This window comes from Suillus fuscotomentosus, assembly GCF_016647785.1.
Source record: "Suillus fuscotomentosus strain FC203 chromosome Unknown F5891scaffold_70, whole genome shotgun sequence".
In the NCBI taxonomy this organism is placed as follows: Eukaryota; Fungi; Basidiomycota; class Agaricomycetes; order Boletales; family Suillaceae; genus Suillus; species Suillus fuscotomentosus.
This window is the reverse complement of record NW_024539582.1, coordinates 1-273568: the sequence shown is the minus strand read 5'-3', so window position 1 is coordinate 273568 and position 273568 is coordinate 1. Positions and strand designations below refer to the sequence as shown.

At 46.9% G+C, this 273568-nt stretch overlaps 72 protein-coding genes across 72 annotated transcripts; 33 read left to right on the top strand and 39 right to left on the bottom strand.

Annotated features, from left to right (window-relative positions):
• Positions 1 to 12131: 12131 nt before the first annotated feature.
• F5891DRAFT_901970 (uncharacterized protein) lies at positions 12132 to 12476 on the top strand (the record flags this gene model as incomplete). The annotated part of the gene is made up of 1 exon (XM_041373480.1): positions 12132 to 12476. A coding segment is annotated over one exon (345 nt), but the record flags the coding sequence as incomplete, so codon positions are not given.
• A 182-nt stretch (positions 12477 to 12658) lies between these two features.
• Positions 12659 to 13704, bottom strand: F5891DRAFT_1194542 (uncharacterized protein; the record flags this gene model as incomplete). Its single annotated transcript, XM_041367947.1, has 2 exons — positions 12659 to 12924; positions 13563 to 13704. 2 exons carry the CDS (start codon positions 13702 to 13704, stop codon positions 12659 to 12661), a joined length of 408 nt encoding a protein of 135 aa, XP_041220761.1.
• A 33-nt stretch (positions 13705 to 13737) lies between these two features.
• Positions 13738 to 15047, bottom strand: F5891DRAFT_1254033 (uncharacterized protein; the record flags this gene model as incomplete). Its single annotated transcript, XM_041369937.1, has 8 exons — positions 13738 to 14153; positions 14206 to 14258; positions 14310 to 14344; positions 14411 to 14493; positions 14542 to 14552; positions 14600 to 14772; positions 14823 to 14854; positions 14921 to 15047. 8 exons carry the CDS (start codon positions 15045 to 15047, stop codon positions 14020 to 14022), a joined length of 648 nt encoding a protein of 215 aa, XP_041220760.1. The 3' UTR covers positions 13738 to 14019.
• Positions 15048 to 24244: 9197 nt separating this feature from the next.
• On the bottom strand, positions 24245 to 25513 carry F5891DRAFT_984496 (uncharacterized protein; the record flags this gene model as incomplete). Its single annotated transcript, XM_041377446.1, has 6 exons — positions 24245 to 24317; positions 24390 to 24560; positions 24859 to 25052; positions 25107 to 25209; positions 25270 to 25342; positions 25474 to 25513. 6 exons carry the CDS (start codon positions 25511 to 25513, stop codon positions 24245 to 24247), a joined length of 654 nt encoding a protein of 217 aa, XP_041220759.1.
• A 1229-nt stretch (positions 25514 to 26742) lies between these two features.
• Positions 26743 to 28312, bottom strand: F5891DRAFT_1194537 (uncharacterized protein; the record flags this gene model as incomplete). Its single annotated transcript, XM_041367946.1, has 11 exons — positions 26743 to 27067; positions 27132 to 27165; positions 27230 to 27285; positions 27337 to 27434; positions 27501 to 27541; positions 27598 to 27670; positions 27726 to 27803; positions 27856 to 27884; positions 27931 to 28116; positions 28164 to 28241; positions 28297 to 28312. 11 exons carry the CDS (start codon positions 28310 to 28312, stop codon positions 26743 to 26745), a joined length of 1014 nt encoding a protein of 337 aa, XP_041220758.1.
• Positions 28313 to 28704: 392 nt separating this feature from the next.
• F5891DRAFT_1254030 (uncharacterized protein) lies at positions 28705 to 29335 on the top strand (the record flags this gene model as incomplete). The annotated part of the gene is made up of 3 exons (XM_041369936.1): positions 28705 to 28779; positions 28833 to 29039; positions 29090 to 29335. The coding sequence occupies 3 exons, from the start codon at positions 28705 to 28707 to the stop codon at positions 29333 to 29335; spliced, it is 528 nt and encodes a 175-aa protein (XP_041220757.1).
• A 344-nt stretch (positions 29336 to 29679) lies between these two features.
• F5891DRAFT_1254029 (uncharacterized protein) lies at positions 29680 to 30174 on the top strand (the record flags this gene model as incomplete). Its single annotated transcript, XM_041369935.1, has 3 exons — positions 29680 to 29713; positions 29775 to 29856; positions 29964 to 30174. 3 exons carry the CDS (start codon positions 29680 to 29682, stop codon positions 30172 to 30174), a joined length of 327 nt encoding a protein of 108 aa, XP_041220756.1.
• Positions 30175 to 33580: 3406 nt separating this feature from the next.
• Positions 33581 to 34342, bottom strand: F5891DRAFT_1194535 (uncharacterized protein; the record flags this gene model as incomplete). Its single annotated transcript, XM_041367945.1, has 2 exons — positions 33581 to 34106; positions 34182 to 34342. The coding sequence occupies 2 exons, from the start codon at positions 34340 to 34342 to the stop codon at positions 33581 to 33583; spliced, it is 687 nt and encodes a 228-aa protein (XP_041220755.1).
• Positions 34343 to 37406: 3064 nt separating this feature from the next.
• Positions 37407 to 41951, bottom strand: F5891DRAFT_1254028 (uncharacterized protein; the record flags this gene model as incomplete). The annotated part of the gene is made up of 18 exons (XM_041369934.1): positions 37407 to 37427; positions 37484 to 37843; positions 37905 to 38056; positions 38513 to 38569; positions 38631 to 39003; positions 39072 to 39113; positions 39145 to 39228; positions 39281 to 39517; positions 39576 to 39896; positions 39960 to 40172; positions 40223 to 40402; positions 40453 to 40549; positions 40599 to 40759; positions 40819 to 41076; positions 41125 to 41513; positions 41576 to 41632; positions 41695 to 41775; positions 41885 to 41951. 18 exons carry the CDS (start codon positions 41949 to 41951, stop codon positions 37407 to 37409), a joined length of 3150 nt encoding a protein of 1049 aa, XP_041220754.1.
• A 2084-nt stretch (positions 41952 to 44035) lies between these two features.
• Positions 44036 to 45092, bottom strand: F5891DRAFT_984491 (uncharacterized protein; the record flags this gene model as incomplete). The annotated part of the gene is given in 6 exon segments (XM_041377445.1): positions 44036 to 44182; positions 44247 to 44377; positions 44470 to 44557; positions 44601 to 44729; positions 44792 to 44922; positions 44942 to 45092. The coding sequence occupies 6 exon segments, from the start codon at positions 45090 to 45092 to the stop codon at positions 44036 to 44038; spliced, it is 777 nt and encodes a 258-aa protein (XP_041220753.1).
• Positions 45093 to 46505: 1413 nt separating this feature from the next.
• F5891DRAFT_1254025 (glycoside hydrolase superfamily) lies at positions 46506 to 48209 on the top strand (the record flags this gene model as incomplete). Its single annotated transcript, XM_041369933.1, has 8 exons — positions 46506 to 46668; positions 46718 to 46834; positions 46904 to 47067; positions 47113 to 47245; positions 47297 to 47607; positions 47660 to 47770; positions 47981 to 48015; positions 48071 to 48209. The coding sequence occupies 8 exons, from the start codon at positions 46506 to 46508 to the stop codon at positions 48207 to 48209; spliced, it is 1173 nt and encodes a 390-aa protein (XP_041220752.1).
• Positions 48210 to 48260: 51 nt separating this feature from the next.
• F5891DRAFT_984489 (uncharacterized protein) lies at positions 48261 to 49950 on the bottom strand (the record flags this gene model as incomplete). Its single annotated transcript, XM_041377444.1, has 7 exons — positions 48261 to 48373; positions 48440 to 48680; positions 48729 to 49101; positions 49131 to 49282; positions 49331 to 49390; positions 49620 to 49796; positions 49828 to 49950. 7 exons carry the CDS (start codon positions 49948 to 49950, stop codon positions 48261 to 48263), a joined length of 1239 nt encoding a protein of 412 aa, XP_041220751.1.
• A 1220-nt stretch (positions 49951 to 51170) lies between these two features.
• F5891DRAFT_1194529 (uncharacterized protein) lies at positions 51171 to 51680 on the top strand (the record flags this gene model as incomplete). The annotated part of the gene is made up of 1 exon (XM_041367944.1): positions 51171 to 51680. One exon carries the CDS (start codon positions 51171 to 51173, stop codon positions 51678 to 51680), a length of 510 nt encoding a protein of 169 aa, XP_041220750.1.
• Positions 51681 to 53495: 1815 nt separating this feature from the next.
• Positions 53496 to 53687, bottom strand: F5891DRAFT_960617 (uncharacterized protein; the record flags this gene model as incomplete). Its single annotated transcript, XM_041375753.1, has 1 exon — positions 53496 to 53687. A coding segment is annotated over one exon (192 nt), but the record flags the coding sequence as incomplete, so codon positions are not given.
• A 79-nt stretch (positions 53688 to 53766) lies between these two features.
• Positions 53767 to 58457, bottom strand: F5891DRAFT_984488 (uncharacterized protein; the record flags this gene model as incomplete). The annotated part of the gene is made up of 18 exons (XM_041377443.1): positions 53767 to 53883; positions 53938 to 53958; positions 54009 to 54527; positions 54576 to 54803; positions 54971 to 55671; positions 55728 to 55752; positions 55986 to 56150; positions 56270 to 56414; positions 56441 to 56657; positions 56821 to 56869; positions 56924 to 56962; positions 57072 to 57096; positions 57290 to 57360; positions 57419 to 57525; positions 57862 to 58011; positions 58072 to 58165; positions 58219 to 58237; positions 58294 to 58457. The coding sequence occupies 18 exons, from the start codon at positions 58455 to 58457 to the stop codon at positions 53767 to 53769; spliced, it is 2856 nt and encodes a 951-aa protein (XP_041220748.1).
• A 2630-nt stretch (positions 58458 to 61087) lies between these two features.
• On the top strand, positions 61088 to 62452 carry F5891DRAFT_1254021 (uncharacterized protein; the record flags this gene model as incomplete). Its single annotated transcript, XM_041369932.1, has 7 exons — positions 61088 to 61170; positions 61221 to 61454; positions 61490 to 61802; positions 61856 to 62018; positions 62050 to 62219; positions 62273 to 62351; positions 62397 to 62452. 7 exons carry the CDS (start codon positions 61088 to 61090, stop codon positions 62450 to 62452), a joined length of 1098 nt encoding a protein of 365 aa, XP_041220747.1.
• A 423-nt stretch (positions 62453 to 62875) lies between these two features.
• On the top strand, positions 62876 to 63256 carry F5891DRAFT_894159 (uncharacterized protein; the record flags this gene model as incomplete). The annotated part of the gene is made up of 1 exon (XM_041373342.1): positions 62876 to 63256. A coding segment is annotated over one exon (381 nt), but the record flags the coding sequence as incomplete, so codon positions are not given.
• Positions 63257 to 63694: 438 nt separating this feature from the next.
• On the bottom strand, positions 63695 to 64442 carry F5891DRAFT_1194526 (uncharacterized protein; the record flags this gene model as incomplete). The annotated part of the gene is made up of 3 exons (XM_041367943.1): positions 63695 to 63802; positions 63859 to 64138; positions 64195 to 64442. 3 exons carry the CDS (start codon positions 64440 to 64442, stop codon positions 63695 to 63697), a joined length of 636 nt encoding a protein of 211 aa, XP_041220745.1.
• Positions 64443 to 66389: 1947 nt separating this feature from the next.
• Positions 66390 to 67346, bottom strand: F5891DRAFT_1194525 (uncharacterized protein; the record flags this gene model as incomplete). Its single annotated transcript, XM_041367942.1, has 3 exons — positions 66390 to 66597; positions 66646 to 66776; positions 66831 to 67346. The coding sequence occupies 3 exons, from the start codon at positions 67344 to 67346 to the stop codon at positions 66390 to 66392; spliced, it is 855 nt and encodes a 284-aa protein (XP_041220744.1).
• Positions 67347 to 67903: 557 nt separating this feature from the next.
• F5891DRAFT_960604 (uncharacterized protein) lies at positions 67904 to 69360 on the bottom strand (the record flags this gene model as incomplete). Its single annotated transcript, XM_041375750.1, has 7 exons — positions 67904 to 68092; positions 68211 to 68339; positions 68386 to 68524; positions 68581 to 68777; positions 68826 to 68934; positions 68991 to 69113; positions 69179 to 69360. 7 exons carry the CDS (start codon positions 69358 to 69360, stop codon positions 67904 to 67906), a joined length of 1068 nt encoding a protein of 355 aa, XP_041220743.1.
• A 2914-nt stretch (positions 69361 to 72274) lies between these two features.
• Positions 72275 to 72629, top strand: F5891DRAFT_960597 (uncharacterized protein; the record flags this gene model as incomplete). Its single annotated transcript, XM_041375748.1, has 2 exons — positions 72275 to 72392; positions 72445 to 72629. Coding segments are annotated over 2 exons (303 nt in total), but the record flags the coding sequence as incomplete, so codon positions are not given.
• A 6756-nt stretch (positions 72630 to 79385) lies between these two features.
• Positions 79386 to 80087, top strand: F5891DRAFT_960610 (uncharacterized protein; the record flags this gene model as incomplete). Its single annotated transcript, XM_041375751.1, has 1 exon — positions 79386 to 80087. The coding sequence occupies one exon, from the start codon at positions 79386 to 79388 to the stop codon at positions 80085 to 80087; it is 702 nt and encodes a 233-aa protein (XP_041220741.1).
• Positions 80088 to 83201: 3114 nt separating this feature from the next.
• On the bottom strand, positions 83202 to 84064 carry F5891DRAFT_960585 (uncharacterized protein; the record flags this gene model as incomplete). Its single annotated transcript, XM_041375747.1, has 2 exons — positions 83202 to 83624; positions 83672 to 84064. The coding sequence occupies 2 exons, from the start codon at positions 84062 to 84064 to the stop codon at positions 83202 to 83204; spliced, it is 816 nt and encodes a 271-aa protein (XP_041220740.1).
• Positions 84065 to 86961: 2897 nt separating this feature from the next.
• Positions 86962 to 87852, top strand: F5891DRAFT_1194519 (uncharacterized protein; the record flags this gene model as incomplete). Its single annotated transcript, XM_041367941.1, has 3 exons — positions 86962 to 87432; positions 87489 to 87594; positions 87641 to 87852. 3 exons carry the CDS (start codon positions 86962 to 86964, stop codon positions 87850 to 87852), a joined length of 789 nt encoding a protein of 262 aa, XP_041220739.1.
• A 2758-nt stretch (positions 87853 to 90610) lies between these two features.
• F5891DRAFT_893471 (uncharacterized protein) lies at positions 90611 to 90922 on the top strand (the record flags this gene model as incomplete). The annotated part of the gene is made up of 2 exons (XM_041373332.1): positions 90611 to 90730; positions 90791 to 90922. Coding segments are annotated over 2 exons (252 nt in total), but the record flags the coding sequence as incomplete, so codon positions are not given.
• A 1773-nt stretch (positions 90923 to 92695) lies between these two features.
• F5891DRAFT_897741 (uncharacterized protein) lies at positions 92696 to 92959 on the top strand (the record flags this gene model as incomplete). Its single annotated transcript, XM_041373398.1, has 1 exon — positions 92696 to 92959. A coding segment is annotated over one exon (264 nt), but the record flags the coding sequence as incomplete, so codon positions are not given.
• Positions 92960 to 109323: 16364 nt separating this feature from the next.
• Positions 109324 to 110060, top strand: F5891DRAFT_984479 (uncharacterized protein; the record flags this gene model as incomplete). The annotated part of the gene is made up of 2 exons (XM_041377442.1): positions 109324 to 109732; positions 109900 to 110060. 2 exons carry the CDS (start codon positions 109324 to 109326, stop codon positions 110058 to 110060), a joined length of 570 nt encoding a protein of 189 aa, XP_041220736.1.
• Positions 110061 to 110222: 162 nt separating this feature from the next.
• On the top strand, positions 110223 to 111040 carry F5891DRAFT_1194510 (uncharacterized protein; the record flags this gene model as incomplete). The annotated part of the gene is made up of 3 exons (XM_041367940.1): positions 110223 to 110441; positions 110496 to 110792; positions 110840 to 111040. The coding sequence occupies 3 exons, from the start codon at positions 110223 to 110225 to the stop codon at positions 111038 to 111040; spliced, it is 717 nt and encodes a 238-aa protein (XP_041220735.1).
• A 5232-nt stretch (positions 111041 to 116272) lies between these two features.
• Positions 116273 to 116632, bottom strand: F5891DRAFT_891003 (uncharacterized protein; the record flags this gene model as incomplete). Its single annotated transcript, XM_041373294.1, has 3 exons — positions 116273 to 116308; positions 116365 to 116511; positions 116564 to 116632. Coding segments are annotated over 3 exons (252 nt in total), but the record flags the coding sequence as incomplete, so codon positions are not given.
• Positions 116633 to 116701: 69 nt separating this feature from the next.
• Positions 116702 to 117959, bottom strand: F5891DRAFT_1254009 (uncharacterized protein; the record flags this gene model as incomplete). The annotated part of the gene is made up of 7 exons (XM_041369931.1): positions 116702 to 117027; positions 117094 to 117271; positions 117322 to 117410; positions 117464 to 117530; positions 117580 to 117776; positions 117829 to 117853; positions 117909 to 117959. The coding sequence occupies 7 exons, from the start codon at positions 117957 to 117959 to the stop codon at positions 116702 to 116704; spliced, it is 933 nt and encodes a 310-aa protein (XP_041220733.1).
• A 4332-nt stretch (positions 117960 to 122291) lies between these two features.
• On the bottom strand, positions 122292 to 122660 carry F5891DRAFT_923799 (uncharacterized protein; the record flags this gene model as incomplete). The annotated part of the gene is made up of 1 exon (XM_041373837.1): positions 122292 to 122660. A coding segment is annotated over one exon (369 nt), but the record flags the coding sequence as incomplete, so codon positions are not given.
• An 8316-nt stretch (positions 122661 to 130976) lies between these two features.
• Positions 130977 to 131458, bottom strand: F5891DRAFT_960581 (uncharacterized protein; the record flags this gene model as incomplete). The annotated part of the gene is given in 2 exon segments (XM_041375746.1): positions 130977 to 131120; positions 131132 to 131458. Coding segments are annotated over 2 exon segments (471 nt in total), but the record flags the coding sequence as incomplete, so codon positions are not given.
• Positions 131459 to 132078: 620 nt separating this feature from the next.
• Positions 132079 to 132246, top strand: F5891DRAFT_924166 (uncharacterized protein; the record flags this gene model as incomplete). Its single annotated transcript, XM_041373842.1, has 1 exon — positions 132079 to 132246. A coding segment is annotated over one exon (168 nt), but the record flags the coding sequence as incomplete, so codon positions are not given.
• Positions 132247 to 134121: 1875 nt separating this feature from the next.
• F5891DRAFT_984474 (uncharacterized protein) lies at positions 134122 to 136115 on the bottom strand (the record flags this gene model as incomplete). Its single annotated transcript, XM_041377441.1, has 12 exons — positions 134122 to 134268; positions 134333 to 134463; positions 134556 to 134643; positions 134687 to 134815; positions 134878 to 134910; positions 134975 to 135180; positions 135259 to 135388; positions 135495 to 135590; positions 135628 to 135657; positions 135720 to 135768; positions 135871 to 136020; positions 136048 to 136115. 12 exons carry the CDS (start codon positions 136113 to 136115, stop codon positions 134122 to 134124), a joined length of 1257 nt encoding a protein of 418 aa, XP_041220729.1.
• A 973-nt stretch (positions 136116 to 137088) lies between these two features.
• On the bottom strand, positions 137089 to 138247 carry F5891DRAFT_1194502 (uncharacterized protein; the record flags this gene model as incomplete). The annotated part of the gene is made up of 3 exons (XM_041367939.1): positions 137089 to 137328; positions 137381 to 137671; positions 137720 to 138247. The coding sequence occupies 3 exons, from the start codon at positions 138245 to 138247 to the stop codon at positions 137089 to 137091; spliced, it is 1059 nt and encodes a 352-aa protein (XP_041220728.1).
• A 917-nt stretch (positions 138248 to 139164) lies between these two features.
• F5891DRAFT_1194501 (glycoside hydrolase superfamily) lies at positions 139165 to 140300 on the bottom strand (the record flags this gene model as incomplete). The annotated part of the gene is made up of 4 exons (XM_041367938.1): positions 139165 to 139332; positions 139392 to 139402; positions 139457 to 139495; positions 140138 to 140300. 4 exons carry the CDS (start codon positions 140298 to 140300, stop codon positions 139165 to 139167), a joined length of 381 nt encoding a protein of 126 aa, XP_041220727.1.
• A 1046-nt stretch (positions 140301 to 141346) lies between these two features.
• Positions 141347 to 142165, bottom strand: F5891DRAFT_1194500 (uncharacterized protein; the record flags this gene model as incomplete). The annotated part of the gene is made up of 3 exons (XM_041367937.1): positions 141347 to 141434; positions 141698 to 142011; positions 142043 to 142165. The coding sequence occupies 3 exons, from the start codon at positions 142163 to 142165 to the stop codon at positions 141347 to 141349; spliced, it is 525 nt and encodes a 174-aa protein (XP_041220726.1).
• A 709-nt stretch (positions 142166 to 142874) lies between these two features.
• On the top strand, positions 142875 to 143931 carry F5891DRAFT_1194498 (uncharacterized protein; the record flags this gene model as incomplete). The annotated part of the gene is made up of 4 exons (XM_041367936.1): positions 142875 to 143175; positions 143238 to 143520; positions 143594 to 143723; positions 143785 to 143931. The coding sequence occupies 4 exons, from the start codon at positions 142875 to 142877 to the stop codon at positions 143929 to 143931; spliced, it is 861 nt and encodes a 286-aa protein (XP_041220725.1).
• Positions 143932 to 148356: 4425 nt separating this feature from the next.
• Positions 148357 to 149193, bottom strand: F5891DRAFT_984471 (uncharacterized protein; the record flags this gene model as incomplete). The annotated part of the gene is made up of 4 exons (XM_041377440.1): positions 148357 to 148385; positions 148463 to 148627; positions 148684 to 148755; positions 148860 to 149193. 4 exons carry the CDS (start codon positions 149191 to 149193, stop codon positions 148357 to 148359), a joined length of 600 nt encoding a protein of 199 aa, XP_041220724.1.
• A 3052-nt stretch (positions 149194 to 152245) lies between these two features.
• F5891DRAFT_1254006 (uncharacterized protein) lies at positions 152246 to 154088 on the top strand (the record flags this gene model as incomplete). Its single annotated transcript, XM_041369930.1, has 9 exons — positions 152246 to 152299; positions 152494 to 152666; positions 152725 to 152805; positions 152864 to 152949; positions 153020 to 153034; positions 153085 to 153444; positions 153495 to 153720; positions 153767 to 153866; positions 154038 to 154088. The coding sequence occupies 9 exons, from the start codon at positions 152246 to 152248 to the stop codon at positions 154086 to 154088; spliced, it is 1146 nt and encodes a 381-aa protein (XP_041220723.1).
• A 3518-nt stretch (positions 154089 to 157606) lies between these two features.
• On the top strand, positions 157607 to 158038 carry F5891DRAFT_890736 (P-loop containing nucleoside triphosphate hydrolase protein; the record flags this gene model as incomplete). The annotated part of the gene is made up of 3 exons (XM_041373286.1): positions 157607 to 157768; positions 157827 to 157913; positions 157967 to 158038. Coding segments are annotated over 3 exons (321 nt in total), but the record flags the coding sequence as incomplete, so codon positions are not given.
• Positions 158039 to 171686: 13648 nt separating this feature from the next.
• Positions 171687 to 172818, top strand: F5891DRAFT_1194490 (uncharacterized protein; the record flags this gene model as incomplete). Its single annotated transcript, XM_041367935.1, has 2 exons — positions 171687 to 171787; positions 171843 to 172818. 2 exons carry the CDS (start codon positions 171687 to 171689, stop codon positions 172816 to 172818), a joined length of 1077 nt encoding a protein of 358 aa, XP_041220721.1.
• Positions 172819 to 173207: 389 nt separating this feature from the next.
• Positions 173208 to 173747, bottom strand: F5891DRAFT_916683 (uncharacterized protein; the record flags this gene model as incomplete). The annotated part of the gene is made up of 1 exon (XM_041373719.1): positions 173208 to 173747. A coding segment is annotated over one exon (540 nt), but the record flags the coding sequence as incomplete, so codon positions are not given.
• Positions 173748 to 173851: 104 nt separating this feature from the next.
• On the top strand, positions 173852 to 175503 carry F5891DRAFT_1175773 (uncharacterized protein). The gene is made up of 5 exons (XM_041365734.1): positions 173852 to 174222; positions 174282 to 174460; positions 174514 to 174698; positions 174758 to 174896; positions 174952 to 175503. Exons 1-5 carry the CDS (start codon positions 173916 to 173918, stop codon positions 175024 to 175026), a joined length of 885 nt encoding a protein of 294 aa, XP_041220719.1. The 5' UTR covers positions 173852 to 173915; the 3' UTR covers positions 175027 to 175503.
• Positions 175504 to 175702: 199 nt separating this feature from the next.
• On the bottom strand, positions 175703 to 177117 carry F5891DRAFT_984467 (uncharacterized protein; the record flags this gene model as incomplete). The annotated part of the gene is made up of 7 exons (XM_041377439.1): positions 175703 to 175765; positions 175839 to 176033; positions 176090 to 176194; positions 176402 to 176455; positions 176479 to 176607; positions 176937 to 176987; positions 177037 to 177117. The coding sequence occupies 7 exons, from the start codon at positions 177115 to 177117 to the stop codon at positions 175703 to 175705; spliced, it is 678 nt and encodes a 225-aa protein (XP_041220718.1).
• Positions 177118 to 178766: 1649 nt separating this feature from the next.
• F5891DRAFT_696520 (uncharacterized protein) lies at positions 178767 to 180294 on the bottom strand. The gene is made up of 7 exons (XM_041372840.1): positions 180216 to 180294; positions 179951 to 180093; positions 179776 to 179904; positions 179582 to 179718; positions 179448 to 179532; positions 178872 to 179396; positions 178767 to 178821 (listed from the first exon to the last, which is right to left on the bottom strand). The coding sequence occupies exons 1-6, from the start codon at positions 180242 to 180244 to the stop codon at positions 179167 to 179169; spliced, it is 753 nt and encodes a 250-aa protein (XP_041220717.1). The 5' UTR covers positions 180245 to 180294; the 3' UTR covers positions 178767 to 178821; positions 178872 to 179166.
• A 143-nt stretch (positions 180295 to 180437) lies between these two features.
• F5891DRAFT_1059997 (uncharacterized protein) lies at positions 180438 to 182306 on the top strand. The gene is made up of 6 exons (XM_041362854.1): positions 180438 to 180636; positions 180688 to 181033; positions 181090 to 181215; positions 181279 to 181415; positions 181471 to 181561; positions 181616 to 182306. Exons 2-6 carry the CDS (start codon positions 180799 to 180801, stop codon positions 181864 to 181866), a joined length of 840 nt encoding a protein of 279 aa, XP_041220716.1. The 5' UTR covers positions 180438 to 180636; positions 180688 to 180798; the 3' UTR covers positions 181867 to 182306.
• A 1982-nt stretch (positions 182307 to 184288) lies between these two features.
• On the top strand, positions 184289 to 185776 carry F5891DRAFT_696312 (uncharacterized protein). The gene is made up of 5 exons (XM_041372839.1): positions 184289 to 184626; positions 184683 to 184927; positions 184989 to 185387; positions 185540 to 185672; positions 185724 to 185776. Exons 2-4 carry the CDS (start codon positions 184744 to 184746, stop codon positions 185557 to 185559), a joined length of 603 nt encoding a protein of 200 aa, XP_041220715.1. The 5' UTR covers positions 184289 to 184626; positions 184683 to 184743; the 3' UTR covers positions 185560 to 185672; positions 185724 to 185776.
• Positions 185777 to 189258: 3482 nt separating this feature from the next.
• Positions 189259 to 189859, bottom strand: F5891DRAFT_1194484 (uncharacterized protein; the record flags this gene model as incomplete). The annotated part of the gene is made up of 3 exons (XM_041367934.1): positions 189259 to 189349; positions 189401 to 189570; positions 189629 to 189859. The coding sequence occupies 3 exons, from the start codon at positions 189857 to 189859 to the stop codon at positions 189259 to 189261; spliced, it is 492 nt and encodes a 163-aa protein (XP_041220714.1).
• A 1758-nt stretch (positions 189860 to 191617) lies between these two features.
• On the bottom strand, positions 191618 to 192515 carry F5891DRAFT_984461 (uncharacterized protein; the record flags this gene model as incomplete). Its single annotated transcript, XM_041377438.1, has 5 exons — positions 191618 to 191794; positions 191847 to 191888; positions 191953 to 192018; positions 192073 to 192103; positions 192385 to 192515. The coding sequence occupies 5 exons, from the start codon at positions 192513 to 192515 to the stop codon at positions 191618 to 191620; spliced, it is 447 nt and encodes a 148-aa protein (XP_041220713.1).
• Positions 192516 to 200024: 7509 nt separating this feature from the next.
• F5891DRAFT_984460 (uncharacterized protein) lies at positions 200025 to 201054 on the top strand (the record flags this gene model as incomplete). The annotated part of the gene is made up of 6 exons (XM_041377437.1): positions 200025 to 200109; positions 200142 to 200380; positions 200582 to 200648; positions 200859 to 200895; positions 200957 to 201000; positions 201044 to 201054. 6 exons carry the CDS (start codon positions 200025 to 200027, stop codon positions 201052 to 201054), a joined length of 483 nt encoding a protein of 160 aa, XP_041220712.1.
• A 1340-nt stretch (positions 201055 to 202394) lies between these two features.
• Positions 202395 to 202550, top strand: F5891DRAFT_960600 (uncharacterized protein; the record flags this gene model as incomplete). The annotated part of the gene is made up of 1 exon (XM_041375749.1): positions 202395 to 202550. A coding segment is annotated over one exon (156 nt), but the record flags the coding sequence as incomplete, so codon positions are not given.
• Positions 202551 to 219554: 17004 nt separating this feature from the next.
• On the bottom strand, positions 219555 to 223187 carry F5891DRAFT_1059968 (Spc98 family-domain-containing protein). The gene is made up of 11 exons (XM_041362853.1): positions 223051 to 223187; positions 222893 to 222998; positions 222666 to 222844; positions 222266 to 222362; positions 222074 to 222219; positions 221480 to 222025; positions 221195 to 221427; positions 220726 to 221141; positions 220258 to 220676; positions 220037 to 220207; positions 219555 to 219913 (listed from the first exon to the last, which is right to left on the bottom strand). Exons 1-10 carry the CDS (start codon positions 223126 to 223128, stop codon positions 220037 to 220039), a joined length of 2391 nt encoding a protein of 796 aa, XP_041220710.1. The 5' UTR covers positions 223129 to 223187; the 3' UTR covers positions 219555 to 219913.
• Positions 223188 to 223236: 49 nt separating this feature from the next.
• Positions 223237 to 224478, top strand: F5891DRAFT_696201 (uncharacterized protein). Its single transcript, XM_041372837.1, has 3 exons — positions 223237 to 223354; positions 223414 to 223866; positions 223922 to 224478. The coding sequence occupies exons 1-3, from the start codon at positions 223307 to 223309 to the stop codon at positions 224381 to 224383; spliced, it is 963 nt and encodes a 320-aa protein (XP_041220709.1). The 5' UTR covers positions 223237 to 223306; the 3' UTR covers positions 224384 to 224478.
• A 1758-nt stretch (positions 224479 to 226236) lies between these two features.
• On the bottom strand, positions 226237 to 226566 carry F5891DRAFT_960616 (uncharacterized protein; the record flags this gene model as incomplete). Its single annotated transcript, XM_041375752.1, has 3 exons — positions 226237 to 226412; positions 226461 to 226491; positions 226543 to 226566. Coding segments are annotated over 3 exons (231 nt in total), but the record flags the coding sequence as incomplete, so codon positions are not given.
• Positions 226239 to 228513, bottom strand: F5891DRAFT_1059953 (UPF0187-domain-containing protein). The gene is made up of 11 exons (XM_041362852.1): positions 228110 to 228513; positions 227918 to 228057; positions 227236 to 227870; positions 227124 to 227178; positions 226992 to 227073; positions 226890 to 226938; positions 226778 to 226834; positions 226618 to 226724; positions 226543 to 226562; positions 226461 to 226491; positions 226239 to 226412 (listed from the first exon to the last, which is right to left on the bottom strand). Exons 1-8 carry the CDS (start codon positions 228349 to 228351, stop codon positions 226662 to 226664), a joined length of 1323 nt encoding a protein of 440 aa, XP_041220707.1. The 5' UTR covers positions 228352 to 228513; the 3' UTR covers positions 226239 to 226412; positions 226461 to 226491; positions 226543 to 226562; positions 226618 to 226661.
• Positions 228514 to 231741: 3228 nt separating this feature from the next.
• On the top strand, positions 231742 to 234393 carry F5891DRAFT_1059914 (ferric reductase like transmembrane component-domain-containing protein). The gene is made up of 8 exons (XM_041362851.1): positions 231742 to 231789; positions 231842 to 232037; positions 232118 to 232801; positions 232852 to 232921; positions 232980 to 233164; positions 233210 to 233621; positions 233683 to 233838; positions 233897 to 234393. The coding sequence occupies exons 3-8, from the start codon at positions 232208 to 232210 to the stop codon at positions 234241 to 234243; spliced, it is 1764 nt and encodes a 587-aa protein (XP_041220706.1). The 5' UTR covers positions 231742 to 231789; positions 231842 to 232037; positions 232118 to 232207; the 3' UTR covers positions 234244 to 234393.
• Positions 234394 to 235121: 728 nt separating this feature from the next.
• Positions 235122 to 236610, top strand: F5891DRAFT_960556 (uncharacterized protein; the record flags this gene model as incomplete). Its single annotated transcript, XM_041375743.1, has 8 exons — positions 235122 to 235295; positions 235349 to 235419; positions 235478 to 235517; positions 235570 to 235644; positions 235700 to 235913; positions 235971 to 236078; positions 236138 to 236492; positions 236541 to 236610. The coding sequence occupies 8 exons, from the start codon at positions 235122 to 235124 to the stop codon at positions 236608 to 236610; spliced, it is 1107 nt and encodes a 368-aa protein (XP_041220705.1).
• Positions 236611 to 237579: 969 nt separating this feature from the next.
• On the bottom strand, positions 237580 to 240649 carry F5891DRAFT_695752 (NDE2, mitochondrial external NADH dehydrogenase). The gene is made up of 16 exons (XM_041372835.1): positions 240511 to 240649; positions 240325 to 240452; positions 240187 to 240268; positions 239947 to 240098; positions 239798 to 239888; positions 239673 to 239743; positions 239589 to 239616; positions 239382 to 239530; positions 239302 to 239323; positions 239186 to 239247; positions 238955 to 239017; positions 238641 to 238889; positions 238247 to 238587; positions 238144 to 238195; positions 237970 to 238091; positions 237580 to 237865 (listed from the first exon to the last, which is right to left on the bottom strand). Exons 1-16 carry the CDS (start codon positions 240527 to 240529, stop codon positions 237847 to 237849), a joined length of 1650 nt encoding a protein of 549 aa, XP_041220704.1. The 5' UTR covers positions 240530 to 240649; the 3' UTR covers positions 237580 to 237846.
• A 2507-nt stretch (positions 240650 to 243156) lies between these two features.
• On the bottom strand, positions 243157 to 244473 carry F5891DRAFT_984453 (uncharacterized protein; the record flags this gene model as incomplete). Its single annotated transcript, XM_041377436.1, has 2 exons — positions 243157 to 243322; positions 243434 to 244473. 2 exons carry the CDS (start codon positions 244471 to 244473, stop codon positions 243157 to 243159), a joined length of 1206 nt encoding a protein of 401 aa, XP_041220703.1.
• Positions 244474 to 246926: 2453 nt separating this feature from the next.
• On the top strand, positions 246927 to 248177 carry F5891DRAFT_695597 (P-loop containing nucleoside triphosphate hydrolase protein). The gene is made up of 4 exons (XM_041372834.1): positions 246927 to 247237; positions 247292 to 247414; positions 247468 to 247913; positions 247964 to 248177. The coding sequence occupies exons 1-4, from the start codon at positions 247110 to 247112 to the stop codon at positions 248008 to 248010; spliced, it is 744 nt and encodes a 247-aa protein (XP_041220702.1). The 5' UTR covers positions 246927 to 247109; the 3' UTR covers positions 248011 to 248177.
• Positions 248143 to 249273, top strand: F5891DRAFT_1059872 (uncharacterized protein; the record flags this gene model as incomplete). Its single annotated transcript, XM_041362850.1, has 5 exons — positions 248143 to 248220; positions 248282 to 248386; positions 248476 to 248655; positions 248700 to 249127; positions 249183 to 249273. Coding segments are annotated over 2 exons (255 nt in total), but the record flags the coding sequence as incomplete, so codon positions are not given.
• Positions 249274 to 249653: 380 nt separating this feature from the next.
• Positions 249654 to 249899, bottom strand: F5891DRAFT_1194467 (uncharacterized protein; the record flags this gene model as incomplete). Its single annotated transcript, XM_041367933.1, has 2 exons — positions 249654 to 249751; positions 249809 to 249899. 2 exons carry the CDS (start codon positions 249897 to 249899, stop codon positions 249654 to 249656), a joined length of 189 nt encoding a protein of 62 aa, XP_041220700.1.
• Positions 249900 to 252007: 2108 nt separating this feature from the next.
• Positions 252008 to 253018, bottom strand: F5891DRAFT_1281290 (uncharacterized protein; the record flags this gene model as incomplete). The annotated part of the gene is made up of 3 exons (XM_041370463.1): positions 252497 to 253018; positions 252317 to 252442; positions 252008 to 252264 (listed from the first exon to the last, which is right to left on the bottom strand). Exons 1-3 carry the CDS (start codon positions 252723 to 252725, stop codon positions 252008 to 252010), a joined length of 612 nt encoding a protein of 203 aa, XP_041220699.1. The 5' UTR covers positions 252726 to 253018.
• A 39-nt stretch (positions 253019 to 253057) lies between these two features.
• F5891DRAFT_1281289 (uncharacterized protein) lies at positions 253058 to 254430 on the top strand. Its single transcript, XM_041370462.1, has 6 exons — positions 253058 to 253086; positions 253115 to 253391; positions 253442 to 253571; positions 253626 to 253762; positions 253812 to 253896; positions 253948 to 254430. Exons 2-6 carry the CDS (start codon positions 253374 to 253376, stop codon positions 254250 to 254252), a joined length of 675 nt encoding a protein of 224 aa, XP_041220698.1. The 5' UTR covers positions 253058 to 253086; positions 253115 to 253373; the 3' UTR covers positions 254253 to 254430.
• A 438-nt stretch (positions 254431 to 254868) lies between these two features.
• F5891DRAFT_984448 (uncharacterized protein) lies at positions 254869 to 255752 on the bottom strand (the record flags this gene model as incomplete). Its single annotated transcript, XM_041377435.1, has 6 exons — positions 254869 to 254922; positions 254984 to 255112; positions 255152 to 255325; positions 255360 to 255370; positions 255420 to 255472; positions 255514 to 255752. 6 exons carry the CDS (start codon positions 255750 to 255752, stop codon positions 254869 to 254871), a joined length of 660 nt encoding a protein of 219 aa, XP_041220697.1.
• Positions 255753 to 259042: 3290 nt separating this feature from the next.
• On the top strand, positions 259043 to 259258 carry F5891DRAFT_960575 (uncharacterized protein; the record flags this gene model as incomplete). The annotated part of the gene is made up of 1 exon (XM_041375745.1): positions 259043 to 259258. The coding sequence occupies one exon, from the start codon at positions 259043 to 259045 to the stop codon at positions 259256 to 259258; it is 216 nt and encodes a 71-aa protein (XP_041220696.1).
• A 1064-nt stretch (positions 259259 to 260322) lies between these two features.
• Positions 260323 to 262124, top strand: F5891DRAFT_1194463 (uncharacterized protein; the record flags this gene model as incomplete). The annotated part of the gene is made up of 7 exons (XM_041367932.1): positions 260323 to 260397; positions 260485 to 260953; positions 261007 to 261342; positions 261440 to 261481; positions 261539 to 261768; positions 261823 to 262018; positions 262078 to 262124. The coding sequence occupies 7 exons, from the start codon at positions 260323 to 260325 to the stop codon at positions 262122 to 262124; spliced, it is 1395 nt and encodes a 464-aa protein (XP_041220695.1).
• Positions 262125 to 262686: 562 nt separating this feature from the next.
• Positions 262687 to 263511, bottom strand: F5891DRAFT_1130705 (uncharacterized protein; the record flags this gene model as incomplete). Its single annotated transcript, XM_041364563.1, has 5 exons — positions 262687 to 262696; positions 262745 to 262901; positions 262955 to 263102; positions 263153 to 263355; positions 263436 to 263511. The coding sequence occupies 5 exons, from the start codon at positions 263509 to 263511 to the stop codon at positions 262687 to 262689; spliced, it is 594 nt and encodes a 197-aa protein (XP_041220694.1).
• A 767-nt stretch (positions 263512 to 264278) lies between these two features.
• Positions 264279 to 264496, bottom strand: F5891DRAFT_895096 (Bromodomain-containing protein; the record flags this gene model as incomplete). Its single annotated transcript, XM_041373358.1, has 2 exons — positions 264279 to 264362; positions 264413 to 264496. Coding segments are annotated over 2 exons (168 nt in total), but the record flags the coding sequence as incomplete, so codon positions are not given.
• A 64-nt stretch (positions 264497 to 264560) lies between these two features.
• On the bottom strand, positions 264561 to 268327 carry F5891DRAFT_960558 (Bromodomain-containing protein; the record flags this gene model as incomplete). The annotated part of the gene is made up of 4 exons (XM_041375744.1): positions 264561 to 264746; positions 266711 to 266764; positions 267769 to 268003; positions 268101 to 268327. 4 exons carry the CDS (start codon positions 268325 to 268327, stop codon positions 264561 to 264563), a joined length of 702 nt encoding a protein of 233 aa, XP_041220692.1.
• Positions 268328 to 268742: 415 nt separating this feature from the next.
• F5891DRAFT_1253953 (uncharacterized protein) lies at positions 268743 to 269385 on the top strand (the record flags this gene model as incomplete). The annotated part of the gene is made up of 4 exons (XM_041369929.1): positions 268743 to 268822; positions 268869 to 269044; positions 269126 to 269144; positions 269223 to 269385. The coding sequence occupies 4 exons, from the start codon at positions 268743 to 268745 to the stop codon at positions 269383 to 269385; spliced, it is 438 nt and encodes a 145-aa protein (XP_041220691.1).
• Between the last annotated feature and the right edge of the window lie 4183 nt (positions 269386 to 273568).

Here is a 273568-nt window from a genome sequence, read left to right as displayed (position 1 = left end):
GTAATAGAGGTGGGTCTGCTTACATGACTGCTGTTGATACATCAATGTCACGTTTACTGGCATGACCTTTCCGATGGTAGGTGAACACTCCTATTGCATGTAATTAAATCATCAGTTTTGATTCTTACCGTCTCTGCAGTGTGTTCTACATTATAGCGTTCTCAAGACTCTTTCATTTCCTACCTATTGTGCGCCTGCTATGTGTTTTAATATCAAACTGATTGACCTTGTAAGTTATCACAGCGCAGCTCTGCCAACTATTATGTGTTTACTAAATGACCTTTATTAGCGCCTCACTAGTTGCTCTCGACTTTTACGTTTCAACTACAGTTCATTTTCAACATCATGGCTGTCACTCCCCCCAAGGCAAAACCACCACCGTCAACTCCTGCCAATGGCACACGTGTATCGTCAATCGATCGGACACTTGGATTAATACCAGGACCAGGACCTTCACAATGTCTAGCCTAGCTACTCTCTATCATACGTCAACATTGGCAGAGGGTTTCAGCAACAATGAGCGTCAAGCGGCTGCAAGGGCTTTGCTTAGGCACGATGCACACCTTGATGGCACCCACTATCACACTAGGAGACCTGGTGGCCTTCACCCAGCCTATGTTGCCTTCATCGGACTGATAGTACTAGTAAAGAGAGGAGTCTCACTCACACTGAACTAGTTGAGGCGGCACTCAAGAATCTTTTGATGCAGTAAGTTTAGGCTTTCGTGTTTTTGTTCTCAAATTTCATATATTGTTCAGGTAGCCATGCAAGATCGCATTGACGGCGGAATCACTCTACTCATTCGATGCCCGGGCTCTGAAGTCACTCCAACAGTCTTGCCTGATCAGCTTGCTCTTGACCTCTACATCACACCGCGCGAACTTCAAGAGACACCACAGCACATTGGCAGAGACATTGCTGCTTTAATACAGGACTTTGCTGAAGAATTCGCAATACCTCATCTCCAATGCTTTTCTAAGCGTTGCGCTATCGAAAACATAAAACCACCCAAGCACTGTAAGTCAATTAATTTGTGGACAGGATCGCTTCTTGGTCTCACGCCAGGTGGCACTCCGACTAAGACCCCGAAAAACACCAACCAACAGCACGCCCAAAGGCGACGAAGCCGCCCAACGGTGACCCCAACGTCACCACTCATCAACAACTCAATAGAATCCAGATAGATATGTCCATTCCAAAGAAAAACAACAAAAACCCAGGTATACAAACGGCAGGAGGTACATCACCGCCACCCACAGGCATCCCCACTCGACAATCCAAGAAGTCAATGCTCACGCAAGAGGATATCGAAGTGATAGCAAGCACCGTGATGAACATAGAGAACGCTGAAGACTACCTCAACAAAAACTTATTGTGCCATTCTGATCAACCTTTCTCAATAACTCACATAATTTCAGTCCTGTTCCATATCACGCAACTGAAGGCAATCCCGCTCCCAGCAATAGAAGCCATTAGAGCAGTCACATTCATATTGAAAAAACACGAAGCAAACGAAATCGCAGAACTAGTAGCCGAAAGTATTACTGACAACCTTGCCCCAAAATAGTAGACCACATCATTGCAGCAATAGCACCGCAGGTAGCAAGAATCTTCACTACATCGGAAAACCTCGACAACACCCTGAAAGAAGCAGAAAGAATCCGCCACTCGATAGAAAGAGAAAAAGAAGAGAAAGAGGGAGAAACGGAGACAGCAGCTGAGAGGATCGAAGAGGCAGCAAATACGCTCCATGAATCAATCGAAGAATGCAAAAACTCACTTAAGCTCCTCTCGCCATCTATAGATAAGACAAACGAACACCTCACTGAAATCTCCCAACAGATCGCATCTGCCCTGAAATCAACCCCCCCTGAACCACAACAACCCAGATCATACAGCACAGCAGTAGCATCAAACCTCGCCCCATCAATCGACCAAGCACTAGCAAGAGCGGCCATCAGAGCACATCAAATAATCCTAGACCCCCTTCCAGGCGGCAACATGTTTCCCCCCGATACCACCCACGAAGAAATAGTCAAGACACTCAAAGAAGCCCTCGGTAACATCAAGGATGAAACGACACCCCGGGAGACATAAAAGCAGTGACCTCCTTCCACAATGGAGGACTTCTCGTCGAACTGGAGAGCGGCTCGCTGGCTACCTGGCTAAGGAAACCATTCAACAGAACAGCACTAACAAACAAACAAACTCGGACCAACAATTTCCTTCCGCAATAGCGCTTTCCCCGCAGTCATTGAGTACTTACCAATCCACACACAGATTAACAATGAAGACTTCCTATGTGCAATAGAAACCGAGAACAGCCTGCCCGAAAACTCGCTTATCAGTATCAAATGGATCAAACCCATAACCAGACACACCCAATCCCAGCAAAAGGCCTTCGCCCTCCTTCAAGCCCTCGATGCACCCACAGCAAACCACATCATCAAAGAAGGCATATGTATCCGAAATGAGCGCTTCACCATCAAGAAAGACAAGAAGGAACCCATTAGATGCGCGAAGTGCCAATGTTATGGCCATATAGCACGAAATTGCAACACTAACAACGACACCTGCGGAACTTGCGGTGATCAACACAGGACCTCAGACTGCAACGCAAACAAGACCGAACACTGCGTTAACTGCAATAACGACCACCACACCAGTTGGAGCAGAAAGTGTCCAGAATTTAAGAGACGCCTCGAGATACTCAACGACAACTACCCAGAAAACAGGATGCCATACTACCCGACCGAAACACCTTGGACTCAAATCGCCCACCCCCCAAGAGAAAAACCACCCACCCCTCCAACCCGCACCCAACCCGCTGCCCAAACACGCAACTTCTCCCAATCCAAACTAAACTGGAACAGGAACCCTCCCAGACACCGTTCCCTCATTCCCAACTCTCAACCTCCAAACTCCACTAACCGCTTCAACCCTTTAATTATAGATGAAATAGACGAGACCAGTCAGCAAAACTCAAGTTGGTTCGATGCCTAATCAGGTGCAAAACCGACATCAAACCCCCGACCCAGCAAGACTTAGAATATGGCAACAGAATCTCAACGCCTCTATGGCTGTGCAAGAAGCCTTGCTCAACAGCCCGATAGCTAACCATTGGGACATAATAGTAATTCAAGAACCCTACCTGAACTTCCTACGCAACACTCGAGCTAACCACAAGTGGCATGTTTTATATCCGACTCAGCATTATACTCACCCCCAGAAGCGCTCCCGAGCCATCACCCTCATCAACGCTAAATTAGATACTAACTCTTGGTCCCAAATAGAATTCCCCTCATCAGATGTCGTCGCCCTACAAGTAATCAGCAACATCGGCAAATACGTGATATTCAACATCTACAATGCGTGCGAGAATCAAGACACGATAACAGCCCTCAACACCTTCCTAGAAGAAAACTCAGCAACGATAAGACCAACTGACAATGACCAGATGATTTGGATGGGAGATTTTAACCGCCACCACCCTTTATGGGAAGATATACGCAACCGCCACTTATTTAATTATAATACCTCCCAACCGCTAATAGACACAATAGCTGACTATGGAATGATACAGCTCCTCCCGCAAGGAACCCCCACCCTTCAATCCCTAAGCACAGGAAACTGGACGTGCCCAGATAATGTCTTCGGAACAGAACGAATCCTGGACACCATTATATCATGCAAAACCGCCCCAGAAGCAAGAGGACCGAAAACGGACCACATTCCAATACAACTTATCCTCGACACGAGCGTCCCAACAACCCCAGAAGAACCCAGAAGGAATTGGAAAGACATTGAATGGGACGAATTCAATAAAACGCTAAGCAATCTCCTCTCTCTGCATCCCCCGGCTCCACTTGCAACTAATGATGAGTTTCAATTCATGGCAGGATTCCTCACTCGCAGCATCACAGAAACCATAGAAAAACACGTCCCCAGATCCAAACCCTGTCCACACTCGAAGCGCTGGTGGGCCCACGAACTTTCCAAACTTCGCAAGAAAGTAATGAAAATGCACCATCAAGCCTACCAAATGAGAGGCCTCCCACAACACGAAATCCATGAAGAGCTCAAATGAACCAAGAACGAATACACCAATCTAATTCAAGAAACGAAAAAAACAACACTGGCAAGAATGGCTCGAAGACATGGAAGGAAACAACATTTGGATGGCCAACCGTTACGTAACATCAACCCCAACGGATGGGGGAAAAACAAGGATACCTACGCTAACCAAACTCAAGCCTGACAGCTCAAAAGCATCAGCAAGCACCAACGCCGAGAAGAGCCAAATGATAGCCCAAGCATTATTTCCTAACCCTCCACTAGACGATCACATCCCAACTGACTTCATTTATCCAGATCCCATCACAGCCCATATCCCCTTCAACCAAGATCAGATTCAGAAAGCCATCACAAATCTCAGCGGCTACAAAGCACCGGGACCGGACGGCATATGCAACATAGTGTTCAAGAAATGCAGCGAGCTCCTCACGCCATACTTCACCTTCCTATTCAATGGGGTATTTTCGCATCAAACCTACTACGAACCATGGAAAAGATTCATGACAGTCATATTATGAAAACCCGGAAAGCCCAATTACACCACGCCCAAAGCCTATAGGCCCATAGCCCTATTGAACACCACTTGTAAACTACTGACTGCTGTTGTAGCCGAGCAAATGACCTACCTCCTCGAACAACATCAACTACTGCCCAACACCCACTTCGGAGGAAGACCTGGACATTCGACAACCGACTCGTTACACCTACTTGAAGAAACCATCCGGAACGCATGGCGCACCAAAAAAGTAGCCTCGGCACTCTTCCTCAACATAGAAGGTGCCTTTCCAAATGCCATTACAAGCAGGCTACTACACAACATGCAGAAAAGAAAACTACCAAGGGAACTAGTAAGTTTCACGGAACGGCCACCAACAGGTAGACAAACACAACTTCGTTTCGACGGCTTCATGTCAGAATGGATCCCAATCAACAACGGTATAGGCCAAGGTGATCCGCTCTTGATGATATTATATATCATATACAACTCCAACCTCGTCGAAGTCGCGAAAACTAGGAAAGGTAGAGAATCGCTCAAAGAACTAACACTCGCATTTGTAGATGACACAGCCTTTATCGCAATAGCGAAGGACTTCAAAACCGCACATAGTATATTACAAGACATGCTAGAAAGAGCAGGAGGAGGCTTCAAATGGTCTAGAGACCACAATTCCCGTTTTGAAACAAGTAAATTCGCACTAATGGACTTTTCGCTCAACAGAAATAAGGAACGCCCAAATATGAACATTCAAGGAAACATCATACGCCCATCCCCCACCCACAAATTCCTGGGAGTTATTCTGGACCAAGAACTCCGGTGGAAAGCGCAAGTAGACTATGCAGTAGCAAAAGGAACCGCACATGTAATGCAAATCCGAAGACTCTCAACCATGACCAAAGGAATCCCAATGAGACTAATGCGCCAACTATATCAAGCGGTAGCAATCCCGAAAATGCTATATGCAGCGGATTTATGGTTCACACCCGCATTCAAGGACGGCTCAGATACACCCCAAAGAGGATCTCTAGGAACAGCAAAACACCTCAATACCGTACAATGCATAGCGCTACTGGCAATCACCGGAGCAATGAGAAGTACCGCAACTGACCTATTAGAAGTTCATGCTAACATCCTCCCAATAACCCTACTTCTACAGAATTTCTGTCACAGAGCAATAGTCCACATCTCAGCACTCCCAACATCTCATCCTCTCTATAACCCGGTCCGCCAAGCAGCCAAGCTTCAAGTATCATCCCACCGCTCCTCCTTTCATAAACTAACCAAAATGTATGCAATAACACCAGCAGATATCGAGACGCTAAACCCAGCAAGACGACCACCCACATCAAGATGTATATACAAAACACGAACGACAGACAGAGAAACCGCAATAAACGAACACAACAACCTCACGGACAACATCCAGATATATTGCGACGGATCAGGGTACAAGAACAATATAGGAGCCGCAGCGGTACTATTCAGAGCAGGAAGAAGACCGAAAACCCTGCGTTTCCACCTGGGAAAGGACAAAGAACATACGGTATTCGAAGTGGAAGAGGTAGGACTAACATTAGCGGCCCACTTGTTGAAAACGGAGGAAAACCTCACCTTCCCACTATCAATCTCGATAGACAATCAAGCAGCGCTACAAGCAGGTGAGAATACACAAGCTCGTCCAGGATCTTATATCGCAGATCACTTCAACAGAACAATGAGAAGACTAGCGAAACAACACCAAAATTTCGATGTAACTTTAAGATGGTCACCGGGACACGAAGGGATACACGGCAATGAAACAGCAGACAAAGAAGCAAAATCAGCAGCAACAAGTAGAACGAACAACAGTGCACGAGAAGACCTTCCCCAATATCTACAACACGGCACCCTCCCACTCAGTATCTCCGCGTTGAAACAAGCCCATAAACAAGAAACGCACCAAAGATGGAAGAGGCTATGGGCAAAATCCCCCAGATATAACCGTCTTCAGCGAATAGACCCTAATGCAATCAACCGCTCCTTCGTCAAACTAACCGCAGCTTTCCCAAAGAAATTAACAGGATTACTCATGAATTTCAGATCGCAACACCTACCGCTCAATCGCCACCTCCACCGCATCAACAAAACGGAACATCCCCATTGCCCTTACTGCCCAAACATTGAAGAGTTGGTCACCATTACCTGATCAAATGCCCAAGATATCAAAGAGAACGCCATCTCCTTCACACTGCCCTGGGAAGAGACGCATCATCCATCCCGTACCTCCTGACAGAACCAGAAGCAATACCGCACCTAGTCAAATTCGTAAACACCACACGCAGACTTAAAACAACATTCGGTGAGGTACCAATATCCAAAAAAACGAAAGAACTGACGTGCACGTGTAGCATCATCTCATAATTATCAATATCATTATTGCAAGACGAAACCAAAACTCCTAAACCTACGAAACAACATAATCAACCATACCCTACCACATCTAATCATCATCACCTTAACCACCACATAATCAAACACAAAAACCTCTTGACTACACGGAATCTTGCCCTCTGGAGAAAAGGATGAACAAGTCGGCCTACCGCCCATCACCAAAGACTAACCCATCCCACACCCTCTCCAATAGATACCTGTAACCCTCCGTGAAAACAGACAAGACACGAGTACCATCACCGCAAGTAGACTAAAACACCACACCAGATATATCACATCTACCAAATGAAAAGCGCGTCTAAAATGGCCGGCAGGAACGGCGGACTGGTGGGGGTATGCCTCACACCAGGGCATTCGCGTTTTCAATTAGTAAAGGACACGGGTGTCCAGTAGATTAAACAGTACTGTCCTACATAGGGTCTACCCTCAATGGACAAAAATTGGAATCAAAAAAAAAAAAATTAATTTGTGTATAAACTAATCACACTTCTAACATAGTCCTGAAGTTCCTGCAGCACACATCAATACTTGTGGTCCACAGTTCCTCCCTGTGCCCATGGTTGCCACTGGAGCCCGCATCCAGTGTTCCACGCAATTACCACAAGTGTTCGCTGATGGCTTCCAAGCTCAAGCCCAGTTGAACATTGCATTGACTGACATCCCATCCACAGCAATTCGCCAGGGAGTAGAATTGGCTACCAGTATGGCAAAGAAACCTGTAACACCGCATTCACAGCGGATCTGTCAATGCCGCCTTGCAGATGTATTTGTCCCTGGAGACAAAAATGCAGGTCCGCTTTTTCGGCTCAGGAATCCTGTCATGCGAAGTTTGGTCCAGTGCTTATTAGCATTGGAGCGAACACTGATGCTGCGCTTGATTGGTTGAGTCTTGGGGATGAATTTTTACTTAAATTACGGATCTTGATTGGAACTACCCGCAGCAGCAAATGGGAGGCGGTGTTCAGGCGCCAAAATGGAACCTTACTTATGAACAGTCTGTTATTCTGTCGAAGGCCCTGCTCGCTGACCTTCAACCAGAGGCTATCAAGGTTGGTGTGTTTTCATACTATCGTCAAATACATTCTTACTCTTTCGGTGTTAGTACAAGATATCTTCAGCTTTGCTGTCCGTCATTCTCAAGATTTTCGGAATCTTATTCTTTGCAAGTGCACTTTACTTCTTTGGGTTATTATTCATGTAGATCTTGGAATCTGTTTATGTCAGTGTAAATATATGTCTCCGTCTACCCTGAACCCACTGTCCATGGACTGGAAAATAATTCATTTATTCACAGTGTGTTAAATATCTCAACTTCAGGCATGAAAGGTTGTGCTTACCCCCTTGCAGAGAAAATGGTCTCTCAATCATTTCATACCGTCAAGAGTTCCCTACGCATCGGTGTGTTCAAGCACCTCCTTGTACTCGTCCTAAGGTTACCTTAAGCAAAGATGTGCGAGCCGCGCTCAAGCTCAGCCGACAGGAGAAATCTCGCCGCTTTAAGGATGCCCTCGATGATGCTTGGAATGAGCTTGACCAGGCTACAAAGAGTATTGCTGTGTCTCACCACAAGAGCGTTCGCCACGTGCAAAATGATTTATATATTGGTCGTGGATTGCTCCACTCGAGGCGTTCAAAGCTGAATGCATGGAGTGCGTTCTGTTGGAAGAAAAACCAAGAGACCGAGAACCATAGGTTTGTTTGCTTCGCCACTCACATTTACTAACACATTTCATGGCAGATAACCAGGGTAGAGAGGCTCTCAAATCACTCGTCCACAATCATCGGGACAAATACCTTGGACTTTTGAGGGATGATCAAGACAACATCCTCGCAGAATATGCCGAATGGAAAAAGATGAAGGTCACTGGCTTATGCGTCTCGACAAAATCAAAGATAAACAACATTACTCAAACTGTGAAGGCCGTGGAAAATGAGGTGCACCTTCCATTCATTTTGACTTACAACGCTGCTGATGCATAGTCCTTACTACTATTAGCTCAATAGCCTCAATTGTCGCATGGGCGCAGAGACTATTCTGTACACAACACGTGGTTCTATGGACCTTCCTCTGCGAGGTGTCACTTTTTCCACCCAAGGTGTCCAACATTTTATGGGTTCCGTCATGGGTATCGACAATCAGGACTTCATTAGCAAGATGGAAGGTTTCGCAGTGCAAGGAATGAAAGGTTTGATTGTTCATCATTTTTTTTGGCCTGCTCACTCATTATATTCAGGTGCTGCTATGAACCACAAACAGCAGGTCTCTGTGATCTGTTCAAAAATCCGTAACATCATCAATGCCACACTACATGAGTCTTTTAGTGTTCAAAGGCAATATATCTGACTTGTACATGTCCGCAGAACAAGCCACTGGTGATTCTGGCGCCAGAATGCAATGGAGTCATTACTTTCTTAATGTTGTTCAGCATTATCAGGTCACCATTGAGGGCTGGCCTGACAATATGCCTTTCGCTAACCTTGGCCAAGTGTTGAGTGCTCGTTCCGACCTCGAGAAGCTCTACTCAAGATGGGAATCAAAGGAGACAAAATGGAAAGTCTTGACTGACGACGAGTTCCAGGAACTCCATCAGAAACACCTGGAGCAGCTTGCCAGCAGCGAGAATATTGATCACCCACGCCGAACTCGTTCCGACAAAGAAAGAAACACAAAGCACTTGCAACAGCCACAAACACACATCGCCACAAGAAGTACAAAAGCTCTGAGACAGTTGAGGACAGTGATGAAGAGCACGAGCACGGAGACAAAGAACAGGACCAACTAAACCTTCGATCTCCTACACCAATCGCTACTCACACTCATCCGTCTCCAGCGCGCATTGACGAGCAACTGCCTGTTCACCAAACTCCTACACCAGCTGTTTCGTCTGCTCATTGTGCTTCTGATACCCTTTCCAATTCATCTGGCATGCCAAATTTCTATATTCCCAGTGACTCAGATGTGTCAGGAACATTTTTCGGCCCCCAGTTTGACTGTGGTGCTGCTTTGGATGCCTTAAGTGAGATGCTTGATTATACACAGTATACTTTACTACTGAAACTTTTTTACAAGTCAGATACTTCGTCCCGCACATTAGACTTTACTATTAGCTTTCACTTTCTTGGTTGTAGTACACATGAACATTGTCATTGTCAAGGTTCAAATAGATATATAGCGCCTATATCAGACTAATACTTGCTTTCGCGTGCAACAAAATAGAACTATGACAAGGCGACCTTTGTCTAACAGGCGCAAGAAGGAAGCTTGGTAACGAGAGACAGGTAGCACTCCCATCCCAATGACCATTCTGTAGTCGGCACAATCCAACCCTCTCAAACCGAATTCTCTGTCCCAGGCTAGATCTCCGATACTACAAGCTACAACTCTGAAGTAAGGCAGAGAAAATCAACATAGTACCACTAACCTGAGCCTGTGCAATGAGAATACGAGTTTGGCAATGGCGTCCTCTAAAATTGTGTGATATGACTGATTTTGATAGGCCTGTGAGCCTAAAAGAACCTGCGCTACGGGACATGGTGTACTGGTGCAGTTCTGACGCAGTGACTAAAGGGAGGAGAGGCCAGATACTAGGGCTAGACACAGGGAGGGCACAGATGCCAAGTTTGGCGCAGTTGAACGCAGTTGAAGGGAGCAGATTGTGCTGCGCAGTGTTGGCAGCCAGAAAGACGTCTTCCTCGTCTGAAATGAGGGCATGAGCAGCCAGTAGTAGGCCCTAATAGCTCAATGGAGGCAGCGCTGTATGATGGTGAGGAGCAAGGCACATGGGAAGCTGCCACCGCTAACACAGGTCCTAATCGGGAAGGGCCTGCAGCGGAAACTGCCGGAATGATGTTTAGGCGGGAATGGTGGGAATGGCGGGAATGGCGGGAATGGCACTATAGATGGCGCTGGCTATCCCAATTAGTAAGCCTAATTATGCCTGGTGTACACGTACCTTGCCAACTATATTTAGCTGTGGTAATACAGTAGTACTGGAGGTCACAAATGATTTAGGGCAATATTTATTGCTGGTGTTGGGATTTAACTACAAACAAGCCTAATTATAGTTGGCAAGGTACGTGTACACCAGGCATAATTAGGCTTACTAATTGGGATAGCCAGGTGCAACAGCAAGCAGCGATGTGTCACAAACTGTCACACCACGTGATTTACCTCTGCGCAAAAATGCATTTTTGAGGCCGTTTTCAGCTCGTTGGGCGGGTGTACCTTTGCAGTAGCTTCCGGGGGCCTACTGAGGTAGGTCATGATATATTCCCTAGATACGCCTGCTAATGCATGCTCCTCAGCGAGTACACAAGCAACTTGGAAATGCACAGGGGAAGCTCAAGAGGGCGCAGAGACATGCAGAGGAAAAATGACAGGCCAGTCAACAGACGGTTTAGCGACGAGAGAACGACAAGCAGGTGGAGGAACTCCAGATGGAAGCGGGCGATATAGAAATAAAGGTAGGTCTTGAGTCCTGGTCTCCTCACTCTTGCATCCTAATGGTCTTTCGCAGATGGCAGAGCATCTTAAGAAGAATGAAGCAGAGCTCAACGAGCTACTCACGGAATATTGGAAGCTCCGTCACGAGATGGGTAAATTTTTCACTCTGTCTTTGTATTCATCACTCAATGATATCCAGAGGTATACATGGAAACACTTGCAAACAAATTAAACATGAATGTATCTTCGGACTGAGTGTGCCTACCGGGCCCTCGCGATGCGTAGGTCAACTTGAATTTGTGGTACCTTATTAATTACGTGGTCAGTGGCAGAGGGGCACGACAAAATCATCGTTTTTTTCCCCTTTCTGTGTCATCTTTGGTGAGCAATTCTGGCATTACCATTTCTTCATTGGACTGGGGACCGCGCTAAGGCCAGTACACGGCAAGTGGAACTGAGAATGAGTTTTAGTTTACCGTCAGGGGAACACCTGGTCCGCTCACAGTCCACAAGCGATCATCCGGGATACAAGCCATGTGAACACCAATCAAGTGAAATGTGTAAGTCATTATGATTTGCAAGCAGATTTGTTTGTTCACAGTTTCGAACCAGAATAATATGCTGGTCTCCTCTGAATGCATGACCCTTTCCGCTTCAGATGGTCTGACACAGTTTTCGATGCAGGGTGTAGTATGCATTGGCGACTTTGGGCATACGCAGGTCCTAGACGAAGTGCTCGGGAGGGAAGGATTCACTGCTTATACTGGGTCCTCTAACATGCGTTGGAATGCCCCGGAACTCCTAGGTAGCGACGACATAAAGCCCACCAAAGCCAGCGACGTCTTTGCATTCGTAATGTCTATCCTGGAGCTTGTAACCAAGCAGGCACCACCCTATTCACACAGAAAACGTGATCTCACTGTCATTATGGACATCAGTGACGGTCGTTTACCCCTTCGCCCAACCGAGCCGGAAGATGTCTCGTGGTGGATGCATGATGAACCATGGGAAGTTTTAAACAAGCGTTGGGTATGTCATGGCTCAGGAGCGAATGAATATTGGAGAAATCAAAATCTTTCTTGAAAGATTCGCCAGTTACCTTGTGTATCATCCAAATTGGCAGACGGAAGAGGTTGATGTTGAGATTGTTCAGTAAGATGTCCTCCTTGCATATGTCATAAGCTACAGATGTACCTATGGTAAATACTTTATCAAAATAATCTCAGAGAGATCTGCGGCTTCATACTCTGCTGTACTGAGCCTGCCGCGCCTTTGACAACATTCCGAATCGACATCTTGAGCACTTCCCGCGCAGAGGGATCCAGCTGAGTAGTGGCCTCCTTGAAGGACGCAGGTGAGCTAGCTGCTAGGGAAAGCAAGTGTGCTATGTCACTAGAGTGTATCGTCGATGGAGGCATCTGAGATGGGCGTAGAAGTAACGTGATTGTTGGCAGCAGGACACTCAAGAGACGAGAACCTGCACAATTGAAGTCAGCTATCATGTGGTATTAAACCAAATTCTATTTGTGGGTACTGATACTGACATTGTTCATCCTTAGCCAACGAGACGAGTGTCGCAAATGTTTTTCAGACCTCGTCTATTGAGATGGCCTGCTGCTCTGACACTGTTCCTTCATCCAATCGAGGTACTATTTTGGCAACATATTGTATCAGTGCTGGAAGAAGCAGCCGAATGCAGGTTCAAAGAAGTTTGCTTTTAGACGCAGCGATTGCAAGGGTTTTTGGCGCAGTGAACAGCCACAATAGCCATCTGAAACACAAAGGCACTCAGCGACATGCATGGGATGTATTGAAGTAAAAGGATACCTGGTCTGCCTTCTTCGAGCTTTTGAGATATAAGGAAGAACAGGTGCTCCACACATGGTCAAGATGAGCACCGCCGCGAGAAGGTTAGTTTTGACTATTCTTGATGAAATCAAGCCTTCGCGTCCCCTGTGTGACTTTAGTCTCCCACAAACATGTAAGTATTTGCAAACCTTATTTTATCCATGTTCAAAAGACACAAGGTAAAAATCATTTTGCAATATCAGACACATCTCCCTCTGCAAGAACATGCATCGTATTATGCAACAGCGTAAAGGTTAACAGACTTACGAATCGAGAATGCTCCTGGATTGTGACGAGAGTGCCAAAGGATGTAGGCAAAAACCTTGAGACAATGAGTGTAAACCGAGTCTGGAGGAATGGTTGCGTTGCTCTGACTCTCCTTGCTGCTGGACTGCGTGTGAGATCCCATGAAGGACAATTTCTGAAAGACTCGCCTGAGATCACATATTGGCCGAAATGTTTGGCAAAAGTGGTTAGGACAGTGATCAAGTGAATGAGCACCTCTGCAGATTCTGTCATAGCTATTCGATGATTGAGACTCATGAATTCTTGAAAGATAGTAGGATCTGAAAGGGCTTTCCCTGAGTAGCGAGGGTCGAGAAGGCGTTTCAAGTGCTCCTAGGCAGGCGATCACTGTGTTAACTCGTGAGCTGGTGTCTGGCGAGGACGTCGCGAGTGCTTCATATATAAGGCCAAAGAGGGGGAAGAAAAGGGGTGCTGACCCTTATGTTGCGGAGTCGATACCATTGACAAATGTCCCCTCCTTCCCAAGGATAGCAGCTGAAATGTTTTGATCGGAGCGGTTCACAGTGTTCGCGACAGCTTGTAGGATCTTGTTGCCCAGGACGAAGCATGATACTGAAAAAGTGATATTCATTGATAATAATTGATCGATAGGATCGAAACTTACTGGGAGCAGAACTACTTAACCAAGGCTTGCATATGACGGGTCTAAAGCCACTGCTGACGCATCATGTATGAATTCGCAATCTGCTCGGATGACAGCATAATCACGAAGGCTCGCAAACCATTGCGGTGCCAAGATCGACCTGTATGGTTTGATGACATCCAAAAGGTATGTCTGTTCAAAACTAGCAATTTCCAGACGAGCCCACACAGAGAGGATAGAAACCCTCAACATGCCTGATGGATTCGGGGCTCAAGTCCACAAAATTGCCCATAGTTAAGTTGCCAGATTCTTGGAAAGTATGAATATCGTTGTAGATGAGATATTGGATATGCTTACCGTCAACCTCTCTGAGTGCTGTTGTAAGTTGTTTGAGAATTCTCCCCATCTGATTTACATCTTTGACAATGCCACAGCCAACGAATACTGCACAGGCTCGATGGCAGAAGACAAAATTTCAGGAGTGGAATCTGGAGAGAAGGCAGGAGTTAGTGCAGCTGTGATAGGTGCTTGATGTTGCTCAAGTAGGAGAGCGTCTGGATAGTCAGGGTCTGGGGCCTGGCAAAACACCTATTGAAATACTTATGAAAGGAAAATGGCAAGAATCACAGTGCACCTACCTGAATGACATCGCGTAATACGACCAATCCTTCTAGTCATATCTCTGTGACATATGCCGCAGAAGCTGTGAAGGCCATTTTGATCAAATCTGGAACACGAGACACAAGGAGGCCGTTCACTGGAATGCCCTGGTTACGAGCGAAAGGTATGTCGATGTATTCTCTGCGTCCAAAGCGCGCAACAAGTGTACACATCGCAGTGCAAATAGTTGCGTCCTCCAGCATGACGTAGCAGCCATTGCTAGGTTGCCTTGCCGTGTGTCATCGTTTGACATGGATGCACTCAACAATTGACCTTCGTCATCCATGAGACTGTTGGCTGTATTGACCACTTTCTGGGAAGCATTGATGCGCATCATAATCCTCTAGCAAAGGTCAATCCAAGTGAATGGATTGTGAATTACTGTCTGAAGTAGCCGGCTCGAAACTACGCTTCTGACTCAATCGATCGATGGGTCACCATCTAGCATGCCAAACAAATCCTCGACAAGGCGGTCTCCACCTAACCGGGACATTGCTAAAGCGTCTTCCTGCGCCAAGTGATAAAGGGCATCAATTGCTGCAAGTTTGAGGCATCTTCTAGGTGAATCAAGATGTCTTCTGAAACGATTCACGATCTCGGGGATGTCCACATGCTCAGGAGCAAACATAAGGAGATGTTGGATGAACCCTATAGCTTCTACTAGGACTAGTCCAACACCCGTTGTGCCTTCAGCACAGGAAGCCAAAAAGAGCGCTTCGCACTCTTTGGTGGCTCCCTGGCCTCGGCTTCATCTGAATTTTGTTGACATTTACTCAATTACTTAAAATCATGTTGGAACAAAATTTCGAAATAAAAATTTACATTTTTGAGCACGTTGTTGGCAATCATAAAGTAAAAGTACAAACTACTACACTGCAATAAAAGTACACATCACATCAGTCGGTTCTCTATATAAAAGTACATGCGATTTCAATCTGTAAGTCCTCTAAGCACTTCCGTATACACTACATTTGTTGTGTTTGAGCCTTCTTCATTCTCCGGGAAGATAGCATACACTCTCTCCGGATGAGTGCAGCGAGACAATGCAACATAAAGCTGACCATGACTGAACACAGGAGTCCGCAAATTCAGCCCAACCCACTTGACACTTTGACCTTGTGCTTTGTTGATCGTCATTGCGAAAGCCAGGCGAACAGGGAATTGGCGACGCCTGAGGGGAATATGATTTTCTTCAGGACTGGCCTCCAGGCTCATGCGAGGGATCAGGACCGTGTTGCGGTCATCATGGCGAGCTTCATCAACACCGTCCCTCAGAATGCGACACCTAAGGACGCGCGGGGTCCAGGAAAGAAGGATCATGCGGGTTCCATTATAAAGCCCTTCAGAGGGATTTAAATTGCGCAAGAGCATCAGGGGAACACCTGCTTTGACCTCCAATCTGTGCAATGGGAAGCCTGATGGGATGAGTGTGTGAAGGAATTCGGTGGGAATGTAATCATATTCTGTATCGGTGACTGAGTCTGCGCTGGTAAAGACTGCTTTTTCTCCAGGGAATGAATTGAGAATAGCGGCATTGATTTCATCCACATCGGTGTTTTTTGCGGAAAGGATGGTGCGTTCAAGAAAGAAAGAATCATTCATAGGAGGATGGCCAGGGAGCAGAATTGGAGCATATAGGGCATTGATGAGGGACTGTATGTCGTTGTTGCGACAGTGCATACGAATGGGGAGGGTCACAGTTCCATCTCCATCTGTGCCCTTGCCAGCTCCAATCTCAAGGAGCCACTTTGCAAATTCGTCAGAGGCAGGGTCTTGACCAAGACGCATATTTCTTTTGAGATGGAAAATGCGAAGTTTGGGCCAGAGGCGAGATCTGCAAAATGTAGCACCCACTATTTGCTCCCTGGATCCATGGGGCACCACCGGCAGGGTTTGCCTAAAGTCTCCTCCAAAGAGCATGGTTATTCCTCCAAAATCAGCATCTACATCCAGAAGATCACGCAATGTGCGATCAAGGCATTCCAGTATATGCCGGTGCAGCATCGGAATTTCATCGCAAATGATTAGCGAAGTTGCCTTGAGAAGCTCGTGATTGACATCGTTTTTCTTGATGTTGCATGAGCTGTCTTCGTGAATGGGAATTGGTATTTTGAATCGGGAATGAGCTGTACGTCCACCTGGGAGGAGGAGAGAAGCGATTCCAGAGGAAGCCACACATAAGACTATCTTTCCTTCAGCACGGAGTTTTGACGCAATAAGCTTGCAGAGATATGTCTTGCCACATCCGCCTGCACTGTGGACGAAATACGCATGTCCGGGTCTATGCTCATCACGACTCATTGCATCATTGACTACAGCATCAAAGACCACCCTCTGCTCAGCGTTAAGCGAAGGAACTCCTTCATCCACTGTCTGCTGAAGCTCCACACGATTGTACTGGAGCTGCTCAGCAATGAGCAGGTTGCCCTCCATTTCCCCCCATCTTGCTGCCATTTGAGACACGGGCATCGGAGGAAAAGCATTCAAAGACTTTCCATTTTTGCGAAGTACGCAGTCAATGAGATAGAGACCATAGTCATGAACCTCTTCCTCTGAGGGGTTAGGAATGTTGAATGGAAGTCGAGTGAGACGGTGACGCAGATCGTCGCAGAGGTTATCTTTGAAGCGGTTCCAAAGATCATCAGGGCTTGTAGGATTGCAGTGTGTGAGGATGATGGCAAACAGATTGCGCATGCGATGTCCTGTACACATATGAGAGGCATCCTGCAAGCATTGGATCCATTCATTGTCGTCATCGAGCAGACCCCTACGCTGACATGCACTCTTGAAAGTCTCACAGACAATGTCATTGACGGTACGGAGGTTCTCATATGATGTCGCGCCTTTAAAAACATAATAAGTTAATTGATTTTATCCATCACAGACAACTCACCTTTCACTACAGTCAAAAGCAATCTGAGATAGAAGTGTTCGCCAGATCCGGGTGCAGCAGAATACATCCTTCCGATAGCCACTCCACGCTCACGAATCTTCCAGGCAGTCCTGTTCTTGACCCACACAAATTTTGAGGGGAAATTTTGATAAAGGCAGTCATGGGCTCCAGCTGCCACCAAGTCTTCATTGGCATTGGCTTTGAACCATCCAGTGAGGCAGGTGTCTCTGGCTGCTGCGCGCTCAAGAACATCCTGGGCGTTATCATCAGGGTCATAGAACACCATCTGTTCATCTGGAAGGTGGACTGGCAAGCGAATTACAGAGGGCCACTCAAGATGCATGGCAAATTCAAATATGCGCCATGCAGCCTCAGTTGAGCTGATATACCTTGAGTCAAGATATAATTTGATCTCATCCTGCCCCGACATCTCCAGAGTAGCGCGATCATTTCCTTTGTATATATACTTGTGTATATATTTGACAGATTTGATTGAAGCACAGACCTCCAGATTTATGTGGCAGTTGAATTCGACCAGCAGCTCTGGGGGATGGGGAACAACATCTTTGTTGGTGAAGATGGTGTCATTCTTTTGGATGGTGCGACCATTATCCGGTCTTGCATACTCCGGATAGCCATCATCTCTCAACAAAGTCTGAGGACAGAAAGACTTTGGAAAGTGCTTTTTGCACCGTCCATTCTCCAGGCAACGCTCTGGAGTGCACGGACCATGCAGCACAAATTTTTCCACAGCTTGGTAGAGTCGTGGATGAACATTTCTGTCAGGAATTTGAGCAGAGATAAAGGCGTTCACTTGCTCCACCGTCCTGATCTTATATTCTGCTTCCAGGAAGATGAGGAGGTGCATGTGCGGCAGTCCGCGCTTTTGGTATTCAATGGTGTATACCAATCCTGCAACCTTTCCATAGTAGCCTTCGCGAACCTTCTTCAGGAGGGCCTGCTGCTTCTGATAGAATACGCGAGCCACCAAGTCTGGACGGTCCACGGCACTTTGTCCTATGTATGAAATTGTCAGAAATGAAGGATGCATCAAATATATATATTTTACCTGGGAATAGATTCTCTGTAATCTCAGGCCAGCTTCCATTGGCAGTCATCGTTAGAAACAGATCTGGTTTCAAGCAGAAATGACAAATGGCCAGAGAGTCTTGCAGCATCTGGTACATGTGCCGAGGGCCTGAACTGAATGAAGAAGGAAGAATGAAGAAGCCGCCTGTCTGAGCCAAATCATTCACACCATCATTGAGAACGTTGTCTGTCAGACCTCGGTAGCAGTCAGCCCTGAGCCGCGTTTGATTGTGCCGGATCCAGTTCAAATTGTTTTGCTCTATTGAGGCCCAAGCATCGACCACATACTGTTGGAACAGTCTTCCACCACGAAAGATGTTGTTGTGCTCCATGCGATTGTTGTGGTCCATGCGAGCTGGGCGAAGATGAATCCGGTAGGCATAATAAAGCAGCTGAGTCACTTTTTTTGCTCGTCGATTCCCCTGTTGATTGACATTCAGAGGGATGTCAATATGCCAGCCCTCCTCGCCAGAAGGAAACAGGAGAACATAGTGAAGAGTCGAATATGCGTGGCTCAGCTGGCTGATGCGCTCGAGTCGACCGCCTTGAAGTCGCAAGATAATATCTCGTTTGTCAGACACCTCCTCAGACCCATCTCCAGGAATGATCACGGCAATTTCATCGGCAGTAGGGACATTATATCTTCGGCCATCTGTGCCTTGCCTGAAATGAATGCGTGCACGAACATCTGTCTGTTCCTCTGGAGCCTTCTCTCTCATAACTTGATAGGCTTGCTTGTACAAAGGAGCATAGAGATGATTTCGATACAGCATGTCATGGAGACTCCTGAGGATGACACGGTCAAGACCCTCATTTCCTGGTCGGGTGGCGCGAATGTCGGTGGCTTCTGCAGAGTCATATATATAACTGTGCATATGAAGGTTGAACACCTTCTGGAGGTAAGAGGCTACCCATCAGATGGTGCAGGGACCCATGGATACGAAAAGCATTTGGTCCAGAGCCTTGAAGAGCGCGATCTTCGATGTTGACACCCACGGATGTGAATGCGAGAGCGCTATTGTACCGGCGGATATTTGAGACAAATGTTCGGTCCATATATGCCTGCTGCAGCTCGCGCGGCCATTGAGGGAAAGGGGGAAGGTTGACTTGGCCCTGCAAGCAGCACATACCAAACCGTGGACTTCGAATGGATGACTTGGAGAGTTTCTCAGATATAAAGTGGTTCACATGGCAATTGGGACACTCTACGTCAAGGCGACCCAGATAATGGGGATTGATAGGTTCCCTGTATGGACGGCCTCCAACAGGAATAGGAACCACCTGGTTGATATGCTGCTGGTCCTCTTCCTCGCGCTCCTCCCTATCAGCCTGAAGTCGAATTCTTCTTCTTTCCTCGTCATCGTCATGATGTTCCTGAGATGCTGGAAGATTGTATTCACGCATGGCCTCCTGCTGACGCTCCTGCTGCTCACGAATTCTTTGAGTCCGGCGGCGCTGATCTTCCTCTTCCTGTTGCTGCACTCGCAAAATATCTCGATTCTGTCTATTGATGTGTTCAGCTTCGTGCTGCTGCACTTCCAGAGCATACCGAGCATCTCTATTAATGTGCTCGACTTCTTGCTGCAGAATCTGCTGTCGACGAAATTCCTCCTGTGCTTGTCTCTGGAGCAAATGATTTCTAATATGCTCTACCTCCAAATGAGGGACATTTACAGGAGGGGCAGGAACATGAGGCTGCTGTGGGGGATGTGCGCCAGCTGCCCTGAGCTCATCTTGCACCTCCTGTCTTATTTCATCCCTATCCTGATGCCGACGAAGATTGCGCAGACGGCGTCTGTCATTATGAGCAGCATTCATTTGCTCATTCAAGCGCACATTATAATCAATGCGAGGACGATGAGCATGCTGCACATGCGCAATTGCATTTCGTGGCAAACCGGGATATTGCTCAACCGGTAAAGGAATGTGGGGGAAATTTGGAGGAGGATGCCATTGCGGAGCAGGTCCTGCTTGCAGCAAATTAGCTGGCATGAAATTTGGCTGTGGTACGGGAGGCAGAGGCCTGTCCTGATTTTCACAGGCAGCATGGCGGCGGTTCCGTCTACCGGGAGACGTCATTTGAAGGCGATTAAGCCTATCACGCTCCCGTTGAGACTGCCGATCGCGCTCCGGTATTATCTGTTCTTCAATTCTAAATGGCCCAAAGTGACGTGCAGACATTAGCACCTTACACAAATAAAATAGTCAGCAACTCACGGTAAAATTTCGTTTGGGTTCATTGTTGAAACCGTTGTTTAGCAAGCGCAATTAAAGTTGAATCGAGTTGGCTGAGCTCATTAATCGAGTCAGATTATTGCGTACTATCAATTTCATTATGAAAAGACCCACAAATGATGTAATACACTTTATTACACTTGGCTGCGGGGGAAGGCAATTACTCGAGAATGTATTCAAAAGCAGCAGCCAAGTTTTGTAATGAATTGTGTAATGAACAGTGCGATGACACGTTTGTTTATGCTTTTGCTATTGAATTGTGATTCAAAAGCAATTGTGTAATGGTTTGTGTTGTCACACGTTTGTTATGCTTTTGTTATTCTCGTTGCCTGTATTCCCCTATGAGAGGAAAATTGAGCTATTTGTCCGTGTTGTCCCCCGCGCGCAGTAGGCGTGCGGATCACTGTCCACTATATCGCGTTTTGCAGTAAATTCGGACTTGGTAAAATTTTTACTCTCAAAATTTCAAAATTTCATAGGTTTCGTAGTCACAATTCACAAATTTCATTACGTTCATTATGTCAACGTTACATTCATTAGCTTAAGTAATAAAGTTGTGTCTCTCGAAATCTCAAATGTCATTTGTCATTTTGTTCACCTTTTCACATTTCACTCTTGCCACGTGAGATTTTTAGCGAGCTAAGCGAAAACACATGGCCTAAGCGCAAACCACGCGAGAAAGTGACCTAACCGGGACATTGCTAAAGCGTCTTCCTGCGCCAAGTGATAAAGGGCATCAATTGCTGCAAGTTTGAGGCATCTTCTAGGTGAATCAAGATGTCTTCTGAAACGATTCACGATCTCGGGGATGTCCACATGCTCGGGAGCAAACATAAGGAGATGTTGGATGCACCCTATAGCTTCTACTAGGATGGGATCATCATCTTCCACCGAAAATTCGTGGACAAGGTCAAGTACAATTGTCCTCATCCTTGGAGAGTTGTGAATGTCAGGGCCAAGGATAGTAATGATCGCATCCACAATATAGCAGACAAGGGGGTAAGCTTGTAAGTCACTACTGATATTGGCATTATTCAGGGTCCCTCCCTTGACTTCGTGAGCGTGTGATAGGTATATTTTGAGCAGCTTCCAAGGGTGCTTGACACGAATGGAGTGAAGGCCAAACTAGCGGCGTTAATGACATATCCCAGTGCACAGAGGGACCAGAAGTGGAATAACGGGTGAAAATCATTGCTCAATGACATGAGAAGATTCACAGTTGTTTTTAAGATGGGGGCTGATCTTCTCTCTCTCTCTCGATTCTTTGTGTCACCCACCCTCCGCTTCCCTTTTGTTTAGTGTCTTGGTGTTTTGGGTTGTGTCGTTCCCAAAAACAGTTCCCCATTACACCTCACACTCAAGAGTTTGGTTGCTAACATTCTGCCGCTGAGTTTTCCGCACTGCGTCAGCTTCAATACTCTCGGTATGCTCTTTGGTGTTTTGCTCACTTTGATGCACGTCACATCTCGGATCTTTTAAATCACGTGATTCGCGACATGACTTCCTTTCACCAGACACCAAACATATACCCTGGAGTCGCAGCATTATGTGCATTCGTCGAACAACGAATCACGCTCACCAGCTAAAAACACCGCCGCAGCCAACCCCTTCCCCGCCAACTGGCAAAATACATATTCAGAATTTCCTGGCTCATAGCATGAACCATGGACATTACGATTGCTATTAACCAAGGACGCCGCAAGTCCACCGACGTGAAGCGCACAGCCAGCTCGTCCTTGGGGTGGCTTACAATGTGATCGACCAATACCTTGGTCTGACTCGTCAAACAGGAGCTTCCAGATATGTAGGCAAGACCCCCAATGGCCTCGCTGCTAGCAGATCTCAGGGCGGGGTCACCATCCACAAGAGCATCCTGCAAGTGGAATTATAAACTTATAGGCAAACCACAGTTTGAAATGTAAACTTACGTTCAAAAATGCTCCAAGAGCTGAAGTGACTTGAGAGTGGCCAAGAGTATCCTTGGATAATCGGATTGACGATGATACAAAGTCATGGAGACACGCAAAGTTCGTATGATGGCTTCAACACTATTCAACATTACGGCGTCTCTCTTCCTAGCATTCTTGTCAACCTTCGAAGACCGATTGGACTCTATCAAGTGACTAATTGTGCACAGAGTAGTACTTAGATCCTGGGCTGGCAACAACTGAGAGAATAATAGTGGTGTTACAGACTGACAACACAGGTGGTGGGGGCATTGAAAGACTGACTGTCATCTTCTGATGGGTTTATCATAGAAAGAGAAAGTGTATCATGCTCACAAGCTCCTAGTACCGGCTTGAGCAGTCAGATGCGTAGATCAGCATTGGCAGGGAGACCCACAGATGATAATACCTTACCAGGGCACTTATTGAGTGTTCTATGCTATCGCTGTTAATGTGACCTCGGCGAGGACTTTCAGACGTTGTGCTTTGGTCGATCCCGTCTTCAGATATTTCGAGTCACGTAGTAAGTCCATATGCATAATGGTAACTGAAATATTTACAAGATGATTAATTAGCAAGTATTGTACATCATACATACCTTTGCACACCTAGCCTCCTTTGTCAATTTGAATAATAATTATATACATTGGACAGATTACCAAGTATGACATTTAAGTGAAGAGATTATCATCCGTTTCGTGCGATACATTACTTTATAACTACACTATGGAAAGTCAGACACTTAGGCAATGGTAACTGAAATACATGGGAGATAAATTGTATTACAAAATTTAGGTGCTTTGAATATAATTATCTGTATGGAGCTTGTAGCCCACATGTATCAGTGTGGTGTATGCTACCAGAGCCTGCAAGTCATGTAAATGTGTCCCCAATTACGGGTATTGTTGTCCTTGAGATGGCAAGCATACCTAACTTTCAATACTGTGGCATCGCGCACAACTCGCTACATGAAGTCCCACATCTATCATATTTTTGTTGACTACTAGATACCAAATGAGTGACGAAGGTGGGTCATTTGTCTTGATCATATAATAGTGCAGAATGTCTGAGCATATTGTCTATTGCAGGTCTTAATGTCAAATATTGCTGATGGTACTAGAATCTCACTCGGCAATGCATTATGAAAAATTTTAATCATTCATTATGTACAACGTAAAATTACATACAGCTAGCAGTTTAACATTTAACATTAAGTACTAACCAAACTTAGCTACATCTACCGCCTGGCCAAAGTCATGGCAACCGACATTTTGTTAGCATGCTGCGGGCGATAATCGGAAACAAATATTCTACCGAAAACCTTTGTAAAAAAACGAAACTGAAATGAATTAATGAAAGATGGTGATGCCCAAACTACTCACTGATTCCACCACAGTAAAAGGTCGTCAACATCTTTCGTGGCTTCTGGCGACGGAGGGAGCTCGAGATAATCCACTATATTGTCATAGAACTCTTGATGGTTGAATTCATCGTCAACGATGCGCCAAGATCCCGTGCTCGATCGCCACTGTTCTTGTTCCGTACAGAACGAGCTGTCGAGTCAGCAGGTTGTTCCTCGTATGTGGAAGTTGGACAGGTGAACATGCGTTTAAATGCCTGGAGACTGCATTCAGTATGCTTCTACCAAATATGATAATTTTACCTTTACAAGTAGTTTGCCTTTAAACAAACCATTGGTAGGATTCTGGGGGTCATAGCATCCATCCTCGTACAGGAATGATGGCCAGGAGCAAGCTGGTGATACGAAAATCAGGATGGTAGTCTCGAATGGAGGCTCGAACACTTTGAAGACATAGTTAGTTATGGCGCAGGTCAGAAAAGAGCCCTTACGTGGGATTGCTCCAGTCATAATCAACTGGGCACAAGAGTCCACCCGTCACGTCGTTGTAGAACCCCCGACCAGACTTATCTTGTCTGTGAATGGTGGGATTTGGTGTGGGAGTGCGTTCCATCAGCCAATTGGCGACAGCGCACTTGAGACTAGCAGAGTCGTCTCCTCTGGCCCCATCAGAACCTTCATTCAGCTGGATGCGAGATACAGTCACATTTGGTCAATAAATTGTTTCAGTAAGTCTCACCTTGTTGTATGCAAAAGCAAGAATTTCATGCTCGGCTGATGACCGTAGCAATTTACGAGCCGAGGGACACCATACCATAAGTTTCTTGAAGGAGCGATACCACCTATTTTCACTGGAACATGGCCTGAGGGCTAACCAGTAAAAGTTGTGAAGATGTACTTACTCTAGGTCATCTGAATCCATTTTGTCCGCGTCTGATTCATTGACAGCGCCCAGTCCAATGCGCCTATTGAATTCTGCCACCAGATCTTCAACGCGCTCAGTCAGACAAACGAGCCTTTGAATTGGTCGACCATAGTATGCATTCGATTCACTACTTTGATTTTTTATCAACTTGTTGTGCCACCATTTTAAACACCAGACGTACCTTTTCTTCCCAGGGAGCCCACGGACTCGGAGGTCTGCATTTTCTTCCTCGAGTGCTGTTACAGTAACGTTGCCCCCTATTCATTTTCCTTATCCCCATGGACTTACGGCCGTGTTGCCTTGTATTTGTATAGCCTCGGCTATATCTTATCTCTTATCTGGTGACTCCGCTTATCTCTGACTTCTTATGACTCCCTCTTATCTGGTGACTCCCAACCCTTGGACCTACGGCTGCGCTGCCTTGTACCATATCAGGCTATCACCTGCCTTTCTTGGACCTACTGATACTTGACGACCTTGCCCTAAAGTCATTCCATACTCCTATATATACTCGTCATGTATCACTGTTGTTCTTCACTTTAATCTACTTGGTTTTACCCTTGAAACCAGATCCTCACTTAAGCTTCACAACTTAAGTGTCTATCCCTGAATTCTATCTTCGAGCACTCCTCGTCGATAGCCTTGATTATCGTCTGTCTTGCAAGGTGCCAGCCCTTGAAGACTGAACCCTTGATCCTACCTCAGAGGTGCCAGCCCTCTAGATAGGCCACAGATCCTTCTCTTGTTTGAGAAGAGGAACTCCTTACACGAAGGCTCTCTTTTGAGCTTGTAAGGCCGAACCCATCCAAGTTCGTAACAAGTGCAGCGATTCGTCGTTTGAGAGCAACTAGAGGTTGAATCTCGTTGTCTGGTTCAGATGGAGACGGAGATGAGGTTGCCATTGCGCTGTGGATGAGAATGCCAAGTGGGGGCTTAGGAAAGAGGTATGATGGTCAATTTAGCTGAGGAAACATAGCGGAAATGAAACACAGACCTTGAGACAGCTAACTTGTTGGGGATCCTTAGCATGGACCCCACACAACGTCATGTAGGATTATCGGCTCCGTACATTCTTTGACGTTGCAACCCTGCATGAACGGCACATACACCACGTAAATATTGACTGAAGGTGACAGGGTCGGTTAGTTGTTAGTAGAGTTTGCTCCAAGGTGAATTCTGTCGATCATGCGACAGCAATTACATAACACGTGGCAGTCACCTTTAGTGAAACAGAAGGTGAGGATGATACCCCAACCATAGGTCCGCGTACTATAGCCCCAGAAATGCAAACTACATGCCATCTATACTTACCAACTTGGAGCTCGAGACTGACCCCAATGTCTCTTATCCTTCCATTGATGATTTTCTGGCCAAAATTGACAAGGCAGAGCCACAGCGCGGGTGGATCGAAAAGTTCCTCCGTCCGCTCACTTCACTGGGGGTTAGGACATTAGACAACATAGAAATCATATCGCCTGAATGCCTTACCATGTTTCACCGCCTCTGTCCCCTGATGGTTATGGACTTCTTTGTCCACATCACCAGTCACCTCAACAAAGCCAGCCATTTGGCACACCAGAGCTCTAGGCTGTAATATGGAAAGCGGTTGAGAATAGTAGGTGAGCCCGTCCAGTAGAAAGTAAACCCTCACCATTAGCAACCTATCTGCCGTAGTTTCCACACGCTGGAGTAGATGCCTTCGAGAGACAGGAGTCGATTCTTCAGCCATCATATGTATAAGGCCTCCAGGTTCTTGCCATAATTTGCGAGGTGTACTGTCAAGTGTAAGATGTATTTTAGTACCAGTTGTATTGAGAGGCCTTGAGCCGTAGCACTTACGATTCATGGCTCCATGGGCACCACTGTTCGCTTACTGAACAAGCACAAGGAAGGACCATAATGCAAGCGTTCCATTTTGACCGATGAGTGATGCCCACATGTTTGACCCCCCGAAAGCTGGGATCCCTTGCCACCGACTTCAGTATTAAATCCACTATTATAATCATGTCAATTGCCTCGAGTTCGCATGGTATCAAAGTCTTACTCTGGAAGCGATTGCTCAGATTCTGATTTGGAGGCACTGAGCAAGATATTCGCAGGCAATCTGAGCAGAGCTTTCATGTGTTGACTTGTTATTTTGACCTTTCAGAACAATGACTTGCTAGAAGGCGTTTAGCACGACGGGAGCATAAGATACAGGTCACGTACCAAACGTTTGAAGCCAGCGGACACCAGAACGGGGATGCATGCTGAAAAATGATGAGATTTATAAGAGAAAGGCTTAAAATCAGGAATTGAGACGCACTCATACCGACAAGAGCCGGCTTCCAAGCATATACAAGGACGATGATCAAACCACCAAGTATAGTTGTGAAGGACTGGACAATCCTAACCAAAGTCAGTATGTCATAACCTCAGGAGGACTCGTAATACGCATGTTCCCAGAGTTATGCCAGCGAGACCATTGATCTTCTGGGGGTTTTTGCCCAAGCTTGACGTCAGAGCGCCAGTCTTTCAAATTCTGATAAGAGTTGTGCTCGAGCTGGAGAGTTGCATGACTCACATTGTTCTTGTCGGTATCAAAGCACTCGACTGGTTCCACACATTAGAAAAACAATTTGGAAATAAAGGTACTCACTGTCTTGCCGGAGGAAGGCTTTGAAACTCATTGAATGGTGCTCGGAAATCAAGTCAGCGGAAGAAGAAGAAGAAGAAGAAGAAGAAGAAGAAGAAGAAGAAGAAGAAGAAGAAGAAGAAGAAGAAGAAAAGAAACAGACCCGGGAACCAGTACAGCAGTCATACAGAATGGCGAAAATGAAAAAACCTGGCTTGAGATAAGCACCAGCACAAACTCTAGGGAAACAAGTGAACTCAACCAGAGAGTATTCTGGTCGCCTTGGTAGTGGCGGACGGAACTTGTGGTGGTGGGAAAGCCGGAGATCACGTGCCCTACCAGTGCATGTCAGGATAAATGACATCTGTTTCATTTGACGACAGGACTTACCATTGGCGGGAGACATGAAGGATATAGCTGGGCTGTGTAAGGTCTGCATAGACATCCCCCCAAAGTCCGCCAAACACATTTAGGCTGATAGCAGGGATGGCAGGAGGGCTTGACAATGGGCAGGATAGGGGACAGCAGGAAGGGCAGAGTTGACAGCGGTTGACAATGCATTGACAAATAAAGTCGCACAAGGCCACGTGACACGTGGCAAAGCTTGAGGGTGGGTTTAGTATTTACTGTTGTTGAGATTTCATACTATCGTCGTGCTTTTGGATCGTTTGATGTCAATGTGCGCGTCTCAATGCACGGATGTGTAGGCAATCAAAAATGTCTTTTTTTCGTTATCGGACGTGACAATTTTCCTGGTCCAATCTGGGAAACTAGTTCTCACTGCCAAACACAAATGACATGCCCACCACCTCCAGCACTACTACTACCTCGTCCACCTCCTCAACTCCAGTCCCACAAACTGTGTTGTCCACGGTCAGTGTCTGGCCTTTAACACACACACACATATATAATTTATCATTTAATAGGCCCCTGTAGTGGCAGTCACTCCGCACTCTACCTCCACGTTCACATCACAAACTAAATTCGTGATCAGTACCGGATCCATCGCATCCGCAACTCCTTCTTCGACTGTTAGCTCTTCAGGCTCCGTCAACACTGCTGCAGTCATAGGTGGTATCGCTGGCTGTCTCGCCGGTTTGGCTGTGTTGGGTTTCCTCATCATGTGGTGCATTGTATGTCTCACTTTTGAACATCTGTTTCATGTTCTCAATTCAAATTCCAGCACCGCAATCGCAAGTCTGATGAAGACGAATGGAGCGCTTCAGTCTTCAAACGTCAGTCTGCCATCCTTGTGGATCCCGAACCATCCTTTAATCCCCGCCCACCAACCATGATCGAATGTCACAACGCATCCCCTGCCCTCAATGCTAAACACAACTATCAGAATTATTATGGTGGTTATGGTCAAAAAGCTGCCTATGGTGATACCTTGCATACTCCCCCCCCGGCACAGTACATGTACAGCTAGGTACAGCTCTTCCTTCATATGCCGACTGCATAGTATTCTCGAAGTCTGTCTTTCCCTGCTCTCATCACCCCATTCGTTATCGACATGGATGCAGCATCCGACCCATGGTAGCATACCCTCAACGCCCCGTCTGCGATGCGAGCAGTAAAGGATATAATGTTCAGTAGCGTGCGTTTCCCAGATTTTCTCAAGCCAAAAGACTAACAATCAGTTCCTGTGACACAGTTCGCAGGCATGGTCTCCAAAGTTGAGCACCCATTCGACTTGACAAAAGTGCGATCGCAATGTCAAGTTATCGATACCATCGCTAGATTCAGTGGACCAACAGACTGTCTCGTTCAACCATGGAAAGACGAAGGCTTCAGAAGGCTTTACCGCGTACGTGGTCTCCTCTCAATAGAAATTCTTTCTTGTCGGCGTGAACTCATACCGCTCGTAGGGTCTTCCGGCGCCAATAGTGGCTGCCATGCTGAGAATGCCTCATTGTTCATGCATAACCTTCTCCTCACCGCACTGCATTTGTAAAGCCATCTTGAGTTTCAAGTACTGCTTTCTTGGACAGACACGCTAGCCTGTGTGTGACTGTATTTAATCATACTTCTCCCTGACTTATATTCTTATGCTTTAGGCTAACGCTAATGTCCTTGGAAGATTCGAAAGCTGTTACCAGGCCTGCATTTCTCCCACAGATTAGACAGCGTTTCCAGACCCTCATATGGACTTGTCTCGATTTCGACCTTGTCAGATCTGCAGCTTTCTATGCGGAACTTTACCTTGTCATGGACGAGAACAATCATGACACGCGTCAACTTCATGCCGTAGCAAACCCCAATACATGATATGGCGGATCAACTGTCAGCCCATGTCACATGATCTTTAGTTACCTCATTTTGCATTAGCTGGTGCAGGCACAGGCGCCATCACCAGTTTCATACTGCAAGTCACCCACACCTTGTACAAAAGTTGTAATTAATTGTTGTTTTCAACTAGCACACCCGTGGAGCTTGTAAATGTAAAATGCAAGTGCAGATGATCACTCCTGGCCGCTTTCAGCCTCAATACATGAATCCACCGCACCAGCAGCCCTAAAATCATGCCTTGGACCCATTTCTCGCCCTGTTCCCGGTCCTATAGCCATTCTCAGGAAGCAAGTTTCCTCGAGCAGTATAGGAGTTCATTTTGTCTTGGCGCAGACCCTCCTACCGAACGTGTTAGCCACTCATAAGCGTGTTTGTAGGATAAAAAGACATACCTTGTGTACTAGTGCGTCTCCAGTCTACTACTTGATCAGCGCCCTTCCAGAGAGACATGTCATCACCTCAAAATTCACCCCAGGCAGTGGGAACTTGAGATGCCAGCACGATGCGAGAGTCGCTGAGGGAATTAGACTCCAAAAATATTTGGACTGCGTCAATATGTTCGGAGATGCGAAACACAACTACTTGAAGGTGTGACAAAGTGAGAACGGAAGCCACTAATTCTGGCTTAGTCCTCCGTGTATGGATATGTAAGCACAAGCGTGTCAGTCCATGAAGATACTCCAGATCAACTGTGGAGTTCCATAACACCCATGCATTGAGAATTTCAAGATGTGTCACTGTACTGAAGGCCTTGAAGGTGGAAAGAGAGACAAATTGGGTGTGATTGAAAATCAAGGATATACTAAGCGACAATGATGTTAGGGGGAGGTCATTTAAGGGCCGCAGCAGAGGATTTGTTGTTCTGTTGAAGTCTGATGGTGCAATCCATAATGCAAGATTGGTGGTACCGCTGCACAGGGAAAGGATATCTGCAGCTGTACTCAGAAGTACATCGCCCTCAATGCACAGTGATTGCACAGCCCCTCGAGTGAAATCACTGCAGCGCTGGGACCAAATACGAAGTGATGAAAGAAAGGAGATAGCAATGGTTTCATTTGGCAGAATGATTTTTTGATAAAGCAGCCTTTCAGTCCTGCGATAGTAGTACTCAGTAACTCAGCATTCGGTGCTTTGGAATTGCTCACCAATGACGTACCCGCTGTGAAACAAACAGAAGGGAGTAAGCTTGCTGTATGCAATCAATAGCGAGAATGATAATTTCTTTCTCGAGTTCGAGTGGCAACACTGGCACTGGCATGAGTACAAGACGATGATGGGGAAACTAGAAAATGTCTAGCCTCAAGTTCGGGTACTCGGATCTCGAATCATTGAGCCTGTCCCATTGCAGGGCCGAAGTCAGGATGATTTTGTTAGACATTTCCGGCGATTACTTACAGTATGAAACTACCCTGAGTCTGTTGACGGGACATCTGACCGGCGGTGGGACCTCTAAACTATGTTTTAGTCAAAATTATTTTCGCTGCACATGGGTCTAAACCCTCGGTGTTTTTGGACTGAGCACTGGAATGTGGGGTTAAGGAGTCCGAGTAAGTTCCAAGCATTTTAACCCTGACACTGATACACTGAGGCAACGACACGCCGATTTTACACTAAACCTTACATGTTTGTATCCGGGGTAAAATAAAAGTCATCGCGACTGATCTCGAACATGTGGCAGGTTGGAGTCCTCTACCATTGCTGACAAGAACATTCACACCCTGTCCACCCATGCAATATCCAACATGACGGATGAGCCGCGGCGTAGCAGCATGAAAACCTCCAGGAGAATTCTGCAGTTTCTGAAGGACAGATTCAGGAGTATGACTTGTGGAGCGTGGCTTAGCATGACTCACCACACCAATGACATAGCATGGAAGCAATACCAGTCTCAGTGTATCGGATCTTGCGGAGATGTTGCTGGCAGAAGTTTAGAATGTCAGAGTTGCAGGGCCAGAAAAAATGAAGGTTCAACTGGTGGTAAACCAATATCGCTGGCACCAGTAGAGGGAAAGCTTGCGACGCATCATTAATTACTAGTAATGGTCATGGGATCTGACTCACATATAAAATTATCAGCAGGTGTTACACACCGGATGCATTTAGTTGGTGTTGACGGATCATTTGAGTGGCATCAAGTACCACGGAAGGGCTGCAGACATTTAGGTTGTTTCCCCACTTAGAACTAGTAGTACTCAACAATCAGCATTTGATGTTCAACCCTAGCCTAAGCCATTTTAATGACCGCACTTGTGTCAAAATTCGAAATTGAGTCCATCTTGACGCTATATCATAAGTGACGGGTCTCTCGGAACTTGACAACAAAATTTCGGGAGCCCGTGCACATTAGAATGCAGGGTCAGGGAGAATCCAAGAAGAACTTCTGTATCAGAGCAGGGTTAGCCGTCTTTGTGTGAGTTTGAGATGAGGAGTGGATTGAATTTAAATACCTTACTCTCCAACTTGAAGGGGGACACAAGCGAACATGTTGTCTGATGCAGATTCTGAGACTAGTATTGACTCACGCTCCTCTGGCTTTAATGATGGAGCCGATGCTATCATCTTGATGAACACTGAAAGTGCAGGCAAGGATGACCATCACTCCACATCAAGAAGATCTACTCCACAAAGTCACAAGGACTCCTGCCCTGGCCCTGGCCAGTCGCATGGGCAAGGTGGTCCGGTGTATTCCTGCGGGTGCTATACGTATGGTGAGCGTTGCAGGTTTGAGTCACTCATATCCTGGCCGAGTAACTCACGGACTGGCTAAAACAGAACATCTAGCACCCTGAGGGGGTGACCTGAAGGACATCCGCTGGCAGGCTTGGTTTGCTGACCTTGACTCAGACTCGGACGCAGACTCGGACTCGGATATCGAGATTTTGCTGGAACACCCGAGTCTAAAGTGAAAGAGGTCACAGGGCAACTTCAAGGATGTGAGTATATGTAGCTGTATCTTTCAAAATTATGCACTTACTGTCACGTGGACGCTCTGCACAATTTGGGTCGGGACTTCACCAACAGGCAGAAAGGAACACAAACCCGGAAACCCATCTCGGATGAGCTCAACAAGAGATTTGAGAACCTAGCTATTGAAGTTGCAGGTGTGTTAGAAGCCATAAGTAGATAGTAGTAGTTCGTTGATGGTATGCAGGCTCTTCCAGATTAATGATGGTGTTAGCAGAATGAGGTGGAAGTGTTCGATTTGGAGTGGGTGATTGGGAAGAAGTGGAGGCGCGACGGCTGCTTGAAAGTTTGTGAGATACTGTCGTGAAGTGATACAGGATCAACGTACCTTGGCTCTACAAATAGACTATAAGAAGTGCGAAAGAATAATGCGGATGATGCAGATGATTATCTGTCGTGCCAGAAGAAGGAAGGGTGAAGCTCAAGTCAATGAACAAGCATATGAGGAAGTCGAAGATGTGTAGACAGTCTCTTGATGATTTAGGTTAAGGTGGAGGGGGGGCACCAGTTGACGATGGACGGGCGAGAGCTGCAAATTGTACAGGATCATCCTTCCTGTGATTGAATAGTTGGCAACTTGCTGGAGGGACTCTCTGATGGGAAGTGGGGGTGTTGTGGGGCGGGGATGAACTACTTGTTGCATTAAAAAAGGGTGAGTTGCGCATCTCATTGGAATGGGATCTGTGTTGGGATTGAATGGTTTGCCCTGCTGGGTCCGCCTTATGTGATGGCGGTGGCGTGGGGGGGGGGTAGATATCTTGAGGCGCCGTAAGAAATCTTCCGGGTCTGCCTCTGGGCAGAATACGACAACGTGAGGTGCGAGAATAGTCTTACGTGGAGATGTTGCTGCAGGAGAGTGGCAGAAAGGAACAGGTGGCGGATTAGGATTTGAAAGTTGTAGATGAGATGAAGGTGTTCGCTCAGGACGTTCGCGGGGGCGACTTGAACTAGATAAACAAAACAACATTTAGTCAAAAAATAAAACGTACATGGCATTTCTTCTCTAGAAGGCAGCCATGCACCCTGCAAAATCGGTTGGCTGAGCGGGATCATGGTCCCTTGGCTCATCCATGACCTGTAGCAGCTCAAAAAGTACTGCTACTAGCTGGGGGTTTGTGATATACAGCTCTGGGATGACTACGAGATGTGAGGGGGCAGACGCAAGAGCAAACACTGTGGGCATACTGTTCCTGGAACAGGCTGGAAGGGACGTACTGGATTTCATCACACATGCCAGCCCTCTTTCGGCTTTTTCCGCATGCTCACATGATCATGGTCTTTCAGAATTTTCATCTTGCAAAGTTCAAACACGCTTCCCTTGATGACTTCCTGGCTCTCCTTTGAATGGTGGAATCGTTAGCATGCCGCGGTCGCAGGTTACAGGATATACTACGCCACTTTTCAACACCACCTCAATTACCTCCTGAAAATCCCACACCTCCACCTCCGTTGTCACTTGCAAGCATTGACTTCCAATTCGCGGAACCAGAACCGGAAAAGACTCAGTGCACCAGTGCAAAATCATCCAAGGCCTTGCTCTCGAGTATAGAGCAGAAAAGACGGTTTTTATGACGTCTGTCCCTTGGTGTACAAGTCCTGTGCCTCGGAAGAGATTTGGAGGTGGACGAGTCAAAGGGACAGAAACAGGTGTGTCTATAGCTGGAATTCTCATTCTGCACTGATCGACTCTAACAAAAGATGGTGGAGGAGGCTCCATCACTACTTCAGGCTTGGCGTGGAAGGGTGCAGTCAGGATCGTTTACAGCACCCCATATCATCTCAACATTAACACCCATCTCTATCTTTCCAAGGTCCCTCTAGATAATCCGCTCAAGCTCGTCATATCATCTTAATATCTACAGTCTCTGTCTTTCCAAGGTCCCTCTAGATAATCCGCTCAAGCTCTCAGCTTAGTATTTACCGCTATCTCTGTCTTGCCATGGGCCCTCTAGATAGCTCAAGCACATCCTATCTGGTCTTAATATTCAATTCCATCTCTCTTTTGCGCCATCCAATCAAGCTTAAATGTTTCAAGAATCACGCCATCTTTCTGTGTTCTCCAATATCCCCAATATCCGCTATCTTCCTGCCAGTGTTGGAGCGGGAGTCGTTATCAAGGGCATCACAGTTGGACGACATCTTTCTTGCTTACTCCATCAAGCGTAAGGCTTTAAATCATGTTATATGTTTGGACCTTAACCTGACCTGTGTTTCATTACATAAATTATTATTGACCCTGCATTGTAATCTACCAGGATCTTGCTAATGAGTTCGGTGGGGTCTGAAATCCCTCACTTCAAAGCAATCACTCTATCTCATCCACGGTGCATAGTATGAAGAGGCAATGAAACTCATTCGTTTTCTCAAGGATCTGACAGCTTTTCTACTTATCATTGCTTTCGTTAGCATGAGCCTCAAATGCGGAGGGGAATGCAACAGATTGTTCTCAGCGCCTAGAAGCCTGACTCGTCACCGTCAGACCTGCTAACACTGGCAGAGGCAACTGACTCTGCAGTCACAACATTTCAAACGCATCTCTGTGTCCCTACAAGTTTCGCAAGCGCCTCCTGTGAAGAAGATGAAATTTAGTGCTGAAGTAGTAAGTGCATTTACCGCACACTGTACCCTGAACTCCACTCATTTGAATGTTAGCTAACTTCTGCCTGGGAATCTCCACCTATGCCTATGAACATCGTGACATCTGATTCTTCCGATATTCCTGCATCTCCGCCCAGCATCAACGATTTGGCAGTGGCCTCGTCTAGCGCCTCTGGACTTGACACTGTACAGGAGGAGCAGCCAGAGAACCAAGCTGGCTGTCCCTCTCGAATGCATCGCCTACCCTTACGGTTCAGGGACGAACGTCCAGTCTGTCATATCCCATATATTAACGCTTCTCATCCAGATTTCCGGAACATAGATCCGGTCCGGTCCGATGTACAGATCCGCTTCTGATCCGATATACGATAAGCTTCTTAATTCATTTCCTGTTCATATAACGTTATCACAGCCTTTCCTGCTATCGGTAATTCCTTATTACCGGCTTCTCGGTATTCCTTAATTTCCGGCCATGTCTTCCTTGATCCGTTTTACTTGTGATTAATTCCCGGCTATGTTATTCCATCCGTCCACTCGTGATTTCCTTCCGGCTTCCGTTGATTAGCAATAGACTTTGCTTATACTTCGTACATAGCCTCGAGTCTTAGGCTTTTAGTATATAAACTCCTGTACTTACATTGTAACACCTCAGTTCGAATATCATCTTAGTTTGTCCTCTTTCCGTCATCCGGACTTGAGTACTCGTTAACTCTTGTCACCATCCGAGACTTACGGATTGTATCCGATAGTCTATATCTCCGACTCTATCTTCGGATAGTCTTTACTCTGTTGGTTTCTAGTCCGGACGCGTCCGGATTAGTCTTACTCGTCTTTCTGTTATCCAGATAACCTTCGGATATCGATATGTATACGTTCTGATCTCCGGATCCGATACGTTAGTGTTTCTGAAGTACAAGGGCAATACTCGGGAAAGGGGCACAGCGTACGAGCTGAGGCCAAAGCCCTTCGGATCCGTTAACCGAGAGTACAACCTTAACACAGTCCCGCCACCTGCCATTCCAGCGCCAGTGCGCCTGCCCACCACTGCCTCAGCAGTCTCAAAGTGCGTCTTATGAGCATTATATATGCCAACAAGTAATTTTTATAGCTATTGATTGCAATCAATAAAATACAATAAAGTCCACTCGATGCATGAATCTCGACTATAGTATACCGTCTATTTGAATCTGTCATACACCGCTGGTGCCCACCCACCCTTACAGTTCTCATTAGACTTCTCCTAGGTTTATGACGATGCTTCAGGCCACGATCCCTGCAGGTTTTGTCCAATATCAAAATCTTGTCTGAAGCGCATATACTGGCCTTACATACATAGTACTACTCCTTCTATGAATGTACAAATTGTGAATTTTTATGCCGTCAAAATGTCTAAAAAAGGACCCCTATCACCCCTATGTATGATGGGAAAGCCCTCCTAATAAATGCCCCAGGACATCCCAGAGACATGCTAGAGTGATCCCAGTTGGGATTGGGAAAGATCAAAAATAGGTCCTTGGGATGGCCCAGATACTTGCTTCAGTGTGGACTGGGACATCCCAGTACATAGGGTAAAATACTGGGAATACCATCCTAAAACACACCCACTAGGTCCTTTGCTAGCCACAAACACATAGACCTAAGAGGTCCTTTCAAGTGGTTGACTGAAGTGACTGAGAAGTATCACGTAGGTTAGTTGTAGGACAGTCTACCAATCGAAAGCACATACCAATGAGTCAAACACCATGTATTTCTCCATGGAGCTGTGTAAGTCCTTGGACACACACTTGTACAGCTCTGTCATAGACCTGTTGAGCTTAGCCTCGGGAGATGCCCAACATGTAGGACTACGCGGGTCCATGTCAGGCTGAGGCGTTGTCAGGAAGACACCGGGGATGACCCAGAAATGGTAGAACAACGTGTACTTCTTCCCTTCGGCGGCGATTTTCGCGTCAAGCAAGGACATCTTCTTGAGTGCATGGTTTCGGCTGCGGGCAGGGACAGTTGCCGAGAAGGCAAGGTAGTCCTTCTTAAGACCTTTAAACTCAACCCACAGGGAGTTATACGCTTGCTGCGCGGTCTCAAGAGCCTATGTACATCGAAAATATGTTAGAGCGAGAAAGAGAATCATAGTAAATGAGTGCACTCACCTTGCGAACCTCATGCATGGGCGCATCCGGTGGAGGGACGGACAGGATAATCCTCAAGGTTGAAAGCTCATTGCCGCTCGAGTTGTCGTCATCCGACAATTCAGCGTCAATGTCAGCTTCAAATTTCTCGCCTTCTGAACCATCGAACAAACCTGCGTGGAATCAATGCTCCAAGTTATAAGGAGACTGCTATCTTGGCTGTGCTGCTGCTGACGTCTATTGGTGTGATGAGTGATTCATAGCGAGTGGCAATCAAACGATACATACGTACTTCGACACGAGCATGATACCAAGAGCACACTAGCCGACAATGATGCATGAAGCATCAGCATTCCATGCGCCCGAAAATCGCCTAGTGCTCTTTGCAGGGTCTTATCAAGCAGGCGCTGATGAGCATTGTGGAAGATGCAGTGCACAAGCATCGACATTATGAGTCATGAATGAATCATCAAGACTAATTGACTAACCTACAATTGACGCCACGAGTCTGCTGAGTGTTGCCGAGTGACATGTGGTAAACATGCCTCGGGTCCATGGTCCAGGGTCAGGCAAGTTCTGAATCTGTCTGAGTCAAAGTGAGTGAGTGAGCGAGAGGAGTCATAACACACCGCTGCTGCTGCTGTTGGGGGTGAGGTTAGTAGAGAGAGGAAGAGAGGAAGCAGCTGCTGGGCATGAGGTTAGATGAGAGCGGGAGAGAAGGAAAGAGCGAGAGAGGGAGCAGCGCACCTCTGCTGCTGCGGTTGGGGGTGGTTAGAGGAGAGGGAGGGAGGGAGGGAGGAGTGCACCTGGACCCCTGGTGCTGTTGTTGCTGCTGCTGCAGTTGGGGGTGGTGAGAGGGGAGGGAGGAGCACACCTGGACCCCTGGTGTTGCTGTTGTTGTTGTTGCTGCTGCAGTTGGGGATGAGATTAGAGGAGAGTGAAGGAGGGAGGGAGTAGCGCACTGCTGCAGTTGCAGTTGCAGTTGGGGGTGAGGTTGAAGTGGAATGGGAAAGAGGGAGAAGCACGGCACTGCCATTGTTGTTGCTGCTGCTGTGGTTGGGGGTGAGGTTGAAGGAGAGTGTGGGAGAGAAGGAGCAACACTCTGCCGCTGTTGCTGTTGCTGTTGTTGTTGCCAGCAAGAAGGTGGAGTTAGAACAATAGACGCACTAGTATTCAGGCCAAACTTACACTTATCAATGTGCCCATGACTTCATGCGGAGGAACATGTCGCTATCAACATGGTCGATAATGAGATACTCACCTTGGTGTGTAGGATTGGGACACAACAAAGTGCCTCAAATGAAGGACTTGAGCGGGATGGTGATTGAATCTGCCCTGGGGACGGCTTTGACACAAGTAAGTCTCAGGTCTTGGTCAATCCTGCGAGAACCACCAACAACACCAGTGGTATACGGTTGAACAAGGGCAAACTGGAAGGCCCCAATATCCAGAAGTTTGCATTTGAACATCAGTATCAGCCAAATGAAGACCGTCCTGTCTGCTGTAAGTTGTATAAGTGCGCAGTTGAAGCGCGGATGCCCATGAAATGAGGGATTGGACTGGAGATGGTTGGTTGACTGCTTCTGGTCGACAGAGTTCTCATAATTGACCCTGAGATAATGATGTTCGTGTATCTGAATGAAACACAAGTCAACTGTAACGTAGAAGCTGACAGAGAAACAATGAACTTACCTGGAAATCAACTGGGAGAACAATCCACCTCATTAGCTCGTATCCGTAAGTTGGCAATGATGTGTTGACGAAGTCGCCAAGTTTTTTGCGGAAACCCTGAAATGCTTGATCTTTGGGGCCCCGCACATTCTTGAGTTCTTGAATACTGACAGGACGTTGAGGGGATCCAAGCTTCACATGCCCATCAAAGGTGATAGCATGGTCGTTGTCCTCGTCAAGCGCAGAGTCACCTAACGCCTCAAGGCGGCGCTGTTTGTCGAGTGTGTCCAAACATCCTCGCAACAGTAAGGTTGCAAACTTGTGATGATCAACGCGAAGTACCTGTAGTATGATTGATATGTATCAGTAATAAGTCAATATCATAAAGAAATGAGTGTGTGATACCTGCACAGCGACATCTTTTCCGTTCAATCGAAGGAGATAGGCGGTTTTCAGAGGGCCATGAAGTTTTTTGTTAGGGCGCGTGCTGTAGTTGCATGCAACACCTTTCATTTGGATGTCCCATGGCACGTGTTTCCAAAGGTGCACCTTTGGAAAGTTCCAGTCTTTCTTGAGGCCTTCCATGGAGGATGTATCAGTAACATAATCAACATAGTCCTAAGAATCCTGTGTCAATGATATGTCTTAAGTAGTAGCAAGCAATTTACCTTCAGTGCAGCACCAAATACAAGGAGCTTGTTCTTTATCATTGCAATTGTCCGCTCCATATGGACACCAAGCCCCAGCAGGCTGTCCAACTCGAGATAGGTGCAAATAACATGCAGAAGGCGATAGCCTTCCGAACAACTTCTGCGGTCCAAAGCATTGAGTGTCGCATAGAAAGATTGCTGTAAGATGATTAGTCGAGTAAATATGATGATAGGTCGTGGGTACTTACCAAGACTAAATCACGCTTCTTGTTGCCATCAGTGAATGTGATGTGAATGACGGTAGCGAAATGGTTGAGATCGCGCCATCCAGGAAATTCAGTGACCCTGGAGATACTGAGCGAGTAAGAATATGAAAATGAAAAAAGTACTCAACTGTTTCTCGACCGATTCCATCTCTTCATGTCCGAGATTGCTGATGATGGTCTTCAGCTCTTCTAGTAGATGTTTTCCTCCAAGACCGCCATGCACTGTGTGCAATCGGTCAAGGCTCAGTGCATCATGGGTATCAGAGTGCTTGACGAGCCAGAGGATGTTCTAAATATGATGTGTTAGTATTAGAAGATAAATAGAATATATCATTTGCTTGCCTCAACTGCGCGCAATCCTAGTGATTTCAAAAGTTCCTCGCCTTGAGTTTTGCTGTGTCTATATACAACGAGTGCATCCTGCGTGTCTTTCGCAGTCCTGATTGCGAATGTTTTGGAGAGGTCAGAAAGCTCATTGAGTGGTACGAGGCACACGGGGCATGGGCACTTGCATTGCACACCACGAATAAGAGACATCATGCATCTGCGAGTGTGATTGAAAACCATGAAAGCAAATATATCGGGGCACTCACTGTTCTTTGTAATCTGCTGAAAGTATTAGTATCGTGTGATAGAAAAGAAAAGAAAATATACCGGCGTCAACTCAGCTGCAGCATTGTTTAATGCCATATGGAGATCGGCCTCATTTTTCAGTGTGACATGGGTGTTGCCCTGCGCTATGCGCACGATAAGACTGAAGAGCTTGTCGACCTGGCCCTGATTAAGGGCAGCTTTGAGTGCGATTTCAGAGAACTCAAAGTCTCCCCATGAATGAAATGGATGCCAAGGGGCTTCATCCACAGGAGGTTCTTTAAGCGTCTCCGAAGCAACACCAAACTCTTTGAATGCTTGGAGTAGAGGCTTGCGGCCAGAACAGGGATGGAACTCGGTTTTGAACTCATGAGGGTGTGCAATGTGCACTGCAGGCTGGGATTGGACGTTTTCAGGACCAGTATTGCTGGCCATGCTAGCGTCAGATAAGACTATCGTTGCATAGACAGTTGTCAGTTGGTTGCGTCTAAGAAATGAATAAAGAAACACATACCTGGGCTCTGAACACCCTCGTTTCCAGCGTCAAATTCCATGTGGTTGTCCAGACCAGCTGTGAGTGTTGGAAATGTCAGAGTGAACATTCTACCATCAAAATTGAGTAAAATACTGTACCTTGCCCCATGTCAGCTTGCGATTCTGGGTTTGCAGCTAATGGGTCATCCACGACGATGCGTGAAGGACCAGCCGCTGCTTCTAAGGTTGCTGTTCATTGAGGTTTCTTGTGGTGTGCTTTTGAAATCGAGCAGAAACAAATAACACGAGTATTGAGCGACAATGGATGGATTCAGACATAAGGACTCACCTAGAACTGATCGCTGATCTCTCTCAAACTCCAGAGCAAAGGCCTCTTGACCCTCTGCATCACGCATCTTGCAAGTTGATTGATGTCGCTTGATGCCTTGGGACTTATACATCTTCCCGCAATGCGGGCACTGAGAGTCGCTTGTTAGTGTTTTTGAGCTATAATTATATTTACCTCGACTTGAACAGTTTGGGGCCATGGCCGCAAGACAATAGTTAGAAAGATATATACACGTTGGTGTACAAAAGAGCTTAAGAGAAGGCATTGAGAGGCGTTGAGTTGATGGGTCAGTACCTTGTTGATTCCGCCTTGCAAGGTCACATGATAAGATTCGTCACAATATGTGACAATGTCTGACAAGTTCTTATGTATTCTTCCGCCGGCCTCAAAAGGGACTTGTAAGACAACTCATAATGCATGTGACCAGATTTATAAGCCGGCGGCATTGTAAAGGTCACTTAACTTTTTCTGACATAGTAAGGAAAAAAGGACAAAAAGCAAGAAGTAAGAAGTTCTATACTCGTCTCGACGAAAGAAAGACAAAAATAAGTAAGGTAAGGAACCAGGCGTTTTACTGATGCTGTATCATTGCGTATTCAGAGGAAAATTTTCAGTGTCTTTTAGGTGTTGAAAATACTGATCCAAGATTGGATGGGAGAAGGCACTGATTGATCAAAGCAAGCAACGGACACCTCGTGAGTCAAGCAGCATTTGAGACAAAACGGTTTAGAACACTGACTTTTTGTCTTTTGCAGGGTCAGCGATCTTTTTCTAAGAGCTCAGTTTGAATTCACTGTATCATCACATATTCAGAGCAAAATTTTCAGTGTCTTTTCAGTGTTGAAAATACTGATCTGAAATCAGATGGGAGAAGGCACTGATCGATCAAAGCAAGCAATGGATACCTCCTGAGTCAAGCAACATTTGAGACAACAGTTCAGAACACTGACTTTTAGTTTTTCGTAGAGTCGACAGTGTTCTTCTACTAGCTCAGTTCACCACATCATTACATATTCAAGTAAAAATGTTCAGTGTCGAAACACTGATCCGAGATCAGATGGGAGAAGGCACTGATTGATCAAAGCAAGCAATTAATACCTCCTGAGTCAAGCAGCATTTGAGACAACTGTTAGTCTTTTGCAGTGTCAGCAATCTTCGTCTACGAGCTCAGTCTGATTCCACTGGATCATTGCATACTCAGAGCAGTATTTTCAGTGTCTTTTCAGTGTGCTTTTTAGTGTCAAAAATACTGATCTGAAATCAGACAGGAGAAGGCACTGATTGATCAAAGCAAGCAACGGATACCTCGCGAGTCGACATTCAGAACACTGACTTTTTTAAAGTCTTTCGTATTATCTCGGGGCCGCAGTGGACGTCGCGACTGGGAAGCACAAAATTCAGTATTTGAAGGGCTGGAACTGTCGTTTTCTAGCGTCGAAAATACTGAACGGACGAGACACTGAAATGAGGTCGAGCCTAGGCTCCCGAAGGAAGATAGTCGTTCTGCAGTGACTCATCGCAATCGTGACTGGGCAGCGCAACAAGTCGGCGCACTTTCTATTCAGTATCATAAATACTGTAATCGGATCGACATGACACTGGGAAAACCACTGGTTAATATCACAGAAACCATGCACATGCGGATACGAGCTCTGTGGCAGCTAAGGATCGAGCTTCCGGATCTTCGTCTCCAATGGCATTAACGTATGAGTGACAGGATTCGAACGGTCAGTCGACGAGCACGTTCGTTCGTTCCATCTCGATGGGCGTCGATGATTTTAGCTTTAGTGCTGGCTCCCTGCCGGGGAAGAGGACTGGTCGACGTGGCACCATCCGCGGGGACATTGAAAGAGACGGCGACCCAGGTGAAACGGGATTTTGGATTTTAAACGGTGAGTCGCGACTATATGCGCGACTTGAGAGAGTAGACGTCAAGCAGGAATTGGTTTCTCCCTTCGATGGGTGTCTTATAGCGGGCGTGGCCCGACCGGAGGCACGACGAGATCTGCAAGCATCAAATACTGTGTAGCAAATAATACAGAAGTCCAGAGCATCTAATCGTAGGGATTCCAGGTCGCAGTCCAAGCATGACGGCCAGAGGTCGAAAGTCGAAGTCGAGCGCTTACATCCAATCGCTAGAGTTGTCAATTCTCACCAGTCTCGGGCACGCTTTCTGAACACTGGCTTCCATTCAGCCTGGATTTCCTCCATGGTCAGCTCAGATACCGGAGAAGTCGCACGAAATTCTTCCTCGTTTGGCGAGTGTTCTGAAGCATCCTGAGCCTGCCAGTGCGAGATCTGGATGAGGATACATGCGTCAGCGAATGGTTCGAGCGCGGATTCAAACGCCATGGCGAACTACATCTTGAGATGATTCGGTCTCCTGTAGAAAGCTCGACGAGTCGTCGAGGTCAGATTCCGTCGACTCGGAATGCGACGTGTTTGACGATGGGTATGGCACGATGGTGTTTCCCTCTGGTTGGCACTTTCTGGCTAAAAGGAAGGGAATGTCAGCGTAGCTAGATGGCGATCTGGGCACGACTCGCTCAAGTAATCATCGACCCATCGTCTGAAATGATCTCGACCGTCCTCAGTATTTTCACCACTCTCTTGCGACTCGCCAAAGTCTGCGGGAACAGGTTGTTTTGTGCGACCTGCCGCTGCCTTCCGTGACTCGAGTTAAATGCAGGACGTAGTAAAGACGATGAAAGACGACCTTTGGTTTCGATTTGTCGCGTCCCTTCCGTTTCACGTAGTCGCAATGGTTTTGCAAATATTGCTGGATAAGCTCTTTCACGGGCCAGCCGTGCTCGAACTTGGCGAGATACGGTATTCGCGACATGGCCTAGTGGTCGATATCAGCGCATATATCCATGTTAAATGTAACATGTTTTGCGAAACCCGTACCTTCTTGGTTATAGAAGCCAAGACCAACGGTGACTGAAACCGAATCGTGGTATCGAGTCGGAGACCGTTGTTCTTGGCGATCTTTCTCACCTCGTACTGAAATGATGCGCCGATATGAATGGACGAAGGTTCTCCGTGACGGTAGCTCACTCGCCTGTATTGAATTGTATGTAGCATCCTCCCCGTGGAGACGCATTTCGTCCTGTAACGCGAAGTCGCGTTTGGCGGCCCCCCTTGGACGTGGAATCAGAGAATCAAAGTTCTTTTCACGAGTCTTCAAAAATTTACGTCGAGGAGCCATCACTGTAGGTTGCACACCATATATTGAACTATCCAGTTATTGACATATGAATGAATCGTCACGTGACCGGGTCTTGGTACCTTTCCTCAATGTTTCGTGTCTACATCGAGCAGCATCAGGGGACGAAGGTGACAAAGCCTTCCTAGTATCGTCACGAAGCACCAGCAACGAAACCAAAATTATAACTCCGACTTTAGGTAAGCCTTCAGCTACAGGACTCAGGTAGTACTAGTAGTACTAGTGTTCCCTGCTTCACAGTGCATTATGCGATTCTTCTGCTGCGCCTGGGACTGTCAGCTCGCTAGGACCAAGACCGCGCGTCTGATCCTTCTTGCAGAATGACTCGTATCGTTGGTCTCCGTGCAGTGACGACGAGACGTCACCCGCAATTCGACGCGATCAGACCAGAAATCGCAAGCCCTTAGCCGTCGTCGCAATGCGGCCGGGACGATTCCTAGCGTGAATCTGAATTCGCGCCAGAACCGCATCGAGAGGTGGAGAGTCGGGGAAGCAACCAGTGACCAAGGTGGGTTCTCCCCGCGATCCGCTTCATCTGCACCATCCATTCCGCCTCTGACATGCGCAGACGCTGCTCGGCGCGATCTCCAATTTGGTGTTTTAGTTCAGCGATCACGCTCGTCGAAGGAGCTCGATGTTTTTCACCTCCATTTAATATCTATGTACTCTCATCAATCTATGTTTCTCCTTCAAACCACCTGCATGCGTGACTGCGCTGTGATATATTCATGTGCCTCAACGCCTAGCAACTCTACATCGAAGTAACGACGAAATACCGACAACAAGAAATCACGACAGCGAGGGCCTGTGGGTCTTCATGCAATCCAAAACAGCTTCCACGCAATTCTGAACGCCCCGGATGTGCTGACCCTCCAACGCTCTTTTGACGCATCGTCTTGACAACTTCGTTTGGCTGACTGGAATAGGTAAAAATTCTTCATCAAATCCATGACCGAGGTGTCGTTCACCGCGATATCAAGCCTGGAAACATCCTACTCCCGATTAATGGGGAGTTGCAACCTCACTTGCTAAGCGCTACCGCGACGAGACCAGAAAACATAAACCGGAATCTGGAGAGTGCGCCGAAGGCACGTTGCCGTATATGAGCATCCACGTTCACTCCCATACAGGTGAGTTTACCTGTATAACACGTTTTGATCACGTTATAGTTGCCGAGACGACGTAATATCCTTGGCGTATACGCTGATCCACTTAGCGAAAGGATCGCTCCCGTGGTGTGGACTCTCCTCAGCAGAGTGCGAGGAAATGAAACTAGAACTTCGGTCGTTGGCAATCACCCCTGCTCCACTCGGATTGTTTCTAGAACATGCTGAGGACCTAGGGTATTTGCAGCTTTTGTTTGACTCCGTTGGCGGCTGACTCTGGTTGACAGTTATGCAGAGGATCCTAGACCGTCTTTCAAAGGACTCTGCTCAGCCGCAACGCAAAGACGACTGGTTAAGAGCAGCTGCAATAGAGGACATCTCAGAGCAACGCGCGGCCTGGATGGCAGATGTCCTTGTAGCTGCTGTATCACCCCAATACCCAGACAAACTCGGTCAGTGTCCTTCATTTCCGCACTGTTGCACGTGCTGATAAGTCTGTAGTATCAAGCGCGAGATTGGCCATCTTTGCCATGATGAGCACCGACCGCCAAAGACTGGTGGGAAGCAGAGTTCCGATGCTGTTCCAGCTGCTTCGTCAAATAGCGCTGATCCTGCAAGGTCGATGACTCGTGGAATACATTTCCATGTCTACTCACAAGTGTGCGTTCCTCCGATTAAACTTGTCAGGTGCATTTGACACCATGCAACCCGGCCCATCGAACACCTTTACCACGATGTCCCTTTTCACGTCCATCTGTCATTACAGAGGCAGCGACCTCAGGCTGAACAAAGCAGCGAACCAGTTTGTGTTGTTAACTTTTCAAATTCCTAGTGCACTCGCCCGGATAATTGTTGGTTGCTTTGCTCAGAATCGTCACAAGGAACCTCTATAGTAGCAGTGTGCGCTGGTGATTCAAGAGGTTCCACCATTTCGCGAACGTATGCCTCACCACCCTGCTTCTGATTTCATGACCTCTGCAGAAATTGCTAATAAACTACCGAAGGACTTCATATGGGGATTCGCTACTGGTACGTTTCACCATTTTTACCGCTGCCATCATACATTGACGTGTTTTACAGCGAGTTTCCAGATCGAAGGATCTGCTAATGTCGATGGACGCGGGAAGTCAATCTGTGACGACTTCTCCAAGCAACCTGGAAAGACAATGGACGGCCGAGACGGAGATGTGGCCACTGATTCATACAGGCTCTGGAAGGAGGAAATTGCACTGCTTGCTCAGTATGGCGTCAAGTCCTGCCGATTTTCCTTATCTTGGTCTCGTATCATCCTCCTCGGTGGCCGCAACGACCCCGTTAATCCTAAGGGTATAGCCTTGTACTCCAATTTCATCAATGCACTGCTGGAACATCACATAATCCCATTTGTTGTTGTATGTAGAGCATCCGCGCTTCCTTCAGCACGTTCTCACTACGTTTTCTCAGACTCTATACCACTGGGACCTTCCCCAGGCCCTGCATGGCAGATATGGCGGGTGGTCAAACAAGGACCAGATAGTTCAGGACTATGTCCGCTATGCTAAGGCGAGTTGTCCTGTAATTTTGCGTATAGTTTGAAATAAGCAAAAACATGGCTGCTAGGTCTGCTTCCAGGCTTTCAGAGACCGAGTCAAGCACTGGTGTGTGTGCTTCAGGTATTCGGTCACCATGCGTCTTTAGGCTGACAGTGAACGAGCCATGGTGTGTCTCAATTCTTGGGTATGGAAGGGGCGTCTTCGCGCCAGGACGATCAAGTGACCGAGGAAGATCACCGAAGGCGACTCCTCCACCGAACCGTGGATGTGCGTCTACTACTCATTGTCTGTACGCAATCGGCTTGTTGATTTCACCCCACAGAGTCGGCCACAGCGTCATTTTATCGCACGCATATGCAATCAAGCTTTATCGCGAGGAGTTCAAGGCCGTGCAGGGTGGCCAGATCGGAATCACGCTCAATGGTGACTGGGCCATGCCATACAATGATAGCCCACACTGAGTAGGCACAATTTTTGGTTTGCTCGGATATTGACAACACGCGTCTGTGCTTTCAGATGTGGAGGCGGCACAGCACGCCCTTGACGTCGCTATCGGTAAGTTTGGCCCCTGTCTGTAGCATCCAGTTTGCGCTGACGAACGGTTGATAGGATGGTTCGCTGTAAGCTTCAAGTCATATGCTCTGTCGAGTCGTCAAATCAAACATATGTTATTCGCCAGGACCCGATCTACCTTGGTCATTACCCGAAATACATGAAACAGATGCTTTTGACCACCTGGGCTTGTGAGTATCGACCCATTGGTCGACGATGATCACCACCTTGTGGTACTCATCGTCGTCGGCAAGTTCGGACGTCGCCAACCCTGCCGAGGACTTCGAGGACGTATCTGTTGGTTTTGGTTTGATCGAGTCGCGCTTCTTCGTCGCCAACCATGGGGTCGAAGAGGACTGGTCCGTCGCTGATGTCTCAATCTGGAAATGTCAGCAGCAGCATTGAAGGACGCGACAGGTAGAACCTACGGCATTGTGCACCACTAGCTTGGTATAAGATTTGAGGAGGACGGGCCCATCAACTAACTCCCCCCTCACCTCGAATTCCCTCGAATCTGAGCGGGCAGTTTCTCTCTGTGTCAAGGGGATACTCCCATGGGACATCTGGATAGCAATGTCATGCTCGATATCCTGGAGCAAGCAGCTCTCGTTGAGCAGCGGCAAGACCGCTGAAACCACCTCTCCGATGGTAGTCTTGCCTGTTTCGTCAACGACGACTTCAGCGCCCTCGATTAGGGAGACCCGACCCCATCGGAGTCGTCGTTTATTCTCAAATGCAGGACCAAGCGTGCCTTTGAGGGCTCGAGGGACGAATCCATCGCTGCGTCTATTACTTTTTGGGCTATGACACAGAATTTGTCTGTCAGATACAGAGTTATCGACGGAAACGCCTGTCTGGCGTTCTTTTTTAACGTCGCAAAGTTGTGCCTGGCTTTATTGCCATTTAAGACATCTTTTGCCTGTTGCAGGAGACCAACGATATGAGTCATTCTGCGAGAAGGATCAGACGCGCGGTCTTGGTCCTAGCGAGCTGACAGTCCCAGGCGCAGCAGAAGAATCGCATAACGCACTGTGAAGCAGGGAACACTAGTACTACTAGTACTACCTGAGTCCTGTAGCTGAAGGCTTACCTAAAGTCGGAGTTATAATTTTGGTGGGATCAGCGACCAACACGACATCATGATGAGTCAGTGCTGTACTCAGGCTAGCTTTGCGATTGGGATCAAAACTTACCTGCCGATAAAACTGTCCAAGTCCCTAGGAGGGTTTGCTCTGATGTAACTTGACTCGTGGCTCTGGGACTCCGGTCTGTATCGTTTCGCGTTTTCGACAAGGTACGAACGCCCGAGTATTTCGAACCTTTGTCTCGAACATTGATTTTCTCGCAAGCCAAGCTTCGTCGAAGTACGGACGAGGGAGATCCTTGCTCATCCGACGTTCCACGCTCAACCGAACGCTAGTCATGCGTTTGGAAGTCGTATTCACGAAACCGACGCAGCAGGATCGCGTCATCCCAATTTCTGACGACGAGTCGCGCTGATCGTCATCAAACCGCAGATTCAGCCACTTTGAAGACGCGCTCCAAGTCCAGATCACGTCCACCCTTCACGAAGCCTTGATCTCGTGGCTCGCCAAACAGCTCAACCTCACGTTTCTCATCACGTTTTACGCCAACAACCGTCTTGTCCATAGGGAGTCACAGACTTGGTCCGACTGATCGGGGAGTCGGGACTCAGTTCAAACAAAATCGTCGACGATGCTGTCCCCTGCAATAAACTGCGCTGCTAGGAGTCTCTGACACGATGTCAGTGGTCATGCGACCGTAGAGAACGGTAACGCCTCGTTCGCGTCGCCATTGGTGCGTGGGATCACGCGTTATATATTGCTTGCTAACACGACGACTACAGACCCTCCTTACAGGATGAAACGCACCTCCATCGACTTGAACAGGTTTGCACCGCAACGCAATCTCCTACACGTCGTGATGGATACCATCGATGATCTCGATTTCATTACTCTGGAGCTGGGCGAAAGACGAAGATGGGACCAAAAAAATTGAGAATTGAGAATTGAGACTACGAACCTCGAGGTATAGATCGCGTTTCAATGCCTGTATCGTGTAGGACGCACCTTCGAATTCCGCTGCGTTACAGGACGAACTGCGTTTCCACAGGGAGGATGCTACATACGATTCAATACAGGCGAGTGAGCTACCGTCACGGAGTACCTTCGTCCATTCATATCAGCGCATCATTTCAGTACGAGGTGAGAAAGATCGCCAAGAACAACGGTCTCCGACTCGATGCCATGATTCGGTTTCAGTCGCCGTTGGTCTTGGCTTCTATAACCGTGAAGGTACGGTTTTCGCAAAACATTTGACATTTGACATGGATATATGCGCTGATATCGACCACTAGGCCATGTCGCGAATACCGCATCTCGCCAAGTTCGAGCACGGCTGGCCCGTGAAAGAGCTTATCCAGCAATATTTGCAAAACCATTGCGACTACGTGAAACGGAAGGGACGCGACAAATCGAAACCAAAGGTCGTCTTTCATCGTCTTTACTACGTCCTGCATTTAACTCGAGTCACGGAAGGCAGCGGCAGGTCGCACAAAACAACCTGTTCCCGCAGACTTTGGCGAGTCGCAAGAGAGTGGTGAAAATACTGAGGACGGTCGAGATCATTTCAGACGATGGGTCGATGATTACTTGAGCGAGTCGTGCCCAGATCGCCATCTAGCTACGCTGACATTCCCTTCCTTTTAGCCAGAAAGTGCCAACCAGAGGGAAACACCATCGTGCCATACCCATCGTCAAACACGTCGCATTCCGAGTCGACGGAATCTGACCTCGACGACTCGTCGAGCTTTCTACAGGAGACCGAATCATCTCAAGATGTAGTTCGCCATGGCGTTTGAATCCGCGCTCGAACCATTCGCTGACGCATGTATCCTCATCCAGATCTCGCACTGGCAGGCTCAGGATGCTTCAGAACACTCGCCAAACGAGGAAGAATTTCGTGCGACTTCTCCGGTATCTGAGCTGACCATGGAGGAATGCTTGGACTGCGACCTGGAATCCCTACGATTAGATGCTCTGGACTCCTGTATCATTTGCTACACAGTATTTGATGCTTGCAGATCTCGTCGTGCCTCCGGTCGGGCCACGCCCGCTATAAGACACCCGTCGAAGGGAGAAACCAATTCCTGCTTGACGTCTACTCTCTCAAGTCGCGCATATAGTCGCGACTCACCGTTTAAAATCCAAAATCCCGTTTCACCCGGGTCGCCGTCTCTGTCAATGTCCCCGCGGATGGTGCCACGTCGACCAGTCCTCTTCCCCGGCAGGGAGCCAGCACTAAAGCTAAAATCATCGACGCCCATCGAGATGGAACGAACGAACGTGCTCGTCGATTGACCGTTCGAATCCTGACACTCATACGTTAATGCCGTTGGAGACAAAGATCCGGAAGCTCGATCCTTAGCTGCCACAGAGCTCGTATCCGCATGTGCATGGTTTCTGTGATATTAACCAGCGGTTTTCCCAGTGTCATGTCGATCCGATTACAGTGTTTATGATACTGAATAGAAAGTGCGCCGACTTGTTGCGCTGCCCAGTCACGATTGCGATGAGTCACTGCAGAACGACTATCTTCCTTCGGGAGCCTAGGCTCGACCTCATTTCAGTGTCTCGTCCGTTCAGTATTTTCGTTGCGATGAGTCACTGCAGAACGACTATCTTCCTTCGGGAGCCTAGGCTCGACCTCATTTCAGTGTCTCGTCCGTTCAGTATTTTCGACGCTAGAAAACGACAGTTCCAGCCCTTCAAATACTGAATTTTGTGCTTCCCAGTCGCGACGTCCACTGCGGCCCCGAGATAATACGAAAGACTTTAAAAAAGTCAGTGTTCTGAATGTCGACTCGCGAGGTATCCGTTGCTTGCTTTGATCAATCAGTGCCTTCTCCTGTCTGATTTCAGATCAGTATTTTTGACACTAAAAAGCACACTGAAAAGACACTGAAAATACTGCTCTGAGTATGCAATGATACAGTGGAATCAGACTGAGCTCGTAGACGAAGATTGCTGACACTGCAAAAGACTAACAGTTGTCTCAAATGCTGCTTGACTCAGGAGGTATTAATTGCTTGCTTTGATCAATCAGTGCCTTCTCCCATCTGATCTCGGATCAGTGTTTTCGACACTGAACATTTTTACTTGAATATGTAATGATGTGGTGAACTGAGCTAGTAGAAGAACACTGTCGACTCTGCGAAAAACTAAAAGTCAGTGTTCTGAACTGTTGTCTCAAATGTTGCTTGACTCAGGAGGTATCCATTGCTTGCTTTGATCGATCAGTGCCTTCTCCCATCTGATTTCAGATCAGTATTTTCAACACTGAAAAGACACTGAAAATTTTGCTCTGAATATGTGATGATACAGTGAATTCAAACTGAGCTCTTAGAAAAAGATCGCTGACCCTGCAAAAGACAAAAAGTCAGTGTTCTAAACCGTTTTGTCTCAAATGCTGCTTGACTCACGAGGTGTCCGTTGCTTGCTTTGATCAATCAGTGCCTTCTCCCATCCAATCTTGGATCAGTATTTTCAACACCTAAAAGACACTGAAAAATTTCCTCTGAATGCGCTCGTGTGACTTCTCCAGTATCTGGAACTTCTTCGATGAGCGCCCCGAGGATGACAGACCCGAGAGCATAGTACCATTGATGAGAGCAGCCTGAGTGGGATTAAAACATGGGGTGCGAGAGCGATCGCTGAACTTAAACACCAAATTGGAGATCGTGCCAAGCATCATCTGCGCATCTCGCACGCAGCATCCCTATCGCAATACCCAGCTCAAAAGCCACGCACCGACCGCACCAAACAGTGTCCAGTTCCCTGATCTTCGATCGTGCCCATCAAGTTTTCCGTTGGGTGCAACGACGCGACCGAACAAAAGAGTCGCAAAATCAGGGCAACGAATAGTATAGATGCATGATGAAAATAGTGAGAAGGAAAGAGTTTGCAATCAGAATCCCTGGCAAGGAGAGGAAGTTGAAGCTGAATGGATTTCCGGGCGTGCGGAGCGGAAGCTGCAGCATTTCAAATCATGCAAATAGTATAACTCATTTCCAGCAAAAAAGTCCCTGTTCATATGTAGTTGAACAACATAAACTGCTTCGCCGGCAAGGTGCGGGTAGTTATAGTACATATCAATGATCATTACAGCACACTGAATTAGTGCCTCAAGAACCTGGAGGTTGGCGGAAATAGTGATTTCGGAAACGTCTTGGAAGACACATTGCGGTCGTGTTCTTGGAGAGCCTTTCTCAGATCATCCTGAAGTTGCTCGCTGGACTTTATCAAGTCTTCCCAGCGACGTGCCATAGTCGCGCTGTGCTTTGAATAACTGTCCACCAGAGGAATGAACGAGTTGTATTGCGTTGCACTGGTTGGTCATAGCAGAATGAATTCTCGTCAGCAACGTATGTCTAGAATGAATCGCTCACTATGCGTCTGCCAACGCGTGTAAGGCTTGAGCTGCATCACGCAGGAGTTCCTTCCTCACAACGCGAGCGTCTTCCTTGATGCCTTTGAGCTTATTCGCGATGCCCTCCACTATAAACTAAGACAGAGGTCAGACGATAAGCGCATCCAGTCACAAAATCAGGAGCTTCACTGTTTGGATGTCGTTCAGTACCTGTAAAATAAATGAGTAACACGGCAGAAACTAGAGCAGGTTTTCCTTACATCTACTATGTCCTGGATATCACCATCCTCATCGGACTTCATGTTCCAGCGGCTGTTCTCCCTTGGCGACTTTTGCGCGGGTTGAGATGATTCCAACTCGTCATTAGAAGCGAATGAGATGATATCAGTCAAAGGACCTTCGCCATCGTTTGCTCTGACGGGGGTGAGGGAAATATTCAATGATGCGAGCTCTCGCTGCTCGTTATGAGAGAGAGTCTTAGACAGAGGGGAAGAATCCTGAGACCGGATGACATCCATGGCAGCGTAGATGGAAGGCCTTGAGACCCCGATACACGACCGATGCCCATCTTGACATTCGGTGATGTGCAAGGCAACCGGGATTGCAGTAGACGTCTTAAAGCTCTCTACAGGATGTGGGTCTTTACTCTGGAGCATTCTGGCATCATTGGCCACGCCACGGTTCTTTCCCGAGCCGTGGCAATTTTCCACCGGAGTTGGGTCAAGTGTGGGGTCGGTACAAACAGGCAGCTTACGTGGCGTCAACAGAGGAGAGGCAGGCTGCAAAAAAAACTTAGCTAACAAAATGTCACAAAAACCGTAACATACAAGAATAGCATCGTCCTCGCTCTCTTTCAATGATACAGAAAAGTCAATGAAATCGCCAAATAATGCTTTCTCCACATCTCCCGATGCGATATCCTGGATTGGGCTCAGCGGATCCTCGTCTGGGAGGCAGACCATCGAGGGTTTCACTTCGTTGGTCGAGGCATGTTGCGCAATGAATACCGGGTCAGTACGAGCGTGGCCTGGAGTTGATATTTCCGTTTCGGTGATCTGAAACGATGTCAGTTTTTAACGAATTAGTGACACCTTGAATAGATCGATCTACCACTGCATGTGTGCTTCTGGTGTGAGTCTCAGTGGTGCTCGGGTCCGCCTGGTTCATGGCCGTCTTGTATGCAAATTAGGGGAGAGGATGATTAAAGGAAGAAGCGACAAACCTTATTGGCTTGCTTTCTTGATGCCGAGTCTGATTTGGAGGACGCCGAAGGGCCGTTAGCCGCGTCGTGGAGGACTTTCGTAATTTGATCGACCGGTTCTGGTGCAGCGACCATTCCAGTGTCTGCTTCCAAGAGCAGGAGTTTCGAAACGATATCTTTGGGAGACTCGAACTCGTGCGCCGCGTGGATTTGTATGCCAGAAATAGGAGCTGGAACTTCTTTCGGGGCTGGTTTCGAAGCCCCGATTGCCTTGACGCGCGCGTTCTCTGGTAGAATAGGTGACAGTGCACCCCCTCTCATCACGTATTTCCTGGAAGCCTTCGCAACAGTCGGTGATAACATCGACGAATCGGAAGGATCAGTCAATATACTTGCTGCATACTCGATTAGGATGTCGCTGCTAGTAGTGCCACGGGCCCTCTTTTCAGGTGGATGATCGTCCCCTAGAAGTTTGGATGCTATCGTGGGGGAATTGGCATCATCCCATTTGCGTCGGGTCCCTGCCAGCTTCACTGGCATATTGGCCAAATCAGGTCTGAGGACAGTATTTTGGGCACACTTAGCGCTGGCGTCACTTTTGAGCACTTGAAACTCAGGCTTGCTCGCCGGTGCTTGTCGTGGCGCTTGCTGCAAAGGCAGAGATGTTTGCTCAGAGTGGGCGGCGATAGATTGTGCGTTACCCGGGAAGTCGGTTTCGTACGCTGTGAGCTTTGAGGTTAACCCTGATGTGACACTGAACATAACCTAGAGACTTTACCATTCCCGAGATAATTAGCTTTATCCTGCAACGTGCAGATTTTAGTACAAGGGATGAGAATTAAACTGACGCAACAACCTCAAACTGTGACCCTTGTGACGACGGTGGTAAAGGTTCGCTCGACAATCTGATGCCATGCGCGAGGCAGACACGTGTCCATTTTGTGGCTTGCTTTTGGGGATTTTCACCTAAGAAATTGAGCTTGACCTATGTGCAGCTATTAGCGAAGTTGTCCGTCAATAACCTCTTTGCACTTACTATGCCGCGCCTATTTAAAGTCTCCACGAGCCTGTTCAAATTCTCCCGCTGGATTTCGAACTTCAGGTAAAGTTTCTGACCTTCCGGGATGGCCAACGACACGTCTCCTATACTCGGCGGCATTGTTAAATCGACATAAACGATGAATTTACTGAGTGGTGGCGCCTTTGACACATCGATTAGGACAGATCGTACATGATCATAGGAAATCTTCAAGCTTTGACAGACATCGTCCTGAAGTCAGTGCTCAGCGAGGCCCGCGACTGTGTGGTAAATATACTCACCTGCCCAACAAGGTTGACAAGGAAAAATGCTCTATCCAAGTGCAAACGGTCAAATGCAGTCGGCTGAGGATAGCATTTGCCGCATATATAAACCTCATCCAAGGCAAATGATTGAGGACTGTTCCAGGGAGTCGATCGAGGTGGTCTGCATTACCAAATCAAAATACTCACAATGTGATATCGCTGTAAGCCAAGGCGTCCATAATCTTCATTACTGTACTTTCCCAGCACGAACTGGTAATGCATTGGAGGATGTTGACAAGTTCTGAGCTGCAGGTGAAAATTTTATCGGAGCCAAAAAGGTCGTTGATGAACTCGGTCCGTTTGGCCGTCGACATTGGGATCAGCCATCCCACTACATAGAGAAGGGCCTCTATTACCAGGTAGTCTAGGTATAGTCAGAAAAAACTGCACGAGAAGAACATTATGAAGACTTGCCCCTGGACTGTGAGATTGTGATGCCGATGAGCGACCTAAGAACTAGATTGAGATTATAATTGAAAAAGTGAAACGATCTTACCCTCCAAGAAAGGTATGATCTCGCAGCCTACGTTGATTACCAGGATGCCCGCTAAGCGTTTCGTGTAATAGAGAATAAGCCTGTCGATAAAATCGTCATGAGAAAACTGCTATGGTCAAGTGGTAGGTACTCACAGCCACTTGAGTGCGAGGAGAAAGAGTCAAGGAATCGTCCTGGTCAAAAAAGAAGGTGCATATAATCGGATAAAACGCTGATGCAACGATTTCCTTGGTGACATCTAGCAGGTTCAGGGAAAAGATAGATGAAAGAACATGCGCATACCATCAGAATGTTTATCCAGAAAATCCTAGATTTTATTTAAGCAATGACAATAGAGCAAGATGGGAGGTCATACCAGGACACCTGATAAAAGCGCCACCGCGATCTCATTCCAGCAGGTGGTGACTTGAAAATTTGCAGCATTTCTCAGATTGCAAACGAATATTTTGCGAAAAATAGCAGATGAAAGTCGGAGCGCTGGTCCGGGAAAGGCCACATACAAGGGAACTGGATCCCGACGGAGGACGGAATGAAGATTTGATATTGATTGTGGGGAAGGGCATGTCGAATTCTGAAATATACACGAGTTACCACCCGTTTTCCAAGAGGTTGAAACGTTGATCACTCACCAAAATCACAAGGTACGAGGCAAACTGGCTGACGACGTCGGGGAGGTGCTTGCTGACACCACTTTGTTTGGCGGCAGCTTTAAGCGCCTCTACAGCCCTTTCAAGCTCTGTCATTCACGTAGTAATAAGCCAGGGCGGCGATTGAATGATGGGTACAATAAAATACAAAACGAAGAGCTGTACAAACAATCCGATACACTTTGAAAATCAAATCAATTTTGTGTTTCTGCAAGTACTGCTGCAGCCCGCACATTCCTGCATTTCTGCACGAACAAACACAAATCCTACATATTCTGCAGCTGCAGTGCACAGGTCCAGGTATTCTGCATGACTCTGCATTTCCTGGAAATATTCACTGCACACTTGGCCATTCCACACTGCACTTGTACACTTCAACCAATAGCTCTTTCGACACCCCACAGACACTAAATCAATAGACGTACCAGCAGTTGTGAGTTCGAGTTCTCGATACAGCGACCATGCACAACACCCCTTTCTTCGCGCCATCATTACACCACATCCGATTGGGAAGTCTTTTGGTGCAGTGACATCTTCGCCAATTGATTTGTCTAATGCCACCCTTGGCGGTGGAGCTGGAACTCCCCATGCAGGTCAACATATGCAAGCGTCTCTTGGTTCAACCGGGAAAACACCAGGACCCAGGCGGGGCTCCTTTGCCATGAGCACGACACGATCAGAGCCAACTTTCTTTCTCTCGCTTGTCATCCGGCCAGGGAGATCAGATGTCTGAAGTCTGTGTGAGCTAAACATAAAGTACCAGGAGCTGGACAACGACCAACCTGCCGTCGCGCGCTGCGTCTGTAGCGGCGTCAATTCAAGTTCAGAATTAATGCCAACTTTCATATGAGACTCACACATCCGTATCCTCGGCGTCGACGGAGATAACACCTGAGCTGCATTCTAGAAGAACTTGGACTGCTTGAGGCCAAGGTGCCATGCCAACAGGAGTTACGTCGTTAATTGAGTCTTGCGGTGCATTCAGCGTGAATAAAGAGATTTCTGGATGCGACACAGCCATGCAAAGGAGTTGAAGGCGATCGTCGGACAAAAACGACGCATCAGACGCGTCGATGGTCTACGACCTGAGCACACAAAGTGAGTTTCAGTAAAATTCAACGCGCTAGAGAATGAGTTACCTATCAGCGATGAGAGCACAAGTGAGAATAATTCTGCCAGAGTTGTCAGACGGGTGACATCAATGATTTACAACGCACGGCACGATGTATTGTGAAAATGGGATTCAGGGGACGGTCTAGACGCACATTGAGATTTTCAGGATCTGTAAGGCAATGTTAGTGCTTGGATAGATAGGTATATGCGGTTGGATGTATACATTAGGCACTTCGTCTGCGGTAAATCGTGGACGACTTTAAGGAATGGCGTAAATGTGGAGATAAGCCGCAGTCTATTTGTAGAGACAAAGCTGCAGAGAGCCCAGAGCATGGTCTAATCTCAAAGTCCGAGGAGGTAGGCGCAATCACTGCGGAAACGACAAAATGACCAGACCCTAAGTGGTCATGGTTGAACGTTGAACCGTCTATCTGTACTCGAACTAGACGTACAGATTTTGATGTTTCACTCGAGAGACAATGTTAACCGGACCAACAGATTAAATAAGAAGACACATGTGTGATGGCTAGATAGAAAGAGTTTCTCTGCAAGTTTCGTGGTTACGTTAGAGGGGGCTTTGTAGCGTACGAAGCCTGTTATTAATGTAATTACAAATAGAAAATAAAATAAACATAGGGCCTCGGGATCCGGGCCTAGAGCATTCCAAATACGCGTGGGGTTCGGCAATCGCCACTACATGCTTCGCGTTTTATGCAATCGTGCTGCCCTTCGAATACGTATGACCAATCTTAGTCCTGTCGCTGTTCTGGCGCGTGAATTAGACCTGAGCGCGTAGACGAAGATCGAAAGACTGACAGTTGGCGTGCTGAACCATTGTCTCAAGTGCTGGGTATAGCGGTCTTGCCGCTGCTCAACGAGAGCTGCTTGCTCCAGGATATCGAGCATGACATTGCTATCCTGATGTCTCATGGGAGTATCTTCTTGACACGGAGAGAAACTGCCCGCTCAGATCCTTCATGTGTAGACATCGGGGGGGGGGGCTGCTAGCGTGGAGCGAGGTCATGTTCATTATGTGCACGTCGAAGGTGGATTGATTGCGCTACGAGTGTGTAGAACAACATCGTACATACAAGGGCATGAAAACGGAGGATACTAGAGTAAAGAAGTAGTACTAACCAGTTGAGGGGCAGGTTGCTCGAACTGAGTATGTAAAGCTCAGTGAGAGAAGCGGGCTCGATTTAAGTGGAATAGTGGAAAACTAAGCTTCGTATCTAACGCGTTGAATCAACCGTGCTAACTATGACCTTGAATGTATCCCTTACGGAACTGTGTACGCGTAACCATTTCATATTCGTGCTCAAGCGCTGAGCGATCAAACTTTAAACTCCCACGCTCTCATCTAGACTTCCTATTGACATTTAGGAGAGTATGTACGCCTTAATATTGATTTGACAGCCTAACCTTTCTCTGTGCAAGCCTGATGATGATTCCCTGCTGAAGCTGCGTTGTTGTGCCAACCCAGATCTGAGTGAGATCTCGGCCAAATTGGACTCCAGATACGCGTGGGTTCTGGAGTCTACCCTTGGTCTGCCTCAACGCCACTGTCTTTTGTTTTCTACAGCTCAAGTCTGCCTTCCAGTGCTATCACTTGGATCAGCACTGCTACCGTCTGCCACTGCTACATCCCCAGAAGAACCCCGTCACAGTTACTAAGCGCCTTCAAGGCAAACCAACTGCAGCCCTGTCGGGCCCCAAAGTCTGCGCTTCTCAAACCCCCTGCCCCTAGCCCGTCGTTATTCGGCGCGCGATTCTCATATCCCCTGTCCCCCAGCCCGTTGTCGTGCGAGGCCGCATCTGAGCTCACCAACGGAGACAAACTGAGGGTCAACCGATCAACTGAGGCTCTGCACCCCGAGACTGGGCTGCTCAAACCCCGCATTCCTAAGCAAAAGTAAAGTTGGAACCAGCAGGGCTATCGCTGGCGCAGGCACGTTAACCACCGCGTTGACTATTGGAAAGAAAATGTTCTAATTTACCGGTTGAAGGGAGTATCGTTGGAGGCCCTTGCAGCTCGTAAGAAGAACGATGCGAAGGAGACAGCGCAGGCCACCATGGACGCCATGAGTAACTGCGAGAGCGACGGCGCTTCAGGCTTTTTTTAAATGCACCTCCGCCGGTTCAGGTACCTTCGTTGAAGTACGGACGAGGGAGTTCCTTGCTCATCCGACGTTCCACGCTCAACCGAACGCTAGTCATGCGTTTGGAAGTCGTATTCACGAAACCGACGCAGCAGGATCGCGTCATCCCAATTTCTGACGACGAGTCGCGCTGATCGTCATCAAACCGCAGATTCAGCCACTTTGAAGACGCGCTCCAAGTCCAGATCACGTCCACCCTTCACGAAGCCTTGATCTCGTGGCTCGCCAAACAGCTCAACCTCACGTTTCTCATCACGTTCCATGCCAACAACCTGTCTTGTCCATAGGGAGTCACAGACTTGGTCCGACTGATCGGGGAGTCGGGACTCAGTTCAAACAAAATCGTCGACGATGGCAATCCTGTGCGCGCATCACCTATATGTGTGGTCATCCGTATCTGATTACGCGTACTCAGGATCTCTACAACAACGCTATCTCACACAATATCATGCTCTACCATCTGTATGACTGGCTCTCTCTCTTATGTTTTTTGGTTGACACAAAGAAAACAGCACTCGCTTGGCGATTTCTGCATGTATTCTGGACTTCAGCTCACGAGACCTGTCCGCACCAGAACCAGAGCGCACACGTTTCATTCTCTCAGCATTTATCAACTTCGTTAAGTTCGCGGAGCAATGTACCCCATTTATTAGCAACGTTCAAGAAAATTCTGTATGGGTTATAGAAGAGCGCGAGCAAGCTATCCAGGAACTCTCAGAAGTCCAGCACAATGTCGCAGTGCTCAAGTAAGATCATTCATATCTCTCTAGCATTCACTTAGCTCAAGGAAGAAAACTACCCAACTTCTTGCAGCACAGGAGGTTTACATTGGACTCGCCAAAGACATTGAAAACCTAAAGATTGAAAGGGCGCATCTCCAAGCTCGAAACGAAACCATCAACTCGGAGTCCGCTCTCCTTATGGACAACAATTTTCATACTCGATCGCGCATTGTGCAATCTCCAGAGCGTATTAGGCGCAATATCATGACTATGGGGACCACAGCTATTGAAGACAAAAAGGCGGTTGCATTGCACAAAGCAAAGGCACGAGATCTGCGGGCAAAATTTTCGGCGCTCGTGACTATCGAAAAGGTCACTTTCCTCGTAGTGTTCGCATCGTGGCCTTGTCTCAATGATCCAGCCAGGATGTCCGGTCATGTATCGAGCAGCTGCAGACGACGGAGAGGGAGGTGCAGCTCCTCGAAGGATCACAGAAGGAGCTCGCAGAACTCAAAGACAGTCTTGAGAATAAGACAGTCGAGTGCGGCGAGCTGCAGAAGAAAACTGAGGTAGGTCATGATATATTCCGTAAATACGCCTGCTAATGCATGTTCCTCAGCGAGTATACAAGCAACTTGGGCGCAGAGACATGCAGAGGAAAAGCGACAAGCCAGTCAACAGACTGTTGAGCGCCTCCAGCGAGATTACGAGAAGATGGACATTGAGCGACGAGAGAACGACAAGCAGGTGGAGGAACTCCGGATGGAAGCGGGCGACATAGAAACAAAGGTAGGTCTTGAGTCCTGGTCTCCTCGCTCTTGCATCCTAATGGTCCTTCGCAGACGGCAGAGCATCTTAAGAACAGTGAAGCAGAGCTCAACGAGCTACTCACGGAATATTGGAAGCTCCGTCACGAGACGGGTAAAAATTTTACTGTCTTTGTATTCATCACTCAATGATATCCAGAGGTATACATGAAAACACTCGCGAACAAATTAAACATGAATGTATCTTCGGACTGAGTGTGCCTACCGGGCCCTCGCGATGCGTAGGTCGACTTGAATTTGTGGTACCTTATTAATTACGTGGTCAGTGGCAGAGGAGCACGACGAAATCATCGGTTTTTCCCTTTCTGTGTCATCTTTAGTGAGCAATTCTGGCATTACCATTTCTTCGTTGGACTGGGGACCGCGCTAAGGCCAGTACACTGCAAGTGGAACTGAGAATGAGTGTTAGTTACTGTCAGGGGAACACCTAGTCCGCTCACGGTCCACAAGCGATCATCTGGGATACAAGCCATGTGAACACCAATCAAGTGAAATGTGTAAGTCATTATGATTTGCAAGCAGATTTGTTTGTTCACAGTTTCGAACCAGAATAATATGCTGGTCTCCTCCGAATGCATGACCCTTTCCGCTTCAGATGGTCTGACACAATTTTCGATGCAGGGTGTAGTATGCATTGGCGACTTTGGGCATACGCAGGTCCTAGACGAAGTGCTCGGGAGGGAAGGATTCACTGCTTATACTGGGTCCTCTAACATGCGTTGGAATGCCCCGGAACTCCTAGGTAGCGACGACATAAAGCCCACCAAAGCCAGCGACGTCTTTGCATTCGGAAAGTCTATCCTGGAGCTTGTAATCAAGCAGGCACCACCCTATTCACACAGAAAACGTGATCTCACTGTCATTATGGACGTCGGCGACAGTCGTTTACCCCTTCGCCCAACCGAGCCGGAAGATATCTCGCGGTGGATGCATGTTGAACTATGGAAAGTTTTAAACAAGCGTTGGCACTTTCGCGGACATGCAAGAGAAACTTCTACTCGACAGCTGACCGGTAATCATGATGCGCCAATTCTTCTTAGCGTAATTCAATCAGAGTCTGAACCTGGATTAATTATAACGGTAGAAGGTCATCCTGAAGAATTGGCATTTAAAAAACAACGTAAGTCGTACAAACGATACGAGAATTCCGTGATGAATCCACTGGCAAGAACGCGCTGTATGGAGAGCAGGATCAGTAAAGACATGGTGGAAGTCCAGGCAAGGTACATGACGTGCAATAGAAGGTACTCAATATCTGTCCAGGATGCCTCGCAAATCCTTAGCTTTCGCATTATCTTCGGCCACGACAGACTTAGTTGTCTGGTCAAGTCTGCATATGAGTTTCTCGACGTCCCTGGGTACCAATGTCGAGTAACCTCCAAGTTGCCGGACTACGTAGAAGGACCATTCTGTGATCAGGCTCATAATCCAAGAAGTCTAAGATAGAATACCATGTTCGTCGACGGCCCTTTCATAACTATCGAGAAGTTTGTCACTCTCAGCGCATACATCTTGGAGCTGAAGAGACAAATCTCCAATCGTTTCCTAGAAAGCCATTGCTAAATTGAACGAGGAGATAAAGGCAACTTTCACAAACTAACTTTCACTCTAGTAAACGTCCGAACCACTTGATCGTGTTCACGCCTTGCAGCATCTTCGAGGGCTTTCGAGCTCTTGTCAAATAGGGCAACTCCACGGAGTATAGTCGGATTTTTGTGATGCGAAAGGGATTTGTGAACCTGTTCTACTCGAGTGACAACTGAAACAAGGGTCTTCCTGAAATGTCCTATTACTTGTCGGCGATGAGCAAGCAATGCTGGCGATAGTCGATCAACGGTAGCTACGCCATCAACAAATTTAGGAGCCTCCTCTGAGTCCTCTCTGACATGATGGTGAGCAACGAAATAATCCCTGGAGGTTGTAAAAGTAGTGAATACCTGTCGTCCAAGAGAGCAATTAGAATCGCTTGCTCGTCCCAGCCAGAGTCCGCGAAATCGTCTTTGTCTTCATGATCCTGGCGTTCTTGAATAGCGTCTTCTGCATCGGTAAATTCGTCTTCTTCGCAATATTCAGTATAGCTGGGAGGTTCTTCTGATCTAGTTGGAGACTGATAGAAAGGTTCGCAGGTACATTTATGCCGATTCCGAATCCTCTGGGAGGGTGAAACAAGTCTGTTACGGGCCATTACGCGTGATTTGTGTGTATTAATCACTGCAGTCCTGCTGTCAGTAACGTCCCTGAAGGTTGACCACGTAGATGGCATCCCTGCCAATTTCAATCTCCGACAGTGACTAGTCTATACAGGGATTACCACTAGTTAGGCGTCAATGGATGGTCACATAATATATCTACCGCTACAGCTCAAACACGTCACCAGTTGATAAAACTTGAAGGGAGACAATGGCGTGAAATTCGAATCCGATTGTATTCTTGGTGCAACTTTTCAGAAAAACACGGTTCAGAAGCAGATGCATTCCAGCACAGGAGGCAGACAGGCAAATTTTTACTAAATTCCACCAAGAATACAACAAATGATTAAATCTTGTACATTCTAGATGGTCATTTATGCACCAGTGCAACATGGTGGGGTGCAAGCGGTAGGTCAACGATTGTGAAGATTCACTGCTGAGTAAGCATAATAAACGTGTCGCGTCGCGTCACATCAGATATTCTGACGCTCTGCAGGCCCAAATGCCAGCACGATACACAAAGCACGACCGTTGGAAACCTTCCAAAAAATGGACAATAGCTCAGCAGCGAGTCACATCACACATGAAAGCTCAGAGCACTCACACAAAATGTCTCTTGAAGGAAAACACCCCTCCTGCAGCTGCAGTTTCATCCTGATAAAAGGGCCATTCTGGCAGCTGCAGCAGAGCGGCTTGCTAGTGGGGAAGTAGTAGGACCCAAGACTGACGAAGCTGCGATGATGCAGGAAATTGAGGGACACGACACCACCAATGTTGAGACTCTCTTAGGGGACTCCGATGAGGAAAATGACTTGTAGATGGCCGCTCCTCTTGATATTTGATAGTCTCGTATAATCTACATCATCTATAGTTCTTCCTGATGGCTCGGCAACCTTGATTTTCGTTGTGTAGGCCTTTGGCGACATCCTTATACCGTCTTGTACTTTGTTGACCACATATTTCGCCGATAATTGATTACATAATGTCACACTTATTTTGGTGGCGCTGCGCCTCCCCACTATATATAATTAACAATCACAAGAATCTCTGTAAATCTGGTGGTGGGGTTTACCTTCATCAGGAAAACCCTCCCAAGGCAAATTAGGGAGAATTCTCAAAAATTCGTAACATTAGCACAATCACAGCTTTTTATGAAGAAAGTAGCTCAAGAGATAATGTTAGACGAGTTTTTTTCTAACATAGTAAGAGTTATTGGGAGCATTCAAGACTGCGCGAAGACGACTCCGACGATGAGTTTGGTGCTTCATAATGACGAGTAGAGGGTATCTGAGTTGAGAATTAATTGAATCCGTCGACAGATGTTTCCTAAAGATTGCCATTTTATGGAAAGTCGATGGGGTGGTCGCGTTCAATGGACTAAAATGGACAATGAAAATGAAAGGCTCGACGACGAATCAGCGCTTCATCGTCTGTGTAAACGCAGTTCGTAGGACAAAGCAAATCATCTTCGAGTTCACAAATCGACAGTCTAACTAAGGCCTCATTGTCTGAATCATAACGAGCAAAGGAGCACAACGCAAACCGGCCGCTCTCTCTCGGCCAGCCAATCATTTGGTCTGGCGTTTGTTATTTCATAAGTCACAAATACTATGGGCATATTCATATTCGTAACGGAGTACATTGTGAGTACGCGTTCGATTCCCGCACTGTGCGTCTTGTCAATAGAGCCTCCGCGTTTGATTCAACCCTTCCCCGCACTACGCATTTTCACAGATTGAGTGCTTTGTCTATACACACCTTTCAAATCACACGCCAGAAGTTGTATCATTATTCGAGAACATGAAGTGACAATCCCATGACTGAGCTGGGAGTGGTATAAGAAAGCTACAGTACAGGTCATTGTTCAAACAACATCGGTAAACATGCGACACGATGTAGTACACTTTGAAAGCCAAATAGATTGAAAATTAGCACAACTCACACTAACCACGCTTCGCTCTCTTGCTTGTTCCAGTGCTGGGGACAGACTCCTCCTCTTCATCGGCAACACGCTTGAGGAATTTGCTGTGCCATGAGCGGTACCTATCGAATCCTGTCTGCTTTGTTGCTCCCTGAAGTTTCCTGTGGCATTGTTTCCAATCAAGTAGCTGACTTGGTGGGGACCAGTTCCTTACAACCTCGAGTGAGGACCTGAAAATATTGAATCAGAACGATCAGTAGATAGTAGTTAGTGCTTACAGGAGCACTTGGTCCTGTGCATGCTCAGTCTGCAGGTGGCTGACAACCTTATCGCGGACTCTCTCCAGCGTGCGCCGGAATATGCGTTGGACCTTCTCTAATCCCTGGTCGTCTCGACAAGGGTAGAGTACCTGTTAATTTGAATAGTCAGCGTTAATGTTGGATGAGTCAAAGGGATTACGTACCGCGGTGGCATAATATGCACCATGATGAATGTTCAAGTCCAATCGCTTGTTAGGAGAGCGAATCCACGTGGTAATGGTAACGGTTGTTGGGTGGAACCATGTATGAGAGAACGATGTGACTCTACCATCTTCCGAGCATGCCAAGTCCTTGAGCTGAACCCCCCTCTGATCCAACTCCTTCTGAAGGCCCCACTCATACGTGGGTGGAATGTGTTTCTGGCCTTCAACGATGCTGATATGGGTGGCAGCTATGACGTTCTCATTCCGATCACCATAAGTCTGCAGCCTCTCAACGGCACTTTCAGAGGTCTCCGAAACAGACACCTCAAATGGCCATAATGGAAGGATATTGTCATCGCGGGTCTGAAGCATTAGTACTAAGTCTGGTATTCCAAGCCGGTATTTCCCATTGGGTAGATCTGATGTAGCGGGTGCATCTACCATATGCGCCATGTGGATAGGTAAGAAAACATCAAAGTCTTCAGGGATGGTAAGAGAATTGATGGCAATCCCCATCGCAGTGCACAAAGGCACCAGGATCGCTTCGTGAATTGCTGAAGGCCATCAGTGAACCAGTGGACAAATTAAATGGTCATATATAACAATATATAGGACATAATCACAAGAATGCACATAAATATGCTATCGTCAATGATATAGTTATGTTTGGCCTTACAAAGGAAATAACATGTTTTGATCTACTTATCAAAGCATACCATTGGGCAAACATCTGTACATGGATCAAATTCAAAGCACAAGGAAAGAAGGCACAACTGCCCATACTTACAAACACATTATTCAAATAGCCACAACAGGACAACAATATATGTCTTCGCCTTGATAAACAATAGCCTGTTTTCTTTGGATGATGTACTTCTTGCTTATGTAGGTTTGCAAAAGACTAGACCCAATGACAACAGTAAGAAAAATGCGTAGATCTAGTTTGAATCAAATTCAGCATCCGCCATCTCCTCCCTCTGCCTAGCCAGAGCATTGACAGACATAGTTGCTTTGGAAGCATGGCTGATATCATCCCTACCGCGTCTACCAAATACTTTCCTACAAGGCTCATATTAGTAAAGCCTTAAGACCAAATAAATAACATACCTGGTCCACCACTCAATAAGCATGTCAACCCTGCGCCTGGCGGTGCGCCCAGGTGGCTTCTCAAAAAAATCAACTATAGTCCTCCAAAATTGAACGTAGTCGAAATCTCCATCTACTGAACGCCAGGAGGTGACAGAAGAGAGAGCGAACCTCACCTGAGGTTGGATTGAAATTTATATCAGAGCAAGGGGATTGATAAATAAAACTTACTTGACAAGCTATGTAAGCAATTGAGCGTGGCGTCACCTTCTTCATATGGATGATATGAGCTACATGTTTCTTGACTTTGATACCATTGCAGCCCTTCTGTGCCCTTCTGTTGCTAGCAGTAATATCTGCGCCATCACCATCAGCCTCAACATCCTTGGCAGAGGAGGGTGAAGTGAAGACCGCTTTGTAGGCCTGCCAAAATTGTTAGTTAGTTTTCAAGATAACACCTACAACTAACCTGAACAAGTATTTTCCCTTTGAAGAGTCCCTCCTCCAGGTTTTGCGCGTTAGCAGTATACCTTTCATAGAGGAAGGCGGGAAAAGAAAGATCCGTGACAAGATACCCATCAGAGCGATTGCGTATGCCGGCCTTGACACTTGTAGTACAAACTGGTCAGAGTCTAGATAATTACAAAGTATAAATGAGACGTACATTGGGTCATTCCAATCAAGTTCTGCAGGACAGAGTAGTCTACCGCAAGCATCATTGATGAAGCCGCGATAGTGTTTGTCGTCACAGTCAATGCGTGGGTCTGGTGTGGCCTCAGAGTCCATATTGACCCATTCTGCAACAAGGCGCTTTAGCTTAGCGGTATCATTACCTCTAGCCATATCAGCACCCTGCCTAAGCTAAAGAAAGGTGTCACAAAAGATTCATTGATTTATTTGTATACTCACCATTTTTAACATATGGCTATACTCGTCATAGTCCATAGCTTCAGACTTCTTTTGCAACCAAGGAAAGAAGATGTTCAGGGCGACATATCCCAACTGGAGGCGATCCTGACTGCATAACAAAATTCATGAGCAAAGCTATGCTTGAAAGCAAGCAGACAAACCAACTCCTTCGTACTGCCGTCCTCTTCATAACGTCTATTATTCTTAGTTATGAGGTCCTCCGCATTATCATACAGAGCCACTACCCGTCTTATAGCCCTTCCTTGAGCTACAAAATGGTTTGTCTGCCTATCCAATTGTTGCAGTAAGCAAAGCGTATTTGATTTGTACTTGAATGTTGCTTCAATCCATACCTTTCTTTAACGGCTCGCCCAGCCTCAAGCGTCTTCAGCTTCTGCTCAAGCTGAGCAATTCTCCTGCACTGTCGAGCCTCTCTGGCTGTTGGCATATCTTTGGACGCCTGCGAGGACAATAAATTATCCGAGTCTTGACTGGAAGACGGTTCCACTGTTTGACGAACATTGTCTCCAACCATAATGGCGTCGCCGTCAACGTCGACATTGACATCTAGTGCGCCATTGCCATCAACGACATTGATATCTGTTACAGATGTTGACATAGTGGGAAGAGAGAAAGTCAGTGAGGTATCTGAAGCAAGATGGGATGTGTGCGCTTAGGGTTTGCATGATCTAGCTCTGTTTTATAGGCGCTCTCCCCAGTTTATTGCTGCCTAAAAAGGACCTCAAGAAATATCATCTATTACCATATTAAGCATGAGTTGCTGCCGCAGGGCATGAGCGGAAGAAATAGTGTTAGTCCTTGCGCGAACAACAAGCAAAACTTTCACACCGTGTCTTTCCCCGCTCCATCCATCCTCCACTTCATGCTTTTTACTGAAGCATTCTTTTCCCTTCCTGGTTTGTTGCATGGGGTGTTGGAGACCTAGGCAGTTTAGGGACCAGGGCGGTTTCCAGGGTGAAGGTGGCTTTTGAGGCAAGCGGATGTCGGCTACAAGTCGTTTGTAGTTTTTAACCTTAATGATAAGCTCACCCCTTTGCATTGACCTGAGTGGTGGGATACGTCTATGACAGAGAGATAGGCTGCAAGTGAGACTGACTATACAAGTTAAGATTATGGATGGTTTCTCCGGCGACAGTGATGGGAGGTTGCAGGCATGGGGGCAAGTTGGGCTCCAACCTGCACTGCGCTAAATCAGTGGAGTGAAGGAGGCTAGTAAAAGCACATACATTAGTACCCTGATAGCATCTCCACTTTCTGACCCCAAGTTAGCCGCAGTTGCACAACATCATGACGCCCTGAAGCCCGCATTAGAAAAAGAACCAGCCAACTGGATGTAAACAGATCAATCCAAAAACTTACCTAGATCACAAAGAGCAAAGATTGAAGAGTGCTAGCTGGATTTCTCCAGGCTAGCCTGAGCATGTGCGTGCCTTCAGTTGAAGGTAAGGTCTAACCAGATGTATCAGAGGTTATCACGATGTAGCAAAGGCAGAGCGCAGACAATCATTGTGCTTCAGCTCACCTGAATTAAACCTGGTCCCTTTCCTGTCCAAGTCTCTGGCTCCCAGCCCATCATCTTAGTAAGGCGCAGCAGTGACTGAATGTTAGCAATGATGGTGATTGGCATCTAAAGAGTTTGAGCAGTGAGGGTTAGTAGTTGAGGAAGAGAGACCAACGTAGTAGAGTAGTGATCGCCAGCAGCAGGTTGACTGAGTATGATGGAGATATCTTAGAGAGCCGCTTTACCCTGTTACACAACATTTATCTATTAAGAACTTAGAACCTCACATCCAATTTAAATTTAACATTAGACTCACCTTATTGCTTCTCAGCACTATGACCTTGAACTTCAAGTCAGATCAAAACATTGTAGGGGGAGACTTGCTGGCTCTGTGGGACCGCGGGAAAGTTGGTGGTCACAACTGTCTCGCGCGACAGTGATGAGCTCAGGCTGTTTGTCAGAATTCCCAGGCTAAACTTGAATCCTCAGGTCATGATGGCGGTGGAGACGCCTGGAACCCACAAATATCTTGAAGTGACAGACTCAGACCTTTCTCTCCTTCTTGCTGCACTAGAACAGGTCCCTGATCAGAACGATTGTCACGCCCAGGTGTTACTTGATAGGATATCTCACAGTTTGAGTTCGTCATCTTCAAGTCATCACAGTTATTTGAGTCATTCAAATGATTATGGTCAAGCCGACTTCGCTTGCACAAACCGGACTAGTAGCACTAGTAGAGGTGAGTACTTGCATTATGCTACTTTGTTGTGAGCTGACCATTGCATTGCGGCTGATACTTAGATGATCATGATACTGAAACGCTTACTGGTACTGTGTCCTGCAACCATCTGAATGTCGATGACAATGATAAAATGGAGATGCCTATCCATGATCATCATGCTGTGGACGCAGCTGCGTCCATACCACAGTGAGCTCATTCTCTTTTACTGTGTTATCACTACTAGGTCTTAATTTGTTTGTTCAAGTGCTACCATGCGCCTTGATTCAGAGACAGAAACATTACCTGTATCTGAGTCTTCACAGTAATAAGTCCGCCCCACACATTCTCTTTTTTTATTGACCTGGATATCCTTAGCACTGCGGATGAACAATATGTCCTTGATTTCCTGAAATCCAGCGTTGCTGTTGATCAGGATACGAGGTCTGATGCCCAGCTGCCCGAGTTTGATGATTCAAACTCCAGCCATTCAGGCTGTGAAGCCCGTCAATCGTCTGCGGGCTTCTTACGCAACGCTAGGTTGACCAAACTTCAGCGTCAAAGTCAACATCCCTACATTCGCAAACACATTCACAACAATGGCGACACCCCCTCTGGAGATGATGCTGCCCACCCCGGGCAAGTCGTGCATGCTCTAATCCCTCCAGACCCCACATGCCCTCGCAACGGCCGGCATTTGGCTCCGCGTGCTACATGGCAGGAGCAGGCTCGTTCCTGCAAGCCAAAGGATATGACTGCTCATGCGCTCATAGGGATGCTGTCCAGTGCTAGCATAGAATCCACTTCGCCATCTTCTAATGTTCATATGTGGGTTGCGGATATCCTGTCTTACCTGGAAGACTCCAGCAGTATCAAGTTAGGAGGAGGTTCGGTAATTGAAGATGTCATATTATCTTGTCAAGCAATCTCGCAGCAGCACACTGGATTCAGCTTCATCATAATGGTTGCTTACATGCAACTCGCCACTGTGTGTCAAAGGTATGTAAAATGGAGCATTTACCTTTGTAACAATTGATTTTGGTTGGGCGTCACAGTATTATCAGGGATTCCGACAGCACGTCTGGTGAAAAGACTAGCATTCTCAAGGTATATCAAAAATATGTCGCCAAGCTCAGGAATCCACCTGTGGAACGTTCTTTCTACCGATGGTATTCAACAGGTTGTAGGTACATCAGCCTGGTGGCTGGCGGGTCTTTCTATATTCTTGTTCTTGCTGCTGGACTAGAGTTGCGCAAGACGATAGCTGAAGTCGGCGGTCATATTTTTTCTGAAGTTGGTCAGATGCTGAGGCGGCCTGAGACCAGCTGTGAGCGTATTGCTTTTTGTATCCTGTGGCGACTTAAAAACAACCTTCACAGCGACACCAACATTGATCACAGGTTCCATAATTCCTACCATAGCGTGGATTAGATCCGCAATGCCCATGTCTTTGGAAAAATTATTTTGCCCTTCTTTTATAGAGCGCGCTGGTATTGGGGAGATATTGGACTGTACAGACATGGCCCTCACTGATAAGGTTTTTGGCGCATTCCAGCAAAAGTAGGTCAATTCAACACTTTACCATAACTTGTATCACTCACATCTCTTAAGTACTTATTCTCTTCCTGCCAGGAATGCGGCAGCTTGGAGCAGCTGCTCTTCACCGGTTATGCGTCCCAACATCGTTATGCGCCAAGAAGGTAACTTTTGTGGTCCCTTACGACCTGCCCTGCATACCTTGGAACAGCTACTTCCTCCTGTACCCTGGACGCCGCACATTTCTGTTATAAAAACAACTTTCAGATGTGACCATATTGATAACAAGTGTTTTCCTGCAAAGACTGATAGGAGGGAAAATGCTGCTTGGACAGAGGGCGAGAGGGCAAAAGCAGAGGCAGCTTACGTTGTTGAGGATGTCGAGGACCTACATAAGATGGTTTGTGAGCTCATGAACTTTGCGTCGCCTCAGTCTCACTGTCCTCTAAGCTGGATGACATTTATGTAGATGGCTGCCGCAAAATGGAAGATAATACCTATTTACGTATTCCGATGGACGTTCTTCAAGGGTGAGTTAATATTGCTCCTCTACATCATGAACATTGTTGAGTGTTTTTTTGTGTTTAGAGGAGAGCTTGAGTTGCGCAACTCTGATGACAGTCTTATGCTCTTTGCCTGTTCATCTCTACCTGAAAGGATCCGTCAGAATCTCTACAGCTCCTTGCTTGCTTGCTTCAATGGAAATGAGGTTTTGGTTGATCAAACGCTGGACAAGGACTTTCACATCCGAGATGTATTGCAACCGCAGACAGATCCCTCAACTACCGTCAGTTTAGAGCAGGTGGTGGAAAATATTATTCAAGGCCCTTTTCAGTGTCTTCATTTTTCCCTTTGGAATCGATATATAACAAACGTAAGTCCTTGCAACTAATGAACTTTCAAATGGAATGTTGATTTGAACAGGGAGATGATGCCCCAACTCACGTCCATCCCCACGATATGGCTCGATTAGACGTCAGTCGAACCAACTACTCGCAGTGTTTGCCCTACCCATCAAGGGATACCCTGCAGCATCAGCAACTTTATCGAAATATTCAGAGTTCATTTGAAGAACTCTTCCAGTGGATAGAGCAGGTGGTGAGTGTAGCGACTTGGTTTCAAATTTCAACTGAAGTCTAATTAACCTTGATTTTCAGGTCAAGAAATGCCTGCCAAGGGAGTACGACGTACTGGTGGAATTCACACAAGATCTGCCAGGAGGATATGTATCGCCTGTGTCCCCTTTTCTTTCCCTTGTGGTCAATCTTAACGTCTCAACCATGGGACATCGCGACAGGTTTGATAAAGATCTGTGTCTGGTACTACCCATAGGGGAATTTACAGGTGGGACATTGGCAATGTTCGAGCAGAGACTGGTTGTTGAGCTCAGGAATGGCGATTTCATACTATTCCCATCAGCTAATACCACACACTTCAACTTGCGCTATGAGGGCAAGAGGGCCTCATTAGTCTGTCACACAGACAGAGGCTTTGAACAGTGGAAGGAAGGGCGAAATGGATGGGGATCCAACCATCACTTTAATTGATATCATTTTTTTTATTTCATACTGCGTACTATGCCCTGAATCAGATGTTGCAATGACGTCATGCCATGTGCTGCTTTTTACAAAGTTCAACCGCCGGTTTGCCGCATAGTAACCTGAACACATCTATGAACATTCCATGCGCAGTATCTGGGAATTTATCTGGATCTTCCTTCTATTGATGGTGTCTTGCGGCGCAGCTGGTTGCTCCTGGGAGCGAAAGACAGATGCAAGGGGCCTCAGCAGGCACCGTACAACATGTCATTTCTACAAGACATCTACAGTTCTTGCCAGCCTCAAGAGACAAGAGCGTGCTAAGGAGGCAGTAATCACAAATTTAACAGGAAAAACGCAACCACATGTGAGTTCTAAAAGCAACTGAGACCTTATGTTTCTAATTAGTATGATGATATTGACACAACCCTCAGCGAAATTCACTGGCCGGGCGGCTTGGAGTGCATCATGGGCCCAGACCTATAGCACCCTGCACTGCCCTATTAGCACAAGCTGCAGGGCACACCATGTGCTTTGACACCTTTCCCCTCGATCATAAGGGAGACTCTGCTTTCGGGACGCAGATGCGGAGTGATGATGATCAGGTTGGGATGCGGCAAGATGGGGGGGGGGGGGGGTAATGGAGTTGCCAGATATGACAACATTTTTGATGCCTCAGGTCAGTACTATCTCTTGGACGGTGGCTGGTGCAGTCGGTCATCTTCTTATCATGGTCCTTTAACTGTTATGCTGTTCAGGTGACCAGGAGCCCTTGCGTCCTGCTAGACGATTTCCAAGACATTTCACAGACACCCTGCCTTTGGAAGAAGATCTCAATCACTCAGATCACAATGATGCCGCAGCTCCAAGCCCCCCTGCCCAATTCAGAATAAAACGAGTGCTTTTGATGCTTCGAGATACGCTCCAAACCTCCTTCAACTCATTTGGTCTTTCTTGTTTATATCCTCGGCGCCCCTCATTTGAGCCAGACAAATTCATTCCATCATCACTACTTGCCACGACATCTCCAACCATCCTTCAGTCACATGAGTCCAGTTTGTCTTCAATAATATCCGGCCCTCCCTACCCCTTTCCCAACATGACCATATATCGTCTAATGTCTTGGATGAATACTGGTACCAGTCGATTATCGGAATCCAAGGTTGCGAGCCTTGTCAAAGATGTAATACAAGCGGAGGATTTTGATCAAAAACATCTCGACAAGTTCTCAGTGAAGAAAAGCTTACGATGCTTGGATAAGGAATTGGATGGAAAGAAGGACAGGATCGCATTCCCAGATGACTGGATTGAAACTAGCGTCACCATCAGCATACCTACCAAATCCAAGGAGGATGACGCAAGGCCTTACACTATTCCAGGATTCCATTTTCGCCCTCTTGTTGAAGTAATATGCGCCGCTTTCTCTGACATTCAAGCTGGAGCTTTCCACCTGTTACCCTTCAAACGAGTCTGGAAAGACCCTCTAGATGATCATCAAGAGCGTATATATGATGAGCTGTATACATCAGAAGCTTGGCTGGAAGCTCAGGACGGTATTCAGAGGCTTCCAAGAGAACCTAGGTGTTCTTTAGAAAGAGTCATTGCAGGCCTGATGTTTTTTTCAGATGCCACGCATCTTGCAAATTTTGGTACTGCAAAGGCCTGGCCTCTTTACATGTATTTTGGAAACCTTACTAAGTATGTGAGATCCTCGCCATCATCAGGGGCATGTCACCTTGTGGGATTTCTGCCTATGGTGAGCCCTTTTGTCACCAGTGATGGCATATTTCATTAACATAATTGGTATCACAGCTTCCTGATAGTATTAAGGATATTCTGGCCAGCCTACCTAGCATGTCAAAAACTGGATTGTCCTCCCTTCAAACACACTGCCGCAGGGAGCTGTTTCAAGCATGTTGGGATATTCTGTTAGATGAAGACTTTTGTCATGTGTATAGACACGGGATTATTCTGAAGTGCGCCGATGGAGTTCTACGCCGCGTGTTCCCAAGAATATTCACCTATTCAGCTGATTACCCAGAGAAGTATGGTACATCTTTTGATATTCACATATTAAATGTCTAATGTACGCATTTTCAGAGTCTTAATAGCGACTATCAAGGATATGGGATGGTGTCCCTGCCCATGCTGCCTCACTCCTAAATCCTCATTTGGTTTGCTTGGCCTTGCAAGTGACATGGCAAAGCATTTCAACAATTTAAGGTCGTATGCACGTACTGGGGTTATGAAGGCTAGAGAATTTATATATCAATCAGGAAACACTGTTGATGGGGCAAAGGTAGACGATGCTCTGGGAGAAGGCTCATGGGTACCTGTGCTGGTAACCTTATTCTTTTTTATAGCTGTATTGATCACTCACAGCTTGTGGGCATAGAATCGATTTGCTGAGAAGCTGGGATCATTAGGACTAGACCCATTTCGCATGCTGGTGGTGGACTTTATGCATGAGTGTGAACTGGGAACATGGAAGGCTCTATTCACCCACCTCATCAGGCTTCTGTACGCTATACCCGGCGGTGATAAACTGGTGGCAAACCTTGATGAAAGGTATGAGGCTCCGCACATTTTCATTGACTAACTACTAATATGAGCTCAATATTCTGGCATCCCAAGGTTTCGCCAGGTTCCTTCCTTTGGCAACGGTGTGATAAGAAGATTTGCTAACAACACGTCTGAAATGAAAAGGTTGGTGGCAAGAGATTTTGAGGATATCTTGCAGGTATGATGTTTCTACATCATGCATTAGCGTCAATAACATCATCTATTTAGTGCTCTATTCCTGTGTTTGAGGGGCTGTTCCCAGCGCCTCATGACTCAATCATTCAGTCCCTCCTATATCGCTTTGCACAGTGGCATGCTCTTGCAAAGCTCAGGATGCATTCTGAGTCTACGTTGAGTGTTCTACAAGAAACATTCACTAATTTGTCTCAAAGGTTGCGCCATTTTGCTTTTTACACTTGCAATGCCTTCAATACTGTGGAACTGCCGAGAGAGAGGGCTACTCGTCAGAAAAGGGCTTCTCAGGGTTCTGGCGCTCAGAACATGCCCTCTGGCTCCAATGGCCCTAGGGTCAAAAAATTCAATCTTGCGACATACAAGTTTCATGCTATGGGAGACTATCTCAACACCATCAGATTCTTTGGGACAACGGATTCATTCACTACACAAATAGTGAGTCACTAATTCATTGGGACTGTGTCACAATCTCTCAATCAGCTAACATTATGACAAGGGAGAGCTTGCTCATAGAGCACTCAAGGCTTTCTATCCGCTTACTAGCAAGAAAGATACGCCATTGCAATTGGCCAGACATGAGAGACGTAGACGAGTATTGAGGAGAGTAGCAGAAGCTGGAGCTTTGGCTGCGTCTAGCAATAGATTATCCACTGATGCTTCGCCTTCAATATCTGCAGTAACCGGTCACAGTGTTGGCACCAATCAAAACACCCCAGTCAAGTTGTTCACCTTTCTTGGGCAACATGCAGGAGATCCAGCTCTCAAGGTATAATAGCATAACTTGAATACATCTCCAACGCTCATTTTATTTAGGGCTTCATACCAAAACTAAAGGACCACATCCTATACCACCTACAGAAGCTGGACATTGATTATTGTGACCACACATTCTCAGAAGAAGAGCGCAACACTGTGATCATTCCCAACAATACAATATACTCTGTGCAGACTATGCAAATTCACTACACAACTTATGACCTGAGAAGAGAATACGACACCATCAATCCCAGAACGCATCCTGATGTTATGGTGCTTACTGGGGAGAAGACTCCTACTCATCCATACTGGTATGCGCGCGTTCTAGGTATCTACCACATGGACGTATGGCTCAACCAAGGAGTTCGTCCATCAAAGCAACACCTAGAAGTCCTCTGGGTCAGATGGTATGCAACTCTACAGACACATGAATCTGGGATGCACATTGCACGTCTTCCCAAGTAATGGAGAAACAGGACGATCACTGATTGGCTGACCTGGGTAGTTTCTAGCAACTTGTGCATAAAGGTGACAAAGGTGGGTGTTGCAGTTGAGTGAAGAGAGGATGTTGCGGCAGTAATTTCAGGGGAGTAGGGAGGCGTGAGTGGTGGTGTAGAAGCAGAGCTCGAAAGAGACACCGAGAACCATAGGAAGCATATCATTTTGCAAATTTTCTCTGTGATGTAATGTGATGATCTCTTTAGAGAGTCATCGAACCAATCAATTGGCCGAGGGGCATCTTCGGATACTGGAGGCTTTTGGTGAAAGGGATGTGCATGCTGGTCCAACTGTTCAGGTGACGGGCGAGGGGTGTGAACGGGTCACGACCAGGGTGACGCGTCTTGAGTGCGCGGAGGTGTTACTTTTGCTAGATCAAAAACGAGACATGAGGACAAAGGCAAGAAACACGTACTTGGATGCATGTACTAGGTGGCAGAGACGTGACCTGTGGTGCGCGGGTGTCTGGTTATTGCCTGATCTAACCAGCATAAAGAAGACAAAGGTAGATGAGCCTTAAAATTGATTAGAAGACTAAGCACAACGTACTTGAATCCAGTACTTCCGAGTTAGCACACCCAATGTCAGCCCTCACACGACGATTTTCATCTAGTAGATTTATCGCGGATACTACATCCCAACTGTTGTCAGTGAGTGTTCATTGATCCATGCAGATACTAGTGTCCTATGTCTCACCTGTTTACTAGTCCAATGCAGCGCCAGACGGCTCAAAGCATAGTGTAAAAAGCCGTGACATAGTGTGGCAAAAACTTCCACATCCTGCTAGTGATGTGAAAACACCACCCATACTTGAAGAAGTAGCCGCCCCTACTATACAAGACGTACAAGACGCCCCCGAGCCCATCTACTGCCACCCGAGCGAGTCAGACAAGCATGCGGTTAGCACTGTGCAGCAGTTCTTCTCCGTCGCTACATTCAAGTTGGGACACATCATAATGCAAGGGTTGCCAGTGGTGCTTGGTGATATTGTGTCGCATTGGTTGTATTTGCTGCTCTTGTGGCTTTTCCCACTTGCTGCAATGCTTCTACCTTTCACAGCTTTGTTTCACGTCTCATTTCCCATCACCATTCATTGTTACTTTCCTCGCATGATTGGAACATCATGTAACTATGGCCTCAACATATCAGACCAACTTCCAGCAACTATATCTATGGCTGCACTCTCTGTGATTGAAACCACTGCTCCATCAGTTGCATTAGCTGCACCTTCACTCATGGATCACATCACAGCGTCTAGAAGCGACTTTGTAGCTACATCTGGGGTGTTCGGTCCTCCCGAGTTGGCCCCGATAGAGGAGCATGTCAGAGTGTTAATAAAGGATGTCCTCAATCAACACTCGAAGGACACCACAGCGCTCCGTGACTATGCCCTGCGGTCCGGAGGTGCTACAATAATTCCTGAGTTCACTTCTGAAACTTTTTGGAATCTTTCTGTTGGACGTTGTTGGTTATTGAAAGTCCAATCACTCTTTACGGGAATTGACCTACAGTTGCTGCACGGCCTCTCAGCAGAGACAGTGCTCCTTGATGATATGAAACATGGAGGGTGCTGGGCATCTCCAGGTTCTCACATACGGCTCGGCATTTCTCTACCTCACCAGCTTTTTGTTGAACAAGTGACCATTGACCACGTACCTCTTCCGGTTGCGCAAGACATCACTACTGCACCTCGAAAGGTTATCATCTGGGGTTTAATCTATTCCGAAGAATCAATCATTGTCCCCCCTGACCTTGATTTTCAACTGAAAACTACTGTCATGATGGGCGGCTCATTCACCGGAACATACCTGGAGATTATCAGCTTCGAATATGATGTCTTTCATCAGACTCACATCCAGACTTTTGCAGTGTCGAGGGAAATAGTGGGTCTTCAGGTTGACTTTGATGTCATCGTCGTGGAAGTAATGAGCAATTAGGGATCACAGGTAGCGACTTGTATGTATCGGGTGCGCATACATGGATCGCCCATATACAGGGAACGAGAGGCATAACTTTAAGCTACGCTCACAACACACTTACTTTATCACTTATCACATGGCCCTTCCCTTTATATTCCATCACTTTTCATATCATATACAACATGGTTCCTGTGGCATAAGTACTTACATTCCTATGTCCATGCCATTCCCAGCAATGAGGAAATAAGTAACATCAGTCCCATTGCAGTACTGCTTCTCACATGACTGCAGCATGAGTCAATTCTTGACTAGTGGCAGTCATGTCTTTCTAGCGAAGAAAGTCGTATAACATAAAATCTGAGTTCAATAGGAAGAAAGCATTCAAAGTGTGACTAAAGGGGGGAAAACACGAACATAAACAGAAAGATGTGCCTTTGCACTGGCTTCTCAGCACGATGCTGTTTCTTACCATAATGCTATGATGATGTTATACCAAGGTACCATGGCTGTCACTCTGAACGCTTGTGAATTGTAGCCGAGCCACATCAGCTCTACCCTAAACCTACCAGTCTTGCAACTGTCAATGAGGACACTTAGATTGTCCTGAAAACACAGGGCAGAATCTCATCTGATTGGCTGCTTCCAGACATGACAATAGATTATCACGCTGGTACAACAGGTTGATCAGACATAACTTTTGTGTGAATGACGGAATTCACATTGTGTGCGAATTACACCTTGAAACTTGCAGGAAGAGTGGTTTTGTGGCCTGGATGTAAAAGACTTGTGATCAGTGCGCTTGGCAGCACTACTTGAGTCTGGAAAAGAAAGTGCAATGAATTCGAACTCACAACAGCGCAATGCATCTGCCGTGGTGGAATGCGAGTATGCACCAGTACACGATGACCTGTCATCACCCTGTTGTAGGGCTCGCAGCGAAAGTTTATGACTCCAAAAAATCAATAATTATATGGGAGACTCAACAAACATGAACCAGAGACAAGCCACCTCATCTAGGACGGAACGTCAACCACAATTCGGCTGCTATTGATTCACTCAAAAGCTAAGGAGTGCTTTAGAGTCCATATGGCCTGAGAAGTCTTGGAATACAAGCTGTTTTTATCGCAAAAATGACAATGAGAGGGTTCTGGAACATCTTGGTGCTATCAAGTACACTCGATGAGAAGAAAACGCACAATTACCAGAACGATTGTTAGAATGGAAGAGACTGGGCTTCACACTGCGGCAGGACCGCTTCAGCACGGCAGCCCACAGGTAGCCACAGGTGTAAATTGCGCTGGCTAGATGAATGGTCATCACACCATTTTTAAGACTGCCAGAGCAATTATGCGTCAAATCCTAGAATAAAACTAGTACTGAGAGCTTGTTTGTCCCAGGCGGACTTGTGAACAGCCTGTTGTGGCTTGATGTGTGACAGTGCGTGACAGTTATTCATTTAGCTCGTTCACCGTTCCCTTCTGCCATTTCTCATCGTCATGCATGCTGTCCCTCCATCAATGCATCACTTCCCTCTCCAACTACCTCAACGCCAACTTATTCTTCAGGGGCCATATAAATTATATTTTCTGGTGACAGTGTCTGGAGCATTGAGGAGGATTAGGGTAATGTTTTCTTGCTTTGCAATGACGGGGCTGAAATGTATCTGTAGCTATGATTGACCCTCAAATGTCCTGTAAAGCCCCCAAGTTATCAGGACGCCCTGTTTGGCACAATGATTCACTGCAATTGGCATCCGATGAGTGCGATGGGAGCAGAGTCAATGACGAGTGTGGTGACGACTTCAGCGACACTTCCGCATTGTGATAGTGGCTGTAGTGTCTCGTCTTTTCTGTCATTGCTTCTATCTACCGTTGCTTGAATTATGCATACATGCATCGCTACCCTTGTATGTGAGTCAGCTCCACGTGTCCTCGTGCTCATCCGAAATGCACAGCATTCTCATAATTTTCTGGTGATCCTTGCAGGAAACATGCACATATATCATTCAATCAGTCTTTGCTTTTACTCGCAGCTATTTGATGGGCGACTTCAAGCTGCACTCTCACCTTATGCAGAACCTGCATGTTCCCAGTCGTAGTTATGACATTGGTCGATCGAAGCCGCCTGGGCGAGCGTTTTAGAGCGCATATATCCTCGCTTTAGTCGACCGTTGCATATGTGTATTTGTTGTGACTTGGAAATAGGTGGGAGGCGCATATCCTGGTTGCGTATGCCACTTCAACTGTTTATCTGATGCAGGATACACTGCCGCCCTGGATGCCGTCAAGGAGAATGTCGAGGTTCTGTGGAAGCTTGATGTTCTCAAAACCTCACCAACTAGCGAGCTCATCACACCTCCTGAGGTGGCTTCACTGGACACTGCTTCTGCCTTGCAGATGTCTGAGACAGAGACTCGGACAGAGACTCAGGCAGACGCCCAGGAACCGTCACTCGAAGATCCAGTAGTTGAATCATCACCTCATGTTCGTGACCACCTCGCCACCCAACTTCACTGGGATGAACTCCTCGTTCGAACCCCTCATGTCCCAAGAATATGCCTGATTCATTCCTCTGGGTGACGCATACTCCTCTTGTTTACGACGCCTTGCCTTCCTTGCCTCCCACTATCTTAAATTTGACTCCTCTGCACTGGCTGAAGAACATATGCCTAGGTGGCAGGTTTTGCGTATGAAACCCCTGCTGAGGGTCTTTTACTGCTCAATGAAGGTGTGCACGTAGTTGGTATGAGCACCATACCTGAAGTGGTGGCTGCGTGAGAAGCGAATCTCGAGGTCATGGTGCTGAGCCTCGCTACTAACCAGGTAGTCGTGCCTGATACCTACAGGAGTATCAAATTAGAGGTTGAAGTGTTCTCTACAAGCTCGACGATCTTGTCCGTCCGTACATTTACAAAATTCTTGCACTATATAGGCCTCCCCTTGCCTTTACTGCTCAGCAATACCCCACCCGCAAATACACGTATTGAGACATTTTGACTTCTATGGTTAGGGCAACTTCGCTGTCACTGAGGAGGATGGGGTCGGCATTCTCGACTAGTGATGTGCTTGAACCATTCAGCGAGCCTGATCAGCTTCAGCAATAAATGTCTGTGATAATTTGGCGAGATACAACTCACGTAAGAACTGCAGCAGGGAGCGTAATATCAACTGATGGGAGGGATCGCAATGCCTTTTGCTCTACTGCATTCAGAGATGCAAACCAAATCTCATCATAAAAGTTCTTGGGAAGACCTGGAACCGGGCTAGTCTTCGTATCGATACAAGATGAAGGGTATCTGCGATGGGGGAAAGCCCCCCGGCGAGCCCCCCCATTAGTCTTGAAACGAGTCGATAGGTGTAACATATCAAACACTCGTAGAAAATCTGTGACCTCAGGACTGCGCCAAGGCATCTTGGTGACCAGATAACGAGTTTTGCCTCTACGGTGTTCTGCTTCATCACCACTCATGACCTCGTAAGTGAGCAACTCCCATAGCCCTTTAAATTTCCGAACACCTCGATGAACATTGCAGGACTCAGCGCGACAAGTGCGAAGCTGCATGGTATTCAGAGATTGTGAGTTATCGCCAAGAAATTCCATACTGATCGCCGTCTCGCATCTGCCGCCTCTGCCTCCCCTATGTCAAGTTCGTCTTCTGGGCACTCATCCTCAGTCTGGCATGAGCACTTGTACTGTCTCTGAAGTGCAGGAATATGCCTCTTAAATGCTTGAGCTACAGCATCAACATCTGCACATGAGAACCATCCGGATTCCACAAAGTAAGCGGCAAAGAGTTGAGCAACTGTCTTATTCCATTTATCCGCCAGCTTTCCAAGGATATTCACTCTAAAGTTGTCAAGAGTTGGGCCACCTGCTCCTGTTTTCTCGAAATTTTCGATATCTTGAGTATTCGGTAAAGGACCAAATGGCGCATATTTGTCCTTCCTCTTCATGAGTTGCAATGTAAGTTTGCAAACTTGTGACTGTTGCGCCATAATAAGCATTATTTAGAGCGCCATCGTAATTAGGACACATCACTCACATGAAGATTGTTAGTCTCAACTGAATGGTGCTGAGTTTCTGCACATTTTGGCTTGGGTACGCGACTACGGAGTTGGTGGGACTCAGCGTCACGTTGAACCCTATCCTTAAGAACATGTTTGAGTGCACCAAACATATCTTTACATGTATCCAGAATGAGCGTCAAAAGGAGTATGATATCCCCCTTGCTAGCTGCCTCATCCTGATGAGAGTGAAACCATTTGTTCTCACCAGATAAATGAACAGACTTACCTCAGGACAGTCGGCGAGAGTTTTCATAGCGTGATGCTAGATGAAAATGATAATCCATAAGATGATTCAAAATCGCCTAAGACATTGATACTCACAATTCGGTTGTCTTTTCGTCCAATGTCTTCACGGTTGACATTAAGATCCTGATTGTCATTGTCATTTTCATTGTCATCCCAGTCGCTATGGTTATACTGGTTGTCATCACCACTACCATCTTCGGTATGATCTGCGTCTTGATTCAACGTCTCCACCACAGGATTGTAATTATTATGTTCGAAGGAATACTCACTGTCACAGTCCATCACACGACCCTTGCCCTTGGACGTCCCGGGAGGCTTGAGAATCTTATGCCTATGGTAATGTTGCTGCTGCCCTTCGCTTGACGATGAGTTTGCACATGACTGCTCATCATCGGAAGGAGCATTGGAGTCGACAGTACTTCCGGCTTCAGAATCGATTCCTTCGTTATCAGATTCAGGATACTGGTAAAATAGTGCTTCACATGTGTCTGGTCTTTCATCCATTGCGCGACCTTTGACTTTTGATATCTCTGGCAGACTGGCGTAATTGGATTCATGGCAAAGCTCCTCCAGCTCATCCAGCTCATCACTCGAACCATTGTACGATTGTTTTCAGAAGAACCATTAGAATATCTGTCGCCAAAGTCGCTTCTGGCGTAAGATTCAGGATGCTGGTGAGATGATGTCTCAAGTGCATCCAGTATATCTGTGCCAGATTCCACGCCACTCAGGTTCATGATGCAATCTTCTCCTAGGGCTTCCGAAGTCCGGTCTTCATCACACTTGCTCGATGAGTACGATTCAGAACGGTAGTGCGATGCTTCGAAGTTAATGGTGTCACCATATTCATCAAGACCACTGTTGACCAGATCCTTGCATGCGCTGGGAGATTGTTCTATAACATAAGATGAGAATAAAGTGCTAGGGCACCCCACAGTTCTGAGCGCATACCCAAGTATTTCGAAATAACTTGTGAAGGAATTTGGGTCGAAGCTTGACATGTGGTGGCTGCTATGAGGCATCAGATCAAATCAAAAGAGATGTAAATGACTTAACTACCTGCAGGATTATGAGCTAAGAAGTCATCTTCGCAATGGGAAGAACAAGCAGTGTCCAGAACGCCTGAAAGCAGGCCGTGTTAGTCCCTTTTGATGATTCAGACATGTGGATGTACCTGGTGCAGTGGCATCAGGGATTTGTGGCCAAGGAGGACATGACGAATTCTCCTTAGACAGCAATACTTTAGGAATGTAGGGTTTTGACTTGGCTACACATTTCTTCTTGCGAATAGCGGCAACCAGCCGAGGGGCCAGTATACTGTGACAGGGGTATGCGAATATTTTCATGAGTCTTTACACGCTTATGACATGGCGAGACACTGCGCTCTTCATGATCGGAGTTGCGAGAATGTTTTGCAACTGGACGGGGCGCTGGAATACCGTGACGATTTCCTTTGGTAACTTTTTGACGCTTACGAGGTCGTGCCTTGCTATGAATGCGCTCTTCGCCCAAATCACTCGATCCCGCGGGCGAGGGCGATGGAGAGCTGCGAGAATGCTTTACAGCTGGCATATGAGACATCAGAGGATGGATGGGGAAGAAATAGAAAGATCATGATTGCAATATATAACCTTGAATTTTGAGCCGCTCCATGAAATCTAAATGTGAATGTAGGGCAGAAGAAAGAGGGACAAAGAAAGCTTGCCATTGTTTGTTCACTTTGTTAGTTCGCTCATGCAATACTGAGGATGATATAAAGCAAGATCAAGGAGGCGCCTTGATTGCGGGAAGTTCGGGTGAGAGGCCTTAGATAAAGTCAAGTAAGAAATTCTAAGAATAGCACACTCAGATCAGTGAGATCGCTCCATTTTGCAGGGCAGTCCAGCTTGGCTGCGGCTGCTGGAGAGTCAGTAAAAGAGCCTGTGAGCGCTGAATGTTCTAGATGTTCAACCTCGGGTCCAGACAGATGGCCTGTTGATGTTGGTGGTGGGCCAACATTTAAATTAAAGTTGGTTTTGAGTCTGTGTCAGCCGAGGCACGAGCCTCGCTAACACAGATTAAGTCTACGCATTAGTAAGCGAGGTGGCGCATTGCACCTTCAAGTTACTGTCTTCGTATTGTCTACTCTATAACTCGTTCATTCATTGCACCCGCCCACCACTCCCTTTCTCAGGTTAGACAAAACCCTCAATCTCATCCAACACACCAGCATTTTGTCCAACGCACTGCGTTCGCTTCCTAAGGATTCAAGCTTCATGCGGGGCGGCCTGATCAGTACCCGCCCGCCCATCACATGCATCACAGCTCACCTTGAAACCCTTAGGTTCGTGCACATGCACTGGGCCGAAAAGCCAGGCTTTTACCCTAACACCTTCATTTTTGTTGACTTAGTATACTTTGACTCGCAATATACAGTTCATTACTCAATTCACCTTGTTTACCGCTCGCCGAACACCACACATCGAGGGCGTAGAGTGCATTCCCAGGTGTGTTGGTGACACGCGTACATACTCTTTACTTGTTTGAACATGCTTGTTTGCAGGCTCACGAGCTAGCTCAAACTCTTGTGTGCTGAAACAATGTTAGCCATCCAGCTACCAGGGTCTGATGTCTTATATGCACTTAACGCTCTATTTGAGGAGCACCCAAAGGCAAGCATTGGCAATGACGGCCTCATCAAGCTTCCCATCGAGGAGTTGCCACTTCTCTTACAGCCATTCTTTCCGAGAGTTGAGGACTTATCGAGGGTCATTGCGTTACTAGCTGATTCCCACCGTGACCCCCATACGAGAGTGTGTGCATCGGATTTTCTTGTGGCACTTGACCTCTTCTTAGAATCTGCATCGACTCGAATATATGGCAATTGCAACATAACTCATGATCTAGATGATGAGACACCTTCGCGTGAGAATGGAGCATACACTAAAGTCTTGCGCCATTGCGAAGATCTTGATCGCCGCTTGGATGATGTGGTAGTCCGGTTGGACGCATTAGATTTAGAAGACTTACCAGCCATGGAGCGCCGAGTCGCTTATGCCTGCAAAGAAATTGTAGGTTTAGTTTCTGAGTTCAAACATACATCGCTTATATTTCGATTCCAACGAAGAGGACCTTAAATCATCATCACACCAGGGTAGAAGCCGAATTGTCGCAGACATCAAGACAGGTTGTTGACGTCTCCCGGGATCAACATTTGCTTCAGACACGATTGAGTATGTTTTATAATTATCTGGTGTTGCCTGCTGAGCCTTTGTCTAGAAAATTTCAAGTCGTCGTTATCGAACCTCCGCAAAATGCAAGTCTCTCTTCCTACAGCCCAAACAGATAGGGAGGTGGAATCTGCTCAGGCTGGTGGTGTTCGTTTTCTGAGCCGAAATCTCGCTAATAGCTATAATGATGCTCTGCCCAAAAATCCTGACCCATATCCAACATCGTGTACTCCGTGGGATCATCTGGAGCCCCTTCAGTGACAAATTCCGTATTATACGGGCCACCCGACCTGCATAATATCCCGTACAAGACGGGCCAGCGGACCATGGGCCCATGTTGTGTACATCCTCGATGATGACAGGTGGGCCGGAGGGCATATTATTTCCGTTGGAGATGGGTGGGCCCATGCATGGCAATGATATATATTTCATTGATGTTCACAGATGGGCCGGGGGGGATATTATCACCAATGGAGATGGGTGGGCCCATCTGGGCAATATGTAGAGTAGGGTGTATTACATATACGGGTGGGCCGACGTAAGGTGCATTACATAGATGGGAGGGCCGAAGTAAGGAAATGTCACATATACGGGTGGGCCGAGGGTGTGGTAAAATATTTATCGCATAGACAGGTGGGCCGACAAAGGGAGTATTGTATATATGGGTGGGCCGATGTAGGGTGTATTACACAGATGGGTGGGCCGAGGTAAGGAAATGTCACATATACAGGTGGGCCGAGGGTAGTGTTGCCGCTGAAGCGAAGTGACTTCGAGGTAAATTCGCTTCACTTCGAAAACATGAGACTTTGGTTGACTTCGTTGTTCCGAAGTCAGTCGAAGTGGCACTTCATCCACTTCGAGAGGTGAATTGAAGTTACCACATAGATTAATCATTAACACTTGCATGTCTGAAGCCTGTTATGTCCCTCCTAACTATATCATATTTCATTGTAAAACATCACTGTATGTCCTAAGTACATTCAATATAGGCTTCTCACACATGATCTCGAACATTCGCCGAGTCGGTTCTGTGATATTGAACCGAAACTTGAGAGAAAGGCTACCCTGAAAGTTTCACCCTCACGGTCTCTGACTCTCTGTCTCGAAACAAAATTTCCACTACTCCCCATGTACAATCCAACAGCAGGTTTTCTTCCTAGTAGTCGGTCACAGTTTCCTTCATACTCACCTGCAACACTGGGTATCCCAAGGCCTGAGAGCTCCAATAGTCATAGCCCATCAGTTTCACCATTAGTGACACCAAACGGATCTTTCGATGCTTTGCGAAACCTCTCTCCACCTCTGCATGCCCCTCCTGGTAACCACTATGCCCAGTATATGATGCCCATGCAGCATGTCAAGCTGCTGCAGTAGATGTGGGGCCCAGGCCCTACACGACCCACTTTGAATTCGAGTCCATCAATCCTAATGCACCAAGATACAGGTGTCCTGCAAGACTCAACTGCTCCTGTCATTAACACGGGAACAACAGCAAAAAAGGGTGGCCGCTGAAGGATCTTCAACTCAGCGGAGGGTGCAGCTGATATAAATGTTGAAGGGAAGAGTAAGAGTGCGATAGGCTCGTCCCTTAGGTGATGCAAGAGAGCTGGGATCCACAAATATAAGCAACTCTAGGGGTAATGCACGAGGTGCGCAATAAGGCGAAAGCGCGGGAACAAAGGCGCTATAGGGGCGCGAAGCGCGGGAATGTCGCGTGTTGTAAAGCGGAACTGGGCGAAAGCGGTAGGCGAGACTTAATGAGACGTTAAGGCGTGAGGTGTAATGCGGATATGACCACTAGAGCTAACTGCTACTAGGGCTTGTGATGATATTGTTCAAAACATAGATAAAAACTCGTAGTAGTATGATGGTAGTAGAAGGTTGTGGTTGAGAGATAAAGTGTCAAGTTAAAAATGTAAAAGGTAAAAGGTAAAGTGTAAAGTCCAGTAAAATAAACATGGTACGATGTTCAAATAAATGATAAATGGAGAAATACACACCTGGGAACTTGGCTGGACATGGGAAAATACTCTGGGAGGTCAGGCGCCCTATGGCGCTTAGGCGCGGGAAAGTTCGCCTAAGGTGCGCGCAAGTCGCGCAAGTGTCGCCTATGTCGCATTTGTGTCGCCTAAGTCGCGCGCGTCGCGTGAACGTCGCGTTTATCGCGCAAGTGTCGTGTTGTATGCGTAGTACTGTAGTCATGACCTACATCGCAATATGGGCCATTGTGAGGCTACTCAGGATTGAGTCTCTACACCGCAAACATAAAAAACCAGTTGAGGGCACAGATGATCAGAGTAACACTCGGAAGCAGAGCAACAAGAAGAGAAAGTCGAATTCAGGTGCCATGGCACAGCCACCCAATGCTGCAGCTGTTTGTGGTGTTGGTCCGGTTTTGAATCCTGCATCAGAGAGTGTACCTGCTGCAGAACCAGCAGATGTACTTGTCCCTCAGCATGAAAATGCAAATGTAGGTGGATCTCGCCAACCACGAGAGTCGAGGGCAGTTGCAACTGATGTTTGGTACTTTTTGTGGGCCCTGAACGACAAGGAGAGGCCAGACAAGATGCCAGAAAATCAACCTCGATTGATGGCAAAACCAGATTGCAAATACGTGGCATGTTGTCTTTGTGGGTGAGTCCTATATAAATTCCTTTGGTTGTCAAAAATTTGAACATTATGAGGACAGTGATGACGAGAAAAACCCACGATGGAAGGTGTGGCAGCTTAGAGACAGGATGACATCATGCTACCGCGAGCATTTTGACAACCAACACCACCAGCTTTGGAAGCAGATATGTAGGAATAGGTCACTTAAATCTAGGCATCGAGCACATCATTCTGTGAGCGGAGACTAACGGGTATTCTCGGCAGAAATGTTCCATCACCTGTTGATGCGTTGGGTAGCTGTTGATGATCAGGTGTGTTTGCAGGCTGACTCGAACCTAGATACTGATCTCACAAGTCATTTTGTGTACAGAGCTTCAATGTCTTGGAATGTCCAGAGTTTCGGGAGCTTCTCTTATACCTTGGTGATGGGAAAATCAATGATGCCGAGCTCCCTCACCACACGAAAATAACGCAAATGGTCTTGGATGAATACCGCACAGAATATAACAAGACAAAAGATGATTTAAAGGTGTGTAATTACCACTATTTCGATCCAGTTTGTTATTGATTATTTTCGCCACTTATACAGAATGCTCTGGGACGCATCTCCATGACCACGGACCTGTGGAGTGATCCAAATCGTGATAGTTACATGGCAGTGACATCCCACTTTATGATGCGGGGCGAGAAGAACAGACTCGAGTATAGGACTTGCCTTGTTGCTTTTCGGTATATCGGAGGTTCTCATAGTGGCGCTAATCTTGGTCAAGAGTTTTTGAAAATCACGGATGAGCTCGAGGTCACAATCAAGGTAAATTTTGCTGCCTACAATTTGTCGTGTCAATTGAAGGCAAACTTCAATTCTAGTTCGGTCAGATTACCATGGACAATGCATCCAATAATGATACATTTATGTTGGAGCTTGAAATCGAGCTGGATAAGAGAGGCCTTCCCTTTGATCATGCTGGAAATCGTTTAAGGTAATTCTGGTGCTGATTTTTAATGGTGCGGGAGCTGAATCGTCACAATCCTCCAACTTGAACAGATGTTTTCCTCATGTCGTGAACCTCGCAGTGCAGGCCATTCTGAAAGAGCTGAAGGAAAATCCCATTGGACCTGTGTTGGAAGCACCTGCCAGTCTTTCCCCCTCCATGGACCATCATATTTATGCTAATGCCTTGTCAAATGATCCTGTTGGACAATGTCGTGACATTGTCAATTCATGCAGACACTCAGGGCAGCGTCGTCGTCGTCTCCAAGCTGTCATTGAAGAAGGGAACAACAATGGATATTGGAAGGGTAAGCTTCCTGACAACAAGGATAAATTGCCTGTGCTTCGCCTTTTGCGAGATTGCTCGACTCGCTGGTCATCAACCTTCAAAATGATTGATTGTGTTCTCACATTGCATCCAGTAATTTGTTCTTTGCTTTTGACTCTCGTCATTCAATGTTTACTTCTTTCGACAGGCTATCCAGTCATTCCTGCAAGAAATACAAAACACTGACATTGCCCACCTTTCGATGGACTCAAAAGACATCGATGTCCTCCGCGACATTCATCAGATTATCGAAGTCCCCCATGCAGCTCAAGAGCTGCTTGCAAGCGAATGTACTCCAACCTTATCAATGGCCCTTCCCGCATATGAACTACTACTGACGAAATGGATTGAGCTGAAGGAAACCATTTTCGAACTTGCCCATTATATCGAAATCGGCCTCGACAAGCTCACTACCTACATTCATCAAGGGAGGAAAACGCGGATCTATGCACTAGCAATGAGTTAGTTGGAGATTCATTTCGTGGTTGAAAATTTACTGAACTTTGGATAGTTATCAACCCAAGCTTAAAATTTGAATGGATGAAGGTTCACTGGGACGAGAACGATGTAAGAAAAGCACGGGAATGGACATTAGAAGCGGTACGTCAAAACTTTGTTGTCTTTTTTCAGTAGCGCTAATGTTCAGTTTATAGATGACATCTTACCGCACAGCGATGCGCTTGGAACGCGAAAAAGTACCTACACCATGCGTATCAGCATTACAGCTCCCTTACTCTGCGGAAAGTTCTATGTCTGTGGCTGCGCAATCATTGATGGTGGGATTCGGGCGCTTGACGAAGATTAACACAAGTGTTCGACGTTCAACTACCTCATCATTGAGCACCACCTTAGCTACACCACTCCCTCAGGCTCCGAGTCCTCCTTCGTCATTTGGCCAGTCAATTCCAACACTCACGCTGGAAGAGCAGGTGCAACGGGATTTAGAGGAAGATAGGAAAGATGCCGAGCGAGAAATGCAGCGCTATGAAGAAGCGGCACTTCTCGATGCCACAACTGAGCGCACAACTGATATTGTTCGTTTTTGGGAGGTATGTGCATTGTTTAGTTTTTTCAACTATTCAATAAACGAACATAATATTTTATAGCAAAAAGAACACATATTCCTGCTGCTGTTTCGCATTGCAATGGACGTCCTTCCCGCGCAGGCTTCATCGGTCCCTTCTGAACGAGTCTTCTCATCCAGCAAAGAGACATGCACGGATCGGCGTGCCAACCTCTCGCCAACTGTTCTCGAAGCTTTACAGATACTGAAGTTTACTTACAAGCAAGACCGGTTGAATTTCACATCCCATCTTGTTGCAGAAGAAGAAGATTATACTATTTCAGGGCCAGTATCTAGGAATGCCATTGACGAGCTCATGGCGGCGGGCAAACTCGACGAAATTGCTCAGCTGCTCGCAAATGAAAATAAAAATGAAGACTAATCTTCGTCTTAGATTTCTAGTATGCTAGCTACTAGTTACATTTGATTACTAATGTATTCTACTTGTCTCTGACTTCGCGAAGTGTAACGAAGCGCACTTCGAAAAACTTCATTGACATCGAAGTCTACCGAAGTGTCTCGTATTTCCACTTCGATTCACTTCGATTCACTTCGCGGCAACACTAGCCGAGGGTGTGGTAAAATATTTATCACATAGACGGGTGGGCCGACATAGGGTGTATTGCGTATACAGGTGGGCCGACGTAGGGTGTATTACATGGACGGGTGGGCCGAGGTAAGGAAATGTCACATATACGGGTGGGCCGAGGGTGTGGTGATATATATAATACATAGAGGGGTACATATACAGGTGGGTTTAGATACATTTCATACAAACATATAGCTGATGTAGCCACCAGAGAATCAAACATGGAGGATACATGCACACTATGAGTGAATATACCTACCATTGACCACCAAAATCTAAACACATAAGCATGAAAACATGAATGAACCATGCCTGGCATTCACCAATAATTGAGTCCCGAAGCCATTGTGAAGCATATCCTATGTGTCACACACCCAACAACCTGAAGCCCAAAACTCACAAAAATATCGGTCAAATGTCAGTGCAGAACACCGAGTCCCGAGTGCCGGGTGCTACAATCAAATCATTGAATCACCGAAACCCGAAACACGGCACTCAAAACTGGGTGATCACAGTTGATATCACCCGACCTCCGGACACCCAGACACCCGAAGCCCGAAACTCAAACACCATTGTCAAATTTCACCAAGTCCCGAACCCCGAGTCCCAGAACACGGAACTCGGAACTTGGGACTCAGGGACTAAAATGTGAAAGTAAAAAGAGATCTCGTAAATCAAAATCTTTCACAACATAGATATTTTCCCAAGTCCCAAGTCCCAAGTTCCGGGTTCCAGGACTTGGGGTTTGGAGTTCAGGACTTGGTGTGAAATTTGATATTATGAAAAAGTGTAATGTGCACTTTTGAGATTTCTCTTACACTTAAATGTTGAATCCCGAGTCCTGAGTCCCAAGTCCCAAGTCCCGAGTTCCGGGACTCGGGATTCGGGGTTTGGGGACTTGGGATTCAACATTTAAGTGTAAGAAAAATCTCAAAAGTGCACATTACACTTTTTCATAATATCAAATTTCACACCAAGTCCCGAACTCCGAACCCCGAGTCCCGGAACCCGGAACTTGGGACTTGGGACTTGGGACTTGGGACTCAGGATTCAACATTTCAGTGTAAGAGAAATCTCAAAAGTGCACATTACACTTTTTCATAATATCAAATTTCACACCAAGTCCTGAACTCTGAACCCCGAGTCCTGGAACCTGGAACTCGGGACTTGGGACTTGGGACTCGGGATTCGGGACTCGGGACTCGGGATTCAACATTTCAGTGTAAGAGAAATCTCAAAAGTGCACATTACACTTTTTCATAATATCAAATTTCACACCAAGTCCTGAACTCCAAACCCCGAGTCCCGGAACCCGGAACTTGGGACTTGGGACTTGGGAAAATATCTATGTTGTGAAAGATTTTGATTTACGAGATCTCTTTTTACTTTCACATTTAGTCCCCGAGTCCCAAGTTCCGAGTTCTGGGTTCCAGGACTTGGGGTTCGGGACTTGGTGAAATTTGACAATGGTGTTTGAGTTTCGGGCTTCGGGTGTCCGGGTGTCCGGAGGTTGGGTGATATCAACTGATCACCCAGTTTCGAGTGCCGTGTTTCGGGTTTCAGTGATTCAATGATTCAATTCTGCCATAGGTAACATGCATTGCAAAACATTTATGTACATCTATCACTAAGCAATTAGGTAGCCATGTCAACCTCCCCACCAGCTGGCTCAACAGGCACCTCAATATCCATCTCTTCAGAAGCAGAATTATACTCTGGCACAAGGTTGCCCGGGTCATCCGGGACCACAATTTCACCGGACATTTGTGGACCCTCAGGCTGAACTTGGCTGGGCTCAAACATGAGCCCAATTATGACAGAACCATCCTCGACTTTCAAGGGGGTGGGTTCCATGACAGCCATATGAGCCATATCCAAATTGATGAGGGCAGGAAGTGCAGAGGGGAGGGGGGACATGGATGGGGGGGTGGAACTGATTGATTGAGTAAAAATGATGCATCAGCAGGCATGTCCGGAAGTGGAAATGAAGGGTGCTGGTCAATGACCTGGCGCCAGAGGCTCTCATGGAGGCGTTGCAGGGTATCAATCTTACCGTCCTGCTCCCATACACAAGCCTCAAGCATGGCAATGCGAGCTGCACCATCCCGGATGGCGATTGCCATGGAATGGAGATCCGGCATGGGCACATCGAGTGCTGAATGAGGAACTGCAACACTCGAAGACGGAACAGCTAAGGCAAAAATAAGGTCAACTGGTCATTACAACTGCAGGAGACTTACGAGCTGTTGCAGGAGCAGGTGCAGGCACAGGTGCCTTGGTGGAAGTGATTGTTTTGCTTCGACCACGTGACTGCACCTGTGGTGTAGTCACAGCAGGGACAGCCGGAGTACGCGTGGGGCCACGAGATTGGCTGCGAGTTCGGGCCCTTGACTGTGAGGTGGCCGGAGGTGTGGGGGCAGGTGTGCTGGAACGCGTACGACGGGTGGTGGGTTTGCCTCCAGGGCGTGTCCATGGGGGCGGGGATCCCATTGATGCAGGTTGACACTTCACCTTCTTGCTGGCGCAGCGGATGCAGGAGACACAGGGAGTACACCTCCTCCTGTCAAACCGAGTGGCGCAGGGCCAATTGAACTTGACACAATAATGGCAGGGGTTGTTCTGTGAAACAGGTTGGTTGTTGCACAAACGAGAATTATATAGAGTACTCACTGGGCCAGGAACGGTAATGTCGAATGAGCCAATGACTGGGGGATCACCATCCGAAGCATTGGACTCAGTGTCATGGTCCTCCCTGGCCTCCAGACGAGTGCCGGAGGTGGCCTGTCAAATTATTAGTGTAAATGCGAGTTCTGGATGAGCACAGAAGACTTACTGCAACCTCCGGATGAGTGCTGGGAGATTCCTAATACAAAATTGCAGGCATACAAATCATTAGCATGAGTGACAAACAACTTCAAATGACTTACCGGAACCTCCAGATGACTGCCAGCAGTCAACTGATAACATATCAGCATTTATGTGAGATCCGGACGAACAAATTGGACTTACTGAAGCAGGGCCAAAGGATTTCTTTTTTGGAGAACGGGGTGAACGAGGCGAGTGAGGGGTCCCTTGAGCAAGTGTGGAGATCCAGGGAAGGACGACCTCCGGAACTCCATGCGAAATCGGCTGCAAAAAAATTGAGAGAATGTAAAAAATAATCCAGACGACATACCTGAATAATTGTGTCTTCATCATCTTCCTACTCCACAATCGGCTTCGACTTGATGATGCGAGTGGACTTGGGCCGCTTGTGAGACTTCATGGCGGACTTTGGAGGTTGGGATGATTCACCAGAAATCAGTGGAGACTTCCTCTGTCTGCTCCCTCCGACTTCTGGCTCAAGGCTCACATCAACTCCTTACCCTTGCCTTTGTCCCGGAACCCGGAAGGTGCAAGAGTTGAAGGTCCGGCGAGGCTGGGTGGGAATGGAGGGACAGGAGCAGAGGGAATGACAGGAGGAGAGGGATAGACAGGAGCAGATGGAATGGGAAGAGGAGAAGGAAGGTCAATGGTCAGTGGGGCGGTGGATGGGTTAGGGACGACCGGGAGATCGCAGGAATGGTCACCCAAGGCGTCCCAAGCCTGGATCTTGCTGCGCCAGGAGTGTTTGGATATCCGGGGGTCGTCATGGCCGATGCTGTGCCAGTTGGGCCACACCCGGGGAGTCATGGACCTCACCCTCATCAACTCCCTGGAGCAAGATGCCACAACTCCGGGCATGTAAGGCCCCTTCTCAAACTGCCGGGCTATCGCGCCCTACCCGGATGTCAGTGAAACAAATGCCAAGATAAGGAAAGAAATGTCACATACCACAAGGGTGGTGGCCTGTGCTGTAAGAGCATGATGGGCTTCCCCTGTGCCAGCCGGAGTGAGCCAAGCCCGGGTGATGATGCCCACAAGTTGAGCAGTGGAGGCCTGGAGACCGGCCAAAGAGGATTGAACTGGAGCAGACATTCTGATTGAGATGAAACAAGTAAAAAGCTTGAAAGCTGGGTGAAATCTGTTATCACTGGGATGAGGTTTCAAAAGAAATCACACAATTGAAGGACATTGATGAAAATCGCTGATTGTTTGTCTTTGTTTGGTCGTGGTTCAACTTTCGGCAGGCGCCGGCCATGTGTTGAACTTCCTGGTTATCAGTTATCAATCAGCCCATCAGTTCATCATACATCATGAGCTCTCAACCTGGTGTCAGATTTCATGATCCTCCGGTCACCCAGTACACCTCAATGGATGTTGATCAATCATCTGAGTCCCGGTGTAGAGACTCATTCCTGAGTAGCCTCACAATGGCCCATTTTCATATGTAGGTCATGACTACAATACTACGCATGCAACGCGACACTAGCGCGATAAACGCAACGTTCGCGCGACGCGCGCGACTTAGGCGACACAAACGCGACATAGGCGACACTTGCGCGACTTGCGCGCGCCTTAGGCGAATTTTCCCGCGCCTAAGCGCCTTATGGCGCCTGACTTCCCACAGCCTATTCCCATGTCCAACCAAGTTCCCAGGTGTGTATTTCTCCATTTATCATTTATTCCATTATCGTACCATGTTTATCTTACTGGACTTTACACTTCACTTTACACTTTATCTCTGAACCACTACCTACTACCATCTCACTACTACGAGTTTTTATCTATGTTTTGAACAATATCATCGCAAGCCCTAGTAGCAGTTAGCTCTAGTGGTCATATCCGCATTGCACCTCATGCCTTAACGCATCATTAAGTCTCAGTATCGCCCGCATACCGCTTTCGCACAGTTCCGCTTTACAACGCGCGACTTTCCCGCGCTTCGCGCGCCTATAGCGCCTTTGTTCCCGTTGTAGAGACTCGTGCATCTCATAGTGTGATATGGCGCTTTACACTAGGGAGTATACAGCACCAACTCGCAGCATCACTCTGTGTACCATCCACAGTGATTCCTATATGACGCGCAGCTTTCCCGCGCAACGCGCGCCATGCGCGCACCATTCCCGCGCTTCACGATGTATACGCGCGCGCGCGTTCCCGCGCTTGCGCGCCCTATGGCGCCAGCCATCCAGATGCATCCATCCACTGTCCACCAAGTTCCTATAGTGCGTATATTTCTATTTCTCTCATTGCATATTATTCTATCTTTATTTTTATCATGGACTCTCACATATATATATTTTTACATACCTACTCGGTAGCGCTTCGGCTCCGCATGACCGCGCTTAGGCGCGCTATATAAGCGCCAGCAGTACATACTATTACTTACTTACTTTTCCTACCTTTCACTTTTCCTGACTTTTCACCCAACTTTACCTAGTACTTACTACTTAGAAAGTCGCAGTAGGAATCTATTCATTAGCATCTCACATCTCTTATCTTGTTTTATATCATCACTTAAAGCATAGTCTCTCTCATTTCCGCATACGCGCGCGCGCTTTCCCGCGCTTCGCGCTAGTACGCGCGCATGTTCCCGCGCATTGCGCGCACCTGCGCTTTCTCGCGCTTCGCTGAAGCGCGTACCTCTAGATCTTTGCTGTACTCACTTCCCCTTTAGGGTCGAACGCACTTGTCTCCTCAAGTAACGCAGACTAGGCAACACTCGACCTTCAACATTTATAGATACAGTTAGGAGCCTCATTTGTTCCTAGCAGTATTGTTGTTTCTACACCGTGCTTTCGCCTTATTGCGTGCCTCGCGCGTTCCCCCTAGAGTTGTCTATATTCGTGGATCCCAGCTCTCTTGCATCCCCTAAGGGACGAGCCTATCGCACTCTTACTCTTCCCTTCAACATTTATATCAGCTGCACCCTCAGCTGAGTTGAAGATCCTTCAACTGGAGCCCACCGCGAGGGGATCAGTCAGCTAGTCCACAAACTCTCAACTCTACTCCGCATTTTTCGCTCATTCCACTACTTGCACCATCGCAATTTTCGCCTATTCCGCATATCCGCATATCCCGCCTATTCCGCACTTTCGCGTTTCTGCCTCTTCCGCTTCTGCGCCTAAATCGCGAAATTCGCGATTCACATGCCTCCGCCCTATCGCACCATGAATGCGCCAGTAGATTCCTTTGGCATGCCTTTGCGCACCAACAGTACAGCTCCACGTTTTGGAGGTGACTATACCCAGCTGGTCAACTTCCTGGAGTCAGTAGAACGGCTTGCGCAACCACTTGGGCTGTCAGATAAGGAAATCATCAAGTATGCATTGAAGTATTCTGCGCCTAATGAGAGAGAGGTGTTTCAGTGCTATGAAGGTAACAATAACTATGAAGAGTTTGCTAACTTCGCCTTGTTCATGTATCCAGAATGCGCTGTTAAGCGCTACACACGCCCTACTAGCGCGAAATCCGCGATTCCGCTTGCGACACCTGAAGCGCCCCATAACACGCCACTTGTAAGCGCGCCTCAGCACTCAGAACGCGCCTTAGAGCAGCCAGTAGCTGCAGTTGTGGCGCCAGTACGCGAAATACGCGAAGTTGTTCCCCTTCCACCTACCCCAGAAGCGCCAATCGTCGAAATCACTCTCACACCAGCCTATATCGAGGCGCCTATTGTAGGCGAGCCTACAGAGCCCCAGAGCGACCCAGATGATCAGGTTAATGAAGTTGTTTCACCACAGCACGAAATACGCGAACCTACCGCTATCACGAACGCACCAGAAGCGCCACCAGAAGAGATCACATCATCCAAGGTCAGGGATGACCCTAAACATCTATTGCATTATAGCGCGCCTATTCAGGAGCATTCTGCAGTGTCAGAGCTCCAAAATGCGCCTTATCTTAACCAGAGTATGTCTCTGGTACATCTGCTTGTTACTGACAATACCGCGCATTTCGCATTTTCCGCTTACAGTGACTATCACACGCCAGTCAAACACCCATGCATCAAGTCAATCACTCAGCAAGTAGAACATGTCTTAGGTGACCCTGAGGCGCCTCCAGTGCACCTTATGGCGCCTGAGGTCGCACAGGTGACACGCTTTGAGGCATTGTATATTCAACCTCATCATATTCCGCATTTTTCGCTTGTTTCGCGTTTTTCGCTCTCAAGGAGCTTTTCATCAGTTACTAACACTTCCCCTTCAGCTTCACTTAAGCACACTATCATTCCCTCGCTCAGGCGCCACAGTCGCGCGCCTAACGCCTTAATTCACGCGCATCGCGCGCCCATCATTACAGACACATTTTCGCGCTATCGCGCTTTCATCATTTCATCTCTTTTAAATCACATTCCTCACATTCAGCATGAACCATACTTCATTCAGCCATCCAGGCGCCACTTAAGCGCGCGCCTTACGCATACATATTCACCTTTATCATCCACCATCACATTTAACTTCACACCCCTTGTCATTATTCGCATTTTCGCCTATCGCGTCCATATCATCTTTTCATTCTCTATCCAGCACCATCCATTTATGACCAGGCGCCTATTGCGCCTTGATACACTGTCCATACTCATCATTTGCGCCTTATTTTCGCCTAATTTCACCTCACATAAATCCCTCACTAACGCGTTTTCAGTATATCAGCCTATCCTCGCGCATACAGAGGATATAATCAATTTCGCGCCAACACTCGCTAACACGCCAGCGTCGCCTGCAGCTTATCATGCTGTAGTGCTACTCTACCACCCTCGCTTCGCCTCGCCTTGGCGCGCGCCTGACAGGCGCCACCAAGTGCAAGAATTCATTCCACCAGTTACTAGTCCACCGCTATCGCGAGTTTGAAGAAGAATCATTTTATACCCGGTTGAAGAAGTTGTTGTAGAGTCTTGAAGATGAAGATCACACCATTCCCTATCGCCTATCACTGTCGCCTAACGCGCCTTCACCTCGCGCCATCATGACTTAGAAGACACAGACTTAGAAGACATCAAAAACGCGCTAGGAGAAGAAGTAGAAAGAATATGAAGAAGAGTCAAGTGCCTTAAGCGCCTCAAGCGCGCCCTCATTCCACCATCATACTCTACCATCTGACCCCACATCATCATCCGCCTCATCCGCTTCAACCGCTTCAGCCATCATTTTCGCAAAAATCAGCATATACCACCCTTTTTCATAGGATATAGTTTGTTTTACCCTGGTTTTTGTCCAGCGCTTTTCTCTTTTCATTTTTCTCGTCATTACATCGCCCCAAACACTAATAATACACTGATATATACACTCATAGATCCGCTTAGAAGAAACAAGAAAAAGAAGAAAACCACCATAGACTTGTGCCCACCTAACTCAGTAGGATATCATTTTCGCTTCTAATGCATGACGCGGCACCATGCACATTTTTACCTTAGAATACTCACCTATAGCGCCTTATTCCCGCGCTTAGGCGCCTCACGCGCACGCTTTCTCGCACTTAGGCGCCTCACGCGCACGCTTTCTCGCGCTTTGCACATAGGAGGGTATAGATGTTGATAGTTGCATGAAGAAGACAAGCCAGACAGGACATCTGCACAGTTCACCATTTCATTTTCACTTTTTTTTACTTATAATTTTACTCATGTCATTCATTCCCATAGCACCTAGTTCATAGCGCGCCTAGTGGGACTTGGTTTGGACATGGGTTGGACCGCCTCTGCATCGCACAACTTCGCCTCCTACACCATGGATATCACTGCACATTCGCCTCCTCATCATTCCCTGCACTATGCGACACCTACGCGACATACGCGACAGTCGCGCGCCTCGCGCCTTATTCATGCACCTCAGGCGCCTCAAGCACGAATATTCCCGCGCCTCACGCAGTACAGTCACGCCACACTCGCATCATCAACTGTCTATTGCCATCATGATTTTACGCTCCTACATCCTCTTGATCTTGCACTATCGCTTGAATACCATGTTCGCGCACTTCCGCTTCGCAAGGCGCAATGTTCCCACGCTTCGCGCGCCTATGTCGCCTTGTTCACGCGCCTTAGACACATCACTCTCGCATCACTGCAGTCATCTCCATATCATTCAGGCAGTCATCACCATCATATCCCCAAGCTGTTGTTGTGTTTGCACACACCAGAGTCACTTCGCGCAATCCGCTATTCTATCGCGCTTTCACGCCCCTATGACGCCTTATGCACGCGCTTTCCCGCGCCTAGCGCGCCATAGCTACGCCAGTCTCGCCTCATCACAGTCGCCTCAGCCACGCTCTCATTACACTTGTTGACCACCATATATCCTCATCGCGACTTCGCTTGTTCACCACTTGATGCACTGAGTGGGGACACTCAGAATTTAAGCCCCCAGGAGATGTAGAGACTCATTCCTGAGTAGCCTCACAATGGCCCATTTTCATATGTAGGTCATGACTACAATACTACGCATGCAACGCGACACTAGCGCGATAAACGCAACGTTCGCGCGACGCGCGCGACTTAGGCGACACAAACACAACATAGGCGACACTTGCGCGACTTGCGCGCGCCTTAGGCGAACTTTCCCGCGCCTAAGCGCCTTATGGCGCCTGACCTCCTGGAGTATTTTCCCATGTCCAACCAAGTTCCCAGGTATGCATTTCTCCATTTATCATTTATTTGAACATTGTACCATGTTTATTTTACTGGACACACACTTTACACTTCATCTACCACCATCTTACTACGAGTTTTTATTATGTTTTGAATAAATCATCGCAAGCCCTAGTAGCAGTTAGCTCTAGTGGTCATATCCGCATCGCACCTCACGCCTATACATCTCAGTATCGTCCGCATACTGCTTTCGCCCTGTTCCGCTTTGCAACGCGCGACTTTCCCGCGCTTCGCGCACCTATAGCGCCTTATTCCCGCGCCTGTCGCCTTATTGCGCGCTTCGCGCGTTCCCCCTAGAGTTGTCTATATTCGCGGATCCCAGCTCTCTTGCATCCCCTAAGGGACGAGCCTATCGCACTCATACTCTTCCCTTCAACATATATATCAGCTGCACCCTCAGCTGAGTTGAAGATCCTTCACCGGATGTCCCTAGGTATGTTTTGTTTGTGTTATTTCATTTAATTGACCGGACATTTCATAGATGCATTGGATGATATCTACCTGAGGCCGGATGAGGACTTGGACTCTGATGCTGGGTCAACAACTGGTCCGGATGGCTTGGGTGAAATTCCCGGTGTGTATCTCAATTCACATGCACACTTTAATTTTGCACATTCATCAATTACTTCCAGCTCAATCATATCCACCACAGGCTGATGATCTCCCTCTCTTCAACGACCCGGACTTGTATCTAGGGCCCGAGGATGACATTCCTGGTATGTATCTTAATTGAAATGCACATTTGCTCACTATGAGAATTCTTGAATTAATTCCAGATCAATCATGTCCGGCTGAGGCTGATGATATCCCTTTGTTCAATGACCCGGACTTGTATCTCGGGCCTGAGGATGATTTGATTGAGTTTGATGATTCTCCGGCTGTTCCGAATTCACCACTGACTGGTGAGTCAATTCATCCTGTCTCTTGCAAATGTTTCATGGCATTTTTCGCAGTGAATGAATTAACTCCAGACCCTCAATTGGCCACTCCGGCTGCTCCAGTGCCCCTCTTAAGTTGTGCGTTTATTCATCCCATGTCATGGCTCTTATTCATGTTATCCCCAAGCGAGTTTGACGACTCCCGAACGTCAATCGTCCGAGCCACCACTCACCAATGAAGAGCTCCGTGCTATGCTTCATGAGTTTCAGCCAATTGGCTGCTATGATGATTCCAAAAGTCAGTATCTGATTGTTGTATTTGCATTTTTCTGCTAATTCTATGCCAATTCAATCAATTGGAGATCGCATGCATGAATACAAACACCATCATGGACCTCTTCCTCGCCCTACTGTAGCACAGCTCCTTGAGGCTGACAGACCTTTTTGTATGGCTTGGGCAGAAACATGCGACAAACTCCGCAAAGCGGATGCGGACCTCCGGAGGATGCAAAGGGTAAGACAGGCAACTGCTGAAATGCTGCAGGTGTTGGATACCCTCATTGCCTCTTGTGAGGATCCCAGTCATATGTAAATAGTAGTCAATCTCAGATTGGACATGAATTACTGTATAATCCACTCAGTGCTCGGTACTCGGATGATGGTGATTCCGTTGTCCGAAGTATATACTAGGTACTTCATACTCCATATTCCAGACACCGGACTCGGTGCTCGGGAGTCAGGATACTCGGGATTATCCCGGACTGAGGACTCGGTACTTGGAACTCGGTACTTGGGATTTGGGACTCAGGACTCAGCCAATGGTGATTCCAGACTCTGGAACAGGTAAGTACTTTATGCTCCATATTCCGGACTGTGGACCCCAGACTCGGTACTCGGTACTTGGTTGTCGGCATATGAATGTAAACTACACATAGGGGCACTATGGTATATGTACATTACCTACGTCCCCGTGCTCTGGTCACTCTAGGTGTACTGTCGACTGGCATTTGCGACTTACTCCGTGTGATCCTCGCTGATGGTTCCACCACGGCTTTCTTGCCCCGCTTCCTCTTTGGTGCAGGCGATGTCTTCCCCCTGTCCATCTCCATCTCCACCTCCTCCGTACCATCTCCTGTGGTTTCAGCAGTTAACCCGGCCAGGAGATCGCCCATTTGTGATGTCAGGAGTGCACCTGATGTGGCTGGCTTGGCCTTGCGAGGCTTCGGAATTGACGTTCGGACCTCCGTCCCTTTGGTGGCTGGACCCCAGGAATATCTGGGTTTCTTTTGTGGGGATCTCCCATCTGCCGAGTCATCATCCACATCATCCTCCGTAGGATGAGCTATTCTCTCGCCATCACTCAACAGTTCAGTTGACGAATCCCGAGGCTGTCGGATTGTGACCCGATGCTGCTTTCTCACTACACCGGTCTGAGGAGAGGGCGACTTGCCGGATAAGACAGATGGTACCATGTCCCCATCTTTGTCTTCCATGCTTTGAATAGAAATGCGGGACCTTCGTTGATTTCCTGCTGGGCGTGCCAGAAATTGAGCAAGGCTGTGGTGTCCCAATTTTGCAGCTTGAAGGCTCCTTCAAGTCAACATCCGCCGGAAGATACTTTCGGGCCACAAAGTCATCCTGACTTTGAACTATGGCACTCCATGGCACACCAGCCTTGTCCTTCCCCAAACATATCCCTGGATCCATGAATTCAACAGATTCTCGGATGTTGTGACGACAGACTTACAATAGTGAGATGTGAGAAATGCCCTCACAATGGCTTTCTTCTCCTCCAGCTTCGTGTCCGTGATGTCCGGAAGCAATGGCTTCCCATCATTGTCCGTGTCGAGTTCGAAAGCTGGCTTTCGAATTCTTTTGCGACCTCCCTTGACTTGTCTTCCTACATCCCGTGCCCCGGCACCTATCATGGTGTGGGTCAACACTTGACATCCAGTATACACAGTTCAAACACTTACCAAACTGTTCCTGTGCATACTCCTGCCAAACTGGCTCGATGGTCTCCCAGTCCTTCGTCTTCATGAAGCTGTCCCCGTCTCCTAATGCCTCGTTATCATCGTGCCTGCATGATTGCGTTGAGATGAAAGATCCGGGAAGATGGGTAAAATTCACTTGCATCCCAAACAGCACCTCTCCCTTGTCATTCTTCCAAGCTGACATCACAAACACTCTCATCCCGCATTGCCTCCACATCTCGCTCGAAAAGTGCTCCATATATGCCGGTCCCTTCTTGCGAGCAACTTGTGCTTGTATCTCTGGAGGCGGACAGTTGTTGGACCACTCTTCCACGGTTTCCTTCGCCTTCTCCAACTCGTCGTCGTCCAATTCAGCCATGACTCTCTTCACGGTCGCCTGATAATGCTTGAACATACCAGGATCTCCTGGCTTCGCCCCAGACTCATCCTCAATCCTCTTCAACACCTCTTCGCGTTTCTGCTGGTAGACCACCATCCTGGGCGTCCATTTCCTCCTATACTTGATCATGTCCTTCCTTTCCTTCTTTTTCTTGTTGTTGAACAACCAAGTCTTGTACATCTAAGAGTTCATGGAAGCATACGATGTTAAAATTTAGTTTTTCAACACAACATTGACACATCACCTGCTTTCTCTTCTTCCATTGTTTTTGGTCCACCTTAGGAGCAAACAATCTGGCCGCCCTTGCTAAGGCAGCGAAAACTCCTCGCTTCTCGCTCCTTTTTGCCGAAGTCCACTCAGGAAGGTAGTTCTTCAACTCCGAAATTTCGTTGTCCGTGAGCTTTTGGGACTTTGGCTGGCATGCCCTGTGTCTTCCCGAAGTCGAGTTGGTGGAAGGGCCTGTTCTTGCCATAGTGAATAAGATTGGAGGATGGGCTGGGAATGAGCCAAGGTTGAAGTATTAATTAATTGTGCGAAGTTGAACTTTGAGCAAAGACTAATAATAGGTTAATTGACCTATATCGGACGCGAAGCCATTAATGGAAATCAATTTGTAATGAGCCAACAAGACCTCACAGCATCATATTGCAATAACAATTCATTACACCCCAGCTCATGCCTTGATTGCAACAGTAGTAAATAAGATGAAAATAGGTAGATGCACCCCAGTGCAAAAATCCCACAGGGTAGAAGCCAGGGGCAGCAAAGGTAGGAAGACTTGGGTCAAGGTCCCACTTGCCAGCACAAGATATCATGCACACAGGTCCATGCCTAACTCTCCCCCAGAATCACCCACAATTCAACCACTCCAAAAACCAACTCCTTGGGAGGACTTTCCTGACAATGCCTATGAGCAAGACCTGGGCTCATTTGAGCCTTTGCAACTGCCACAAACCATGGCAAGTTCATGTTATATGTTTCAGTGTTCAAAACATGGTTGAGCATACAAAATTACAGAGTCAAAATGATTACCTCAGGCAATGGCTGCCGAGACAGGAATCATATCTACATCACCTCCTGGATCGAGAAGCTCCACCAGAAGACAGGAGTTGCTTCATCTGCCACCAGGATGGGGTCTACAAATGTCAAGATTGTCTTGGCGAGCCACTCTATTGCATGGGCTGTTGCAGGAGTCAACATCGTAGCAATCCATTTCACTGGATCAGTCAATGGAACGGACAATTCTTCGAGCGGAGTTGCCTGGCTCATGTCGGACTCATCATTCACCTTGGCCATGATGGCAACCAATGTCTGGTGTTCGCAGATAGGTGGAATTTGTTCGAAGAAGATGAACCGGAAGACCAGCTTGAGCCTGAAGATCTGCCATTTGTGTCCGGACCCGAGTTCCAGCCCAAGGAAAACACCATGGTCATCGTCGACAAGTCTGGTGTTCATCGCCTGGAGGTTCAATGCTGTGATTGCCCAAATGCTACGAGTCCGGACATTCAAATGTTTCGACATGGATTTTCCCTGCATCCTTTAACAGGCCGAAGACCGTGTTCACCTTCAGAGTGCTGGATGATTTTCTATTGGACAACCTTGAATGCGGCACCTCGGCGATGAACTATTACAGCAAGCTCCGGCGAATGACCTCCAGCATGTTTCCTCACCTTGTTCCAGTAATGCATTACCACCATCATCTACTGGACATGATATTGACAAAGCATTTGGCAAGGACCGATACTGAGAGCTCATGAGGGTCGCTCAACAGTGGAGGCAGTTGAAGACAATGAAATGGCATGGCTTTGGCCATCGTTCTGAAGACCCGAGCACAGGGGAGCTCGCATTATTTTGCCCAGCATGTCCTCAGCCCAGAATTAATGTGCTGTTGTCAGGGGATGAGTCGTTGGATGAGTGAGTCTTTTTCCATGCCACTGTGACCTCGGAAATAATATGAACCCTCCAAGCTGGAAATACACCCGGTCATTTGTGATGGACGGAAATTTCAAAGCCGAACATCTGCATCCCATCAAGCCATTCGATGAAGTTTGGCTATCAGATGGGCTGGGATTCATGGTGGGAAAGGACAGGTATAAAATGCATCTAGCAGAGGCTGCTGACACTGTGGAGAAATTGAGCTGCAACAACCACCGGGCGGTCAATCAAGCTAATGCTGCTCGGCACAAGCTGGAGTCCACCAGGATCGGGGGGGTTGCATGTGCCCGACACGGTTGCTTTGTCCCTCACTCCATGGTTGATTTTCAGAAAGGCGAAAGGCAAGCAACGTACGTGATTCCTCGTGCACGAGTTAACCATGCATCACTTGCAGACAAATGAACATGGACTATGCCCTTTGCGAGGCTTCCCAGCACAACATGGAAGGAATCACCAGGGCCGTCACCTTCTACAATATCAACTGTCAGTACAACAAACACTTCCGGGTTCGGGTGGATCAGAGCCGATTTCTCGAAATGTCACCGGGACTGACAATCATTCCCGGAATCGGGTTGTGGCATGTTCACGGACATCAGGACAGCTGCTATGTCCGGTACGCTTCCAACTTTATTGAGGGCATCGGCCGGATTGATGGAGAGATCATGGAGACACTATGGGCACGTCTCAACCTGATTTCCCCTGCGGCTCGGGGAATGTCATCTCCGCACCAAAAAGAATGCCTTGATTATCAGATGAACGACTCGAATTTCTGCAAGATGATCTGCATGAAACGAACTCTTTGCCGTAAATACAAGCTGGCGAGGAATGGCATCGTCGATAGTGGAAAGGCATTCGACAGACTGGATGAAGCAGCACCGGCACATTTAAAAACAGAGTGGCTAGCCAGGGAGAGGACAGCTCAGTCAAGTAGATTGGACGATCCTGCGGCGATGGATGAATATGAGATCAATATCAAGAAGGGTGTGTGGAGTTTGATTGTCTCTGTCGAGGTCCAAGTTAACATTGCACTCAGCACCAAGCAAAAAGGAGATCGAGCTTAGATTATTAGAGGAGGGCAACACCCACAATGCAGCACCCTCTCACAGATCTGTGGCTACATGGATATCCACCAGGTTGGCAATTGAGGAGGCTCAGATTGCATTGCTCATTGAGGTCCGAAGAATTGGAAGAAGATCAACAGAGACACAGAGATTAGACATCGCCTGGCAATGAGATCATCTCCAAGGACAGATAGATGGCTTCACTCATTCTGCTCTTACCCATCTTGGGAGGGGTTTGATGCAGATGATGACCCTGACGACTTGAATATAGACATTCTCGATGATCTCGATGATGACCCGGCGGATTTCACTGAGACATCTGATACATGGGCGAATTCTCCCAAGCTCACTGTAATCCCATTGCCATCCAACCTTGGGGTTGATCGATGCAGACGTTGCATGGCCAAGGACCTGATTCCACTGGAGATGTCGCTTCGTGAAGGACAGGCCAATGATGCCCTTCACAATCTCCGAATTCATTTGTGCAACAAGGCCATCTTGTTCCGAACTACTGTTAGGCAGGCAAAATCACAAGCCTTGAAAACTCGAGCTTGGTCCCAGGTGACGTCGGTGCAGCAGGCAGTGTCCCTCCATGCCAGTATATATACAAAGACCAGGAAGCAAATTATCAAACTCGAGCCGGGGCAAGACCAGCTTCAGAAATACAAACCCCTGCTTCACGAGCAACTCAAAATCAGCACTGCGGTGGGCAATCCAAATGCCCGAGGTCAACGGAATGAATCCCTCGCTTGGTTTTGGTCTGTCGAAGTCGATCTCGGTGGTCCAGATCAATCGTGGAATGAGGAATGTGAGTGCACTGCTTGTCCTATCCTGCAATTACCTGACTGGACCCATCCCAAGTTTACCGAGTGCATTGACTGAGGGCGAAGGCATTACGGGATCGATGGGAGGAAGAAATGATATTGGTCCAATTGGAAATGGATTGGACATGTAACTTTTTTTTGTGGAAAGCAGCCCAATGGGGGGACCGGATGCAGGAATCATTGGAGAAACGCCTTCCGGGTCATGCATGCTACTCCGGAAGGCAATCTCAAATGTATTCATTGCTGGGACAGGATGCGCAGGCAGCATTTCAAGACCTCCAGAACGTGTTAACAGAGGCTGGGGATGAATGAATATGTTTTACCTCATGAATCATTGGTTTGCACACACATAATTGATGCCCAGGAATTGTCAGGGTCGGAGTTTGAATTTCTTATCCATCCATCAGTGACTCTTATCTTCACATCTTGACCATCTTTCACTTGCCTTGCCTGCATCACACAGCTGTGTTTGCCATGCCTGGATCTGCTGCATCATCATCTGGCACTCCAAATCCCGGAAATCATTACCAACCCCTGGTGGAGCTGGACCTTCCAACTATTTCCTGCAATTTTGCAATGGCTGGATCGCGCGTCCGCGCATGCATCGCTCAATATCAGAGGGAAGCTGTTAGCAATGTTCCATCTGCTGACAAGATCATGTATTTCAAGGCCAGGCTGAAGTGGGAAATAAATGTAAGTTGCTGCTGACCGGATGATTTTGTTGGTGAATGGTAATCACTTGAACAGACGTTTGTTACACCAGTCCTGCAGTACTCCGCTTCAAAAAACATTCTGTCAGTTGTGCCGGTCCCAGTCGCATATATCCTTAAGTTGTATCCGATGCTAACCTGGAACACGGTTCCGGACGACGTTTTTTCATCCCACCTACTTGCGTTTGATGATGAATCAGTTCCGGGACATCCGTCCAGGATTGTGCAGGATTATGTATGTCCATGGTGGATGGGAAATGCCAGAATCCCGGATGAACCATGGCAGTGGGATTTGGTCATAGCCTGCTGTATCAAACATTACCAGTGTTGGGCGGTAAGATTCAATTTTAATTGCCTTGATTGATGACTTATCTGTTCTAGTATGGTGTTGAGGATGATGGTATAATTCTTCCTGAGATTGTGAAGGACACTTCATTTCCACCACTGGTGGGACTCAGGTGGATTCGAGAACGCATGGTAGCATTGATGGAGGAGCAAGATGATGGTATCCAAGCCAAGATGGGAGAGGTGGAGATGTACACTGAGATGCTAGAGAGATTGAAGAGAGCCAAAGGAGTGTAATCCCATTCACTCAGTTCAGAATGGAGTAGTCTTCAGTTTATGCAAGATGTAGAATATTATTGACCCTCACAGATTGTGCTGAGCTCCGAGTCCCGGATCCCAGATCCCGAGTTCCGGATGTCAAGATGTGAAACACGAAACACAAAAGTGATGGCTCATATGTCATATTTCCAATCACCCTGATACCCCGACACAGGACACAAACCACCGAGGCCCAGGTGCTGAGCTCCGAACTCCGAAACCCGGGATCCGGAACTCGGGAACCAGGACTCGGAGCTTGGCACCTGGGTCTCGGTGGTTTGTGTCCTGTGTCGGGGCATCAGGGTGATTGAAAATATGACATATGAGCCATCACTTTCATGTTTCGTGTTTCACATCTTGACATCCGGAACTCGCTATCAAGTGCCGAGTCACGAGTCCCGGACCCCGAACTCCGAAACCCGGCATCCGGAACTCGGGATCTGGGATCTGGGACTCAGAGCTCAGCACTTCATCATTGAGGCTGGACAAGCATCACAATTGTCCGGAGTGCCGAGTGCTCAGTCCCGAACCCCAGCAATCTACCAATTTGGGGTTTGGGGTTCGGTCAAATCAGTCTCACACCTCGAGTGCCGAGTGCCATGTTTCGGGACTCGGTATCCTGGCACTCAGGGGAAATTATTTGACACTTGATTGAGCACCAAATATTGGCATTCTGAGTTCCGGACAGGTTGATGCTCTAATTGATACAAGTATGTGTGTGTTTGAATTTACGTGCTTAACCACTTGTTCAATTTCATTCATCTTTCACAGGGCATATGGGCTATTCACACTAGCCCATCCACACGAGGGAACCCTGGCATAGATGTGCACGGAATCCCTCATATACCATGTCCACGCAATTTGATCCCCTTCCACGTGATCAACTCCATGTCTTACAATCCTTCCAGAAAATGCCATCATACACCCGGAATTGTACTTGAGCACCAGCTGAAGGCTTGGCATTCTCATCCAACCATAAGAATAGTTCCCCACGGTGGTGAGAATGTCGAAGCATTCAGGAATGGATAAATGATCTCGATGATCGGAGGTTTCCCGATTGGAAATGATGGAGAGGGTGTTAAACACGGATGCCCAGTACTGCAGGGTCTCTGGCATCTGTGGCAGATCCTTGGTGACTGCCTTTTCTCCGAGGTTTGAAAAGGTTCACAACCCTGCAAAGTACTGCTCAGGATGCATGACCCTGAGTGCCGCAGATGCGATGGCTGCTGGCCTTGCAATGGCTTTGAGGATATTCTTGGAGGAAGGTCCCTTCAATGATGCTGATACGTCCGGATCGGACAGATGCTATGGGATTGGTGAGTTTGACTGCCGAAATCCCCATCTCGTCAGATCCCACCTCGTGTCCCTGTTGATACCATGCCAGAGATATATTTATGCATCCGGGAGTTGAGCCAACATTTTCCGATCCCTGTTTGAACCGCTCTTGATTAGTCCACCAATTGCCATCGGCCTTCACACTTTTTCGAGGGTAGGACCAAGCAAATTGGTGGCTGCCCTAATTTCCTTCTGCAGGTTCCCTGTCATATTCAATTTCCATTGAACAAAAATGTATATTACACACCTGGGTGTCTTCTGTCAGGGCATCTGGGAGGTACCATGTGATGATGGCACTGGATAAATCAAGGATTGTGGCGGGCATGTCGACCAACATTGGGCCTTCATGGCCGGGAGGACACCTCTCAAGCAACTTTGCCTCTCTCTGTTCATTATGTCCGGTGTCCTTTGGGGAGATCAATTTGCTATATCTTGCTATATCCATCTGCATCTGAACTGTCATGAAGGAATTTAAATGATGAAGGAATTTGTTGAATCTACAGGAAGACCCACTGGGATTTTTATATGCCTTGATGAGCACATCAGCCAAGCGATCGCACGCCATCACCAGCTCAGTGTCTAGGTTGGGAGAAGGTATCACTGGGTCTCCTCCAGTCTTCTCTGCACTAAATTTCTGTGCAGTATATTCACCTGCTGCATAAGTGACAGTCAGAGCCCATGTCTGCCAGATGTTTATGTCATCAGGAGTGGAAGAGGAAGAAATGTTCATGCTGGATGTCCAGACTAGAGTGTTAAAGGGGGTGGAGATAGTGAGGATCAGATAAGAGACGCTTGGATGATGTTGGCTGTCAAAGATGTATTATCATCCATTTCTTAATGAAATACTACATGATCAGAAGTCCCGGACCTCGGCACTTGGAACTTGGTATACTTGACTGGAATTTCGGAGGTTGGAACTTGGCATCTCATAGGGCAACACAAGCCTCGCATGCTGGAATTTGTGTTCTGCAAGACAACCTAACCACCATACAAGGCAATGTCAAGAGAGCACCTGCTGCTCTATTCAAAAGAATCTCAACTTTGGTTGGCCGTTTAACAAGGAAAGTATTGACTGAATTGTTTCGAGTCCCGGGTCCCGGGTCCCGGAACTCGGAACTTGGTATTCCAGAACTTGGTGTTGTAGGGCAACACAAGCCTCGCACACTGGAATTCGCGTTCTGCAAGACAACCTAGCCTAGATTTGGCATTGAGCCATCATCCGATCTCACTGCATCAATCATGGAGGTGATTCTCTCCTTCAAGAGTTATACTTGTGACTGAACCGCATTCCAGAGTCTGCGAAGAAATACTACACAGTGAATTATGTCTTATTCAAAGCAAGACGACCTACATACCATCAAAGGCCATGTCAAGAGAGCACCTGCTCTCTTCAGAAAAATCTCAACTTTGGTTGGCCATTTAACACGGAAAGTATTGATGAATTGTGTCAGGTCCTGGGTCCCGGAACTCGGAACTCAGAACTCAGAACTCGGAACTCGGAAGTTGGTATGCTTCACTTGAATTTCGGTGGTCAGAACTTGGCTTCTCGTAGGGCAACACAAGCCTCGGACCCGGATTCAATGTTCTGCAAGACAACCTCAGCGCCATCAAAGGCCACGGAAAGTATTGATGAATTGTGTCAAGTCCTGGGTCCCGGAACTCGGAACTCGGACCTCAGCACTTGGAAGTTGGTATGCTTCACTCGGAAGTTGGTATGCTTCACTCGAATTTTGGTGGTCGGAACTTGGCTTCTCGTAGGGCAACACAAGCCTCGCACTCGGGATTCAATGTTCTGCAAGACAACATAAATGTCATCAAAGGCCATTGTCAGGAGATCACCTGCTGCTCCGGGAACTTGGTAACTTTGATTTATTACCTCCTCTGATTTGGTTGATGTACAACTACCTCAGCTCTGTCATGTCTACAATTATGATACACATGGGCCCACCCGTCTATATTTTATACCACCCTTGGCCCACCCATCTAATGAGATATTTTATAAAACACTCTTGGCCCACCCGTCTAAGTAATATGTGTCTGGGCCCACCCGTCTAATACAATATTTTATAATACCCTCGGCCCACCCGTCTAATTTAATATGCGTCTGGGCCCATCCGTGAATGTGATACCAAGTACCTACCCTTCTATCTGATACACATCTACCTTAATACACCCATCTGCATTATATCCAACTACCCCAGCCCACCCATCTACCGAATATTCATGTACATCAGCCCACTCATTTACTCTACATATTCCCTGCATGGGCCCACCCGCCTCCATCGGGAATAATTTCCCTCCCGGCCCATCCGTCATGGTCGAGGATATTTTTCCCATGTGCCCATGGTCTGCTGGCCCGTATCATACGGGATATTATGCACGTCCGTTCCCTCGTATTATATGGAGATAGGTCACTGTAATATGTGTCATCTGCCCGTGCCAGTTGTGGGGGAAATCTACCAGGATGTTGTAAGTACACAATCCTCGATTCTTAAAATTCCATCGGCTGACCATTGCAATGTACATAGGAAGATGATCATTTGCAGACATTGGGTTCAGCAGAGGTTTATGAAGACATTATAAGTGTATAATTTTCTTTCTTGTTTTTACAACTGCTGATCATAAATACAGACAGAAGATACCTACTATGCAATTCCGATTTTGTGTACTTCCTTGGATCCTATCTTGGCTGCAAACAACGATAAGTTAGACATTGAGTTGACTGATCCTGATGAAACGCATTCTATCAAATATGAAATGGTGAACAGTGCTTTCAAGTTATGATGTACAGTGGGTCAACTGATTTAAAATTTAGGATCTGGCTGGGGGCTTCACTGTGATAAGCCCTGTCCTACAAGTTTTGTCTGCGCTACGCATACCTCACATCATTCCTCGAAGGCTTACATGGCAATTTCCCCTCGGTCAATCAAGAGGCACTACCAGGCAAGATACTGAAGAGCCACGTCATTCATCTCGTATCATTATGCAGCCCTCCACAATTCATGTGATCAAAAATTCACAATGTGCAACAGAAGCCCTCACAGCTACCCACTTGGCTGAATGGTGCCGTAGACTCCCTTTACCTTCTTGCGTGGTGCTTGCTATACTAGCATTGTGCTGGTTGGTCATACATAGATATATGAATGCGACACATGTACAGCAGGACTTCCCCCAGCATTTGTGTCAAACAATCCATTCTAGGAAACCTATTCAGTATGTAGGACGTGATGTACTTTTATAGCGCCTGTACTTTACAAAGGAACATGATCAAGTACCTCTTCCTTCGCTCGTCCGCCTCTCATTGTCCTCACAGCGGGTGTAGAACGTGACCGACATTCGGGTTCATCAAAAAGAGTGATCTCCGAGGCCTATCTCCTTAAGTCGTCTTTGGCCAGCTCATGCATTGACTTAGGCATTGCATTACTCCGCCGAGAAGGCAAGTCAGCGGATACCTCTCCCATCTGCACATTTCAGGCGGAATGAAAGGTGAATTGTGGGGATGTGTATAAGACACCGCAACACCACTGCGCTTGGGTACAGCCTCATCGATTCCGGCGTCATCGTCACCGGCCGAAGAATGTAAAGATGAAGGCAAAACAGTGTGCTGATCTTTGGGGAGATGAAACGGCTTCACTACGTCGTCCCCGGTGGTGAGAGGTACCTTCCTGGTTGTTGGAGGAGAGATTAGGTTCACATCCAAATCACAAGTACAAATGGAAATGAAACATACTTGCTCGCCTTGATGTGCCTCAGCATTCTGCATATCCAATGTTGTGTCGTCCATATTGGATGCAGATTGCTTGCGGAGACGATCTCGAGCCCTTGCACGAAATGTATCCAACGCTTGTGAACTTGGTCCAAACGTTTGGCATGCGCTTTCTCTTCTGCGTCATTTTCGGCTTCCAAATAACCCTAAGACAAGGTTGAATTCAGTGGGCGCAGCAAAGTCTGTGATACAGCAAGTTCACCTCCACTATGATAATTTTATTCTCCTCGGCAACGACAATTCCCTCAATTATCGGGATAGCTCTTCGATTCATATGAACACTACCTTCAGGGAGCATCAACGGAATATACAGATCGATATTCCCAAAATCGTTCTTAGGAACTTTTCCCTGCAAACACGAAGGTCAGCCATGTGCCAGGAGTCATTACGACTAAACATACGTCAATGACTGGCTTGGTCTTGTAAAAATTCATCTGGGACCATGCGTGTAAGGCTTGCATGTCTTCCTGGCAATCTCCTCCATGAGTATTCCTGGAACTTGCCCAACTCGACAGGAGGATCAATAATCTCATCACGCTTCAGATGCCGTGATAGAGCATATCTGGACTTTGAGTACGACGCGCAGAAAAGGTGAAATTACGCTTGTACAAAGGATGGCCCTTGAATCCAGCAACTATGGTGGGCATGCCCTCGGTAAATTGATGGTTATATGCAGTTCCGTATCCATCGGCAAGTTGGGCAGCTTGGAATGGATTTACGCTGGAACGATCGAGATTAACATAGTGAGCCTGAGGATCGTTGGGGGTTATCCTGCAGCGGATGGTTGACGAGACAAGTATGCCGCGCTGGACGGTTGCCAAGTGAGGTGACTGTGGTCCTTGTGAGGGGCATGTGTCATTGCCATCTGAGCATGAGGATGCATGGGGGGAGCATGCAAGGTATCACTGTAGGCAGCTTGTTGACCAATAACCACCACAATAATTCGGATGGTTGTATTGAGCGTTGAGGGCAGGGGATGCGTTGTGACGTTCGATCATGGTCGGTGGGTGGGGATTAAAGGATAGTTCGGGATCATCCACAAGGATGGCAGACTGATGTTTGAAGACTGAAGCGCTCCATTTGCCTTCATCAGACTTGCGTTTGTGGCGCTGAAATTTGAATTGAGAACACGAAACAGATGTTCAAAAATGAGACATACAATGCACCACATGATGAGGAAACCCAACACAGCCAAACCAGCGAGACAGCCAGTGATACCACCTATGACTGCAGCAATGTTAACGGAGCCTGAAGAGAGCTAGCAGTCGAATATGGAGTTGCAGATGCGATGGTTCCGGTACTGATCACAATTTTAGTTTGTGATCTGAATGTGGAGGTAGAGTGTGGAGTGACTGCCACTACGGGTGCCTATTAAATGATAAACAATCTGTATGTGTATTAAAGGCCAGGTATTGACCGTGAACAACACAGTTTGTGGGACTGGAATTGAGGAGGTGGTATGAATGCTTGAGGATGTGGTTGATGATGAAGTGGTGGTTGAAGAAGGGGAAGTAGTAGGTGGGGTGGAAGCAGAGGATTGTTGGGTAGGAGTTACAGGGGCTGCGGAGGCGGGGGTGGAACTAGTGATGACTGGAGCCAAACTATTGGTGGGTGCTAAACATTTGTTAGCATTGACATTAAATTGCAAGCACTATAGTGAGCTTACTGTCAGACTTCGGTGCGGCCGAGGTCTATGCGCTAGTAGGAGTAGCAGTCAAGATAGAATCTGGTATAGATGGCTAAAACGAGCAGCCAAGCGCATGTGGCGGGCCTTTCCAAGTCCTGATGTGCAGACATGGTCAGTATATTGGTTTTGGCCGCGTATTGATGTTATTTGTAAATAATGAGAGTGCAAAAGAATGAAAAGATCCTACAAGAGGATAAACGAAAGCTTATGGCAGCTAGTCCAGGACGTTGACGAGTGAGCGCTGTGGGGAACAAACGGTGGTCACACGCATTGTAGTCACTGTCACACAGCAGTCATTGGTTCCGCATAACAAGCTCAGGAAACCCAAGGACCACTACTCCGAAAATTGACCAAGTGCCAGAGGTATGTTAACTATTTTCAAACCTTCAACACTTCATGCAAGTTGTGTTTGTGTTTAGATAGCTACCCTTGACTCTACAAGCACACCTTCTGTGTTCTGGACAGAGGTTTTTTTGTGCGCAGATGGCCGGTGGCTCCCCGTCGATCCAATTCGTAGTTTTGTCGACAAATGCCATGTGTTTGACCCTTCCGCTGAGAACATATTCAGGACTGCACGACTTGCGTAGTTGCCTTTAGAAGAGGATGGTTTTGGTTGCGACGCGACTGGGCACATGAGAAGTTTTAGAAACAAATTCGGTTGCGCCACACGAGCACTTGCAAAGATACGCACAACAACTTGAAGATGAGTCATCAAAACCTTGTAAATTGGACAGTTAGATCTCAATTATATCTTGCGAGGATCAATTCCCCGCATGCCTCTCAACACGGGGTGCAATATTTTGGTGTGGTTGAGATGATGGTGTCGTATTTGCTTGGTGGGGTGGTATACAAGTACTCAGAGTACTCATGCGTTACAAGTCTTGTATACGATGTTCTTGCAGCGCAGTGTCACAGAACTCAGATGAATTAAATAAGGGAGAAAAGCAGACAGTCTAAGCAAATCCAACCGTAACCGATCATGATGAGCAACGCTTATTCCTGTATACATATTAATGTAAACCAAACTGAAGTTGACGAAAGTAGAAGACGTGCCTTCTCCAGTGATAGCATAAAAATGAGGTCTCCCTTGATCTTGGGATCCTCGTATGGTCCACATGCGAAGTGTGAAATGATGTCCTTATCTGTGACAAGGACAGCAGGTTGACTCGATCTATTGTATGCCACATCACAGCCTGCATAGCTCAGTCCTTGGAATGCATGCCGCGACGACAGGCAATCAAATGGGGCAACAACAAAGAAAGTTAGTGACTGCCGAATGTTATCTTTGCCCCGCTGTGTGTGAGAGAATATGTTGTAGATATGACCATATCGCCTTTCTTTGTTGTGAGATCGATAAACCACCAAAATATCTCGTGCAGAGGCTGATGCAGTCGCAAATGTTTCTCCAAGTCGAGTGATGTAAGTACGTTGGAAAGCCTCTGGCCGTACCTTTGGTAATTCCAGATTTGGCACTCAAATAGCATACCACTCTTGAAGAAGGCGATGAATTGAAGGGGAAAGTGGGGTAAGGTCACGCTCTGACCAGGTCACCTCTGCATGCCATGAATTGAAATGCTCATCATAAGCAAGCATATCATTGACAAGAGTACCCCGAATGTCGCCCTCGAAGGCATGTTTATACTCTGGGATGAGCTCCCTCAGCTCTGATGGGAGTTTTTCAGCACAAAACAGTGCACGCAGGTTTTGGGCCTCGCAAAAGCGATTGAACATCGTCTGCTCGAGTTCACCTGTAATAAAGTTAAGTCACAGTGATGAGCAGGCGGATCACACTGCACACCGAACTTCATGTTGGTTGGAATCTGTTGTAAAAGAAAATTGTAGCGTTCGAAAGGAAAGCAGCGCCAGGTGTGGACTGGACCCCACAGCTCCAGAATTTGTGGGAGATGGAGAAAAAGGTGATGACATGGCACAACATGTGCACCAGGATACAATAACTTCATGTCAGTCAGATACCGCACCATGTGGAGGCGATATTGAGAAATGTGCTCAGCAGTCATAGTCCTCATGTGAGCGAATCTGACAGCAATGATCAGATCCATGAAATTGCGGTACATCTTGAATTCCCTGCTATCATCTGGCTGAGAGCCCCAGAGACGACCCAATGTGTAGACGAGGTTGATGGTGCAAAGAGAGCGCCATTCATCTGCACCCAACTTTCCACACTTTGTAGATCCAGCATTGTTCGGTGCTGCGGCAACCCATGAAGGTAGCATAAGATGTGTCATGTCATCCCAGACATGTTGGAGGGTATGTTTGCCCAGAACCCACGTCACTTTCGCCTTCTTACTCTTTGACTTCTTGACCTTGATTGTGTCGTTCAATTTTCCTTTGTCATCAATCACACCGGTATGTACACGCTGCAAGTTAGTGAATCAGGGTTCGAGCATTTCAAGAAAGGGTCACTGATGACTCACCCAGTCTTGCAACTGCTGTAACAGGCCGTCCTTGGTGAAATTCTTCTTAAAATACACAGGTTCTCTCTCTGCGCCAATAGCTTGCGTATCCATATCGAACTCTGCAGGAGCATCACGGATTGCCGCATTCGCACCCATGTTCCTTAGTTTCAAGGCACAGAGTGTGGCAAGGACCGCTTTTTGAAATCGCATCAAGCCCCCTGCGGAATTCTCCAAAAGAACAATCGCATCTTCGAGACCACCCTTCATAACTGCTTCAGGTTCGGATGGTGGCAAGACTGATTCCACCTCGGGCTCAACAACTCTATTCCCATGCGCATCAAACCATCCATGATCGATTCTCTGTACACCTTGCCGTCAGCCTATGAAGTCTTTTTACTAACCAAAAGCTGGAACTTACGTATTGAATCAGATTCTTGAGTAAATACTTTTTCCTTCCAGCAAATCGGACCGTCTGTAGCTCATGACAGATGCAATAAAGGACTTTTTCGGGCAGCTTCTGCAGCTGCTCTAAGCTTCCTTCTCGCAAGATACGCATACCATCTTGCACTTGTTTTACAGAGGCAAGATCCACCACCTTATCGAATGTGATGCCAGGTCCGTCCTTGAAGTCTGCGTCCATTCCCCAGATGTCCCTGCACTGTCTCTTGAGATGACCGAGAAGAAGGGTGTGCATAGAGTCGATGACAATGAACTTTGTAGTGTCCCAGTAGGGAAGCCTGAGTAATTCTGACCACCGAACTCCAGTTTCGGTATATATATTCGCTCGTTCGGCTGTTGATTGAGCATCTTGCCAACAGACGGCTGATTTATAGTGCTCATCTCTGGTCCATGGACGCCATGATTGCCAATCAAGATCTTCAATATCTCTGATGGTCTGGTGGCAGAAAGAACAAAAGCGAAGGTGGGAACAGGAGGCAAAACCTGACATCTGGCGGGTGGCGGGTAAATCACATACCAAAGGACCTAGGGCAGCGCGAATAAGTCGACCAGTTTTGGGGAGGGAGGCAGTCCAAGTAAGTTGTACTCCTTTGTGCCATAGAACAACCAGATCATCCATGACAGGTCTAATCAAGTGGTTAATTTGGTGTTGGGACGGTTCACGAGGTCCAGGGATGATTCCAACCAGGCAGATGTTTTCCACCTTATAGTGAATAGATGGAGGGAGGTTGAGGCATACAAGATAGATGGCACCAGATGACACTTTTTTGCCAGCTTCCCGCATTCTGTAAGGATTGAAACCATCAAAGCACATGCTAAAAACCACCCTCCCTTCGTCGTCCGGTGCATCGAGGAAATGCTTTTCATCAGGTCCGCGGAATGTACAAAGTATCTGAGCATCCCAAATGTCTTGAACTATGCTAGGCCTATGACTGCCATCTTTCGGAGGGGTGCGCTTTAGATGCTTCTCAATATCTGAGCGGGAGTACAGTCGAGCCAGCCAATGCTGCACATCCTGACAAAGGAAATGCCTAGAAGGAGTGATGTGGGTCTTGCGATGATTACGGACGGTTTTAGTTTTCTGTAGCTTTCTACCGCATGTGTCGCTGGTGGGCGTCTCGCGGTAAGTACAGTGTGTAGGGTATGGGGAAACTTCAGGGTAACAACAAAAGCAATCAGGACAGCACACAAACAACTTTGTGGCAGGAGCGAGGTGTAGATTCTCTGCAACAAGGCGGATGTCGCCTGGGACACTTGCAACAATAGGCTCGTGACTGAGTTCACGGTTTTCCCTCCCTAATGCCAAGCTCCGAGTGATCACCATCCGCAGACCAAAAGCAAGTAGATTGCAGTGAGCCATAGAAAGCCCGCACAGAAGGTGAACTGCAGACAACAATAAATGGCACAGGAACGATATTGGCTCCCTCTCGAGTGAAGAATGCTTGTGGTATTGCTCTGGAAATGGCTAAGCCTTGACATAATTGAACATCAGACTTAAGACTCACCGCATTCAATCACTGGCACATCATTTGGAACCACTTTCTTTGTCTTTCTTTTGGCTCGAAGCTGACGCTTCCACTCCGCAGATTTTAATTCTGTAATAATGACGAGCTCGTTCCGAAGTGCTTTTTGCGCAGCCTTTGAGCGAAGGCGAATGTCGACATCGGGATGCTTTGATCCATCCTTGGCAACTTGATACGACTCGAAAAGCCACTCCTCATAGCCAATCATTTGAGAATTTGCAGGATGTGCGTCATCGATTGCGAATCGACCCATATTGATGAATTGTTCAATGTTCGGTAGATGTTCTACTACCGGTGGGCAAGTAGAAGAGGCTTCAGGAGGATCAATGAATACCAACCCCGATGCAACAAAGTCTTGGATGCGAGAACTCTTCAGTTTATCTTCAAAGTGATGCAGGAGGTCCACGTAGGTGGATTTTGAGGATGACAAGTCCTCCATATCCCCGGACTCATCAAACCGAAGACTCGAGGAATTGACCTTGAAACAGAGATTTGATCCTTCACGAATATATCCAATGTAGAGTGCACAGGTGGTAATTGTCCACTTAGTGAGACTGCATGTAGTACACGCGGGACTTCAGTGGGTGTAGCTTCTGCTGGAGCCAGCCCACGCTTTGCTTCCCTCCTTTGATGGGCTGCGTGCTCTTTTGCACCAATATATTTTCCTCGAACAGGAAAGCCGGTCACCAAATCGATACTAGTTTCTGGAAAGCATTCTGCACAGACGCAGAGCTTTTGAGTAGATGGGGGAAGCAGAAATTTTTGTCCTAGGGGCTGACCGTCCTTCAAACGAGGTGGCATGATTCTGTCCGTCACGGTTGAGCTCAGGGATCTGTTGAGGGTGGCAACAGCAACTAGTAACAGACCAACATGCAATACTAAAATTTCTATGTACGAAGATTTGCAGGTGACAATATATATAATATCGGCCATTCATTGCTTTGTCATGATTAGCCTTGCATGTATAACCACGTGAAACATCACCCACTGCAACTCTCTTCTCCTCCTAAGTCCTCACAGCCCACACTTGTAAAGCCCCACCCTTCCAGCCTGGGAACTTGTACCATGCACGACAGAGAGCCTCCGAGATGACTATAGCTTGCAACGGATGGGGAGGGTGGACTGCCCAATGGTTGACCAGCGCTGTAGGCCTTCCCCCAAACACCCTGCACAAAAGATCCAGTGGAGCTGCTGTGTTGCATTGTGCTAAACCACTGAGTGGCGCCACAGCTTGCTGAACCTTTCTAAAGTAAAGGTCGATCATTGAATGAAGAATCACATACAATTCTCACTATCATCTTTTTTTGTCAGCTTTTTCCAAAACAAACACGGGGAAGGATAAGCTGGAGATTGAGATAAAGAACATGCCCAATTGAGTCTGGGACCCACGGTACGCATCCAATGATCGGCTTTGTTCGTGATGTACCGTGTTGAGCGGTTGAACCAAACATTCAAACTGAAAGTCACCGTCTTCATTTGCACACTTTCTTTTGGCCATAATTTCTCCGACCTTTCAGCGCTTCAGCCCACGCTTGCCTTCAGCCCAGCTAGTATATGGAGAAGGAGATCACGAAAGAGATAGACAAAGATATTTGTTGTATGTGCTGTCCTACTATAAAATGAGCTAATTGTGCTGGTGACAGATTGATAATCTGACATGTCTGATGATTTTACAGCACTCAGGTCAGTGTGTCAGCTGGAAGACAATATATTCAAGTACTCACCTTATGACAGGAAAATCTATGCTTGCTTTTGGACAGGCATTACATCGTGCCGATGTAGAGACTCATTCCTGAGTAGCCTCACAATGGCCTATATTGCAATGTAGGTCAAGTCCACAATACTACGCATGCAACACGACACTAGCGCGATAAATGCGACATAGGCGACACAAACGCGACATAGGCGACACAAACACGACATAGGCGACACAAACGCGACATAGGCGACACTTGCGCGCCTTAGGCGCATTTTCCCATGCCTAAGCGCCCTATGGCACCTGACTTCCCAGAGTGTTTTCCCATGTCCAACCAAGTTCCCAGGTATGTATTTCTCCATTGATCATTTATTTCATTATCGTACCATGTTGATTTTCACTTGACATTACACTTTACCTTCAACTACCATCATCTCACTACTACGAGTTTTTTACTATGTTTTGAATATATCATTGCAAGCCCTAGTAGCAGTTAGCTCTAGTGGTTACATCCGCATCGCACCTCACGCCTTAACGTCTCAGTATTGTCCGCATACCGCTTTCGCCCTGTTCCGCTTTGCAACGCGCGACTTTCCCGTGCTTCGCGCCTCTATAGCGCCTTGTTCCCGCGCCTGTCGCCTTATTGCACGCTTCGCGCATTCCCCCTAGAGTTGTCTATATTCGTGGATCTCAGCTCTCTTGCATCCCCTAAGGGACGAACATATTGCACACTATCTTCCTCCCTTCAACATATATATCAGCTGCACCCTCAGCTGAGTTGAAGATCCTTCACCGAGTCAACGACATTCGGAACTTAGAGACACGGAGTGCTGTAAATGTTTTTGCATTTATCTCAAACCCTGCCGATGGCATTGAATGTAAGTCATGTACTTTAACTAGAATATATATCTACGTCCTAACTGATTTCATGCAAGATTTGGTTACTATTCTCAGTGCAAGTGATATAGACTTCACAGTTCAACGCAAAATTACTCCAGACTGGGACATCGAAATCATTGATCATAATGATGTGTGCTACGTAATACCTTGAATCAATTATCAACCGGCCTCATGTTTTACAGGACATAATACGCTTGCGCTGGACCATCCCATCCCATAGTCCTGGTATGGTTTGGGAAGTGACATTCGACAATAATCACGTTCGTCGAGATTTCTCTGAGTGTTTAGTCTCCTATAGAGAATATGCATGTACACAGTTGGAGGTGGGCCTTTGTGATGCATTTAGCACAGACTTCAATGAGCTCCAAAATCCTGACAAAGACGAGGGACAATATATTTTGGTTTAGGCGAGTACGTAATCACTCCAGTTCAATACACAAAGACGGTCAGTTCATTGTGCGTTGGATTATTAACTTGCTTGTGCTTCTGCAGGTGTGCAGCTCATTCTATTCATTCAGGCAGCCCTTGTAGCATGTCTTATGCTTGTCTTCCTTGCATTGATTTTCATACTGCTGCGTGATTCCCGAAATCGAAAAGCGCCTCACACTTTACAATCCCGATCCTCTCCCCGTTTACCTCAGTGGTAAGCTTTGTAAATCACCATTGCAAAGTTTGGATCATTTTCAAATCGAACTTAGGTTGACATGGCTGACGTGGTGTTCAAATGAATTGATCTACTTCCCAGGGTTTGCTGCTGCAGCGCATAGTTACGTGCAGGTCACGTGCATGCGATATTGACGGGTTGCTTGCCCCCTCATGTGCAATGATTCTTTTAAGAGATCACGAATGGCTAGCTAGTCATAACATTCATAATTCTTTTCACCGTGTTGGACTTCGACACTGAGAAAATATTGAACTTTTGTAAGAATGCAGTCACATGAACAAACATATACAAATGCTGGACTGCACTTTCCAATGGTCTAAATATACTATCCAGGAGTCTGACAAAGCTTTCCGTAAAGTATTCTGGCTACACTGGCAGAAAGTCTGACTATGTCTCAGCTTTGTGAAAGAACCACTGACTATCTGACTATGCTTTCCAAATGCCTGACTATGCTGTTGGATACTCAATGTGTTCAGACTATGATCCCAGATACTCTATGATTTTGGATACCCTGACAATGTTTCCTAAAAGTCTGACTATGCTTGCGGACAATCTGACTATGATTTCAGATGGGCTATCTGTCTATGCTTTCAGATACTCTGACTATGCATTTGACAAGCATGGTCAGACTTTCAGGAATCATAGTCAGATTTTTGGAAATCATAGTCAGAGTATGCAAAATCAAAGTCAGGCCTTTTGAAAGCATAGTTATGTCTGGAAGCATGATCTGACTTTCAGAAAGCATGGTCAGACTATCGGGAATCATAGTCAGACTTTTGGAAATCATAGTCAGAGTATCCAAAATCATAGTCAGATATTTGGGAATCATAGTCAGACTTTTGGTAATCATAGTCCAGGAAACATAGTCAGATTGTCTACAATCATAGTTAGTGCATTCAAAATCACAGTCTGAAAGCATAGTCAGAACTCTGACTATGATTCCGGAAACTCTGACTATGATTCTCAAAAGTCTGATTATGCTTTCCGAAAGTCTGCAGATACTCTGACTATGATTCCCGAAAATCAGACTATGCTTTCAGAAACTTTGACAATGATTCTTGAAAGTGTGACTGTGTGTCCTGGAAGTCTGTGGATCCTCTGAATATGATTTTGGATACTCTGACTATGCTTTCAGACAGTCTGACTAAGATTCCGGACAGTCTGACTATGATTTCCAAAAATTTGACTATGCATTTGGATAGTCAGACTATGATTTCAAACAGTCTGACTAAGATTCCAGATACTCTGACTTTGCTTTCCAAAGGTTTAACAATGCATTTGGATGGTCTGTGGATACTCTGACTATGCATTTGGACAGTCTGACTAAGATTCCAGATACTCTGACTTTGCTTTCTGAAAGTCTAACTATGCATTCAGATAGTCTGTGGATACCCTAACTATGATTTCAGACAGTCTCACTCAGATTCTGTCAGACTATCTGAATGTACAGTCAGATTATCCAGAATCATAGTCAGAGTATCTGCAGACTGTCCGAATGCACAACCAGACTATCCAGAATTATGGTTAGACTATCTAGAATCATAGTCAGAGTTTCCGGAATCATAGTCAGATTATCTGGAAACTATCTGAATGCATAGTCAGAATTTCAGAAAGCATAGCCAGACTATCTGGAATCATAGTCAGACTTTTGGAAAGCATAGTCTGAGTATCTGCAGACTATGTGAATGTATAGTCAGATTATCTGGAATCAGAGTCAGAGTATCTGTAGACTATCAGAAAGCATAGTCAGACTGTCTGGAATCATAGTCAGAGTATTTGCAGACTGTCCGAATGCATAGTCAGGAATCATAGTTGGAGTATCCGCAGACAATCCAAATGTATAGTCAGACTGTCCACAAGCATAGTCATATGGGAAGCATATTCAGACTGTCTGGAATCATAGTCACACTTTCTGAAAGCATCATCAGACCATCTAAACCTTAGTCACACTGTCTGGAATCCTAGGCAGACTTTCAGACAGTCCGACTGTCATACTGTCCAGAATCATAGTCAAAGTATCCAAAACCATAGTCAGACTTTCGGAAACCACAGTCAGACTTTCAGAAACCATAGTTAGACTTTCGGAAAGCAAATTCAGTCTGTCTGGAAGCACAGTCAGAGTATCCACACACTGTCCAGAATCAAATCATGGTCTGGCTGTTGATAATCACAATCAGAGTATCCAAAATTCTAGTGAGCAGGAAGCATAATCAGACTATCCAAAATCATAGTCGGGAAGCATAGTCAGCATATCCACCAACATTCCAAATTCATAGTCAGAGTATGAGCAGACTTTCGGAAAGCATAGTCAGTGTATCTGGAATCATAGTCAGAGTATCCAAAATCATAGTCAGACATTTGTAAATCACAGTCAGACTTTCGGCACTCATAGTCTGAGAAACATAGTGAGATGATCTAAAATCATAGTTAGAGTATTTGGAATCATAGTCTGAAAGTATAGTCAGAACTCTGACTATGATTCCATGCTTCTGGCTGACTAGGATTTTGGGAACTCTGACTGTGATTTCCAACAGCCAGACCATGATATGATTCTGGACAGTCTGAATTTGCTTTCCAAAAGTTGGACTATGTTATCTGAAAGTCTGTGGATACTCTGACTATGATTCCAGTAAGTCAGATTATTGGTCAGAGTATCAGGGATCATAGTCAGAGTCTCCGCAATCATAGTCTCATAGTCAGACTTTCAGAAAGCATGGTCATAGTCAGAGTATCAGGAAGCTTAGTCAGACATTCTGCTTGCATAGTCAGACTTTTAGGAATCATAGTCAGAGTATTCAAAAGCATAGTCAGACTTTCAGGAATCATAGTCAGACATTCCGCATGCATAGTCAGAGTATCAGGAATCATAGTTAGACTATCTAGAAGCATAATCAGACTTAGAATTATAGTCATGCATAGTCAGAGGATTAGGAATCAACGTCAGACTTTCAGAAAGCATGGTCAGACATTCTGCATGCATAGTCAGAGTATTGGGAATCATAGTCAGACTGTCAGGAAGCATAGTTAGACTATGGGGAATTATAGTTAGACTTTCGGGAATCATAGTCAGAGTATCCAAAAGCAGTGTCAGACATTCAGAGAGTCTGACTAATGCATGTGGAATGTCTGACCATGCTAACCAAAGGTCTTATTTTGCTTCCTGAAAGTCTGACTATGCTTTCCAAAAGTTCAACTATGCTTCCCAAAGGTCTGACTATGATTGCAGAGACTCTGACTATGCATGTGGAATGTCTGACTATGATTCCCAATACTCTGACTATGATTCCTGAAAGTCTGACTATGCAAGCAGAATGTCTGACTAAGCTTCCTGATACTCTGACTATGACCATGCTGTCTGAAAGTCTGACTATGAAACTATGATTGCAGAGACTCTGAAGATTCTCAATACTCTGACTATGATTCCCGATACTCTGACTATGCATGCAGAACATCTGACCATGATTCTTGATACTCTGACTAAAGAATATTTTATATCAGTTCAAAAAATCCTCAGTAGTTCTGGACTTGTGCTGGACCCACATTCTTCACAAAAATGTAGGATATGTTTCAGATACACTGGATACAAATATATTTTTGATAAAATGAACTGCCTTATTGCAAAGATATTTTAACTTAATTTTCAAGTAAGATGAGTCATCTTATGATGATATGCACCCAGTTTAGAGCACTGAACTTTGAAAGGCAGATACCATTGAACCGATCACAGAAATTTCGTTCACCAGCTAACTCAAATCGAGCACCGTCAAAATTGTTTACGTCGTATCAAACACCGGCAGGCAATACCGGCCCCTCATACGCAAGCTGATGAACCTGCAATCAACCCCCAATTACACCATCATATTGGACGAAGTGAGAAAATTTTCGATGATTTGGGACATTATCTATGCAGTCATGCAGGGGATCCTGCCATAAAGGTAAGGTTTTTGGGGTGCTCAATTGTTGTTCTAACATCATGACGCAGGACTTCGTACCACATTTGATGGATCATATCCTGGGCCGCATAGGGACTCTTGGATCTTCGGTGGAGAACTCTGCCCATCACGACCAGGGACAACATTTCTTCAAGCTCAACAGAATCTACCACCACAACCTTGTCAGGCTTAACTATATGACGTACAACATTTAAAGGGCTCAAGACGTGATAAATCCTCAGACCCCCCATTGCAACATCATGCTGCTCCAGCATGGTGATGAATCCAATGTCAAATATTGTTATGCGAGAGTGCTCGGTATCCACCATATCAATGCTGTGCACTCAGATAATGTATATGAGTCCTGCCAAATAGATTTTCTTTTTGTTCAGTGGTATGAACTGATACAACACCATTCATGGGAAACACATGCTTTGGAATGAGTTCACTTCCTGCCATTGACAAACACAACCACTTTTGGCTTCATGGATCCAGGAGCAGTTTTGAGAGCCTGTCATATAATCCCTGCTTTTGCTCGAGGCCAACATAATCTGAACGGGGGGATTTCTTCCCTTTTGGGGGATAAAGATGACTGGCTAGAATACCAGGTGAGTGTTCTTACCCATAAAGTCATATCTATATCATCATAACGCGCAGCATACCATCCCCACTTTTCATGACGATACCGTCTAAGCCAGCTTCCTCCAGCAGTGCCAGGATATGGCCCATGCAGGCATGATACAGGTTGGCAATGGTTCGGCATCATGAAGCCTTGTTGGTGATGTGTTCAAGACGGGTAGTGGGAAGATAAGCGATGTCATATCCCATATATTCACGCTTCTCTTCCGGACTTCGGACCCTGAGATCCGATCCGGTCCGATGTATAGATCCGCTTCCGATCCGATTTACGATAAGCTTTCTAATTCATTTCCTGTTTCATATAACGTTAAACACAGCCTATTCGGTATTTCCTCTTCCCGGTGTCTCGGTTATGCTTATTACCGGTATGATTACTGATCCGTTAACCTATGTCTCATTTCCGACTCGCGTTTGATAACCTTTGCACATGCTTCGTACATAGCCTCGGACCTTTGCTTACTGATACTTCCGTTATCCTCATAGTATATAAACTCGTGTATATGTCCTGTAGTACCTCAGTTCGAATATCATCTTAGTTTGTCCTCTTTCTGTCCTCCGGACTTGAGTCCTCCTCACTCTTGTCACTCTCCGAGACTTCGGATAGATTCCGATAGTCTATATCCTCGGCTCTACCTTCGGGTAGTCTTTACTCTGTTAGTTTCTAGTTCGGATACGTCCGGATTAGCCTTATACGCGTTTCCGATATCCAGAAGACTTCCGGATATACTACGAGACCCGTCCGGACCTTCGGACGCGTTATCGTTAGTACTTTGAAATAAGGGACAGTACTTGGGAAAGGGGCACAGCGTACGAGCTGAGGCCGAAGTCCTTCGGATCCGATCCTACGAGAGTACGACCTTAACAAGCGAGAAGAATATGGGCACGGTGAGATGGCTTTCAGCGAATATCCTTTGGAATATTGCCAATGGTAAGGTAGACTAGGTAAGCTGTTTTGTTGTGGAACATTGTTACTTGAGTCTTATCACTTGAAATAATAATCAGAATGATAGTTGCACCCGGTTTGTGCTGATCAAGTTTTTTCTATCTAACACATCAGTTAGTTTCAATGAGCAGAAATCTTCAAAATATAAACTTACCTGAGTATCCCACCACCATTTACCAGTATGCATATCATAGTATAACCAGACAGTTTGTTCCTTGTCTGCATAGTGGTGTTCCAGTGCAAAGACTGAAAAATTGGCAAAATCTGGATCACCATACAAGGCTTTGACACACTCGGTGACATCCCTATAGAAAATGTCGAATGCCTCACCTGCAATGACAATTTGTTCACACCTGAACTTTGGGTGACTGGGAAGCTGCTTGTCGATTATCTTATTCAATTCCCTTGAGTTTTTGTAAGAAAGATCAAGCTGTTCATGGATTACGCGCGCTAGATACCTGCAAAGCAAAAGGGGCGCACATGCGCAAGACTAATCCTGGGATAAGAGCTGGATGTTGTTAGGAAGGTGAGAGAAGTCGAGTTTCTAAGCCCAGAGATGCATGAGTCTCTACAATGGACTGACTTTACGAATTGTGGCATGCTCAGCAGGACATGTCTTGCGGCAGCTATCAATGCACTACGTAAGTCTAAAAGTGTTACATTTGATGCGCTGCAACTAACCCTACAACAGAAGAAATCCAAATTGCAAATGACCAGCCTGGAAATCTTTTGCCACCTAATGCTGAGTGTGAGGTGGGCATGTGGGAAGACTGGGATGTCAGGGATGTCGAAGTTGACACTGGCCCAACTGTTATCCAAGCACATGTGGAATTGGTGAAGACAGCCTGTATGTTCTTTCATTATCATCATTGTTTATTCTCACTAGCTAATATCATACTGTATCAGAACACAACCATGCATGCACAGTCGTTGATTCCCCAACTCCCACATATGATGTCCTGCTTCCTTTTTGCCCAGCTCAATCCAAATGACCAACGCGATCCTTCAGAAGTTCCTCTTGCGACCTGTCCCCAATATGACAAAATCAATATTTTTAATTCGGCATGCTCAAGGTTTTTTTCCCCCAGTGATCACAGCGGCATTGGTGGTATGTGCCACGAGCACATTCATGCATGTCCAGCATGGAGAAAGGAGCACCCATGTTATGACTGTATCTTTGTTAACGTGAATCCAGACCTTGACGAAATGAGGGGTATGGATGTTGCTCGAGTACTGACCTTTTTCTCTTTTACTTACAGGACTGAGACTTATCCAAGTGTAGTTGTGCGATGGTTCAACACCCTCGGAGATTCACCTGATGAAGATACAGGGATGTGGGTGGTGCAGCCTGCTCACCATGCCAATCATGCCCCCACATATCTATCATTCATGTTGACTCAATCTACCACGCCTCTCACCTTATTCCCGTCTATGGTAGCCAATTCATTTCCCTCAACCTCTGGCACTACCAAACCTATGATTCCTTCCGAAAATTTTATGTTAACAAATATGCTGATCACTGCGCATTTGAAATCGTGCCCTAAACTCTCAATTTTCAATACAATGTACTTATTATGCTTAATTTGATTTCACTCCTGTTTCCCTTAATTTGCTTTCAGTAGTAAGGAAAAAGGACAAAAAGCAAGAAGCAAGAAGTCCTATACTCATCTCAACGAAAGAAAGACAAAATAAGTAAGGTAAGGAACCAGGTGTTTTACTGATGCTGTATCATTGCGTATTCAGAGGAAAATTTTCAGTGTCTTTTAGGTGTTGAAAATACTGATCCGAGATTGGATGGGAGAAGGCACTGATCGATCAAAGCAAGCAACGGACACCTCATGAGTCAAGCAGCATTTGAGACAATGGTTTAGAACACTGACTTTTTGTCTTTTGCAGGGTCAGCGATCTTTTTCTAAGAGCTCAGTTTGAATCCACTGTATCATCACATATTCAGAGCAAAATTTTCAGTGTCTTTTCAGTGTTGAAAATACTGATCTGAAATCAGATGGGAGAAGGCACTGATCGATCAAAGCAAGCAATGGATACCTCCTGAGTCAAGCAGCATTTGAGACAACTGTTAGTCTTTTGCAGTGTCAGCAATCTTCGTCTACGAGCTCAGTCTGATTCCACTGTATCATTGCATACTCAGAGCAGTATTTTCAGTGTTTTTTCAGTGTCCTTTTTAGTGTCAAAAATACTGATCTGAAATCAGACAGGAGAAGGCACTGATTGATCAAAGCAAGCAACGGATACCTCGCGAGTCGACATTCAGAACACTGACTTTTTTAAAGTCTTTCGTATTATCTCGGGGCCGCAGTGGACGTCGCGACTGGGAAGCACAAAATTCAGTATTTGAAGGGCTGGAATTGTCGTTTTCTAGCGTCGAAAATACTGAACGGACGAGACACTGAAATGAGGTCGAGCCTAGGCTCCCGAAGGAAGATAGTCGTTCTGCAGTGACTCATTGCGATCGTGACTGGGCAGCGCAACACGTCGGCGCACTTTTGATTCAGTATCATAAATACTGTAATCGGATCGACATGACACTGGGAAAACCACTGGTTAATATCACGGAAACCATGCACATGCGGATACGAGCTCTGTGGCAGCTAAGGATCGAGCTTCCGGATCTTCGTCTCCAACAGCATTAACGTATGAGTGACAGGATTCGAACGGTCAGTCGACGAGCACGTTCGTTCGTTCCATCTCGATGGGCGTCGATGATTTTAGCTTTAGTGCTGGCTCCCTGCCGGGGAAGAGGACTGGTCGACGTGGCACCATCCGCGGGGACATTGAAAGAGACGGCGACCCGGGTGAAACGGGATTTTGGATTTTAAACGGTGAGTCGCGACTATATGCGCGACTTGAGAGAGTAGACGTCAAGCAGGAATTGGTTTCTCCCTTCGACGGGTGTCTTATAGCGGGCGTGGCCCGACCGGAGGCACGACGAGATCTGCAAGCATCAAATACTGTGTAGCAAATGATACAGGAGTCCAGAGCATCTAATTGTAGGGATTCCAGGTCGCAGTCCAAGCATGACGGCCAGAGGTCGAAAGTCGAAGTCGAGTGCTTACATCCAATCGCTGGAGTTGTCGATTCTCACCAGTCTCGGGCACGCTTTCTGAACACTGGCTTCCATTCAGCCTGGATTTCCTCCATGGTCAGCTCAGATACCGGAGAAGTCGCACGAAATTCTTCCTCGTTTGGCGAGTGTTCTGAAGCATCCTGAGCCTGCCAGTGCGAGATCTGGATGAGGATACATGCGTCAGCGAATGGTTCGAGCGCGGATTCAAACGCCATGGCGAACTACATCTTGAGATGATTCGGTCTCATGTAGAAAGCTCGACGAGTCGTCAAGGTCAGATTCCGTCGACTCGGAATGCGACGTGTTTGACGATGGGTATGGCACGATGGTGTTTCCCTCTGGTTGGCACTTTCTGGCTAAAAGGAAGGGAATGTCAGCGTAGCTAGATGGCGATCTGGGCACGACTCGCTCAAGTAATCATCGACCCATCGTCTGAAATGATCTCGACCGTCCTCAGTATTTTCACCACTCTCTTGCGACTCGCCAAAGTCTGCGGGAACAGGTTGTTTTGTGCGACCTGCCGCTGCCTTCCGTGACTCGAGTTAAATGCAGGACGTAGTAAAGACGATGAAAGACGACCTTTGGTTTCGATTTGTCGCGTCCCTTCCGTTTCACATAGTCGCAATGGTTTTGCAAATATTGCTGGATAAGCTCTTTCACGGGCCAGCCGTGCTCGAACTTGGCGAGATACGGTATTCGCGACATGGCCTAGTGGTCGATATCAGCGCATATATCCATGTTAAATGTAACATATTTTGCGAAACCCGTACCTTCTTGGTTATAGAAGCCAAGACCAACGGTGACTGAAACCGAATCGTGGTATCGAGTCGGAGACCGTTGTTCTTGGCGATCTTTCTCACCTCGTACTGAAATGATGCGCTGATATGAATGGACGAAGGTACTCCGTGACGGTAGCTCACTCGCCTGTATTGAATTGTATGTAGCATCCTCCCCGTGGAGACGCATTTCGTCCTGTAACGCGAAGTCGCGTTTGGCGGCCCCCCTTGGACGTGGAATCAGAGAATCAAAGTTCTTTTCACGAGTCTTCAAAAATTTACGTCGAGGAGCCATCACTGTAGGTTGCACACCATATATTGAACTATCCAGTTATTGACATATGAATGAATCGTCACGTGACCGGGTCTTGGTACCTTTCCTCAATGTTTCGTGTCTACATCGAGCAGCATCAGGGGACGAAGGTGACAAAGCCTTCCTAGTATCGTCACGAAGCACCAGCAACGAATCTACCGCGACGGAACCAGCAGTATTTCTTGCAAAAATCTATGTGATGATATCGACAGTAATGAATCCGAGGATGACTGCCGTCCTCGCAGCGGAATTCGAAGGTGCGTCCTACACGATACAGGCATTGAAACGCGATCTAGACCTCGAGGTTCGTAGTCTCAATTCTCAATTTTTTTTGGTCCCATCTTCGTCTTTCGCCCAGCTCCAGAGTAATGAAATCGAGATCATCAACGGTATCCTTCACGACGTGTAGGAGATTGCGTTCCGGTGCAAACCTGTTCAAGTCGATGGAGGTGCGTTTCATCCTGTAAGGAGGGTCTGTAGTCGTCGCGTTAGCAAGCAATATATAACGCATGATCCCACGCACCAATGGCGACGCGAACGAGGCGTTACCGTTCTCTACGGTCGCATGAGCACTGACATCGTGTCAGAGACTCCTAGCAGCGCAGTTTATTGCAGGGGACAGCATCGTCGACGATTTTGTTTGAACTGAGTCCCGACTCCCCGATCAGTCGGACCAAGTCTGTGACTCCCTATGGACAAGACGGTTGTTGGCATGGAACGTGATGAGAAACGTGAGGTTGAGCTGTTTGGCGAGCCACGAGATCAAGGCTTCGTGAAGGGTGGACGTGATCTGGACTTGGAGCGCGTCTTCAAAGTGGCTGAATCTGCGGTTTGATGACGATCAGCGCGACTCGTCGTCAGAAATTGGGATGACGCGATCCTGCTGCGTCGGTTTCGTGAATACGACTTCCAAACGCATGACTAGCGTTCGGTTGAGCGTGGAACGTCGGATGAGCAAGGAACTCCCTCGTCCGTACTTCAACGAAGCTTGGCTTGCGAGAAAATCAGCGTTCGAGACAGAGGTTCGAAATACTCGCGAAATACTCGGGCGTTCGTACCTTGTCGAAAACGCGAAACGATACAGACCGGAGTCCCAGAGCCACGAGTCAAGTTACATCAGAGCAAACCCTCCTAGGGACTTGGGCGGTTTTATCGGCAGGTAAGTTTTGATCCCATTCGCACAGCTAGCCTGAGTACAGCACTGATCATGATGGCGTGTTACCTAATACCTAGTCGCTGATCCCACCAAAATTATAACTCCGACTTTAGGTAAGCCTTCAGCGCTCAGCTAGTCCAGCCTGGACGACTCAGTACTAGTAGTACTAGTGTTCCCTGCTTCACAGTGCGTCATGCGATTCTTCTGTTGCGCCTGGGACTGTCAGCTCGCTAGGACCAAGACCGCGCGTCTGATCCTTCTCGCAGAATGACTCGTATCGTTGGTCTCCGTGCAGTGACGACGAGACGCCACCCGCAATTCGACGCGATCAGACCAGAAATCGCAAGCCCTTAGCCGTCGTCGCAATGCGGCCGGGACGATTCCTAGCGTGAATCTGAATTCGCGCCAGAACCGCATCGAGAGGTGGAGAGTCGGGGAAGCAACCAGTGACCAAGGTGGGTTCTCCCCGCGATCCGCTTCATCTGCACCATCCATTCCGCTTCTGACATGCGCAGACGCTGCTCGGCGTGATCTCCAATTTGGTGTTTTAGTTCAGCGATCGCGCTCGTCGAAGGAGCTCGATGTTTTTCACCTCCATTTAATATCTATGTACTCTCATCAATCTATGTTTCTCCTTCAAACCACCTGCATGCGTGACTGTGCTGTGATATATTCATGTGCCTCAACGCCTAGCAACTCTACATCGAAGTAACGACGAAACGCCGACAACAAAAAATCACGACAGCGAGGGCCTGTGGGTCTTCATGCAATCCAACACAGCTTGCACGCATTTCTGAACGCCCCGGATGTGCTGACCCTCCAACGCTCTTTTGATGAGCTTCAGGTTGGATTCTGCGATCAAATCCTTGGCATCAATAATGAGGTCTGCTGCCTGGACATGGGGCTTCCCAAGCCCGTGCTTCTTAACCGCTATTTGAATGAACTTTTTGCTACTCATCACACCACTGTCGTTGACCTGGGAACGGGTCGGAATTTGTTGGGGACGGTTGAAGGTCTGTGGTACTTACGAACTCGATGAGCGGCACTACGTCCTCCTCGACGAGTTTGAAGATGGTCCAGGGAGCGCCGTGGTCATGGATGATTCTGCCGAACTTTGACCACCTGGGCTTGTGAGTATCGACCCATTGATCGACGATGATCACCACCTTGTGGTACTCGTCGTCGTCGGCAAGTTCGGACGTCGCCAACCCTGCCGAGGACTTTGAGGACGTATTTGTTGGTTTTGGTTTGATCGAGTCGCGCTTCTTCGTCGCCAACCATGGGGTCGAAGAGGACTGGTCCGTCGCTGATGTCTCAATCTGGAATTGTCAGCAGCAGCATTGAAGGACGCGACAGGTAGAACCTACGGCATTGTGCACCACTAGCTTGGTATAAGATTTGAGGAGGACGGGCCCATCAACTAACTCCCCCCTCACCTCGAATTCCCTCGAATCTGAGCGGGCAGTTTCTCTCCGTGTCAAGGGGATACTCCCATGGGACATCTGGATAGCAATGTCATGTTCGATATCCTGGAGCAAGCAGCTCTCGTTGAGCAGCGGCAAGACCGCTGAAACCACCTCTCCGATGGTAGTCTTGCCTGTTTCGTCGACGACGACTTCAGCACCCTCGATTAGGGAGACCCCATCGGAGTCGTCGTTTATTCTCAAATGCAGGACCAAGCGTGCCTTTGAGGGCTCGAGGGACGAATCCATCGCTGCGTCTATTACTTTTTGGGCTATGACACAGAATTTGTCTGTCGGATACAGAGTTATCGACGGAAACGCCTGTCTGGCGTTCTTTTTGAACGTCGCAAAGTTGTGCCTGGCTTTATTGCCATTTAAGACATCTTTCGCCTGTTGCAGGATCACAGAAGGGTCGTTGCTGGGCGTCGACATTTCACAAGCAAGGAGAGCGTCGACAAGAAGCACTGACCTCGAGCCATTATTTAGATACTTAAATTAAATAGCATATCCACTCGAATATAGTATAGATCAGGGCTGGTGTTCGTAATGGTATGCTACCGGTTGCAGTCCACTTTCTCATGGTGTATATACCGTCAATAGGCCGCGTCTACTGGCGAGCGTTATGGGGAATAGGTTGAGATGCGAAACGCGTTATTTATTTCAACAAAGGATGCCGTTTAAACGTCTGCCAATTTTCAGGCATTTGTGACAAAGGTAATAAGCTTCAAAGTACCATATACAACTGATTTGGTACTGACCTCGTAGCGTCCGCACCATATCGGTCAAAGACAATATGGGGTCAGGGTAATTTCTAAGACTTTTGCTCATCTTCTTGCCATCGGTGGCGATCAAATTCTTCCACGGTGCAGTACCGAAGAGATGAGTTGAGAGGATGAGCAACGTGTAGAACCAACCCCGAGTCTGATCGATGATAGTCTCTGACACGAAGTCACCCGAGAAGTTCTTGAGGAAAGACTCTTTATTTTCGAATGGGTAGTGCGCTGATGCATATGGTGTGCTGGAATGGTCACGTTGTCAATCTAGTTTGCAGGATCGGGGAGCCGAGGTACCTTCCAGATTCGAACCAGCAGTCGAAAACTTCCTCCACGCGTCTCAGCACGCCCTTCAAGCTGAATTGAACCTTGCATATGATCCGCCTAGAATATCCAGCGCCCGCATCAGTTACAATCGTTGGAGAAATAAGCTCGCGTGACATACATCCGTTGACGATTCTTCCGAAGCTGCGACCTGCGCAGTCCAGCCCCTCGTCGTGGTGGAGGGCAGGCCCCAACCTTTGGAATTTGTCATCGCCACCGTCTCCTGCAATGACAGTTCAGGCACACGAGGCTCTAAGCGAATAACATGAACGTGCTGCACAATTTGGTGGTATAGGTGTTCACGCCATAGAAATCAGAGGATTCTTTGACAACCTTCAGTTCTTCTGGTGTAAACTCCGGCAGATGCTCTCGGAGCATCTGTTTCATGTATTTCTGGTAATGACCAAGGTAGATCGGGTCCTGGCGAATAACATATGTTTGATTTAACGACTCGACAGAGCATATGACTTGAAGCTTACAGCGAACCATCCTATCAACCGTTCGTCAGCGCAAACTGGATGCTACAGACAGGGGCCAAACCTACCGATAGCGACGTCAAGGGCGTGCTGTGCCGCTTCCACATCTGAAACCACAGACGCGTGTTGTCAATATCCGAGCAAACCAAAAATTGTGCCTACTCAGTGTGCATCAGGAAAATGTAACTCGCTACAGAGTGCTACAGAGTGCTTACAGAGCGCTCTGTAGCACAATTGAACCCGCTGAAGTGGGCTATCATTAATGTATGGCATGGCCCAGTCACCATAATCACCAGCGCACACTGCTACTATAGAGGTTCCTTGTGACGATTCTGAGCAAAGCAACCGACAATTATCCGGGTGAGTGCACTAGGAATTTGAAAAGTAAACAACACAAAATGGTTCGCTGCCTTGTTCAGCCTGAGGTCGCTGCCTCTGTAATGACAGATGGACGTGGAAAGGGACATCGTGGTAAAGGTGTTCGATGGGCCGGGTTGCATGGTGTCAAATGCACCTGACAAGTTTAATCGGAGGAACGCACGCTTGTGAGTAGACATAGAAATGTATTCAACGAGTCATCGACCTTGCAGGATCAACGCTATTTGACGAAGCAGCTGGAACAGCATCGGAACTCTGCTTCCCACCAGTCTTTGGCGGTCGGTGCTCATCATGGCAAAGATGGCCAATCTCGCGCTTGATACTACAGACTTATCAGCACGTGCAACAGTGCGGAAATGAAGGACACTGACCTAGTTTGTCTGGGTATTGGGGTGATACAGCAGATACAAGGATATCTGCCATCCAGGCCGCGCGTTGCTCTGAGATGTCCTCTATTGCAGCTGCTCTTAACCAGTCGTCTTTGCGTTGCGGCTGAGCAGAGTCCTTTGAAAGACGGTCTAGGATCCTCTGCATAACTGTCAACCAGAGTCAGCCGCCAACGGAGTCAAACAAAAGCTGCAAATACCCTAGGTCCTCAGCATGTTCTAGAAACAATCCGAGTGGAGCAGGGGTGATTGCCAACGACCGAAGTTCTAGTTTCATTTCCTCGCACTCTGCTGAGGAGAGTCCACACCACGGGAGCAATCCTTTCGCTAAGTGGATCAGCGTATACGCCAAGGATATTATGTCGTCTCGGCAACTATAACCTGATCAAATATGTTGGCTGGACTGCAAGGTATCGTGTTATAAAGGTAAACTCACCTGTATGGGAGTGAACGTGGATGCTCACATACGGCAACGTGCCTTCGGCGCACTCTCCAGGTTCCGGTTTATGTTTTCCGGTCTCGTCGCGGTAGCGCTTAGCAAGTGAGGTTGCAACTCCCCATTAATCGGGAGTAGGATGTTTCCAGGCTTGATATCGCGGTGAACGACACCTCGGTCATGGATTTGATGAAGAATTTTTACCTATTCCAGTCAGCCAAACGAAGACCTCATTATTGATGCCAAGGATTTGATCGCAGAATCCAACCTGAAGCTCATCAAAAGAGCGTTGGAGGGTCAGCACATCCGGGGCGTTCAGAAATGCGTGCAAGCTGTGTTGGATTGCATGAAGACCCACAGGCCCTCGCTGTCGTGATTTTTTGTTGTCGGCGTTTCGTCGTTACTTCGATGTAGAGTTGCTAGGCGTTGAGGCACATGAATATATCACAGCACAGTCACGCATGCAGGTGGTTTGAAGGAGAAACATAGATTGATGAGAGTACATAGATATTAAATGGAGGTGAAAAACATCGAGCTCCTTCGACGAGCGCGATCGCTGAACTAAAACACCAAATTGGAGATCACGCCGAGCAGCGTCTGCGCATGTCAGAAGCGGAATGGATGGTGCAGATGAAGCGGATCGCGGGGAGAACCCACCTTGGTCACTGGTTGCTTCCCCGACTCTCCACCTCTCGATGCGGTTCTGGCGCGAATTCAGATTCACGCTAGGAATCGTCCCGGCCGCATTGCGACGACGGCTAAGGGCTTGCGATTTCTGGTCTGATCGCGTCGAATTGCGGGTGGCGTCTCGTCGTCACTGCACGGAGACCAACGATACGAGTCATTCTGCGAGAAGGATCAGACGCGCGGTCTTGGTCCTAGCGAGCTGACAGTCCCAGGCGCAACAGAAGAATCGCATGACGCACTGTGAAGCAGGGAACACTAGTACTACTAGTACTGAGTCGTCCAGGCTGGACTAGCTGAGCGCTGAAGGCTTACCTAAAGTCGGAGTTATAATTTTGGTGGGATCAGCGACTAGGTATTAGGTAACACGCCATCATGATCAGTGCTGTACTCAGGCTAGCTGTGCGAATGGGATCAAAACTTACCTGCCGATAAAACCGCCCAAGTCCCTAGGAGGGTTTGCTCTGATGTAACTTGACTCGTGGCTCTGGGACTCCGGTCTGTATCGTTTCGCGTTTTCGACAAGGTACGAACGCCCGAGTATTTCGCGAGTATTTCGAACCTCTGTCTCGAACGCTGATTTTCTCGCAAGCCAAGCTTCGTTGAAGTACGGACGAGGGAGTTCCTTGCTCATCCGACGTTCCACGCTCAACCGAACGCTAGTCATGCGTTTGGAAGTCGTATTCACGAAACCGACGCAGCAGGATCGCGTCATCCCAATTTCTGACGACGAGTCGCGCTGATCGTCATCAAACCGCAGATTCAGCCACTTTGAAGACGCGCTCCAAGTCCAGATCACGTCCACCCTTCACGAAGCCTTGATCTCGTGGCTCGCCAAACAGCTCAACCTCACGTTTCTCATCACGTTCCATGCCAACAACCGTCTTGTCCATAGGGAGTCACAGACTTGGTCCGACTGATCGGGGAGTCGGGACTCAGTTCAAACAAAATCGTCGACGATGCTGTCCCCTGCAATAAACTGCGCTGCTAGGAGTCTCTGACACGATGTCAGTGCTCATGCGACCGTAGAGAACGGTAACGCCTCGTTCGCGTCGCCATTGGTGCGTGGGATCATGCGTTATATATTGCTTGCTAACGCGACGACTACAGACCCTCCTTACAGGATGAAACGCACCTCCATCGACTTGAACAGGTTTGCACCGGAACGCAATCTCCTACACGTCGTGAAGGATACCGTTGATGATCTCGATTTCATTACTCTGGAGCTGGGCGAAAGACGAAGATGGGACCAAAAAAAATTGAGAATTGAGACTACGAACCTCGAGGTCTAGATCGCGTTTCAATGCCTGTATCGTGTAGGACGCACCTTCGAATTCCGCTGCGAGGACGGCAGTCATCCTCGGATTCATTACTGTCGATATCATCACATAGATTTTTGCAAGAAATACTGCTGGTTCCGTCGCGGTAGATTCGTTGCTGGTGCTTCGTGACGATACTAGGAAGGCTTTGTCACCTTCGTCCCCTGATGCTGCTCGATGTAGACACGAAACATTGAGGAAAGGTACCAAGACCCGGTCACGTGACGATTCATTCATATGTCAATAACTGGATAGTTCAATATATGGTGTGCAACCTACAGTGATGGCTCCTCGACGTAAATTTTTGAAGACTCGTGAAAAGAACTTTGATTCTCTGATTCCACGTCCAAGGGGGGCCGCCAAACGCGACTTCGCGTTACAGGACGAAATGCGTCTCCACGGGGAGGATGCTACATACAATTCAATACAGGCGAGTGAGCTACCGTCACGGAGTACCTTCGTCCATTCATATCAGCGCATCATTTCAGTACGAGGTGAGAAAGATCGCCAAGAACAACGGTCTCCGACTCGATACCACGATTCGGTTTCAGTCACCGTTGGTCTTGGCTTCTATAACCAAGAAGGTACGGGTTTCGCAAAATATGTTACATTTAACATGGATATATGCGCTGATATCGACCACTAGGCCATGTCGCGAATACCGTATCTCGCCAAGTTCGAGCACGGCTGGCCCGTGAAAGAGCTTATCCAGCAATATTTGCAAAACCATTGCGACTATGTGAAACGGAAGGGACGCGACAAATCGAAACCAAAGGTCGTCTTTCATCGTCTTTACTACGTCCTGCATTTAACTCGAGTCACGGAAGGCAGCGGCAGGTCGCACAAAACAACCTGTTCCCGCAGACTTTGGCGAGTCGCAAGAGAGTGGTGAAAATACTGAGGACGGTCGAGATCATTTCAGACGATGGGTCGATGATTACTTGAGCGAGTCGTGCCCAGATCGCCATCTAGCTACGCTGACATTCCCTTCCTTTTAGCCAGAAAGTGCCAACCAGAGGGAAACACCATCGTGCCATACCCATCGTCAAACACGTCGCATTCCGAGTCGACGGAATCTGACCTTGACGACTCGTCGAGCTTTCTACATGAGACCGAATCATCTCAAGATGTAGTTCGCCATGGCGTTTGAATCCGCGCTCGAACCATTCGCTGACGCATGTATCCTCATCCAGATCTCGCACTGGCAGGCTCAGGATGCTTCAGAACACTCGCCAAACGAGGAAGAATTTCGTGCGACTTCTCCGGTATCTGAGCTGACCATGGAGGAAATCCAGGCTGAATGGAAGCCAGTGTTCAGAAAGCGTGCCCGAGACTGGTGAGAATCGACAACTCCAGCGATTGGATGTAAGCACTCGACTTCGACTTTCGACCTCTGGCCGTCATGCTTGGACTGCGACCTGGAATCCCTACAATTAGATGCTCTGGACTCCTGTATCATTTGCTACACAGTATTTGATGCTTGCAGATCTCGTCGTGCCTCCGGTCGGGCCACGCCCGCTATAAGACACCCGTCGAAGGGAGAAACCAATTCCTGCTTGACGTCTACTCTCTCAAGTCGCGCATATAGTCGCGACTCACCGTTTAAAATCCAAAATCCCGTTTCACCCGGGTCGCCGTCTCTTTCAATGTCCCCGCGGATGGTGCCACGTCGACCAGTCCTCTTCCCCGGCAGGGAGCCAGCACTAAAGCTAAAATCATCGACGCCCATCGAGATGGAACGAACGAACGTGCTCGTCGACTGACCGTTCGAATCCTGTCACTCATACGTTAATGCTGTTGGAGACGAAGATCCGGAAGCTCGATCCTTAGCTGCCACAGAGCTCGTATCCGCATGTGCATGGTTTCCGTGATATTAACCAGTGGTTTTCCCAGTGTCATGTCGATCCGATTACAGTATTTATGATACTGAATCAAAAGTGCGCCGACGTGTTGCGCTGCCCAGTCACGATCGCAATGAGTCACTGCAGAACGACTATCTTCCTTCGGGAGCCTAGGCTCGACCTCATTTCAGTGTCTCGTCCGTTCAGTATTTTCGACGCTAGAAAACGACAATTCCAGCCCTTCAAATACTGAATTTTGTGCTTCCCAGTCGCGACGTCCACTGCGGCCCCGAGATAATACGAAAGACTTTAAAAAAGTCAGTGTTCTGAATGTCGACTCGCGAGGTATCCGTTGCTTGCTTTGATCAATCAGTGCCTTCTCCTGTCTGATTTCAGATCAGTATTTTTGACACTAAAAAGGACACTGAAAAAACACTGAAAATACTGCTCTGAGTATGCAATGATACAGTGGAATCAGACTGAGCTCGTAGACGAAGATTGCTGACACTGCAAAAGACTAACAGTTGTCTCAAATGCTGCTTGACTCAGGAGGTATCCATTGCTTGCTTTGATCGATCAGTGCCTTCTCCCATCTGATTTCAGATCAGTATTTTCAACACTGAAAAGACACTGAAAATTTTGCTCTGAATATGTGTAGTGCTGCCGGAGTCTGGTTCCGAACTTCGGTTCGAACGTGAACCCTTCCAAACTGGACCATCCGTTTGGGCCGAGGTTTGACCTACTGTAAGGAACGAACCTATTATTAGGTTCAGTGTTTGGCTGATGCCTCAGATTTGCGAACCCGTCCGGACCCGTCCAAATGCATTCAAACTGTTCTTGCTTCTGTCTATGATCTGCTTGATCTCCAGAACGACTAAAACACTGAATGTATTTCTGTTAGTGGCATCTGACTTCCTCGGTGATCTACTCGACTTTTCAGTAAGCCCAATATTATTACTAAGTCGTCATAACTTGAGTTGTATTTAATGATGAGTCACTTAAAGTTGAACTCTTACTAATTCGCCACAGGGTTAATGTCAAGATCCCCAATCCTCAGTCAGTCTCTGTTTTTAGGAACCCTACCATCGTCATAGGTAGTGTTGTGCGGCCTGGGCTTGAGCAGGTATGGGCTTCCTAACATTTTGGCCCAGCCCTGACATCGGGCTTGGGCTGAAGCCCGGGCCTGAAATTGTAAAATAAGTGAACATGTCCTACAGTACAGATAGCATTGTGTGACAATGAAACATGGACTCGTAACATCATTCTAGACTCCCAGTCATACCATACTATCTTCACCAGAGTTCTCTGTACACCCATCAAGTAATTCATCCTCCTCATCTGCAGGATCTTTAGTCAATGACAAAGGTCCTGACTCGCGGGAGACCAGGTCATGACGAAGAAGGCATTTCATTACCTGTAATGCCTCTACAACATCACCTTTGAGACGGTTGTGGTGCTTTGTAATCGTTAGCGCAGCTGAAGAAAATGCATGCTTACTCAAGACCGATGAGGCCATGATTCCTAAGAAGTCACGAGCAATAGCTGTCCAAACTGGCCCATACCTCATTGCATTTAACTTTCAATAGATTCAGTATCTTCGTTGAGTGAATTCATTAAAGAATACATACCCCCCACCACTGAACAATGGTTTGGTTTTCGGCAAGCTGGTCAAACATATTCACATAGTAGTTGAAGTCTTGTAGCCAAGGTTTCCGTGGGTCGATTGATGATGCTGATGCCTGTGATGGAGCTGAAATGTCATCGTCATCATCTTCCGTGTTGTTGTCACTAAGTTCCCGCAGAAGCCGAGTAACTTTGCTGCCAGATCCACGACCTTTCCTTATGGGAGCATGGTGCTCAGCATCACCGTGAATGTGCACATAATACTTCTGAAACTGATCATATGGTGTCAAATAATTGCCACGATGATAATTTAAAAACTTACAATATGTTCTGCATTCTCGCGAGCCTTGTGTTGCAGACCCTTGTCCCAATACTTCTTGAAGTGGTTCATCTTCTCATTTGGATCAAGTACTGTTCATCAATTCAATCAGACGTTACTAGGTAGGACTAAAAACAATAAGTTATAACTCACACATCGCTATGATATAAGCATCAGAGCCACCAGTCTTCTCATAGTAAACCGTGATCTTGTCTATTGCAGCTTGAAGGGGTTGTTTGAAGTGGCCATACTTTGGTCTTGCAAGTCTCGAATTCCATGCTTTATGTAGTGCTTCTAGTGCTGGAATGGCAAGGTGTAGACTCGGGTGTCGGTCAGATGAAAAGGCTTGTTGCGCGTGATCTGCATGCTTTAAATAAGATGTGAATATCACACCGGAAAAGCAAGCCAGATGATGAGAAATGAGAATACATACAGCGAGGAGATCGAGAAACAGTTTGACGCAATCCCATTCATCATTCCGTAGCTCTAACTCGCCAATCTTCTTCCGCTTGTCCAAGTTCGGCTCCTTCAGGCCCATTTCATAGATAAAGGTATTGATATACTGTATGCCACACATTATAGGATTAAATATGGCACTGCTAACATTACTTACCTGTCGTTGTGTTTCTGCGCGCTCTAGCATCGTAAATGTTGATGACCATCGAACAGGCATATCGAGCAGCAGCTGAAGGGGGCGTTCAACACCCTCTCGGATCTGGATGTCCTTAAAAAGTTGTTTCCGTTGTGCTGATGATCGTTCCTGTTCATTCAGTTTAGTTAGTAGTTATGAATCAATCAAATTATATATACCTTCACGGAGATTGCTCGAATGAGCCCAACTTCGTCTCAATCACGCCCCATAGTACTTGGCACATGCTCTTCGGGGCTTGCAGGGTTATAGTATTTTGATTTCGTATGAGTCTTGATGAGTGCCTGTGTTGCAAGATTGATAATGTGGGCAAGACACCTGGGCAAAGCATCAAACTAATACACCCTAGATTAATTGATGAACTACGTACCGGATGCGGCGTCCCTTTGCATCAAATTCCTTCCCCATCTTCTTCATAATCTGTTCTGAGAATTCATCCATCATTGAGTCATTATTTGTTACGTTATCACAGGTAATATGTCCAATCTAAACATGATATGAGAACATGAGGACTCTCAACAGAATTAAACCCTACCTTGTGTGAGATGTCAAGTCGATCAACAATCTTGAAAAGGACCTGACCGAGGCATTGTCCATTATGGGAGTTATTGAGGACTGTAAAGCTGAATAGTGCACTTTCAAGCTCCCATATGCCGGGTGATAGCTCTTCGATCCAGTGGCCAGAGACGGCAAAGTACCTGTCAATATTGGAGGCTTGCCACGCATCGCACGCATTGCTAACCTCGCCTTTCACAGCATCACTCTGAAAATAGTGATCACAATGTATATATAATTTAAATAAAAGCATGAAGCCTACATTCAGCCGTTCACGAAGGTGTTTCATCTGTTTTTGAAACATAGCAATGATCTCGGCCCGCGTTACTTTACGATCTGGAATTTTGACGCCATTTGTGGCCCTCGAGGCCATGTCAACCAATTTATGGAAGTTAGGATGGTCGAGTGCTTGTATTGGCTAATTGCTGTGGCTCAGACAACATGTTCGAAGTATGCATAAGTTAAATGACGGACCTGATCTGTGGCAATGAGCCACTCAGTCGCTGCCTCTCGGAACAGCTTATCAGAGTATGGCAAGATATGTTTAGCTTTCGGATGCTCATGTAGATGGTTGTCGAGACCAGTTTGACTTGCACTGGCCTTTAGCATGTTATTTCTGTGCTTAGCAACGGCTTTCGGAAGCATTGAATCAAATGAATTTTCGCCCACCCATTTGTTATATGTAAGCTAGAATGTACATTAAGCAATTTTACACACTCAAATATACTACGCACCTCATGATCCTTTTCAAGGTGACGGCAACAGGTTGATAAGTCCTTCACAAATCGTTTATGCGGACCTTTTTAGCTAGTATGGGTGGTGGTGTATCAGTAGTGACACGATGCTACCATCAAAGTTGATTCAGACTTACGAGCATAGCTTACAGTCACGGTAAGTGCGAGGCTTTCCATCAATACCATTTTCAGAGTACTTGGCACTGAAAAATTTATCAACATCTTGACCTCTATTCTCATGCCTCGGCTTGTCATTGCCATTTGAAAGGCTCGCAACATTGATATCAGCAAGGAAGCCACTGTCATCAACTGCATCTGCATATTTTTTTGGTTGCATGAGTGAGTTACAGTAACAAGGTTTGAAATCGCACCTTTGTTTTTCTTCTTTGATGCCTTTGTAGTGGTAGACAATGAAGGACTGCCAGAGCCAGTGTGTTCTGAGTCTGATTCAGACAAGATGGTAGTACTAGCTGCATTTCAAGACTTCTTCTCTGCACAAAGTGAGGTTGAGTGACATACATGGATAAGTATTTGTAAACCAACATACTCTTTGGCCTTTTCAGAGCCGTCGAGCTGTCATTGTCGTCTTTGCCACTGGAAGAGTGGTAGCTCAAATCGGCCTCAGATACATCTCGAGATCTTTTGATGCCAGGTGGTAGAACGTGAGAAGTTTCTGCCACTGCGGGAGGTAGTGGTAGACATTGCTGGTGTTGCTCAGATGCACGCTTGGCATCCTCGGCTCGTTTGAGGGCAACAGCTTCAGAGTGTGCACTGATTTCGGGAGTAGCGGTGTTAGATGCACCGGTTAATTTCTTCGAGGGAGCAGGTGCGTGTTTAGAACGCAATGGTGGCTCTTGGTCAGTTTGATTTGTTGCCGGCATATTTCTGACTGCAATGGGTTTGTATGGTCCGAGTCAATGGAAGGTTTCTGCATTTGAAATACATATATTAACTGTATAGATGCTGTCGCAATACTGTCGGCACGAACCGAGAAAGTAAGTTACAGGCCTGAGCCTGAGCCCTGGGTATGGGCCTGCAGATGTTGTGGGCCCAGCCCATGGCCCTCGTCAGCCCACTCATAGGGCTGGGCTGGGCTTCTATAGGGCTGGGCCATATGGGCCTGCGGGCCTGAGCCCTGGCCCTGCACATCACTACCTAGTAGCGAGCATGACCTCGATGCCAGTGACGTGCCAATGGATGCACTCCTTGACCATATGGCTTCCGGGGGTGAACACGTCCGTTCTGACTGCTGTATTGATGCAGATGGCGGACTTCTGTGTTCAAACCACTCCGAAGTCTATGATGTGGGTGACATTACTGCCGAAGATGTGGAGAGTGGCTCGAATAGTGTTCCAAAGGTTGATTATGGGCGTGGAAAGCGTAGATGCATCACAAATTCGATGTATGATGATTTCTGATCCCATTAGTGCATAATCTATGTTTTTTTTTCCATATGTCACAAATTAGCTTCGTCCCACCAAAAATTCATGTGACAGTCACACCAAATAGATTCGATTCGTTAAGGGCTGTGACCTGTGACGAACCTAGTGTCGTATCTCTACAGTATGAGATTTATACATTACTAACGTATCATTATGAAAAAGTGTACTGTAATGGTATAATTACAGTGACCGTCACGCTGTGACAGGCAGCAGCCGAGATGATCCTTATCATTTGTAATCTCATTGATTATCTCCTTCGGACCTAGAATCTTGGAGTTCTGACCTCACCTGCCACATCTGTGACGGGGCAACAGTGCACACTCATGCCTACTACCGCCATAGCAGCTCGCTCTAGCGTCAAGCTCAAGGATGATCATCACACCTCTTTCCCACCAAAGCTTTCAAACACATGTAGACGTCCGGCCAACACCACAAATGTCTCCCGTCTAGCGCAAACGATATCCCAGACTGGGGCCACAAGTGCCAGTGCGCTGCTGAACAAAAATTCCAAGCCTGATCCCGTTAAATCTGATCCTGTATCCACAGACTTGTCCCCAAAAACCAAACCTGCAGCACAACAATCTATCAAAACACTCCTGCGGCATCCGAGTCAGGCTGCCATACCAGTAGAAGAGGAGGTACAACTTGAAGAGCCTGAGAACACAGTTGAACTCTCCACTACTCCCGTGGCTACCCAACCTGAGCTTGAAGTCGCTGCAGATGATGTTCCCTTGTATGATGTGCAGCAGTTCTACAATTCTGAACAGTTTACCCCCAGTATGTTTCAATGGAAAGTTGACTTTTATTTGATTCTAACTGGGCTGAAGTTGTGGAGGAGGTATGGAAATATTTAACTGGACCTACTCCAGCAAAAAGTCATATGGTATGTCTTCAGCCACGGTTCAAGTTCAACTTGAAGTTGACCCGCGAGTCACCAACCATTTGCTTACCAAATATCACAGGAATTTGCTGGCGTGGGACCACGAGAATTCGAATTAATAGAACACGCGGTGAGGGAAACGGGCCGAGTAGCGACGAAGCCAAGGTGAGCCAATGATGCTAATCTATTTCGAGGATTGCTCAATTGGGCGCTTCAGGCTCACATACGACTATATCGAACATCTGCTTGTCATCGATATGCCTACTGTTCTGCATGAAGCATTCTACGACGACTTGAAGAAATCGTTCACGTTCGCGATGGATTATATCCCTTACCATCGCAGGACCATAAATCCACAGGTTCATATGAATTACCCGCTCCAGATCACAGACAAGTCTGTCACGCCTGATATGGCGATCTCGTTAACCGTGCGCCAAGGACCCACAGAAGTTCTAATCATTCCTTTCGTTGGAGAGACCGCTGTGACGGAAGAGTGGGATCACGTATTTCGGAAGGTGGAGTCCATGATTGAGGAATATCCAGAGGCGATCTTTGCATCAATCGTCCTCGTACGTGAGGCTCGACGTTATGTCTGTCCTGCAAGAAAGTCTACCGCGTCAAAGACGTTGCATAATCGTAAGCCCGACGATCTTCCCGGCGAACCTCATCCCCTTTCCCTCAAATCTTTCATCAACAAATGTTCTACGCCACGCACTTTCGAGCAGCCTGTTAGGATCGCCAATCACACATGGTGTCATGTTCAATCGGTTGAATATTTCCTTTGGATTAAAGGAGATGACGATAAACCGATTGACATGCGCAACGGAAAGGCTGAGCACAGGGCCCATGGGGTAAGTTATCGTAGTATTGTGCGAGGCGTTCTGACTTCATTTAATCAAGACCTTGGTGCCCGAACTCCGTATGGATGCGATTACGAAGCTCCTCGACCGAGGAATGGAAAAACTTAGAGATTTATTCTTTTCCTTTCAGAAAGAATGCGACCATACCTCTACCATTGATCATTCAGTCGTCCAGAAGTTCGTCAACCCACCGTTTCCCATCGACTGGGAGCTCAGCGCGTTCAACATTATGTCCGCGGTGGATCTCACAGCGCACCTGCGCTACCTCAACTGGCATTCTGCACGTTTTCGAGACTCAAAACAAGACGGTGATTCGTCGTACGAGCCTTCGGAAGCGGAGGAAGGTGCTAATGCGAATCCCGCGTTGACTCGTTCCAAGCGTCGTCGTCGCCCTTCAAAAGCTCCTCCACCTCAGACGTTTCACAGTATCGCTATGGTTCCCGACGCGTCCATTTCTAACCATGTGGCGGCTGGCTCTAGCAGCAAACCCAAGAAGGATTCGGCTGGCAAGCCTAGACCTTCCAAGGGTGCCAAAACGTCTAGGGGCGGTCATAGCGGCAAGGGCCCGAACAAACGTCGAAAGGTTTAGGATGTCGTGCGGATTGCTTTTGTGGTAAACGGACACAGTATGATTCGTCAATGACTTTCATACCATCATGGTGTTTTCTCTCTTTTCACATACATCTTCGGTTCTCTGACAAATTGTTCATCGTTTTAATAGGCGAGTTACGTCGCAGCTCTCAGTTCAAGTATGTCTACCTTGTTTCATTCTGCCAAAACCTGTAACTACGTGGTACTACATTGTGTAAGTTTGATCAGAATCATCAGATGGATGATTAGATGTAATCACGTGAGACAACTTGTTGACATGCAACCACCACCATCAAATAATCCCAACTCACTCCATAGAGTCCATACTACCTCCTTTTCGCCCCCAGGACATACTCTTAAGCGAATTAGGTCTCTTGACACAACTTATCTTTGACAGGTACTCTCAAGGTGAAGGACTTCTTGTGGAACAAGTGCAAAATTCTTGTCATTGGCGCAGGTGGTTTAGGATGCGAGATACTCGCCAATCTTGCTCTGACTGGGTTCAAGGACATCCATCTCATCGACATGGACACGATGATCATGATCGACATCAGCAATCTTAATCGTCAATTTTTATTCAGGTGTGTCACATTTATGAGATGGCATGTGTGTGCTGACCTAGGGATCAGTTCCCTCAAGACCTGCAGACGTTGGAAGACCGAAGGCCATAGTTGCTGCAGAGCATGTGATGAAACGGGTGCCGGGAGTCAAGGTCACTTCGTAAGTTGGCAATTTCTTGCGCACTGTGCGCACCATCTCTGATATGCGAGGCGTGTAGGTACTACGGCAAGATACAAGACAAGGGCGACGATTATTATTTGCAATCTAATCTCGTCATCTGTGGTCTAGATTTTGTGGAAGCGTGTCCGTGGATTAACGCTACTCTCGTTAACCTAGTGGATCCAGCGAATCCTGAGAGTTTGAAGACCCTCAGACGGTGATACCGAAGGTGAATTGGTCTCTTTTATTTTGCTGCGCGACTTCAATAACTGTGAGAAGGTTTCAAGGGGCAAGCTCGAGTCATTCTTCCGACTAGATCATCATGCTTTGAGTGTTCCCTTGATATTCTCAACAAGCCAACCACATTTCCTATCTGCACCATCGCGAATACGCCTCGTCTCCCTGAACACCGTATAGAATGGGCCTCTGTGCTTGAATGGCCTCACACGCGCGGAGGTCAGTCTCGCTGGACGTCCCATTGTTCTAAGAGAAACTCGATACTGATGATCCTGAGCACATCGGATGGTTGTATTCGATTGCAACAGCAATTCAAGATTGAAGGCGTGACTGGGTCACTTACGCAGGGTGTTTTCAAGAATGTCATCCCTGCAATCGCATCAAATAATGCCATTATTGCCGGTATGTCAACACCCACCCTTACTCGATCTCTCTGATGGGAGTGTTGACAGCTTCATCTTGCAATGAGGCTTTCAAGATTGCAACAAGTTCAGCGGCTTATCTGAACAACTACTTCATGCTCATTGGGACTGAAGGAACATATTCGTACACCTTTGAGCATGAAAAGCGCGATCATTGCCCTGTTTGCGGAGGTGAAGCCCTGGAGATGTCCATCATGATAAGTCGTGATTGGACTGTCGAGCAACTCATTGAACTTTTGACTGAGAAGCAGAACATGTATGTATTCATTACTCTTTGACATCCATGGCTCACCCTGGCACAGTCAGATTAAGAAAGCGTCTCTCGCAACACCAGAAAAGCCAATTTATTTCCATCAGCCACCTCAGCTGGAAGAAGCTACACGCCCGAACTTGGAGAAGAGAGTCTCGGAACCGAGAATATCGCGAGTGTCATTTCCCTCTTCACCTGGTGCTTTGTCTGACGGTCCGGCACAACAGACCTCTCCGTTCCTTTCCTCTCTCCCTGTCTCTGCCACGGAACTTAGCATACAGACTCATGTCATCAATTCGTTACCTCAAATACCTTCGTCACAGTTGCGTTCGGTCGTCCACGTCGCAAAATCACGGTGCGCCAGTCCGATCTAGGTGGCGTAGAAGCATGCGTGGGAAAGGCGTTTGGGCAGGTGACGATGCTTTAGTGAGCACTTATTTGACTTTAGAGTGTAAAGGTGCTGATGGGCGGTAGCGTGCCAGTGGATTTGAAAGAACTCGCATCCTGTAAAGGCGTTTGTAGATAGTGGAGCGCAGCAGACCATCAGTACGTCTTATCCCACCCTTTCCGTGTATGACTGACTTCACTCCACTTGTGCAGTGAGCCCCGAATGCACAGAAGCATGCGGGTGCGTAATTTTCTCCCGCATTAGACGAAACTGATGCATTGCAGGATAATGCGTCTCACAGATGGGCGATTTGCAGGCATCGCACGTGGAGTGGGGACCGCCAAAATTCTGGGACGTGTGCATAGTGCACAGATGCGACTTGCTGACTTGCATCTTCCGTGTTCGTCCACGATAATTGAGGTTGGTCTTCTTTTCTGATGTATCTCATCCGATCATGAAGCTAATATAAACTCGAGGGCCGCGATGTAGATCTTCTGCTCGGGCTTGACATGCTGAAGGCACACCAGGCATGCATCGACCTCGAAAAATCTGTGCTGCGTATTTAAGGGCGTGAAGTAAGTTTCCTCTCCGAACACGAACTCCCTGAGAAAGCACGGATGATCGAATCGGGAGCGGACGATCCCAGCCGCGTCTACCTCGGGCACTTCCAGCAGCGCTTCACAACCTGCACGAACGAGTGGTAGTAGAAGTGCTGGGACCAGTGGCTCGTCGTTTCCAGGTGGAGGAAACACTGGCACGCTGGGTTCGGCGCCTCAGGCTGGTGCGCCACGCGCACCGACGCGTCCCGCCGCTACCCAGTCACGACACCCAGATTCTGCTATCGAGCTGATCATGGGACTTGGGGTATCGCGGGAGGTAGCGATCAGTATGTTGGATGCGGCGGGTGGGAATGTGGATGCTGCTGCAAGTTTGTTGTTCTGAGTCCTAGGGTGGGCGGAGATTCTTGCAATGGTAAGAAGATGCTAGACATTGTCGCCATGCCTCTGTCATCCGGAAATTCATCTGGTGCAGCCTCCATGTTGAAGCCTGAAACCACCGCCGTGTGCATTCAATCAGCACTCGTAAGTTATCCTGAGTCTTCTTCAGTCTAATACAAGTTTTGCAGGTCAATCGCGACAATCTACAATTAATTGTGCAGCAGGTGTTGTCCTATCTTGTCAAGCCCGAGTCTTCCGCCATTCCGTCTGCGGTACAATCCCTATCTCAGCACATCATCCCGTCTGCTCCTGCAAAGTCCCCAGGTGCACCATCACAATCCATCGCCTACCGTCTTGTCTTGTCACAAAGGATCATGACAATGTTGCCGATTTTGAATGGTACCTCTCAGTCCTCGTTGACCTCGCATACGTATTGAACGTCGATATCGGCACGCAAATTAGCGACCAACTAGTAGTAGACGTTGTCGGACGCGTGAGAGCGTCTAGGAGCTATGTTGATGGTAAAAGTATTCCAGCCAGAGATTGCGTCTCTGAGGAATTGAAGGTGAGCGTCTTGTGCATCATACCATAACTATACTTCAACTCACGTTTACCTCCATAGGCCGTTCTCGTCCATCTTGCCGACCTCACGATATGGCAATCAAACAATCATTGGCTCGGAGGGTTACAATAAACCCGGCCTGGCATGACTCCCAACTTAGAGCCTCTGTCCGCACTATTCTCACAGTCACAGTATGCACCTCCCCCGGTAAGGCCCGCTTTCCAACTCTATTCTATACATACGCTGATCATGATGTCACGCTGTGCATAGCACACGGATCTCTTCAGGTGAGCATTTGCCTCAGTCTTCCTCGACTTCCGCTGGCGTCATCTAGCACTCGTCTTCATTCATTAGATCATTGGAATGCCGGGAACTTAACATAACCTGTCGCGAAACTCGATCATACTCTGGGCAACCATGACAACCCGGTGCAAGGCCACGTGAGCACGAATCACATTCGGTTCATCATCGGGTCCTCAACTCTGACATTGCCGCACTCAGGCTATGTTGGGGTGTCACACAACTTTCGCAATGGCCGAAGGTGGCAGTAATATAGCACTGTGGATATCTCCCTGCCCCAAACATTATTTCTGGTACTGTTATCCCAATTTTGAGTCTCCTCTGTCTTGACTGACCAGGCTACTAGCGCTCAGCTAGTCCAGCCTGGACGACTCAGTACTAGTAGTACTAGTGTTCCCTGCTTCACAGTGCGTCATGTGATTCTTCTGTTGCGCCTGGGACTGTCAGCTCGCTAGGACCAAGACCGCGCGTCTGATCCTTCTCGCAGAATGACTCGTATCGTTGGTCTCCGTGCAGTGACGACGAGACGCCACCCGCAATTCGACGCGATCAGACCAGAAATCGCAAGCCCTTAGCCGTCGTCGCAATGCGGCCGGGACGATTCCTAGCGTGAATCTGAATTCGCGCCAGAACCGCATCGAGAGGTGGAGAGTCGGGGAAGCAACCAGTGACCAAGGTGGGTTCTCCCCGCGATCCGCTTCATCTGCACCATCCATTCCGCTTCTGACATGCGCAGACGCTGCTCGGCGTGATCTCCAATTTGGTGTTTTAGTTCAGCGATCGCGCTCGTCGAAGGAGCTCGATGTTTTTCACCTCCATTTAATATCTATGTACTCTCATCAATCTATGTTTCTCCTTCAAACCACCTGCATGCGTGACTGTGCTGTGATATATTCATGTGCCTCAACGCCTAGCAACTCTACATCGAAGTAACGACGAAACGCCGACAACAAAAAATCACGACAGCGAGGGCCTGTGGGTCTTCATGCAATCCAACACAGCTTGCACACATTTCTGAACGCCCCGGATGTGCTGACCCTCCAACGCTCTTTTGATGAGCTTCAGGTTGGATTCTGCGATCAAATCCTTGGCATCAATAATGAGGTCTTCGTTTGGCTGACTGGAATAGGTAAAAATTCTTCATCAAATCCATGACCGAGGTGTCGTTCACCGCGATATCAAGCCTGGAAACATCCTAAAGCGATCAAAGGCTACTTGAAGCTCAAACTAAACTATACAACCTTGATCGAAAAATCGAAGCATCAAGCTCTTCGAAACGAGCTCGCCGAATCATACGTTGCAAACTGAAAGAAGTCGACAAGATCAGGACAGAAGAAGATCGATTCACACTTGGGTAAGCATAAATTTGAAGTTTTGCGCGACAGCTTGGACTCAACCGTTTAAAGTTCATTTAACAATGAAGACGAAAGACAAAGGGCCATAGACAGAGTCCGGGACCTTGGGATCGATCAAGACAATTTGCGATACCAACTAGAGCAGGCCGATTCCGAGACATTCGCTTCAAATTTGGATGAATTCGAAAAGAACAGCGACCCGATTACGAAGGAGATGGTTGCAAATACTGCCATGTATTATACCTTTATTCCTGCAGCTGAAACTCGCGAGTCATCAGAGATCCTGAAGGTTGCGGACAGGCTAAGCACAGTAGTAAGAACCACCCTGTTTGCGATCAGTGACAGTATTGACAACTTCTGGAATAAGGTGGTTGTCCAGCCGGAGGCTGTTGAAGCCGTTGCGAACACAGTGCAATATATGTGGGCAGGACTCAAAAATCCACGAAGGCCTATTGCATCGTTCCTTTTCGGTGGTCCATCAGGATCCGGGAAAACGCTGCTCGTGAAGGGAGTGAGTCTCGCTGATCATTAACTGCTGCTCACTTCTTATGTGCTCACCCTCTAAACAGCTTTGCGAGATTGCACTTCGACAATCTGGCAAGTTGCTACGCATTAATGCCAGTGACTACATCGAACCGCACAGTCTCATGCGTCTGGTAAGCAGCGCGAGGTTAGCTAGGGTCCTGTAACCTTAAATCATGATTGTCAGATTGGAACTCCCGCATGTACGGGGTATGACTATGGTGGTCAGCTGACTGAATGTGTCAGGCGAAAGCCATTCTCTGTCGTCCACATCAAAGAGTAGGCGTAATTTTATCTGGTTACTCATGGTCCTTATTGAAGCCACCTTTTCGCCTAGCATCGACCGGGGTTGCGTGGAATTCATACAACCGACTTGAAGTATTACAACCTGCACACTAGTGCTGAATTCTGCCCGGCTCAGCGTAAGACTCGGATCCAGATGACATCACCAAGTAGTCGTACATTTCAAATAACACATGATTGATCTGATCCTTGTGTATTCTTAGTGCATCTTTTATGTTTGATATTATTGCTATAGTTGCACTTGCCTGGCTGTCAACAATGAGGTTATGTTTACCGCTGAGCCATAATTATCTTGGTCGGGTACGTTATAGTCACGTGAGCCTTGTCGTTGAACTGCGTAGTACGCATTTTGATGGTCATACATCCGTGATGGCCAACTCTACACTGTAAATCATGCGGCTGTTAGGAACTTTCTGGATCCTGCTGTTATTTCTCTCAATGGTATCTTGTGGCGCACATGGTTGCTCGTGGGATAGGGCAACGGACACTCGAGGACTCAACAGGCATCGCGCAAGTTGCTGCTTTTTCAAGAAGTCCAGCGTCCTTGCAAGTCAGAAGAGACTACAACGAGCGAGACATGCAACATTGGCGAATTCAGTCTCAAGTCCGTCAGTCACAGTGAACACATCTCAAGTGAGTGATTCAAGTTCATGGTCGCTCACTACTAGTACAGGTGCACTCAACACAGGTAATTCGTGTTAACAGAGAATAATACCAGCAAGACACAGGGATGCGATAGCGCATCTAAGACCAATTGCTCCCTGCAAACCCTCCGCGACTCGCGTGTCTTTCAATACCCCCAGTCTTGGGGCTTCTGAGTCGCATGATCCCCTCGATGCAAACTCGGAACGAGGACAAAGTTTCATGGATTTCGAGTTAGAGGACACCAATTTTGGAAATGGTTCCAAGTGCGATAACTTAAGTTCGTACTGTCTAGCTCCTGCGTTCAATATCTACTAACCACTCGGCTTCAGCAGGAACCACGCTACCCAGGAGACGGATTCCTAGGCCTTCGGACGAAATCCACCATCCAGCCGAGGATCTTAACGACTCCAATAATATTGTTGACGTTCCATTAATCCCAGCTCGAACCAGGATCCAGCGAGTCCTTTTAACACTAAGAGATTCTCTCCAGACTGTTTTCAACTCGTGTGGACTCTGCCGTTTATATCCTCGTCGTCCTTCCTTCGAGCTGAATAAGTTTATACAGTCCTTGTGTTAAGGTCGTACTCTCGTAAGATCGGATCCGAAGGACTTCGGCCTCAGCTCGTACGCTGTGCCCCTTTCCCAAGTACTGTCCCTTATTTCAAAGTACTAACGATAACGCGTCCGAAGGTCCGGACGGGTCTCGTAGTATATCCGGAAGTCTTCCGGATATCGGAAACGCGTATAAGGCTAATCCGGACGTATCCGAACTAGAAACTAACAGAGTAAAGACTACCCGAAGGTAGAGCCGAGGATATAGACTATCGGAATCTATCCAAAGTCTCGGAGAGTGACAAGAGTAAGGAGAACTCAAGTCCGGAGGACAGAAAGAGGACAAACTAAGATGATATTCGAACTGAGGTACTACAGGACATATACACGAGTTTATATACTATGAGGATAACGGAAGTATCAGTAAGCAAGGGTCCGAGGCTATGTACGAAGCATGTGCAAAGGTTATCAAACGCGAGTCGGAAATGAGACATAGGTTAACGGATCAGTAATCATACCGGTAATAAGCATAACCGAAACACCGGGAAGAGGAAATACCGAATAGGCTGTGTTTAACGTTATATGAAACAGGAAATGAATTAGAAAGCTTATCGTAAATCGGATCGGAAGCGGATCTATACATCGGACCGGACCGGATCTCAGGGTCCGAAGTCCGGAAGAGAAGCGTGAATATATGGGATATGACAGTATCCCCCCCTTAGGGCCGATCCCTAGAGGCACAAGAACCATCGGTCCGGACCGGACGAGATTATCGCGAGATGATGGAGAAGCGTCTGAGTTCGGAATCGGACAGGTATACTCAAGGGCGGACGTCCCAGGATGATTCTTCCTTTCCCACTTTTTACTCTCTATAACGCTCTATCGAAAATGTCTGGCAACACCTCCGGATCTCAGAAGACTGCTAAGCAGAAACTGCTGGAGCTTCAACAGCAACTAGCGGACGCTGAAGCTGCGGCTCGGAAGGAGGAGGAGGAGATTCGGAAGCGTCAGGAGGCGGAGCGGAAGCGTGAAGAGGAACGGAAGATTCAGGAGGATCTTAAGAGGATTCGAGAGTCCGAAATTCGGGTGGAGGCAGAAAACAAACGGCGCAGGGAGATAGTAGAGGAAATGGTGAGTTTCGGATGGTTATGATGGCTTTGCCTGACGGATGAAAAGTCTCGTGCCATTTCCGCTGACAAGGACGGATCCTGCAAGCGTTGCAGCGACAGAGGCCGGACTTGCCTTTGGACGGATGCGGAGAGCAATGCTCTGGTGAGTTAATCCGTGTTTTTTTTTTTTTTTCGGATCCGAGTGTTTTGACGTCCGGATAGGTCAAGTCTTGCGATATCTGCCGGAAGGACAAGGCTACGTGCCCCGGACGACCCGGAACTGTCAAGGTGCCCAAGGGCAAGAAGAGGAAGCATGCTGCCGGATCTCCATCTCCGAAAGGTAAAGGTAAGAAACGTCAGAAGAGTCCGACTCCTGAAGATCCGGAGGAGATGGAGACGGAATACGATGATCAGGCTTGGGTGGCCGCAGCCAACAGTATAGTGGCGGAGCTGGCTAGGACTAACACCCTTTTGGAGAGAAGTATTCAGGCGGCGGAAGGCAGCAGGGCTGCAGCGGACCGGATGAGCTCCGGAATTGAGCTGTTCCTTCAGCAACAGAGGGAATTTCAAGCCATGTTGTTCGGACATATTCGGAAGGGATTTCGGACGTCTCCGGGTCCGGAGGAGGAAGATGAGGTGATGGAAAGGGCGTCCGGAAGTGATGCAGGCGGATCCGGAGAGGCGGATGGGTCTATGGAGATGTAGGAATTTCTGGTCCGTTTATGCTTCTTCTCTAAATGTACTTGTATTTCGTATGCACACTATGTACTTCAAAGTTGAATAGGACCGGGTTTGTTCGGATATGCAGCGTGGAAGTCCGAAACTAGTTCGGATGCGTTACCGAGCTCCGTAGCAAGTAACCATGAAGTCTCCTCGTCCGTTCCTTCATATCCGGACCATCGGACGAGGTATAGGAGTTGACATTGTCTTCTCCGACGGTCTAATTTTGAGTCCAAAACTTCGGATATCTCATATTCGGGTTCTCCGTCGACTTCGACCGGAGGCGGAGGCGATTGGATACGATTAGGAATGGTATTGAGTGTGGCTGGTTCTAATTGCGAGACATGGAAAACTGGGTGTACGGAGCGCATGGAATCCGGAAGTCGGATGGTGAAAGAATGCGTACCCGGACGAGCTATGATTTCGAACGGACCTAAGTTCTTTTCCGAGAGTTTCTTGGACGGACGGGTGGATCGGAAGTATTTTGCTTTGACGAAGACCGGATCTCCGATTTTCATATCCGGAGCAGGTTTCCGTTTGGCGTCCGCAGGTCCTTGATATCTTTCTTGTGCGTGGGCCATTTCTTCTCGGAGGAACTGATGGAGTTCGTCAAGGTCTACTGCATAGTCTCGTGCGCGGGCGGATGAGAGGTCACGTTCCGGATGAACGGATAGGTTCGGATGATATCCCTTATTGGCGAAGAAGGGTGATACTCCGGTAGTAGCACTCGGAGCGTTGTTATAAGCGAATTCTGCCAAGGGAAGTAGTTCCGACCAGTTATCCTGCTGATAGTTGCAGTATATCCGGAGGTATTGTTCAAGGGTTTGGTTCGCTCGTTCGGTTTGTCCGTCTCCTTCCGGATGATATCCGGACGTGAAGTGGAGGACCATATCTAATGCTTTTCCTAAGGACCGGAAGAAATGCGATACGAATTCTGTTCCTCGGTCCGAAGTGACATGGGATGGAACTCCGTGCTTGGAAAACACGTGGAGGACGAATAGACGAGCGAGATCCGGAGAGGTAATGGTGTCGTGGGTAGGGATGAATATAGCTTGTTTGGATAGACGGTCGATTACGACGAGGATGGCTGTAAAGCCGGATGAGTCCGGAAGGTGCTCGATGAAATCCATGGATATAGAATTCCAAGGCTTTTCCGGTATGGGTAACTGCTTGAGCAATCCGTAAGGTTTGTGTCTCGGAACCTTAGCTCGGCCGCAGGAAGTACAAGACTTGACGTAGTCTTTGACATAGGTACGGATTCCTGGCCAAGTGTACTCGCGTCGGATGATATCTAGCGTCCGGTTCTGTCCGAAGTGTCCGGACAACGGATGATCATGAGTATTCTGGAGGACGCGAAGACGGAGATTATTAGATTCCGGAACATATATACGGTTGTCGCAGCGGAGGAAACCACTATCGTCCACCGTCCATCTCGGATCCGAAGGTTCCGGAAGATGTTCGGATGCGATAGGGTCATTAGGAAGTGCGGTCAGGATGTCTTTCCGGAGCTGGTCGATATCAATCAGAACGGCTGCCCTAAGAACCGGAGTTACTAGAGTTGAGGCTTGGAGGGACGAAGCTAACTGTTCCGAAGTGAATACCGGACGGAAATTGTGAGGGTTAACTCGAGCGTAGTCCTTATCCCCCTCTTTGGGATAGACGTCCCAGCGTCTAGTAAGGGAATCCGGTTTAGCTCCGAGTTTTCCGGGACGGAAACGGATGACTAGGTTAAACTGATGGAGGAATTCCGACCAGCGGGCCTGACGGCGAGAGAGGAGTTTTGTGGTAGAGAAATACTCAAGGTTCTTATGGTCCGTGACAACGTCTATCGGCTCGGCAGAGCCTTCAAGGTAATGTCGCCACGTCCGAAAAGCTTCATGGATGGCTAGAAGTTCCTTATCGTGAGTGTCGTAGTTGAGTTCCGGAGCGGTAAGCGTCCGAGAATAAAATGCCACCGGACGAAGCTCTGAGTCCGGACATACTATGGAAAGTATTCCGGCTATAGCGTAGTCAGAGGCGTCGGTTTCTACGACTATCGGAACATTCGGAATCCAGTGCGTAAGCACCGGAGCGGACGTGAAAGCTTTCTTGAGTGTTTCAAAAGACTTCCGACAATCATCGGAAAAATCCCAAGTAACCCCCTTGCGGGTAAGACGGGTGAGCGGAACTACGATGTCCGAGTAATTGAAAATGAATCGACGATAGAAATTTGCGAATCCGAGGAAGGATTGAATATCCTTAACTTTCCGAGGTTCCGGCCAGTCAACGATGGACTGGATCTTCTCGGACGACATGGTCAAGCCGTCCGGAGATAGGATGTAACCAAGGTATTCAACGGATGTGGTATGGAACGCGCATTTTTCGGGTTTAGCATAGAGTCGATGTTTTCGGAGACGGAGAAGGACTTCTCGGACATGTTCCTTATGGGATGCAAGGTCTTGGGAATAGATGAGGATGTCGTCCAGATATACGATAACGCATACATCCAGCATATCAGCAAACACGCTATTGACAAAGCGTTGGAATGCAGCCGGAGCGTTAGTGAGACCTTCCGGCATTACCAACCATTCATATGAGCCATAACGCGTTCGGAACGCGGTCTTCCATTCGTCTCCGTCCGCTATCCGGACGAGATGATAAGCGGATCGGAGGTCGATTTTGGTATAGACTTTAGCGCGGCTCGGAGAGTCTAGGAGGTCGGTAATGAGAGGTAACGGATATCGGTCTTTCTTGGTAATCTGGTTAAGTCCACGGAAATCTACACAGAGGCGAAGGGAGCCATCCTTTTTCTTGACAAACAGGACAGGAGCTCCGTGAGAAGAGGATGAGGAACGGAGGAGTCCGGAGGAAATATTTTCATCAAGAAACTTCCGGAGGGCTGCAAGCTCAACTGCAGATAGAGAATAAATGGTTCCGAGGGGCGGACTAGTTCCTTCCTCTAACTCGATTTTGAGATCATAGGGACGATGAGGAGGAAGTTGGCTAGCTTTGCCCTTATCGAACACATCCGAGAATTCGTGATATTCCGGAGGAATTCCGGACAGGTCCGGAGGATCGGATGAAAGGGAAGCGGACCGGAGGTCTACACCGGTCGGACGAAGGTAGATGCTGAACTGTTCCGATCCTTCCAATTTGCAGGCCCGGCAAAAGGCAACCGCATTGATCAAGGAAATGTTGGGGATGGTTTTATCAGCGGAGGTTCCGGATGTAGTCGGAGGAGGTAAATCTTCCATCGGAGGATGCGGATCCGGAGACGGAAGCGACGTCGGAGGTGTCGAAGGCATTCCATGAGAAGTCGTTCGGAAATCGATGCTGCCCGAAACCCAGTCAATCAACGGATTGTGTAGGGTGAGCCAGCTATATCCAAGAACGATAAAACAAGAAGAATCCAACGGAGTAACGTAAAACGTATCGGAGGTAACTACACCGGACGGAAAACAGATAGGCAAATCTATAGCTTCGGAAATCATATTATTACAAGTACCATCAAACAAACGGAGAGAAAGCGGAGATATCGGATATGTAGGAATTTTATTTTTTCGGACGAAATCAGAGTCTATAAAACAGTGAGAGGAACCACAATCAATTAGTGAAGGAAAATCAGAAATATCAGGAAAAGTAGGAATAGAAACGTATGGACAAAGAGAGTTCGGATCGGAAAGAGAAACAGCATTGAGACGTAGCTCCGTTGCACGGGTAGAGTCAACGCAACCCTCATCCCGTGCGGAGTCGGGAGGGTTGCGGACTATTTTTTTGCTTCATCTGAAGCCTCCGGTTTGTCTTCCGGAGTTACTACTGCAGCGCGGCCTTTGGCAGCGCGCGAAGTAGACTTGGTGCATTCCCGAGCCGAATGGCCGGGTCCACCGCAGAATAGACAGAGTTTGTTATCCATCCGTCTCTTACGTTCTTCGGACGTGAGCTTCCCGTCCTTTCCTAACTTGGAGGTAAGGTCCGGAGGTTTAGAAACGGAGGATGATGCGGAAGTAGCGGGTTTGTCGGATTTGTACCTCGAAGGTCCGGACGAGTTGGAATTCGTCCGATCGGACGTGGTTTGCTTAGGAGGAATGGAGGTGGTGGGTTTAGTTTCGCGGGCGACTTCTCCCTTCCGTTCCCAGTATCGAGCGTCGATAGTCTGGGCAAGGATCTTGTATTCGGAAAGGGTGGAAGGTTTACCCATGCGACTGATTTCGTCTTTGATACGAGCCGGAAGTCCGTTATAGAATTGGCGTCTTAGGGCACCGTCACCCCAGCCACGGACTTGTGAAGCAAGACGCTGAAATTCAACAACATATTTATTAATGCGTTGTCCGTCACGCATATGAAGTTGCTCCAATTGCATTTCCGCATCTCCGGACGGATCGTGCGGTCCGAAATTGGTTTGGAGTTCAAGCATGAACGCGGAGTAATCATCCATCCAATCCGGACGATCATCGTCCTCGTCGGCTAGGAGATCCGGTTCGAACCACTCGAGTGCCATACCCTTAAGGTAGGATTGGGCGAAGTTGACTTTTGCCCGTCCGGAACGGAAGGCTTTGGGTTTGCTTTGGAAGTGGAGCTCGCATTGGACGAAGAATGCACGAAGCTTCCGAGGCTCAGTGCCATCGAAAGTATCGGGCTCACGGATCTTGACTTTAGAATCTTCGGACGAGGTCGGACGACGATTGTTGCGTGCGAGATTGTCGATGGCTTGAGAAAGCCGAAGCATGACACGGTCTTGTGGGTTTAACCCGTCAAATTCATCATCGTTGTCATCCGGTTCATCATCCGGATCACCTCCGAAGTCATCCGGAGGGTTTCCACCAGGAGTATCTTCATCGTCCGGAGGTCCTTCGTCATCCGGATCACCTCCGGCAGGAGTGCGCGTAGGGGTTTCCGGATGCGGACGATTCATGAGTTGCAAAATACTTTGAGCAGGACCGCGTGATACACGGCGCTGAGAGAAACTGGTGAAGGCGTTAACTACGGATGTCGGATCGCGTCGGGTGGACGAAAGTCCGACAGCGTGCAAAGCGGCTTGGTTTACTTTAGTAGGAGCCATGATATGAGTAAGTGTACTTGGAAAGGTGTGAGTTCGAATATACTGTTAAGGTCGTACTCTCGTAAGATCGGATCCGAAGGACTTCGGCCTCAGCTCGTACGCTGTGCCCCTTTCCCAAGTACTGTCCCTTATTTCAAAGTACTAACGATAACGCGTCCGAAGGTCCGGACGGGTCTCGTAGTATATCCGGAAGTCTTCCGGATATCGGAAACGCGTATAAGGCTAATCCGGACGTATCCGAACTAGAAACTAACAGAGTAAAGACTACCCGAAGGTAGAGCCGAGGATATAGACTATCGGAATCTATCCAAAGTCTCGGAGAGTGACAAGAGTAAGGAGAACTCAAGTCCGGAGGACAGAAAGAGGACAAACTAAGATGATATTCGAACTGAGGTACTACAGGACATATACACGAGTTTATATACTATGAGGATAACGGAAGTATCAGTAAGCAAGGGTCCGAGGCTATGTACGAAGCATGTGCAAAGGTTATCAAACGCGAGTCGGAAATGAGACATAGGTTAACGGATCAGTAATCATACCGGTAATAAGCATAACCGAAACACCGGGAAGAGGAAATACCGAATAGGCTGTGTTTAACGTTATATGAAACAGGAAATGAATTAGAAAGCTTATCGTAAATCGGATCGGAAGCGGATCTATACATCGGACCGGACCGGATCTCAGGGTCCGAAGTCCGGAAGAGAAGCGTGAATATATGGGATATGACACCTTGTTACTTGCACGGTCGTGTCCAACAACTATTCAAGGAACGGATTCCCTTGCAAACGTCTTTCCGCCACCATACCCCTTTTCCAATATGACCGTTTATCGGCTCATGTCCTGGATGAATTCAGGTAGCCACCTGAAATCAGAAGCTGAGATCCAACGCCTCGTCAAAGACGTCTTGCAAGCTGATGAATTTGATGTTAAGGATCTTGAGGGATTTTCGGTGAGAAAAAGTCTGCGAGAATTAGACAAGGATGAGGGCGGGGATAGAATCACTTTCCCAGATGATTGGGTCGAGACCAATGTCACTATCAACATTCCGAAGAGGTCAAACGAAGAAGGCCCTGTTCCATATATTATCCCTAGTTTTCATTATCGTCCTCTCGTCGAAGTGATTCGCGCAGCATTCGCGGATGTGCAAGCAAGCGCATTCCACCTATTACCCTTCAAACGTCTATGGAAGGATGCTTTAGATGACCATCAAGAACGAATATTCGATGAGCTTTACACCTCCGATGTATGGCTTGAGGCTCAGGACGAGCTTCAGAAGTTGCCGAAGGAACCCGGTTGTTCCTTGGAATGGGTTGTAGCAGGTCTTATGTTCTTTTCCGATGCCACTCACCTGGCAAATTTTGGAACGGCAAAAGCTTGGCCGCTTTATCTCTATTTTGGAAACTTGACGAAGTATGTCCGAACATTACCTCAATCGGGGGCATGCCACCTAGTGGGATTCCTGCCTTCTGTGAGTCCCTGTATGATGCCTGCCGACTGGCATTGATATCAACTGCCTTTCCAGCTTCCAGACTGTATTAAAGACGTTCTGAGCGGCCTATCTCGCGTATCCAAAACAGGTATAGTGTCGCTTCATACTCACTGTCGTAGAGAGTTGTTCCAGGCATGTTGGGACATTTTACTCGATGAGGACTTTGTTCATGCATATCGCCACGGGATTGTCTTGAAATGTGCCGATGGAGTGCTGCGAAGAGTATTTCCTCGTATCTTCACGTATTCTGCTGATTATCCCGAGAAGTATATTTCTGCTTTGCCTTTGTTAAAATCGGATCCTCACAAAATTTCAGGGTTTTAATTGCGACTATCAAGGACATGGGTTCATGCGCTTGTCCTCGCTGTCTCACTCGGAAAAACTTATTTAGTTGCACTGGTCTCGTCCAGGACATGAAAGATCGCATCATCAATCTCCGTGTGTATGCTATGGCAAACGTTGTCAAGGCTCGCGAGTATATTTATCAGAGGGGAAATACTGTAAATGGTTCGAAGGTCGAAGACGCTCTTGGAGAAGGTTCATGGGTACCCACTTTGGTAGGCACGAATGACTCCTTCCAATTTGCGATCAGCTCAAACCGGCTACCCACAGAATCAATTCGTTCAGAAACTTGGACCGTTCGGCCTCAACCCGTTCCGTATGCTTGTTGTCGATTTCATGCATGAAATCGAATTGGGTACCTGGAAGGCATTATTTACCCATCTTGTCAGGCTCCTATATGCGCTTCCTGGAGGTAGTCAGTTAGTTGCTACTCTCGACTACAGGTACGCAGATTTCATACAGAGTTCTATTACCTAGCACTAATAATTCAATCTCGCCCTAGATTTCGCCAGGTGCCAACCTTTGGCAATGGTGTGATTCGAAAGTTCGCGAACAATACTTCTGAGATGAAAAAATTAGCAGCACGGGACTTTGAAGACATATTACAGGTTTTTGTATCACTCGATTTCCTGAATTCGGCTCTGACATATTCTCCTTCATTAGTGTGCCATACCGGTTTTTGAAGGACTGTTCCCCCCAGGCCATGATGCAGCAGTGCAGACTTTGCTGTATCAGTTCGCACAGTGGCATGCGCTTGCCAAGCTTAGGTTGCACTCGGAGTCTACAGTGAGTTCTCTGGAAGAAACTTTCAAGAAACTCTCTCAGAAGTTGCGGAAATTTCGACACGACATCTGCAATACATTCAATACTACGGAGTTACCAAAAGAGACAGCTGCCCGTCAACGAAGGTTCGCTCGACAGTCTGAGACCCATACTGCCGCGACCTCTCCGGAATCAAGTGGACCGAAGGCAAAGAAATTCAATCTGAATACGTACAAGTTTCATGCGATGGCCGATTATGTGCGAACAATACGACTCTTCGGGACCACGGATTCATTCACTACTCAAATGGTATGTATATGTTGTTTACTCACTGTCTACGGAAGTTGATTTTGGCCAGGGGGAACTTGCGCACAGGGCACTCAAGGCATTCTATCCACTCACAAGTAAGTTGGATACTCCAGCGCAATTGGCAAAGCACGAGCGCAGGCGCCGCGTACTTCGGCGGGTCGCGGAAGCAGAAAGTACACCATCCTCCGATAATCAATCTCCTGCCGATGCTCCCCCTTCGGCGTCCTCTGGATTGCATCATCATATCGCAACTCATAAGAGTAACCCAGTCAATATATTTCAGTTCCTTCAAGAACACAATGGTGATCCGGCCATAAAGGTAGACGATATTGCAACGGGAATGCCTCACTTTTTTCACAATGGTTCATAGAATTTTTTGCCGAAACTGAAGGATCATATTCTTTACCGGCTGCAGAAGCTAGATATTAGCCATTGCAACCATACATTCACGGACAAGGAGCATAACTCGGTAATCATCCCTAACAATATCATTTACTCCGTTCAGACCATGCAGGTATATTACACTACATACGACCTCAGGCGCGAGCACGACACTATCAATCCTAGAGCACACGCCGATATTATGGTCGTTTCAGGAGAAACGATACCTACCCATCCATACTGGTATGCCCGTGTATTGGGTATTTACCATATGGAAACTTGGGTCAACGACGGAAGTCGACCGGTGAAGCAACACCTCGAGGTTCTGTGGGTTAGGTGGCTGGCTCCATTGTGCAACCATAAATCTGGCATCAAAAACGCGCGTCTTCCGAAGCTTGCATTCGTAGATGAATCAGATGCTGACGCGTTTGGGTTTCTTGATCCGGGACAGGTGATTCGAGGGGTCCACTTGATTCCTGCATTCGCCTCGGAACGTGGTACCAGCTCGCTTCGCTATGGACAATCTCTGGCACGTCCTGGGGGGGAGGAAGACGACTGGGAAGAGCACTATGTTGGAATGTGAGTTTGGATAATGTCTCTTCCTATGATCAGTTTTCGACCTTTTGAGTTAGATTCGTTGACCGGGATATGTTCATGCGATACACTCACTTTGGTGTTGGGCATCCGGTAACGCTGCGGAGGATAATTAGAGACATAGTAGCACCAACTGATGCCATGGATGTTATGGATGAAGATGTCCGCAATGGTGAGGACCACGAGCAATGGGATATCGAAGAGGAAGATGGCGATGATGAATCTGGTGACGAAGAGCTTGAAGAAGAAGAAGATGGGAGTGAGGATGACGGAGGGGGGGATGAGGATGAGGATGTGTTAGACGATCTTTCTTTTTAAGTGGAGCACTAAATTCGACTTTTCCTTGCGACAGGGCGAGAACGCATGTCAATAGTCCCAACGGCCACTGACCCTCTGACCAACCGAGTATTGCGAGTATTGCAAGCCCACGTTCAGTTTGTCCTGTCGATCTTGATCCCGACGGCGATAACTTCCCTTTGTGGAGATATTCTTCGATGTCCATTGCATCAGGAGTAGGTGACGGTGACCTTGAGACTGGCAAAACGCCGGCGTCATCATCGTCAATTCGTGCCAGAAAGTGATGTGGCAGAGTACTTTCATGGAATTAATTTGTTTTTACACAGGTCGTGCTTGTTCTTGAGTGTCGGTGTCAGGTCGAGACATGGGAACTGCATTCCAGCCTCGAGCGGCTAGTATGCTCTGGGCAGATGATCAGGATAGTACTAGTAAGTAGCGAAGTCACGGTCAGGGAAGTTCGAGTTAATTACAAGACCGCGACATGCGACACTATTGATGCTTTTGAAAGGGCATGCATCTTGCATTAACGGACCTTCAGTCATCCGTACTTTTCCCTAACGAGGGGAGAGCGTTCAAGCAAACAATATTCGGTGACTGGGCTGACAAATACGCGAGCGGCAGGATAGACATGAGACTGATTAGAAGTCATGTTTCAGTTGGCACTCTCGATAAGTTTAGTGGATCACTGCGAAAGACGTATTCTACTAAAAAGTCATGAATGGCGTCATATTCTTAAACCCAAAGAATGGTGCACGAAAACACTCAACAAAGAGACATACTTTACCCTACAATACCTATTAGACTGCGACGGTGCAATGTCACAAGATTGTCACAAACTTTCATGGTAATCAAGATCTGATGATCAATGCTCGTGTCGCTTTCCACGAGAAAGCCTTACATAGTAATATAATGCAAGACACAATTTTTGAAAAATGAGAACGCACAAAATAGTTGGAATAGGTATAATAGCACTCCTAACCGGTTACAAAGGAGGGATGTCACAGCATTGTCATGGGCTGTTTATGTCAAGCCGGATTTGCAGGCATTCATGTGTATGTATGTACAACTCAATTTGCCCACAGTATAAAAGATAATATTTGGTGAGAGCAGAATTAGACCGTGCTATACTTCCCACGGCTACAATATCAAGGACTCATCTGTTCTCTGATGTACGTTCGCGACGTGCGTGAATGAATTATTGGCGAAAGTAATCGAGTAAGTACTGCACATTCAAGTTAACAGACTCCGCTTGAAGTTGCTGGGGACACCTGATCCCAGAGGCCCAAGGGCTGGGATTCTGCAGCCAAATCGGTTTTGCGAGTCCTGAGTCGAACTTTAGTTAGAGTCCTATCTTCAAAGCCGCATGGATGTCACCCAGCAACAAGCCCAGGACATCGTCGCCCAAACCGAAGGCGACGATGCTGTGATCGAACAGTTTCAGGAGATCTGCAATAAGAGATATAGGTATGATGTATCAATCACACGCTTGAAAGGATTATCGCTACATGCAATGCTCCAGTTACACTCCTTGTATCAGGTTTTACAAGATCGATATCTTGCTCCGCAATGCATCATACCTTCTTGCTACTGCTCCCAAGACACCCGGCTCTGAACCGGCCTCCGAGTCAGTGATGCAGCCACTCTCCCTTGGCACAATCCGCGATCTTCTTTCAGAAATCTCCAATAACACCAAAATGCCTGTACCAGAATCTAGAAGCTTCGATGATTCCCTCGCACGTTACCCATTCCATTATCTCCTCCTCCGCCTGCCCTCACCAAACGCCCAGTCCCTCTCATCGCTGCGATCGAGCGGAACTCTCACTCCGCTCCAAGATACTCTTCTGGACCTTAAGTTAGGAACCTTCCTTCATTCCATGCACTCACTCCAAAACGATTGGTTTGGTGTCCCAGGAACACAACCAGATGAGGAACTATGCTATAGCTGGCAGGATACATTCATGCTGCTCCTTGATGGGCTGTTATGCGAGCTTGAAAGCTCTGGAGAGATGCAAAAGACGTTGGTGGAGGAAATAAGGCGATATCTATCCCGCGCTATTGGGTCATTTTTATTTGAAGACGCAGAAGTGCCTACATTGGTCTGGCTGACAGGTTCGGCGGACGATGTGTATGTCCAAGTTTCGGAGCCTTGTGGGCCGAACCAGGAAGCGAGATTTGACATTGCATATGTGCTGCCGACATTTGATCGGGTGGTGTGGGGAGACCCGATGTTGGAGGCATTTTTTATGCCGCCAGGGCCAAGCAAAGCGTTGGAAGAAGGGTATCTGGAAGGAGAGGGCGGCACGTTGATGATTTTCCCGAGGCAGAGAACGAAGAGGATGTGGTACACGCTGTTCTTAGCTCTAGTTGTACTGGTAGAAGTTAGGAGAGATAAGGAAAAGGGGGAAGGGGACAACAAGACGCATGAAAAGCTCTATTGGGCAAGGGAGATCCTCCCAAGATGCGTTGAGGCGTTGAAGGATGCACCCTGTCACTAGAATGATACAAGTACCAAAGTCCTGTAACTCTAGAGTTCAGCTATATATCTGAAGCAAAGATATAGACGTTATACCTCCTGATAGGTATATCATGACGAAGCATTAGCAGAGGCCATTTCAACATCTATTAGTACTGCGGCTGGGGAAGCAACTGGTGTCGGAGCATCGTTTCCTGTGAGTTCACCTTCTACGATATCTTCCTCATCACTACTTTGTCCTTCTCCAAGGTCTCCATTCTCGGGAGTCACTGTCATTTCTTTTTCGTTGGTCATCTCAACGTCCTCGTGTCCCATAGTACGTGGATCCCATTCAAGTTCTTCTGGCTCCTCCACCTCCACTTCAACGCGCTGCTTCCACTCAAACTTATCTCTAAGCATCATCACAGCCCTGACAGCGCGCTCCACACGATGATCATGCGCACCCCGTATCTCTTCACATTCATGCAGTACATCCTCGTGTGTCACCCGACCACTGGTGGTAGGGGAATGGTTGGTCTGAACGCTATTCGTGGCAATGGCGCCACGGGTAGCCATGCACTCCGCTAGACGCCGAACAGTAGCGGTTTCCATATTCAATACATCTGTCGTCTGCTGATTGCGCAAGAGAGGGATAAGGTCATTGTCGAGCTGATGATCCGTCATTCCGATGCTAGGATGGAGAGCGATGTTCTCGTACATGCCGGAGCCGAGCCGAGCTTGCGCCTGGCTTATTTGTGACTGCGCCTGAGGCGACGATAGCGATTGGGAGAAACTATGTGTTTGGGAGAGAATGACATTGTATTTAGAGAGGATGTCTGGCCAAGCGGGCATGGCGTTTTGTCCGCCAACCTCGATTGTACGCTGGAGTGTCTGGATAGACTCAATAATTTGGTTAGCCTTGAATTTTAAGAGTTCAAGTTGAGCGATTGGAAGGGACTTTGAATCGAAAACAAACTGAGGGTTATTCGTAGTCATGATAGATTGGTTCCAAAGAAGGGAATTTTAGAAGCGTAGTGGTTCACGAAGCTCTTGCACAATAAGACCAAATAATCTTCAAGTTCTGTACCAAGTATTACTAGTAGTCTCCTCTCCTCCTGTTCTTTTCACCATTTTCTCAGTATGCTCTCGCTTTTTGCTCGCCATATCGCGTCCCATCTTCCCGTGCTGCGCACCAATGTTTTGTCTTCGTCGGTGTTGACTGCGTCCGCATTCGTTGCGACGCGTCGTACATTCTTCACTACGCGCCGTATCCAGCTGCCGGCCGCTGCATCCAAAAGCGCTTCAGCACCAGCGAAGAAAACCACGAAGAAAACCACAAAGAAAACCACAGCCACAAAAGCTGCTCCAAAGAAGGCGGAAGCCACCAAGGAAGCAAAGTCCAAACCTAAGTCAAAAGCAATATCCAAGAAGACGATCGAGCGGCCCCGTGAGTAGCGCTATTGGCTGAGCTTGTAGTCAAGCGCATGTTTATATGTGTCGCTATAGCACCCAAGAGGGTGCCCAAGTCTGAGCAGCCTCCTTCGCGTCCCCCTAACGGCTATCTACTTTTTTTCTCGAGGCTCGTTCAAGACCGTAGGAATGACATCAAGACCGCTATGGACACTCAGGATTTAGCAAAGGAAGCCGCAACTATGTGGAATGGCTTTACTCTTGCGGAGAAACAGGTCATTTACATCGCCATATCTGCAATGTGTCATGCTAAAATCGCTCCTCAAAGCCTTACTACAACGAGGTTGAAGTCTTGAAGAAGCAGTATGAAGAGAAGCTAAATGAATATTGGAAGAGTGCCTCTCCTAAAACGCTCAGGGAAATCAATGCGCGTCGTAAACATGACGGGAGAAACAAGATTCACCGACCTCATCAAGAGAATCACTATAAGCGCCCTAAGGGGCCTTTCTTTAGGTCAGTTTATGTATCATGGTAAAATTTTGACGATTGACAACAAAGAACGGTCCACACAGATTCATAGAACATTTCCGTCAATCAGATGATGGTAGAACTATCCAAGAAGCTGGAGTCACTGCCACAGGTAGAGGAGCTGTCAATGTTGCTCGTGAGGCCGGTGCACGGTGGAGGGCCATGAGTGCCTCTGACAAGGCCGTAAGTGAACCCGACTGATAATTATTTTTCAATGACTAACGATATGTCATTCTAGCCCTATGTGGAAGCTTACCAGAAAGAATATGCTGACTGGCAGGCAAACCACCCCAGTAAGAGTGCATCATCGTAGGAGCTTACATGCCACGGAGCAGAAATGCTAGCGATTCTGCGTGCATCAGTCCTGTCCTTCCGTTATTATTCAGTTTTCATTGTCACTTACCCACTTCATCGCTCACATTCAACCCATTGAGTTGATTTTTATTGCAATGTTTATAATTTCTGAAGCCATTCGCATGACCCTCCAGCTTCACATATGTACGATAGGAGTTCCTGGTCACGTTCCTTTTGACTTGCGAATTCTCTTCGTCGTACCTCTAGGTCACGGCGTTGATGTGCAAGTTTTTCAGGCACGCGGACCTATAGTTGATACTCGCAATACACGACAACCCTCATACGAAGACGCTCCGGGCAGTTGCGCATTATCTCGAGTACGCTGTAATCATATGTCTTCCGTGAATGACATCAGTCGGCTACTCTCATTTCAATCCCCATCTCGGACAGTGGACGCTATCTCCCTTTGCAGACCGTGTCATATCATTAACAAAGAATGACTTGCACAATGAGTTTGATGCGTATGTTAAGCTCGTTTGCTCTTCTGACTGATGTTTCAGACGCTCACGATGCATTGCTAACATACAAGGTTGCGTAGGCACATTCTGTCACTTCATACAGTGATTTCATATACCTCTCCGCCCCTCATCGTCGATACGAATATTTCAACAGCCAAACTAAAGGGGAAGCCAAATTTATGACGAGACTTCTAAAATCTCTTTCTGCCCATTCTGAGTCATCTTCATATACGCTTGATCCTACCACACATCGATGCATCAACATTCACCTATGTATCTAAACTTCAAGTACCACGCCCCAGACGACACTGACCCTCTCCTGAGAACTGCCGTGACCTAGTCCCGCCGCTACCCAAGAGTCTCGAAGAAGGGAAGATGGATCATATTTTCGATCAGCGTCCTCGCGGCCGCGGCTTCCAACGCCTCGTTCTCTGGCAAGCAGAAGACTTCTGGCTACCAGGTCCTGATCCGAATGTCCTACTTTCGACGACATCCCACCATGCTCGATCTTTCGGAGGTTAGGAGGGTGTAAGCCACGCTCTTACGCCGTTGATGCACGCTCACGAGCAGACAAAGCTGCATGTTATAGCGCGGAACAGTCCAACACATCAACATCAAAGTGTTCATTTGCATGTGAATTTCGTTCAAGATATCGTCGTTCTTTGCAAACTACACACCACGGAATGCCAATCGAAGTCCGAGAATCGGTGCATAAAACGTTCAACGTTCAGGTACATCATCCTCGAATTTCAGCCAAAAAGTGATTTCTGTTGACGAACAAAACACAAATAGATTGATTCCGCAAGTTGCGGTGGTTTTTGAAATTCGAGAACAGATTTCAAATTTGACGGCACGTGAGACACGGCGAGAACGTACTTTTGTCGAAAACACGTCCCTTCTTCGCAAAATTCCTTGGAAAAATCTGGGGACCTGAAAAAAAACAGATGGCTTACCGCGGCTTCCAGTTCATCACCATTAGGATTAGCTTCTAGGGAGTTAAGCCTAGATTTTCCTAGATTCTTGTGGTATGTATTTTTAGCAGCTGGCGGTACTTGCACCGCGGCAGTTCCCGAATCAATGAACTAGATCATTGTATTCGAATGCAAAATGCAGGTTAGTATGTTTCACCTCGTCATTTTCTCGCGTCGGAAGGCCCAGATGCAGATGTGCTGATTCGATCTGGAGGGGGACCTTGCTCCGTCGCCGTTGGTGAGCTTCTCGTCGTCTCGATTGTGCGTACGTATTAAATGGTTTTTGAAACTCAGAAAATCGAGGGTCAATTTAACAATCAATTACCGCCTTCCTTTGTAAAAATACGAATGGAATAAGGTATTGCTGCGCATTATTAGTGTAATGGCCATGTGGACTGTATGGTGGGTGGTAACTTTATCACGACTATCGTAACACATACGTGGTGCTCTCGTTCTCTAGCAAGGTCAGATGACTCTGCCTGCGAGCGGATCTACGAAAAGGTACGAAATTCTTCTTGAACATTCAATTATAGTGCACACTCTCCTTAACTCCAACATGAAGCTTTCTTTCGTCCTTAGTGGGCTCGCATCTATCGTGACTCTTGCTACAGCCGCACACATCATGCAAGAAGTTATCGCGAGACGGTCCTGTGAGCGTCCATGACTGCCAGCAACTCCATACAATATCTGGAGGTTGACCTGCTACCAGATACTGAGCAGCGCGAGGAACTTGATGCTAATGACTTCAATTACTTCGATTACTGCACGTGCCCTTGACGTCCTATATAGGTGAGTTATAGCTACTTGTCTCGTTGGAGTCATCCATTAAACCTTGAACCTTTCTAGGTGGCCACTAATTGCTTCGCCCACAAGTCATGTCGTTCATTTACAATTTTACATCGTTTCGTCCACTCGACTCTATTACTTGGTTACTCGATTTCCGACGTTCTGCAAACCCGTGTAATGATATTGCAGTTATGTCACTTTCATTTTTCTTCTTGAATTCCGATTTGCGTCCATTAGCAACACTTTCTGGACCCCCGTTGTCCCTTCTGATCTCGGAAGTCGCGAATGCCCTTATCAATGAGGTTTGCCCCTATCAGGCTGCCGTCGGAGTGGCCAGTCGGCTTGCGGTGATGGAACGTATTTTCTCGCCCTCTTTCGCGGAGTGTTACAGGAATGGATTGGAGTACACGATGCTTTCATTACTTACTCAACTACAGATCAAGTGCTCTCAACATCGCGTGTTGAATTGTCTACAGCTCTCTAACTTGAGTGTTCACCCCAAGTTAGCATAGTTAGAGCTGTAACCAAATTGTTATACTGTCATGGGTGGTTTAAGTGATGACCAACAAAATGTCCGCTTCTCGTTACAACCTTCGCTCTTAGACCTTGAGGGCTGATTGTTCAGCACTCTGAGAACCTTTCTGAGAAGTTAGACCAACGATCCAAGAGATTAGCCTCATTACTGAGAATATCATCGTAAACACTGTCGCAGTTCATTGAATGGCATTGTTGAACAGCAAACACAAGCGAGGTGTTTGACGACCAGAAACCTCGAACGTCGTGAACAGTATACGAAAGCAAGTATGCAAGTTCTCACTGGCAGGAGCACGACTCGCATTCCCCATTGCTCGAATTCGAGTTAGTTGGGCACGCGACGCGACGCAGCTAGAGAGTTCTATCCACATCGCTGCTTGACGTGTGAGAGGAAACGTAAGCGGGGCTGAAAGCACAGAATTCTTTTGCAGGAGATGACGAGTGTAACGGCATCGTTCAAAATGAACAAGCACAACCCACATATCCGACGAATTATGCAGTCGACCTCGCCGCAATTACTGTTACCATGGTCAAGTTCTGCGTTGAAAATCTTGGACGTTAACTCCACCGCCTATAATAAAGTTATTACTCACCACAACATTTCACCGCCGTTCCAGTATAGTCATGATGGACTGCGGAGAACCCATCATGACTCAGATGTCGATACGAAGGCAAGGTTTGTAGTACGGAACTGAAGTTTATTAATAACTCAGTTATTTTAAGCACGGCATCAGTTTGAAGTTCATCTCCTCACCAATAGCGTATTTAAATTTGCGTTCAGTAACATGGCACGGCCACAACGTCGTTCCTACCAGTGGCCCCAAGGTGGTCACTGTGCTATCACCGACTGATCGAGGTTTATTTTCTATCAGAAAAACTTGCAAAGTCCGCTGTCTCAACACGTTGCAACACTCAAGTTAGCCACGTAACAGATACAGTAGAATGGATAGAGTTAATCAGCTGATCTCGAGTTCAAACCCAAATTATGGCCAAATTCCGGGGCCCCTGAGTCATCATATGAGTAATATTACGCTATAGACAGACCGTATAGATACCGTTTGGTTCTTTTACTGTGCTTCAGTGATATGATTTTCCGTACGGCAGTTCTTAAACGAGGATGCACCGATGCGTCCATTTCAGAGCTTGTTGCTGCGCATGCGGCATTTCTAGCGCCGTTGGAGCTACATTAATGGAACATCGGGAAAACTGTGGGAGCGCTGTCAAAATGATCACAATATTAATTCATTCTGCAGAAATAATATTTCCATCCGACGTTTCAACACGTTGGCTCTGCTACATTCGTCATATCGCGATCTACGCGAGAGCCGTGAGAATATATCGAGACTGTAATCAGGGAGGGGAAGGCAGGTCCACGTTACCCTCCAAGCGGACCATCTTGGATTTAGGGACATCAACACGATGCGCATCAACCCAATCCAAGACCTTCTCCAAGTTTCTGCATCGGTGAGGGATTCTAAAGTTAGGGAAAGGATCTTTGACTCCCTCCACCCAGTCGTAAGTGAGCATTGTCACGTCGGCACGACACATAATGTTCTGCCTGAGCATTTCGATGCAGTGGTCTGAGGCGCAGCATAAGTAGACGTGTTCCGGGCAGGAAACAGCGTACCTACCGAGATGAATGCGGAAGTCTTCGGAAGATTCGTGGGCGCCATGTCCCGAGGAATGATTACTCCAGCTGACTCTGCGAAGCATATCCTACAGGGAGTGAGTAAGTATCGACCAACCTTTTTGTATGACGACTGACTATGCAATGGAGCTGGTGAATGACTTCTACAGTTGCCATATAATCTCCACCGTATTCATCCGGATACCTAGTCATGGAAGGAGAAGGTTTCGCCCCCGTTCTGAGCAGTTGCTCAAGTGTCATACCGATTGGGCGCGCTGGGAAATATCATAGTCAGTAAATATCCATGATGTAAGTCAAGCATAGGACGCAACCATCAAGAGCTATCTTGTCCCAAACAGCGTCGACTTCTGGAGATGGAGTGCCACGATATATAGAAGGAGTGCCCAGAGTTCCATTGAGTCGTATAATACCGATGGATTCAATGGCCTCGTTTACTGGAGCTATGACGAGTAAGCAAGGTGCAGTTGACGCTGTCCGTCCACCTACAGTACAGAACTACGTCATCGATCGAAGGCGCCCGTACCCATAGCACGAAGAACATCATTGTTATGAACATCAGCACACCATGGGTTAGCCATGGCGACAAGTTGAGAAGACGGAATTTTGAAAGAGGCCTTGTTTCTGTATTGCTATCAAGGAGTTTCGTGTCATCACGATCGTCGACAGGAGAATACGATGCAGAATATTCCTTACGCATAGCTGGCGCAAGAAAAGGACTTGAAGTTCGTAGGGTTTCCGAGTCAAGCCTTACACGTGTGCAAGTTGTAACTCTGGGTACATAGAGACCGGGGCTTGAGTTTTACTGATGGAGCTACCTGAGCATGAAAACATTAAGATATTCTATAATCCGAAGTACTATAGCAGCCATATTCGATTAGGCTTCTGATAGTTCACACGGTTACTGACGTCACGTGATAATCACAGTGGGATATTCTCTCTCGAAAATTATTGATCCAAACCAAATGGCCTCTCCATGGACTCTGGGGATCTCCGACAGGTACATACGACCGTTATGGCATCACCTGGCGTCAGAAAGGCGTCACTCCCATCTGCATATATCCACATCGATTCTCGCACTGCCAGCCAGGTATGCCACAGTGTTCCTGAAATCCAGCTGGCTTCTTCTCCGATCATTCCGGGCCTATGTTTCCCCTTCTTGCACTCCGCTAAAGGCATGTGACTCTCGCGCCAGCGGTATGATACTCTAACGCATTGAGACACAGCCGATTGGGGGACAGGATCGAAATTAATACACATCCTAAATATTTCTCGCATCTGCCTTCGCGTATTCTCAACTATCCACACACCAAGTTCACCGAATCTCCCTCAGGGTCATGGTCAAGGATTCCTTGGAGTACTCTCCTGTCGACGCTGTTGACTATGGTAATGAGGAGGAATCATTTGATGATGCAGAAGAGTTCCGTGCAGGACCTCGTCCTAAGTTGTATAGTAGCCTTCGCGTGTGGCCTCTGGTGAGCCATGGCACGTTGTTATGCACATCGATACTCTTTTTCGCGCTATGGATGGGCACGCCTTCACCCCACCTGCATGACGACATTCCTGTATACTGTGAGTGAGCGGACATCCTCGGACAGTTGACATATAGTATTGATAATTTGTCACAGCTCCAGCAAGTGGTGCTATTGACTCCATGATCATAAGATTCAACGGAACGCTCGACTTTCCTTCTATCTATCGTGGCCCTCCTTCCCAAGAAATTGATGCCGTTTGGGCCAGAATAACTGATGATGGTGTGTCGCCCAATTTTTTCACCTCGTCCTAATTAGTAATTGTCTGCGTCCATGAAACCTCAGTGCCACCAACTCGGATGTCACTTGAGGAGATTCTCAAAGCCGGCGAAGTAGATACACCTTCCAAGGTCAAATATCCGCCCGAATTTGGTGGGGGTTTCATGGTATCCATGGAAGCCCCTCACCAACTTCACTGTCTGGTAAATCATCCTACATGCACCCAAAGTCCAGTCGCTCTTGTCTCACATTTTGTAGAATTTACTTCGCAAAGCCTCGTGGCCCAAGTATTACGGGCCCATAGATCCATCGTTCCAGGATACGCCCGAAGTAGTCCGCATGCATCTTGGTACATTGTTTTTTTATTTATATACGCACTTCCTCCTTATCGTGTGCATCACAGATCATTGCATTGAAATGCTCAGGGAGAATACCATGTGTAATGCCGACGTGACGATGATAACATGGGACTGGGTTCAGGGATACAAAATCCCATACCCTAACTTCAACACCCGCCACCAATGCAGGGATTTCGAGAAAGTTTTGGACTGGACTGTCGAGCATGCTGTTCATATCCCTCGATCAGCGGTTACTCGTTTCGAAGATACAGTTGACATTCCCTTACCCCCCCATCTGATGCACAATGATGTATAGGGAATAACGTGGTCCTTGCTCATTACATACATCCACGAGTACAGGAACGGCAACGATCAAGAGTACATCAATGACATAGGAATACCCTGAAAAACCGGCGTGCACTACGGCAAGTCCGGCAGAGAGCGGCGGCAAAACTCGTGGCTAACAGACGGCACGTCGGATGTTGAAAATAAAAGGTACACCAGTGCGGCGTATACGGTATGCTTGAACTTTACTGGCAGAAGTCGTCCACACGGAGGCTTCGGATAGCTATTGTTGGAAGGCGGTAGCTGAGCGCTGAGATGCGATATCCATACAAAATGAGTGTATTACAAGTAATGTAGGGAGTGATAAGATTAGTACATACCTAGGTTATTTGAAAGTCCGCCCCCTGGCGTCTTTTTGCCGTCGGACTGGTTTTAGCCGAAGATATTACCTTTTGAATAATATGTTTTGCCGTCTCTACTTCAAGTACGAAAATTCAAAGGAAGCCAGTGAGTCGTACGCTTTGCTGGTCAATGCTTTCAGGTATTTTGCTACTATTGGTCACGTATCAGTACTCATTCCTTTCAGCGTCTACTAGGTCGTTCGAGTCATCTGAGATGAGTCTGATGGAAAAATGACAGTACTAATGATAGTTTTAATCATAGTATCTTGCTACGGCTATAATTTACTTCCATGGGACAACATTTATTAATAGTCTCGGGTCACCCTCGAACGTGGAGCTGACTCGAGCCTGGCCCGAGGCAGACGATCGGAACGAGACTTTTTTCGAGTTGCTCCTCCACCCTGACGTCACATGCATCATGACCATGTCGAGTTCTCCGAGTCCATTCCAGCAGGAGCGGTGATTAACGACATAAAGTTCGCGTTTACAAAAGGTTTACCCCTGCAATCAGAAACTGAATCCTGGAACCGAAACCTCATTGCAATCGTCATGATCAAGATCTGTTTTTAACACCTTGATTTGTTATAGTGGAACAAGAATAAAACAGTCATTATCGGGGGTGCTGATTACGACCGGGAAGAGTGAGGTGCATGCTGGCAGGGGCCACCATCTGACCTGGGTGCGAGCTGCGCATCAGAGAACCGAGGAGTCTTCTGGGGTGCGTTACATTTATTGTGTGGCCTTGACGTCGTAATGGATGACTGCATGACATTCTCAGGCTCACCAGTCTTCTGATGTAGTTGACATTGACTTTGTCTGCCCCTGAAACGCGTACCGGTGGTGGGAAGGACCTGGAAGAACTCGCACGCGGTTGGTACGAGCGCATAGAACAGCACGGATCACTGCCCTTTGGGTACCAGTCAAAATACAGGAAGAACCAGCAAACCGAGGTAGGCTTAGGCAGGTATCTTTCGCGTCCAGTATCGACTCGTCCAAACATGGTAGGATCAGCAACAAAAGAACTATTACTGGAATACCAACAAAACACAACGGCATTCCGGGCATCCCAGGCCCTCTTGTCACTTATTGAATGGTTTGATTGATGCTCTCAATGAGACCTATTTAGACTGTTGGACGCCCACTTTGTCGCTCCGCCAAAGAACCAGAGAGCCAGACGGTGTTCTAAAATTAGCCACACTACGTGTCCCTCCTCTGTCTCTAAAATAAGTATAGTGTTTTATTTAGTCGAGACCAGGCTCACCATCACGTGTATTTTCAGGCACCTTACTCGACTTACGTTAAGTCAATTTGTTACATTGAAACAAAAATAAAAGAAATCATCTTCTCTGTCGCCAAGACGCATTCGTCCCCCCCGAGGCACCAAACCCAAGATCGGAACATCAACCGTGCTGCGGATTGCGTGAGCACCCTGTTGTTCTTTTTTTCTTCTTCATCTCTAGATAAATCCCGTCTAACCACACACGTAATGTAACCATTTCAATCGATTGAGATAACGCGAATTGAATCTGCACGAGTAATTTCACAGATACTGCTGGCAAAGGATCTCCAGTTGGACAACGGGCAAACGAACACGCTCCATGATATCTGAAACACTTGCGTAAACCGCACGATGATAATGAGATTTCCACCATTGGGGTTTGATCAGACGCCACTACCTTTAACAGGGTGTACACAAAGCGTCAAGATCGGAATGCGAAGATGATGAAGCCCCTAGGTTTAAAAGATCCGGGATGATTGGTTCTTCTGCCGATACCCATTATGTATAGGGGCTTATTTGCTCCATGTAGTCAACGGTGCTTGCGCCGCGACAGTTCCCGAAGCGGCGATGTGTTCACCGCTGGTCACTTGTTTTCGCCACGGCTTGGCCGCCGAACGGTGGCTCCGAGAGTGGTTACAAGTCACTACACACTCTCCTCGAAGGTGCTAGCGGTCCTGACCCACGAGTAACTACTGGAACGAAGATGGAAAACTGAGGTGCCCCGTCGGCACTGACGTTATTGATGCATTGAGTTATCGCGCAGCATGACAGGGTGCACTAGGTGTTACTTCACGGCAGGGTCTCTGCAATTCGGCTGCTCGTTTCACCTCCCGAGCCAGGCACAGCATACAAACCTTACTTGACAGTTTATTTCGGACAAAGAAATAAACTGGCGAAATAAACGGTTATTGAGTAGGGTCATAGATTCAAAGAATCTCTATTTTACCTATCTGGATTTCGACATCGGCGGTCTGTTCGGTCTCCGATTTCCAATTTGCGAATGCGAACGGGGCTGCCGTCCCTCAGACCTCTCGCCAGCATGGGCTTATGAACTAAGTTGATCCGAGGTGAAATCTGGACTTTGGGTTGACGGTCTTACCTTGTTGGGATTGTGGGTGTTGAGCGATCTTTCAATTCGGAGACTAACGGCTCATTAAGTCCACTTAGAATAGCCCCTCACAAAAGTTCTGAGTGGATAAGGCTTCAACCAATTTAGGTGACCTGGGTCATGAACCGACATACGAAAAGGTATAAAAGCCCTCTAGAATATTTTCAATGTGGTGCATCGACAAACGTACCAGTCGCATCTGTCAACTTAAACATGAAGCTTTCTCTCGTCTTCACCGCGCTTGCATCCATGGTGGTTCTTGCTACGGCGTTCCCTGTGGACGGAGCCGTTGCGAAACGTTCCTGTGAGTAGTATTCAAACCACTCATCACCATGCGGAGGTTGATAAGCGTAACTTGCTATTAGATGCAGAGAACCGCGCCGAACTTCTATCAAATGTAGGGAAGCGCGAGGAGCTCGACGCTGATCACAAGAAGCATCCTCATGGTGCGGAAAAGCGCGAGGAGCTCGACGCTGATCACAAGAAGCATCCTCATGGTGCGGAAAAGCGCGAGGAGCTCGACGCTGATCACAAGAAGCATCCTCATGGTGCGGAAAAGCGCGAGGAGCTCGACGCTGATCACAAGAAGCATCCTCATGGTGTGGAAAAGCGCGAGGAGCTCGACGCTGATCACAAGAAGCATCCTCATGGTGTGGAAAAGCGCGAGGAGCTCGACGCTGACCACAAGAAGCATCCTCATGGTGAGAGGAAGCGCGAGGAGCTCGACGCTGATCACAAGAAGCATCCTCATGGTGTAGAAAAGCGCGAGGAGCTCGACGCTGACCACAAGAAGCATCCTCATGGTGAGAGGAAGCGCGAGGAGCTCGACGCTGACCACAAGAAGCATCCTCATGGTGCGGAAAAGCGCGAGGAGCTCGACGCTGACCACAAGAAGCATCCTCACGGTGAGAGCAAGCGCGAGGAGCTCGACGCTGACCACAAGAAGCATCCTCACGGTGAGAGCAAGCGCGAGGAGCTCGACGCTGACCACAAGAAGCACCCTAACGAGGGGAAGCGTGAGGAAGATGACGCCGACCATCGGAAGAAACATCCTCACGAGGGGAAGCGTGAGGAAGATGACGCTGACCACCGGAAGAAACACCCTCACGAGGGGAAGCGTGAGGAAGATGACGCTGACCACCGGAAGAAACACCCTCACGAGGGGAAGCGGACGGAAGATGACTTCAATTAAAGCTCGTACTGAACTTGACGGCAGGTTCTACGCGGCAGGTGAGTTATAGCCCTATGTCTTGTATTTTGTGGGAGTCGGAATCATCCATCGTATTAGGTCTGGAATCACCGCAGCCTCAATTACAAGTAACTCCAATGTACATCTACATATCTCGATTCCCTTATCTGATCGCTTGTTTTCTGACATGATGGATGCATATGTAGTACAATCCCAGTTGTTTTACGTGCTCTTAAAAGTTTTCACTGAGATACAGCCAGTGTTCTTGCCACTCAGTTGTGATCTAGTGACATTGTGTATCGCATTTTCCAACTCGTGTGCTGTCACCTCGAGCTCTCTCAACTCCCATCTAACATGACACGGTATACAACCTGCTCAGTGCTAGCTGGCTCTCGTCCGGGCAACAACTATGTCTTTTTTAGATGATCCTACGGCAGGAGACTACATGTTCCTCAGTAATAGTAGCAGTATACGCGCATGGCTAGAAGATCAAAATACAACGACAGAACTGAAAAATTAATAAACCCGACTGAATTTTTGGGCGTCATTCTATGTCAGTTACAGGGACTCTAGCAATTTCTTATCGACTCAGCTGAGGTCATTATATCGCCTTGGTGCTTCTCAACTCCATACAAGAGGAAGCAGCGATACATTCTAACTCGACGCGTAGTATTGTATGCAGTCCAGATGAAACTTGTATGACAAATGTCAGCCGGGAATGCTGTAACCACGCACGTGAATGAAGTAACATCAACTTAAACCAAGAAACCTTGAAGCAGCGTCAGAATCTCACTTTCCTGGGCCAAATACCGCACGCATGTACCTACTGTAGATCAAATTCTGAGGAATCATGTAGACTTTCTGGACACGTGCCCAAAAGAATGCATGTTGATGAGTGTCAAACTGCTGAGGATATGTGCGCGACCTCCGATCATCCGATCATCGCACTTCCAGGCGTACTCCCGCATGATAGCGACGTGTCGCACTGTACACTTCCTCCTTCACCAAGTCCGCCAATTCAGCGCTTCGAGTGACTCGGCTAGTACTCTCTTATCGAATGCAGCCTTTCTCTTGATGGCGTGTTGGACTATGGCTTCATAGCCATCGAGGTGCTGCCGTGCGACGTACGCCATGTGGATATTGGCGTCGGACAATCGTATCGCTGAGGTGCTGCCAGCGAGATCAGTACGTGTCATCTTGACTACGAAAGATGTAAATGATGACTTACAAAGGGTAAAAAAACTGGTCTCGTCGAAGTTCCAACGGTCTTTCGTAGGAAATTCAGCCAAATCCATGTTGGCATCGATCATCGAGTGCGTTCGCCGGGCTGCAACTGTATCGAGCTAATGCCGATCCGGCAATGTTCTCGGATTTTATATGTCCGACAGACGGAAGTTAAACACATCTCCCTGAATGATTCTCCGATGCAGACACTTGGCGGCTGATTAAATTTACCGTCCACGTAGAAGTTTGAAAAATCCCCGAGGTTGTGACGAAAATTCTGAATAAGTAAGCCTGTAAGGCTTCGACCAATTTAGGTGACCCAGTGAGTCACTAGTCATGAGCGGACGAAATCATCGACGAAAATGCATAAAAAGCCTTCTTGAAGATTCCAATGTAGTGCACTGACAAAGTACTCATCAAGCTCACACCTCTTGACTGGAACATGAAGCTTTCTCTTATTTTCAGCTCGCTCGCATCTATCGTGGCTTTTGCTATGGCATACCCCACGGAAGGAGCCATCGCGAAACGTTCCTGTGAGTATTCATGATTCAGATCACCATGCTGAGGTTGATAGTAAGCGTAACTTGCTGCCAGATGTGGAGAACCGCGACAAATCCGAGTCTGGCTCCGATCTCTACATTTACACCGAGGACACTTATGTTAAGGGTGAAAGGAGCGACCAATCTGACGCCGATGGCTTCAATTAAAGTTCGTCTTGAACTTGATGCTAGGTTCTACGCAGGTGAGTTATAGCCGTATGTCTTATTTTATGTGGGAGTCATCCATCGTACTAGGTCTTGCATCGCTGCAGCCTCACCTCCCTGTACATCTACATATCTTGACTACCGTATCTGATTGCTTGATTTCTGACGCATTACAATGCTGTGTAATACATTCCCAGTTGTCTCACTCTTTTTGACTCAACTACAGACCCACCGTTTTTGCCATAGTGCTAATCTGATGACAATGTTAGGATTCGGTGGAATAACAGTGGCACCGCTAGTAACCAGACTCTGGTTAGGGCCTACTAGTGGTTAACATGCATCCAAAAAACTCGAGTCAGTCGATACAAGTTTCAAAACTTGTTCTGAACAAGCCGCATTAGGCGTAGCTCAGGACAGTGTTCGTAAGTACTCGTCTTATGGTGCGGATCACTTACAGTCCTTTTCGAAAGTCTTGACTCATGTGTTTGTGGTGGTTCAAAAATAGTGAAAATCATGAAAATTCATTTAAATCAGTTTCGAGTTTTGTAGGCCTCTGAACGGCTTCAAACACACCATCTCGCACCTCTTTCCTACTCAGACCCCCTAGTATGGTCTACCAGGGGATCAGTCCTGACCGAAAAGAATGAGCTTTGTACCTGCATTTGGAGGAAGGAGAGCACATATGATTGCTTCGCATCAGTAAATTCACACATTCCTTAATCTCCTTATTCAGCTTATCTCACTTGTCCCAAAACTCGTTTGCTCTCTCGCATCATTCACCTGGCATGTTTCATATTTTTTTAGTGTGAAATATAATAAAACATGTATGTTAATATACATCAACATTTTTTTTCTCAATACATTCAAGTTGAAATGTTGGACAAGTAGATCCACCTTTTGCCAAGACACTTAAGTATAAATAAGTGTAGATAAGTCCGTTTAAGTAATGTGAGAATTTCCTGATCTGAGTCTGGTGTATTGTCAAAAAGTACAGAGCGGTGGGTGGCAAATTATGATCTGCATCGATGTATTAACCCTCACACATCAATCATGGGTGCGCCCTTGATGACCAGATCAATATTTAAACTGTTGAGGAGTCTGCATGCTGGTGCTAGCCGAAAACCTGTCACTGCCACATACTTGACAAGATTGGAAAATGGCTCGCATACATCAGGAAAACCCTCCGCTACAAATTTAGGCTAAGTATGTAAAACTTTCTCTAATTTATGATAATTTCGATAACATAGACAACTTAGCGGTTTAGAGAGACTTTTTTACTGCCCCACAAGGAATTCATTATGCATGATAAATTAGTGATAATTATGTTCAACATCAGGCAAACTTACAACCAAGAATGCTTGCAATTGACTATCAGTATGAACACTTATGCAGGAATTTGAGTTGTACAAGAACAAATTAGAGTTTGATTAAATGGGAGTATACAAACATATTTATAGCAATACCAATAAATGAATTGTAAATGTAATCAACGCAAGACCATGACTAGGACCTCCAGAACTACTCATTGTCATCCATGCCATCAAGGTCGAGGAAAGCCATAGCATCTTTGTGTGACACTACAGCAGCAGCACCATTGGAGCAGAGTTTCCTTTTGAGATGAATTAGTCAATGCAGCACATTCACAGCACAATGAACTTACTGGACAGCTGAGAAAATGTTGGCCATCAGCTTGTGAAACTTGCTCGGTGCATTCTCCTCCATTTCATTGAGAAAGTTTACATGGAAAGTATAGACCACGCTGAACTGGTTGCCCATGAAATTGAACTTGGAGGGAGATTTGTTGGATTTACACAAGAGCGCAGCATACACCTAGTAGTACACGCTCGTTAATACATGGACCAAGAGTAGATCAAGAACAAAAATGTACCAAAGTGCTGGTCAAAGCAACCATTGGAATTGTTACCTCAGGCTGTTGGGCCTTGTTTCCTGGAATCTCCTTAAAATGGTCTGCGAATTTCACGCCAACTGACTTGGACCCATTGAAGTAACGTCCCTTCATTAGGTAAGGCAATATATCTGCAGAGTAAGGTTTTGTTGCCTGCAGAACGGGGTTGTTTTCCTCCTGAAGTGCATCCACATGCAATGCTGAGAAATTCATATACAAAATAGAATATAAAACCTACATCAAAATGCTGCACATAATGGTAAATGTGGCTCACCAGCAGAGCCTTAGCAGCATCAACGCAATCAGGGCCAAGACAGTAATACACCGTGACTTGTGCACAAGCATCATCTTGTAATTCGGTACGAAACGAAACAGCAGCACTTGAGCATCAACCTGCATGCAATATTATAGTACTAAGCACCCTATGAAAAGTTATGACTTACCAGAGATGCAAGTGCAGACACATACAACTCATTAGTCTTGAGGTGATCATAGATAGGTGTGATGCCGCAGGTGCGAGCTGCAGTTAAGAGGGCATCTCATGTAAATTGATTTTTCTCAGTGATGTCTGGATAGCCATTGATAAAGGTTATACGAACCTTGGCTTCCAGTATCGCTCATTAGACAACACAACGGGTGCTGTCATCCTGGTCTGTGAGTTTCAACTTTCTGGCCTTTGCGCTCTGTACTAGGGATTAGTGTGGGTATACTGTAAGGCTGGATAAGTTTGGTGGGGAAAATGAGAATGGAACGAAATATAGTTTTTAGGGGCGTGTCAATGGTTGACACGAAAAGAGATTTTGACTAGATTTTTAGAAGGGAGGACTTTTGAAGGCATTTTCGAACATTGCTTGGAGCGGTGATCACAAGGTAGGATTCACTATTGGTATGAATATATGTGCGCTGTTTATATACAATTTCGAGTTCTTGACTAGACTGGAACGAGAGTAAGTAGCATATGGTGCGTTGAGAGATATTGGTGAAGAAACGGGAATCGTGAAATCAGAGCACAAGGTATGATAACGAAAGAGTAAGAAAAACGAAAAGGAATGTATCCTTGTAATTCGGATGCGAAGAGTTGCACTCTTCGCATCAATGAATCACATGGACTAGCTCGAACGTATGATCCATTCGAACGTCTCTGTTTTTAAGCATGGTCAGCGCGTACCCACACCCACCAAAAACCCACACCCACACTGGTGGGTGTGGGTTTATTCATGGGTACCAGGGATGGCTACCCATACCCATACCCATAGAGGGTATACCCATGGGTACGACATGAACAATTGGTACTACACACTTAGATATCTTAATGAATGTTGTAGTAGTACTGGAGACAAATATACTGCTAGTCTCACCTTGTTAATTGGCAGTCATTTGAGAGAGATAAAGCTAAATAAAAACCCAACACCAGTAAGTCTCTGAAAAATGCAACAATAAAAGTTGACATTATCCTTGTAATACTAGTTGAGAGAAGTCTGTTGTGAGTCTTATTTTGTTAATCAGTAGTAATTTGAGCAAAATAAAAATACATATTGATGAGTTTGGCCAAACACAAGTTGTTATTATCATTACGTATCTTGATGAAAATTGTAGTGCTATGTAAGGTGAGTCTATGGCTAGTTTATCTTATCAATTAGTTGACATATCAGTAACATAAGGATTGAACACTACTGAACCAAAGTTCAAAGTTGTATTTCTATAGTCTACATATAACATGATAGATGGAATCAACATAGATGACAAAGATAGTATTATTGAAAATGAAGTTGTTGGCTATTCAACCTAGGCATACCATTCACTGAGACCACTACTAGCATATTTGACAAAGTTGAATCACATATCACAGTGCAAAGATAATTTTTTTGCCTACATACCCACTGTGTGGGTGTGGGGATCCTAAGTGCCTACCCCCACCCATATCCCAGAGGTACCCACACCCACGACCCACGTGGGTTGAGGATACCCATGCTAATCCCTACTCTGTACAAGTTTGGGCCCCTGAGAATGACCATGATGGTTGTCGTTGTCATCGTTGTCATCATCTAGTACCAGGAAGTTGTTGTTTGGAGACTTCGGATTGGCATAGTCATTTGACGCAGCCTTGAGTTCCTCCACATCATTGGAATGATCTACCCAAACAGGTGTCTGCAGCGCATAACATTAATCAAAACAGGAACCATCAGAGAAGTGAATTTACCTTGTTTTCTCGTTTACGATCACGCACAGACTGAGCCTTTGCCTGTTGAAGGTGTCAGTTAATGGATATCATTTTCAGCACGGATGGCATCGAGGCAAAGACTTACCCTGGAAGCCATGGGAGCCTTTGGTTGGGCCGACGAGAAGGGGAAAGGTTCAGCTGTTTGCCTTGACTACAAGGCATTAGTTTCATTTTCAGCACGGATGGCATTGAGGCAAAGACTTACCCCTGGAAGCCATGGGAGATGGTTCAGCTGTCTGCCTCAACTATGAGGTATAAGTTTTGTTAGCATAAATAGCAGAGTGTACTTCAAGTTGCAAGTTAAAGAATTGGCTGACCTTAGTAGCCACGGTTAATTTAGACAGAAACAATTCAGTTTTCTATGTCAGCTTTGGTGCAGACTCAGATGTACGAGGCCAGGTTGGTTGGGTAAGCAGGAAGTCATGCCTTTTGGCCTCTGATGTCGAGACAAATTGTGGTATCTGAGTGATATTGATTGAATGTGCAGTCAGCAATCTAGAACAGTAGTAGTACTTACTTCAGCTGACAGGAACTTTCCAGTTCCTTTAAGTCATTGTCAGTTTCTGCATCAGTATCCAACTCTGAGTCGCCACTAGGTTTATAATCAGAGATATCTTGTTCATCTGCTAAAAATGTGTCATTAATCATGCAAGACACATCTTAGGAGGTTTGAGCTGAAGTTAGCTGCTGTTCAGTTTCTTTTCATGCTGCAAGTACAGATGCATCACACTGTAGAAGAGGAATGGGAAGTGGGGTAGTATGAGTGGTATGAGATATACTCAAATAGTCCTTGATGAGCGAGATATATGTTGGCCCAAGGGGATTGCTACTGAGAAGATTCCTCTAAGTGTATAAATGGAGGGAAACACTGGACTGGGTGTTTGATCAAGCCTAGTAAGGTGTGTGACAATGAGCGAGGTGCTAGTGAGCGAAAGCGACATGAAGCGACAATGAGTGATGATGGCCGACGATGAGCGACAATGCGTGACTTATAACGGAAGTGCGCACTAAGCGGAAGTGGTGTGTGCTTGCGGGTGGTGGAGTGCAGCAACTCTTTAATGAGTCAGAAAACTAATTGGCAGAGTCTCTAGTAGTGTGCGGCGGCAGTGCTCATATTGTACTTAGATACTTAGAGTTGGCTTGATATGAAGGAGAACTTAGACTTGAAGTCCAATGATGTGCGGGCAGAAAGATAGTCATTATACAGTTTAGGCGTGTGTATATATACTATGTAGTGATAAGTGCTGTCAAGCGCTAAAGTGAACCGAGAAGCGAAGCAGATATGAGATAATATGTAATGTAAGGGTCCATGACGTCAAGAACAGTTGTTCTTGAAACCTGAGAAATGTACCTTCGACTCTCAAGAAATGGAATATTTAGGCATGATCATTAAACCCGGGCATGTAGAAATGGACAAGGATAAAATGAACAGGATAAAAGACTGGCCTGCCCCTCAATTGGTCAAAGAAGTTCACTCCTTTTTGGGGTTCTGTAACTTCTATCGAACCTTCATTTCCCATTACTCGGATATAGCCCATCCTCTTATTGATTTGACCAAGAAGGATACCACATTTGTTTGGACCCCATCATGTCAACAAACATTTGAAAAACTCAAGGCATGCTTCACCAGTCACCCAGTACTCCACAATCCTGACCCTTCTCGACATTTCACTATTGCAACGGATGCCTCTCTGGTCGCTTCAGGGGGAGTGTTGCTGCAAGTAGATGAGAATGGCAATTATCACCCATGTGCTTACCTCTCTCAGTCATTTGGACCAGCCAAACGGAATTATCTGATCCATGATAGAGAATCATTGGCCATCATACGAGCCCTTTCACACTGGAGACACTACTTGGAAGGACATCCATTCCCCATCATAGTATTCACCGATCACATGAACCTGTTATATTTCTGAAAATCAGAATGACTCTCTAGACAACAAGCGTGCTGGCAGCTATTTTTAACTTCTTTCGACCTGGAATTACATCATGTTCCTGGATCGAAACTAGTCGTTCCAGATGCACTCTCTCGATGACCAGACCATGATGACGGATCCGCTGATAATCAGGAAACAGTGTTACTACCAGATTCCATGTTTATCCAACTCATCGATGATGATCTTTGCGCCACCCTATCCTCCAAAACTCTTGATCCTATTTTCACCACGGCACTGGATGCTTTGAATGGTCTTTGTTTACCTCCAATGAAGTCATCTCTTTCTGATTGGTCGATTTCTGATGATATCCTCTTCTATAAAGATCACGCATACATTGCACCCGGTCATAGATGCTGTATCTTGGAAAAGCACCACGATCATCCCACTGCAGGGCATCCTGGCCGTTTTAAAACGGAAGAATTGGTCAAGTGAGAAGCCTGGTGGCCTGGCATGGGAACATTTATTAGGAAATATGTTGATGGATGCGCCACTTGCCAGCAAATGAAAGTGAATACCCATCCTACCACCCCTCCCCTGATTCCTATCGCAACCTCTGCCATCCGACCATTCACACAGGTCTCCGTCGATCTGATCACCAATCTCCCTATCTCCTCGGGCTTCAACAGTATCATGGTTGTGGTAGACCATGGGCTTAGTAAGGGGGTGATCATTACTCCTTGTCACAAAACTATATCTTCCGAAGGAGTGGCGAAACTTTTCCTAAAACACATTTTCAAACACTTTGGTCTCCATGACAAAGTAATATCAGATAGAGGACCCCAATTCCTCTCCAAATTCTCGCTAGAATTGGCACGACTTCTTGATTACACTATCGCCCCTTCTACCGCATATCATCCACAGACTGATGGACAAACAGAACGGCTAAATCAGGAACTGGAAACCTATCTACGGATATACTGCCAGAACAACCTGTCAGAATGGGTAGAACACCTCCCTATCACCGAATTCATCCACAATCATCGAAGACATGCTGCGAAAGACACTTCTCCCTTCTTCATCATGATGGGATACGAGCCAAAGGCTCTCCCATACATTCTCCCTGAATCAACGATACCTGCAGCAGAAGAATGAGTGAAACTTCTCCAAAAGATAAGGGGAGAAGCAGTAGCCTGTCATAACATTGCTATGCAACAAATGACAGAAAGATCCTTCGGACAGAAGTATCAGCTGTGGAAAATCAGAGATAAGGTATGGCTATCTTCTACCAACCTTAGATTAAAACTCCCGTCATGGAAACTCACTCTGAAGTGATACAGACCATTTGCTATCTCCGCAGTACTATCTCCAATCACTTTCACACTCCAATTACTGCCGCAATGGAAGATCCACCCCACATTCCATGCTTCTCAGTTAGCTTCCTATAGCGAAAATGACGAACATGGCCCAAACTTCTTAGAACCACCACCAGATATTCTAGAAGAAGAAGAAGAAGAATAATACGAAATTGAAGCCATCCTCGTGCATAAAGGGAATGGGAGAAGACGCCGTTATCTGGTATCTTGGAAAGGGTATTCTTCTGCCAGTAATGAGTGGATTCCTGAAGAAAACCTGGGAAATGCCACGGAGACCCTTGACGCCTATAAAGCCAGAAACTCGCTTTAAAATCAACAACTATATCGATGATATACTCCTCACCCAAACTCAGAACCTTCAGCAAGAATGTCTTTCCCAACCTCCTTCACACTCCCCTACGAATCCACCTTCTCAACCACCATGTACGCAAACAATGAAGATCAATATGAAGCCTTTATCACCCATGCCGAAGACCTTACCCTCATTGAGGCAGCCATGCTCTGCCCCCAACACACCATCGAACTCAACAGATTCCTCTTTGAAAGAAACACATATTCAGTCAACCTCCTCGTCAACATTGTCAGAGCTATGGACCTTATCGAGAGACTCACTCACCTCGTCGAGGACGAATCAGTCTGACATGGCATTATGCACCTTCAGAGGCATATACACAACTTTACTCTGCGCCTTATTCCTGATGAGGTTAAAGACGATATTAGAACCGTCATTCACATTGTCACAGAATGATCAGCAGGTGTTGCTTGTCCACCTTCTCCATCCCCTGTCAATAGAACAACTGACAACCCGCCCCGTCTTACCACGATGCAGTACCTGTACCTCCTCCTCATATTCCTAACGAGCTGTTGGCTGCTGTTAATAGTCTCATGCAAATCACAGAAGCCATGATTGCCGCTCTTAACATAGAAAATCAATCCCCTCCCGTAGAATGACAAATCACGCCACCTGTAGACACTCTCGTTGAAAGTACTCCTCCACCTAACACCTCCATTGAAATGCAACATCACCCTGAAAATCTTTATAAAGCATTCTCCACTACTCATGAGGAGATAGAAGCAAACCCTAACAAGCAATATCTCTCCTACCATGAAATCAAGGATCTCTCTGCTGCGCTCGAAGCGCTTCACATTCATCCTCCTATGACCATCCCTAAATCATTATCCACACATACGTTCAAGGACGGAATCATTCCTATCAAGAGGCTAGGAGAAACCACTCCTTCTACTCCTGCTGAGCTAATTGCGAAGGCGGAACAACAAGACATTCCCTGCATACACCCAGTTGAACGAAAACCACCTGCTACTCTTCAGAAAAGAGCACGCTGTAGAGACTCGTGTGTCTCATGGTGTGATATGACAAGTTTTCACTAAGGAGTACATAGCATGAACTTGTAGTGTCACTCCGTGCGCTACCCGCAGCTATCCCTATACGAGGCGCAACTTTCCCGCGCAACGCGCGCCATGCACGCACCATTCCCGCACTTCGCGATGTATATGCGCGCACGCGCGTTCCCGCTGAAGGTACAACAATTCAGATGGTGAGTCTGAACAATGTGTTGGGTCTTGCAGAACCTAGCTGCTATTCGACCCTAAAGGGTTTCTGGACCAGACTCAAGGCTCAGAGGAGAGGAAATATCATAGAAAACTTGCTCAGCACTCAGACTCATACTGGTAACTGGTGAAAAGATTGCTTGCTTATGTAAGCTACAAAAGTGCCAACATAAGGTAAGGTAAAAACAGTCTCTACAAGCCCAGCCAGAAATGAATCCCTACACCGCGCTTGAGCGCCCTATAGCGCCAGCCATCCAGATGCATCCATCCACTGTCCACCATGTTCTCTAGTGCATATATTTCTATTTCTCTCATCTGCATATTGTTCCATCTTTATTTTTATCATGGACTCTCACCCATATATATCTTACATACCTACTTGGTAGTGCTTCGGCTCTGCATGACCGCGCTTAGGCGCGCTATATAAGCACCAGCAGTACATACTATTAAGGACTGGTCAACTAACTTTCGATTTTTACCACTTACCTTACGTTACTTTACTTTCCACCCACTATCTACCTAGAAGAACATAGTAGAAATCCATTTTGTCTATACTTCACATCTCTTTTCTCTTATTTTGCATCATATTATCACTTAAGTCTAACCTCTCTATTGTTTCCGCACGCGCGCGCGCGTGTTCCCGCGCTTTGCGCGCACCTGCGCTTTCTCGCGCCTCACTTCAGCGCATACCTCTAGATCTTCGCTGCACTCGCTTCCCCTTTAGGGTTGAACGCACTTGTCTTGTCAAGTAACGCAGACTAGGCAAAGCGCGACCTTACAACATTTTTAGATACAGTCAGGAGCATTCATTTGTTCCTCTCTGTATTGTTGTTTCTACAACGCGGACAATCCTATAAAGGAAAGGGAAAGAAGCGGGCTACTAGTGCGGACGAAGCACTAAGCCCACGACCTGGTCCATCATTATTACGCTCTACTTCATCCAACCCAGATGAAAATTGAGTTTGCCAATACTGTAAAACTCTCAGGCATCGTCAAGTACATTGTCCAGATTACTATTGCAGGGTATGCAGAGAGTTAAGTCCAGGACATCTTTCATTCTATTGTCCTAGGTATACTGGCAGCATGCCTACTACCTTAACCTGGAAGGACGAAGGATTTTATACCACATTAGCCCTTTGGGAGAATACAAGAGATGAGCAATATGTCACACAGTGTCAGGAGGAAGAGGCTCTTTTTCACGCTGAACAGTTGAAGGGAGGCTCTGACGACTTGGACTATTCCGATGACCCCATTTATTACGCTAATTTAGATGATTAAAGTCGGTGACTTTATGCCTAGTAAGAGGGTAATGTTACAATAATGCTTTTCCCTTACTTCTTTCCCCTCTTTGTTCCATAATACACTTTCTATCTCTGATCACTTACCTTTCTTGGATCATGTACTTATATCTCACAACTACCTTGGTCCGTGCGTGCATATTGACTTACCTAAGCATGTGTATTAGCTCTGTAGAACTTCACTTGAATCTTACTAGGTTTTACCCAGAACTTCCTTCGCTTAAGACCTCCAATATTAAGTCGTCTGAACTAGCATTCTTAGTTGAAGCACTCCTTCGATTAAGTCTTTACCGAACTCCTTCTTTTCTGAAGGACTTTATGAATCTCAACAGTCCAAAGACTCTGTCGAGTCTCTGTTGTTAGAACTATCCTAGTTCATAACAGATGGTCAGCACACACAGCCACCAACACACTTTGAGAGACAGAGAGAATGAAACAGAGAAACAGAGATGTTAGTTTCACAGTCATGAATCTCAGACACATTTCCAGAGAGACAGAGAGAGAGAAACAATCACAGAGACAATCTCAGAGAAAGACACAGACACAGACACAGAGAGGGAAAGAAACAGAGAATAACAGAAAAACAATCAGAAGAAATGAAAGAAAAATAAAACTAGTCTTGCTAGTCGTCAGACACAGTGAGCTCAAGGTATGTGCTAGATGTTCAACACAGTGAGCTCAGATATGTTGTGCTAGTTGTTGAGCACAGTGAGCTCCAATGCCAGAAAAAAGTTCCCAGGGTTGTAAGGCCTTGCAAGACATTTTAATGCTCTATTTGGAGGGTGTCCTTATAAGGGCTTTTAAACAGGTAAGATAATATTTTAATGCTCATTAAAAGGCACTTATAAGGGCCCTTTTGATGACCTTACATTGAGTTTTACCTCGCCATGCCTCAGAACGGCCCGTTAAAATGCCTTGTAAGGCCCTCTTAAGGTGCCAAGTCGAACTTATAATCCGGCAGTATTATAATGGTACCTAACTTTTTTCTGACAAACCTTGAACTGCACTTGCTGAATGCTGATTCACACTTCACTCACAATTTTATTCTGAGAGGGTAAAAGTGGCACTTGGGCATGCATTTATTGGGCAAGAAACAGCTCCTTATATAGACAAATTGGTGGCTATACTACTAGTTTCTCGTACTTAAAGTTGTAACTTTACTGTGATAGTACCAAGTCACACAATATCTTTGAGTCAAAAAGTAAATATTCATAACTCTCATTGGTATAATGATGAGTCAGCAAGAGCTGTGTATAGCCCATGAGTCAGGTGACCTTCAATGACTCAGCTAGTCAAGAGTGAGAAATGATTACATAGTATGTGCATATGTTTGTGCAATCTGTGGCTGATGAATTGATTGGTAGCATAATGACATAAGATGCGTATTTAAGGATTTGTAAGCTTTCCCACAGGGTAACCTTATGCAAACATATTTTTCATAGTCACCTGATATGTGTGAGAATCTTTCTGAGTCATCCTCATGGCTGACTAAGCAAAACTCATTGCGGAATTAAATGTTCAAAAATATTCAGTCCACTTGCGTACAAACTTGAAAAATTAAGAAAAAGACGAAAAATATTCCCTACCCTCAGTATGACTTCAGTTCAAAGGGAAAAATGGTTTCATAGGTATAGGACTCATAGAAGAGTATTAGTCATCCATGCACCGAACCAGTTTGGTGCAGGTCAACAATGTCGTTGCTTACCTCCCAATCATCATATTCGAATATTTATGAAGGGTATCACCAGCCTCTCGCATCTCAGCGGTACTGAACACAGTCAAATATGCTGATTTCTCCTTGGCATCATCATTGATACTCGACTTCCTGGAAACCTTGCTTCGTCTTGCCTCCTCAAGGCTGTGTGTGGTCTTCTCGACTTCCTTTACCTCACTCAGTACCCATGTCATAGTTCTGAGATGCTGCTTTTACTGGATGAAGCTCGTGCTCTCTTTCATGACAACAAGGAGATATTCATTGACCTCAGAATCTGAACCAATTTCAACCTCCCGAAGCTCCACTCAGGACGCCACTACTTGACTATGATTCAAACTTTTGGGATGACAGATAATTATAATATGGAGTACACGGAGTGGCTACATATTGATCTTGCCAAGGATGCCTACTGTGCGACCAATCATAAGGATGAATTTATACAGATGATGAAGTGGCTAGAGCGGAAGGAGAACATGAGCAGTTCATAAAATGGTGTCTTGACGGAGATCATGCTCCTCATCATCTGCATCCACCTGACTTATGCTTTGATCACACCCAGCAATTGACAAAGCATACAAGCGCTAAAACCGTCCCCATTCAAAAATTGATCACTGACTATGGTGCAACCTACTTCCAACAGGCCCTCACTCGTTACATCGCACAACAACAGAATCCAAATGAGGTAATTACTTGCCAGCGCCTGGAAAACCTTGCTGCAGGTATTCATCTGCCTTTCCACACTGTTCCTGTGTATCACAAGATAAAGTGGTTGTCAACCAACGCTCAGGGACAAAGTGATCCACTGTAGAAACAACAATACTGAGAGGAACAATTGAAGCTCCAAACTGTATCTATAAAATGTTGTAGGTTGTGCGTTGCCTAGTCTGCGTTACTTGAGGAGACAAGCGTGTTCAACCCTAAAGGGAAGCAAGTGCAGCGAAGATCTAGAGGTATGCGCTGAAGTGAGGCACGAGAAAGCGCAGGTGCGCGCAAGGCACAAAGGCGTGGGAACGCGCGCGCGTATTAGCGTGAAGCGCGGGAAAGTGCGCGCGCATATGCAGAAATAATAGAGAAGTTAGACTCAAGTGCTAATATGATGCAATATAAGAGAAGAGAGATGCGAAGTGTAGACAAATAGACTTCTACTATGTTCTGCTAAGTAAAATGGTGGGTGGTAGCTAGTAAGTTAAAGGGAAAGTAAGTGAAAAGTAAGTGAAAAAACTCCCTCCAGTAGTATGTACTGCTGGCGCTTATATAGCGCGCCTAAGCACGGTCATGCGGAGCCGAAGCACTACCGAGTAGGTATGTAAAGATATATATAAGTAAGGGTCCATTATAAAAATAGAGGTGGAATGATATGGTAATAAAAGAAATGGAAATATACGCACTAGAGGGCTTGGTGGACAGTGGATGGATGCTTCTGGATGGCTGGCGCTATAGGGCGCTCAAGCGCAGGAACACGCGCGCTGTAGAGAATCATGCCTCTCATGGCATGATATGGCAGTTTTCACCTAGGAGTATACAGCACGAACTTGCAGCATCATTCTGTGTGCTATCTGCAGTGATTCCTATATGATGCGCAGCTTTCCCACGCAACGCGCGCCATGCACGCGCCATTCCCGCGCTTCGCGATGTATATGCGCGCGCGTTCCCGCGCTTGCGCGCCCTATAGCGCCAGCCATCCAGAAGCATTCATCCACTGTCCACCAAGCTCCCTAGTGCGTATATTTCTATTTCTCTCATTGCATATTATTCCATCTTTATTTTTATCATGGACTCTCACATATATATATTTTTACATACCTACTCGGTAGCGCTTCGGCTCCGCATGACCGCGCTATATAAGCGCCAGCAGTACATACTATTACTGAACTGAACTTTCACCTCTCACTTTACCTAGTACTTACTACCTAGAAAGTCGCAATAGAACTCTATTCCTTTACATCTCGCACTCTTCTCTTATATTGCATTATATTATCACTTAAGCTCAGTCTCTCTACCATTTCCGCACGCGCGCACGTTCCCGCGCCTTCGTACCTTGCGCGCACCTGCGCTTTCTCGCGCTTCGCTTCGGCGCGTACCTCTAGATCTTCGCTGCACTTGCTTCCCCTTAAGGGTCGAACGCGCTTGCCACCTCAAGCATAGCAGACTAGGCAACACTCGACCTACGACATTTTTAGATACAGTTAGGAGCATCTCATTGTTCCTAGCAGTATTGTTGTTTCTACAGCACGTGCATACATTGTGAAGCGCGGGAATGGTGCGCGCATGGTGCGCGTTGTGTGGGAAAGCTGTGCCTTGTATAGGGATAGCTGTGGGTAGCGCACAGAGTGACACTACAAGTTCGTGCTATGCACTCCTTGGTGGAAACTGCCATGTCGCGCCATGAGAGGCATGAGTCTCTACACCGCTTGTCACAGTGGATAGTATACATGCTAGACCCCATCACAATGCCTGACGTGAAAATGACGTGGTACCAGCACACTTTGATACTGCACTTATCAATGATGGTACTGGTAGTTTTGTTAGGGTTAAAGGCATAACTTAAAGGCTTGTGTCGTCATGCTTGAATAATAATGTTTCTAGGCTTCCATGTAGGTCAAATTCATCTCATTTTCTCAATTCCAGCATCAGCAACACAGTTTTTGTTCCCTCCAACAAACTAGCCCCCAAAGCATCTCATGTATGTGGAGTAGTTTACCCCCTTTCCTGCAACACCAGATCCGAGACACAGCATGTACAAAATTAGTCAGTTAATCAAGTCTGGTGAGAGAGTTGCAAGTATCATTCCGGTGTCCAATATTACCCGCAGCATCCATCTCATGCCAAGGTTTGGAGCTGTTGCACCATAACACTGGACCGTCAACAATGTTCTTGAAGAATGTGACACCTTCTTCATTAATTGTTATATTGATAGGCATAGTTTTGTGACACTTAGATGATGCGCAAAATTTTCATTACATTATTCTACATTACATATAAGTTGTCTATTTTATTGAAATTATCATAAATTAGAGAAAGTTTTACATACTTAGCCTAAATTTGTAGCGGAGGGTTTTCCTGATGTATATCATGATGAGCCAATATCAACAGCAGCTCTCTTCCAAAACTCTAGGACATTGGTCTCACCTACAAACACTCAAAGAGTGTTGCAGCTGAAAATGAATGACAGGTCTCATTGGGCAAGCCCCATTTGCTTGAGTGGGGGCATTGATGTATCCTGTTGCTCATGCTGTCTCCAGTGAAGAAGTGGCTTCAACGGCATCAGAGATCTCCAACATGATAGTGGGCAGCATTAATTCCCTGACCAGGGCCTTCATGAACCTTGCAGCTTCCTTGCTGTAAATGTAGGAAATGCTCCAGGCTGGTATAGGCATGGTGACTATCTGTAATGATAACATGTAGAGTGGAATAGATACTAGCTGTATTATGGAGATGAATATAATCTACAAACACAAACAGTAAATGTGCAAAGAAATGATGCTGTTATCACTTTCTGGAAAATTGATGAGTTTGTTCCTGAGAAGGCCTAGATGAAAGGGCTCGCCACTTACTGGTGGCATCCATCCAAAATGTGTAGAATATGCTAAGACTTACCTCCCATTGCTCTATATGCTCTATACTTTCAAGAACAGCAGCATGTGCTCAATTTCCCATCCTTCCTCCAAACGCAGGTACAAAACTCACTCTTTTTGGTCAGGACTGATCCTCTGGTAGACCATAGGGAGTCTGAGTAGGAAAGAGGTGCGAGATGGTGTGTTTGAAGCTGTTCAGATGCCTACAAAACTCGAAACTGATTTAAATGAATTTCACTATTTTTGAACCACCACAAACATGTGAGTCAAGACTTTCAAAAAGGACTGTAAAGGCCGCTTACTTTGTGCAAGCACCAAATCAAACTTAACATACGCTCTTCCACACATTGTTCTGTCTGATTAGTGTTGCTGTCAACCATGATGGCTTTCCATGGCTCTAAACAATAAACTCAAAATACCATCATTTCCAACCCTTTAACAATTATGACGCTACCACATTATTAGATAATGTGAAAGGCCACACGCGGCAGAGCCCACTACAGTCACTTTTTCAAGTCATAATATTGTGAATCAATTGGATTTATGGGTAAAAGTATCGTACAGATCAACCCAGACGAGTCATGAGATGGAGCTTGGATGGAGCTACAAGTATGGTACAGATTAACTGAGATGAGTCGCAAGAATCAGGCGAGTGCTACAAATACAACTGAATGGAGGCCGTGAATGGGGGGTGAGTGCTATAGAAATAAATCAACTTCGGTCATGGGTGTCTGATCAGTCGAGTTGTGACTTGTACGCTGAGCTGGAATGTCTGAAAAAGGGACTGTTAGTGTGCTTCTCGGACAACATCATTATGTACATACACTACTTGGTTGGCCATTGTAGAAACAGCAATACTGTGAAGTGCGAATGAGGCTCCAGACTGTATCTATAAGTGTTGTAAGGTCGCGCATTGCCTAGTCTGCTATACTTGAGACAACAAGTGCATTTGACCCTAAAGGGGAAGCAAGTGCAGCAAGGATCTAGAAGTGTGCGCTGAAGCGAAGCATGAGAAAGCGCAGGTGTGAGCAAGGCACGAAGGCACAGGAATGCACGTGCGTGCTGCGCAAAGCGTGGGAAAGTGCGTGCAGGTATGCGGAAATGAGAGAGACTAAGCTTAAGTGATGATATGATGCAAGATAAGAGATATGAGAGTGCAAGATGTAAAGTAATTGATTTCTACTGCGACTTTCTAGGTAGTAAGTAGTAGGTAAAGTGAGAGGTGAAGTAAGGTAAGGCGGTGGAAAGTTGGTAGTTGGAAAGTATGTACTGCTGGCGCTTATATGGTGCCTAAGTGCTGTCATGCGGAGCCGAAGTGCTTCCGAGTAAGGTATGTAAAGATATATGTAAGTAAGGGTCCAAGATAAAAATAAAGATGGAATGATATGCTAATAAGAGAAATGGAAATATATGCACTAGAGGGCTTGGTGGACAGTGGATGGATGCTTTCAGATGGCTGGCGCTATAGGGTGCTCAAGTGCGTGCATATACATTGTGAAGCATGGGAAGAGTGCGTGCATGGCACGCATTGCATGGGAAAGCTGCGCCTCATATAGGGATAGCTGCAGACAGCACACAGAGTGGTGCTGCAAGTTCATGCAATGAACTCCCTAGTAAAAAGTGCCATATCACACCATGAGAGGCATGAGTCTCTACACCATCAGACATGAAAATAATTCAGAGCAATACATGTACCACCAGGCTGAAAATTCCAACTATGACCGCCAGAAAGTCAAGAGACATCCGTTTCTGAAGGCCTTCAGAACCGAGACCCATTGTCACGAGTTCCAAATACAAACCATTATTCATTCCTAAATTCTAAGTCCTTTAAGCACCCAGTCACAGTGCCTGTACCTAAGAAAACATTTACTGTTGAAGAAGTTCCTATTATTGCGTCCATTGTAGAATTACCAGAGTCACATGATCTATCGGACAATGCCGAAGATATTGACGTCATGCCTCGCGACACTCTTGGAATGTTCCAGAGTCTTACTGCAACTGCGACACATATTATGACATCATAGTTATATATAGAATCATATGATACCTTTAATTATTCTGATTGGTTAGTAAGTTCATACTCAATTTCGATCTCAGTTTCAATATATGTATATAGGTAGCTCAACGTAGTTAGTAGTTCTTTAGTTCAAACCTCTTGTATCTCCTAGTGAGCAATCCAAGACGTACCTGCTGCCTATTCTTCTTTGTGATTATTCTGTTGTTTGAGTCCTAGTCTCTGCCCTGCATTAATTCATTTAAGGGGTTGTGACATTAGGTTTGAACTATAGGAGACTCCAACTCTCGCGTTACACTCTTGCATCTATCTTTCTTTCGCCTGGTTGTGTTGGAAGTCCCTTCACACCATCAGCCAAAACAAAGCCATTATACCTTTGCCCGGCTTAAACTGCCGTGACTTTTGATTTCATCCCTTTGCTCATTTGAGCACATTTCCTACCTATCATCTTTCTTAGTTAGTAGTCCTATACCAGGCCCTGTCTTACCGCAGCTGCCAGTATATGGAGGTGTTCACGACATTAGGCATGTCACTGCAACTTTGAGTGCTGGCCCAAAACCCTGCCTGCTCAATGTTACTATAGTTTCATTTTACCTATCCTTTCTTCTTTACGCATGTGGGCATTCGTTTCGAGTCAATAGTGGAACTGTCTAGACGACAAACCGTGCTTTCAACCTACAAGGATTTAGAGACATACCCTAGTGAGACTCACACTTGTAATCTTCGGCTGGAAGAGTGATAACTTGTCCTAGGCTTGTACCCTCAGAACGGAGATTGCATTGTCCCTAGTTTTTCCCACTTGATCGAGTATAGTTTACGTATTCCTTTTTAGTCAGTATTAGGGAAGCATCGGTTGGGTTGATTAAAGAACCCTTCGATCCTGAAGTACGTGGTAGATCTGATCAGATATCGGGGACCGCTGTAGAGAATCATGCCTCTCATGGCGTGATAGGGCAGTTTCCACCAAGGAGTGCATAGCACAAACTTGTAGCGTCACTCTGCGTGTTACCCACAGCTATCCCTATACAAGGCACAGCTTTCCCGCGCAACATGCGCCATGCGCGCACCATTCCTGCGCTTCACGATGTATACGTGCGCACGCATTCCCACGCTTGAGCGCCCTATAGCGCCAGCCATCCAGAAGCATCCATCCACTGTCCACCAAGCCCTCTAGTGTGTATATTTCTATTTCTCTCATTGCATATTGTTCCACCTTTATTTTTATCATGAATTCTCACTCATATATATCTTTACATACCTACTCGGTAGTGCTTCGGCTCCGCATTACAGCGCTTAGGCGCGCTATATAAGCGCCAGCAGTACATAGTGAAACTGGACTTTCGAACTTACCTTACCTTACTGAACTTTTCACCTTACTATACTTTCCACCCACTATCTACCTAGAAGAACATAGTTGAAATCTATTTGTCTGCACTTTGCACCTCTCTTCACTTGTCTTACATCATATCTTCACTTAAGCTTACTCTTTCTCATTTCCGCACACGCACGCGCGCGTTCCCGCGCCTTCGTACCTTGCGCGCACCTGCGCTTTCTCGCGCCTCACTTCAGCGCGTACCTCTAGATCTTTGCTGCACTCGCTTCCCTTTAGGGTCGAATGCGCTTGTCTCCTCAAGTAACGCAGACTAGGCAATGCACGACCTACAACATTTTTTAGATACAGTCAGGAGCTTCATTTGTTCCTCTCTGTATTGTTGTTTCTACACCGCTTCAGTTTTCCATTACACATCTTTCTTCTTTTTCATCATCATTCCCTTTCGGAAGAGCCCTTACGAGCAGCTCTTCAACAGACATCAGTGAATCGGGTTCCAGAACACAACTGGCACTATGTCTGAACTACCAGGATCTTCTGTACAAGACCCAGCACCGGCGGTAGTACTCCCACAAACCCCGGAGCAAATTGTTCAGTATATCCACATGTCCCTGGAGAACCAAGCAAACAGCTTCAGAGAAAAAATTGCAGAACTAGAGACTAAAAACTTGGCTCTAGAAAAAGCAAACAGAGACCTCTCTCTACGCTTGGAGATGCAGGAAGACAAGACTATGAAGATACAGTCTCAACAACCATCCTTCGGCTCCGCAGGAGCAACACTATTATCATCATCCTCGAACCCCAATATTAAATACCAGAAACCTTCGGACTTCACAGGAGAAAAAGACTCTGTAGAACTCACAACCTGGATGGCACAAGTAATGCTATATTCATCACAATGGCCTACTATCCAAGACATCCAGAGGATCGGAGTAATGCTCTCATTTATGAAAGGCACTGCAGCAAAATGGGCACAACCTTACATTGCAAGACTCCCAATCCAAGGAGAAAATCAGTTAACCGTGGAAAATTTCCTGGAAGACCTAGAAGCCATGTGGGGGAAAGAAGATTGTGAAGGAAAAGCGATCAGAGAACTGGAATCCCCTGAACAAGGATCTTCCTCAGTTCTGGAGTACGCAGCTGCTTTTAGACAAAAGGCTGCACACACACACTTTCCAGACTACGACCAACGCCAGAAGTTCAGAATAGGCCTTCAGGACCGCGTCAAACAACAGCTCGCACATGTCTCTTACAAAGACAAAGACACCATGAAAAAACTGGTGGAATATGCGATCCAAATCGGACGCAATTTCGAAGAGCTAGATGCGGACAAGAAGAAAGTAACCTGGTGGACCCCAAAGCAAGGCCTTAGAGCCCCTGAATACAAGGCTGGACCTAGTAGGGAAAGTGATGCCATGGACATCGACTCCAGCAAGCAACGAGGTGTTCCAAAACCTCAAGGAAAGACTGGTTCTTTCAAATGTTACCACTGTGGAGGAGAAGGCCATATGGCTAGAAACTGCAAAGACGCAGTCACACCAAAAGTGCAGGTGAAGGCTACTACAGTGCCACAAGAAGAAATCATGCCCAATTGGTTTAAAAGCTGGGTTAGCTCCAAGGAAGGCAAGGGTTTTTAGAAGGGTCAAAGTCAGAGTCTGCGAACTTAGACCCGAACAATCGTTTCTCCATTCTATCTATGTTTTCAGATGTATCAGAAGTATATATTAAATCCAAATATGAACATTTTTACATTCTGATCACGTTGAAGGGAAAGAACCGACAAGCAGATGTGAAAGCACTGGTAGATTGTGGTGCATCGACATTATTTATTAGCGAGAAGTTTGTGAAAAAGAATGAAGTCCAGTGCTGTAAATTATTAAGGCCCATTCCGGTTAAAAATATTGATGGCTCATTGAATGCCACTGGATCAATGACTCACTTCACAGAATTAGGTCTAAAGATCGGTGACCATGTTGAGGATCAAGCAGCCTTCATGGTTACAGACTTAGGAAGCGATGATGTTATTATCAGCATAGATTGGCTAAGATACCATAACCCGGAGATAGATTGGAATGCTGGACATTTTGCACTTTCTCGTTGCCCGGTGTAGGGATTCATTTCTGGCTGGGCTTGTAGAGACTGTTTTTACCTCTCCTTATGTTGGCACTTTTGTAGCTTACATAAGCAAGCAATCTTTTCACCAGTTACCAGTAAGAGTCTGAGTGCTCAGTAGTTTTCTATGATATTTCCTCTCCTCTGAGCCTTGAGCCTGGTCCAGAAACCCTTTAGGGTCGAATAGCAGCTAGGTTCTGCAAGACCCAACACATTGTTCAGACTCACCATCTGAATTGTTGTACCTTCACGGGTTAAATGTATTACTAAAAAAGAACAAAAACAAAAAAATAAAGAAAAAAGAAAAAAGAAAAAAGAAAAAAGAAAAGAACAAAAAAAGATAGAAGAAGTACCAGATCTGATTCCCACAGAAGAGGATGACAAAGAAGACATGGCGATGAAAAGGGCAACAGTTGAGGAAATAGAAGACGAAGAGTATCCTGGAGAATGGATCAAGTATAAAGCCTCAGTTGCCACGAAGCAGAAGGTTGCAGAAGAAGCAATAAAAGTGAAGAAATCGGTTGAAGAAATGGTTCCCAATTGGCTTCACGATTACCTGGGAGTTTTCTCAGAAGAAGAATCTAAGCGCTTCCCTGAAAGAAAGAAATGGGATCATGTGATAGATCTTAAAGATGATGGTGATCTTCTGCCAAATGCGAAACCTTATCCTTTGTCACCCAAGGAGATGAACACTTTGAAAGATTGGTTAAAAGCTGAGACTGCACTGGGACATATAAGAGATTCACAATCTCCAGTAGCAGCACCTTTCTTCTTTGTGGCCAAAAAAGATGGCAAGTTAAGACCGGTAATGGACTACAGAAAGCTCAATGAGAAGACAGTTAAAAATGCATACCCGCTACCGAGATCTCAAGATTTAATTGACACTTTAACCGGTGCCACGATGTACTCCAAGATGGATGTAAGATGGGGTATAATAATATTTGCATGAAAGAAGGAGATGAGTGGAAGGCGGCCTTCAAAACGCTGTTTGGTCACCATGAACCAACCATAATGTACTTCGGTTTAACGAACTCCCCAGCCACGTTTCAAACAATGATGAACGAGATATTCAGAGATTTGATTGATGGAAAGACCGTAGTGGTCTATATCGATGATATCCTCGTGTTCACAAATGGCAACAAGGAGCAACACCAAAAAGTTGTACAAGAGGTACTCAAACGACTAAAGGAGAATGACTTGTATCTGAAGCCCGAAAAATGTAGCTTCAAACAGTCAGAAGTCGAGTTCCTCGGGTTGATAGTGGAAGAGGGTGGTGTACGGATGGACCCCGTAAAAGTAGAAGGAGTAATGAAATGGCCTGTACCTAAATGCATTAAAGATATCCAAGCATTTATGGGTTTTGCCAACTTCTACAGAAGATTTATCTTCGGGTTCTCAGACATTGCCAGACCGATGAATGATTTATTATGGAAAGATGTCAAATGGGATTGGACGGAGAAACAGCAAGATGCTTTTGATGAACTGAAGTCAAGGTTCACATCGGCTCCGATCCTAGTAATGCCTGACGTTGAGAAGAAAATGAAAATAGAAACCGATGCTTCCAACTATGCAACAGGAGCGGTTCTATCTCAACTAATGGAAGATGACCTATGGCACCCCATAGCTTATTACTCAAAGTCAATGAATGATGCAGAACAAAATTATGACATCCATGACAAAGAGTTATTAGCGATTTATTCGAGCGTTGGAGGAGTGGAGGCATTATGTACAGGGAAAGCCTCACCATGTGGAGATCTGGATGGATCATAAAAATCTCGAGTACTTTATGATGAGCCAAAAGTTGACAAGAAGGCAGGCCAGATGGGGTTTGTTCCTGGCGGAGTATGAATTTACACTTCAACATAAGCCTGGTGTAGTCAACGATAAGGCCAATAAGCTTTCTCGGAGAGAAGACCACAGAGGGGGGGTAGAAAACGACAATTCTGATCGTATTTTGTTAAAACTGGAGTTTTTCACTGTAAAAGCTGCTAAAAGGGGTCAAGTTCTAGTGCAAGGAGAAAAACAATTGCTGAGAAAGATAAGGCAATGTACAGAACGAGAACCTGAAGTCGCTAAAGCACTACAAACGCTAAAAGCAGCACTGGTACAATTACGCAGAGGAGTTGAAGAATGGAATGTGGAGGATGGATTGGTGTTATTCCGAGGATTGGTTTATGTTCCAAATAATAAAGAGATCTGCCGAGAAATATTGGAGTTGTTTCACGACTCTCCACCGGCCGGACACCCTGGACATGCCAAAACCTTAGAATTGATTTCCAGAAATTATTGGTGGCCTTCAATGACAAAGTATGTCCACAATTACGTAGATGGCTGTGATAGATGCAGAGCAACGAAGATTCACCCAACGCAACCACATGGTCCGCTTAAACCAAATGAAATACCAGCGGGGCCTTGGCAATCAATCACTTGTGATTTGATAGTAGATTTGCCTAAAAGCGAAGGGTTCAATTCTATCTTTGTTGTCGTTGATCGATACATGAAACAAACGCACTACATGCCCACGAAAAAGGAAGTTGATGCTCGAGGAATCACAAAACTTTTCTTAGATAATGTATGGAAACACCATGGAACTCCGAAACAGGTGATATCGGACAGAGGAACACAATTTGTCTCCAAATTTATGGGACAAGTGTCAAAATGCCTAGGCATAAAATGGAACATGTCAACGGCTTATCGTCCTCAGACAGACAGGCAAACAGAGAGAATCAATCAAGAAGTAGAGCAATATCTGAGAATTTTTATGTCTTACCACCAAAATGATTGGGTAGACTGGCTTCCGATAGCAGAATTCGCTCACAATAACTCTGTCACTGTAACGGGTCATAGTCCATTCAAAGTACTCTACAGATACGATCCAGAGTTTACTTTTTCACCTATTTCCAATTCTAAAGTACCTGCAGCCGATGAACGAGTGGATGTAATGAAGGAGGTGAAGGAGGACGCAGAAAGTATGCTGCGAATGACGAATGAACAGATGAAAAGATTCTATGATAAAGGAGTAAAAGACGCACCACAATTCAAGAAAGGAGATCTGGTCTGGCTCAATGCCAAAAATATCCATCAGAAACGACCAAATAAGAAACTCTCCGATAGAAAACTTGGTCCGTTCGAAGTGCTAGAGAAGACGGGTGATGTAAACTACCGCCTAAACCTTCCAGCAAAATATCAGATTCATCCAGTATTTCACATAGAATTACTCACTCTGCATTCCCCCTCGACCTTAATCCAAAGACCTCCACATCATCGTCCGCCGCCAGAGATTGTATCAGAAGGCAATTCCGAATGGATAGTACGAAAAGTCCTAGACTCGAGACTGCACAGATCAAAACTCCAATACCTAGTAGAGTGGGAAGGATATCCGATAGAAGAAGCGACATGGGAACCTGAGGAAAACCTTGAGAATGCACGGTTGAAAGTTCAAGAATTTCATCGGCAAAATCCAAAGGCATTAAATCCCCGCAAAATTAACAAATCAGTGTTCGAAACTCAAGAGTTTTTGGAATAGCGCAAGAAGTTTATTCATCCAAGTTTCATTCGCGATGACGCTCATCCTAGAGAGGGGGTAATGTCATGAGTTCCAAATACAAACCATTATTCATTCCTAAATTCTAAGTCCTTTAAGCACCCAGTCACAGTGCCTGTACCTAAGAAAACATTTACTGTTGAAGAAGTTCCTATTATTGCATCCATTGTAGAATTACCAGAGTCACATGATCTATCGGACAATGCCGAAGATATTGACGTCATGCCTCGCGACACTCTTGGAATGTTCCAGAGTCTTACTGCAACTGCGACACATGTTATGACATCATAGTTATATATAGAATCATATGATACCTTTAATTATTCTGATTGGTTAGTAAGTTCATACTCAATTTCGATCTCAGTTTCAATATATGTATATAGGTAGCTCAACGTAGTTAGTAGTTCTTTAGTTCAAACCTCTTGTATCTCCTAGTGAGCAATCCAAGACGTACCTGCTGCCTATTCTTCTTTGTGATTATTCTGTTGTTTGAGTCCTAGTCTCTGCCCTGCGTTAATTCATTTAAGGGGTTGTGACACCCATTGAACTTTGTGTTCACAAACGCTAGCCAATCACAGCTGAGCTTGATGTCGCATCCACTCAGGTAGACAGGTCAAAAGGCTTGCCGTGAATTGTACCAATAGGCAATGTCATGGGTATCCAGCACCCACTGTGGGTCATGGGTGTGGGTACCCAGGGGTATGGGTGGGGGTAGGCACTTAGGATACCCACACCCCTACCCACACCGACACAGTGGGTATGTAGACAAACCTTATCGAAGCACAACTTTGAACTTTGGTTCAGTAATGTTCAATCCCTATGTTACTGATATGTTAACTAATCTATAAGATAAACTAGCCATAGACTCACCTTAAATAGCACTTATCTAAGTGTGTAGTACCAATCATTCATGTCATACCCATGGGTATACCCTCTATGGATGTGGGTATGAGTATCCATCTCTGGTACCCATGAATAAACCCACATCCACCGGTGTGGGTGTGGGTTTTTGGTGGGTGTGGGTGGGGGTATCACCACAGATACCCATGGGTATACCCACGTCATTCCCTATGTACCAACCATCAACAGTAGGAGCATGAACCGGCCCAAGAGTGGACTCTACAGCTGTCCCATATGCTGATTGAGTCAAATCTAGACTCGCATCTGTAGGAGTTAGTGCATATTGGAGATAGAGGTACGAGCACAACAAGGAAAGATTAGTAATATGTAGAAGAATTAGTAATGTAGGGAATGAATAACTGGTAATGTCCGAAACGGACATTATTTGTCATCGACTCGCGGACCATAGACAAGTCCACGATTACATATACATGGTTCGGGTACTTACATTTAGCGTACCTTATTATATATACTGTAGCATTATTTCGAGTAGAAATTTAGTCCAATTAATTATCTCAAAGTCTTCATTCAAATACTACACTAAAGATTACAGGTTATGAGCCCTGCTACTACCATGGATACGACGCTCCCCAGCTCCTCATCGCTATATCATATCCCCCAGCTCTCCGATGATGGAACGAACTGGATAACCTATAAGGAAAGGGCCCAAACAGTGATACGAGCGTGAGGTTTGATGCACTATCTTGATGGTAGGACGAATGGAACCTGTACCTTTCGAGATTGACTTGCAAGGACAAGCACTGAAGCCAAATAAATCAGTAGCTACCCAAACAGAGATTGAAGAACAGGAGAAGAAGGAAGACGAGTTTCAACAGAAGGACTCACTCGTCAAGCAACACATATTTAGTACAGTCTCGGACCGACTATTGTTGCGCATCCAGAACCTGGGGCAAGCCTCGAATATATGGACAGAAATATGCCGAATCCACCAAGGCAAAACAGAGATGGTGCAGATAGATCTGTGACAGAAACTCCAGGACACCAGATGCGAGGAAGGCAGAGATGTGACTGGCACACTTCAGAGACCTGTTAAGGATCCGAGAATCGTTAGCAGGAATGGGAGTAAGCATAGACGAGAGAGATTACTATGCCATTATCATGGGATCATTGCCGGAATCCTACAGACCAATTCTGTCATCAATAAATGCTGCAGCACACATAATGAAGCAGCCGCTTACCTCGTATGAGCTGATAAATGTTATCACAGAAGAATACGAACATCAGCAGATAAACAATCCCAAGACACAGAAGAAAGGGAAGAATAGTGCGTTTACAGCAAGGACAAACACGCTAAGAGGACGTACCACGACGAGCAAGGGTGAAGATATCACTTGCTTCAATTGTGACAGGAAGGGTCACTATAAAGCCAATTGTTGGAGGAAAGGAGGCGGAAAGGAGGGACAAGGACCAAGGGAGATGAAGAAAGGCCAAAAGGAAACGGCAAACTGCTGCAGACAAGATCAAAAGAGCAAATGATTATGCGTTCGCAACGTCAGATCTAGCGAATATTGCGAAGAAGATAGACATACCAGTCGAAAAGCATGGAGCAATTATTGACTCTGGCGCTACAGTCCCATTTTTGCCCAGATAGGTCAAAGTTTGTAATGTTTGAGCCAATCGAGGCCCAAGATGTACACACCGCAGATGGATCTATTGTCAAAGCCATAGGACAAGGAGATGTTAGCATAGATCTTCCTCTGGGAGATAAGAAAACGAGCATTACACTCAAAAATCCTCTCTATACTCCAAAAATGGCTTTTACACTCATCTCGACGAATCGTATTGCAACGGCAGGATTCGCTATCCTATTCAAGGATAAACTCTGCAAAATCCTGACAGCAGCACCAGAAAGACGGACCATAGCTGCTATTCCGCAAGTCAACGGGTTATACAGCATTGTGGATCAAAATCAGCATCAAGCACACGTGGTAAAGACAAAACAAACCATTTTCGAGGCACACCGGACACTAGGACACGTGTCACAGACTGCAATACTTGACACTGTGAAGAAAGGATTAATCCAGGGTCTAAATCTCAATATAGAATTGAAACCGGAATATTGCGAAACCTGCACACAGGCCAAAGCAATGTGTCAGCCATTTCCTGAAGAATCCAGAACCAAATCTCGTACCTATGGTGCATTGGTCCATACTGATCTCTGGGGACCTGCACAAACAGCAACAATAGGAGGATGTCTATATTACATCAGTTTTACTGATGATTATAGCAGGGAGACGAAGATAGAATTTCTGAAGAAGAAAAGCGACACACTTAGTGCATTCAAGCAATACAAGGCTTATGTCAGCCATCAACATGGAGTGCATCTGAACAAAGTTTCATTCAGATCAAGGAGGTGAATATCTGAGCAAAGAATTTGATGAATACCTGAAAGATCAAGGAATAATGAGACAACTCACAGTACATGATTCGCCACAGCAAAACAGGCATGGCTGAACTGACCCAATCAAATGCTGGTTGAACATGCACGAGCCATGCTCATCGCCAAGGACCTTCCGAAGTTCTTATGGGCTAGGCTATTAATTATGCGGCATGGTTAAAGAATCACTTACTGTCTCGTGCCATTCCTGGGCATATGTCTTTCGAATTGATGCACAAAACTACATCAAGCTTAGCAGGCAGCAAGAGAATTCGGAACCAGAGTATATGTGCACTCACCAGATCATGGAAAGCTCGAAGCCAGAGCAGAAGAAGTGTTGTTCATTGGAGTGGACAACGAAAGCAAAGGATACCGAATTTTTTGGCCGATGAAGAGACGGGTATCTATAGAATGCAATGTTAGCTTTGTCCCACCAGATGTCATTGTTTGTGACAATGTACTGGATGAGGGGGAGTATAACCAGGAAGAACAAATCAACGCACCTGAAAATCGCCCAGCCCATCGCACGAACTCCCCAACTCCCCCAAATGCCAAGTCAACCTCCCAAAACGCCACCCCAGAGTGTACAAAAACTGCCGGATCCAATAACACCCAAGGCCACGAGAGTACTGACCACCTGCAGGATACTATAAAGCCTTGAATGAAGGAGAGAGGGCTAATATAGCAACGGAAGACTCACCAGACGACACTCAAACGAATTTTTCATATATGGCCATGGCAGCCACGCAAAGAGAACCAACGCTTAAGGAAGCATTAAGTGGACCAGATGCGGATGAATGGCAACAGGCCATAGACTATGAGATTAGTCAATTGGAGAAACTTGGAACATGGGAGAAAGTCAATGCACCAAGAGGAGCCAACATCATACTGTGTCATTTCATCTTAGCGATGAAACGAGGACCTGATGGGGAGAAAGTCAAGCTGAGAGCACGTCTAGTTGCGAATGGTCAGCATCAATAATACAGCATCGACTATCAAGAAATGATTGGGAGATGCACCAAGTGGATATAAAAAGTGCTTACCTAAACGCTACACTCAAGGACGACGTGTATATGCGGGCACCATCTGGATACTTGAAGAAGGGAGAGGAAGGAAAGGTCTTGAAGCTGCTGAGAAGCTTATATGACTTGAAGCAAGCCGGGTTTGAGTGGTCCGAGGAGCTAGAAGAATTTTTCCTCGAAGCCGGATACACACGCTCGCAAGTCGATAGAGTGGTGTACTATCGGAGGGAACAGGACGAGCACACCGTCGTAACGGTATCGGTTGACGACATGGCCGTAACATCAAAGCATCTGGAGCATATACAGAATTTTAAAGATCAGTTGCGCCAGAAATTTGAGATAACAGACCTGGGAGAGCTTACCTGGTTGTTGGGTCTCAAGATAGAGAGAGACCAAAGCACATGAACCGTAATGCTGTCGCAAGAGGCATATGTTGAACGCTTCCGCCTCGAAGACGCAAAACCGGCACATATTCCCATGGAGACTGGGATACAACTGACAAAAGAACAGTCAGACCATTCACCAGGCACCAAATCTGAAATATCCGAACAACATGTACCGTATCAGAGAGCGATTGGATCGCTAATGTACGCAGCAACTTGTACTAGGCCGGACATAGCACTAGCAGTGTCGGTACTGTCGCAATTCATGCGAGAACCGGCAAAGTTGCACTGGGAGGCAGCAAAACACGTTATCCATTACCTGAAGGCAACAAAGAAGGGAAAACTTACCTTGGGAGGGAGAGAGAAAGATCTAGAGGCTTATGCGGACACAGATTGGACAAGCCAAGCCCACAGGCACTCCATATCAGGATACCTGGTCCTGCTGCACAGATCACCGATAGCTTGGAGCGCGAGGAAGCAAATGATTATAGCATTGTCAATGGCTGAAGCCGAATACATCGCACTAACGTCTGCAACGAGGGAAGTGCTATATCTTCAGTCATTACTGAAAGAACTTTATAAAAGAAAGGACGCACCTATCAACATCTATTCAGACAACCAAGGCGCCATCACCCTCACCTCAAACAACAAGTTCCACGCTAGAACGAAGCATATCGATATACGCTATCACTTTATCAGATCAGTCATTGAAAATGACACGATAAAGTTAGAATACATACCAATGGACGATAACCTCGCAGATGCTTTCATGAAAGCACTGCCAAGGCCGAGACTCGAAAGATTGAGAGATGAAATGGGAAAGGCTGTGCTCGAGGGGGAGTGTAGGAGTTAGCACATATTGGAGATAGAGGTACAAGCACAACAAGGAAAGATTAGTAATATGTAGAAGAATTAGTAATGTAGGGAACGAATAACCGGTAATGTCCGAAACGGACATTATTTGTCATCGACTCGCGGACCATAGACAAGTCCGCGATTACATATACACGGTCCGGGTACGTACATTTAGCGTACCTTATTATATATACTGTAGCATTATTTCGAGTAGAAATTTAGTCCAATTAATTATCTCAAAGTCTTCATTCAAATACTACACTAAATATTACAGCATCATCGACACAAAGATCCGAGGATTTTGTAAGGAGACATAGATAGTCAAAGATTATAAGAACGAAATTTATCGATATGCTCAGACGAAAGGCGGCACTTCATAACCGTGCGAATCAAACACCACAAACAGACCAGAATATCGGAAACGTGCGATAAAATACCACGAATAGATACCGAAATCGATTTCTCTGCCAAAAATTGAAAGATGAGGTTTTTTCGACGATGACACAACAAAACCCACTACTGCCGTAGCAGGAATTCACATTTCTATGGATAACTTTGTTCCACCAATCGCGTTGCTCCATCACTAGCGCCGTAAGCTCAAGCATCAAACTTCTCTTGACAAGCGAAAATCATAGGTCTCTTGCTGATGCAGATCTCAATGCGAGGGCGCTTCGATGGTAAAGCATTCGGGTTGGACACGTGCTTCTAAACTCTCGGTCGTTTGGAGGTACGATATAAGTTTGATTGGCTGAAAGCTCAAGCACCTGTGAGTTTCTTTCCGAAGTGCATGGCAATCTCGGCTTGCGACTGATTCGAAGATGCATCGATGAGAATTCGAGCTTGACAGTCTTGCCTCGTTGGGATTGTGCGCGCTGAGTGATTCTCCGATGAGACTGACGGCTGATTAAATTTACCGTCCGCGTAGAAGTTTGAACAATCCCTGAGGTTGTGACGAAAATTCTGAATAAGTAAGGCTTCGACCAATTTAAGTGACCCAGTGAGTCACTAGTCGTGCGCGGACGAAAATGTATAAAAAGCCTTCTTAAAGATTCCAATGTAGTGCACTGACAAAGTACTCATCGAGCTCACACCTCTTAACTGGAACATGAAGCTTTCTCTTATTTTCAGTTCGCTCGCATCTATCGTGGCTCTTGCTATGGCATACCCCACGGAAGGAGCCATCGCGAAACGTTCCTGTGAGTATTCATGATTCAGATCACCATGCTGAGGTTGATAAGCGTAACTTGCTGCCAGATGTGGAGAACCGCGAGCAATTTGGCTCAGATCTCTTCAATTACAACGAGCCTTATGCTAAGGGTAAAAGGAGCGAGCAATCTGACGCCGATGGCTTCAATTAAAACTCGTCTTGAACTTGATGCCAGGTTCTACGCAGGTGGGTTACAGTCGTATGTCTTATTTTATGTGGGAGTCATCCATCGTACTAGGTCTTGCATCGCTGCAGCCTCACCTCCCTGTACATCTACATATCTTGGCTACCGTATCTGATTGTTTGATTTCTGACACGTTGCCCCATGTAATACATTCCCAGTTGTCTCACCCTTTTTGACCCAACTTCCGACCCACCGTTTTTGCCACTAATCTGATGACAATGTTAGGATTCGGTGAATTAGCAGTGTAATCACGCTCTGGCAAGCGCCCTCTACGAGGGCCTACTAGAGGACACCAAATTCACTTGTCTACTAAATTGACCCACAGTAGTCCCTTGACGCTGATTTGCGTTAGCTCGTGTGTCATTGTCACATTATCGACGAACAACTATCTTATCTTGAATGGTCTTACTACGGGAGACTACGCGTTCCTCACATCCTAAGCAATAGCATGTAGCAACATATATATCGCGCATGACTAGAAGAACAGCATACAACAATAACAGAGCTGAGAAAGCAATAAAGCTGAGCGATTTTTGAGCGTGATCCTCTGCCACTCACCAGTACCCCCAGCAACTTCTCATCGATTGAGCTGAGGCTATGACATCGCCTTGATGCTACTCAACCGCACCACAAGAGGAAGCAGAGATACATTCTCACTCGACGCATAGTACTGCACGCAGTCCAGATGAAACTTACAACAAATGTCAGCTGAGGATGCGGTAACCATGTCAATGAAACAGCGTCACCTTGAACCTAGAGACAAGCAGCGTCAGAACCCTCACTTTCTAGATATCGCACGCAGACACTGGGACGCTTACCAGTGATTAAAGTTAGACTCAAACTTCTTTAGAAATTCCCAGCGTTTGTTCATTGCCTGGTCGCCGTCGCCACTCTCCACTGCTGCAAGCGCTTGATTGGCGGATTTGGTGAAGGAGGAAGTGTACAGTGCGAACGTAGAGCACGTCACTATCATGCGTGAGTACGCCTGGAAGTGAGATGATCAGCAGGCGTTTGGGTCCGAGGTCGCACACATACCCTCAGCAGTTTGGCACTCGTCAACATACATTCTTTCAGGCACGTGTCCAGAAAGTCTACGTGATCCCTCAGAAGTTGGTCTACGGTAGTAACCTTGGCCAATTTTGCCTCTAGCGCCCGCCAGTTAGGTTCAAGAACCTCAAATGTCGTGAAAGCCAGTATTTGCTGAACAAAAGCGAGCATGCGAGCTCTCAGGAGTGCGACTCGCAGTCGCCACTGCTCGAACTCGGGGTGGTTAGGCACGGAACGCCGCCAGGGACTTGTCTTCTGTTCTATCCACATCGATGCGAGGGATTGCTCTACATGTTTGAGATGTAAGAGAAAGCGGAAGAGGAGCTGGTAACGCAAAATCGTTTTGCGAGAGATGACGAGTGAAAGCGGGAATTTCACGTTGTAGTCGAGTGTAAGGGCATCAATCGCTTATTTGAGATGAGCAAGGACGGTAGCGCAAGGGCTTCGCGCACTTACCTAACATAGGCTTCTTGTCATCCTTTTCCCGGTCGCGATCCTTCTTTGCTTCTTCATCTGGCACGCCTTCGCCTTCCTCACCGCCAATCACGCCGCTTACGCTGATGACCTTGAGTAACCATTCATACAATCCGCTGCTCGCGATGCTGACTCGCACATCTTCACGGAACGCGGCATCTTCCCCTGTAAGTGCAAGGTCGAGGAGACTCTGGAGCTTAACGATACTGACACCTTTCGCGGGCTTCTTGAGTTCTAAGTGGGCAAGGTCTAAGAGGTGGGTGAGGAACGATGAGGAGGCTAGGAAAAAATAACGCTTGAGAGAGCGGAGCCGAGGTATGAGCTGTTGATCTTGCAGCAGGAGACGTAGGAGGGTGCGATTCGCGTGTGTATATGCGTCTTCGATGAATTTGTAAAGCCTGCAAATGCCCATGAAAAAGACACAAGGACTCAACCCAATGTAGAAACACACTTTTCATCTTCCATGGACAGCGACTCTTTCGTTATATCCTTCTGATCGGCTTGCACCTCGATCCCACATTCACGGATCACGTTGAGATATTTACCTGCAAGTAAAAACTTGTGTTTCCAACCCTCTAGAAGGGGCGGTATACAGGCGCCACCGGGTAATCGTCCTCCAACAGTACGTGGCGGTGGAACACCTGTATGCTGGCGCTTCGAAGAAAGGGTAGAACCATCGCGAAGCTACCCAGACATCAGTACACATGCACCCCGTTCTCTCAGACACAAAGCTCACCGTATATCGCCTCTCCCAATACTCGTCCGTATAGTCCACTTCCAAAATGCCCTTACTGATGAACTTGCTCTCCTTGACACACAGTTCCTCGTATGGGTCCTCGAGACGACCCGTAGTTGTCCATACCCTGAGCATCTCGACATAGGGCACCCCCGCTGCAGTTAGAAGAGTGCCGTATACCTTGACTGCGGTGGGATCGCCTGACATGGTCTGCATGCGCTCGTATATCACCGTTAGCACTTCACCACCCTTCACATTGATAGGTGCGTCTGATGTGCTCTTCTTCATGTCAGACAGAACGGCCTTCAGCTTCGCCCCGCCGAGCCCAAGTGCTTCATCTCGTGCTGCCTGCTCTGGATCAGACTCAGAAGAAGACGATGATGAAGAGGCATCGTCGTCATCGGTAGTAGCGAGTTCAATGATGAGCTGATAAATAAGAGATAGGGTATGCACTGTTGGGTGAACATAGAACCATAATTTCTGTAGACTAAATTGCGGTGAGGTGTTGAATGCATGTTCGAGTTGAGATAACAGAGTTTGGTAGTCCTTTCAAGGGGTAAGTAAGACGACGCCTAAGCCATGAGGGAAATTGACCTTGAGCATGTCCCGAATGGCAGCGCAGAGCGCATGATTGACAAGCCCAAAATCGAGGTGGCTGCGGCTCTCAACAAAAGAGGAGATAGCGGTGTAGTAAGTGCCGAGCGGTACTATCCGTTCCGTTAGGTCTCGAAGGGACGAATCTATAAAAGATGAGCGAGAACATTTTCTCTGACCTGTCAGACAGACCTAGCGGGGAGGACAAAACAAAAAGTATTCCCTTGAGTGGGTCATCATCTTCTGGCGAGTATTCAGGATGGTGGGAAATATATGTCCCCTCGATACCCTATAGAAATGAGATTCAGGTGAGGACGAGGTGAAGCACAGGGCAGAAGCACGAGAACCAAGAAGAAACAAATTTCTCGACAGAAATAATGAGGTAAAGCGGGAATGCTAATTGTATAGTCATTGTTGTAATTGTAAGTTGAATGTGAACTGAAACGAAGGAAGGGGAGAGGTCAAAATATGAGATAAATAGCAGACCAAACGTGGTGATCGAACATTTGACACAAGCAAGATCATAGGTTGTTCCAGCTGACACTGAAAAAACCATACACCTCGAACATAACGACCACTCGCGAAGACATACCATCAAGACATAAAGAAGATCCTCCAAAATCAAAGCTTCTTGTATATCCACGGGAAGATTGTCCAATACATCTTCCTTTCCCTTTCCCTTCGTCTTAGGTATCGAAGCAGATGCGCCAACTCGCGAGTTCAATGGTGCGCGCACGAACGAAGTTTCGGCGATGAATGACGGCTCGTGGCCTGCATGCCATCAATACTGTAATATGCAGGTCATCGAGGATCACGTACTTTTGCTACGGTTTTCTCGTGATGAGTGCACGCGAACATCCGGATCTTCATAGATATCGTCGCTCAGTTGTCTGTTTCTGCGAACAGAAGCGATAGTGCCGGTGATCTGAATGGTCGATTGTCTGCATGTCATAATAAGTATACAAGGAGACTCGTACCTTGGTGTACTCTTTTGCAGATAAACCAAGATTCTTCTTACGACCTCCAGGACGCGTTCGTGGAGTGTAAGGGTCCATGTTATTGGACGACTATGCAGATTGGCAATGGACGCGGTAGATGCACAAGACGCGTAAATGATAGAGTTGGATTACTATTTTTGGTAGTCACGATTTTCTACTTCATCCTCGGAGTTCAAACCGGGTCTGTCTAGATTTCTGTTGGCAGCAATATTGAAGGACCTCAACGTTTTCAACCATGAGGGATGCCAACATCTTTGCATTCCGCAAGGCCATGCCTCGAATGGTCAGTTCCGTAGCTCTTCTTTTCACCTCCAACCTAAACACACAAAATATTACCAACAGAGCTGGTCTCCGCGTAACCTCTACAACCTTTGGAGGCGGTCTTGTGGAGCCGAGGCTGAGGCCATAAACTTTACTCGCTCACCCAAGACGTTGTTCCAACAGCGGTGGATATCGAAAGCACTCGTACGTGCGTACCACGGCGACTTCATTAACGAGAAAATATTCAAGCGGTGGTACCTCCCCGACACACTTCCCGACGTGCGGCCTCGTCAACACGCGCTTTCTAGTAATGGGGATCTCGACGCATTCGCTGGGCGTACCGAACAACTGGAGAGAGCAAAAAAGAGAGCATATGACGAGCAAAAGAAAGGCTTGGCTCCTGTGGGCAGTTTAATGCTTGCCGAGGTGGAGCGACGCATTGATGTGTTCATCTTTCGATGCTGCTTTGCGCATAGTGTGTATGAGGCACGGAGACTTGTCATTCATGGATCCGTCCTTCTCAATGGCAAGAAGGTGCGCTAGTTTTCTTCTCTGGTATCAGCTTCGATACACTAATCCACCTCTTCAGCATACGGATGCCAATACACGTCTAGCCCCAGGTGACATGATCTCCGTTGACCCTGCAGCCATTCGTTTTCTCCAAAATCCTGAGTCTTCCAAGGCAGAGTCCGAGGGTGAACAACCTTCAGACTCAGAACCTAAAATCGAGCCTTCGGATCTCTCCCAGTCCATGCCTTCCGCAAAACTTGCACCTACAAAGTCCTCATTGACGCCTTTCAACCTCCCTCCATATGCGTCTCCTTTCATCTTCATTCCTGCCTATGCAGAGGTCTCCTTCCCCACCTGCAGTGCTATATATGTGCGCCACCCGACGGCACGCCCAGGATACAGTGAAATTCCAACACCTTACGACGCTGATGGTGAAGTCATTCGGCTGGCATGGGAATGGTACTCAAAGATGCGTCCAAGGACAAGGAGTAAGAGTCAGATGGCGAGGGAACCAGAGAATCGTAGGGTTGGTGGTCACTAGGTGTCACTCGTTACCTCTACTTTGTGCGCATTTCGTGAATATCTTTGATGCTGATGTTGCTGAAGTACTACGCTATCCTCCACCTGTGTCTTGTGCGGTTCAATGTTTCCCTGCTTGTCACATTCCGTGGATGCCGCTGTCGACTGAAGAGCTCGTGCAACGGTTGCGCAAGCTTTCTGTTGATACCCTATGAGGGTTCATTTGCAGCCTTCTCTCACTGGCCGTTCCACGTTGAATATGCGCGCGCTAAGTTGTACAATGGCCTGGTCGTCCACATTCGCACGCGCGCTTCGTGTCTGCAGGTTATTCTTCTCAGTGTCCTCAAATTTGAGTATGGCCCTTCGATCATTCACAGGTCATCTAAGGAAATCGTGTCTCCTGCCGATCAACGCAGGTTGATGCGCCGTGAGCAGAAGCAGTAAAAAAGCTCAGACATCCTTGGAACGTCAACAACAAGTGATCCATGCGTATCCCCAAGGAGACTGTTCTGTTGTGTCTCGATCACTATTACGAAGGGTCTACTTGGACGCAGCCTCCAGTGAGTGCTGGTTTTACACAGTATCAGCCCAATTGCCAGCTCGTCGTCGTTTCTTCTGATGAGTCGTCTGCTTTGAATCTGGGGTGGTTTGAGAGCCTTTATAGTGCGTGATTTATCTACTGAAAAATGTTAATACCATTGTAGCTGGAATTCCTGGATCTCAAGATCTTTGTCCGCAATGAAATATGGAGCTACTTCAGTTACTTTGGATTGCCACCTGTTTTCCACCTTCAATCCTAGTGCCGAGAATTGTATAAAGGATAGAAGAAAATCAATGAACGATGAATCGAGACAACGGGTGCCCTCACAAAAGGATGTTGTATCAGGGAATCGGTGTGCACACCGTCACCGATCTCACCGTTGTCTGAAATGGGTGATTATGAATAATGTCGCTTCGACATTCGTGCGCGTTGGCGACCCTATCAGATAAGCGCTCGGGAACGGGGCCATGGTCCTATGTAGGAAACGTCCATATCCACCCGGTGGACACGGGTTGACGTACGTGTGCTTTGATGATTGCTCTGCCTCTAGCATAGAAACATGTTATAGAACGAACTTTTGATCAGCTAGGCTCCCCTAAGCAAGGCCCAGGCCTTCAGGACAGGAAAGTATTGGTTTATTCTAGTAAAGCTGAGCGCTGATCACGATCACTGAAGATTTAAATAGCAGATTACCCGACCTGTTTCGCGATGTAATTACGATGTTCGACGGACATGCGATGCGCAACAGCCATGTGATGTACAGAGGCTGGTCAATCTGATAAGCCACCCCCATCTGCTGCGGAATCATAGGAGGACGCGGTGCTGAGACTTTGAGATCGAGCAACACCAGAAACAGAACATTGCATCCTGACTTACTGTTGCAGATAATCTTGTCTATTGCCGATGGGAACTTCGGGTTTGATACTCGTGACGGAGATGCATCGATGAGGACCGTCGGACGACATGAATGTTAATGTTATTTTCGATCAACTGGTACCGCATACAACCTTACTATGAATTGTCAATTTGTATCGCCATTTCGACACAGCATCAACCTAACAGTATCACAGCCATTTACGTAAAGGTGTCAATTCTGCTCTCTTCGCATCAACTTGCCGGTGCCGTCTCGACAGGCGTGAGTATACGCCTAATGTTCCTGGGCTGCTATCTCACTTTTACCTAAGACAGGACGATTGGTATAAGAGTACAAATACTACTGCCAGTCGTGGCTTCTCTGCTACTCCGCTCAATGGTATCTTCAGGCCTCATTAGATAGTACGAGACCTGCTCGTGCAAAGACATGAATCACTAATGTCAACTTGACTATGCACGACCTACCCATGCAAAGCGCTGAGAATCTCCTCCTTCCCCTTGTGAACCCAAGCCGTCGGTATTTTGTCCGAATCGTCCTTCGAATATTGCCCAACTTGAAGAAAATTGTTCTCTTTCGAGAACGCCCATATTGCCGGGTTTGGAGCCGGCGTCGTTGTAATAGCGTGAAGTTCCTTCCCTGGATGGAACAAGTGAGAAAAATACACCCCCGGACAATGAGACTCACGTATAATATTCTCCACTAAATATTTCATGTTCTACGTTCTTGAGTGAGCGAATGCATCCCCAGATGTAAAAAATAGACGCACCAAGTCATTCCTGTCATAGCCTATTAGATGGACGTCAATAAGATCGTATTGGTCATTCGGAATGGGACAACTTGCCAAACGGATCTAAGACCATGCGTTAAATGAATAAGCGCAACATCTTAGCTTTGTGACTTACTTTCAATTTCCTCCCCGGCCACAAGAAAACCATAGAAAACAAGACTCTTGGTGGTTAAATGAGATAAGACGACACAAGGAAGTGTGTGATGCGCCTTACAGCAATCACAGTCGCTGGAATGGTGAACCATTTAAGTGTGGTCCATAGCTGGAAGGGCTGTCACATAACAATGGTATCAACTAGCTGTGGGCGGGGAAAGACTCCAACATACCAAAGCTGCAATATAAAGCATTGTGATCGTCCATAGATGCAAAGAGTAACTAAGTAAAAAATCAGGGATCAAAGAGGCAACAAGCGTCTAACGGCCACGCACGAGAACGGAATAGGAGTGGCAAGGATCCTTTCTAACCCCGTCAGGGCATCCACGAGCTGATTAAGTGTCGCGCAAAGCACACCTGCGAGTATAATCACCAGTGACACAGAAAACGAGTCCGGCATAACACACCTATGGTCGGGTCACTCACGGTTTGACGGGTTTGCAGTGCAGCAATGTAGGATGTCTTTGGGGCTCAAAAATTAGACCTTGTTAACTTCTGTGCATGGTGAGATCCACGTACCAAGTACAGAGATATTTCCAGAGGGACATTATTTTTACTGGGGCGGAAATGTTGATGTGGGCCGTCTGCTCTGAGCTTACAGAAATGTTTCTTTACAATTCCCCATACCCAAAAGAAGACCGGAAATGGAAAAGCTGCTTGCCAGCGGCGCCTAGGAGGTAATTCGGCGGGTAGAAGAGACTCCGGATCATAATGAGGCGGTGCGATAGTTTTGGTGGTTTCTGTCCAGAATGATTTGTTATCAGATTTCGACAAAGACCCAGGCACTGGCATTTCTTGGGTTGGACCAACGGCTGCATCCCCAGAGAGCTCTGAAGTATCGCGATTCGGGTGATGTCTATGCCTGCTGCGTAACTGCCGAATTTGGTCATTTTTTAAAGGGATAACGGCAGGAAACGAGTAGTGGGATGAAGAGAGGAAGGGAACAAGCGGGTAAAGATCTTTATAGTAAATTCCTTCTTCCCCTCGCAGGTAGTGCTTGACGGCGACAGCATACGCCTCGAGTAAATTTATTACCGTCTTCTTCTCAATGAGGGTCATGGCGTATTCCTTCTGAGTCTTCGCTGAGTCCTGGTTGGTCATTTCGTCAGCAGTCGGACAATGATAGTCCTTTTGGGAAGCCGGAAAAGTGTTATCTGTAACGTTTGAGTGACCCTGGCGAAGAAGATGGGGGTTTGTGCACCTGGGATATGAAACCACACGGTCTGAGCAAAGATGCGGCAGTTTAACACGATATAAGACCAGAGTCTTGCACCCTCATTATAACGCTCGAAACTGGATGATGTCCGGAAAGATATTATGAAACCGAGAACGGTACCGAACCTGTGATGAAAACCTGTCAAAGATGGTTTCACCGGGACTGATGACCACCTACACAGTGATAAGAGTCGGCTGAATCGACAGTATTCCGTGCGTGTAATGGTTAATCACGCATATTGAAGACGACCAGATACCAGTGACAATCAATGCAGGCCAACATCTACTTAGGGCGGTACTCGAAAATGTGTCCCAGAAGATCGAAAGTGTTTTCCACCATGTGAGGGGCTTGTCACGGTCGATGGCTAGGGTGGGCTCGAATGAACCGAGGTTAGTCATCTCAGTCTTGGACTCAGACATTGGTGAACGGGAGATGAAAGATAGTCGGAAGGAGGTTTAAAAGCCTCGCAAAAGCCCTTAGCGAAGAAAGACGCGCGATTCTTTCATACGTGCTTGAGGAGGGCATATTGAAATCCCAACTGAAAAGCGCCCATATGAGTGGGCACTGGGCGGCGGCCCATCCTTCTTTTTGGTAAGTACTGTTATCACACGGATCTTACTCGTTTCCCTGAGCTCACAAAGTCCGAGTACTTGATGAATGCCTCCGAAGGTACTTCGGCTCCCGAAAACAAGGTAGTACGCCGCACAACTTTGCTTGTCCGAAGTCAAGTTTAATTGCCCCACCGCACCAAACTCCACCCGTCCGTCATTTTCGACGCTCTTGTCCTTCTGAGACGCGCTTTTAGCGCCCATTCCCGGCCGCTGTCCTCCGCCAAAGCCCGCCTTACTGCAACTCATTCTACATCATGTCACCCAGGTCCGACAACGCCGAACATGCTGTCATGCACTTATTCAAATAAGTTGATGCAAACCATATAGAGGGCAAGTTGTACTATCATTGGTACTTGTTGTCATCATCGTGTCGTCGAAAACACGACTCCGCGAGCCTGTGCCGGTACCGCCACCGCCATCCTCTTGCACACCTGCGAGCTCTCTCTTCGGATAAAAAATGGGCATTCTCCTCGCAACTACCAGTGTTGGACGACCTTTTCCGAGTCATGCTTGGGAACGGCAACTCGAACCTTCGACGAGTTATCCGTTTCGGAATCCTTCGCCAGAGTTGGTCAAGCTCGGAACATTGATGAGTTTGAAGCAACCAGGTAAAGTCCGACTAATCACAGGGTGCTACCATGAACCCGGTGGACAGAGGATCAAGATACATCATATGATGCAACTCCGCAGCGCTCAGCTTTCGTGTATCGTGCTTAATGTGATTGTGGCGTAATTATGATATGATGCCTCGTGCCACCGCACATGATGAACGTTCAGTACCTCAGGGACAGAGCTACCTACTTCAATCAAACTGAGTATGTATCCTATTTGTCATTTGTTCCCTAGAGGTCTCAGAATACACAATACAGAAATAGGGATTACGCCGTGATCAGGCATACAATGTTCGACATTGAGTGCTTTTATCGTCTTGTACTATCACAAGCATGAAATTCACATCCTGACAGATTCGATCTTATCGGTAACTCTTCCCTGCATGCTGAATACGTGTTGTGAGATCTCACATGTACATGGGACCTCAGTGCTCAGTGCTGGAAAAAAACTAATCGTGCAGGTACCAAGTCCGTCGCCCAGATATAATCTGGTCTGTCCTCAATGTTCTCTCTCTTAGCCTAACATTCTTATCCAGTTTTTCAACGATTACGGTCGTTAGCTAGCTGTCAGTCGCTTATCATCATGCTCGTCTCTCATGTGACCGCCAGTTTCAAATTGATTGATACTATGCTAAATCGGAACACCGAAAAATATCCCAAATCACATCAACATGTTGCTTTGTGTTTGAATATTGTTTTGTAGGTTCTCCATGTCGGCGTATCATGGACCATGGTATTGAGCGTTTAAGTACGTTCCAAGAAAATCGGACGGCACATTCGCCTCTCCGACTTCCAGCGCCAATCGATGTTACATCATCTGGGGTCATGTTCAAAGCTTCCATGGCTATCATATGACCATGATGTTTACAAAGGAGCTTGTCATAAGGCCTTGGCCGTCACGAGTCGTTCCCGAGCCGGTTTATGGAATATGGATGGACATATGCCTTCGCAAACTTTTGTGGAGGGTTAGATCATTTGGAACATCAAGCCCTACAATAAATGGTGGATCGACAATTCAGAGACAACGGGTGCCCCTACAGTAGGCTGTTGTATCGGGGAATCGGTGAGCACACCATCACCGATCTCACCGTCGTCTGAAATGGGTGAGTGTCACTATTTGTGCTTGAAACTCGCGTTGGTGACCCTATCGGATAAGTGCTCCCAGCAATACTGTTAACAACAAGTCCCCTTGGCATTAGTTGGCATTGTGCTTGGAACTTGCGTTGACGACGAGACAATGATACACATGCATGAGTGCCCCTGATTGTGGAAGTCTCAATTATCAGTGTGACACGTCACACTGTCAACATTGTGCTGTGTTTGGGAACAGGGCCCAATGGTCCTCGGACCTCATGATGTAGGAAACGTTCAAATCTCCGAGTCCACCCGACGGGCACAGGTTGACGTACGCGTGCTTTGATGATTGCTCTAGATCTGTAACTCGAGCCTCTAGCATGGAAACATGTTATAGAACGAACATTGATCAGCCAGGCTCCCCTAACCAGGCCTTCGGGACAGGAAGGTATTGGTTTATTCTAGTAAAGCTAAGCGCTGATCACTGAAAATAGCAGATTGCCTGACCCGTTTGGGCCATGTTTCACGATGTAATTGCGATGTTCAACGGACATGCGATGCGCAACAGCCATGCGATTTACAGAGGCCGGTCATTCTGATAAGCCATCAAGATGCACCCCCCATCTGCTGCGGAATCATCATGGTGCTGAGGTAAGATAGACTTTGACTTTGTAGAAGAGGTCTGATTGGGTCTTAACTGGTCAGCAGTCTTATGCCCACTAGCCAGTGGTATCTAAAATAAGTAACAAAGGTTAGTACGCATTCGGAGCCTCGGAGGTCGTAAAGGTGTTGTATAACCCTTATCACTTTGCTTTGTATCTGATGCATGGAATACAAGGCCACCTCTTTGAACAAGGTTGAATTATCTGTGCTTCATACGTGCTGTGAAGCGCACACTACTGATCAAGTTTCAGTGCCGAGCACCAGTAGAAATCGGTCGGACAGCCTCGCATGGAGATTGTCGGAAATCGATCGAATTTGGAAAGTTCAGCGTCTGTAAACTCAGGTGAGTGCTGACTGAACGTTCCAGCGCTCGGGTTGACCGGTCTGGCAGCGCTTCAGCGTTACTCATTCATCGGACAAACCTCTCAAAGGAAAGGAATGTCACGGTGCTTAAAGTATCTTCCGACTACTTAGGTGATGTGCTTTCTGGAAGTTATTTCATCTCAATCATTTGTCAGAACCTATCGGGGCCGCCACCCGGTCTATTGAAAATGTGCACTAGCATATCGTCCAACAAGGAATTTTCCGCATCTTTTCTTGATTGTTGCCACCGCTGATGATGTACAATTAGTATACTTTTGCCGCATTCTCCAAACGAAAGTACATGCATACTTATAGCCAGGGACAAGGTTGCTGCCGGTAAAGGCTTTAAGCTCTATCTAGTACTATAAGTCTATAATTAAAAGTGCTAGAAACCGCCTTTTTGCGGCAGAAGTCGGAGTATCGCCACGACAATAATTATATTAATAGCACGCGTACTGCCGCAGTTAACGTTGTTCAATACAGTTGAGGTACTTTGATCACCGCGTCAACACAGTGTTTCACAAACTAGGCCAAGGTCCTCATCGCCTGGCATTTTGAGGCTCATCTGATTGTAAACTTGTTGACAGATGGGCCTAAGGCGTGATCACAGGAAGTACCTTACGAGTCGCGATGCACACCCGTTGATGCTGACCACACGGACTGACATTACCCGGCCAGGCCCATCGCAACAGGATTGCAATTTTTTTGCATTGTAATGTCGCCCATTTCTATATCAGAAAATTCATTGTCACAGAGCGCTAGATTGGATCATCATGATATATAGTGCGTTCCCTTTCGGAGATTGTACTGTTTACTTGTTCTTTCGCTAGGCCACTCACTCTCGAGCCCTTTATTCTTTTTAGGTGGGCTTCTGGAAGTCCCCAATTATTGTACCTTCAAGCCCGCAGGATTCCTAGTACCTACCATTCCTTTCTCAGCACCTTCTTGTTAACATGGGCCTGGACGATAACCTGGTTTATCACGCCGACATTTTAATTTTTGGTATTATCCTCATATTCACCCTTGCCAGTCTCCCCCGAGCGTATGCTCGTCTCAGCCGCAGGTCGGAATGGTCTCAAGGTCACTTCCTTCGTTCAATAAAACCTCTCCCTGCTACCACGCCAAGGTTCAACCCCACGCGCACCCCTTTAGCCCCCGTTGAACCTGAGTCCTTTGTGGATCTTGACCACGGGAACTCTTCGACTGCCTGCTCCCCATTACCGTCTGAACACCAAAACAGTCTAACACATGTCGTTAATGAGAAAGCCCTGCCAAAACACCCAAACCATGGCCCTGCTGTATCATCTATCTGGCACCACGTGGCATTTGTGTTGGACTACCGTGTTCACGAAAACTACTCCGTTAACCAAGTTCTCCTGATAATGGTGTACATCATTATTATATTCTACGTGTCTTTCTACCAGTCAGACCCATTTACGGACCCTCACCGAGCCGGATTTGTTATTGCTTCTCAAATTCCTTTCGTATATGCATTAGCCACCAAGAACAACATCATTGGCATGATGGTGGGCGTTGGATATGAAAAGGTGTGCTTGATCCACATGGTGTTTACTACGTTGTTGATCGCGGCGTGCAGTTGAACTTTCTTCACCGCTTGGTCGGTAAAGTGATGGTCATCGGTGCAAACGTCCACTTCATCGGCTATGGTATGTATTGCCTTATGCCTTCTCCGCTTTTGTCTTATCTGATGTGTGCTTGGCGTAGTCTATAAATGGAGCCTCGCCGGCGACATCTATAGTAAGCTTGCCGAGGATTATGTTCGCTGGGGGATCGTCGCGTTGGTATGTTTAGACATCCTGGGATTCTGCTCCACCGACTACGTCCGGTCAAAATCATACAACCTGTTCATCACATCGCATGTCGTGAGCCTCATCATCTTCTTATTCGCTGTAAGTATTTTCCCCTGTCTTGTTACCGACGCTAATTGTGTATAGGCATGCTACCACGAGCCTACCTGTGTTCCCTACGTGGCTGCTGCATGTGTATTTTATATACTAGATCACGTCGTTCGCGCCATCAAGACCCGCATCACTACGGCTAAGCTGCAACCTCTGCCAGAGCTTGGAATCACCCGAGTTGAGGTGCCTTCAATCAATGCAGGCTGGCGTGCAGGGCAGCACGTCCGCCTACGTGTGCTGTCTTCATCTATGGGATGGTGGGGATGGTCTGAAGTACACCCTTTCACCATCGCAAATGTGGCAGAAACATCGGAAGGAATGGTTCTTATGTGCAAGAAGACTGGCCACTGGACAGGCAGTCTTTTCAGTATGGCTCAAACGGCCTCTTATGGTGAAACCGGCAAGGAAGTCGGCCGTGATGTTAGAGTGATGGTGGAGGGCCCCTATGGTGCGTTGGTGTGTTGCCGGGGAGTCGATGCATCTCATGACATTCTATTCTTTCCTCGCAGGTGGCGTGGGACATACTGTGATGTCGAGCTATTCCGGTGCGGTGTTTACTGTTGGCGGGAGCGGCATCTCCTTTGCGTTATCGGCAGTGCCGGATCTGATCCAGGCAGCCACGGGCGTGAAAGTCATTGATATCATTTGGTCCGTCCAAGACCCTTGTACGTACCATCTTCTCACAATTTCCCTTGATCGTGATGCTCATCTGCCTACTCACAGCATCCCTCACCCCTCTACTCCCCCTCCTTACGAACCTCGTACAACAAAACTCTTCTACTCGCGTAAATGTGCACGTATACTACACCCGCGCAATTAGCACGTCATTTCATAGGACGTACCTCCCGCAAGGTATCACCATCCTGCCTGGCCGTCCCAAACTCGGGAAACTACTCGATCAAGCGATCACGAACACGATATCAGCTGGGGGCTCTAATGGTGTGTTCGTAGGCGTCTGTGGCCCTATATCGCTGGCGAATTCCATGGCGCGTGTGGTGCGATACTCTGACGTTCGTTTGTGCACGGCTGTGGGTGGAGTTAAGCTCCACGAAGAAACCTTTGGGTGGTAGATCGGATGTATTTTGCGGTGTAGCCCGTTGACAGGCTATGCAACACTCATTTGTTGTATTGTTATGGGTTTTTTATTCATTATCGATTGGGTATGAGCTCTACTTGTAGATGTTGGAGCTCAATTTATTGGCTGGTCCATGGTGAATCAACCTTGAAGACTTATGTAAGAGCGTTAACCGTTGTGCAAGAAACGTTCACGGTCAGGGGCGGCGGCTGGTTCCGCGGAACCAATGTGTGGACACCACGTGAGCTCCATTCGAGTTCAGCTCGGGCCGCCTAGATTCCCTCGAACACCAACTTCTTGACAAGTTGAAGCCTGGTCGTTTTCGCTGTCGTTCAAGTTCTTCCCTACAATGTTGTCCTTCCCGCACATTAATATTAGCCTCAAGTCCGTCCACTCTTTTCACAGTGTCGGAGTCGAAGTTTGAAAGTGCAGCTGTCTAGTATGCGCTTAGAATCCAAATAGATTCGGGTGTACTTCTGTGCCACGGCAGGCCACTATTCCGATATGTGATTGGTTGTCCCGTACAATCAATGTCATCGTGATCTACTCTGTTAACATGCACTGGGCGCGCGACTGGCGTGATGTGCAGGCACCGTTCTCCTACGCCAATGATATTGAAAGATCCTAGACGACTCACGAGCGCACACCGTGCCAACCGCGTGGTCTATACAGATTTCCTATGGTACCAGACTTCCGCAACTACCTATAGTACTTACAACCATTCGACTACAACACTTCCCCAGGCTCGAGCGTCCTATTGACGCTGTTTATTTTTCGTCCGAAGGTGACCGAATAGCTCCTTATCTACATATAAGTACCTGCAGTATCATTTCATATCTTATCTCTGCTATCGACTTGCGCTTTGCAGGAGCCATGTCTTCTGATTCCAAGCCTCGTGTGCCTCTGGTCATCCTCGGGGCGGGGGTGACTGGACTTACCATCGCCTACATCGCTGCCTGTGACTCGGATGTAAATTTTGACATCACGATCATAGCAAGAGATATGCCTGGGGATTGGCATTCTCAAGCTTGGGCAAGTCCATTCGCGGTGCGTACCTTTCGAGCGTTCTTCAGGCTCTTTCTTACTTCAGTCTTGCTTAGGGCGCAAGTTGGTCTCCAAATCCGTTAGGCGCCACGGATGAGCGTGTACGACGATGGGAGCAGATAACCTTGTGAGTGACACATCGCCAATGTCTCGAGATTTACTGACAAGGCTTCTCGGGCCACCAGTGATAGGTTATGGGACATGGCACCATCAGGCCTGGTCAAGGTCAGTCCTTGTTTGAACGCTCGTCAATGGGCATGACTGATAAACATTCCAGAGAGCACCCGCCAAGGTCCTCGGGGAGACGGATGGCCTTCTTTCTACTATCTGGTGGCAAGACCTCGTGCGTGATGTAAGCTCGATTCCGGTATCCTGTTGTCCTCAGATTCTAAGTACAAGGGTGATAGTTCAAATTGCTTTCAGAGTCCGAAGTCCCTGCACCGTGCAAAGTGGGCGCTGCTTTCACCACGGTCTGCATCAACCCTTTTGAATATTTACCATGGCTTCGATCGGAGCTCGAGTCTCGTGGCGTCGTGTTCCGTCGGCAATACATAAGGAGCTTGGACGAAGTCAAGCTTCTTGTGGGGAAAACCGGGTTGTTGGTCAACGCCACGTCTCTCGGTGAGCACATGATAGCCATGCCAGCTTCCGATGGTTATTGACGGTCCGGATCCGAAGGTTCACGGTCTTTGATCGGAGTAGAAGATACAGCAATGTATCCGATCAGAGGACAATCTATTATAGTCGAGCGCACTGGCTTGGAGGAATTTGTAACAGTTCGGTCTGGTCAGTCCGTATTGACAGTTGGCCCTCACCATCCCTGATGTGTCTGGCCTTGTACGTAGGTGGCGGGTTGTCAGAACTACCCACATCCATTACTCCTCGCCCTGGGCTAACGCAAATGAACACCGCGTCTCTGAACGGAACGTATCAAGTAGGAAGCTGGGACACATCTTTAGATATGTCAGCTGCAAGGGGGATATTTGAGCGGTGCTCCGTCATAGCGCCATGTTTGAAAGAAGAAGGGACGAAGATCCTTATGCACACCGTCGCTCTTAGGCCGGACAGGAAAGGCGGTCCACGTGTGGAAGCTGAGCGCATCTCACTTCCCCTTGTTCGAAGTGACGGTTTAGCTCCCAACCCGAGTGGAGATGCGGAACAACCGCAGGACATAACGGTTATTCATGCATATGGAATGGGGTGAGAATGCTTTCCGAAAATCGTGCGAGTTCTAACCTTCAGTTTCAGAGCCACAGGCTACCAAAGATCCTGGGGTGTAGCCATTGAGGTTCTATCTCTACTGAAGGAGAATATGTAAACAGGCCGCCGAGATTAACAACGCAGTGTCTAGTTCTATTCATTTCGAGCTCGCCATCGCACATATGCAACACTTAGCTTGAGCCTCACTCTCACCTAATACTACCCTTCATTCCTTAGTCCTCGGCCTGAGTGCTTAGCGCTCCTCGTGAGCATAGCCTGCTTGCTATTACGAATACTCCATGGGGAACGATGTCGGATGGACTGCCGCGGAATATATATTCATAGCTCTTCCTCAGGTGACAGCATTCCTGCACATCACATGCGAAGGTGGGCCTGAATCATGATGTGGTGGTGGAAGAATGGCAAGTTGATACCGGACTACAGACTTGAATTCCTATACCTGAACGGTCTGAATAAGGGAAGAAGGTTGAGCTCAGCCTTTTTTCCTTCGGCCGTCGGTCAGCGTTTGAAGGCAGGGCAGCATCGCATCAACGATGAGGATCAAAGTAACGTTGGCGATATGCCACTCCGTACATCACGAACGCGAGCTAATTCATCTTACACATATTTTCAGACGGCCGAAACTACTAAGTTTGCTTATTCTGTAACTGCTTATTCCTCTGATGAACTTCTGCAGGTGCCTGAAGTGTTTCCTTGTAGCCAGGAAAAAAAAACACCCATACCTGTGAACAGGCACGGGAGATCTCTTTTCCCCCTGACTGCATGGATGCACTCCAGGCAGCTGCAGAAGCAGACTTAGTAGTTTCGGGCCTCGGCCGTCTGAAAATGCCTGCAGAAATTTCATCTTGCGAAGGCACATAAGGAATGCGAGCCCGAAAGTGTCCTTTTGTATACGGAAAGGTGTTGATATAAGCAAGCAGGGACTATGACCTTGCGAGAGATGTCATCCAGAAGGTCTCCTTGCGTCGCGCACTGCACGCACATTACAGATCATATGACTCTGCACGAGCAATTAAAAGTTGTGATATGCAAGACAACCTTGATTTCCTGATAGACTACCTCTACAGAATGGATCAATGCATGCACCTAGCAGCGTCTATATGGCTCTTCCCAACACCCATCCACAATAAAAATAACACAACGAAGACCATGTAGGGTACGGAACATGACAACAAAAAATGCGAAGGAACGGAAGGTGCACTGAAACGTGTGGCTGCAAACGCGATTATCAGGGGGAAGAAATGAGCCTCTAGTCTATGGTCTATGTCTAGAAATGTGATATTGATAGTCTATCCTGTTCAGTCCGCTAGTTGTGAATGTTGACGCTTAGCCTTCATTCCCGGCTCACGTCACTACAAATGTGTGGTGAGTTCATTGTTCTCAGATAAAGCGAGTTTGATGGAAAAAGAAGATATTTGGAGGTAGAAAGAGAAGACAAAAAAAGCTCAGTACTCACCGTCCCCATAACTTCACCCTTATCCAATCTCCAGCAACCAAGCTTCGGTTTCGCAGGGAGAACAGAGTGCTCAGATATGCACTCCGCCAGAACATGAACGTCGCAACACCTCCACTCGTCCACTATAACCCAGTCAATTTATATATCCTATAGTAATAGTAGTAAGCAGCGTACCTCACGTCCGAAAATAGGCAGGTCAGCAATCGCCTTGTCCGAGCCGATATAACTGTAGATAATGCGTTAACAGAATGAGCAAGCAGAACAAGGGAATACGCACGCCAACGAGCCTTGATGACTGTAATGGAAAGGCTTCAACTTGACCTTGTCTACCTGCTTCTTCAGTTTCTCTGCCTCTTCACTGGTCTCAGCATGAGACAGGTCAGCCTCCAGTTGGTCCTTCTTCGCAAGTAACTTGAACACGCGTGAGAGGTATGAACCCTGCTGGCTTGCGACCTGGGCAGTTGGAGCATAAGACGAGGCCGTACAGTCACCGATAGCAAAAATATCACGAGATCCCTTCATGCGAAGGTGATCATCGACGGTAATCCCGCGCTTGTTCGCCTGGTCTTCAGGGAGCTTCGCCATCAGATCCCGTGTTATTTGGCGACTAGTGTTGCCCTGTGAAGAAGACACATGAAAAACAGAAACACCAGAACGAGAACAGAGCATACAGCAGCCCAGACAACCATCCCGCATGGCACCTCTCGTTCGACACCATCGGGGCCCTTGAGAACGACGCTCTTCTCGTTGACCTTCCTCACCATGGTCTTCGTGAGGATATCAATGTCGGATTCCTTGAACGTGCGCTCAGTATAGGCAATCAGTTCTTTGCTGAATGAGGGAAGGACGCTGGGAAGAGCCTCGACTAGCGTGATGCGGATCCGTGAGGCAAGCTCTGGGTACCATGACTTGAGATCCTCCTTGGAGTTGATGAAGATACACAGTCAGGCGGTAGGAAAGGAAGAAGGAAAAATGGCAGTCGTACCTCCAGGAAGTCACGGAGTTCACCACTAAGTTCGATACCCGTTGGTCCACCACCGACTACTACCTGCCAAAGAATGAGTACATGTTCTTGGGTAATGAAAGTTCACGTAGAGGAAAGATATCCATCTATGCTGGCAGTAATTACAAGTTATCAGAGTTCCCTCACAATGGAGGAAGAGAACGTAAAATGCGGAGTCACAAGAAAGAGACATTAGAAAATCGTCAGACGTACCATATGCAACAACCGGTCTTTCTCCTCGTCACTTTGGCCTGGGAAAGCAGCGCTCTCTACGCCTATAAGCAGCTATGAGTTGTACATCGCAGATAATGAATGATGCCAAAACGCACAGTCCAAAAAGCGTCCTTGCATCTGCAATATATCATTGTATTCAATAAGGTGGCAGGGGCCAGAGGGAGCATAGACGCACCTTCTCAGCATCATGAAGTTCTTTCATGAAGCATGCGTGCTCCTTCACGCCGGGAATACCAAATGTCTGCGTCTCGGCACCGACAGCATATACAAGATAATCGTACGGTATGGTCGTACTGGATATTTGACCTCGAATCTCGGAGTCATCTGTGACAATTCGGCTCTCGTTATTATCTGAAAGAATAACGAGGGATGGAAAACATACCCGAGAGCGTGACAGTTTTATTAATAGGCTATTGTAAATAAAGCACTTTAATCTCTGCTGAGTAATATATGAGAAGAGACGTACGTCAACTTCCTTGGCCTCTGCTTCAATGACTAAAACCTGACGTTGTTTGTGTCGCGTCAGGTAGCGAGTAGCTGTATTTTTGTTGTTGTCAAAATCTGCAACAACCAAATATGAAGGAAACTCACGCTGAAGGATAGATCGTGCATTCAGCGTGCCAACTGCCACAGAGGGAAGGAGAGGCGTGAAAAGGAAGAAGTTCTTTGGGGAGACAACGATCTAGTGCATCGGCATGCAATTAGCCTGTGAACACGGCACTATTAAATATGTGCCATACAGTGTTATAATCGCTGGTGTCAAGCCCTTTAAGGAGGCTCGTCGCTCCCCAACCGCTACCTAAGATGACCAAGGTCTTCTTTGAGGGATCGAATGGGAGTTGTGGCCCCGGGTTTTTTTCCTTATGTGCGATGTAGTAGAATGTTGCCGAAGCTATATGTCAAAATTACATGGTTAAGAGAAGGTCGGACAACGTCCCACGATCAGTCAAAGGTGTTGCTTGTGAGAACACAGCACTTGCCTCCGACCACTGTTACGAGTGTCACACGTCCCAGAGTCTGCAAAAAGTATCTCCATCTCCCTTGAGACGGGGGTGGTGGAGTCTATTCATAACGAAGGCTTGAGATATCAACAAGAAAGCTGGACACGGGAAACACACCTGTGATGCAGCGGCGCCCGTCGAGGCTACAGACCCTGATTGGGCTCTGGAAGTCGAAGCCGTCAAGAAATGTTTTTGTACATGCACGTGAGAGCGGACAAGCGTCCTGCTCATGGACATAAGGCGGACTGTGCACCAAAATAACCCATTATAAAAATTTTGACTTCAAGTTTGATCAAAACTTACTTTGTCGTGCAGCCTGCATCGAACAGAGGTACAGTGGAGGAAGAAAGAGGAGGTTCTGAAAAAATTAACGGCTGTGTATAACTTAAAGGCGCTTCGGGGAGTCGGGGATGAGTCTTGCCGGAAATTAGTTCAAATGACGATTTCATTCTAACTTTTACCTCCGGCCCACCTCCGTTTCGGCGCCTAAGACGTACTTGACCTCCGAGGTCACCCGAAAGGCTCTAGGCCGGTATCAACCTTGCTTTAGCCTTGTTCCAAAATCAATCTATGCACGTTGGATCATCTAATATTCGAAGCAGCCCGCGATGCGTGTTTCGCCTCACTTTTAACTGGCGCATAATTTAAAGACACGTTTTCCTGGAGACGACGCGTTCCCGTTTACTCTCGCAACTTTTGAAGCAGTCCAATCACCGGACCTCAACTTTACACTTACTCAACAAATCAAATTGCAAAGCAACCGGATGCATCGCATCAGTTGAACTAGGTTGTCGATCGTGGCGGTAGCGCGGCTGGCCTGGTCCTTAGACTGTTTCGAAGGCCTGACCAATCGGAAGCATGACGCCATAGGCAGCACCCCCGATTAGTCGTCCATGGCTGCGCCTTCCCAGTACTCTTCCAGTACTCAAATCAAGTAGCCGGCCGTACTAGACGGACTCGGATAAGTCATCATCACTCTATACTTTGCGAACGATGTTCCTACCAGCCGCGGCGCAGCTTGAGTCTCTCAAGTATAATGTATAGGGAATCGCCAAATCTTGGAGTCTTAGACTGCAGCTCAGACTCATCATGAAGGACACGAGACCAATGTTATAGGATCATTCAGGAGGAGACCGGGTCCGACCCGAAAGATAGCGCTGCAACTCACACTATTTAAAAACATAGTGCCCCGTTCTCCACGATGCGTTGAGTTCTTCGTTTTTCTTTTTCTTCAGAAATGAATTTCCCATGGGTTCCTAATTCTCCGAATCCTCACATTGTCACCGGATGATAGCTTAATGGCAAGAACGCTAAGTCTATAGTTAAGTCAAAAAGGGTGAGACAACTGGCTCTCTCGTTCTTAGTGATGCATGTTTAACCTCACTTTTAACTGGCGCGTAAGACACGTTTTCCTGGACCGAGTTTTGGACAACACGTTCCGGTTTATTCCCGCAACTTTTGAAGCAGTCCAATCACCGGACTTCAGCGTTACACTTACTAAATTGCAAAGCAACCGCCTGGCTCCGAGACTATAGCATGCGGTAGTAGTCAACTAGCTGCATCGCATTAGTGGAACTAAGTCTTAAGCCATGGCGGTAGCGCGGCTGGCCTGGTCCTTAGACTGTTTCGAAGACCTGACCGAACGGAAGCATGACACTATGGGCAGCACCTCTTGATCAGTCGTAAATTTCGAGTCATCTCCATGGCTGCGCATTCCCAGTACTTTGCCAGTACTAGCACTCAAGTCAAGTAGCCGGGCATACTAGGCGGACTCGGATAGGTCATCATCGCTCTATGCTTTGCGAACAATGTTTCTACCAGCTCGGCTTTTTCTTCAAAACGTTCACATACAGGTGATCCTACGTACTGCTGGAGGTCGATTACCCTGTGGTGCTTGTATACCGCCCCTTCTGGAGAGTTAGAAACACAAGTTTTTACTTGCAGGTAATTGTCTCAACGTGATACGTGAATATGGGATCGAGGTGCAAGCCGATCAGAATGATGAAAGTGTCGCTGCCCATGGGCTTTACTGTGTCGAGTCCCATGTCTTTTTCATGAACATTTTCAGGCTTTACAAATTCATCGAAGACGCGAATACATGCGAATCACACCATCCTACGTCTCCTGCTGCAAGATGAACAGCTCATTTCTCAGCTCCGCTCTCTCAAGCGTTATTTCTTCATGACCTCATTGTTCCTCACTCACCTACTAGACCTTGCCCACAGAGCTGAAGAAGCCCGCGAAAGGTGTCAGTATTGTGAAGCTACAGAGTCTGCTCGATCTTGCACTTATAGGGAAAGATATCGCGTTCCGTGAAGATGTGCGAGTCAGCATCGCGAGCAGTGGATTGTATGAGTGGTTGCTCAAGGTCATCAATGTAAGGGGCGTAATTGACGGTGAGGAAGGCGAAGGCGTGGCAAGCTACAATTGATATACTGTCTCTCATTTTAGACGGGAACTGAGAGAACTTGAGGTGATGACACGAGAAAGTGCAATGTCATCAAATGATAGCTTAGTGGCAAGAACGCTGGGTCTGTGGTTGAGTAAATTTTATTTTGAAAGAGTACGCGAAACAACGGGAATTGTGGGATTGATTGTATTACATGGGCATCCATCATGTCGGCAAGCGTGATATATGTACAGGGAAGTTACTTGTGGGTGAGGCTGCGGCAACGCCGGACCTAGTGCGATGAATGACTCTCGCACGAATGTGTGATGGCGGTGGCGACAGGGAAGATGATTTCTTTTATTTTTGTAAGTATCAGCACCTCGCCGAACGGGGTGGTGAGCATTTGCTTAGTTGATACGACGAAGGCGATTGACATACTGTACTGGATACTGGAACGGGGCTTGGGATGTTTAGTATATGAAAAGGATTTAGAGGGATGATTGGGAACGGAGAACCAAGAACGTTCTTATTGCAGCGAGATACATGAAACTCGTTGGCCCTCAACCGAACAACACACGATTCGCTGCATCAATAAGCTCATCGTTCTCTACCCCTCCTGATACGAATGGCTCGAAACCCAACGCCCGACGTCCTTGGCTAGTGGTGATATCCTGCGCCGTAGCTCGTCCCGTGAAAGTAGATTCGCCGGAGCCTCCAGGAAAGTCCCTGCCAGCATCGAGCAGTCAGCATTAAAGAATCGCTCGAGACGAAATACATATACCCCCTCATCCGTCAGTTAACCCACAGGCCCAAGCTTTATCCCAAGAGCAAAAATACTGTGAAAAGTAGGTCTTATCACGCGTAACCTCGAAGGAAACACCATCCGATTGTATCCTCTTATTTCCAGGATCCGTCACAGGAAACCACGGTGGCCCCCACGGGAAGGAGCCAGGATCCTGCTTGAAAAGGGTAAGAGACAACGTGAATCGCTCCACATGCAAGTCTATTCCCCTTGTGGCATATGCAGCATATGAAATTGACTTCAAATCGTGGAGGGGAGGCAGATGCGGGTAGACCATTGAAAGGGTTTCAAGGCTCTTCATAGAATACCATATATCGTTACTCGTCCAAAAATACCCCGCGGTTTTTGGCGAGGTTGCACCACAGCTGATGCCGCGAAAAATGTTTGATTCCTCAGCCAAATCGATTAGCTGAGTGAGATGCGGGATTGATGCAAGGAAAACAAATGTTGGGAAATGGTTGTAAATGAAGTCCGCGTCCTGGGCTTGACGTATTATCGTTAGATTTTGGGTTTTCCCAGGAAAAGAAGAGTGTCCGCCGACATTGAGATCTGTGCGAGAAGACCATGCATCTTGCACGCTGTCCATGATATACCTTAAATGGCGACAGTCAACAGCAAGTTCTGGCGCAGCAAGGATCACTGGAAGCAACACGCTTATGTTGCGCTCTCGCGCCTCATCTTTGTTTGAGAACAAATATCTGGCGTGCCCAAAAAAGGGAGAGTCTTGGTTCTCCAACCGGGCCTCTGCATAGACGAAATAATCAAATACGTCACTAATCCACATCCTCTGTACAGCGGAGGTATAGTCAAAGAAAAGATCGCTCTTTTTCTCAGCGTACGCTTTCTGCATAAGCAGAGCATTTGCGAACTTCTTTAAGCTGTGGCGTCGGCGGAGCAAGATCGTGCGCAGAAAATTGGGGAGGATAATGCGTCTGACAAGACGAGAGACGAGACATAAGGAGAGGGCGGTCGAGTAAGGATTTTTAATGTCATATTTCTCCCTTTGAGAAAACGTCGGCTGGGCTGCGTCTTTGCAGATGGTCAAGATAATCTCGATAGAAAGCTTAGGTGCCATGATAGAAGGGTTAGATACGTAGCTCGTTAGAAATGGCCCTGCTTTTAATACTTTCAGCATCACTCGTGGCGTCAGATCCGCAGCAAGAGATGCACGTTCACGTTGTGTGTGGGGCCACACGTTGTGACAACAAGAGTTGTGACCAGTGGTCCATAACACAGTTATTGTTTCTTCTAGGTCACACGATGTACTCTTGTCCTGCGGAAATTCCTATTTGTAATCCCCAAAGACCATCATAACAGTGATGCGAATGTGGCACGAACCGTAGAATATACCTTCCGACCCGGGTCGATGACACATGAAGTTCCGTCATAGCACAACTCTTATAGTGCATGGCTGGCCACTAAGTTACTGAGTTGTTCCCGGACCAATTTCACTGCAAGGATGCTTTGTAAAAAGTGAGATAAAACCCATCTTCAAGTCGATTTAGCATTGCCTTATTTCCCGAACTGACCCATAATATAGCACCCCGCGGCCGTCTGTGCGAGTTACATTTGTCACCGAGCAAATGCAAGCACTGACAGATGCACTCAAGGCATTGATGAAAGTGCAAACTTTGATGGGTGAGCCTCCCTGCGCAGGCGAGTCAGTGTATGAACTGCGCCTCTATCCTGAGGTTGGACTAATATGGATGCTTACTAGTTGAGGTTGTGTCGAGGCGCAGAATGATTCGATGACTGGGTGAAAAGTATCGGTCGATATACTGACAGCCCGAGCCACTCATCGTACGATGCTACAGGATTTCGATTGTGATTCGAATACTTGAAATGATCGTCACTAAAGTAGGGAACAACGTGAGAGAGGGGTAAATGCGAAAACAAGATGACTACACCGCGAGAGTATCAGAATGATTGATACAACGACTTGATGTTGGACAGTGCTAGCGTACCATAAAGATCATGCGTTGTAAGAACGAAGTCAATCTTGAATCGCAATCTCGTACTCGTAGATCCAGGTAACTTGGATTAGTGTACACACGATAATGACTCCGAGTCGAGAGGGCTGTAGCATACGCAAACAGCAACTGGATCCTGCATGTAGCTAGACATCGCTTTACAATTGAAGCTTTGAAGATGTTGAGTATATTCAGAATAATGGATCAATGATGACGCGTTCGGAGCTGTGCAGTTCCCAGTCTGGTCAGACTCCTGTCTAACAGAACTAGTAACCCCGACCTCCTCCTTCTAAGATTCGGGGGAAGACCCCACCAGGGTTCGGCACTTCCCGTATCGATATGAACCAGCTGCCGAGAGGTCGACCGGTCAACCGACGCGTTGGCACGGATCTCGCACCGCATCTGTATCGCGTCTGATTATAAGTAGGCACTCGACCGCATCTCAGAAACTCTATGAGACTTCCAGGTGGTCGTGAGCAGAGAATATCGTGCGTGAATAACAGATGATACGATCATGTTGACGGCAGGGATGGTAGATGCACCGCTGATTGTTAAGTTGCATACCCAAGAACGTTCATCAGGACCTCGCGCAAATATAGCATGCTGGTATCGTTTTGCAGCTAACAAAATCAAATTGAAAGAGCACAATCTAGCAGATGCTATCAGTAACCTTAGTATGAAGTACGAAATTGAACTCACTGTCTTATCAACCAATTATAACCATCTGCCAGAATTGTGCTGTATGCCACAACACCGCTATGTGCTTGAAGCGAACGCAAGAACCAGCATCATGTTACACTGGCTCTGGGGTAACGTTCTCGTAAACTACCCCATCGGAGGCCACCATGATCTAGAGTTGGCATAAGCTGATCAGATGGGACGCGGGCCATTTCCTTCCCTGTAGATATAATAGGCAGAGTCCTAAACAGCATTGGAAAGGTCGATAAGATGTTCGTCTTCCCAGCGGTGTTTAGACCACCGCAGGCCTAGCAAATTTCAGAACACTAAGAGGAGACGGTTGACTTCAGCTGCAGGGCACCAAGGTCCAAATATACGGCCTACCTTAGCGGCTTGGATGGAACTCGTTTGCTATTGACAACCACTACTGGTCGAAGTATCATGATATGGTGATGAACTTACCGAGGACAAAAACTCGGGGTAAGTAGTAAGCGTGGGACTAAGACTGTGCTTTGTGTGCTCTTTCTCTCATCATCAATATTCTTTGACCGTAAGCCTGTGTGAGGTACGTTGTTGAGCTGTGCAGGCGAGTGCTTTTAGAATATCGTGATCCTGATTCAAGTGCTTATTGTAAAGGGTAAGCGGTAATTGTCGATAGGCTGTCGATAAGTTCACCCTCGTTACAAAGGACATCATTCATTGTCCATTCAGTTCAAGTGTTGTAATCATGATCCTTTATGCAATCCCTTGTCCTCGTTTCTAACCCCATGACATCTATACGGCAATTTTCCGATTCAAGCCAGTGCTGCTCTTTCTTATCGTCAGAAGTTTCCTGCATTGCAAGTAGGTCCACAGCTTCGTGCCAATGGTTCCTTCCGGCATTCGACTCGGTAGAACTTTCCTTTTTTTGTTTCTTCATCTTATTAGTCCCTAATTCCGACTGTCTTGCTGACGCCGAAAATTTGTATAAAAGGCCCATCGTTGTTAGTGTGTACCTGACACATAACACCCTCCTACGCGGACTCGAATTTTTAAACGTGATCATCGTGCTTTTTGAAACATTATGTTGCCCTCAACTCCTGGCGCTGACCTTACCCCGTCTGAAGACAATGGTGTTGGGCTCTCCGACTCCACTTTGTCACAGCACCGTCGAAAGATGCTTGACCTCATCAACCGTCTCCACACCACAGGGCTAGTTTTTTTTCCTCTTCGTCATGTTCTTGGGCTCATCGAATCAATATCTAGTGTGCAGACGGACATGGACCTGCCCATGATCGCAGTCATTGGCTCACAGAGTGCGGGGAAATCCTCTCTTATTGAATCCATTTCTGGGATCACTCTCCCTCGCTCAGCTGGAACGTGTACAAGGTCAGCGCGTGCCCGTTTTGTTTTTAGAAACGCCACATCTAACCCTATTGAAGGTGCCCAACTGAATGTAAACTTTCACGCTCCGAAGACTCCTGGAAATGTCTCGTCAAACTTCACATTACTACCGGCCCGTCGGGCCAACCCTGTGATGTGCTCACCATTCCTTTTGGATCACCCATCACCGATAAGGCCGATGTAGAAGATCGAATCAGGCGTGCTCGAAGGGCAATTCTAAACCCAAGCACTGAGCCACAGAAGTTTCTTTATGAGCTAGAAGATCAAACCGCTGAGCAAGCTGAGTTATCTTTCTCCAAAAATTGCGTTTCTCTCGAGATAAGTGGGAAGGATGTGGCGGATCTCTCATTCGTGGACCTTCCTGGACTCATCGCGAGCGTCGGGAGTGCAGGAAAGACCGGGGATATTGATCTCGTCAAGGGTTTGGTGACGTCTTACATTGAGAAGCCTAGTTGTGTCATCCTTCTGACGGTTACTTGTGAAAGTAAGTGGATTCCGCGCACTGTTCAATCTTTCCTTAGTGATGTGGCGGAGCAAAAAATTGGGTGTGCGGCGGCCTAGATAGGTCTCATTTGGAATAAAAGAGCGTCAATCAAATCGTTGGACTGATGAGAAGAGAGTCATGGGATGCCCGGACGGCCATTGTGTTTTGTTAGGACAATTCCAGCAACATTCCAGTGGTAGTTCTTGCTGTCGTTTTGCGCGTCCGAATCTGCAACGCTCAATAATATGGACCCTTACACGCCACGAATACGTCCAGGAGATGTTTATCTGCAAAAGAATATACCAAGGTCTCAGTCTCTTTACCTCTCATGTTTACTTATTATGACATGCAAATGATCGACCATCCAGATTACCGGCACTATCGCTTCTGTTTGCGGAAACAGACGACTGAACGACGATATCTATGAAGATCCAGATGTTTCATGCACTCATCACGAGAAAGCCATAGCAGAAGTACGTGGTCCTCGATGGCATGCATGCCACGAGCCATCATTTATCACTGAGATTTCGTTCGTGCGCGTACGACTATACTCACGGTCAAGGTATATGGCACTCTTCTAACTGCAGCGGGGCTGCTTTATATCGAGATGCTCAGTGTATGGACAACTACGGGTCGTCTCGAAGACCCATATGAGGAGCTGTGCGTCAAGGAGAGCGAGTTCATCAGTAAGGGCATTTTGGAAGTGGATTACACAGACGAGTATTGGGATAGGCGATATATAGTGAGCTTCGTGTCTGATAAAATGGTGTACTAATGTTTGGGTAGCTTCGTGATGGCTCGACCCTTTCTTCAAAGCGCGAGCATACAGATGTTCCTCCACCACGTGCTGCTGGAGGTTGATTTCCCGGTGGCGCTTGTATACCGCCCCTCCTGGAGGGTTGGAAATGCAAGTTTTTACTTGTAGATAAATATCTCAATGTGATACGTGAATGTAGGATCGAGGCCCGGGTGCAAACCGATCAAATTGATTCAACGAAAGAGTCGCTGTCCATGGACTTCGTTGTGTTGAGTCCCATATCTTATTTTCAAGCATTGCAAATTCATCGAAAACACGTATACACATGGATCACACATCCTGCTGCAAGATGAAGCTCATATATCGGCTCCGCTCTCTCAAGCATTATTTCTTCCTGGCCTCCTCATCATTCCTCACTTACCTCTTAAACCTTGCTCATGGAACTGAAGAAGGGCCTGCGAAAGGTGTCAGTATCGTTTAGCCACAAAGTCTGTTAGACCTCGCACTTACAGGGGAAGATGCCGTGTTCCGTGAAGATGTATGAGTCACCACCGCGAGATGAATGGTTACCCAAGGTCATCAACGTGAGTGGCGTGATCAGCGATGAAGGCGAAACCTCAAGGCGTGGCAAGCTACAGCTCTCTCATTTTAGACGGGAACTGAGAGAACTTGAGGTAATGACGTGAATTAGAAAATGAAATACACAATGTCACCAGGTGATAGCTTAGTAGCAAGAACGCTAGGTCTGTAGTCGAGTCAAATTTTTGAAAAGAGCACGTAGAACAACTAGGACTATGGGACTAGTACTGTACTACATGGACATCCATCATGTCAGAAAGCAAGCGGTCTGATAACGAAGTAGATATATATAGATGTACAGGGAAATTACTTGTGTGTGAGGCTGCAGCAATGCTGGACCTAGTACGATGGGTGAGTGCTAAAAAAATAAGACATACAGCTGTAACTCACCTGCGTATACTAGTTTAATTGACCTCGTGTTCGAGTACGCAGCATGCTGCTCCATTCTTGGAGCCAAGAAAGTCGAAATTCTCAGCGTTGAGTTCTTTACGCTTCTCTACATCTGGCAGAAAGTCACGCTTATCAACTCTGCATGGTGATGAGTGGTTTGGTTACTCACCGGAACGTTTCGCAATGGCTCCTTCCATAGGGTACGCTGTAACAAGAACCACGATGGATGCGAGCGCGCTGAGGACGAGAGAAAGCTTCATGTTTGAGAGATGCGACTTGTACTTTGTTGATGGACTACGTTGGAATCTTCAAGAGGGCTTTATACCATTTCGCAGGTCCCAGGTCACCTGAATTGGTCGAAGCCTTATCCACTCAGAACTTTTGTGAGGGGTTGTTCTAGTTAGCCTGAGTGTTATTGGAAAATCACTCAACACCCACAATCCCAACGAGGACAACACTCCCAGGCCCGATTCTCACATTCGTAAATCGCACCATTGGCTGTCAAAAATACAAAGTCAACTTCAGAGAACTCACGGCGGACAACCGTTTACGTTAACCTCATCCTGGATCTTTTAAGATTCGGGTTGTTAATCTTATGTAGGCCCTTTTCACGGGGAAACTTTGTTTGCCTGTTGTCGACAGTCCAACAGTTTTCGTCTGGAGATCTTTTGCCAGTGTCTGCTCCTCAAGCTTCTTGAGCACACATCAAGATTTTTTCCGTTTTAACCCGCGACTTGAAGAAGAACACTGAAATTACCCGTGCGCATTTAATTCGCGTTATCTCAAAAAGACTACATACATTACACGTGCATGACTGTACTGACAAGGAAATGAAAAAAGAACCAGTGTCCTCGCGCAATCTGCAGCACGTTTGATCATGACGTGCCGGTCTTGGTCCCTCGAAGGGCACGAATGTGTAATATTAATGGCGATAAGATGTTTTCTGTATCAGTCTAAGAAATTGACCCACCGTAAGTCGCGTGGGGCACCTGAAAATGCATATGTGTGATGATGAACCTGGTGACTAAACAAAAGACGATACATATCTATAGGAGACGCACACATGGTGTAGCGTAGCTAATTTTAGAACTCCGTCTGGCTCTCTCATTCTTTGGTGATGTGGCGAAGCGAAATATCAGGTGTGCAACGGTCTAGATAGGTCTCATTGGGAATAGAACAGCGTCAATCAGATCATTCAAGAAGTGACAAGAAGATCCTGGGCCCATACCCAAACGGCTATTGTGTTTTGTTAGTACAGTAGTAGTTCTTGCTGCTGATCCTGCCAATTGGGACGAGTCGATACTAGACACAAAAAACATCACCTCAGTTTGCTAGTTCTTCCTGATTTTTGACTGGTACCCCGTGCCGTCTTATGCACTAGTAGCGACCACGTACAAGTTCGTTCAGATCCTTATTTTTGTTGCTGAAAGCAATATAAAATCATTTATTACGATGTCAATGCCCCAAAATCAACGCAACGCACCCTGAAGGACCCATCAGTTCTCTGATGACCCACGCTAACGTCAGGTGGTGGAGGCTCTGTCAGAATGCACCTCGCTCTTCCCAGTCGTTATCAGTACCCTCAATAGTTGCTGTGTCACTCTTGCTGCAGTATATTACATCAAGGTCTTAAAAACAGACCTTGATAACAACAATTGCAATGAGGTTCTGTTCCAGGTTCCAGGTTCTGATCGCAGGGGGAGATTGATGTCATTAATCACCGCTCTTGCTGGAACTTGACATGATGCATGTGACGGTCAGGATGGAGGAGTAATCCGACAGCTCCTGTACAAGAAAAATCCGCAGCCAGGCTCTAGTCAGCTCTTTAATTGATGGTGACTCGAAGAAGAAAAAAGCTATAACCGATGTCCCATGTGTTGGCGATAAGAAGTACGAGTGTGCACATGGTACCAGCCTCGGGAGGATTAGCATCCCGGACGTTCTTTTCCCTATCACCGGTTGCTCTCGGACATCTTGACACTTGATATTTAATATTTGTTTTCCTCATACAAGGCTGCTATCAGACTTGGATGCGACTCAAACAACAACAACTCCAATCTATACGCTGAAAGAAATCAGTGTTGATACATAACCAGCACTAAAAAATACCTGAAAGAATTGACCGACGTGATGTTAGAGAACAAGGATGTACCACTCTGTCTCACCAGAACGTTCCTAACTTCCTTTTTCGTACTTGAAGTTGAGGCAAGAACTTAAGAACCTGAGCAGATGACAAAATATATTATTCAGAATTCAATGTGAGCACGTTAATTCAACTAAACTCTTAATCGCTACCGTTTTCGCAAGATACTCGTGAACTTGAATGTATGTAGTGAGTAAGGTGCACGTCATTCCTTATCGACGTGCATCAGATGGGAGGGCAAGGGCATGTCAACTGTATCTTTGAAACGAGTAACTGCCGATTGAGGGATATGAACAGCATGCTCGACAGCCAAATCCAAGATTTTCTCGTAGTTCCTGCATTGGTGAGACAATGGAGTTGATGAGGGGCTTCCATAGATACCATGAAGCCCCCACCAAATTCAGGTGGATATCTGACCTTGGAAGGTGAGTCTACTTCGCCGGCTTTGAGAATTTCCTTAAGTGACATCCGAGTTGGCAGCACTGAGGTTTCATGGACGCGAATAATATGAGGGGCAAAAATTGGGCGACATACCATCATGAGCTATCCTAGCCCAAGCAGCATCAATTTCTGGGGAAGGAGGGCCACGATAGATAGAAGGAAAGTCGAGCATTCCATTGAATCTTACGATCGTGGATTCAACAGCACCACCTGCTGGAGCTGTGGCAAATCGTCAACACTATGTCAACTGTTCGAGGATGTCTGTTCACTCACAGTATGCGGGAATGTCGTCATGCAGGTTGGGCGAAGGTGTGCCCACCCATAGCGCGAAAAAGAGTATTGATGTAAATATCAACGTGCCACGACTCAACATGGGCAACACGCGAGGTATATGCAACTTAGGATGAGTTTCTGCACGAAGCCTTTCCGTATAACCGAACGATTCCTCATTGTCGTTGTCGACACCATCGACAGGAGAGTACTGCATGGAATATTTAGCCATGACCCTGGGGGAACTCGGTTTGCTGAACTTGGGGGTTGTAGGAATAGTTGAGAACACGCGAGGGTAGATGCGAGAAAAATTTAGGAGTGTATTGATTTGGAATATGTCCCCCAATCGGCTGTATCTCAGGTGTGTTAGGTTATCATACCGCTAGAGCGAGAATCACATGTCCCAGCGGAGCGCTCAAAGGTATTCAATGCGGAAGCACAGACCTGTGATGATCAGAGAAGCGAGAAGCCATATGGTTATACGGTGCTAGTACTTACCGAGAAGAGCTTCTGAGAACAAGCAATCTCCAGCCTGAGATTGATTCCATCAGTAAAACTCGAACCTCTCTATGTGCGCGGGTGCTGAGTTCCAACTTGCCCATGAGTATGAATTTGTTCCAAATGCACCCCGAGTATCTTTAAACCCTATGAACTTCAGATCCTTGTCTTGCGCCAGCCATGCGTACAGAATATTCTGCATTGTATTCTCCCGTCGACGGAGTCGACGATCGTGATGACACTAACCTTCTTAATAGCAATACAGAAACAAGACCTCTTTCAAAATCCGGCCTTCTCAACTTGTCGCCATGGCTAAGCCATGGTGTGCTGATGTCCATAACGATGACGTTCTTCGTACTATGGGCACGGGCACCGTCCATCGATGACACGGTTCCGTACTGTAGGTGGACAGACAGCGTCGACGTGTAGGACCTTGCTTACTCGTCATAGCTCCAGCAAATGAGGCGATCGAATCCATCGGTATTGTACGATTCAACGGAACTCTGGGCACCCCTTCTATATATCGTGGCAGCTCATCTCCAGAAATTGATGCTGCTTGGGATAGGATATCTTTTTAATGGTTGCACCCTACACATCAATTACATTACAGACATTTACTGACTGTATTTCCCAGTGCGTCCGATCCGTATGACGCTTGAGCAACTTCTCAGAACAAGGGAGAAACCCTCTCCCGTCATGGCTAGGTATCCGGACGAATACGGTGGAGGTTACATGGCAACTGTGGAATTCATTCACCAGCTCCACTGCATAGTCAGTTGTAATACAAAGAGGTTGGTCGATCTTTACTCACTCCCCGTAGGACATGCTTCGCAGAGCCAGTTGGAGTGATAAATACTCGGATCATGACGACCACGATACGCCCGAAAACTACCGCATTCATCTCGGTAGGTACACTGTTTCCTGTCCAGACTACATCTGCTCATGTTGTGCCTCAGACCACTGCATCGAAATACTCAGGCAGAACATTATGTGTCGTGGCGACGTAACAATTCTCACTTACGACTGGGTGGAGGGAGTCGAAGATCCTTTTCCTAACTTCAACACTCCTCACCGATGCAGAAACTTCGAATTCGAGAAAGTTGTGAATTGGGTTGATGAGCATTGTGTTTTTGTCCCTAAATCCAAGATGTACGCTTTGAGGATAACGTGGACCTGCCTTCCCCTCCTTGATTGCAGTGTCGATATATTTTCTCCTAATGATGGCTCTCGCGTTACGCGGGGATCACGATATGACACATGACAGCTGTCGTGGGGAGCTCAGTGCGAGGGTATATGGAGACGAGTTAGCAGGAGACTCTAGAGTAGGGCAGGAGCCAGAGTGAGATGGAAATCTAGAGAGCAGCGCAAATATTGTACTTCAATTTACTGCATCAGTCACGTGGGTGTTGCTTTATCGTTCATTTACACACTCGCGTTTCCATCAGTGAATTGATGATTCCTTGATATTGTAGCCGTGAGAACTATAGAAGGATACAATTCTGTTCCTGCTAAATAATATCATATATACTGCGAGAAATTTGACTTGTAGATACATGGCCATTGAGATCCGTAAATGGAGAGTGACGTGAGCAATCCACGACGATGTCGTCAGAATGTGCCATTGCAGTAGATGGGGGGCGATAGTTCGCTTGTGCCAATTATTTCGAGCATTGTCGATTTGCCTTATTTATATGTTGAATTACGACACTATTCAAGACATTATCGTGATAAGTAGCTTTAGCACTGCTCATCCAACTTATATTCCTATTAGAGTCCAACACAAAGTCGTGACATGGCGCCATCGCAACATGTGAGGTATGGTAGCACATTCCTCTCAACGTCGTTTACTGTTTTCTTTTTTCTTCTAAATTAAGATGTTATCTGAGGTCATCCATGACCTTCTCGCGGGAAGTGGCTTTGGCGTTGCCCCACTGGTGTACAATGCTATTTAAGTTCACCACAAAGTCGTGAAACGGCACCATCGCAACACACAAGGTATGGTAGCGCATTCTTCTCAACGTTGCTGACTATTCTCGTTCTCCCTCCTTTTAGTATGCTTTTCTCCTGGTAAATATGGCTATATATACTGCGATAAACTTCACTAAACGTCATCCATATGATCTGATATAAGATTGAATGAAATATATTGTTTTGACTGACGTTCGACCAATAGACATGCAATATGCACGAGTCTGCTGTCGTGAAGTAAGTTGAGCGAGCAGGATCCTTGGAAGGAGCCAGTCCAAAGGTATCCTCCCCGTTGATCTGAGTATTAGAAGGGTTATCACGGTCATCGTAGTGATCGTCATCTGCATTGTCTTTGCTCGGTTTACGCTAGACCGTTGGATTGACAAGGAGTCCAACGTACTACAGACAAAACTATGAGAAACTGTAAGGTTCGCGCAGGCACAAAGACGAACATAACTACCTGGTCCCAGAGCTGGCCGACCCCAGAAGTGACCAGCAGCCGAGTAAAGAAAACTAATAAGAGATCTATTGCTACCAAAAGATGATACAGCTACAATATCTCGAGTGTCCTGACGTCCATCATATTGTGAACAGACACCACGTCTTTGACTTGTGCAATGATATCATCATCAGATGCTATCCTCCTGTATTCTCCACCATGCTGCGCTAGCAGGAGTGCGCTGAATGGCTGTCCAAGGCGAATAATCAATCGCATTGCACGCTCGCTCAATTCTGAATTAATCGGGCCCTCTTCTCCAGGCGACTCAGGCAGAGCGAAGTCATCGTCATCCATGCTCTCTGTATTGTCTGCGTAATCACTGGCAAGCAGCTCAAAAAGGCGACGATCCCATGGGCGGACGAGTAGGAATGACCGTCGAGCGGGTCTTCCTTTTGAGAACTGAAGCAACCTGTCCTCCGTGGTGATCTTCAGGTCATGAAGCCCGTTTGCTTTGACTCTATACGTGAAGTAGGTCTCCTTGGGTTCAATGGATCTCCGCCTGACCTCTGTGACAGGGAATGCGATGCACGGCAGATGCAGCCGACGGTGAGCAAAATGTGGAGCGCTCAGCCGGTCAAGCGAGCTGTATAATCCCAAAGCTAACTCGACAACCGCAGTGTCTTGTAGCGACGAGACCGATCTCTGCATCTCGTCTTCAGATATAGATGGCAGCGTGTATGGTGGGGCTTCGTATGAAGCGATGTCGGCAGGCAGACAGCTGTTGAATTGAGATGATGTTCCGACCCAGTCCAGGACAGTAATGTCCCCAGACTCTGCGATGATCTCCTGTAAGAGCCGCCTGAGTGCCTTTTGCTTCTTCTCGCCATACATGATAGGGAGCTGAACGCCAAAAATGCCAAATAATGAGTACGCGATGTCTTCCTCCACCGTGGTGACACGCGTCGACGCCCATTGCAATTTCTCGCAGGCGTTTATCATTCCTGGACGGAAGGCGACAAGGGTTTGTGCATCTATCCCGGTAGCATCTTCCAACTCCTGCATGATCACAACAGACTGCTTATGGTTGGAAGAGCGGTTGTTGAGATAAGGGGTCCAGTCAGATTGATAGAAACGGATGACTTTCGGGGCGAGAAATTCCGGTAGGGTCCATCCACGCGTATTCCATGCACTCCTTGCCAGTGCGCCTGGCTTCGATGATGGTGGAACATCTGACAGGTAGACCATTGTCAGCGCTGATGTACGATACCAGAGAAACATAGAGTTGAGCGATTTTTGGAGGTCGACGTTGTTAGCCTGGTCGATACAACATGAATCAATCCACCCCCAGAGATACCCTGCAGCACGAGCTGTTTTGCAAAAAGACTGCAACTTCACGATCCCACCAACTGGATTCAACTCATCAACTACCTTATTCTGGATGTCGTTGAGCAGCAGGTTCCTTTCCTTCCCACCGATGCGATAGCGTAACACAACGGAAGTACGTTGCCACGACATCTTTGATCCGCTCCTTTCGGGCATCTACGTGCGCCAATGATGACAAGAGCTCCTTGTATTCCGTGCTCGTTTTAATGTGTTAATCTGTACCTCTCGATTGCATAAGCGCCCAGTAAACGTGTTGAGTAGACGATGCGGGGCGTCATCGAGTTGAGCTTCGATGGTCTTCTGAATAGCTTCTTCTGCTTCAGATAGACTAATATACTGTTGGCGTAGCTCTGGAGAAAGAGTTAAGGATGTTTGAGGATGTGTTTATCTGGCATACTTCGTGTTTGCGTGCCAGGGGTATTTTCCAACTTCGAGAGCAAAGTTTGGAATGCGCCAATCGCTTCATCGTAACGTTGTGCGCCATGGAGTGCTGCATGCACTAACTGGTATCCAATGGGAGACGAAGGGGTCATTTTAATAACCTACGTATTCACACAATGAGTATGGACTATGAAATAATAAATGAGATTAGACCGTTTGTGCATCCATAAGCGCGTCGTCCCATAGCATTTTTCCCGACCTCGCCTTGCTGCGGTTCAGCAAAGACAACACCAGTTGCCAAATCGAGGTCGATCGCCGCAGAGTAAAGCTCGATAGCCCTGTCGTACCTACCCGCAGCGAGGGCATTATTCCCGTCCGCGGCATAGTGTAGGCTGCATTTTTTCTTAAACTGCTAAGTGAGATGAGGTTGAAATTTATCCCCGGTTGACATCACGAAGACTTGCCAGTGGACCAATCAAGGCAGCGTGCTTTCGTAGCCTCATCAGCCGTATCCATCATATATCGGCATGCTTCGACGGCTTCTAGAAGTCTCCCTGACTGAAGAAGCGCATGGCACCAGTTCTGGTGTGCAGTTCGCCACAAGGACTTGAGGTCCCATCCGAATAGCTAGAAAAAGTATAGTCAGCGTAGATAAATGTGTCGAGTTGCACTGCAATCAACATCAACCTACCATCACGAAAACATCATATTTAGAATGGATGTCCGACATAGACGAAAAACTAATAGTGCTGACAGCAGCAGCGAAGTGGTCAGCCGCTTCGTTGTGACGTACGTCGTCTAATGCGTTCATTCCCAGTTGGACGTGTAGATAAGCCTGAAGTGTGAGGTTCGGAAAATCAGTAACGATACATGACTCTGGAGTTGACTGTGTCAGGAGTACTCACTTCTACAATACCACAGGCAAGAGAGTTCGTATTGGGACGAGTTTTAGCTAGCTCTTGGACGCGCCGAACTGCCTCGTCATGTAGATTTGCATTGAAAAGGGCGATGGCCTAACAGCTGTTGCGTAAGTAGCGAGTATATGAAATACAATCGACGTACCTTAATCAACAGCAGAAAACGAGTTTTATTCAAGTCTGCGTCCACGTACATGAACGCAAGGTCAAATGCTTCCATCGCGTCCTGGAACTGTCGTCTTCCACAGTGGGCGATGCCCTTGGAGATATAGCCCATCAAGGATGGCTGAATACTGATGCTCTATGTCACCGTATAAGTGAGTCTGTCAAAAAACCACGACGAAACGCTCACTTTGAGAGCGTCATCAAGTGCGCAGACCCAGTTTGAATTTCGCGCTTTAACGAACGAACGGTTCGCGCAAGAGTTGTAGTCGTTGCTATCAGCACAAATATCTTGAGTAAGCAGCCTAGCGGCAATAATCAAGTCTCCGCTTATGCATGCATCGCGGGCTGTCGTGTTAATGGTGAGGATCTGCATCACACACGGTCGGATTACGGAGTGAAATAGAAGGCTTAAAAGAACCTTGCAAGCCTGCCAGTCACCGAGAATGTCGTCGAGGAAAGATATTACCCGCTTTGAGATCATTGTCATGTTGTCCCTTCCTCGACTCAGTATGTACTTGCCATCTGTGAAAAAGGTTACACAATACACCGGACTATGGTGCTTGAATATGATAATCGTTTGTCGATCCGAAAGCCGCCAAACACGAACCTGATGAAATTCAATTTGAAAAGCTGCACAGATGTCACACTTTGATGGAGACCACGCGCAAGTCACACCACGTGACCACGTGACCACTTGACTTGGCGCTGCATTTTTAGGGCCCAGGTTCTGAGGTACTGTGCTAATTAGTCCTCATGCAGAAAGCATACTCGGTGGCGAAAGTGGGGCATCTGGAGGTTATGGACGAGACAACGCACAAACCTAAGATGGGCGGTCTAATGGATCCTCGCATGGGAACCATCGACCGCAATGTCAAGTGCCAGACATGTGGAGAGGGAATGTCAGAATGTCCTGGTCATTTTGGCCATATCGAGTTGGCGAGTACTCGGTGGCGAAAGTGGAGCATCCGGAGGTTATGGACGAGACAATGCACAAACCTAAGATGGGCGGTCTAATGGATCCTCGCATGGGAACCATCGACAGCAATAGTCAAGTGCCAGACATGTGGAGAAGGAATGTCAGAATGTCCTGGTCATTTTGGCCATATCGAGTTGGCGAGGCCGGTCTTTCACCCAGTTGTGTTGATGAAGTCATCCATAATATAGGGAGCCTCTGAATTTCAGAGGGCCTCATTGAACTGCAGGGTAAGCTTGAAACTTTGCGATGGCGCTCCCTTCATATTTGGATATTTGTGGTGGTTCACCGGCGTCCTTCAAAGAATTTATCAATGAGAACAACGGAGGGGTTACCTGCATGTGTCCAAGTCAGCCATTTCGTGCACCTGCAGTTTAGTAAGAAATCACCTCCAACCAGGCACTTCACTCGCTAGTCGGTCAGCATACACGAGGGCCTTAACACCAGTGAGCGCGGATACATCCGGCGGGCCAGCCGGTTCTCAAATGTCTTAGTACGATGGAGAACTTCTTGCCGTCGTTCGGCATTGAGGAATCGATGAGGGATGACTGACTCTATAATCGACCCATAGGAGAATACAGAGCAGTACAAAGCTGTGACATAGTGAAGGTAAGTGTGTACCACTGCAACGCTCTTCTGCAGTAAAGCTGAGCCAGTTAGAATCATGCTAAACTGAATGCAACATAACCATACCATGAACAATCTCTGGCGACCAAGTTCGGCTGGGACGGTCGATCAAAGTAGAACGGCACAGGTCATAAGGAGGAGAATTGGCAGGGACTTTAACGAAACAGACCAAATGCAACAAGCACCAGGAGGCGAAGAGGAATATATCGCGCTGCTCGTTTGTTTCTATTTTGATTGACGAATTTTGATTGGCTGATCAGCGGCTTTAGGTAATAGTTAAGCACTATGTTTGCCATTTTAAGTATCACAGAACATACTTTTACATCACGAGCAGGGCCTGGCCTGAGGGTTCAATTCAATCAGTAACTTCACGTGTTCGTCCTCGAGCCGTAGTAGTGCAATTTAAAATGGCCGAAATCTTAATAACTCAGCTTTCTACTCCCATCTCCCACCGCACACCACCTCTAGTCACTGCCAGATGTTACCGCGCTGGGATGATCAGCAATGGGACTCATCCGAGTCAGCAGGCGATATCAGTGGGCAGTCAATCACGGTGAGTTCTTGCCTGCGATTAGTTCGTTGATCACTGCCATCGTCCGATTGCCGTGCGCACCATGACTCACATCGATAACATTCACAGTGGTCGGGAAATCAGCAAGTTCCCGAATCGCACTCACTGCTGCAGGCCCACTTACAGTGGCCAGAAAATCAGCAAATTCAAGAATCGTACTCACTGCAGGCCCACTCACAGTGGCCCGGAAATTTGCAACTTCAAGAATCGCACTCGCTACCAGCCCATCCGAGTCACAACTCTGACTCAGGGTTTGTAGCACACGACGACGAGTCGCGTCCCGGGCCATCATCATGGCCGCAACTGCAGCCTGGAGATGCACCACTAGCGTATGATGAGTCGCGTCCTGGGCCATCGTCGTGGCCGCAACTGCAGCCTGGAGATGTACCACTAGCATATGACGAGTCGCGTCCTGGGCCATCGTCGTGGCCGCAACCTGCAGCCTGGACATGCACCACTACCGCACAGTCGGTCATTCCTTCCTCCTCTGCCTGTTCGAATTCCCCGTCCACAGCTCCACCCAAGTCTCTTTCGTCCCGTTCTTGGTCACTACGAGCCCCCCCCACTGATCTTCGACTGAGGTCTGGCCAGAGCAGCCGCCTCATGCTATTCCAACACACCCAACACACCCAACACACCTCACCGATCCTCACTCCGCAGCGACATCGGACCCTGAGATATACGGAAATCTACCGCCCTCGGTTCCGAGTCAACTGCCGGCCCCAGCCAGCATTGACACCAACACGTCCTCCCACCATGACGCCATCATCGACAAAAATCGTCACTCCCGGCTCTTGAATGAGTCACACGAGTCCTGGCCCACTCCCGGACGGTCCCAGGGCCGGCGCCAAAAACTGACTGGCATTGATCGAGCCGAACGTGCGCGGGTGACGTCGAAGGCACAGCCAATACAGATAATTCCATGGGGTAAATCCGCCGTGATATCTGCATGTCAAGAAGAGATGAAATGAGCTCTTCTGAAAGACACGTTGTTGCCTACGAAAGTGACCATCACTTCAGTTAGCGAACTCTTCGTGGAACACTGTCATGCGAAGACAAACCAGAGGTACGTAGTCTAAACGTGTAGTGAAAGGTGATTCTGACTGAACGAATTCAAACTTAGACGACCTTCGGATCTGGGCCACCGAGTCACGTTCCAAAGTTAGCAAGCTCACGCCTGTAGTGGACGAAATTCATGAAGCTTTGAAGCGGGCCGTAAGGATATTCGCTTACTACGAATTTGATCTCAAGTTCGATTACGCTGCTGCCCTGGACGAGTCTCATGTCGCTGAGCGTCAAACGCGAGTTGAAGGTCTAATCGCGAATGATGCGTTTCTACACGCTACACAACATGTAAGTCATGCTTTACGTCAATTTAACCTGAATATATAGTGTCCTTCCATGTAGGTCGAAGGTGTAGCCACTTCGGTCCCATTTTCCCATCCAGCGGTCATAGCGTTCGCTGCGTACCTACTGTATGACAGTGAATTTCGGTACCACCAGTATATCGGCGAAGATTGGAACCTGCTACCTCTGCTAACGATGATAACTACCCTCTACCGCTGGGCCCTTTCCGAACGCCGGACTGGGACATATATTAGAAGTGAGTTCTCGCCGGACGGCAACAGATGCCACCACGATAGATTTGTTTCGCTGTTCAAGGCTTTGACCCCGGCAAAATTAGCGGTACTGAAAACCTTGCTTGCTAATCGGATCGTTACTTGTGCAACCAACTAATTTGTACTATTACGGATTGATTATGGAGGCTTGGGATTTAGGAACCGTCAATGTACTACATACAGCTTTGATGCAACGTACAGACTATTATCCGTTAAGGTCGTCGCCCTACAGTGTTCCCCCATCCTCATAGATATCCGTTCAAGATCCCCCTCAAGATTCCATATCACTTCGCACAGAAAATGCATTTCTCCCTCGCCGTTGTTGCTAGCTTCGACAGTATCTATGTTTGTCGGTGCATGTTTGACCGAGAATCAGCCTTGCGATCTAATCCTGACAGTCTGAATGATATTCGTAAGCATAGACCAGCGGCCAGGAACAATGAACAGACGTACTTTGGCATACAACGAGTCTATGACCTTGCTAACTTGTTCCAGGGTCCCAATTGCTGCACCATACGTGTTCTGAAAAAAGGATGAGCATGAATGAGATGAGTGAGAAGAGAGGACACACGTCAGCTTCTAGCTCATCGAATATGATCAGGCATCCTCGTCCCTGATCCAGCACGCCGTGGAACACCTTGTCCAAGATCGTCTAAGATAGCCTAAAACACGATATTAGCTACTTTTCACAGAGACAATTCAATACGCACTTGGCCTCAACGTCCTGCCGTCCTTGCCCGACCTTTTTGGCAACGTAGCCAATCTCTACCACCGAGTACGGCTCAACGATACGCAGCAAATTCTGCTGGAGAAGGGTGTCGTAAAGCGCTGCGAGATGTGAGCGAATAGTAGGGTCGGACGAGAGTTCTCTGTAGCAATGACAAGTCAACAACAAGTTGTGTAAATGGAGTATAATATACTTTGTTTGTAATCCGGAAGGGCCTTCTCGAAATCTGACAAGTTCTGATTCTGATGCGCAAGCGCTATGGCACGCATGCTCTCGATCTCGCGAAGCTGAGCATATTTCACCGCGAGATTGATAGAGAGAAGTGATGTTACATCTTCGGGCTGGAACACACATCAAAATGACTGACGAGTCGAGATCAGTGACAACACACCATATTCAACATGACCTTGCACAAAAGCATGTACTTGAGTGCGTTCAGCGCTGCTGGGTCATCCTGCGATGACATGTTCTCGAAAGTCTCATAGAAATATGAGTATGCAGTAGCGTAATCTTTGTCCTCGGCATGGAGAACACCAGATTGGAGGTCTAACACTGCTTGAAGATGAGGAGGACAATATAGAGTTTGCAGCAGTCCTGGCGGAAGTAAGGACAGCCTTTGCATTTCACGGACGTAAGGGCACATAATGAGAATATCGGGATGGCACTCGAAGGACTAACCTTGGACTTCGACAGGTTTCCAATGCCACGGTAGACGCGACTCTCGAGCAGGTGTACTTCAGCAAAAATCATCTTGTCATCTAACTTTTTCAACTCTGTCAAGAGTGCGTCGATTCGCGTTGAGGCTAACTTGTAAAAGAATATGATTGGGATTCGGAACAAAGACGCGATAGCTTGAGAGCAGCCGCTCAGAGGTACCCACGTCCATGCAATGAAACAATCCTCGAGCCAAGCATGATTGACTATTGGTAGTTCTCCTTCGCGCCTAAAACACAGCGTGCAGTTGCGTGGTCAATACATAAGGGACATGATGGGTGCTGCTCACGCATTCGTTGAGACCAGGAATACCTCCTCTTGGAACTGGGTACCACAGCAAACAATCATGCGGGTCATTCAGTGTGCCGGTCGCATCGACGTGAAACATCCAAGTCAAGTTTCTGATCAAAATCAGACGAGATGGACTGGGCCACCTATAGCATAGCTATCGTATGTTTTCCCGCTGACGACTTCAAGTTAAACAGAGGACGTACTGTGAAGCGTGCCTTCCCAGAGCGGTGCCGCGTGACGAAAACATCGCATTCATCGACAAGTGTGGCTTGTGCCTCCTCGTCTGTGCTGGCGTCCTAGGCGTGCGAGATAAGATGAGAGAGTTGTCACCGAGGCTTGGTTATCAAGAAAATGCCCTTGAGCGCTCGATGTCCAACCAATACAGATGCAAGTGATCTTGAAACTGATTGAGACGTCCGAACCTGAGGCGCTGGCTGTGTTCGTACTGCAGGAAGATGGTATTGCGGGTGTCGGAGGTGTCGGAGCCGGGTGGGTGTATTGGTGATAGGTTCAAACTCGAGAGCGTTAGGGAACACAAGCTCGACATCATTTGCGAAGTCTAGAGAGGTTTGATATTCCTTGCGCTTCAAGTGTTTCTAGCGATGTCGTGAACACATACTCCAGAGTCAAAGTATGTGCGACTTACAAAAACGGTCTCTATGCACATTGGGCGTTTGATTTGTGTGTAATACATCGGATAGTCCTTCTTTGACGGCATCTCCATGAAAACGTTAGAGAACACACGATGTCTGTCACTTGAATTAGAAGTAAGTTGTAGACGAAGAAAGGTGAACTCACGTCTCTTCGTCAGCTTTATCGACAACCTTCTGCAATCTAGCTCTCAAGAGTCGAGTCAAGTTAGGTTGTTTGTTCTTCTTCTCGCCGTCTCCACCGTCAGCAGGCTTGTCCTCATCGTCTCCGTCGCTATTCTTCTTGACTTTCTTTCTTGTCATTTTCGTATACTCCTTATTTACAAATTTCTGCCCAAGGTTGAACATAGTGTGAACATAGGACTAGGGCAGCGTCCAACGAAAACAAGTTCAGATATAAAAATGCGACAGTCACTTAGATATCGCAGTGACTAGTCATGGCCACCACCGTGTTGGATAATCTTCATAATGGAAATTCGACGATAATCAGTATACAACATCAAGACCATCAGTCTCCTGATTCCAAACATTGCAAAAGGTGCAAGCCGTCGATGGGCGTGTTGAGCAGCTGGGGAAGGCTCAGAAGGGAGCGCCGTGATTGAGACTCTTGGTACCTGCTGGTGGTTGACCTGATTGTGTCGCACTGTTAGCCTGGTTGCTGTTCGTACGTTGCATAGCTGCAGCCGCTTCCACACTAGTTTGAGGGACAATGACAAAGGCATGTCTCTGCAGTGTATTTTAATGGAACAGAATTGGAGGGACAATGAGTCACTCACAACTTCATCTTGAGCAAGGGGTACATTGACGGTGCGTGTGGAACGTCATCCGGAAAACAACTTGAAGTTGAAATTCCAGTGTCGGGACTGGCGTTCAATTGGTTGGGATGGATTCACGGGTCGTGTGCCGAAATGTATGGAACTAAGCAAACGACGCCAACGAACAAGGGACGATTGGCTTGTGGGAAGAGCTGCATAACGGGACGCGTGATCTGATTCGTTGCCAAAGAAATCATTGCCTTGTATCTTGGTGTCAGGCGAGAAAGGTCAAGCACAAGAAAGTACACTGACATATCTTGCCAGTCCTATTTTTGGGGCCTACTGATTAGACGCAAGACGGGGTCAAAAGTCTGACGAGACATATGAGAGAAGGTGGGGTTGCTCACGATTGGTGAGCGCACAACTCTCGGTTGGGTTGGGCTTCCTTAGTGAAAAGTGAGATGTAGTGTGAAAGAGAAGCAGAGAAGAGTTGCCTTGAGCTTTGCATCTGCAGCCTGGATGGCCAAAACCGTCAGGAAGGGAAATTGGACAACAAAGCGCATACCTACCAGAAAGTTTTTGAGCGCCTGCCTCCAGGTTCCATACATAATTTTTTTTGTCTAGTCCAGCACTGGCAATGGATTTTCCATCGCGGGATATGGCAACAGCCAAGAGTTGATCATCATGCAAGAGTGGATCTCCGACTGCCTGATTGGTCTTGACATCCCAGATGCGAATGGCGGACGTTCTGGCTTTGGTTTCTTCCATGATGTGGTCCGAGTGTTGTGGTCGACTGAAGTAGGACCGACCGAGTGGTGAGATGTGCCATTCTCATCCAGGAACAGCAAGAGTTCCGGGATCATCTACGTTCAATGGTGAGTTCGTCGCTCCATGTAGCAATTTCATCCCTCACCTAGTCGCACTCCTGGTAAAGGCCGGTTCCACGAGATAATCACAAGCGTGTCATCTTGATATCCTATTTCACCATCCGCCGTCATATACTGACGCCACACAGGAGGAAGCGCTGCATTCCCGCCTGATTCTGATTGAGTAGGCTGGTAGGAATGCTCACCTTCCCAAAGTGCGTCCCGGCGGTGCTGTGCACCATATGGTGGTAAATATTTCGCGCTCGTCCGATATATCGATGAGTGCAATGGCGCTTCACCCCGTCTCATTGACGTGCTCGACTTGGCCTCTTTGTGTGGCATGACCTTGATCGATATAAGACTCGGATACTGAGCTGCACAAACAGACTGGAGAGAGAAACACTGCGCAAAGTCGGTAATCGAGGAGAGGGAGAGATACGGGTTGAAGGTGATTAAGAGACCTGCTATTTGGGTCAGTTTTGCATGCTGTGGTTGCAGGCGCTTCGCTGACACCGCATGTCAATGGCTGTGTCACCATCGGATTAAGTGCTTACCTTGGTCCAGTTCAAATTTCGAGGCAATTTGATGTCAGCGATTGGAATGATATGATATTTGTTTGAGCGGGTGCATATGTACGCTGCATAGTACGTAGCAGGACTCCCAAGCAAATCACCACCAGTAGTGACAAGTGATTGCCTGACCGACGGGAACATATATATAGAAGTTCCTTGTTGGCTGCCCAATATTGTTGTACTAATCAACAACCCCTGGGCGTTGATAGTGCCCAAACCAGAGTTTTTTCGTCTCAGTAAGCAGAGTTTTGAACGTTTGACATCAAAGCCGAAGTGATGTTCAGAACTTCAGATGAACGACAATCAACTTCACTGGCTTTCCCACGAATTGCAGTCAACCGTGACTTTGATTTATTGACCAGGAGAACCCTGATTAGTATGCTACTAGTACGCAGCATCAACCTGAACAGCTCTCACCTGTCTGCGTAACCTGCTGCACGACTTCACTCACAGCCGAACTGTTACCGCGCATTTATGCACTAGTGAAAACCTCCAACACACTCGCTTGGCTCGCCTTCCACGCAACAAGACATTTTTCCAGCGCCTCCCATTGCTCTCGCTCAAACGTGCACGCTGACGAACGGTAAGCGTGTAAAGACTGAGTGGTCTGCGAGAGCTTTCCCGAAAGAAGATCGACTATTTCGGAAGATTATTTGAGATAATTATAAACGACAGGATGTCAAAAAGACTGTACCATCGATCGCCCACTTCTCTGCTTGACTCAATTCAATCTGCGGGATTGACGCGACCACTGAATATGGCAGGTCATGCCATGCGTGTGCAAAACCCAGTGACGCAAATGTCAGAAGACGGATATTCTGCTCAAGCTGTGCTCGGTCGAGTTCTGCAGCTGTAGAAATTAGGACACTCGCAGGCTAACCCAGTTGGCTGGTAGCCTGGCACTCCGCCCCCATTCCACGAGGAAACTGGTAGTATCGACCCAGCGACGATGGTTAAGCCTCTTTTGAAGTTGGAGCTCAGTAAAATGAACAGGAGGCGAGGACTTGCAGATGGCCTTCAGTTAGTTGTTCCTTTCGCAAGAGTGGCCTCAAAGTGGGAATGAGGCTAGTGACATTGATTCTGCCACAAGACCTAGAAAGTATGACAGACGCAGTGTGCCACTGTCCAGCTGGACAGTTCATTTCGTGTGTACGATCACCGGCATGAACTTTTTGGTGTCGAGCCAGATTTGACTGTTCTTCTGATTGTACTTTTTGGCGTTTGAAAAACAGAAGTCGCAATCTTGTCTGATATCATCGAGAGAGTTGTATAAGCCGTCATCTATTTTCTGCTTGATATCGGCCAAGCAAATTGGTTGTTGAATGTAGACATAATAATCAGGATAATGGCGCTTTGAGGTCAAGCGCATGAACGCTGGAGACCATATGTAACATCTGTGTGATGGACGGAAGAAACGTTAGCGAGATCAGAAAGGAAAATGGCTTGAGGCAGCTGTAATTGCGTCTAAGCTCAAGTTGGGTTGTTACTCACTCTTTATTGACCACGTCTTTGAACATCTGCCACAACTTTGTTCCCTGCTCTTTCAAACCAGCTACACCAGAACTGCTACCTTCTCCAGTATCCATCTGAATGTCTCCATTTGTCGCGGTTCCTGTGGCGGCTTGGCCAGATGATGCTCCAACTTGCTTTTGTCGCTTTCTTCGAGAGCCGTCCGCGTCATCATAATTCGACAATTGTCCAATATCTCTCTTCATCATCGTCATACAGTTGTGGTCGTCGGTTCTGGCCCAAAAAACCTGGATACCGAAGGAAATAACGGCGAACTTCAGCTTGTATAGTCTCGGACGCTCAACGAGGATGAAAATGAACCTTGGAGTCACATGATTGACTGCCGGCGTTGGCTTACTAACCGGGACCCTGCCAAACATCATGATTATGCACGATCCAGATGGATAAAGATGTTCAGTCATTACACTAATATCCAACGGCCGAGTGGACTGTTGTCCATGAAGAGGCTGGGAGTCCGTGTAAGCTGTGCGTATAACATTCACAAGAGGAGTCCCCCCCTGCAGATCTAAATCATAGTTGAAACAGTTACACTCTCTGATGGTGAGTTTTCGTCACCATAGGTCCACGTAGTATTTTATCAACACAAATCATTTAGGCCACACCATGTCCGCTATTGGGCTTCAAGGTGTCTCCTTGAACGATGAATGCACGGAAGCGTTGCCCTTCAAAATGGTTACCGGTGGGTATTCACACATCAGTCAAAGTTGCAAAACTCAGTTGGATCATTAGGATAATCGATGGGGCTCGGCACTACGAGAATGCAGTTCAAGTTGGTGTTGGTGTAGGGCAAAGTGGCGTTAAGCACGAAGACGTCTTTATCAGTGAGGAAAAGCTCCATCGTTGTCCAGGTCGTGACTCGTGCGCAGGTGCTCTCGACAATCAAGTCATCCAGGAGCTCTACAAAGGTAACCATATACTGTATCTGCTTGCGTCATGATGTTTGATGTGTCGTAGTACTCCAAAGATCCTGTTCAAATTCTTGTTAGGTGGTCTTTTGCAACGAGGGTGAGTGGCACAATCGGCATGTGTCAATATTCTTAATTGGTACCACCTATATTTGCGCCTTTACCCAAATCCTCACAGCCAGAACGTGTCATATCCAACGGCCGTATTTGGTTGGGAAATCGAACCTACGGACATGGCAAAGCTTGATGCGTTGGACCGCGGGAAGGAGGGCGCAATTACCTGGAATCCAGTCGAGGTCGATCAAGGAGTCAGGTTAGCCACCTCAGGGCTTCCCCCTTGATTTAGGTAGCGATGTACTAGTACGAACGAAGAACCCGATTGCTTTGTCCGCGAACATGTAATATAGTAACGCTCAAGCACAACAGAAAAGTACAACAACCACTACACTAACAACGATAGAAGTCAACAGGAGGTCAACAAGAGGGAAGATCTATGTCTAACGGACTGAAAATACATTGCAACTCCCTCGTAGTAATTAAATATTATTGCCAAAAGTCATGAGTCTCCGGCGAATGTCTGATAGGCGTTGTTTTCTTGTCGAGAGCGATGCTCGTTTCTGAGCAACGGAAGGGTCTTCGCTGACCAACTCATTCATATGCTCAGAGAAATTGGACCCAGATGCAACATTTGTCAGCAAGCTTGTAAGAAGGCTCTGCGACAGTTGTTCCGCCAGGGCATGGTGGAGAGTATGCTCGATTGTCAGAGGAATCCGGGGTAGCTGTAGTGGTCCACGGCTTCTGGAATTCAAACATTTATCGAAAGAGAGAGGAATCACTGGATTTTCAAGATACTACCGAACGTACCGCTAGCCCAGGAGTGACTCGAAGGTACAATGGTAGTCGCACGAATCACTGAAGTCGGACATAGCTCAAAACGAGAGGTCATCATCACACTCGTCCTCGACTTCCTCTCCGAGGTCATCAAACCCATCTTCAGACTCTTGTTCATCATCCTCCCCCTCGTCCTCTGACTGCTCATCAACAAGGTCAGCATCCATCGATTCTTCTTCTTCCTCTTCTTCGTGGCCCTCACGATCGCTTCCATCTTCATCAACATCCATAGCCTCCACCTCCACCGGCGCTGCTGAGGGTAGGTGAAGACAGTCTCTAACAATCTTCCGCAGAGCTACTGGGTGTCCTACGCCCATATCGGTGTAGCGCAAAAACATATCACGGTCGACAAAACTAGCACTAACAGATGAGAGTCATTCAGCTACAAGAAGACACATTACACTCACATGCCAACACAGTACACTTCCCAGTCGTCTAATTCCCCGTTAGGGCGAGCTAAAGATTTTCCGTGGCGAAGGGAGCTGATACCCCGCCCTGAAGCGAATGCAGGAATTAAATGGGCTCCTCGAATTATTTGACTTGGATCAAGGAATCCGAATGCGTCATAGTCTGACTCGTCCACAAACGCCACTTTGGGAAGGCGAGCGCGCTGTATCCCAGACCGATGGGACATTAATGGGGCAAGCCATCTGACGTGGAGGACCTCAAGATGATGTTTCTCGATTCGACCACCCCCTTGGAGCCATGTATCTACATGATAGATACCCAGTACGCGAGTGTACCAGTATGGGTGCCTAGGTGAGGTTTCTCCAGAAAGTACCATGACATCTGAGTGTGATCTAGGATTGATCGTGTCGTATTCGCGTCACATGTCATAGGTCGTATAATGTACCTGCATCGTCTGGACCGAGTAGACCGTATTATTAGGAATTATAACCGAGTTACGTTCCTCATCCGTGAATGTGCGATCGCAATGAGTGACGTCTAACTTATTTAACCTGTACAAGATGTGATCCTTCAGTTTTGGGATAAAGTTCTGGAAGCCGTCATAAGCATTCAACTTCAAAGGTAAAAGTGCGAATGGTTACCTTGATAGCTGGGTCACCATCATTGTCCCAGAGGAATGGGAACAACGAGACTGGATCATTTTGATTAGTTGCAATAGAATGATGATCCTTGGACAAAGATGGAGCAGGAGAATCGATCGGAGATTTATTACTTGGGAGGGAGGTACCTGCTGCTTCTGCGACTCGCCGTAATACACGACGCCTGCGCTCGTGCTTCGCTAGCTGGGCTGGAGTGTCCAGCTTGCTCGTCAGCGGATAAAATGCCTTCAAGGCTCTGTGCGCCAGCTCTCCCTAGCCGGTGAGATAACTTCAGATACTTGAGGGCTAGGAAAGAGATGATGCTTACGATCTGAGTGGTGAACGAATCCGTAGTCCCGAAGAGCTTGATAGTTCGCACGTAATCACCCATTGCATGAAACTTATAAGTGCTTAAGTTGAATTTTTTTACTCTTGGCACACTAGAATCTGAGGGAGCATTATTGGATTCGGCGATCCTCCGTTGGCGGGCTGCCTTCTCTTTCGGTAGTTCCACGGTGATAAAGGCAGCGCAGGTAGAGTCACGGAACCTCTGCAATTGTTTAGAGAGAATCTTGAATGTTTCCTCTAGGAAACTTAGGGTCGAGTCTGAATGAATTCGTAGTTTGGTGAGTGCATGCCACTGAGCAAATCTGTATAAAAGAGACTGCACAATCATGTCGTGGCTAGCGGGAAACAACCCTTCGAACACAGGTATGGCACACTGAAGAGAGGTCGTCAGCAAGCCAAGTAAAGAATAGTTTGGTGAAGCAGGAACAACCTGCAAGATATCTTCGAAGTCCCGAGCAGCCATTCTCTTCATCTCGGACGTGTTGTTCATAAATGATCGGATTACTCCATTGCCGAAAGTCGGAACCTGACGAAATCTACGGGCGATAACATTTGCTGTTATCAGATGGTAGAAAAACTATACAAACTCCACCTACCTGGAGTCCAAGGTTGCGACTAACTGATCCCCAAGTGGTAGCGCATAGAGGATCCTGACGAGGTGAGTGAATAGTGCTTTCCAGGTACCTAACTCGCACTCGTGCATGAAGTCCACGACCAGCATGCGAAACGGGTCAAGGCCCAGCGGTCCCAGCTTCTCAACAAACGTATTCTGCGAGTTACTTGTCTGAGCCGGGATGACAGAGCGGTAGGTACCTAATACTCACCAGAACGGGTACCCACGAACCATCTCCAAGAGTCTGTACAACCTTCGTACCGTCTACAGTATTTCCTAAATTATAGATGTATTCTCGTGCCTTGACGATGTTGGTCTCAGCGTAGACCCGGAGATTTTCCACACGACTTCTCATGTCCTTGAGGAGACCTAGAAAAGAAAACATATTTTTCGGTGTGAGGCAACGGGGGCAGGGACACGAGCCCATGTCCTTAATGGTAGCAATTAAAACCCTGAGACTTGTTCAGCAATACATCTAGCTGGTTCGGAACGACAGAACATACTTTTCGGGGTAATCAGCTGAGTATGTGAATAAACGAGGAAATATTCTGCGAAGCACTCCATCGGCACATTTTAGTACAATGCCATGCCGGTATGCATGAAGAAAGTCTTCATCCAGTAAGGTATTCCAGCATCCGTGAAACAACTCGCATCGACAGTGGGTCTGAAGAGCAGCCATGCCACTTTTCGATATCCGAGGTAAGCTACTCAGAACGTCTTTGATCCTATCAGGTAACTGACGCCCGGATATGAACCTGACGTTTCACGATACAGTAGAAAACTCACCGATGGTAAAAACCCCACGAGGTGACATGCGCCGGATTGTGGTGCAGAACACGCGTACTTCGTCAAATTTGCAAAATACATATAAAGGGGCCAGGCCTTCGCAGTTCCGAAATTTGCCAGGTGCGTAGCATCCGAGAAAAACATGAGGCCAGCAATTACCCGTTCCAGTGAACATCCGGGCTCCTTTGGAAGCTTTTTCAGCTCATCTTGGGCATCCAGCCAAGAGTCAGAAGTATATAATTCGTCGAAAATTCGCTCTTGCTGGTTGCTAAGCGGATCCTTCCATAAACGCTTGAACGGTAAAAGATGAAACGCGTTCGCTTGAATGTCCATGAAGGCTGACCGAATTACTTCGACAAGAGGGCGAAAATGTAATCCAGGAACGGGAAAAGGTATCGCATCATCTTCCTTCGATTTCGTAGGAATTTTGATGGTGACGTTTGCCTGGATCCAGTCATCCGGAAATTCGATATTCCCCCCCCCTGGGGTCGTTGTCCAATTCTCTTAAACTCTTCCTCACCGAGAAGTCCTCTAAGTGTGTTATGTTAAAATCGTCCGCCAGCATTACCTCCTTGACGAGCCGTGTGACTTCAGTCTCAGATTTCTGATGGCTCCCGGAATTCATCCAAGACATGAGTCTATAAATTGACATGTTAGAAAAAGGGTAGGGAGGGGTGGGAGGATGCCAGGTGCATCAGGCTCTTCCGTGACTCTTGGACATGTTGCGGAAAGTAGTGAGGACGGGACAAATTGATCTGGCTCGAAAGATGGGCGACGGGGGTACAGTCGGCAAAGTCCAAGAGAATTGAAGCTCATCTGCAGCGTGTCTCGCAATGTCAA

Excerpts from the sequence above, each read along its gene's own strand:
- F5891DRAFT_1059997 (XM_041362854.1), top strand. The coding sequence starts at position 180,799 with ATGGTCAAGGATTCCTTGGAGTACTCTCCTGTCGACGCTGTTGACTAT. Across the intron at positions 181,034-181,089 it reads TGACGACATTCCTGTATACT|CTCCAGCAAGTGGTGCTATT; the intron begins GTGAGTGAGCGG and ends AATTTGTCACAG. Across the intron at positions 181,562-181,615 it reads AGTAGTCCGCATGCATCTTG|ATCATTGCATTGAAATGCTC; the intron begins GTACATTGTTTT and ends TGTGCATCACAG.
- F5891DRAFT_1059968 (XM_041362853.1), bottom strand. The coding sequence starts at position 223,128 with ATGGACCCTTACACTCCACGAACGCGTCCTGGAGGTCGTAAGAAGAAT. Across the intron at positions 222,363-222,665 it reads ATCTTCTTTATGTCTTGATG|GGTATCGAGGGGACATATAT; the intron begins GTATGTCTTCGC and ends TCATTTCTATAG. Across the intron at positions 222,220-222,265 it reads TGTTTTGTCCTCCCCGCTAG|ATTCGTCCCTTCGAGACCTA; the intron begins GTCTGTCTGACA and ends CATCTTTTATAG.
- F5891DRAFT_1175773 (XM_041365734.1), top strand. The coding sequence starts at position 173,916 with ATGCTCTCGCTTTTTGCTCGCCATATCGCGTCCCATCTTCCCGTGCTG. Across the intron at positions 174,461-174,513 it reads TTACTCTTGCGGAGAAACAG|CCTTACTACAACGAGGTTGA; the intron begins GTCATTTACATC and ends CGCTCCTCAAAG. Across the intron at positions 174,699-174,757 it reads CCTAAGGGGCCTTTCTTTAG|ATTCATAGAACATTTCCGTC; the intron begins GTCAGTTTATGT and ends CGGTCCACACAG.
- F5891DRAFT_696312 (XM_041372839.1), top strand. The coding sequence starts at position 184,744 with ATGAACCGACATACGAAAAGGTATAAAAGCCCTCTAGAATATTTTCAA. Across the intron at positions 184,928-184,988 it reads AGCCGTTGCGAAACGTTCCT|ATGCAGAGAACCGCGCCGAA; the intron begins GTGAGTAGTATT and ends ACTTGCTATTAG. Across the intron at positions 185,388-185,539 it reads TCCTCATGGTGTAGAAAAGC|CGCGAGGAGCTCGACGCTGA; the intron begins GCGAGGAGCTCG and ends GGTGAGAGCAAG.
- F5891DRAFT_1059914 (XM_041362851.1), top strand. The coding sequence starts at position 232,208 with ATGGGCCTGGACGATAACCTGGTTTATCACGCCGACATTTTAATTTTT. Across the intron at positions 233,622-233,682 it reads GATGGTGGAGGGCCCCTATG|GTGGCGTGGGACATACTGTG; the intron begins GTGCGTTGGTGT and ends CTTTCCTCGCAG. Across the intron at positions 233,839-233,896 it reads TTGGTCCGTCCAAGACCCTT|CATCCCTCACCCCTCTACTC; the intron begins GTACGTACCATC and ends GCCTACTCACAG.
- F5891DRAFT_695752 (XM_041372835.1), bottom strand. Across the intron at positions 239,889-239,946 it reads ACACCAGCGATTATAACACT|ATCGTTGTCTCCCCAAAGAA; the intron begins GTATGGCACATA and ends CCGATGCACTAG. Across the intron at positions 238,890-238,954 it reads AACTCCGTGACTTCCTGGAG|GAGGATCTCAAGTCATGGTA; the intron begins GTACGACTGCCA and ends ATCAACTCCAAG.
- F5891DRAFT_696201 (XM_041372837.1), top strand. The coding sequence starts at position 223,307 with ATGAGGGATGCCAACATCTTTGCATTCCGCAAGGCCATGCCTCGAATG. Across the intron at positions 223,355-223,413 it reads GCAAGGCCATGCCTCGAATG|AGCTGGTCTCCGCGTAACCT; the intron begins GTCAGTTCCGTA and ends TATTACCAACAG. Across the intron at positions 223,867-223,921 it reads TCCTTCTCAATGGCAAGAAG|CATACGGATGCCAATACACG; the intron begins GTGCGCTAGTTT and ends CCACCTCTTCAG.
- F5891DRAFT_696520 (XM_041372840.1), bottom strand. The coding sequence starts at position 180,244 with ATGTACCCAGAGTTACAACTTGCACACGT. Across the intron at positions 179,905-179,950 it reads CGATGACGTAGTTCTGTACT|CTCCAGTAAACGAGGCCATT; the intron begins GTAGGTGGACGG and ends TACTCGTCATAG. Across the intron at positions 179,397-179,447 it reads AGACTTCCGCATTCATCTCG|ACCACTGCATCGAAATGCTC; the intron begins GTAGGTACGCTG and ends GCTGCGCCTCAG.
- F5891DRAFT_1281289 (XM_041370462.1), top strand. Across the intron at positions 253,572-253,625 it reads GATAGGATATCTTTTTAATG|TGCGTCCGATCCGTATGACG; the intron begins GTTGCACCCTAC and ends TGTATTTCCCAG. Across the intron at positions 253,763-253,811 it reads TTCACCAGCTCCACTGCATA|GACATGCTTCGCAGAGCCAG; the intron begins GTCAGTTGTAAT and ends CACTCCCCGTAG.
- F5891DRAFT_1059953 (XM_041362852.1), bottom strand. The coding sequence starts at position 228,351 with ATGTCTGAGTCCAAGACTGAGATGACTAACCTCGGTTCATTCGAGCCC. Across the intron at positions 227,871-227,917 it reads CGTGTGGTTTCATATCCCAG|ATAACACTTTTCCGGCTTCC; the intron begins GTGCACAAACCC and ends CAAACGTTACAG. Across the intron at positions 227,179-227,235 it reads TGGAAATATCTCTGTACTTG|ACATCCTACATTGCTGCACT; the intron begins GTACGTGGATCT and ends TGAGCCCCAAAG.
- F5891DRAFT_695597 (XM_041372834.1), top strand. The coding sequence starts at position 247,110 with ATGTTGCCCTCAACTCCTGGCGCTGACCTTACCCCGTCTGAAGACAAT. Across the intron at positions 247,415-247,467 it reads TCAGCTGGAACGTGTACAAG|GTGCCCAACTGAATGTAAAC; the intron begins GTCAGCGCGTGC and ends ACCCTATTGAAG. Across the intron at positions 247,914-247,963 it reads TCTGACGGTTACTTGTGAAA|CAAAAAATTGGGTGTGCGGC; the intron begins GTAAGTGGATTC and ends GATGTGGCGGAG.